The sequence below is a fragment of the Ursus americanus genome, chromosome 34, assembly GCF_024610735.1.
Source record: "Ursus americanus isolate L20-20 chromosome 34, mUrsAme1.1.p, whole genome shotgun sequence".
NCBI lineage: Eukaryota > Metazoa > Chordata > Mammalia > Carnivora > Ursidae > Ursus > Ursus americanus.
Genome location: NC_142160.1, coordinates 22,995,609 through 23,283,966, shown reverse-complemented (window position 1 = coordinate 23,283,966; position 288,358 = coordinate 22,995,609). Strand labels below are relative to the sequence as shown.

At 38.9% G+C, this 288,358-nt stretch overlaps 5 protein-coding genes across 12 annotated transcripts in view; 4 read left to right on the top strand and 1 right to left on the bottom strand.

Annotated features, from left to right (window-relative positions):
- Positions 1–1,550, top strand: part of QNG1 (Q-nucleotide N-glycosylase 1) — a 23,052-nt gene extending 21,502 nt beyond the window's left edge. Inside the window, exon 4 of the mRNA XM_087858952.1 lies at positions 822–1,550. Within this exon, the coding sequence (XP_087715078.1) occupies positions 822–859 (38 nt within the window). The 3' untranslated portion in view covers positions 860–1,550. The remainder of the gene's footprint in view (positions 1–821) is intronic.
- A 3,190-nt stretch (positions 1,551–4,740) lies between these two features.
- Positions 4,741–84,149, top strand: KIF27 (kinesin family member 27). The gene is made up of 18 exons (XM_045780852.2): positions 4,741–4,871; positions 10,481–10,864; positions 19,766–19,966; positions 23,434–24,392; positions 29,554–29,697; positions 33,310–33,516; positions 39,019–39,188; positions 39,661–39,764; positions 41,472–41,627; positions 44,609–44,814; positions 51,322–51,519; positions 58,611–58,724; positions 61,997–62,173; positions 68,758–68,973; positions 73,262–73,468; positions 74,882–75,080; positions 77,792–77,956; positions 82,252–84,149. The coding sequence occupies exons 2-18, from the start codon at positions 10,567–10,569 to the stop codon at positions 82,734–82,736; spliced, it is 4,206 nt and encodes a 1,401-aa protein (XP_045636808.2). The 5' UTR covers positions 4,741–4,871; positions 10,481–10,566; the 3' UTR covers positions 82,737–84,149.
- An 18,817-nt stretch (positions 84,150–102,966) lies between these two features.
- GKAP1 (G kinase anchoring protein 1) lies at positions 102,967–185,631 on the top strand. Of its 5 annotated transcripts, XM_045780837.2 has the most exons (14): positions 102,968–103,188; positions 103,636–103,769; positions 112,800–112,973; positions 114,801–115,053; positions 116,613–116,756; positions 127,407–127,484; positions 130,901–131,024; positions 133,395–133,417; positions 167,158–167,307; positions 175,116–175,217; positions 178,889–178,952; positions 182,229–182,299; positions 182,837–182,914; positions 185,307–185,631. In XM_045780837.2, exons 4-14 carry the CDS (start codon positions 114,844–114,846, stop codon positions 185,352–185,354), a joined length of 1,092 nt encoding a protein of 363 aa, XP_045636793.1. In that variant the 5' UTR covers positions 102,968–103,188; positions 103,636–103,769; positions 112,800–112,973; positions 114,801–114,843; the 3' UTR covers positions 185,355–185,631. The 5 variants fall into 5 exon arrangements, with proteins under 5 accessions (XP_045636795.1, XP_045636793.1, XP_045636790.1 ...); XM_045780834.2 differs by lacking the exon at positions 112,800–112,973 and having other exon boundaries at positions 102,969–103,188; XM_045780836.2 differs by lacking the exons at positions 102,968–103,188; positions 112,800–112,973 and adding an exon at positions 103,247–103,529.
- A 20,235-nt stretch (positions 185,632–205,866) lies between these two features.
- On the top strand, positions 205,867–261,855 carry UBQLN1 (ubiquilin 1). Of its 3 annotated transcripts, none has more exons than XM_045780948.2 (11): positions 205,867–206,349; positions 232,170–232,321; positions 234,937–235,052; positions 239,492–239,754; positions 240,215–240,373; positions 240,552–240,786; positions 245,846–245,988; positions 248,873–248,956; positions 250,187–250,302; positions 250,555–250,723; positions 254,380–261,855. In XM_045780948.2, exons 1-11 carry the CDS (start codon positions 206,170–206,172, stop codon positions 254,440–254,442), a joined length of 1,680 nt encoding a protein of 559 aa, XP_045636904.1. In that variant the 5' UTR covers positions 205,867–206,169; the 3' UTR covers positions 254,443–261,855. The 3 variants fall into 3 exon arrangements, with proteins under 3 accessions (XP_045636904.1, XP_045636902.1, XP_045636901.1); XM_045780945.2 differs by lacking the exon at positions 254,380–261,855 and adding an exon at positions 252,355–254,351 and having other exon boundaries at positions 205,868–206,349; XM_045780946.2 differs by lacking the exons at positions 248,873–248,956; positions 254,380–261,855 and adding an exon at positions 252,355–254,351.
- Positions 261,856–265,027: 3,172 nt separating this feature from the next.
- IDNK (IDNK gluconokinase) lies at positions 265,028–276,827 on the bottom strand. 2 transcript variants are annotated; one of them, XM_045780949.2, is made up of 5 exons: positions 276,681–276,827; positions 272,602–272,632; positions 272,151–272,237; positions 267,614–267,657; positions 265,028–265,720 (listed from the first exon to the last, which is right to left on the bottom strand). In XM_045780949.2, the coding sequence occupies exons 1-5, from the start codon at positions 276,728–276,730 to the stop codon at positions 265,375–265,377; spliced, it is 558 nt and encodes a 185-aa protein (XP_045636905.1). In that variant the 5' UTR covers positions 276,731–276,827; the 3' UTR covers positions 265,028–265,374. The 2 variants fall into 2 exon arrangements, with proteins under 2 accessions (XP_045636905.1, XP_087714911.1); XM_087858785.1 differs by lacking the exon at positions 265,028–265,720 and adding an exon at positions 265,727–266,314.
- Positions 276,828–288,358: the final 11,531 nt, after the last annotated feature.

Genomic DNA, 288,358 nt, shown 5'->3' with positions numbered 1-288,358 from the left:
CATACGTGGGAATATTACTCAGCCTTAAAAAGGAAGGACATTCTGACACATGCTACAACATGGATGAATCCTGAGAACCTCGAGTTGTTGTTTAATGGGTGTAGAGTTTCAGTTTTGCAAAATAAAGAGAGTTCTGGGGATTGGTTGCCCAACAATGTGAATGTACTCAACACTACTGAACTGTACCTTTAAAAATGGTTAAGATGGAAAATTTCATGTAATGTGTATTTCACCACAAGTTTGAGAAAGGCAGAGGGTCACTGTTACTGATCAGGAGAGAATCAAAGGCCAGATCAACCAAATGCTACATGTGGACCACGTTTGGATCCTGATTTGAGCAAATAAACTGGTAGAGAGTGAGCGATGGAGAGTGATGCATTACGTAGAAAGCAGAGGCAGTGTTGACTTTGTCATCCGACACACATAGGCTGCAGTCTTGCCTCTGCCACTTACCTGCCATGTAACATGGATCAAATTACTTGTTTTCTGTTTTTAATTTTTAATCTCTAAATACTTACTGAATTTCTGCAATGAGCTTAATATTTACTCTCGATAAAATTCTGACTTTGCTCAACAATGTGGACATAAACATAAATCAATAAAACATGGTCTCCGCTGATGCTGGAGAATTGATCAATGCAAGAGAATAAAGAACCCCTCAAATAAGCCCATGGATATGTGGGAATTTGTCCTATTTCATTGATTCTAAGACAATTTTTTTCACATTTCACTTCAACTTACATGAACTGTATGAACTTATGTGAAATATATTTTCTTTTTCTTTTTTTTTTTTTTAAAGATTTTATTTATTTATTTGACAGACAGCCAGCGAGAGAGGGAACACAAGCACGAGGAGTGAAAGAGGAAGAAGCAGGCTCCCAGTGGAGGAGCCCGATGTGGGGCTCGATCCCAGAATGCCAGGATCACGCCCTGAGCCGAAGGCAGACGCTTAACAACTAAGCCACCCAGGCGCCCCTGAAATATATTTTCTTATTCAAGATAATCTGATTTGGGATTTCTATTACTTGTAACATCAAGCACACTAATGATAAACTTTTCAACAAAGTCTTTTTTTTTTTTTTTAAGTAACCCAGAGTTGGTTTCTGTTCCTTGGAACCAAGACTAATTGATTCGACTATAAAAATGACCTTTAACCCAGTGTTGGTGATGGTTACCATTTTGGTGAATTTTGTCGAATATTTTTACTACCTTGTGTTTTTATGCAAATTTCTCCCCTGAATGAAATTGAAAAAATTATTGTCATTCTAGCTACCTAACAATTTTTGAGTAATTATTCCTATTTTCATACCCTACAACCTTATGAATTAGGAATGAGTTTTATCCCAATTCTTCAGGTGAAAAAACTTGATACTATTTTGTATCCTTATTTGTAAGCATTTTCCTATACTAACTTTTTGTAAATACGAGTTTCAATGAGTAGATAATATTTTATAAATGTACCATTAATTTATCAATCCCTTTCATTGAACATTTATGTAATTTCTAAGTTTTTGCTGTTAAAATAGTATAATAAACATTCATGCACATGATTTTTTTTTTTAAGATTTTATTTGAGAGAGACAGAAAGATTGGGAGAGGGGAGGGGCAGAGGGATGGGGGAAGCAGACTCCCTCCTGAGCAAGGAACCCTATGCAGGGCTCAATTCCAGGACCCCGGGATTATGACCTGAGCCGAAGTCAGACGCTTAACCAACTGAACCCAGGCACCCCAAACATGTGATTCTTTGTCCATGTATCTATTTAGGAAGATGACAAGAGGTAAGATTATGTATAAAAGTGACTCTTGCTAAATGCTTGTGGGTTACGTTATGAAAAGTTGCTGCCAACTTTACTGGTGAGAATGGCTTATTATTTTAATTTGCATTGCTTGGTTTATTAGTGAAGTAAAATGTCTTTGGCATGCAAGCCAGACTTCAGCTTTCTTCTAATCTTCTGCCTCCCAGGTCTACAGGGTCAATCTCTGGTTTTGTCCAGCACTAGACTGGACTTCCGGACTGGCATATCTTTAAGTTCCTACAAACAACCTCTGTCACAAATGCCTCAGTTAGCACCACAGACTTCACTGAAGATTTTGCTGGAGAAAGAGGAAGGGTTCACGTTGCACAGGTCTCAGCATGCAGCCTGAGGATTCCTGTTAGCCATTTCCGTTCTCCCTGGAATTCCCTTACCAGCTGTCTTCTCCCTCCCCTCTGATTTAACCTCTTCCCAACACCTTCCCCTCCCTCCATCTTAGTCATTTCTTTTCAAGAGCAGTCAAATAATTCTTCTCCTGGTCTCATATGAGCAATATTATGCTCTTTTCTGAAGCCCGGGTACCAACAAACTCAAATCTGGCTGTGAGCTCCAAAGTGTCTCCTCAGCAAAATTGTGTCTCTGTGCAGGGGTTTCTCATTCCAGCTACTAAAGGTAATATCTCATGGCTTTGAAAGCAGCCTTCAACTACCTCCATTTTGACCTCAAACTTTCTTCTTTTTTAAAAAAGATGTATTTATTTATTTTAGAGAGAGGTGAGGGGAGGGGCAGAGGGAAAGAGAGTCTTACGCAGACTCTGGGCTTGAGGCTCAGAGCCCAGCTCCCAACATGGAGCCCCATGCGTGACTTGATCTCACAACCCTGAGATCAGGACCTGAGCCAAACCCACTGCACCACCCAGGTGCCCCACTGACCTCAAAGTTTCTAATGAAGTTCTTCTTTCCAGCTTATCTCTTTTAACTCAGGCAAAGGATCCTGTGGGCAAAGCATCTCCTGATGGGAACAAAAACTACCCCCTCAAACAGTGATGACTGCCCTGAGCCAGCAAGAGCCCATGTGATTGACCCCAAGGCAATGGTTGCTTTGACTTTCGCTGCCCACCTGCACATACCCTCCCACTTCTGCTGCACATATTCCTTATGTAAACTTGGAAGAATTTTCAGCACTTTGGAGACAGTCTTTGAGATGTTAGTCTGCTGTCTTTCCGGTGTTGGCCTCACTGAAATAAATTCCTTTCCTGTTTCGCCACCACTTGTCTCTCTGCCTTCAGATTTTGTCAGGAGCCAGTGGCCGAACCTGGTCTGTTTGGGACCCTATTTCTGAAAATAGCACGGTCCTGCAAAAACTTTTGTAAGTCAAAACGGTGTAAAGTGAAGAAGCAATTCTCATTAATTTTTATGCAAAAAATTTTGACCATTCCCAAACCCCAAAAATGAGCTGTTGTGATTCTTTTCTGATACCTTAGGACACATCTTGCTAATAAATGCATAAAGTAAATCAAGATAAAATATGGATGCTCACAGACACATTCAAAAATATGGGGGCTTGATGCCCAGGGCAGAGTGTAGTTCTCCTGAAGGCGGTTGGGGGGGCCACTCTCCTTTCCCGGGGTGCCCACTGCCTCTGTAAGGGTTGGTTGCAAAACAAATGCTGAACCTTATTTTGGCTTTCACCTTTTATCATAAAAGCGAAAATCCTCTTCGGATTTCTTCCAGTTAGCAAAAAGAGGTAATAATGTAGGTCTTTCAGCCAAGAGGCATAGTGAGAACTTTTGAAAAGCAGGTGATGCCTGTAATTCAATTTAATAACTAAGCAGCTTCCCCCCCCCACCTTCATTCCTAAGTTTCATGAGAGAGGGGATGCTTTTTGAAAGTTACTTAAAAAAATAAAAAGTCTCTTGGGAGAAAATGCTTGGATTGTGCTATTAAAAATGGCAGGCATGGAGGCATTTAAAACTAAATTGGAAAAGTTAAACACAGAATTTCCATATGACTTGGCAATCCCATTCCTAGGTCTATACCAAAAGAACTGAAAACAGATATTAAACAAATACTCCTACATGAAACTTCCTAACAGCATTATTTATATTAGCCAAAAAGTGGAAACAACCCACATGTCCATCAAATGATGAATTGTTAAATAAAATGTGGTATGCCCACACAATGGGATATTATTCAGCATCAAAAGGAATAAAATCACTGATACATGCTACAACATGGGTGGACTAGGAAAGCATTGTTTAGCAAAAGAAGCCAGACACAGAAGTCCACAAATTGTATGACTAGGTGAATCCAAAATGCCCCAAACAGGTCAATGGATACAGACAGAGAAAGCAGACCGGTGGTCGCCAGGGACTGCGGGAACGCGAGCGACTGTCCTGACACGGGGATTTCCTTTGGGTGATGACAGTGTTTCGGAAGCAGAGGTGATGTTGCACAACATTGTGAATATTAATGTATACCTTACAACAGTTTGATGTATGTTATACGAACTTTACTTCAATACAAATAAACGGGGGGGGGCGCCTGGGTGGCTCACTCGTTAAGCATCTGCCTTCGGCTCAAGGCGTGATCCCGGCGTTATGGGATCGAGCCCCACATCAGGCTCCTCCGCTATGAGCCTGCTTCTTCCCCTTCCACTCCCCCTGCTTGTGTCCCCTCTCTCGCTGGCTGTCTCTCTCTCTGTCAAATAAATAAATAAAATCTTAAAAAAAGAATAAACCGAACTGGCAGCTAAAATACTGAAATAACGGGAGTCTTTCTCACATTCACTTGGCAAACCTGTGAGAAGTTCCTTTGGTTCCGCGCTCTGAGAGTCCCGGTGAGTTGGCTTTGTAGCCACGCCCGGAGCCGGCCTCCCCCCGCCCCGTGTGGCGGGGCTTCTGGGGGTGGGGCTTGCCGGGGACCGGGACCGTCGGGGGCGGGGTCTGGGGCGCGGCGGAGCGCCCGGCCAGGAGGGGGCGCGTCAGGGACTGGCTTCGCCGGTTGCCCGGAGAACACGCTACAACAAAAGGCCCGAGCGGCGGCGGCGGCCGGGCGGAGCGAAGCTGGGTAGTTCTGCGCTGTGCTCGCCGCCGGAGACTCGGGCTTTCTCGAGCCGGTCAGTGAGTGGGGGCCGGCCTGGCGGGGCCGGGTGCGGTGCGGCGCCCTCCCGCCCTACTGTCCCCGGCGCCCGCGCTCCAGCGCGCCGTTGCGGGGAGGGGGCGCCGCCTAGGGGTGGGGGGTCGGGGGCCGCTTCGGGACGGCTCGTGGGGTGGGGGGGCGGTTGGGGCGCCAGCAAAGCAGAGGAGGGCGCCGGAGGGGGCTGGGGTCGGTGCTGGAAACGCCGCCGAACGGCCAGGGGAAGTGGGGTCCGCCTTGAGGTAGAAGGGCCCGGGGATTAGGGACGCGCGGGAACGCCGGACGGAACCCCACTAAGTCGGATCCTGTGTTTCTGGCGCTGGTGCTTCCAACTGCGGGAGCTGAAGGGGATGGGAGGGCCCACCCCACCCACCCTCATGGGGGTTTCGCTTTGTCACAGGCCTCCTTTTTCCGTGCGGATGTTGAAACTTTGGTGCAACCCAAGCGCTGTAGAAGTAGGAAAGCCTCCTCCCTCAGAGGCAGGTTTCATTGAGAAAGAACGGTGCCCAAGTTCTTTCTTTGAAACACCTTATAAATAACACTTCGCGCCCTCCAACTTTCCAGATTTTTGTTTTCCCACTTTACTTCCTCTATTCTCTATCTAGTTATGCATTTGGGACCTTTTCTGAGATATTTTGCGATTCAGTGCCCCTTTGCTGGGAAGTTTCTTACGGAAATACTAGCAAACCACAATTTTTAGATGACCATTACTTCTGAAAAACCACGGTCACTGGATGGCAACAGTGTTTGGAGACATTTCTTTTTGATCAGTGACATGGCATCAGTGATCAAAGATTCTCTTGCCTTTCTCTGATTTCAAAACTCCATTGAGTATGCCTAAATATTACCAGCCAGTCAGATCTCACCTTTCCTTACATTTATTGGTGACATAATACATATGCTTCTGATGACTGCAGTTGATCAGAATCTAAAGCATAAGTGCTATGGATTTTTTAATCTTAAATTCTTGAATATTAATTTTTTGCAAGCCATAGGTTTAGGGACCCTTATTTATTAGAATAGAAGAGATAGAATTTCTTTTTCCCATTATAAAAACCTAGAAAGTGAAAATATCCCAATTACACTGCACCTTTTATTAGCAGTTTTGTTGGAAGTAGTTAGGTTTGGCTTAACATAGACCATGCATTTTGTTTTATTGTGATGGTGTAAATAAAAAAATAATCTGTATAATAAAAACTTCAAATGTAGGTGTTTAGAGACATTTGGAAGATGTTTAGAGACATTTGGAAGAACCAACTCATACAGCATCCTTGTGGTTTATTTGGAAAACTTTCCAGTACCAAGTGAATATGGCGTCCTTTAGGATCCAAGAAAAGATATATCATACATAGGAGTTTTTTTTCACAACTGATTTTAACTAGAATGATTAAAACTGCCAAGGTTAGGTGCATTTGTTTATTGTGGCCATTAAATATAGCACGTTGACTCTGTTTTGGGATTTTGTAGCCCAAGGGAGCTGATATTTTTTTACTCTCAGTGGGCTTTTAGTAGAGTGATGTATTTGTTATTGGGATCCTTTTCAGACTATCCACTCACAAAATTATAATGCACAGTACTGCTGCAGAGTTTTTTAAAGGCTAGCGAATATTAAATATGTCCTTATTAGCATTTCTATAGCAAGTAGGGCTGAAGATGTTATTTTAGTCTATTAATAATCTACTAGGTTACTTAATGATACTGTGGAAGATTCCCCTTCTCTAAAGAGTCCAGCCACACCCCAAACTGATTATTTTTCATTATCTGCACTTAAACATCACGAAGACTACTTGTTACATTTTCTTTTTAGCTTTTTTTTTTTTTTTAAGATTTTATTATTTGTCAGAGAGAGAGAGCACAAGCAGGGTGAGCGGTAGAGGCAGAGGGACAAGCAGACTCCCTGCTGAGCAGGGAGCTCAACTCGGGACTCGATCCCAGGACCCTAGGATCATGACCTGAGCTGAAGGCAGACCAGCTGAGCCACCCAGGCATCCCTCTTTTTTTTTTTTTTTTTAAGATTTTTATTTATTTATTTAACAGAGATAGAGACAGCCAGCGAGAGAGGGAACACAAGCAGGGGGAGTGGGAGAGGAAGAAGCGGGCTCATAGCGGAGGAGCCTGATGTGGGGCTCGACCCCACAACGGCGGGATCACGCCCTGAGCCGAAGGCAGATGCCCAACCGCTGCGCCACCCAGGCGCCCCCAGGCATCCCTCTTTTTAGCCAAACATTCATGTAAAAGTTTTTATGAAAACTTAAGTTTTTACTTCTCTTGGGTATATACCCGAAGAGTGGAGTTGCTGGGTCAAATGATAACTGTGTTTTAACTTTCTGAGGAACTGCCAGACTCTTTTCTAAAGTTGGCTGCATCATTTTACATTTCCATCTGGAGTACGTGAAGGTTCTGTATTCTGTATGTTTTCACTGACACTTGTTTTTGTTGTTTTTTTAAAAAAATTATTTACTTATTTGAGAGAGAGAGAGAGTGGGAGAGAGAGCACCAGAGGGAGAGGAAGAAGTAGGCTCCCCACTGAGCAGGGAGGCCAGTGCGGGACTCGGTCCCAGGACCCTGGGATCATGCCCTGAGCCGAAGGCAGATGCTTAACAACTGCGCCACCCAAGCGCCCCGATCTGTCTTTTAAAAAAATGTTTTAATATATTAATATCCATCTTTTAATATATTAATATCCATCTTTTTAAAAATGTGTACTTGACACACCCTATTATGTTAGTTTCAGGTGTACAGACTTGTCTGTATGGTATGCTGTGCTCACCACAAGTGCAGCTCTCATCTATCACCGTACAACGCTATTGCAATACCATTGATGCTATGCTGTACTTTTATCCCTGTGACTCATTCATTTCGTAACTGGAAGACTGTATCTCCTACTCCCCTTTACCCATTTTGCCCATCTCCCCAACCTGCTACCCTCTGGCCACCATCAGTTCTCTGTATTTATGGGTCTGATTCTGCTTTTTATTAGTTTGTTTGTTTGTTTTGTTTTGTTCCCACATGTAAGGGAAATTATATGGGGAGCACCTGGCTGGCTCAGTCCATTGAGTGCGCAATTCTTAGTCTCACATGGGAGACTCGAGCCCCACATTGGGTGCAGAGATTACTTAAAATAAGTAAATAAACAAACAAACATTAAAAAGAAGGGAAAAAATCATATGGTATTTGTCTTTCTCTGTCTGACTTATTTCATTTAGCATAATACCTTCCATCCATGTTGTTGCAAATGGCAAGATTTCATTCACTTTTATGGCTGAGTAATATTCCGTTGCACACACATACATACACACACACACACCACATCTTCTTTATCCATTCATTTATTGATGCATACTTGGGTTGCTTCCATATCTTGGCTACTGTAAATAATGCTAATAAACAGAGTGGTACATATATCTTTTCGAATTAGTGCTTTTGTATTCGTTAGGTAAATACCATGTAGTGCGATTAGTGGATCATAGGGTAGCTCTGTTTTTAATGTTTGAGGAAGCTCCATACTGTTTTCCGAGTGGCTCACTAGTTCACATTCCCACCGATCGTGCTGGAGGGTTCCTTTTTCTCCACATCCTTGCTAACACTTGTTATTTCTTGTCTTTTTGAGTCTGGCCATTCTGACAGGTGCGAAGTGATACCTCATTGTGGGTTTGATAGCATTTCCCTGCCGGCTAATGATGTTGAGCATCTTTGCCTGTGCTCATTAGCCATTTTTCATATCTTTGAGGAACAAAACTTTTAAATTTGATTAAATCCATTTTATCTGTTCTTCCTCATAAAGCTTATTGCTTTTGCTTTTGGTGTTGTACCTGCCAAACCATTGCCAAACCCAAGGTTATCAAGAGTTACTCCTGTGTTTTCTTTTAAGAGTTTTATGAGTTTTAGCTCTTCCACTTAGGTCTGTGAACGACTTTGAATTAATATTTGTATATGATGTGAAGTAGGAGTCTAATTTCATTCTTATGCATGTGGATATCCAGTTGTGTCAACTGTTTGTTGAACACTGTTCTTTCCCCCATTGAATTGTCTTGGTGCTCTTGTCAAGAATCATTTGCCCATAAATATGAGGATTTATTGGGACACCTGGGTGGCTCAGGTGGTTAAGCATCTGCCTTCTGCTCAGGTCATGGTGAGGCATCAGTCTCCTTGCTGGGCGGGGAGCCTGCTTCTCCCTCTGCCTGCCACTCCCCCAGCTTGTGCGCTCTCTCCTTTCTCTCTCTCTCCAGCAAATAAATAAATAAAACCTTTAAACAATACATGAGGATTTATTTCTGGATTCTTAGTTCTTTTCCATTGATCTTTAAGTTTGTCTTATACCAGTACCTCATTGTATTGATTCCTGTTGCTTGGTTTTAGAATTGGGGAAGTGTGTCCTCTGACTTTGTTCTTTTTCAATATTATTTTAGCTATTCTGTGTCCCTTGAATTTCCGTAAGAATTTTAGGATCAATCAATAAGTAAAATTAAAAAAGAATTTTAGGATCAGCTTGTCAATTTCTGCAAAGAAGTCAGCTGGGATTTTGATAGGAGTTGCATTGAATCTGTAGACAAATTTGGGGGATATTGTCATCCTAACAATGTTAAATCTTTTTTTTTTTTTAAGATTTTTTAATTTTATTTATTTGACAGAGATAGAGACAGCCAGCGAGAGAGGGAACACAAGCAGGGGGAGTGGGAGAGGAAGAAGCAGGCTCACAGAATAGGAGCCTGATGTGGGGCTCGATCCCATGACGCCGGGATCACGCCCTGAGCTGAAGGCAGACGCTTAACGACTGCGCCACCCAGGCGCCCCTCTAACAATGTTAAATCTTTGAACCCAAGAACATGAGATGTTTTTCCATGTATTTAGATCTTCTTTACTTTCTTTAACAATATTTTATAGTCTTCAGAGTATAGGTTTTACATGTCTTTTATTTCTAAGTATTTTATCCTTTTTGATGCTACTATAAATGGAATTGTTTTCTTAATTTATTTTTCAGGTTCATTGTAAGTATAGCTACCAATTTAATTTTTAATGTATTCTACGAGCGATTTTCAGAAATAAGTACAACATAAGAGTGGAAAAGCAGTTTTTCAGTTAGTTTTGATTATTTTTGAAAAAAAATTGATTTAAAGTTATAGAAATCCTTAAAACTATTTTCTTGGATTTATTTCTAATATTTGTGGCAAAGAGATGTAGCTATAAAATCTTATAAAGAGTTTGCTTTCAACACATGTGTACAATTACTCAATTATTTCCTTGCCTTAATTTTGTAACTCCCCAGTTATTCAATATTTAGATTAATGAACTGGGAAACATATTACTGGTACAGAAAGAATGGCATGATGGAATCCCATGCACTTATCTCTTAGCTTTATCATTTATCAACTCATGGCACTTACCCCTTAGAGTGTTTCTCAGCAAATCCAGACATTTCGTATCATTTCATCCGTAAATTATAGGTATATTTTTATAAGACAGATTTACTTGTTGTAACTATCTCCTTTTGGAACAAAACCTGCTTTAACTGACTTTGTTTTAGAAGATGGTTAGTTTATTAGGATAGAGAAGTCCATAATCAAATTTTGTTTTTATTTTGATACACAGGAGTCCAGATCTTTCATAAAATGGATGTTTCTCACACTACATACTGAATATTAAGTAGAAAGTTATTTAGTAAAATCTAAGCTGCTATGGAAGAAATACCAGTAAAAGTTGCTGTAAGAATCCGACCTCTGCTGTGCAAGGAAGTTCTTCATAATCATCAAGCTTGTGTGAGAGTTATTCCAAACACCCAACAAATTATCATTGGGCGAGATAGAGTCTTTACGTTTGATTTTGTTTTTGGCAAAAATTCCACTCAAGATGAAGTTTATAATACATGTATAAAGCCACTAGTGTTGTCACTCATTGAGGGCTATAACGCAACCGTTTTTGCCTATGGACAAACTGGATCCGGGAAGACCTACACCATTGGAGGAGGCCATGTTGGTAAGATTCTTATATTCGACTTTTATTTGAGACACTAGAGGGAAGCTAAAATATGACTACCTGACACATAGTAGGTGCTCAGCATATTCACTGAATGAAATAATCTATAGGATAATCAGATGTGTTCATAAGATCATCATCTTTGAAAGATTTATTTTTAAATGTTGAAGTTTCATTCAATAGTTCAATTTGTGATTACATTTGATTAAGGAAACAAGTTTAAGACAGTGTTCAGTGTTCAGCCCTTTGCCATTTTTTCCCAGTCTTATTGAGATATAATTGACGTATAACTTCGTATTAGTCCAAGGTGTACAATATAATGATTTGATATATGTATATAATGCAAAATGATTAGCACAGTAAGTTTAGTTAACATCAATCACATCACAGTTATAAAGTTTTTCTTGTGATAAGAACTTTTTTTTTTTTTTAAAGATTTTATTTATTTGAGAGACAGAGAGAGACAGCCAGCGAGAGAGGGGACACGAGCAGGGGGAGTGGGAGAGGAAGAAGCAGGCTCCCAGCGGAGGAGCCTGATGTGGGGCTCGATCCCATAACGCCAGGATCACGCCCTGAGCCGAAGGCAGACCTTTAACGACTGAGCAACCCAGGTGCCCCATAAGAACTTTAAAAAAAAAAAAAAAGATTATTTATTTATTTATTTGAGAGATAGAGAGCTAGAGAGAGCACAAACAGGGTGAAGGGCAGAGGGAGGAGCCGACTCCCCGCTGAGCAGGGAGCCTGATGTGGGACTCAGTCCTGGGACTCCAGGATCATGACCTGAGCCTAAGGCAGACGCTTAACCTACTGAGCCACCCAGGTGCCCAAGAACTTTTAAGATCCAATATTTTAGCAACTTTCGAATACACAATATAGTATTGTTAACTATAGTCTCCATGCTGTACATTACATCCTCAGAACTTAACTTTTCTTATAACTGGAATTTTTTATGTTTTGACTATCGTCACCCATTTCCCCCACTTCCTGCCTCTGGCAACACTTTCTTGTTTTGAATAGAACTTAAAGTAGAAAGAAATGAGAGTTCTGCAACCAGAACTTCAGGGCAGTAAGAATTTATTACGTGGTGTAAGGTGTCTATTTTTCCCATTTTTAAGTCAAATTTTTATTTTATTTTTTCAGTTTTATTGAGGTACAATTGACAAAATTGTACAAATATTTAAAGTGTACATCATGATGATTTGATAAATGTATATGTTGTCAAAGGATTCCTCCAATCTAGTTAACATATCCGTCACCTCACATGTAAATATGGATTTCTATTTTATTTTATTTTTTTAAGATTTTATTTGTTTATTTGAGAGAGAGCAAGCAGGAGAGCACGAGCTGAATGAGAGGCAGAGCAGAGAGCCCGATGTGATGCTCAGTCCCAGGACTCCAGGATCATGACCTGAGCCAAAAGGCTTAACCGGCTGAGCCACCCAGGCACCCCTGGATTTCTATTTTAAATACTAAATATTTAGGATATAATTTCTCCTGCTTGTAATTCTAATTTGGAAAGGTGGAATCGCTAGAATTTCCTGTAGACTTGGAAGGAAACTTGAACATCATTGCTCTTTATTTCTAAGTCTGGAGTTGCAGCTACGGAGCGCTCAGCGAAGGACTTGTTCAGTTACAGGGCTAGCGACAGCTGGGATTGAAAGCCGCGTCTTCTGTTGAGATTGTTTACTGTATTGGTATTTTTCTACTAAAAGCAAACTTTTGAGTATTGTACATATATATGTATTCCTGTCTAAAATTATTGCTGGTATTCTGTATATGTGTAATGACTCAATATATTTTCTACTTTCATACTTTACAAATATAGAATCTGTGACTTTCAGAAACATTTTTCATTACATGTAAGGATTGAGGGGGAGAATTGGAGGCTGGCTGTGTGGCTTGAGGAAGCCCTGACTGCAAAGATTAAATGGAGGGGCCATAAGTGCCCGATAACCCCCGTCCCACCACCACCATTTTTAGAATCCCTGTTATACAGGATTTAGGACATTAAAGACACTAGATTATTTTAGGTCTCAAAATAAAAAATTTCATCTTTCCACTGTAAGTTGTTTTTTTGTTTTTTGTTTTTAGGATTGTAGCCTTTTTTTATTGGCAAATGTTTTATGATCTTTAAGACTCAGTATGTTCTTTATTCTAATAAGAGTTATAAAATGTTTAGAGCTTGGTGACTTAATTATAGTATATTGCTTTTATTAAGAGGCCATGCATACAATTTTAATACCTTAAGGGAAAAAGTTATTAAGTTTATTTATTATCCTAAAATATTTTAACTGCTCTAAAATACTTTATACTTGGTAACACCATTAGAATCAGTTTTTGATTTTTCCCCCTAGCTTTTTTTATTCTTTTTTTTTAAAAATCATTTCTTTCATCATGATAAGTGTACTCTTTAATCCCCATCCCCTATTTCCCCATCACCCCCTCAGCCTCCCCTCCAGTAACCATTTTCTGTAATTAAGAGCCTGTTTCTTCGTTTGTCTCTCTCTTTTTCCCTTTGCTTGTTTGTTCCTTAAATTCTACATATGAGTGAAATCATATGGTATCTGTCCTTCTATGACTGACTTATTTTGCTCAGCATTATACTCTTTAGCTCTCTCCATGTGCTTGCAAATGGTAAGATTTCATTCTTTCTTAATGGCAAATAATTCCATGTCGTGTGTGTGTGTGTGTGTGTACACTACATCTTCTTTATCCATTCATCTGTTGATAGACACTTGGGCTGCTCTCATAGTTTGGGTAAATACCGAGTAGTGCAACTACTGGATCATAGGGTAGTTCTATTTTTAAGTTTTGAGGAACCTCCATACTCCTTTCCATAGTGCCCGCACGAGTTTGCATTCCCACCAATAGTGCAAGAAGGTTCCTTTTTCTCTATATCTTTGCCAACACCTGTCGTTTCCTGTGTTGTTGATTTTAGCCATTCTGACTGGTGTCAGGTGGCATTTCATTGTAGTTTTGATTTGTATTTCCCTGATGAGAGATGTTGAGCATCTTTTCATGGGTCTGTTGGCCATCTGGATGTCTTTTTTGGAGAAATGTCTGTTCATGTCTTCTGCCCATTTTTTTTTAAGAGGTTTTTTTTTTGTTTTTTTGTTTTTTAAGATTTTATTTATTTGACAGAAAGATAGCTAGAGAGGAAACACAAACAGGGAGTGGAGGAGGGAGAAGCAGGCTTCCTGCTGAGCAGGGATCCCGATGCGGGGCCCAATCCCAGGACCTCGGGACCACGACCTGAGCTGAAGGCAGACTATCAATGACTGAGCCACCCTGGTGCCCCTGCCCATTTTTAAATCGGATTATTTGTTTTGGGGTGTTGAGTTGTATCAGTTCTTTATAAATTTTGGATACTAACCCTTTATTGGTGTTATTTGCAAATATCTTCTCCCATTCAGTAGGCTTCCTTTTAGTTTTGTTGACTATTTCCTCCGCTGTGCAGAAGCTTTCTATTTTGAGGCAGTCCCAGTAGTTTACTTTGGCTTTTATTTCCCTTGCTGCAGGAGACGTATCTAGAAAAATGTTGCTATGGCTGATGTCAGAGACCTTACTGCCTGTCCTCTCTTCAAGGATTTTTATGATTTCAAGTCTTACATTTAGGTCTTTAAACCATTTTGAATTTATTTTTGTTTATGGTAAAAGAGGGATTTCATTCTTTTGCATGTAGCTGTCCAGTTTTCCCAGCACCATTTGTTGAAGAGATTGTCTTTTTCCCATTGTATGTTCTTCCTTTGTCAAGGTTAATTGACCATATAATTATGGGTTTATTTCTGGGTTTTCTGTTCTGTTCTATTGATCTGTGTGTCTGTTTTTGTGCCAGTACCATACTGTTTTGATTGTTGCAGTTTTTTAAAATTTAAATTCAATTAATTAACATATGATGTGTTATTTGTTTCAGGGGTACAGGTCTGTGATTCATCAGTCTTATATAATACCCAGTGCTCATTACAACACATACCCTCCCCAGTGTCCATCACCCACTTACCTCATCCCTCCACCCTCCTCCCCTCCAGCAACCCTCAGTTTGTTTCCTATAATTAAGAGTCTCTTATGGTTTGTCTCCCTCTGTGGTTTCATCTTGTTTCATTTTTCCCTCTCATCCCCTATGACCTTCTGCTTGTTTCTTAAATTCCACATATGAGTGAGATCATATGATAATTGTCTTTCTCTGATTGACTTATTTCACTTAGCATAATACCTTCTAGTTCCATCCACGTCATTGCAAAAGGCAAGATTTCATTTTTTTGATGGCTGTGTAATAATTCCGTTGTATATATATACCACATCTTCTTTATCCATTCCTCTGCCGATGGACATCTGGGCTCTTTCCATAGTTTGGCTATTGTGGACATTGCTGCTATAAACATTGGGGTGCAGGTGCCCCTTTGGATCACTACATTTGTATCTTTGGGGTAAATACCCAGTAGTGCAATTGCTGGGTTGTAGGGTAGCTCTATTTTCAACTTTTTGAGGAACCTCCATACTGTTTTCCAGAGTGGCTGCACCACTCTGGGAACCAACAGTGCAGGGCGGTTCCCCTTTCTCCGCATCCTCGCCAACATCTGTTGTTTCCTGACTCGTTAATTTTAGCCATTCTGACTGGTGTGAGGTGGTATGTCATTGTGGTTTTGATTTGTATTTCCCAGATGCCGAGGGATGTTGAGCATCTTTTCATGGGTCTGTTGGCCACCTGAATATCTTTTTTGGAGAAATGTCTGTTTATGTCTTCTGCCCCTTTCTTGATTGGATTATTTGTTCTTTGGATGTTGAGTTTGGTAAGTTCTTTATAGATTTTGGATACTAGTCCTTCATCTTATACGTCATTTGCAAATATCTTCCCCCATTCTGTCGGTTGTTTTTTGGTTTTGACTGTTTCCTTTGCTGTGCAAAAACTTTTTATCTTTTTTTTTTCAAGAACTTTTTATCTTGATGAAGTCCCAATAGTTCATTTTTGCCTTTGTTTCCCTTGCCTTTGGAGACGTGTCTAGCAAGAAGTTGCTGCAGCCAAAGTCAGAGAGGTTGCTGCCTGTGTTCTCCTCTAGGATTTTGATGGATTCCTGTCTAACATTGAGGTCTTTCATCCATTTTGAGTCTGTATTTGTGTATGGTGTAAGGAAATGGTCCGGTTTCATTCTTCTCCACGTGGCTGTCCAATTTTTCCAGCACCATTTGATGAAGAGACTGTCTTTTTTCCATCAGATATTCTTTCCTGCTTTGTTGAAGATTAGTTGACCATAGGGTTGAGGGTGCATGTCTGGGTTCTCTATTCTGTTCCATTGATCTATGTGTTTGTTTTTGTGCCAGTACCATACTGTCTTGATGATAACAGCTTTGTAATAGAGCTTGAAGTCTGGTATTGTGGTGCCACCAGCTTTGGTTTTCTTTTTCAACATTCCTTTGGCTATGGGGTCTTTTCTGGTTCCATACAAATTTTAGGATTATTATTCCAGTTCTGTGAAAAAAGTTGAGGTATGGGATTACATCGAATGTGTAGATTGCTCTAGGTAGCATAGACATTTTAACAATATTTGTTCTTCCAATCCATGAGCTTGGAATGTTTTTCCATTTGTGTCTTCCTCAATTTCTTTCATGAGTATTCTGTGGTTTTCCGAGTACAGATCCTTTGCCGCTTTGGTTAGGTTTATTCCTATGTACCTTATGGTTTTGGGTGCAACTGTAAATGGGATCGACTTCTTAATTTCTCTTTCTTCTGTCTCATTGTTGGTGTATAGAAATGCAACTGATTTCCGTGCATTGATCTTGCCACTTTATTGAATCTCTGTATGAGTTCTAGCAAATTTGGGGTGGAGTCTTTTGGGTTTTCCACATGAAGTATCATGTCATCTGCAAATAGTGAGAGTTTTACTTTTTCCTTACCAGTTTGGATGCCTTTTATTTCTTTATTTTGCCTAATTGCTGAGGCTAGGACTTCCAGTATTATGTTGAAAAAAGTGGTGAGAATGGACATCCTTGTCTTAATCCTGACCTTAGGGGAATAGCTCTCAGTTTTTCACCATCGATTATGATGTTGGCTGTCGGCTTTTCATAGATGGCCTTTATTATGTGGAGACCTACTCTGGACCTACTGTGCAGAGGGTTTTTATCATGAATGGCTGTTGTACTTTGTCAAATGCTTTTTCTGCATCTATTGAAATGGTCATATGGTTTTATCCTTTCTGTTATTGATGTGATGTATCACATTGATTGCTTTGTGAATATTAAAGTACCCTTGCATTCTGGGAATAAATCCCACGGTGTGATTTTTTAAATTCTATCATTGGATTCAGTTTACTAATATTTTGTTGAGGATTTTTGCATCTATATTCATGAGAGATACTGGCCTGTAGTTCTCTTTGTTTGTGGCATCTTTATCTGGTTTTGGTATCAGGGTGATGCTGGCTTCAAAGCATGAATTTGGAAGTTTTCCTTCCTCTTGTCTTTTTTGTTTGGAATGGTTTGAGAAGAATGGGTGTTAACTTTTTTTTTTTTGAAGATTTATTTATTTATTTTAGAGAGAGAGCAAGAGCAGGGGGACAGGCAGGGGCAGAGGGAGACAAGCAGACTCTGCTGAGTGGGGAGCCCGATGTGGGGCTTGATCCCAGGACTCCAAGATCATGACCAGAGCCGAAATCAAGAGCTGAATGCTTAACTAACTGAGCCACCCAGGTGCCCTAGAAGAATGGGTATTAACTCTTCTTTAAATGTTTGGTAGAATTCTCCTCTGAAGCCATCTGGTCCTGGATTTTTGTTTTTTTGTGAGTTTTTGGGTTACTGATTCAATTTCATTGCTAGTGATTGGTCTGTTCAAAATTTCTATTTCTTCCTGCTTTGATTTTGGTAGGTTATATGTTTCTAGGAATTTATCCATTTCTTCTAAGTTGTCCAATTTTTTGTCATATAGGTTTTCATAATATTCTGTTATGCCTGTGGTGTTGGTTTTTATTTCCCCCCCTCCATTAGTAATTTTGTTTATTTGGGTCTCTGTCTCTAGACATTTTTCTAGGCATTTTAGAAATACACATGTAGTTTTTTTTCTTGTTGTTTTGTTTGTTTAATGAGTTATCATACCTGTGATTCTATAACTTTCTTTTTGCATTTGACAATATAAAATATTCCATTACTTCCCATTATGGGTCATAGAATTTCACTCATTTTTTGGACTACATAATATTCCACAGTTTGAATGGACCATAGTTCCTCCATTCCAGTATGAATGGACATTTAGGTTGTTTCTGATTTTTACTATCATAAAAAAGTTACAGTGTGTATCTTTGCATATTTAACTTTGCACCATTGTGTTAGTATTTGTATAAAATAGATTCCTAGAAGTGGATTTATTGAGTGCAAAGAGAATGCACATTTAAAACATAAATAGATACTGACAAATCACCCTCCAAAAAGACTGTACTGGTTTCAGTTCCTACCACCAATAAATGAAAGCCATTTGCTCATATCCTTGTCACTTACTGGATATTATAAATCCAAAATACATGTATTTTTGTCATCTAATAGGTGAAAAATTGTACTTTGTTGTTTGAAGTTATGTTTCTTGGTATATTAGTGACATTGGTTAGCATTTTTTTTTTTTTTTAAATCTCCCAGGCTGTTAAGGACACCAATTCTGGGTCAATCATCTGCTTTGATTTTTAAATAATGGTGGTTTTTTTCCTCCAATACATAATTTATCAAGCATTTGTAGTGTCTAGGGTACCATGTTAGGCACTGTGGCAGAATAATAATCTCTTATTTTTCAAAAGGTGCTTATTTACTAATATTCATTTTGCTACTTCTGAGAACCTTGGATTTACTGACTTGTACCAGGCATAACACTCTCTAGAAATTCTTGTGTGTTCTTTAAATAACAAAAAATAGCTAAATAATGGCTGTTGAGTTATAAAACTTTACAAGTTCTTTCTCTGAAACAGTCTATCTCAGGAATGTAAGTATAACATTGAGAAATGTGATATTTAGGTTACTAAAATACATAGAAGCTTTATTATAAATATTTTTTGAAATTCAGCATTTTGATAAGTCTTTTCAATTATTGTGCTTTGTAATATGTTGAAGTGGGAATTGAATGAGCTATTTCAAATCAGCCTTATATTCTGGCTAATCCATAATGCATTTATTGCACTGTAATTTACACATAATGCTGTTGACTAGTTCCTGGAAACTCTCAAAAAAAGATCTTCAGGGGCACCTGGGTGGCTCAGTGGGTTAAGTGACCAGCTCTTGATTTCTGCTCAGGTCATGATCTCAGAGTCCTGGGATGGAGGCCTGTGTTGGCTCCAGACTCAGCAGGGAGTCGGCTTCCCCTCTCCTGCTCCCTGTGCCCCTCTCCCCACTTGCAAGCACACTCTCTCTAAAATAAGTGAAATAAATCTTAAAAAAAAAAAAGCGATCTTCAATCTTCACTTTTTCCTTTGGATTAGAAAAGCCTACAGCTTCCTTTACTTGCCACATGATGGCAGTCTTGCATCTTAATTTAGGTGAAAGGCAGTCCAAGTTAATAGAGGTTCAGATTTTCAGGATGCTTCCCAAGATCTACACATTGGTAATTTTCAACCTGGAAGCTGTTTTTAAGGTTCATTTGCAAGCCAACCTTTTGTAGCTTGGAATGTATTTTCCGTGGAACGATGCTACAAATGGTGGGTAGGTTTCTAAATTGGCTTAACTTACTTAATCTTAAGTCTCAATTTATTCTTTCACTTATTTAAACTAGTAAGACTATTTTAAAAATTGTGGAAATCTTTACACATGAATTTTGCATTTTTGGTTTTAAAAAATTTGTAATATAGGTATATAAGAAACTATATTATAAATTTTGGGTTTTAGCTTTTCTTGTATTTGAATTTTCACATGTGCTTTCTTTCTCTAAATTTTTAGCTTCAGTTGTGGAAGGACAAAAGGGTATCATTCCTCGAGCTATCCAAGAAATATTTCAAAACATCTGTGAAAATCCTAACATTGACTTTAATATTAAAGTGTCTTATATAGAAGTATATAAAGAAGACCTAAGAGATCTTCTAGAACTGGAAACATCTATGAAGGATCTTCACATCCGAGAAGATGAGAAAGGAAACACAGGTAAAGTAGCCTACTTAGTTGGTAGCTTTCATTGGCAAATAGATGTGATTTAATTCAGTTTCTGGATATATTCCAAAGAATCTTTAACATAGACTTCGAAGCAAAATGCATTTGTTTTTACTTTAAAATTGAATAGCTTTTTGATTACCAATATCCATTAAATCATCCAGGCGAAACATAGTTCAGACAGGTTGGTAAGATAAAGTTACTAAGTTGTAACTCAAGGTACTTATTTTCTATAATTGCCCCTGCTCTGCGTTGATCTCCAGTGAGACTTTGAAATAGGCTAAATTCGTTTTCGTGTTTTTTTTTTCTCCCAGAGTTTTCCCTAGAGCAGGGATGGCTTCTTCCTTTGGTGTTTGTCCAAGTTGATCCAGAATTCTCCTTTCTTTCTCTTTGATTTTGTCCCAGCTCATCTACTGCCTCCTTTTTTTTTTTTTTTTAATTTGGAGTTTATGTGTTTGCTTCTCCATATTGACACTTACCTGTCCTTTGTTGTGCTTCTCAAGGTCTGACTTTCTGTGCTAACAGCCTGTTAATTTCATTAAATATCCATTTGTTTGGAAGTGGGAGAAGGCTAGAATGGGTCAAAATACAAGTATTTTAAAGAATAACACTTTCTGCTTTTCTGACTTAAAGGGTAACATGCTCAGTGTAGAACACTTTGAAAACATAGGAAAGTTTAAGGAAGAAAGTTGGAGATCATCATTAATCCCAGAACCCAGAAAGAGCAACTTCTGTTTTTGGTGTGTTTCCTTCCAGATTTCTTTTTCTGTGCACATATAAATTTTTTTTAATATACTTACAGCCTTTCGTATAACATTGCATCTTATTTTTTCACACCATTAAATATTTTTCAAACTTACGACTCTTCGTGGTCATGTGGTAATTTTGTCTCCTGAATGTATTATACTTTTTATTTTTTATTTTATTTTTTTTAAAGATTTTATTTATTTATTCGACAGAGTTAGAGACAGCCAGCGAGAGAGGGAACACAAGCAGGGGGAGTGGGAGAGGAAGAAGCGGGCTCATAGCGGAGGAGCCTGATGTGGGGCTCGATCCCATAACGCCGGGATCACGCCCTGAGCCGAAGGCAGACGCCTAACTGCTGTGCCATCCAGGCGCCCCTGTATTATACTTTTTAAAATTAATGTTCCATTGTTAGACATTTAAGCTGTTTCTAGATTTTCACTATTATTAATAACACCGACTTGGATATGTTTCTCTCTTCGGAAAGTTATTTAGGTAGAACCTTCCTTGGGGATAAAGGATCCTGCCTGAGGAGTGACTGACTCCTTGAGGAAATTTCCTAGCAGTTAGGAAAGTAAGATCATTCAGACTGCCTGCAGGGGGCAGTGAAGTTTGTCGCCTTATTGGCCCTGTCTTGGCAGCCGTGGCATTCCTGGATGTTTGGAGAAATTGGTTTTTGTTTTGTTTTTTTAGAAAGAAAGCAGACATGATAGTTTATGGTCTTAGTAGATAATTCAGTGTAGTTTACCTTTTCTGGACAGAATTCAGGCCAATGTTTTGAGCTTCTGTATCGTATAAAATGTAATTTGTTAAGAAGATACAAAAATAACACGTTTATTGTAAAATAGTCAAATAATGCAGAAGTATACACTATCACTCCTGATAAACTTAAAGGCGCATATCAATTCTCTGAAAGTTTTGGAAAGATGCAACAAATTGTCTTAAGACAAATTGCCATATGTCTTATATAATGTCCCACTCATGACCAAAATGTTATTTCTTTGTTTGGCATATTTATTTAGCTCCTCAGTGTGAAGCAGTGGTTGGTCTTCAACCTGGATGCTGCACCATTAGTATCACCGTGGAAGGTTTTTCAGAAATACTGATTTCTGGGGGCGCCTGGGTGGCGCAGTCGTTAGGCGTCTGCCTTTGGCTCAGGGCGTGATCCCAGTGTTCTGGGATCGAGCCCCACATCAGGCTCCTCCGCTGGGATCCTGCTTCTTCCTCTCCCACTCGCTCTGCTTGTGTTCCCTCTCTTGCTGGCTGTCTCTGTCAAATAAATAAATAAAATCTTAAAAAAAAAAAAAAAGAAGAAGAAATACTGATTTCTGGGCCCCACTTTTCAGAAATTCTGATGAAATTGTCTGGGCCTTGGTACTTTCCTCTTTTATAAACCTTCCAGGTGATTCGCAACTGGGTTGAGGACCATAGATAGTGCTAAGCTGCAGCCTAACAGAAAAATTTTATGGAAGTTATCATTTGATTTACAGTTACGTTGTCCTATTTTATCATTGCTGATATTTTAGCGTTCTCTGTTTGTAGTATAGGTATTTTAGAACTTTAAATGTATTTGGTTGTTAAAAAAGGTGTCATGTTGGAAATAATGAAAGCAAAATGATTATTTTTCAAAAGGACAGTGACATGACAGGATCTGAATAAAGAGGAAGCATGACCTATAACCAAGCACAGAATCAGGAGCGTTACAATGGGGCGCCTGGGTGGCACAGCGGTTAAGCGTCTGCCTTCGGCTCAGGGCGTGATCCTGGCGTTATGGGATCGAGCCCCACATCGGGCTCTTCTGCTGTGAGCCTGCTTCTTCCTCTCCCACTCCCCCTGCTTGTGTTCCCTCTCTCGCTGGCTGTCTCTATCTCTGTCGAATAAATAAATAAAATCTTTAAAAAAAAAAAAAAGAATCAGGAGCGTTACTGCTCTGATTCAAATCCCAAATCCACCTACTTCTTTTTGAAATATGTTTGAATATAAACAAATAATGTGGGCAGTAAGCTTTGGTTTATTTTTGGTTCTTATTCTGCTATTCTTGAAATGGAAACTTTTTTGCCTCTTTTGAATTGCCATCACTTTTGTTTACCTTGTACTCTGCTATTACGTAGGGCATACCTGTTTTTAAAACGAATAACCCATTTTATTTATATCGAAATTGTCATTTATCATTGGTTATGACCACACAATACCAAAAACCTTAAACCTAAGGATGGTTTGAATAGTAACAAAACTCAAAAGACACATTTCTTTTAATTAATCTACTACTGATTCTTTTGAGTTATATATTTAATTAACCTCTTTTTTAAAATAAGTCTATTAGATTCTACAAATAAAAATCCTGAAATAAAGAGTTTTTCTTAAAAAAAATAAAAAAAAATTTTAAAGAAGAGTTTTTCTTTTGTCAGTCATCTTAAAGAATTGGGTGTGACTCCAAAGAAACGAGGTTGTTTAAAATATATATATATGTTACATCTTGTAGAATGTAAATATCAAAATGAGTGCTGTCTATTAAAATAGTTCCTTTGGGAGATTATCTAAAATTCCTTAATGATATTGCTGATGTCACTATAGTTTGAAATGCTACTGGTTAATTTATTTTTAAGAGCTTTTCTTAGCCTGGGCAGTTTAGCAAATATTAACTGTTGTGTGGTTAATGTAACTGTACTGGGTTTTGATTAAGATTTGGTTTAAAAACTTGCCGTTGCTGTTTCAAGTGATTGTTGGGGCCAAAGAATGCCAGGTGGAGAGCGCAGATGAGGTGATGAGTCTCCTGGAGATGGGGAACGCAGCCAGGCATACAGGTACCACCCAAATGAACGAGCACTCCAGTAGGTCACATGCCATTTTTACCATCAGCATTTGTCAAGTGGAGAAAAACACAGAGGCAGCTGAAGACGGATCGTGGTACTCCCGTCGGCAGATTGTCTCGAAGTTCCACTTTGTGGACTTGGCTGGCTCCGAAAGGGTAACCAAAACAGGGAATACTGGTGAAAGGTTCAAAGAATCCATTCAGATCAACAGTGGGCTGTTGGCTTTAGGCAACGTCATCAGCGCTCTCGGGGACCCCCGCAGGAAGAGTTCACATATTCCATACAGGGATGCGAAGATTACCCGGCTCCTGAAAGATTCCCTGGGAGGCAGTGCCAAGACTGTCATGATCACTTGTGTCAGCCCATCCTCCTCAGATTTCGATGAGTCCTTAAATTCCCTCAAATATGCCAACAGAGCCCGCAACATTAGGAACAAACCCACCTTAAACTTCAGCCCCGAGTCAGACCGAATGGACGAAATGGAGTTTGAAATCAAGTTGCTCCGAGAAGCTTTGCAAAGCCAGCAGGCCAGCATCAGCCAAACCAGCCAGATCCATCAAGAGGAGACTCCTGATAAAAACAGGATCCATTCTCTCGAGGAGCAAGTTGCTCAGCTCCAAGGAGAATGTCTGAGTTACCAGAATTGCATCGAGGAAGCCTTTACCTTCCTGGTGGACCTAAAGGATGCTGTCAGACTGAACCAAAAGCAGCAACACAAACTGCAGGAGTGGTTGAACATGACTCAGGAGGTCAGGAAGGCGGTTTTCACCTCCTTCCGAGGGAGCCACGGCCTTGGCCACCTGGAAGCAGGGCCTCAGCATGTCACGGTCCTCCAGCTGAAGCGAGAGCTTAAGAAATGCCAGGTACGTGGACGTGGACACCTTTTGTTAGTGACTTGTTTAAGGACCCCTTTTCTTGGGCAAGGGGCATTTCGGAATTTCAGAAGTTTTTCAAAAGGATTACGTGTAACATCTCCTTTGCCTTTGCTCAGTTTCTTCTTCCCATTTCCTACTGTTTTGTCCTCTTAATCTACACCCTTCTCAGCTCCTTCTCCTTTCTCTTTTAATAACTTACTATATGTATGAAGCAGAATCTTGCGGACCTGCTCATTAGTTTAGAGGATGAAGAGGAACACAGTTTCAGAAACAAAATGAAGTTGTACGTGAGTGGGTCTTTATCTCTCTCTGGGTCAGTGGTTCTTGAAGGAAAAAAATACTTCATCCCTTGAGTGTGGAATGTTGATTTTTCGAACAAACAAATCCTCTTATGTGACAGTATTTAAGGAATGTAGGTACATGTATTCATAATACATATATATATATGTACGTTGAGTTTAGAATTACGTTTCACACTTTCCATTCAAAAACAGTATGTGAAGATTTTGTGTCACTGAGGAAATCGTAGAAAACAAAATATATCCAGTTCTCCTTACATGGAGTTTGCAGTCTGGTGGGCAAATGGATATTCCGCCAGTTTTTGGAAATAGGAAAACGTATAGTTAAAACCATAGCTTTCTAGTTAGAAATCTTTCCTCAATACCTTTTTATATATTTTAGAAAGAAACCTCTATTACAGCAGTTCTTGAATTTTTTGTTCACAATTTTTTAAAAATTGAGGTCCCCTAAAGAGCTCTTGTTTATGGGGATTGTATCTATTGATATTTACCACATTAGAATTAAAACACAAAAATTTAAATGATTGACTTACTCAAAACTAACAATAATAACCTGATTACATGTTAAATAAAGAACTCTTTTTTCATGAAAGATAACTATTTTCTGAAACAAAAGAAGTTTAATAAGAGTGGAATTCTTTCATATTTTACTTGTTTGGCTTAATAGAAGACAGGTGGATTTTCATATCTGCTTCTGCATTCAATTTGTTGCAATATGTTTTAGTTGACGTACATGAAGAAAATCCAGCTTCATATAGATTTGTAGCTGGAAGGGAGGAATCTTTTAATGGCTTTTTCAGATAATTATGTATATTCTTCTTTTTTATTACACCAAAACTCAACCAGTAGAGATTTCCTAAAGGTTACTTGCCATGTGGAATTTGAAACTGGCTTTTTTACATTAATATTTATACCTTAAAATTCACTGATCTTTATCTTATACTTTGAATGGATCTTTCATCCACATGATTCTGAACTGTCACTTATTGGTCATTTGGAAAATATTTGTTTACTAAATTATGCAGGTCTTCCAAACGTTGACACATTTCATTAGACAGTATCAAATAATTACAATTCACTAATCTTACCCACAGATTTACCAGCAAGGTCTTTAAGTATTGGAAGCTGTCAAACTCACAGCAGGAATGGTTTCCAAAATTCTAACTTTTGCGTGAAACTTGAATTTTATCACTTGCAGCAAATATTGTTGTTTTCCTTGAAATGATGGTTTTCAATTTTGAGAAAATGTTTGTCACATACCCAGGTGTGAGTAACCATAGTTGAGCTGTCATATTTTAGAATAAAAATAGTTCCCCGTGAAAAATGTGGCTAGTTCAGCGTGCAACTCAGTTGCACAAAATTTTTTTCCCATAGATAACCGTCACCCTTCCTTACACAGCAGAGCTAGCTTTGGAATGCCTCCCATTTTGTCACACGGAATACTAAAGAGTACTCATAGGTTGAGATTGAATAAAATAATTTTTATTGCTTCATCAAGATAGTCTGCAGTGAAACCGGCATTTGTTTGTGTTGTGAGTGCGTGGCAGTGAGGAATACGGTGACTCCTAGCACAGGCTGGTGACACTTCTGTATTCATGAGAGGAGCCAGCAGTTTTACCCGCCCTTATGTACCATCAGTGCAAATGTCACCATGGTAAACAGGACAAATATTGCCCTAGCATTATTAGGAAAATAGTTTTGATCTCTTGGATGCCCCAAAAGGACCTAAGGGACACGCCGAGAGGGTCTTTACTGAACACGCTATAAGGACTGCTGTTTGATCTCGGAGCTTCTGATATTTAAATATAAGCATTTAAAGTAATACTTCTAAAATCATGATTTTTTTTTTTTTAACGTAGTAATTCTGCCCTACCTTCTTCATAGATAGAGCAGGCCTGGCCCTTCGTCCTTGGTGTAAGGAACTGGCAGAACGGGAAGTATGGTTGAGGGGAAGCTTGGACTTTGGCACACTGTAGGAGTTGGCAGTAGAAAGTGCTTCTCCTTCCTGCTGCTGAGGTGGCTGGAAGTGGAAACCCATAAAACCCCCTGGTTGAAGTTGGGGTGGAGAGTAACTTTTTCTCTCCATCTGTGGAAAACTCTGAATTGAGCTTGCTCTAGATGATGTATTCCGGATTAAGACTTCCCAGAGATTTTAACAGGCTTGGTGAAAAAGGGCATCATGAGCAGATGGTTTTCGAGAATGCTAGTTAGATTTTGAAAGTGCTAGTGTGTGTTATTAATCTCAAAGTGAGAGATAGAACGTTCAGTATTTCCCAATTTAAAACGATGGATTCTGTCTTTTTGGTCTACAATCTTGCAGGACTCGTAATCTTGGATACCACTAAGTAGCAAATAGAGAAATGACAGCTGTCATTCCTCACCCCATATGTCTCTTTAAAAAGTTGTTTTCTAAACTTCCTTTTCTGTTCTTCTTTTCTGTGAGAGACAGAATAACATAATAGTTAGGAATCTGGGTACCAACCCCCCAAGATTTGAATCCCAACTCCTCTGCTTACTCTGTGCCCTTGGGCAAATACTTCGCCTCTCTGTGCTTCCCCATCTGTAAAATAGAAACAATAGTAACAAGCACCTTGTAGGGTTATTGTGAAGATTATTAAAGCACTAGTTCCCATAAAACGATGAGAAGGATGCCTGGCCGGGAGTAAGGCTCCGTGAATGTCAGGTCATTATTATCTCCTCATTTATTTTTCACCTGCCTGGGCCAACGTTACATAGCAGTGCAGCTAAGTGATTGGACTTAGTAGTTGTACGTAGGGCCACTTGCCAGGGGTTACTGTGAAGACTGCTTGATAAACTCTATGCAGGGGGAGGCGTGGACATTCTCTTAGCTCAGCCCTGCTTTTTTTTGAGCCTATTTACAAAAGCATGTAAGTACTTTAAAAAAAATTCCTAGCCAAGATGAGATTGTGGGCCATCTCACAGGTAGAATTACTGCCAGATTGTTGCTAGGGAAGTAAGTGTCACTTCCAAGTTACCATCTTCTCCTTTTTGAGGTGCTGTCAAGTAGTGTTGGAATCCTTGGTTTTAGCTATTCGTCAATTATTAGAACACTCCATCCCCTAATAAATACCCCTTAAAGGACTCTGTTGCCTTTTTATTCCATATTTTGAATACAAGAACAGTATGTGGGGTGCTTGGGTGGCTCAGTAGTTAAGCGTCTGTCTTCGGCTCAGGTCATGATCCCAGGGTCCTGGGATTGAGCCCCGCATCAGGCTCCACGCTCAGCGGGAAGCCTACTTCTCCCTCTCCTGCTCCCCCTGCTGGTGTTCCCTCTCTCTGTCCAGTAAATAAATAAAATCTTTAAAAGAAAAAAAAAGAAAGAACAGTATGTGAACATGAATTTACTCAACAGTTAAACACTTTTAAATAAATAATAAATGATATAGCTGTAGTTTATAAAGCATATGTAAAAATAGTCGAATACGCAGTACTGGGAGACAAACTACATTTTTTTAAAAATTTTATTATAGAGAGAGACAGAGGGAGAGAGAGAGAGCAGGGGGAGGGGCACAGGGAGAGGGAGTGAGAGAAAATCTCCAGCAGACTCCCTGCTGAGCGCAGAGCCTGACGTGGGGCTTGATTGCAGGACCCTGAGATCATGACCTGAGTGGAAACCAAGAGTCGGACGTTCAGCCAACTGTGCCAGCCAGGCGTCCCGAGACAATTACATTTTAAGTTCAAATGCACAATTAAGTTTATCGTAAGAGAGGATATTAGCCAACGAGAATTATAGTTCTATCTTATTTATGAAAGAAGTCACATGGGTCATATAAACATATAGAATCATAAGGACCATGGGTCATGTGTCCTGTCCTTATTTGGTCATTTGAGGATCCCAAGCAGAGAAAAGAAGGGCCTTGCCCTAAGTGCTGCTGTGAGGCTATGATAAAATCAAGGTGGGTCTCAGTCAGTGGGTTCTCAGTGGAGGGGCCCATCTACCCCGATGCCATTGCCTGAGAAATCACATACATACCCTGTTTCTGTGAATTAAATCTTATGTAAAGTGAACACTGGATTTTGCACATCAGCTCGTTCTTGTCTTTTCGTGTAGTTTAGTAGAAGGCCCATGAGCTTTGGATCCATTAGACCCTGGGGTAGAAGGTCAGGAGTTTGGTTTATCCACTGTGTTATCTTGGGGAGAGGTTTTAGTCTCTTAGTTTCTTCATGAAAAAGGAACCCTATCTATTCAGTGAGATAGAATGTCAAGTCTCTATTTGGCATAGAATAGAATCTTGACAAATGTTAAATTTCTGTTTATTTAATTTAAAAATTGTTTTAAAGTATTATTTGCATATCCCAAGTTTATTTGAAAACAGGTATAATTTACTGGAAATTAAGAAAACTCTTTGCTTAACCATATTTTTAGACATTTTCAAAGTATCTCTTCATAGCGAGAGTGCATAAAATTAGCAAATATGCCTTGTTTAAAAATCCAAATGCATTTTTAACGCTATAGGTCAGTTTGGAAAGTGTGACCTCTTTGATTTTTAAAAACCCACATGAAAAATCTCATGGCAATTCTAGCAAACTTGTAAAAATTTTATAGCGTGTGCTCTAGAAACTGAGTCACTTTTTTGTTTTAAAATTCAGGAAATAAAACCGGGAAAAATTTTCTGTCTTTATAGTAATTCTTAGGTTATAGCCACAAAAGGTCCTCAACACTTTCTGTCTTTCTCATAAAGAAAACAGAAAAAAGTTGAAAGTGAATGGGGTAAGAAAAACTTCAAGAGACGTCATCAAACCATCAGTAAATCCCAGTTTCTGTGGTCTTTTCTGGGCTCTCTTATTTTCCATGGTGAATCTCTTGTGCTTTCTTTCCCTCTGCCCAGTGTGCGCTGGCTGCTGACGAAGTCGTATTTAATCAGAGAGAACTGGAGGTGAAGGAGCTGAAGAATCAAGTGCAAATGATGGTCCAGGAAAACCAAGGCCACGTCGTGTCTTTGAAAGAAGCACAGAAAGTGAATAGATTGCAGGTAGAGTTTCTTAACAGATCTAGTGCTGTAGGTTTAGTTGAAATAGTACTTAACTAAACAGCGTTTTAAGTGGTAAATGGGAGTGTTTACAAAACTAGGTTTCAGTTGAAGTTTCAGGCAACTCAAAGTGTTATTACAGGTTTTCCCCTAAATTGGCGTAAGGGGAAAACGTTTTTATTGTTACCCTGACTTACCCTTCACAAATAAGAAGGTGATACCCAGAAACTTAATTTGCACATGAGATTATGGTTACCTTTTCTCCGCCTTTTTCCATCCTGTTGTTTGCCAAGGTAACAGGCAATGTGATGTTGTTAAGAGTTGGAAGGTAAACATACACTTTAAAATTGATTAGATTATCCTTTCGTACTCTCAATGGTTCGCTCTTGAACTTTGGTTAGATCTTTCAACTTTTCTGTCTTAGCCTCCCTATTATTAACCTGAATATGCCTGCATGGAACATGGTACGTCCCTAAATATTAGACTCCCTGGCTGTGAACAGCTGCCTCCACCCCTGCACCCCCAAACAGCTAATTTCATTTGAGGCCTTTAGCTTCCTATCAGGGGGCAGCTACTATTCCGAGGAATAACCCAGTCCAGGAGATTTCGATTTCGATTTTGTTTTTGACATTTCATTTTTGTTTTCTTTTTTTAACTCTTCCAATTCTAGAATAATTTTAAAACATAAAACATATACAAAACAAAAGGTACTATTCAGTGAGTATCACAAGAGAACAGCTGGGTAACCAACACCAGCTCAAGAAATAGTAGACTTTCCAGGCACCTGGGTGGCTTGATCTTGGGCTTGTGGAATCTAACACTGTGTAGGGCTCCGTGCTCAGTGGGGAGTTTGCTGGAGAGTCTCTCTCCCTCTGCCCTTCCACCTGCTGGCGTGCACGCTTGCTGTCTAAAATAAATACCATATGATTTCATTCATAGGTGGAATTTAGCAAACAAAACAAATGAGCATAGGGGAGAAAAGAGTGAGAGAGGCAAACGAAGAAACAGACTGTTAACTACAGAGAACAAACTGATGGTTACTAGAGGGGAAGTAGGTGGGGGATGAGGGAAACAGGTGATGGGGATTAAGGAGTGCACCTGTCATGAGGAGCACTGGGTGTTGTATGGAAGGGTTGAATTACTATATTGTACACCTGAAACTAATATTACCCTGTATGTTAACTAACTGGAATTTAAATAAAAACTTAAAAAAATCAATCTTAAAAAAAAAAAAGAAACAGTAAACTGTCAGCCCGTCAGAAGTCCTTAGTTCATCCTGCTCAGAGAGAGTCACTTTCCTTACTTCATAGTAATGCTTTCCCTGCTTTGCTTTGTGGTTTTACTATGTCTCCCTGAACACTACAGTTCACATTTTGGAATTTTTATAAATTTAATCATTCAGTATATATTTCTTTAGTATCTAGTTGCTTTTATTGAATATTTTTATTGAATTTTTTTTGTTGTTCTTTTTTTTTTTTTTTTTTTTTTAAAGATTTTTATTTATTTATTTGACAGAAATAGAGACAGCCAGTGAGGGAGGGAACACAAGCAGGGGGAGTGGGAGAGGAAGAAGCAGGCTCACAGCAGAGGAGCCTGACGTGGGGCTCGATCCCAGAACGCCGGGATCACGCCCTGAGCCGAAGGCAGACGCCTAACCGCTGTACCACCCAGGCGCCCCTTTTTTTGTTGTTCTGATTCATCCACAATGTTAGCTTGTTACGGTTTACAGCTATATAGGATTTCATTTTATGAATATATTGCAATTTATCTTTCTATTCTACTATTGATGGACTTTTTTGGTGATGGACATTTTCTTTTTCTTTTTTTTTAAGATCTTATTTATTTATTAGCGAGAGAGAGAGAGAGCCAGTGTGTGCGCACAGGCATGAGTGGGGGAGAGGCCGGGTGCAGAGCCTAATGCAGGGCTGGATCTCTCCACCCTGAGATCATGACCTGAGCTATAATCAAGAGTTGGACGCTTAACCGACTGAGCCACCCCGGCGCCCCTTCACATCTATATTTTTACTTATTATTGGGGTCTTTTTGTTGTATCAGTAATTTAGGGGGGCGTTACAGACTCCTGCGATGGTTTTGCATTTGTCTCCCTTATTCTCCATGAAGTACTGACAATTTTTGCATTGTACATATTGAAGCTGTGTTATTAAGTATGTAGAAATGCATGTTGTTACATCGTTCTGGTGACTTCACCTTTTTAATATTTTTTACCTCTTCAAATGGTTTTTGCCTTAAAATCGACTTGGGTATTCCCATAGCCCGACCAGCTTTCTTTTGGTTAATATTACAGGGTGTCTCTTTCTCTGTCTTATTTTTAATCTTTGTGTGTCTGTTTTAGTTGTGTTTCTTAGTAAGCAAGTTAGATAATTTTATAATCCTCTCTGACAGATTATAATCTTTCAATTGGATTACTTAGTTCACTTATGAATTTAACATAATTACTCTTATATTTTGGTTATAATCCCACCATTGTCCTTTTATCCTACCTGCTCTATGTTCTTTTTTCTCTCTTCTTTTGGATTAATTGTGTATTTTTAATTTTTCTATTTTTTACTTCATTGGCGTAGGTATTGTACTTTTACTCTCTTTGTTTTGGGTGACTATCCTGGAGAGTATACCATGCACTCTTGATTTAACAAAGTCTAATATTATTGGCATTTTTACCCTTTCCCAGACAATATAAAGACTCCAGTATATGCCTTTGGCATATATTTTAATTATCTGAATACATGATTTTTTTATTATGTTAGTCACCATGCAGTACATCATTAGTTTTTGATGTAGTGTTCCATGATACTTTGTTTGAATACATGAATTTTTAATAAGGTTGTCTTTTTATAGCTTAGCATTAGCATGGTGAAACTTTAGGGTTTTTTTTCCTTCTATTCAAACATTGTAGTACATGTGAAGTATTAAGATGAATGACAGTTTCTTGCTTATATAATTTCGTGCTGATAAAACAAAGATTGATGTTAGAATTTTCTGGATTTGATATACTTGAAAAAATTTTTTTAGAGGATACATGGAAAGCTAATACACACACACACACACACACACTCCCTCCTGATACACAATCTGTTCAGCTTTTGATTTCCAAGTTCTTTTTTCTCCCAGGACTATCAGTTACCTAACTTTTATCTCTTGTGCTTCGGCTTCTTTTGCACTGAGGAGAGCCTTTCACGGCCCTCTACCTGTGACTAGTCTCCTTTCTGTCCACATCTGCCATTTGCAATTCTTTCTCCACTTTTCAGCTCTCTTCTCTTTTGTTACTGCTTGGATTTCCCTCAGAAAGGCCAGCCGTTTATAAAGATCAGCGAATCAGAGTGCTTCAGGTTGGCAAACCAACCAATCACAGTGTACGGGGCATTGCCTCTGAGTATTTAACTCTTCAGGCTCCGTCGTTGCTTCCTGTTCAGCAGTTTTCACCATTCAGAACGATCCTCGATGCTAGTGAACATCAGAAGACTAAGCTGTAGAGAAATGAGGTTTTAACGTACTCGTAAGGTAGTTGGGCATTGGGGCAATGTACAATTTATTTTTAATCATCACACGCATACTGAAGTTCTCTATTTCAAAAATGTTCATCTCTCTTCTACAAAGAATGAAAAAATAATAGAACAGCAACTTCTTGTGGATCAACTCAGCGAAGAACTAACAAAACTTAACCTGTCAATGACCTCTTCAGTCACGGAACCTTGTGGAGACGGGCCAGATGCCAGGATAGCCGCAAAGAGGCCGTGTACTGTACCATTTGATACTCGTCTGGGACATTACATTTATATTCCAGCCAGACCAGGTTCCAGGAAGGTAATGTCTAAACATTGGTTTCTTTCTGATTTTGAGATTTAAAAAATATTATGTATAATATCACAGTGTATTTGTATAGTGTCAGCAGGTCTTTTTCTGTTTGATTTCATGGACTTTTATGCATATTCTTTCTTTTTTCATCATGCTTCTTTTAAAGAATAAATTAATAAATAGGGGAATGTATAGTTATATTTAGAAGGAATAGTGGAAGATATTGTCTGTATTCACCGAGGAGAAAAGGCTATCCTTTGCCATCATATTTTCAGACATCTGATATCTTCATGAATATTTTTCTTTCTTTAACCGCACCAGGTTGAGAGGAGATTGGAGGGTATTTATTTTGGTATATTTGGCCTGTTTTATTATAAAATGATATTTATCTATTATTTGGTCTTGCCAAGCTGACATAATCAAGACTATGAAGATCAGTATGAAGTTTCATTTTAATTTTTGTTTATAAATATGTGTGTGGGTGCTAAATACATGCACAAAGATTTTTCTTGAAAAACAAAGAATCTCGAGACACCTGGGTGGCTCAGCCAGTTAAGCGTCTGCCTTCGGCTCAGGTCATGATCCCAGGGTCCTGGGATTGAGTCCCACATTGGGCTCCTTGCCTAGTGGGGAGTCTGCTTCTCCCTCTGCCTGCTGCTCCCCCTGCTTGTGCACTCTCTCTCTGACAAATAAATAAGTAAAATCTTTAAAAAAAAAAAAAAAAGAAAGAAAAAGAATCTCTACTGGAATGGAAATCTCTAATGGAAGAGACTAAGTCGCAGATTCATGAATTTTGGTTTCTATTTATTAATTTTTGTGAAGGGAAATGATTTGTTTGAGGTCCCTATGATGGTTACAGTTCAAGGGATGAGCAATAGGAGAGGTGTCAGAGGCCGGGTCCTCTGGCAGGCTTGGGTGTGAACGCCAGCTCTGTGCATAGGCCTGTACCTATGCCTAAACCTGTGTGGGCCCTGGTGTCCTTATCTGTCAGATTGGGGGAAACGTTGGGGAGCGTGTGGAGTATTTACGTGAGATAGTCACTCTGAAACTGCCTGGCATGCTGCATCTCCAGCACATGCGCTCGGGGTGCCTCTACCGTGTCCCAGGCTCCATGCCTCAGAGCGAGTAAGACAGATGCTCCCCTTACCTGTAGTTTTCAATTCTGAGTGGTTGGGTTTTAACATTTAGATCACTGTTATTAATCTCAGCTTTACTTTGTAGAGTTCTTGACATGTTCTTCATGGTTGAATACATGGTAAATTTTCATAGAACAAATGGGACAAAGGCAAATTCTTTGTAGGATTCAAATTTGATAACTCCTAATTCAACTTTATAATTATATATCTTCTGTATTTAACTAATTTATTTACTATTGGCTAGTAATGTGAAAGAATTTTCTGTTTCTTCTATTCTTTTATTTTTTAAAAATAACATTTGGGTTTTTTCCCCACTGATGACAAAAGTCATACATATTTATACATTTTCAGTCTCTCTTTTTCTTTTTTACTAGACATTCATACACACACACACACATACACTCTGAGGAGATAGGGCTCTGTGGGCTCTTGAAAAAGTTTAGGCCCTTAGGGGTTCTTACCTCTAGCTCTTTGATTAGACTTGAAACAGACATGACTGGAATAATGACTTCCATGGTTTTTTTTCAAGTAAGCAAATCCTTAGTTTTGTTTTGTTTTTAAAATTTTCCTTCTACCCCAAAAGAGCCCTGCTAGCCACTAAAAGGAGGGGAAAGGAAGAAGATGCAAAAGTCATAGGATCAGCAGTTGTGAGGGTTCACTGGTTCCTACCATGTGTCCAGGAATCCAGGCCCCCTCTCTTGTTTGGACTGGTTACTGCAGCAGATGTGAGAAGACAGGCTTGCCTGGGAAGACACGTTGTACGCCAGCCTTGTTCCAGTCCTGCTTACTGTTCTCTTGTTCCATGAGTGAGGCAAGGGTTTGTAATGAATACCAAAATTAACCGAATTATACCAAAGAGGACATCTGAAATGCCACTTCATTTTCTCCCTGGAGCTTTGCCTCTTTGGCAGAAGTCTAGCTAATATTTTCTAACTCTGCTAATTTCTTTTAGAGTTCATTAGCTCTAGTATTTTCTTGAAGTGCAAGTAGTCCTCATTTCTTACGAGGAAATGTTTCTGTTCTATTCATTGGAAATACTTTTTTTTTTTTAAGGAAATATTTCTTATATGCTTGTTTATACATATTGAAGGGAAACAGCGAAAAGCACTTATTTAATTTTAAAAGAATTATTTGTTATATTTATGCATATACTTGACTGAATAATATTTAACCTGGGGGCATACAATTATGTACTTTTTCCTATTGTTATACACTGTTTTCAACTATATCTTAATCTGAAAAGTTAAACACCAAAATGGAATTATAGGACATATCTACTTATGCAGAATTCCTAAAGAAATTGCCCCTCGCAGCTAAATAGTATACAGGTAAATAAAAGAAAAAGTTTCCAAATTATTTGTCAAATTAATAGGAAAAAAGAGAAAAAACTCCTCCGTCTCAGTAGATACCAAAAACTCATCTGATGAAATGTAAAATCGAATCTTGATTTAAACTTAAAGAAAAAAGTATAACATGTTTCTACTTTCTTAACATGGTAAATATGATATACTTGAAGCCAAGAGCCAGTATTATACATATTAAGGGCACTTTGGAAATTTTTCTTGGAAAGAAAAAATTACAGAGGTGGTCCAAGTCAATGCTTAGGTATAATATAATATCACAAATGCTGATGAAAATCTGCCATGTTTCATTGATTGTAAGACTCACATTTTTTTCACATTTTATCATCTTTAATGGCAGGGTATGTTTTATAATTGATGGCATGTCATGGTTTGACAGCTTTTTTTCTTTCTTGATGGAATAAAAATAATGGTGTGTCTTACAGTTGATAGCATTTTAGATTTGATGAAATACGATATAAAATGGAAATAAAAGGAATAGGTAACTAATACACTTTTTTGTGAAGATTTTATTTATTTGTCAGAGAGAGAGGGAGAGAAAGAGAGCACAAGCAGGGGGAGTAGCAGGCAGAGGGGAAAGCAGGCTCCCTGCTGAGCGGCGGGGGGTGGGGGGCTGATCCCAGGACCCCAGGATCATGACCTGAGCCAGATAGTCTTATTAGGTGGCCAACAGCAGAGCCACAAAAATCAGATATCAAGGAATCTTTAGTATCAGACAGGCTTTTCTGGGAGGGATTATGTGAGAGACCAACATCACTCGAATCTTTACCCCATGTGTATTATATTCTACTCTATGTTATAATTTTAATAGCTTATAATGATTTCTAGTAACCTGGTTAACCGACTAAGCCTGGGTGTCAAGTACTGAAAGTACTTGACATAACTGTATGCTAAGAAAACCAACCAAAGTATTCTTGAGGGATATATTTTTAAAAATCTTCTGGAAATCTCCAAATTCACAAAAGTGGAAATATTTGTAAAATCTCGCTTTTTCCTGAATGAATTACATTTTTGTTGCGTCACAAAGTTCCTGTGTACAACCCCACACTATACGTTAACAGTTTCACTAAGATTTTGTCTCACACAAAGGCCATTTTTTCTCACAAAATAATTAGTTTTGTTTTGCTTTGCTCTTTAATTCTTTGCGTACATAGTAGCTCAAGGTGAAGAGTGAACACAGCAGGACACAGAGGAGGTGTGTCTGCCTAGCTCGGACCAGGTGCCTTTGCTGTGCAACTCATTCCAGCAGAACAAGCCAACTTCACAGTAGCAAAGTGACAAATTATGTCTCCGGAACCTTTGTGGAACTGTTGGCTGAACCTTTGTACAAAGTTGATATGTGAAAACCACAGTCTATGGTGAATGAGTTAAGCAAAGTTGCAGCATATCTGATAAATCCAAAGCAAATGCATCACTAGTGAGAGATTAGATTATTAGAAATAATCTAAATAATTAGATAATTTTCAGAGAACCAAGTTGCTAAAGGACCTTGGTGAACATCTGCAGTAATTCTAGACTTAGTCTGATTCAGAGGGGACATGATGCCTGTTTTCAAATATTTGAAGGCTTGGGATGCCGGGGTGGCTAAGTCAGTTAAGGATCTGACTTCGGCTCAGGTCATGATCTCAGGGTCCTGGGATCGAGCCCTGTATCAGGCTCTAAGCTCAGAGGGGAGTCTGCTTCTCCCTCTCCTTGCTCATGTTATCTCTCTCTCAAATAAGTAAAATAAAATATCTGAAGGGGCTTGTCATTATTGTTACCTTTTGTCTCTAGAAGTAGGACTTCAGAGAAGAAGTGCTAAGGGACTATACAGAAGGGTCAATCAGGGAAAACTGCTGGAGATGATATGGGAGGCCCCAGGCTTCTGAGGGCCCCCGCAGCCTATGTTTCAGCAAAGGTTATGTTACAGACAGGAGTCAAATATGGGGTGAAGAGTTGAACTCAGTAAGCTTTGAAGTTCTCTCTAGCCTTGTGGCTGTATAATTCTGGGAAAAAATGGTTAGAATAAAATACTGGCTTCTCGTTGTATACGCCTCACTTATTTGAGTACTTACATAGTGATAAATTCACTATAAATAAATTCAATGTTTCCTCTGATATTTTATTTACCTTTTTTGAGAAAAAACTCTGAATCTGGTTCCAGAGAGGTGGTGAAAAAGGAAATATTTGGTAACTAAAACTAGAATAAAATTATAGCAGTTTCTAATTTTTGTTGTTGTTTTCCAAGGCCATTTTTAAAAAAGATTTATTTATTTATTATTTGAGAAAAAGAGAGAGAGAGAGAACGGGAGTAAGCGTGGGGTGGGGACAGAGGGAGAGGGAGAGAAGGAATCCCAAGCAGACTCCCTGCTGAGTGCAGAGCCCTATGTGGGGCTGGATCCCACGACCCTGAGATCATGACCTGAGCCAAAATCAGGAGTCAGATGCTTAATTGACTATGCCACCTAGGCACCCCTCCAAGGTCATTTTTTGAGAACTTAAGGTACATTGCCAATAGAAGCATGTTATAATATAGAAAGTTCCCAGGCTAGCCCATGAATATCTGTTTATCCATGATACGTATTAACTGTGTGACTTGGAGCATTAAGTTAGCTGTCCCTAACCACCACGTGTAAAGTGTGAGTAAATCCATTTGGATTTACTGCAGTGTAGTACACAACATGTCATTGCCTCTTATCATACTGTGTATGGGTTTCACGTTTGCTGGGGAGAGTACCTGTGCTATGTTTAAGAGCTGTGATGTTTTCACTCCTGCCTCTTTGAATACTATTTTCCATGAATGTATAATTGAAGATAGAGAGCTTTCTAGAAGGTGGAAGAGCTGTGTAGATTCTAAAAGATGTATGTGTCCATGGGACACAACAGTATCATGAAATCTATTTTGACTTTTGCATGTTTTCAGTTATTGGCTATTTTAAGTGTAATAACCTCTTTAAAGACATTTTGAGAAATAGGCTAAAAATAAACATTAAAAAAAATCACTTTTTTTGTTGGGTGGGGTAATCATTTGTAAGGTCTACACAAGTCCTTCTGTGTACTCTCTGGATCGAGTAGTTGCTGGATTTCGAACACGAAGTCAGATGCTGCTGGGTCACTTAGAAGAACAAGATGAAGTCCTCCACTGCCAGTTTTCTGACAACAGTGATGATGAAGAATCCGAAGGCCAAGAGAAATCTGAAATCAGGTGTGTTAAATATCGACTGACTTAATAAACATATGATGCAATAAATATATATAGACGTAGGTCTTTTTTTCATTAACATGTATCTTTACCATTTAATATAAGAGTAAGTAGTTTTTGGCTAAATGCACTGTCTGTTAATGTGTTATGAAACCAGCGTTTGAACACAAGTCATCAGTCTTCAAATTGAAAAATAATTTTGCATTTAGGGCTTTTATAGTTGTTGGATTTTAATTTTCAGAGAGAACGTTTTTGGATTTCTTGATTTTGCTGCCACAGTGGCAACAAACGTGATGAATTTTTCCACTGAGTTCAACTTGGGGGAGATATCCTTTTATTTTGAGGACTATTAGTAAAATTCTGTTTATATAATTAATAATTTTAACATTACTGTCAGTTTTGGGGAAGCTAATTTGAGGGCAGATGAGAAAACACTAACAGATAAGTTACCTTTGATCCTGATCTTTTTTTTTAGATGTAGAAGTCACTCATGGATTCAGAAGCCAGGCTCTGTTTGTTCTCTTGTTGAATTGAATGATATTCAGGATCAAACCCAAAAGTCAAGCTTGGGAAATGAAGGTACACAGACTTTTTTGAGTAATTTAGATTTAATGTTTATAACACTTTTTTTTTAGTCAATAATTTAAGGAGCATCTAGGAATTCTCAAAGATGGGATCTTAGTAGGAGTGCTTTCCTGGTTGGTAGAACTTCCTTATGTTCTCTAATTTTTCACTCTCTACTCTTTAATAAAAAAATTTTCCCAACAATCAATTCTGGCTAGAGTTATAGACTAAATGTCTCAGAATGGGGATCTTGTATCCAGACTTGAGTTGATATTTGCATTGTACTCTTGACTACTTTAAAATACATTTTGAGTAATTTACTAGGGGTTGCCTGGGTGGCTCAGTTGGTTAAGCGTCTGCCTTTGGCTCAGGTCATGATCCCAAGGTCCTAGGATTGATCCCTGCCTCAGGCTCCCTGATCAGCGGGGGGTTTTGCTTCTCCCTCTCCCTCTGCCCCTCCTCCCTGCTTGTGTGCTCTCTCTCTCTCTCAAATAAATAAAATCTTTTTTTAAAAAAGGTAATTTACTAGGTGTCTACTGCTTCACTGGCATACCTGCCTACCAATAGTGATGTATGCAACATTAGAGCCAAATTCGTCTGCTGAGTGCTTGTAATGTTCTAGCATACAACTGATGAGAGTTTTTATGCATCCAAAAACAGCCTCAAAACGTTTTGTTGCCAAAACTGTGGTGATTTCTAACTCATTTCTCTTGGCCTATGAGTGGTCAAAACACAAAAAGCGCGTAGGGAATATCAATTACATGATAGGTAAGTCCTACACTATGAAAATAGAGAGTATCTTATCTTTTAGAGAGCCTATGCACGTAATACTAACAGAACTTGACTATATCACAAATAAAACACATTTAAAAATGTATTAATGGTATAGATAGTGCTATGCATGTATAAATAATGCCTACTCAAGTAGCCATCCTTGAACTGTTTGGTACTGGTCTCCAACCAGGTAAGAAACTTAGACCAGAATGTATTTTATTTTTTTTAATAATATTTTTTTATTATGTTATGTCAGTCACCATACAGTACATTATTCGTTTTTGATGTAGAGTTCCATGACTCATTATTTATGTATAACACCCAGTGCACCATGCAACATGTGCCCTCCTTAATACCCATCACCAGCCTGTTCTAATCCCCCATCCCCCTCCCCTCTGAAGCCCTCAGTTTGTTTCCCAGAGTCCATAGTCTGTCATGGTTCAGAATGTAAATCAGCATACTAGCTTCTTCACTGAGGAAGTCTTGGTGTGAAAAAAAAAAAAAAAGTTAGCCTAATCAAAACAGTGACGTCGTTGACTTACATTCCAATAGCCATCAGTGCTGGGCTGCACTTCGAGTAATCTGGTGTAGACCACATTCTCCGATTACAATAAAAATAGAAGTTAATGGGAAAAAATTTCAACCCTCTACCCACCTGGAAACTTTATACCTTTTTAAAATAACTCAGGTTAAAGAAACGCTCAAATCACATATCTAAGGGCAATGAAATACTATGTATCGGAACCTACAGGATATGGCTAAAGCTTGCTATAAGCTAGAAAATTAAAGTCCCAATTTTTTCCTCTCTTTCTTTCCGTTCCTGTTTGTCTCTTCCTCTGCTGCCTCTAGACTGTTTCTCTGTCTGCGTCTCTTACTTAACTCCACTGCTGTTGAATACTTCATAAGCAGGTAGTTTTATTTCTCAGCCTTGCTTCTTTTTCTTTAAAGAGTTAAAGATTGAATGTCTCCAGGAGAGTCAAGATTTGAATTTGCAAAAATTAAGGAATTCAGAACTCATACTTACTGAAGCTAAACAAAAAATGAGAGAACTTACAATTAACATCAAGATGAAGGAAGATCTAATTAAAGAATTAATAAAAACAGGTAATACTGTCCTGTGAACCAGCTTATATGAGAAAGAAAAGCTTTTACAATTGCTTCTGATGTTGTAACATTTATTTCAGTTTTTGACACTGAGCTCTGTCCGCTGTAGCTTGGAACTTGGTATAACAAGGTGTGTTGCATAGCCAGTAGGTGGAGGTTAGTTATTAGAACTTTGTTACTTTGGAATTTCGTCTGTGAATGGTTCTGCCACTGTGAGCTCTGTGTTGTGCTGAAACTCTAGGGGTACTTAATGTTTTTTGCCACTTTTTAAAGAAACATTATACTACGTATCTGGGAATATGTCAGATATTTTTTTAACTCATTTTAATATTATTCATCCTCATTCTTTGGATAGTTTGTTTTCAACATTATTAATAAACTTTCTATTTCAAATGTAGATCCTTTTTATTTCCCCTAAGATGTAAGGATTTATCCTTGAGAGCTCTTCTCTTCGTGAGCCAAGCTTTTAGCTCTTCCCCTTAGTTTCACATCCTGCCTGGGTGGGCGTATGTACCACATCCTCTCCTCACCCTTAGCTACATTATTAGGCTTCTCTTGAAAAGCATGTCTCAGGCTTTTTGGGTTTTTTCCCCTAATAGACTCAAAGTGTGAGCTGTGACTACTTTCAAATTCAGTAAGGAATTGAAGGGATAATAGACAATAGCATTTCTTTTTTTCAGCTCCAGTGAAACACTGGTCACATTAAGGGACCTGAAGGAAATATTACCACCTTTTTCTTGAAGCCCAAGGCTATAATCGTGCTCAGATTACAGGAATGATGGTGGCTCCCAGCTCCTCTGCCAGCAGGGGGCAACCTGCCTTCCCACTTCCTTCGTCTTTCCGGCAAGCTTGCTTTCTGCTTATCTGGCCTCTTTGCTCAGCCTCCTCTCCGTAGCTGCTGTCCCAAAGCAGTTCCCTTCCTCAGTCCTAGTGACAAATGTGCTGTCCATCGTCGCAGCTCCAGTTGTCCCAGATGTTTAACTGAGCTTGACCGCGCTCCTCCTTCACAGGCAGGACCAATGCCAGCAAATCTCTCTTAAGAGTGGCTACGAACTGGGGCGCCTGGGTGGCACAGCTGTTGGGCATCTGCCTTCGGCTCAGGGCGTGATCCCGGCGTTATGGGATCGAGCCCCACATCAGGCTCCTCCGCTATGAGCCTGCTTCTTCCTCTCCCACTCCCCCTGCTTGTGTTCCCTCTCTCGCTGGCTGTCTCCATCTCTGTCAAATAAATAAATAAAATCTTAAAAAAAAAAAAAGAGTGGCTAGGAACTGATTTAGGGGTTTAAATAGCTTCTCCATCAGGGTACTGCCTGTGGAAGTTAAGGATATGTGCCCTTCTTGAACAAATGATTTTCATTTAGATAGGCGAGGCTACCGTGGGATCTCTCACTAAACAGGCACACTTTTGTAGCCTGGTATACTCATCCTGGTTGCCTTAAAGTAGAGGATATTAGAACTTACACACAGAGAAGGTCCTCTTCTTACTCTTTAGGACCAAGGGCAGTTTGGAGCTTTGCTTAGAGATGGTGAGTCGCGAAACGGTCAATGTGTACTTGCTTTTCAAAGCCTCCTCACCGAAGTCTTCCCCCAAATAGCAGTTATTTCAGCCAACACCAAGTATTTCATCAATTCTAACCACATTCTTTCACATTTTCCTAACTCCGAAATCAGGATGCACCTTACCCTCCGCGGTGTCAGGGCAGTTATCACGTAACTGGTGTAATTGGTACTCTACCGTTTTTCTTAGTGACTCACGAAATACTGGCGTGTTGAACAATTTATGGGGTCTTAAATTCATTCAAGTATAGTAGGCATGTGTATTTTAAAATTAGATAAACAGAGAGTTAGCCAGAAGACGACTCACAGTGCATTTAGTTCAGTCATTGCTTTTTATTAAAAAAGAGAGATTTTGACCATTGCAGTAGAACACACTTCCCCCGGTGATAATTCATCCCACAAGCTTTGGACTCTTACTTTTCCACTGCCACGAGTTTGCTAGTCTAGTTCGGGGATAAGTTGGCTGTTCAGAACAAATCGAAACCAAGTTTTTAGGGTCAGTGGCTGAGCTTAGGATGAAGAGAGATACAGAAATATCTGTATTCTGTTTTTCTCTATGTTCCAAATATAAGGAAATGGTTGAAAAAATTCATCTTTGACAAGTTCAGCTGAATGGAAGAAGAGGGGGTCGGCTCTAGAATGAAAGATTCATAAGAGACAACAATCAGATGTATTGTGGGCCTTGTGTGGATGGTGATTACAATAAACCAATTGTAAAAGACATTTTGAGACAACTGGGGAAGTCTGGATAGAGTCAGGTAGGGATTAATATTGTTAGGTGTGGAAGAATTTTTGGCTATGTCCATATTTGGTATAGGTGTTTATTGAAGTATGTGTAGGTGCGATGACGAGACATCTGAGATTGTTTTACAGTTCTTCAGCCAATTAAAATAGAAGAGAGGCGTAGATGAAGCAACTATGGCAAAATCTTGTTAACTCTTAAATCTCAGCGATCGGGGTTCATGATATTCTTTTTTTACTTTTGAGATGTTGGGAATTTTTTGTAGTAGAGCAAACAAGATTACAGGGAGCAGGAAGCCAGAGGGTAGTAAGCAAAAAGCCAAAGAGTCACCCCAAATATTTTTCTTACCTGGAGTTTGATGCCAGCAGAGCTAAACCCCCAATTCAGAAAATCAGAAATGTCCCACTGACACACAAAGAGGAGCCTAGGAGAGGATGGACAAAGGATGGACCAGCACCAGGTGCGAACAGTCAGTAAGCCGCTGATTATTAAGGGGCCAGGTGGCAAGTTGTGTTTGATGAGGATGGGCGGGGACAGCTGGGCTCATACTGCTGGGTCTAAAATAGATACACACCCAGCTGGAATTTGAAGAATAGAGCATTTTTAGGGTGTTGATGTTTTACTTAGTTTATTTTCTTAAACATAATTTATAATTGTTATTACTATTATTACTGTGGTGAAGGTAACGAAGCCAAGTCCGTAAGCAAACAGTATTCTCTGAGAGTAACAAAACTTGAGCACGAAGCAGAGCGGGCGAAGGTGGAACTAACTGAAACAGAGAAGCAGCTACAAGAACTAGAAAACAAAGATCTCGCTGATGTTGCTTTGAAGATTAAATTGCAGAAGGAGTTCCGTAGAAAGATGGATGCCGCAAAGCTAAGAGTCCAGGTAATTTTCAAAGTGTAACTGAGCAAGGCTTGCTTAAGGCTTACTGCTTTCGTAGCTGGTTAGGAAAGAAGTAGGATCCGGTTTTCACCAGCAAGAGAAACTGAATGGCAGCTTTTCTTTCCCGGTGTGCTGCCAAGTTTGCCTCCCTTCAGTCTGGATACTATATTTTTCATTCAAAAAGTATATTATTTTAAACTTTTATCAAAAACCATGGTGAGAAATAAAGATAACCACAGAAATTGTGTTCTTTTCTGAAGGACAAAAGATTGATGATTAAATAATACATAGAAAACATCTGGTAGGTATAGGGCACCTTGTAGACACACTCAACAAATGCTAATTATTTCAGACCATTTTCTGAAACCATCCCTGATTGCTTTAAGAAAGGTTAGTAACTGACTACTAACTTCTCATTCTTGATTTCCTAATGCTGGATTTAGCTATGGTCTCAGAAATAGCTACCATTAAAAATGCCATTCTATGAAAAATACTCCATTACAGAGAGATTTTGTGTATAATGAAGCCATTTTCAGATGCTTTTGGGATGCCCAGAGTGCTTTGTCAGTCTGATTCTAATGAATTTGTTAGAATGCTATCTCCGTTTTTTTCATTCATCATCTATTACTTTCCTTTTGTTTCCATGGTAGGGAGAGTGGAATTGTAGTTCACCTGTTCATAGCATGATTTATTTTTGGAACTGTGCCACATTTATTTTCTCTCAACAAGGTGAGTGTCCACTGCACATGAGCAGACCAAAAACCAAATCCCACCTCAGACATCTGGCCATCCCTCCTAAAGTTTTGACCTAAGTGGCCTGTCAACACAGAGCTAAAATAGTATGACTTAACATATGAACTGCTTAGAGAAGGATGGTAGTGGTATGTGTCACCCATTTTACTTTCCTTCATAGTACTTATTTCCAGAATACATGTTTCTGTTTAGCAGTTCACCTCAGCGTGTCTTGAAATCAGTTCTTTTTCACTTCTCAACTCTTTGTCAGACACTGCAATGTCTGACAAAGTACTCGTGTTATCAAAACATTAGTAGAACAAAAGACTTAAGATTTTTCCTTTGTGTTTATTATGAAATTTTACTTACAGTTTCATAGTTTTATATCCAAGCTTCAGTTCAGATTGTCATTCTTATGCTCAGTATTAATAATAACCAAAATGATTGTTTTTCTAAGGAGTCTGTTCATCATAGAAACCTATGGTTTAAGCCTTGTTTGTGGATTTAGCAAAGATTTTTTTTTCCCCAAGTTTTTATTTAAATTCAAGTTAGTTAACATAGATAGTTGTATTGCTTTCAGGAGTAGAATTTAGCGATTGATCACTTACACACAGCACCCAGTGCTCATTATAACAAGTGCCTTCCTAATGCCCATCACCCAGTTAGCCCTTCCCTCCCACCCCCCTCCTCTCCATCAACCCTTAGTTTGTTCTCTATAGTTAAGAGTCTCTAATGGTTTGCCTCTCTCTCTTTTTATCTTATTTTATTTTTCTTTCCCTTCCCCTATGTTCTTCTGTTTTGTTTCTTAAATTCCACATATGAGTGAAATCATATGGTTATTTGTCTTTCTCTGATTGACTTATTTCGCTTAGCATAATACCCTCTTGTTCCAGCCACCTCGTTGCAAATGGCAAGATTTCATTCTTTTTGATGGCTAAGTAATATTCCTGTGTGTGCATGCGTGTGTGTGTGTGTGTGTGTGTGTGTGTACCACATCTTTATCCACTTACCAGTTGATGGACACTTAGGCTGTTTCCATTGTTTGGCTATTGTTGACAGTGCTCCTATAAACACTGAGGTGCATGTACCCCTTCAAATCTGTTTTTGTATCCTTTAGATAAATACCTAGTAGTGCAATTTCTGGGTTGTAGCGTAGTTCTATTTTTAACTTTTTGAGCAACCTCCATACTGTTTTCCAGAGTGGCTGTACCAGCTTGCATTCCCACCAACAGTGCATGAGGGTTCCCCTTTCTCCGCATCCCCACCAACATCTGTTGTTCCCTGTGTTGTTAATTTTAGCCATTCTGACAGGTATGAGGTGGTATCTCATCGTGGTTTTGATTTGTATTTCCCTGATGATGAGTGATGGTGAGCGTCTATTCGTGTGTCTATTAGCTATCTGGATGTCTTTCTTGGAAAAATGTCTGTTCATGTCTTCTACCCATTTCGTTAACTGGATTATTTGTTTTTTGGGTGTTGAGTTTGATAAGTTCTCTATAGATTTTGGACACTAGCCCTTTATCAGGTATGTCATTTGCAGGTATCTTCTCACATTCTGTTGGTTATCTCTTGGTTTTGTTGACTGTTTCCTTTGCCGTGCAGAAGTTTTTTATTTTGGTGAAGTCCCAATAGTTCATTTTTGCTTTTGTTTCTCTTGCCTCTGGTGATGTGTCTAGTAAGAAGTTGCTGTGGCTGAGGTCAAAGAGGTTGCTGCCTATGTTCTCCTCTAGGAGTATGACGGTTTCCTTTTTTTCACATTTAGGTCTTTAATCCATTTAAATTCATTTTTGTGTATGGTATAAGAAAGTGGTCCAGTTTCATTCTTCTGCATGTGGCTGTCCAGTTTTCCCAACACCATTTGTTGAAGGGACTGTTTTTTTTCCATTAGGTATTCTTTCCTGCTTTGTTGAAGATTAGTTGACCATAAACTTGTGGGTCCTTCTCTGGGTTCTCTGTTCTGTTCCATTGATCTATGTGTCTGTTTTTTTTGCCAGTACCACACTGTCTTGATCATTACAGCTTTGTAATATAGCTTGAAGTGCAGAATCATGATGCCTCCTGTTTTACTTTTCTTTTTCAATATTGCTTTGGCTATTTGGGGTCTTTTCTGGTTCCATACAAATTTTAGGACTATGTTTTAGCTCGAAGCAAAATGCTGGTGGTATTTTGATAGGGAGTGCATCGAATGTGCAGATTGCTTTGGATGGTATAGACATTTTAACAATATTTGTTCTTCCAATCCATGAGCATGGAATGTTTTTCCATTTCTTTGTGCCTTCTTCAATTTCTTTCGTAAGTGTTGTATAGTTTTCAGAGTACAGATCTTTTATCTCTTTGGTTAGGTTTATTCGTAGGTATCTGATGTTTTTTGGTGGATTGTAAATTGTTCTATTCCTTGATTTCTCTTTCTGCGTCTTCATTATTGGTGTATAGAAATGCAGTGGATTTCTGTACATTGATTTTATATCCTGCAACTTCGCTGAATTCACATATCCGTTCTAGCAATTTTTTGGTGGAGTCTTTTGGGTCTTCTACATAGAATATGTCATCTGTGAAGAGTGAGTTTGACTTCTTCCTTGCCAATTTGGATACCTTTTATTTCTTCTTGTTGTCTGATTGCTGAGGCTAGGACTTCCAGTACTATGTTGAACAACAGTGGTGAGAGTGGACATCTCCCTTGTGTTCCTGACCTCAGGGGAAAAGCTCTGTTTTTCCCCATTGAGGATGATATTAGCTGTGGGACTTTTGTGTATGGCCTTTATGATGTTGAAGTATGCTCTTTCTATGTCTACTTTCTTGAGGGTTTTTATCAAGAAAGGATGCTGTATTTTGTCACATGCTTTTTCTGCATCTATTGAGAGGATCATATGGCTCTTATCGTTTCTTTTATTAATGTCGTGTATCACATTGATTGATTGATTTGCAGATATTGAACCACCCCTGGAGCCCAGGAGTAAATTCCACTTGATCATGGTGAATACTTCATTTAATGTACTGTTGGATTCAATTTGCTAGTATCTTGTTGAGAATTTTTATATCCATGTTCATCAGGGATATTGGTCTGTAATTCTTTTTAGTGGGGTCTCTGTCTGGTTTTGGGGTCAAGGTAATTCTGGCCTCAGAAGGAGTTTGGAAATTTTCCTTCCATTTCTATTTTTTGGAACAGTTTCAGAAGAAGAGGTGTTAACTCTTCTTTAAATGTTTGGTAGAATTCCCGTGGAAAGCCATCTGGCCCTGGATTCTTGTTTGTTGAGTGATTTTTGATTCCTAATTCAATTTCTTTGCTGGTTATGGGTCTGTTCAAGCTTTCTATTTCTTTCTGTTTCAATTTTGGTAGTATACATATCTAGGAATTTATTTATTTCTTCCATATTGCCCAATTTGTTGGCATATAAGCGCTCATATTCTCTTTTAATTATTTATATTTCTGCGGTGTTAGTTGTGGTCTCTCCTTTCATTTGTGATTTTATTTACTTGGGTCCTTTCTTTTTCCTTTTCGATAAGTCTGGCTAGGGGTTTATCAACTTTGTTAATTCTTTCAAAGAACCAGCTCCTAGTTTCGTTGATCTACTGGTTTTTTTTTTTTTATTTCTATATCATTTAGTTCTGCTCTGATCTTTAGTATTTCCCTTCTTCTGCTGGTTTTAGGTTTTATTTGCTGTTTTTTCCCAGCTCCTTTAGGTGTAAGGTTAGGTTGTATAAGACTTTTCTTGCTTCTTGAGGAAGGCCTGAAATAGTGAAGGTTATTTTTATATGTTCTATATTTCACACAGCTACAGTGATTGAATTAAAAGATTATATGAAAGGTTATTAACAGGGTTTGAGAATTATCATGTTCTTTTGTTTTCCGTGTTTCTTGTTGCGTATCTTTTTCTGCTAAGGGGACTGATGAGGAAAGGAAAGAAGACACAGAACATAATTAAGCTCAAAAGAAACATCCCACACAGCAGGGGACTGACACAGGATTCCCATGTAGTTTTAAGAAATGTCTGTGCCTTCGACCTCTTCCTACACACCCAACGGGGGTGGGGATGACAAAGATGATGAGGTGTTGGGGCTGGGGAGGAGGATGGTAGTTACCAGTTAAGCGTCTACATACCAGATGTTTCATATGTATTATTTAATCATTACTTAACCCTTAGACAGTATTTTTGCTGTGTTTTACAAATGAGAAAACTAAGGTTTGGAAAGGTAAAGTAATTCATTCAGAGTTGCATAATTGAGGTGACAATAATGGTTTTCAGTACTCTAACATCTCATGCCATTTTTAAATGTTGAAATACTAGTATTTTTATTGGTATAATGAAGTTATTTAAAGTTTTGAAAACTTAAAATCTTTTATTTAAAAAATCTAAAATCTGTATTCTTTATGTCTAAATATATACAGAGAGTTATATAATGCATTAATACTGTAATACTGCCAGTAAGGTGCGCTTTTGAGCACGTGCAGAATAAGTGCAAAAGACAATGGCAACCTACCTCACTTATTAAATAAGATTATCAATACTTCTGATATTTTCAATTTTATGTGGAAAACACTAAAATGCCAGTATTATCATTTTTGCTCCAGTATTGCAGTTACTATCAAAAGTAAGTGGCAAAGCCAGTGTCCAAATCTAGGGATGGGAAACTACAGAGTCCTGTGGCCTCCAGGCTAGTGGTGCTCAAAGTCCTTGTCTGCAGATTGTTCGTTGTGGGTCTATGACAAGAGAAAGGTACATGGGAGTACACCTCCCTTCATCACAAAGGTCTTGATGCAGACAGTGTCAGCTGAACCCAATAGTGTGTTTAGTGATGCAGGCCAACAACGATCTGTGGCCAGTACTGGTCCACAGACCACACCTTAGTACTGTTCTAAGCTACAGTGCCTCTGTGAATGCCTAGTTTAATGAAAACAAAATGTACTTTTGCCAACAATTTATTGCCAAGATAAAGGACTTAGTTGTAGTCTGCATAATTTACAAATGACCTCACCTTTTTTATGTCACAGAAGAGATACTTAGTGCAAATGCTAAAGCACATAGTCCAGGTTTAATATGTTTGATCAGGATTAAATTGGGATACTGATATTTTCTATTAGTAGTATAAGCTTTTTGCAAATGTTCACAATTTTTTTATGCTACTCGTCAATTTTAGCAAGATGAGGAGAAGCTTGAAGATAATTAAAATGGTAATTATAATGGTTGGTCACTGTAAGGAAAATGGTATCCGTTCCCATCATCTTAACTCAGGGATGAATTATTTAGGCTATAGCTGAATATAAAAGAGGAGCACAGTGGACTACTTTGCAATCACATAGAAAGAACAAATCTCTGTGAAAAGATTTCTAAGATGAGTACAAAAATGTGAGGTGAAAAATGGTCTACTTAGAATATATATTGTGTATTAATTATTTCTGGAGGAATATTAAGAAATTGGTAATTTGTTGTTGGGAACCAGAGCAGTAGATTTGCGGTCTAAGTCTTTTAAAATAGAAATACAGTTTTCTATTTTAATTTTTATCATTTTTTAAAAGCACTCAGTAAAAAAGCAAAGATACCAGTTTTGTTCTGTTTGGCCGTTAGTATCGGGGAGTCTCATGATTCGTGCTATCTGGTGAAAATTATGATGGTGGCCCAATTGTCAAAGTAGACCTGTAGAAAACAATTAGGAGCCTGTCAAAAATAATGAAAACCTGGGCAAAATGCCTACCTTTGCCATAGAATGAAAAGTTCAAGTTTACTTGAGGTTTGTCAGAGATGCAGTTTCTCATTTTGAAATATTCCGTGTGATCCGCAGGTCTTACAGAAGAAGCAACAAAATAGTAAGAAATTGGCATCACTGTCAATCCAAAATGAGAAGCGTGCTAGTGAACTAGAGCAGAATGTAGATCACATGAAATATCAAAAGGTACAGCTGCAAAAAAGACTTCGAGAAGAGAATGAAAAAAGGAAGCAACTGGATGCAGAAATCAAGCGGGATCAACAAAAAATCAAAGTAATACTGTCATACTTTCCTGCTAAGCCTAATAGGAAATGCTAACTGGCTCAGGGCTGATGAAGCCAAGGTCTCAATTCACTTGGCTTCTGAGGTCTCTCACCTTGGCCTGTCCTCGGCTGCTGTCCTCATTCGCTTAAAGCTTTGTTCAGCTACATAGTAAAACCTATTTATTGAATTCTGAGTTCTGTCTTGAAGGCTTTGACTTCAAAAAAGAAGGTACAGTGATGACGGTTTCTCTAACTAGGACCTTAACTTCACTTGAGGCTGTCAAAAACATATAAAGCTAACTTTCAAAGAAATATCTAACATTTGCTAGGATTTCCCATTTCCAAAATGCTTCGACATGCATCGTCCATGTGGCAGCATGGGAAAAAGCACAAGGTAAAATGGTACCATTTCATTCCTAACGAGCAGAAGAATGATCAGGCCTGTCTGCCCAGCAGTTCTGTAGAATGGAGTGATCTGGGGAGGAACTAACGCTGTCCGCCTGGGCCCTGGGGCCAGGCTAGCATGGGCTCAGATCCCAATTCTCAGTTCCTGCCTGGCTCGTTTACCAAGAAAATCACTTACCCTCTCTGAGTCTGTTTATTCTCCTTGAAAATGGCCTTAATCATACTTACCTCACAGGGCTCTTTGGAAAAGAGGAGGACGATAGTGGTCATGACCACAGCAATAACAAACCCTTACCCGGCACTAGGTACCGGGCTCTTTTCTATTGAAATGTTAAGCTGAACCGAAGGCTTGGAACATAATTGATTTCTAGATTTTTAACTTTGAAATAGAATCTATTCTTAGACCTTAAAAAAAAAAACACGCATAGAATTTAGTGATGGAACAAAGGTTAAATAGCATTTAAGCCAAGTTACTGCCTCTTTTTTTTAATAGCCGTATTGAGGTATACTTCACATACCGTACAATTCACTCACGTAAAATATACAGTTCAGTGGGTTTGGGTATATTACATTATTTTTGTAAATTTTGGTAAAATAAACATAAAATTTTCCATTTTAATCAAGTTTAAGTGTACAGTTCCATGGCATTGATTACATTCACAATGTTGTACAACTGAGACCACTAGCTATTTTCAGAACATTTTCCATCACACTAAACAGACACTCTGTAACCATTAAGCAGTAATTTCCCATTTCCCCCTTTCCCCCCAGCCCCTGGTAGCTTCTGATCTACTTCTGTCTCTCTGAATTCACACATTCTAGCTATTTCATAAATATGGAATCTTATAATATTTATCTTGTGTCTGGCTTATTTCAGTTCATGTAACATTTTCAAGGTTCATCCATGTTGTAGCATGTATCAGAACTTCCTTATTTTTTGTGGCCAAGTAATATTCCATTGTGTGTATATACCACATTTGGTCCATCCATTCATCTATTGGTAGATACTTGGGTTGCTTCCACCTTTTGGCTACTGTCAATAATACTGTGGTAAAAATTGGCCTACAGGTTAACTGTTCGAGTCGTAGGAGTGGAATTGCTGGGTCATATAATTCTATGTTTCATTTCTTCACCAATTGTTTTTGATAGAGAACAGCACCATTTTATATTCCCATGAACAATGTATGAGGGTTTTAATTTCTCCATATTTTTGCCAACACATTATTTTCTCTTTCTTTTTTATTATAGTCATCCAAGTATGTGAAGTGGTATCTCACTGTGGTTTTAATTTGCATTTCCCTAATGACTAAAGATGTTGAGCATCTTTTCATGTGCTTATTGGCCATTTCAGTATCTTCTGTGGAGAAATGTCTATTCAAGTTCTTTGTCTACTTTTTAAATGGATTATCTTTTTATGGTTAGGTCGCAGGAGTTCTTTATGTACTCTGGACATTAAACACTCTCACATACATGACTTCCGCATATTTTTCCCATCCTGTAGGTTGTCTTTAAACTTTTGTGGGGGGGGTGGTTAGGGACAGAAGGAGGAGAGGGAGAGAGAATCCTTTTTTTTTTTAAGACTTATTTATTTTAGAGAGAGCGCGTGAGCATGTGAGTGGGGGGAGGGGCAGAAGGAGAGGGAGAGAGAAAATCTTCACGCAGACTCCCCACTCAGCATAGAGCCCAACATGGGGCTCAATCTCACGATCCCAAGATCATGACCTGAGCCGAAACCAAGAGTTGGACACTTAACCGACTGAACCACCCAGGCACCCCAAGAGAACCTTAAGCAGGCTCTACTCCCAGTGTGGAGCCCAATGCAGAGCTTAATCTCACAACCTGGAGATCATGATCTGAGCCAAAATCAAGAGTCAGATGCTTGGGGCGCCTGGGTGGCACAGCGGTTAAGCGTCTGCCTTCGGCTCAGGGCGTGATCCCGGCGTTATGGGATCGAGCCCCACATCAGGCTCCTCCGCTATGAGCCTGCTTCTTCCTCTCCCACTCCCCCTGCTTGTGTTCCCTCTCTCGCTGGCTGTCTCTATCTCTGTCGAATAAATAAATAAAATCTTAAAAAAAAAAAAAAGTCAGATGCTTAATCGACTTAGTCACCCAGGCATCCCTTTAAACTTTCTTGATGATATCCTTTGATGCAGCAAAATTTAAAATTTTTATGAAGTCCCATTTATCTATTTTTTCCTTTGTTGCCTGTGCTTTTGGTATCTTTTAAAGATCCATTGCCAAATGTAAAGTCATAAAGATTTACCCCTTTGTTTTCTTCTAAGAGTTTTATGGCTTTAGCTCTTATATTTAGGTTATTGATTGATTTTGAGTTAATTTTTGTTTATAGTGTGAGGTAGAGGTCCAACTTCATTCTTTTGCATGTGGAAACTAGTTGTGCCAGTCCCATCTGTTAAAGAGATTATTCTTTCCCCATTGAATGGACTTGGTACTCTTGTCTAAGATCAGTTGGCCGTAGCCTTATGGATTTATATCTAAACTCACTTCTGTTCCATTTGTCTGTATGTCTATCCCTGTCGTAGCATCACGCTGTTTTGATTACTGTAGCTTTGCGGTTAGTTTTGAAATTGGAAATAAGTCCTTCGACTTTGTTGTTGTTCTTTTTCAAGATGGTTTTGGTTATTTGAGGCTCCGTGCAATTCCCTATGAATTTAAGGATCAGCCTTTCCATTTCTGCAAAAAAAAAGTCCTTTGGAATTTTGATATGGATTGCCACTGAATCTGTAGAGTTCTTAGGGTATATTGACCTCATGACAATATTAGGTCTTCCTGCTCAGGAGCATGGGGTGTCTTTTATTGAGGTCTTCTTTAGAATCTCTTTCAGTAATCTTTTCTAATTTTCAGTTCACAGTCTTTAATCTCCTTGCTTAAATTTATTTCCAGATATTTTATTCTTTCAGATGTTATTATAAATGGAATTGTATTCTTAATTTTCTTGAGTTACTCATTCTTAATAATGTAATAGTTATTATAGCAGTAGTTAACATTTATCTTCAGTCAGTACTAAGCACTTATGTGTTTTATCTCATTTAATTCTTTTTTTCCTTCAGTATTTTCAACTTTTTCTTTTCTCCTAGATTTTTTCTTTAATGTCTTAGATTTTTCTCATCTTAAAATTATCTTCCTTCAACCTAATACTTTTCTCTTTCTCTCTTCTCCCCTTTATAACCACACTTGTTGGTTGTAAGTTGACTGTATCTGTTCCTCTTTCCTGTACTTCCATTCATTCTCTCCTCCCCTCCTGGCTGGCACCTGTCTCCTGGCTCTACCGTCTACTTCAAAGCTCTTGAGAAATTCCCTCGTGCTCTCTCTGTCACTAAAGCCCTTAAAACCTCAGCTGAATCCAGCATAGTTCACCACTCCCTCCATCTTGAAATATTTTCCCCTTTGCCTTCGTGAAATTATATTCTCCTTGTTTTTTCCCTGATTGCTTGTTCTCTGTCTTTGCTAACTCATCCCATACCATCAGTCCTTTACATATGAGAATTCCTCAAAGCTCTAGCTTTATGCCTCTTCTGTACTCTGTTTTAGATACTTCGTCTTTTTTTCATGGCTACAGTGCAACTCGGACAACTTCCAAATTTAATCCTTAATCCCAGATTTGCCTTTGAGCTCTGGATTCCTGTATCCAACCACTGACATCTTCATGAGATTGTCTTATAGATGAATTCATGATCTTCCTTATTTATCTCCCCACAATTCCCCCCACTCCTCCCTTCATGGCGGAGAATAGAGTTTTCCATGTGCTTTCGATCCATTCAAGTAGGTAAACTAGCAGTCATCCTTGACTCTGTCTTCTTCCTTATTACCCATGAACCACTAAGTCCTATAGATGATATCTTCTGAATATCTTGAATCTGTTCATTTCTCATTACTGCTGCCAACAGCCTAGTCTCCTTGCTATGGTCCTTCCTCCAATGTGAGGATTAGGCCTGCCTGTCAGTCATGTGATCTTTGGGTCTCAGCTTCTCATCTCTCATAGACCGTGGTTTAAACCAACAAAACGTAGCACTCTCTAAATCTCAAAACAAAAGAGTTTTTTCTTTTCCCCAAACAGTGCATGGTGCATAGTGTGCTGAAATGGACATCTGTCTGTAACTTCAACTTTTTACATTTTTATCTAGGGCAGTTTTGCTTCTGTTAGCCATATCTCTCATTCTAGGGAAACGACCCTATTTAAAGGGAAAACTTTATCCAGAAAAGGAATGGTCTGCCCCAAAGATATACTGAAGTTTCCACTACTTCATGGAAAAATAGAAAACCCGCTCACAGTCCTCTGTTTGGAGCTAACTTTCTAACATTCCTGTTTGTCCACTCTCCATTTGACTAAACCATTTCCAGAGAACACTAGGATTTCTGCGTAGGTTCTCCTTAGAGCAGTTCTTCACTGAGGTCTCTGGATAAGCTACAAAGGAAGGGTACAGAACCCCTGAAATTGTGGGCCATCGTGTGATCTTGGGCTTTTACTTCTGGAAGTACCAGCTTCCCCATCTATAAAATGGAGTTTTTAATAGTCTCTGTCTCATAAGATTATTGTGAGGATTAAATGGGATAATTGAATAGATATGAAAAGCCGAGCATTATAACCAGTGAACAGCTACTTTAATATTATAACAGGGCTTATATTATAAGATAAAGGCAATAATGTCTAGAGCAACATGTAGCAGAGAGGGTGAGACCTAGTGCGGTTACTTTCAAAAAGCATTGGTGGAGGGACAGGAATAGGAGAGAGTTTGCTCCCAGTAACTGTAAGGTGTCTTTATTTCTGTGTCTTGGAGTTGCTGTGACTGTGACAGGGGCTAAGTTATAACTACAGACCAAAACCTGGGCAGCATGAAAAAACTAACGGGTCAATATAATGGGGTCAAATTCACTTTAATATAATGCAGGTGAGCAGAGAAAATGTATTTAGTCTATAGCAGACCTATGTTCTTTATGACACCACCACCCCACTTACCCTGTCCAGCCCGTATCATGATAATTGCTGGAAATATAGGAACTAACCATATGTTCAATCTGTTCAGACCTTGTTCTGGTAATTTAACCATTTTCTTTAAATAATTCCCAGCTTTCTTGATTAAGAATATTCAGTTTCTTAGTCTCTTCCATCTTCCGCCCTGTGTTTCTTGCCCTAAGGTTGAGTCAAGTGTACGTGATGGTTGGGTATAGAGCTTTTACTGCATCATATGGTGTTGAAGGGAAAGGGACCTCCTGAATTTCAGTTGGTCTTTGGGTGTGACTGCTGTCCCTCGCCTGCCTTTCTTTGCTGGGCCCTGATGGTGAAGCCCAGAGTTGGTATAACGTGTAGTTCCAGTCTTGCTTTCAATTTAGACCATGGAGGTGCTTTGGCTTCATCTTGTCTCTTAATGGTGTTACAAATCCCCGTGGAGGCTACTAGGTCTTGTCTTGCTTGCTAGCCCAGTGGCCTGTCCTCATCTTCAGTCTTGGGGTCAGTGCCCCACAATAACTGACTCCCATTGGCTCTCAGGATCATTGTCACTTGAGGCCAAGGAGTCTATAGTTAGTCTGTCTTTCCATGATTGTTCTTCCCTGCTCTGTCAGCGAGGCTGGGCAGTCCCATATGGGTGTGGGACCTCTGCACCGCAGGCTGTGTTCTCCCCCTCTGCCCTCAGTGGTACCTTATCACCCCCTTTGAGGGCCAAAACTCACGAGGCCAGATCTCAGGAAAATTGGGACACACATCTTTCTTACCATCTCTTTTCTCCTTTCTGCCCTTTCCAAGGCTGGAAAATGGTAGAGTTTCCTTCTACTTTCTTTATATCAGTACTTCTGAAATTACCTGTGGAGAAGGCACAGTTTTCATGTTATTATTAGTTTGTCACAGCCCAATACTTTTATAAAACATGAACTATAGTCATAAAATGAAATAAAAAATTAAAATATACAATAAAAGTCCATCTTTTTGTTATTATGACTATTAATATTCAAGAGACATAAGTTTATTCTGTCCAATTGTTTTAAATGTTTCTGAACACTTTCGATTTCTGTACTTAACCATCATGTACCAGTAAGAGGTAGTAATGTGGACCAGCCCACTTTGGTTCATGGCCTCCTTCCTTATTCCTGCTAAGCATTAGTGGTGGACAGCAGCATCTTCTCTCAACCCCAGAAGAGCACCTGGGGCCTCTTAAGATGTGGATGGAAACTGAAGGAATTTAGAAAATTTTAGAAAATACTCTCCATAGGACAATGATCTGTCTTGAAAGGCTGTTCTCATGCTGTAAAATCCTATTTCTGAATGCTGGAAACTGAATATTACTTTTCACATTTCAACTATCATAAATTCTTATATCCCCATGGCAGATGGGTGCCCTGGGTGGCCCAACTAAAGGTCATGAGCTCAGAAAGGCAGAATAGAAAAGCATGTGTGATTTTCAGACTCTTATCCCTGTCATGCTGATTTGTAATATTGACAAACAACGAAACAAAACAAAACAAACAACCCTAGTTTGGTTTTTTAAAAAAAACACCGGATTCTTTTCTTCATTGAGGGGCTGACATTATTTTCTTCTCAATTAGCCCCAGCCTTCATCTACTCATTTTCTTTCTTTTTGCAGTGAAGAAAAGAAATGTTAAGAAAATGATTACCTGTAGAAATACTTAATGATGGCCGTGTAGTAAAAGCAATGAGGTGTTTTCAATTTCTGTTCTCTGCAGGAACTAAAGTTAAAAACAGAGCAGGAAGAAGCTCTGAAACTGAGAGCTGAGGACCTCGATGCATTGAACATGAAAAAGAGAAAAGGTTCGTTTGGAAGAACAGAGCAGCTCCAGGTTTGTCTATTCTGTTCAGTGTTTCCTGCTTTCTCTTTGCTCTGATGATGGCCTAACTAGAGGTAAAAAGTGGGGAACTCTGCATAAATCTGCAAACACCAGATTTCGCCACTTGAGTACAAATTTTCTGGTATTTCTCCCCAAACATTTCTCTCATTAAAAAATTACTCTCTCATCCGGAAATGTGCTATGTTCTTATTTCAGTACAAATGGATTTATTTGAATGTTGTAGAATGTAAACATGAAATCCATATTCACTAGATTGTTTCCATGGAACTAAACCAGTCTTGATATGGGAATAAAGGCTGGCTTATTCCCATGGAAACAATATATGTCTAAGAATCAGAGCCTCCCCCTGCCCCGTTCCTATGTAACCAGATTGTATATGCACCATATATGATAAATTAAAAAGTTGTTTTAGTGCCACATTTAAAAAATGAAATCCAGGGGCGTCTGGGTGGCTCAGTTAGTTAAACATCCGACTCATTATTTCAGCTCAGGTCATGAGCTCAGGGTCGTGAGATCGAGCCCCACATCCGGCTCCGTGCTGAGTGCAGAGCCTGCTTGGGATTCGTTCTCTCTCCCTCTGCCCCTTCCCTGCTCTCTCTCTCTCTCTTTTCCTCTAAATAAAAAAAGAAAGAGAGAAAACCATAAACTAGTCTCAAAGTTCAAAGAAACATTTTAGTTTATGTAAATTCAAAATGGCAATTCTAAAAATCTTACTGAAAGAAAAATATGCACTTAAAACTGTGATTACACTCAAATGCTGATACATCACCTTAATTCTGAAAAATTTGTTTGCTCTTTCTTAAATTTTATATGTTATATTTTAACAGTAAAATTTAGTACATGAATGTATTCCCAGTTATTTATTTATTTATTTAAGATTTTATTTGAGAGAGAGGAGAGCGAGCACCAGAGGAAGAAGAGCACAGGGAGAGGGAGAAGCAGGCTCTCCACTGAGCAGGGAGCCCAATGTGGGGCACGGTCCCAGGACCCCAGCATCATGACCTGAGCTGAAGGCAGACGCTTAACTGACTAAGCCACCCAGGTCTCCCTTCAGTTATTTATTTTACTAGTGTGTTTTAGATGCTGGTTAAAGTGCTGTCACTCTGACATTCTAGGCTGCTTGGTAATAATATTTCTGGGCAGAAAGGGTATGTTAGGGAATAGGAGAGGTAGGAACGCAAAGGATAATGAGACCTGTTTTTCAAAATGTTAAGGATCTAAATTTTTAAATGAGTATGTAACAAAAAGATTCCCACAGCTTGCACAACATAGGGTTAAAAATATTAATAAAACAAAACAAAACTTCATGTTTTTTAATACTGCAAAAAAAACTCCACTTTCCAGAGTGTGACTGTAAACAAGAACAAGATTATAAGGCAATCAATATGGGTATCCAAAGAGCTTAGGACAGGACATTGATTTGTTATGATGTTCCTTTAGAAGAAAGCATTTAAAATTGGAACTGTGTGATAGGAACCTTTGCTATAAAAAGAGAAAAGACAAATCAAGGAATTTTCAGAAAATTTACTAAGATACAGTGAATTATGCAAATCATAACCTTTATTATGTCAAATGCAGAAAAATCCACCCATTTATTATTTCCCCCAAAAAACTTGTATTATGTGGACTCCTACCCATTCTTCAAAGCACTGCTAAAATATACTTACTCTAATACCAGCACTGACATTTCTTCCATTTCCCAGACAGCCAATCTCTCCCTCCATTTTTGCTGACACAGTACCCAGGAGTTAGGTGTATATAGCATTTATTATCAACAATCATAGTTTTTCGGGTTTCCCTCTTATTGGAACGGACCTTACAAAAGATCTGTTACTCATCTTTCAAACCCCACTCACAGTCAAGGAGTGTTTGTAGAATGGTTTAGCTAATTGGTAGACTCCATAGGGTGTCCTATATGGAGTTTCTAAGGTAGAGCTGGATATAACAATACTGAAGTATTTCTGTAGTTTCTCTGGGATATCCTTCCTGGTCCTTGTAATTGTGGAGCTCTATTCTAGGCTTCCGTATTATCTGGATGCGATAGTGCTTATAGCACCATGCTGTGTAGGTCTAGATGGAGGACTGCGTAGCGCTGGATCTACTTTGCTTTGGCCATTTTGCTCTCTTTTTCTCATGCGTATTCACTATCTCATTTTTTTTTAAACTAATTTTTTAAAAGATTTTATGTATTTAAGAGGAAGAGTGAGCGAGAGCGAGCGAGCGGGGGGAGGGCAGATGGGGAGGGAGAAGCAGACTCCCGGCTGAGCAGAGAGCCCAACGTGGGGCTCTGTCCCAGGACACTGGGATCATGATCTGAGCCAAAGGCAGACGCTCAACCGACTGTATCTCATGTTTTAATATAGATTTCTAGGCATCATCTTTATCACGCTGGGGAAGAACTGGAAAATACTACTGTGTTTTCCTGTTACTTGTTGGTTAGCTGGCGTTGCTTCATTACCATGTCCACAGCGCAGATGGGTGCTTGGTTGCGTTCATCTTGGACAGTCATATTCCGTGCTTATTTTTGTCTTCTTTGTTTCTGGGTGTCCTCAATTCAAGAGAATACTGAGATGCTTCTTTTGGAAGTCTTCCCGGCTCAACTTATTTTATAATTACTTGCTGTTGACAGGCTAGAGTGCAGAGTGCATTCCCATGCTCCATCATATGTGTCTTCCACTGTGTGTATTCGTTTATTCACTTTGTTGGTTATTTGATAGCATCAGGCATTCATTCAGCTAGTCATTTGATGTTTTATTGAAGGCCGGTCATGGGCTAGGAAGTATGCCAGGCTTGGGGATAGAGAGGGACAAAAGAGAGTCTCTGCAGTCAATCAAGGAGCTCAAGTCGTGGAGACAGACCGTAGAGCAGCCAGCCGCGTAAGTGCTGTGCTGAAGGTACGCTCCTCTGTGACAGAGAAGATCCCAGCATGTTCTTACAAATAACTCGTAATATAGATGTGGAAAATTGTCAGCCCTTTCTTTGTCAGCCTAGAAAACCCCAGACTCGAACATATTTGGGGAAGACATCTTGATTCCTCATAAAACACAGCAAGATGTTAACTGGAACCATTTCTTGATGGGTTTAGACAGGAACACTATTTTATTCTCACCGAGAGTTTTTAAAAGTTCACTTAAGGTGTTCCAGATAGTTTAAAAATGTTCATTTAGGGTGTTCTAGCCGATTAGAAGTTCTGTTCTTACCATATATGCCTTATGGCAGAAGAAAAACAAATGATATAACATTTCTTTGGAATTTTCATGTAGAAATTGGATGAGCAAAAGAAATGGTTAGATGAAGAAGTAGAGAAAGTCCTGAACCAACGCCAAGAATTGGAGGAGCTGGAAGAAGACTTAAAGAAGCGAGAGGCCATAGTTTGTAAGAAGGAGGCCCTGTTACAGGAGAAGAGCCACCTGGAAAATAAGAAGCTGAGATCAAGTCAGGTATTCTCTTTGTTATACCCTTTGATTGTGGTTGTAAGCCATATGAACGAGGATTTTTTCCTAAGAAGTAAATCAGACCACTGTGAAATTCGAAACCCAAAGAAAACTCTTCTGGTTTTCAGTGTATTTTGCATGTTAGTGCTTATTTAATGACCCCCACTAAAATCTATCGCAATTTTGACATTAAATGTTCAATGTTCTGCCAAGTATGATTTATTATTAACTTTTTTTGGCATTCTAAAAATTATGGTAAAATATACGTAACATAAAATTTGCCATTTTAACCATTTTTAAGTGCACAGTGTTATATAACCATTACCCTATTTCCAAAATGTTTTATTGCCCCAAACAGAAAGTCTGTAACCGTGAAGCTATAACTCTTCATTTCCCCTGGCAACCTCTATTATAACTTAAGTGCATATTTAAGAAATAAATTGTACCATTTGATGCTGTATGGAGAACACTGGTAATTTGGGAAAATAGACTTAAAGATCATCTACTGGGGCGCCTGGGTGGCACAGTGGTTAAGCGTCTGCCTTCGGCTCAGGGCGTGATCCCGGCGTTGTGGGATCGAGCCCCACATTGGGCTCCTCCGCCATGAGCCTGCTTCTTCTTCTCCCACTGCCCCTGCTTGTGTTCCCTCTCTCGCTGGCTGTCTCTATCTCTGTCGAATAAATAAATAAAATCTTAAAAAAAAAAAAAAAGATCATCTACTACTACCCAAAGTTAGGGGTTTGCAGGGTTCCTTTAGAAGAAAGAGTTTATGTAATGAAGATTTATTAATTTTTCAAATTATAACAACATGGGGAACTTTACAAGAACTTTTCCTAGAGAACTCTGGTTTTATGAGCCAAAAAAAGTGATTTTATGAAGGAGTTTGCCTCAATTTCAAGTTCTGAAAAAGGAATGATTGTGGTGGGATTCGAAGAACCAGGAGATAACTCTTTTGGATGTAGCTGTAGAAATTTTCAACAGTAGCACCAATAGCATCTGAAAATGAAGCTGGCTTGCCCCAGACTTGAAGAGGACTTTCTACCCAGCAGGCCGAGGACAGTCTACACATTAAGTAATGGAACAGAGAGGATCAGTGACCTGCCTCTTTATTAGACCTGCCTTTCAGCCAGTGTCTAGACCGGTAGGATCTGAGATGATGGTGGCGTGTTCTTAACCTCTTCTCCTCAGTATAACGGGTAAACAAGCATGGAGACCTGTACTTACCTCTGCTCTGTCCTCCATTCCCCAGTCATGTTGAGTAGCTATTAGCACTAGGCTGTGGGACACAGAAGTAGGCGCAGCCCCTCCCAACCAGCCTAGCTGCTGGTGCTGTATCCAGGTAGCCTGCTCAGGCTGGCTGTCAGGGCCAAGTTTCAAGAGCTATCCCTCAAAACACGTCAGTAACAGCAAAGGAGATGAACAAATTAAAATATCAAGTGAGTAAATAGAAGAAAATAAACTGGGACCTTTATTATATGTTCTGTACCACAAAAGAAAAAAAAAGGAAAAAATAAAAAGGAATAAGGAGGAAAATCTTTTTCCAGTTTACTTCATGATCTGGGGTGGGGGGGGGCGGGGAAGGGAAGTTTTCCAGTCTCAACACAATGTAAAATTTAGGAGCAAGAACATACTGAGTAGAGAGTACAAATAAATGAAACCCCCAGCAGCGCAAAGCAAAATCGATTCTTTGAAAATCGTTTTGATGAAACAGAAGAGAAACTTGAGACTCTTATATTGCTGGGTTCTTTTCTGAACAAAATGTAAATAGATTACATCTTTTTTCAGTGTTTAAGAAATACAAGATTCGATCCTATGCATTTTGGACAAGGAACATGATATTAAAAGAAAACTATTTTCATAACATATACAATTTCAACTCAAAATAAGTCAAAGATCTAAATGTAGAAATGAAACTATAAAACTCTTAGAAGAAAACAAAGATGTAAATCTTTGTGACCTTGGGTTAAGCAATGGTTTCTTTGTTATTACACCTGAAGCACTTGTGCTTGGTGCACAAGCAACAAAAGAAACATTAAATAAATTGGTCTTAATCATAATTAAAAACATTTGTTATGCAAAGGTCACTATCAAGAAAGTGGGTGTTGAAAAGACAAGCCACAGAATGGGGGAAAATATTTGCAAACCATATACCTGATAAAGGACTTGTATCTAGAATATTGAAAGAAGTCTTAACTCAATAATAAAAAGACAATTAAAAAATAGGCAAAGGGGGCGCCTGGGTGGCACAGCGGTTAAGCGTCTGCCTTCGGCTCAGGGCATGATCCCGGCATTCTGGGATCGAGCCCCACATCAGGCTCCTCCGCTATGAGCCTGCTTCTTCCTCTCCCACTCCCCCTGCTTGTGTTCCCTCTCTTGCTGGCTGTCTCTATCTCTGTCGAATAAATAAATAAAATCTGGAAAAAAAAATGGTCAAAGGATCTAAGAGACATTTCTCAAAGAAGATACACAAATGGCCAATAAACATGTGAAATGATGCTCAACATCACTAGCCGTCATGGAAACGTGAATTGAAGCACAGATGAGCACCTGCTCTGCACCTACAGGATGGCTGTGGTCAGAAAAACATATGAGAAGTGTTGGTGACGATATGAAGGAATTGGAATTTTTTGTATATTGCATGTGGGTTTGTAAAATGGTGCAATTGCCCTGGATAACTATCTTGAAGTTCCTCAAAAGCTTAAACATAGAGTTATCGCATCACCCAGCAATGCCACTCCTAGGTATACATCCAAGAGAAGTGAAAACACATGTCCACACAAAAACTTGTATGTGAATGTGCATTACGGCATTCGTAATAATAGCCCCGAAATGAAAAAAACCTCAAATGTCCATCAGCTGATGAACGGATAAATGGAAAGTGGTATATCCATACTGTGGAATATTACCCAGCAATAGAAAGGAATGAAGTTCTGATCCTTGCTATCACATGGAGGAACCCCAAAAATGTTGTGTTAAGGGAAAGAAGCCAGCCACAAAAGAACAGGCATTGTATGACTCCATTTATAGCAATGTGCAGATGAGGCAATTCCATAGACAGAAAGTAGAATAGTGGTTACTTAGGGCTGGGTTGGGGGTTGGGGAAGAAATGGAATGAGTGGGCATTGGGGATGGGCATGGGGTTTCATTTTTGGGGGCGATGAAAACATTCTAAAATTGATTGTGGTGATGGTTGCACAACTGTGAATATACTGAAAACCACTGAATTACACACTTTAAATAGGTGACTTAGGGGCTCCTGGCTGGCTCCCTTGGTGGAATATGCGACTCTTGATCTTGGCGTTGTGAATCTGAGCCCCACATTGGGTGTAGAGATTACTTAAAAAAATAAAATAAAATCTTAATAAAATAAATACATGAACTGTATGGTATGTGAATTATCTCTCAATAAAGCTATTACTCAAAAAAAGCTATACATCCATAAAGGGTAAAAAAAAGATAAGACAACAGAAGACCAAAGATTACCAGGAAATGTAAAATGGAAAGAATAGATAAGTGGTTACTGACCTAGCAGAAGAGGCTGAAATCCAAGTCCCTTGAGACAGACAGGATTGAGAGCCAAGGCTGTAGCATTAGCTTTTTTTTTTTTTTTTTAAGTTATAACAGTTTTATGAGAGAGAATTCACATAGATAAAATAAAAAAAAGACTCAGAGAGGCACCTAGGTGGCTCAGTTCATTAAGCATCTGACTTTTGGTTTCCACTCAGGCCATGATCTCAAAGTCGTGAGATCGAGCCCCATGTGGGGCCCCGCGCTCAGCGAGGAGTCTACCTGGGATTCTCTCTCCCTCTCCCTTTGCCCCTGTCCCTGTTTGTGCATGCATTCTCAATAAATAAATAAATAAAAATCTTTTTTAAAAAAAGACTCAGAAATGAAGGGACCAAGATTTTCAGAAGGCAGGAATGAGGCATAAAGATGAAAACAGGGCATCAGCAGGAAACATCCTTTTCTCACTCTGAGACTAGATGGTTTATTTTCTGAAGGTTGAACCAGATACAGCAGAGGGTTGGGTAAGTCAAAATACAACAGGGAATGAATGAAAATCCAGTTTACATACGAGTCCTGAGACAGCCATTTCCTAACCCCTACTTGGATCCCAGAGTGCTGGCAGCCAGATTTATACCTCCCAGCAGGACATTGGCAGCTTTTCTGAAGCAGTCCCTGAAAAAAACAACTAAAAACACCCTTGGGCACCCCCAACTAAGTGGCCAGACCCCAGATGTATCCTATGGTGACAAAGCATACCCATCATAGAGCACATCAGCATTTTCATACCTGACTCTTACATGGGACGGCCATGTCAGGAATGCTACTAATATGAAAGACAGAGACCAAGAAAAAAAGAAGCCCAGAGACATTAGAGATAGGGAAAGGAGCTGAAAAAACTTCCAAAAAACCCTTAAAGCCTCAAGGTGGTGAAAGATGATGCCCTATCCATAAAATGGGAACTGCAGGAAATTTTAAGGGTTGGAGGATAACGTTGAGGAAATATCTCAGAAAGTAAATAAAAGGATAAATAGGAAATAGGGGGGAAAATTTTAGTTGGCAGATAAATCCAGGAAGTCCAACATCCAAGAAATAGGAATTCCAGAAAGATACAACAGAAAAAACTGGAGAGGGAATTATCAAAGACAATATAAAAAATGTTCCCAACACTGGGGACATGAGACTCTAGATTGAAATAGGTCATCAAGGGCCCAGCAAAATGAGTGCCAAAGGCACACCACTGTGAAGTTTTGAGTACACTAAGGAAAAGAAAAGATCCCGAAAGCTACCAGATAGAAGAGATGAGTCACGTGTAAATCTCAACAATCCGAATGGCACCGCACTTCTCTGCCTTCTTCAGTAGAAACTAAGAGACCTGCAGCAGTCTTCCAACTCAGAAGGAAAGTGATTCCAATCAAGACTTCTCTCTTGAGCCTAACTCTGAATCAAATATGAAGGCAGACATTTTCAGGTGAAAAAATGGCCCCCGACCGAGTCTGTCTCAGGAAACTACTAGAGGGTGTGCTCCACAAAAATGAGGGCATCAGCTATGAAGAAAGAAGACTCAGGGTCTTAAAAGTGTGATCCAACATGGAAATTCCCAGAATAACGCCAAAAGGAGGTCCCAGAACAACTAGTTTGGAGCAAGAGGATGGAGACTTCAGGCAAAATGTTTCCAGAAAAGAATGAAACAAAGAAATTCCCTGGTTTAAGTTTGGTCAAGTGAAAAAAAAAACGGTATTGAGAGGAATTGTGTAGTTCTATTGGGGAAGAATTAGTAGATGGTACCAAAAGTTGTATCCTATGGAAAGGGGCATTTTATACTAGATAGTTCAGCTGTGAATAATGTTCACAAAGCCATGTAAACTGAGTATTGATTGATTCATTTTTAAAGATTTTATTCATTTATTTGAGAAAGAGTGAGAGAGCTAGAGCACAAGATGGGGAGAGGGAGAGGGTGAGGGAGAAGCAGGCTCCCCGCTGAGCAGGGAGCCTGATGCGGGGCTCCATCCCAGGACCCTGGAATCATGACCTGAGCCGAAGGCAGATGCTTAACCTACTGAGCCATCCAGGCGCCCCAACAGAGTATTGATTTAACATAAAATTGCAATATATCTTATACTAGGAGACTAGAGGAGGGGGAGTAGAGGAGGTATAATGGTGCCAAGTCCTTGTCTTCCATAGTAGTCCGTAGGCAATATCTGAAATTGGTCATGTTATTGAGAAACATGGACATTAACACCCGGAGAAACGGCTAGAAAGGTTGAAGATGATTGTTTCTGGGGAGTGGGACTCAGGTAAAAGGGTGAAGTAGGGGAACTGCTTTAAAAAAAAAAAAAACTATAAACCTGTGGTATATATACATATAATTACTTAGATGCAAAAGTGTTTTAAAAATTCTCTAAGGTTAGACCATAATGAGGATCTCCATTACTTTAACTGGCCATATTTTCTGACCAGAATGAAATAAGAGTGGAACAAATTATTTAAACAGCAACAAACCAAATCTCAACCTTTATGGAAATTATAATATAGTTAGTTACAGGCCATATAACTATGTAACAGTCCAAGGAAGAAAAGTTTAATTTAGGAAATAATAAAAAAAAATACTACCTCTCAAAACCAGTATTCTGTAGTCTGGTGCAGCCAAGCAATACTTGGCAATAAATTCAACATTTAAATCTCCATTTTTATTTATTTATTTTTTTTGAGAGAGAGTATAAGTGGGGTGGGGGAAGGCAGGGGGAGGGAGAGAGAGAATCTCAAGCAGGCTTCTTGTCCAGGGTGCAGCCTGACATGGGGCTTGATCTCGCCACCCTGAGATCATGACCTGAGCCGAAATCAAGAGTCAGACGCTTAACCAACTGTGCCACCCAGGCGCCCCTTGAATCTCCATTTTTTTAAAAAGAGGCATTCAACTCCAGATTTTAGAAAATGAACCCTACCCCCCAACAAAAACCCCACGAGAAAACAACAATGTGGAAACTAAAAATATATTCAGTTAGCAATTTTCTCTATTTTTCTAATTTATATGCCGTCTGGATTTCGACTATTTTGGGGGTGTTTGGTTGATTGTGTCTTTTTAGATCTTAAACACAGATAGCGTGAAAATATCAACTCGCCTGGACTTGTTGGACCAAGAGTTGTCTGAAAAGAATGTAGAGCTTCAACGCAGCACAGCTGAGGAGAAAATCAAGATTTCAGAACAAGTTCACGCCCTTCAGAAAGAAAAGGATCAGCTACAGAGACGAAGAAACAGTGTGGATGAGAAGCTTAAAAATGGTAGTGTGTTATCACCTGAAGTAAGTCCATATTCTTTAGAACTGGAAGTGCTCTATGATGGGTCACTCGAATGATTTCCTGTGTCTTTGTTAACTTAAACATAAAAATGAGAAATCTGGCAAACTTTCGTTTCCTTGAGACTTTGTCAGATGTCATGAGTTTACTGGCTCCTGTTAGGTGCCGTAAGGCATGCTAGACTACCACGTGGGTCCATGAACGTGGCCCCTTGCTGGCATTGCCAGGGATTGGGAAACTAATACTTCCCTTGAATAGGGCCTTTCTCAGCTGGGGTTTCTCACCGGACATCACAGAATACAGAAGATGATTTCAAGGACTCTTTTCCTCAGTTCTTTCAAAGAGAGCACCTACCTTCTCTCTCTGCTTCTTTCTCGAACGATCCTAGGTAATCTGTCACATGCTATGAATGGCTAGGGCATTAAGGGGTAATTCTGGGGTAAGTCCCAACCTTTGAGAGCATGTTCTAGCCGAGTAGATGCATGGAATTCAAATCCCAATAAAAATACCTTTGATAATTTATCAACTACTGATAAATTATTGAACACTACATCTGAAACTAATGATGTACTATAAGTTGGCTGATTGAATTAAAATTTTAAAAAAGAAAAAATATAAAAACTATAAAAATTAAAATACCTCTGAGTTTGAGTCTTCATTTATGAGGAGCGTATGGCTCCTCACCTTTCTTTTTTTAAACTGTAAAAGATAGTACATTTATGGTTGTCAAATTCCCCAAGACTTTGTCTTTTTTCAGAATTTTACATCAATTGGCACTGGTACCCATCCCTTACTTTATCAGACAGGTATGAATTTTTGAGCCTGAATTTCTCTGCAAATATTTTTTGTTGATGTCCTGTCATGACCAAAGCAAGAGAGAATTGCTAAGAGAAAGTGAGTAGTTGGGAATCATGCACCTTGCTGAATCTTACATAGTTTTAGAATGGAGCAAGTGGGAGAGAAAGTTAAGGGGGCTGGTTAAGAAGGAACAGGAGCGAGGATTTCATAAAATTAGATTGTTGGTCACTGCGTGGATGAAAGGAACTGAAGACTGACTGGGTTGGGGGCTATGTGGCATTATAAACCTCACTGCCCCTTTCTATAGCCCGAGTAGCTGTGCAGAGGACCAGAGAATCAGACTGTCCTGCCGAGTGTGTTAAATTGGAGCCTGGCCTTGTAGATTTGAAGGTATGAGAGCCCAAGATACCGCAAAATAGGAGTATTTAAGGAATTCTTACCTGCCTAGGACTGTTACTGGGCCCTATGGAAGAAATCAAAAAAAGTAAAAAGCATTATGTCTCTTTTGAGAAATTCATATATTATCTATCTGGGGAAAAGAGACAGATACAAGAAGACTCTAAACCCTGAACAACATTAAAAAAAAGCAAGTTATAATAATATACTAAAACTCTACTTGTTACATTATTTATACAAAACAATGCAGGGGCCATTTGGGGGGAAGATTCATCAAGGCTGCTTCGGTGGACTGGAATCTCAGGCTGAATTATGAAAACCATGATATTGGGAGATCTAAGAAAGAAGGCCTTTGTAGCTAGAGCGCCATTAAATAAGGCATGGAGAAGGGAATGAGCAAATTATGTTTGCAGAAGGGTAGAGGGCCTGTTACCATCAAGAAACATTGGCTTTTCTGTTTCACGTGCAATTCTGTAACGACAGCTCATTATGTAGGGTTTGTGGTGAAAACCGTGGTCATACCTGTTCAGCAGCCAGTCTGGATTGGTTTGAGGGCATGATGAGCCTCCTATTAGCCGGGGTTCCATGAGCCATGTGAGCTTCTCTGCAGCCCTCTGCCGCAAGGCTGTTTCTTCTTCGTGCCCCTCCGAAGCGGGCTCTGCGCTCACCACTGTCTTAAAGCCAAGATCACTCTTACCAGCTCGATCTAGAGGATCGGGAACACGCGATTCTGATGTGACACAAGACACCAGTAAAATCGAGGTGGAACAGTCTGCTGCTCCGATCTCTTTGAACGACTTTAGGATTATTTTCTCTTTCCACAATAAATTAAAATCATTTTCATAATCGTATTAGTTAATGGGGAGTGACTGATTTTAGATCACTATACTAGTATGGGATTACCCAACAACTGAATATAGACAAATACTTCCTTTTTTTGGAAAACTCCTTAAACAAATAAAAAAAAAATACTTCCAACTCCATTTTTCTAATAATGCAGAGCAGTTGCTCGTAAGTGGGATATAGGAAGAAAATATAAGAACTATCGTATCTATGTTTATTTCACCTTTTACACTTTCAATTTCATGTTTTATCGTTAGACCGTGCATATAATTTATGGAGAAATATACATCTATGCAGTGCTTACTTAAAAGTTTTCGCTTTGTTTGCTTGTTTGTTTGTTTGTTTTTTACTGATAGGAAAGTGTGATCTAAACCGTTTGGAGACCACTGTTTTAGGTCCTTGTTGCTCTCAGTTGTGAGGTCTCTGGATCCACAGCAGTATCACCTGGGAGCCTGTTAGAAACGCAGAACCCGGGGCGGGGGGGGGGGGGGGCACCCAGAGCTGTTGAATGAGAAATCTGCATTTTAACAGGACCCCTGGTGCATGTGTGAAAAGCAGTGCTCTCTGATAAAGCCGAGTCAACTGGATAATCTGTTGTTTGTGATGTGGCAAATTTTCCATGCTGGACCGGTTTCTCATTGCCATCCATCTTGCCACACCTGTTGATGGGTTAGAGGCAATCACGACTATTCCCACGGCCTCACTGGAGGGGGCCACCCTCGGGGTTCAGTAGTCATACTGCCTTACACTATCGCAGTACTTCCCTAGCTTAGGTCCAAAAGGGTAGAAACTAAATTCTGCCAAATTGTTCTCAGACATCTATAAAGGCAAACTCTTACCACATTTGTTTTTGGTAAAATATCATAGTATGCATTTTTCAGAAGTCAGATATGTTCTTTGGATAATCCACTGTTATTTTCTGGTTCCTCTTATCCATTCAGTAACGTACCTTTCAGGACTTAAGTTTGTTTTTCTTCAAAAGGTGAATATTATTTTCTTCCAGATGGAGTGATGATCAAATCATCAAATTCTTGATGGTTGGTGATTGCACAGAGAAACAAAATGGCTGTTGAATATTTTTTTTTTCCAAAATGGCTCTTTCAGGGGATTTTTATAAAGTGGCTTTTAAAAATAAGGATTATTCAACCTCCCACTGGAATAGGTTCTTACATACCTTTCCCCTGAATTCCGAAAAAGGAGTTCTGGAAGTCATTCTGTTTTTTAGGTGGATCAGAAATATTAACCATCATTTTCCTTTGAAATGCTGGGGGAAGGAGTAGAGAGAAATATTTGGGTCATATAATCAGACATATGAAAATATTTTTTTCTCCTTTTTCCTCATTAACCCATTCAGCAGATACTTACTGAGTTTAACCTATGTGATAAGTACTGTGCTAGGCAATAGGGACATGAGTATTGGACAAGATGGTCGGCCTTCAAGGAACCGAAAGTTGTGGTAACCTCCACCACACATATTACAGGTATATAGAAATATCTATCCAAGTCTCACCAAGTGAAATAATTTCTTACTAGAAATTTGGACACCCTCAGATAAGATGTTTGGATAGTTCAAAGAACTGCTAGGTTTTCTGACAGGGATTCATCAGGGTTTTTTTCCCCCTACAAAGGAGATCTTCTTTAGCTTATGAAAAAAATGTTTTGCCGTCGACATTTTTAATGCCTTTGTTTGCCCTTTAATGACATCTCATAGAAATTTTATGAAATGGTTCATGTCCTTAAATCCTCCATACCTTTATTTAAATGCCATACTCTTTCCCCAGAGACCCTCTTCTGATGACTAGTTCTTACTAATTCCTTCTAAATCTATGTCTTCTTTCCCTCCCGGCAGTATATTGTTTCGATAGGTCCTTGAAGGGACACCAGGGCGTCTCCAGATCTAACACCTAATGTGCACTTGAGGACCTGTGGAGGGAGATACATGGCTGTAGAGCTGGTCCTGGAGGCTGAGGCTTGTTCAAGTGTATTCCTTGGTTCTCAGCACTTGCTGTATGACCTTGGGACGTTTCATACATGAGGTTTAGTGCGAGGATTCGGTGACTGCATGTTTTATATATGTGTGTGTAGACACGTAGTGCACCGTGTAGCGGTAGCAAGCACTCAGTAAACATTTTCTTAAAATTTAATAGAAGAATGGTAACGTCCATTAGACTCAGCATAGGGAGATCTTAGTGTATGACAAAGTCCAAGTCATATGATTTCATTTGACATGAGTGATTTCTGTTGTATTATATCTAGGAAGAACATGTTCTTTTCCAACTTGAAGAAGGGATCGAAGCTTTGGAAGCTGCAATTGAATACAAGAATGAAAGTATCCAGAGTCGCCAGAACTCGCTCAGAGCTTCACTCCAAAACCTCTCTTGTAGTGAAGCAAATGTCTTGGAAAAACTCATTTGCCTGAGTCCTGTTGAGATTAGAGCTATTCTTTTCAGATATTTCAATAAGGTATGTTTCGGAGGGACAGAGGATTTTCTTACACAGGGGGGCCAAGATGTTTACACATCTCACGTTTCAGAAATTGAGAGGCCTAAAACTTTGATGGCGTAACTACAGATTTAAGCATGATTTCTCCTTTCACTGCTGAATGTGGTCATCTGAAAGCTGTGTGCTTATGCAAGTATTAGGTAGGCCTCACTTAGGGAGGTTCTTAAAGTTGGAAGGGCCTTTTGAAAGGAGGGCTTTTGGAAATAGTTTTAAAAACCCAAGAATTCAAGTTATATTCCTCAGTCACTATTTCTTGGATATTTTCTAGATTTGCTTGTTGTCTCAGCATTCATGAAAAATCAAGGGCCCTCCAAGTTCGGGCTCCCTTTCCTTCATAGCTATGGGGTAGGCGTACCTGTACTTTATCATCATACCTATGACCTGAAATGAAGTTGAAGTAATGCATCAGTGACAAAGAGAATAGATTTTAGCCTTAACCTGAATAATGTCTTCACTTAAGGTATATATTATGAAGTGTTAAGCAAATAATAACTCTTTTCTCTGAAAGGGATCTTCAGTTTAAGGGAATATCAGACAATTAATGAAAAATAAAACACTGGAGTTTTAAAAATAAAGTTTCATTTCTGCTAGACAAGTAACATAAAGCTGAAAAAAATGAATGGAAATGTTGGAGCCAGAGCCCCTCTTGGGTAATGACTGTCAGGATTAAGCTATTATTGATAACAGCGCCTCCAATCACTGCATGTGTGGGGGGCAGAAAAATGGTGCGGTGCCATCGGAAGCTTTGATGGAATTCTTTTCTGGTGTTCTTTGAAAAAGGGTTCTTAACCCAAACCACCCAGGTCAAGGTCAGTGGATTTTCTGACCCTGGGTACCTTTCGTAGAAATGAGTATTTTTCTAGAGAGAAGGTCATTACATTAGCAAGTTCTCTGACACATCCACTGCAGTATATTCACTTCATAGCAGTGCAGAGAGGAACCTGTTGGACTAAATGCACAATCTGAGACTGGACTCTGTATAGTTTTTAAATGTGCGTTACTTATTTATAACATCCATTTTGGAGTTAAAACTGGGAGGTATCTAGATGTTACAAGAGGCTGTAGGTTCCTGTTCTCTATTTAGACTAGAGAAATGGAGTTAGAGGATTGTAAATGTAAATTGCCGTGACCATGTCTAAGAGATGATGGACGGGTGATAGTTAGAGCCACGTTATATTTAAAGTGAAATTGTTACCACTTCAGAATCCCAACAAACTCAAAAGGCTGTTAGGTTATTTTGTTGGGTATGTTACAAAGCATTTGCTTAGTTAGACCATGGTGACTAAGGAAGTTCTTCATGGAGCCCAAGAGAAGTAGGTTATTACATTAGGCTATCTAAGACACACTTAAAAGGTCAAAAAATGTCTTTGCTAGGTGGTCAATTTGCGAGAAACCGAACGGAAGCTACAGTTACAGAATGAAGAAATGAAAATGAAGGTTCTGGAACGGGATAATATGGTTCGTGAATTGGAATCTGCACTGGAACATCTGAAATTGCAGTGCGACCGGAGACTGACCCTTCAGCAAAAGGAACATGAGCAAAAAATGCAGCTGCTGTTACATCATTTTCAAGGTACCTGCCCCTTCCGGTCAGTTGTGGAAAGGTGATGTGTTGGAGGGGCTGGGAAAGGAAGACAGGGCAGAAAAGCCCAACATGAATAAACAGTTGCTACTTGTATTTGTTTTGGTGCTTCACATGTCTGCGTTGCTGCACGTGGGGATAGTTGACTGGGCTCTTGGTGCTTGAAATGCCGTCCGTCTGCCTGTCCCCAGTGCCACACGTAAGAACTCCCACCCGTTTGTTGTTGGGCTATTTTTTACGTACAAATGCGGGATTTCTGGCTTCATGGTGTACAGTTGAAAAGTGTCTCTCTCTCAAGGATGTAGTACTTTGATACTTAAATTACTTTCCCTTGACATAATTAAAGTGATAGGCTCTGTCAGATTTCTAGTTATATTTCTTGTTATAATTTTCAGTTGGTTATAAATTTTATGCATTAAGGTTATAACGTAGGTCAAAATTAGTCTACGACCGATGGACACATACTGTTATCAGTGCACAGTAGTTCAGCCGTCAACTCTGGTGTGGAAAGAGCTGTCACGGCGGTTGGTCCTCGTGTTACCTGGGCATTTGGCCAGTACACAAAGAGTTGCTATGGCAACAAAATCACTGCCTGGCAGTCCTGGGAATGCTTCAGTCCAGGCTGCTTAGCTGCTTAGTCTTGATTCTTGTGTATCTATAGCTGGAAATGGGTTAGAAAGGATCTGGAGAAACAACCTCAGTAAGCAGAAAATTGGAAAATATATACATTTGAGTGTTGAGGCAATTTGCCTCTAAGTTAATTCTATAACCAGTCAATTAACAACCAGGTTGCCTCATGACGGGATTTCCTTGACAGGATCCTATACGTCACTTCATTCAAACATGCTCTCCTTTCCTTATTTTTTGTTCTGTCTTACGTCTCTTTAAAGTGATAATTTAATAGAATTTTTAATGTATTTTTCAAGTGATTGGCATTGTACCACAAAAGCTACAGCCAAATGAGAACATTTCATAAATCATTCATTTCTATGACTGGGAAAAGTTTTTTGCAACAAAGTTGCAGTGAAAAATGATAACAATTTATGAATTTTCTAATTTCAAATGAATGTGTCTTATAAAATTCAGTTGACATATATGACATTCTTTATCAGGATTCTGATTTATGGTGTTATTAAAGTATTTTATTTATTTTTTAAAGATTTATTTGTTTATTTTAGAGAGAGGGAGAGTATGGTGGGGAGGGGCAGAGGGAGAGGGAGAGAGAAAGAATCTCAAAAAGACTCCCTACTGAGTGTGGAGCCCAACATGGGGCTGGATCCCACAACTCTGAGATCATGACCTGAGCCAAAAATCAATAGCTTGATGCTTAACTGACTGAGCCATAAAGGCACCCCTTAAAGTATTTTTAAATACAAGATAATGGGTGAATTTAAAATATCTAATATACTTAGATAAATTTTTTCAAAATAGCCAGTTACAACAAAAGAAAATTAAAACCAGTAGGATCGTGTTAAATGCAACTAATCAATCATTGAACACTACATCAAAAACTAATGATGTACTGTATGTTGGCTAATTGAATTTAAATAAATAAAATAAATTAAAAAAATTTAAAAAACCCAGTAGGATCATTTTATAAATACAAGAGTAGGAAAGAGTAGGTCTGAGAGTATGTATTCGCAGCAGGTCCATAAACTAGGTTTTACTGGTTCTAAAACATACCCAATAGGGACAGTTGTAGATATTCATAAATATTAATTAGAAGCTTTAAGTTATATTGTAGCATAAGCTGCAACTTATGCTCTTCCCCTCTTTTTTTGTATGGGTGTTTTCTTTTGTAGTTTTATATCTCTAGCCTCTTTTGTGGCAGATTTTTGGTTTTGGGGTTTTTTGGCTGTAGATTTCTTGGGCCTGTAAACCCGGGCCTGTGACTTTCCATATATCCACCGTTCCTGATATGAACTTTCTTTTTTTATTTTTATTTTTTAAAAAGATTTTATTTGTTTGACAGAGAGAGAGAGTGTGTGAGTGCACACGGAGAAGGATTCTGCAGAGGGTGAGGGAGAAGCAGACTCCCCTCTGAGCAGGAAGCCTGATGTGGGGCTCGATCCCAGGACCCTGGGATCATGACCTAAGCTGAAGGCAGATGCTTAACCAACTGAGCCACCCAGGCGCCCCCTGATACGAACTTTAAATAAGATACTGATGCAGCGGGGCGCCTGCGTGGCACAGCTGTTAAGCGTCTGCCTTCGGCTCAGGGAGTGATCCCGGCGTTATGGGATCGAGCCCCACGTCAGGCTCCTCTGCTGTGAGCCTGCTTCTTCCTCTCCCACTCCCCCTGCTTGTGTTCCCTCTCTCGCTGGCTGTCTCTATCTCTGTCAAATAAATAAATAAAATCTTAAAAAAAAAAAAAAAAGATACTGATGCAGCTCATGGACAGAGTCCTAAACGTGAATTTTTTATAGAAAACACCTTGTTTCTGCTTTTCTGAGGATAAATCTAGTTAATGTTACTCAGAAAGTGCTTATGAATCATGAAGAAGTGGTAGTTGGTAGGGGGTTGGGCAGAGAAGGTGTCTAAGGGCAGAAGAATCCAAAGTGTAGCTGAAAGCAGATCCATTCAGGTAACAGATACATGTAACATACTTCTGACCCTTTAAGTATAGTCTGGAGACTGTGTTAGAACATAATTTTGAGTCGTTTAGTTTAAACTGATTTTAAATGTAAATCTCTGTTTCATAGAGCAAGATGGCGAAGGCCTTATGGAAATGTTAAAAACATATGAAGATAAAATCCAGCAGCTGGAAAAAGATCTTTATTTCTATAAGAAAACCAGCAGAGATCTTAAGAAGAAACTTAAGGAATTGATAGGGGAAGCAGTTCGGCGGCAACTAGTACCATCTGAACGTAAGACCTTTAGTGTTACTTGTCATGCTGACGGTATTTGACATATCTAGTACTCGGTGAAGTGGTGCCCGACGTAATAGTCTAGCCTTTCCCCAACTGATTTGGTTATTTAGAATTAGATATTGAACTTGTACGTATTTGTCTCTATGAACAAAATTAGTTTTCTAGTCCTACTAATCATCAGGGAAATGCAAATCAAAACCACAGTGTGGCATCACCTCCCACCTTCAGAATGGGTAAAACCAATAACACAAGAAACAACAAGTATTGGCATGGATGCGGAGAAATAGGAACCCTCGTGTGCTGTTGGGAATGCAAACCAGTGCAGCCACTGTGGAAAACAGTATGGAGAGTCCTCAAATTAAAAACAGAATTACTACATGACCCAGTAATTCCACTACTGGGTATTTACCCAAAGAATATGAAAACACTAATTCGGAAAGATAGGAGCATCCCTGTGTTTACTGTAGCATTATTTACAATAACCAAATTATGGAATCAACCCAAGTGTCTGATAGATGAATGGATAAAGAAGATGTGATGTATACATACAATGGAATAGTAATTCAGCCATAAAAAGAATGAAACCTTGCCATTTGCAAGGACATGGATGGATCTAGAGGGTATAATGCTAAGTGAAATAAGTCAGAGAAAGACAAATACCATACGATCTCACTCCTAAGTGGAATGTAAGAAACAAAACAAACGTTTTGATTTGGTTATTTAGAATTAGATATTGAATTTGTATTTGTCTCTGTAAACAAAAATAGTTGTCTGCCTGACCCTCACCCTAAAATATGACGTAACTAGAAAGTGCCGTGATTAAAATATACCCTCTTTAAGTCTGCCAATTAGAGAAGAATCAATATTTCTAAAATAATATATTTTACATTTTTAAAAAGATTTTATCTATTTATTTGAGAGAGAGCAAGCGAGAGAGAGAGCGTGAGCAGGGAGAAGGGGTAGAAGTAGAGGGAGAAGCAGACTCCCCACTGAGCAGGGAGCCCAAAGCGGGGCTCGATCCCAGGACCCTGGGATCATGACCTGAGCTGAAGGCAGATGCGTAACTGACTGAGTCACCCAGGCACCCTAATATATTTTACATTTTATGAAAGAATGAACCTGCTTTTAGAGAAGATATTCTTCTACTAAGTCAAGTATGGCTTATGCAAAGTTGACTTTACAACCTTTTAGGAACACAGACCTATTCTGTACCTATAAAGAAGACTGCTTAGAGATAGGTACAACAAGATTGTAAAGAGACCAGTGAAAACTGTATGTATGCATAATGAAAAGATGTGTGCTGAATATGTAATGGCAGCAGAATTAACCTAGCTTTAAAGTTTAAAACAGTAATATCTTAGAAAAGTAGTTCTAATGTTACCTTATACTTATGATACTTATAATTTATAGACATTTTCACAAGTAATTCTATTTACCCCTCAAACTCAAGGTGGGTCAGTGTCTGCTAATGCCATTTTTAGAAAAGAGAATTGAAACTTAGGTCAAGTAACTTACAAACACAACAGTAATTAGAACATGGGCTAAGGTCCTTCATCTTATGATTCCTGGTTTAATATTCTAGGATAAGAGTTGTCTTAGGACAGAGATGTGACACAGACAGATCCTGCCAGAGAGACTACATTTTCTGATTTTCAACATAGTAAAGCAGAGGTGCTAATGTAACTAAAACATTTACCTGAAATACTGCCTGCACTACATAGCTGAACCTTTTACTTGAAACACGACTTACAAAAAATTAAAATGTAAACAGGCGTTAAGTAGCAAACAGAACAATCAGCATAAGACCATTTTAGCTTTAAAAAATCCACTTTCAAACTTGAGACATCCGAAATTAGGTATCTAGTGTTTAAATGGCCCATGTTTATATTACGAGTCAACTAGACGTCTTTTAAAATGCCAGTGTGGTATGGTGATAGAGAGGTTTCATCCTTGTTCTGCACCTTCAGCCTGCTCTTTAATGAGACAAATGCAAAAAACTGAAAAAGTTAAGTAATCTTGGAGTTATGTAAAATGATGACACCTGTCTGACCCACTTACTTAGGAATCTAGTCTTGTTTGTTCGTGTTTAAGTAAACTCTGCTACCAAAGTGGGCCTCGAACTCACAACTCTGAGATCAAGAGTTGCCTGCTCTACCAACCAAGCCAGCCAGGCGCCCCAGGAAATCTAGTCTTGATACTAATGTTGAAGGTATTATTTCAGCTAACTTGCTATCCCGCCTAGAAACATCTATAAACAGTAATAAAAATAATAGTCATTGTAGAAAATTTGAAAATATAGAAAAAGAGCTGGAAAAAAATCACCCCATAATTCTACCCACAACTATTAATATTTAGCATAACTCTTTTCAGTATTGTCCCCATGCTTTAAAAAAATTACAGTTGGAATCATATTAGAGCTATAGCTTGTATTATATATACCCGATCTCAAAATGCTATTCTTATAATATAATGACATTAAACAAGATTTGTTTGAATTATAAATACTGCAATGTATATATATCAAATTCTGAGTCCCCTAAAAAGTATTATACACTTCATAATCAGTGATCCTAACACTTAACCGTCTTGGTATTCAGTTCATTGGTTTTTGATATAGCCCTTTCGTTGTTTGCATACCACATTTATATTTTAACACTTGAGTGTTTTTAGCATTTTCAAATGCAGAAAAATTAATCTTTAGACTAAAATATCTTGATTACCTCTTAGTCATGCCTCTGTTATAGTGCATCTGTTTTCTAACGAATATATTAGGGTGTGAGGATGAAATCAGTTTATATGGACATGCAGTCGATGTACTTATTTAAATATTTAAAACTCTATCCTTGTGTCAATTTAAGTCACTGCAAAACTCTGTGTGAGGCTACTTGAGTCAGAAGAATTGGGTTGGAATCCTAACTTCTTCTCCTCACTCTCTGACCTCAGGTGAACTAGTCTTTGGTTTGTTCCCTAATGGAAAATTCTGGAAGAGGGAAACTTTCCCCTGTGAAATATCCAAGTCGGGTAGGGAGGGAGTTTCTCCAGTGAGCCCATCTCACTCTTTCACATATGATCTTTCAAAAATAAGATGTCTGGCTCCCTCCCCCAGACACTGGGACCTGAGCATCAATTTTTAAAAGCTTTCCATGACTAATGTGGGCAAAGTTGGAGAGCCACTGTCTTCAGTCAACTTTCTGAATATCTGCTAGTTGTGAGAATCTATGTCATTTGTTATTTCAGCTGGTTTGTTTGTGAGAATATTTTAAAAGTTATAAAACCAATTATGTTTTCAACCAGGGGTCACAAACAGAAATGCCTCCAGGAACCAGGGAGCCAAGGTGAGCAGTAGGGAAGGTAGCAGTTGTCTACACAGGCAGGGCTAGCTCTGCTGCAGCTGCTGTGGCCAGGCAGAAATTGTCAGTTCTCATTTTTTTCTAGAAAAGATGGAAATCTATATTTTTATATGAAACTTTCCAATTAAAAAATTGGGGGTCACGTGTTATTGCATTGGCTAAATAAAACATGTCTGTGGGCCAGATTTGGCTAGGGACTGCCAGTGTGCAACTTCTCTTTTTAAACTTGGTATTCATGGGACTAGAAGTGTACTAATCACGTGTCAGTGTACATTAAAGTTGGCGTTTTTCATCATTTTAGGTCTCGGGCCTATATGGACTTCTCTTAAGTAAATTTTTGTCTTTGATATTAGATAATTCTATGATTTGAAGACCTGAAGCTTTGATCTCTTCACTCACTCCTTCACTCATCCCAGCAGGGCATCCCCACTGAGGGGTACGCTGTCATTTCCGTTTTGATGGTGGATCCCCAGAGTACCTTCAAGGAGCAGAACCCTGCCATCGGGCTGGGAGTTCTAACCAAGACTAGATTTTCACATACACAATGCCACATCCTGAAAGATCCCCCAGGCATAGAGCCAGTATTCCCCAGTACCGGCTTCACTTAGCCAAGATGTGGACTATGGCTCACCAGCGGCAAGGCAGCGGAGGGCAGCTGTGGAAGGGCACAGAGAGGTCCAAAGCACTCCTGTGTTTCCAGGGAAAAACAAAATCACTAGATGACTATTCTCTCAACTTTGTTCTGTGAATTAAAAGTTCTCAGTTATTCACATGCAAAATGCCTATAAGTGAAACTTCTGTTTAAGTCACCTAACAAAGAAAAAAAGCTGAATGACATCATTTATATTGAGTGATGATAATATAGTTATGTTAGGATAGCATGATCAAAAAACCTGTTTTTGAGGAAATCTCTAATTTTTTTGCTTTTTATATTATTTTTAGATCATGATGCTGGGGATAGAGTTCTGAACCCTGAAGAAGCAGACATGGTTACAGAAGAACTAAAATGGGCATCCCGAACCGAAAGTATGAAATTAAGTGGAAGAGAAAGAGAATTAGACAATTCAACAAGCAGTTTAAGAACACAACCAAATCCTCAGAAGCTCTGGGAAGATGGCCCAGAATTACCTTCAATCTGTAGCTCTTTAGCGCCCACTAGTGGGCATTTGTTAAACCATGAGGATAAAATAGAACTAGATGAAAATCATTTTACAAAATCTCACAATCGACCATTACTTCAAATTCAGCCTGTGGGAAATGTGGGACAGCTTCATGGTGTCACGTCTGTAAAGTTGTGTCGTAAAGAGTTACGTCAGATTTCTGCCTTGGAACTATCCTTACGACGTTCCAGTCTTGGAGTTGGGGTTGGATCTATGACTGCTGATTCCATTGAAGTGGCTAGGAAACCGAGTGACTTAAAAACTTAGGCCTTTAATAATAGAACTTTTAATTGAGTAGAGGTGTAAGATTCCTTTGTCTAACCTGTTAGAAATTAAAGCTTATGCTCACTAGCTCTTCCTTCAGGATAAAGGAAGAAGGGGAGGAAGGAATTGTTTTGTATACTATAGATGTGTATGTCTTCTATGGTATATTTGGGGAGTTTTAATTATTTGCAGATATTTCCATAATAACCAAGTGAACATGTTTTCCAGTACTGTCAAGCAATGGAACATTTAAATATTTCCACTTATAAATTTGCTTAAAATCCAGGCATATAGAAAGAAGAAAAAGAGTGGAATAGTAATATTGCTATATAATATAAAAGTATGTTATAATACATTAATTACACCTTACAAGTTTATAATATTGTTATTCTCAAATATATTTGTTATTTTGAAGAGATCCAGTTAAAGATTGCTTGTATGAAAGGGGGAGTTACCTGCTGCATATGTTTTGGCACATATGAAAATCTGCGCCAAATGCAGTCTGTGGGTTTAAGGCAACTGACTCGGTTTATGGGTTCATTTATGGTCTTCAGAGTCCACAGAGCTTGAGTGATCAGTCTTGACTTTTTAAACACGGTGCTCTGCTCTTTTTCTGGGATTGTTTTTAGAATGTCATGTTGTTGGTTTGCTAATATTATGGAATATAAGTTTTCATCTCACTCCTACCCTGTCTATTCAACCTGTCTCTCCCTAGGCTACTAGATTGGGGGGAAAGGATGCAGTCCCATGCCACAAGTAAACAGACAGAATAACGGTAAGGCGTTCTGGCGCTTCAAGGAAAAGATACCTGGTCACACGGAGTATGCCTGTAAAGCTTGAAGTCTCACCAGAGGCTCTTTAACTAAAAATCTGATGGGCCTAATCGGAGACTTTTCTCTACAACCCGCTTACTCGGGTCTTGCACACAGGCAGGCCAGACTGCACTGGGGCTGTAAATATGTAAACGAAATTTTTCTTCAAGATTTTTGCAGTTAAATCTTAGTATATAATATAAACTTCAGTTTGGAATTAAGAACTAAAACACTGATTTGCCCAAAAAATACTTTGTACTTTTTCATCATACTTTTTAATCACAGAAAACATCCCATTATAATGACCAGAGGTATTTTCTTACTTTTTGTTTTTTGTGTCATTATTTTTGTTACTTTTCCAAATTTTCACTTGTAAAATAAAGTTGTTTCTTAAACTAACTACTGTTTGGGTGGGGCAGTAGTAAAACCACCCTGACTTATGGATGTCTCCTCAATTCTTGCTGACTCCAGTTTTTCTTAGGTGATGCTGCTACTAATATTTTTCTTTTGTCCTTTTCCTTTGTTGTTATTGACCCTGCCCGTCTTACCTAAGACCCCAGCTATCACTTTCTGCTCAAATACTTAAGGTTTTGTTTTTTTTTTTCTGGTTTCTAGTCCCTAGGGAGTAGGGTTCCTTGTTCCCATTGCTAAAAACCAGTTCCTAGAGGAGAAGAAAACCAAAACAAAACAAACTTCTAAATCAGTGAATAGTTTCTGTATCTGTTAAGCATGGGTACCGAGCTCCATTTACATTGTGGGTTCAATAGACTGCCGGGGACTTACTGGGAATTGAACCACAGTGTACAGCATTGGCCCAAAGAGAAACTGCTTTAGACAAGCAATTACAAACTAATTCGCAAAATGTATTTTTAGCAGAGACTATTTCAAGTCAGATTCTGGTTTTAAGCTAGTTTCTTCTTTTTGTCTCTAGTTCGTATGATGTATACTTAATATATATCGTATGTAATGTGTGTGTGTTTATACTACATATAGTGGCAAAGGCCAGTACCCTAACAAAGCACAACAATGATATATTTATTAATGAATATATATTTATTAATGAAGGTTCTAATCATAAATTCCTTATAAGATTAAGTAATAACTTAGAATAAGAATATATGCTAACTCTGGAATCTTAGTTTGCCTAAGAAATTGACACATACTTTTTTTTACCTGTGGAAATTTAAACATACTTTCTAAAAGCCAAAGCACTCTCACTTACAAAGCAAGAAAATTTATATCCAATCAACAGTGATTAGATTTGATAATGCAAATGTGAACTGACTTCTAAATAAGAAAGGTATATTTTTTTTCTTCCTTTTGGTTAAACATATATCCATATGCTATGATAGATTTCAGGTACATACAGAAACACACATACAAATAATGTCCTGAATGATAAATACATTCTGGAAGTGAACCTCTTGTCATTCTAGTTTAATGCCCTCACAAAGGAAAGAAAAATTAAGGCACCTCGCCCAAGGCAAGTAAAATTATTTTTTTTACATATACAATAATAAATTTTACTCTGTTTCACATGCTTTCCTTAGTCATTTTGTTATCGTGTCTGCCTTTTTGTACACATATCAAATATGTCTGTGGTTTTCTTTTATTTTTTTGTTCAATATGGGTTTTTCCCCCACTTATAACAGAGCATTTGGAAGGAAATATATTTGCCTCTGTGAGGTGCTAGTTCCTTCCCTAACTCTGGAGTGTTAAAGATAACAGGGTTGGAGAATTATATAAATATGGGAACTATGGGTGGCAAGAATATCAGTGAAGGTGATTTTTGTGCTTTAATGTTTGTTTTCTTCTGCTAATTGTTTTTTTCAGGTCAGTAACATGATAAGTGCTCATTTAAGAACAGGTGTCTTATATGAAAGGTTAATAAAGGTCTTAGAGTGAATTGCTAGGGAGTCAGATCCTTACTGGGAGTTTGATTCTACAGTCAACATAAATTCTCATGCACCAAATGCAAGAATGACATGTTTTACTTTTTCAGTTATTTCCTTAGCTGACCCCAACATAGAGGTAATTAAAAGAAAACTCAGAAAAAATTGATGTTATAATATTGATTTTTGATATTTTCCATAGTTCTTTGTCCCTTTTAGTATTTTTCCCCTAGGAATTTCCACAGTGAATCAAGAGGATAGCCAGTATGTGAAATGCTAGCAGTGTAATATGATTGAACCTAAATGTATTGACTTAGACTTAACTATTAGGTTCTACTGGTAAATTATTACATGCACTGCTACTGAGTTATTGCTACAGTATTTAAAAGAAAAATACAACAGTCTCATAGACTGTTATAATGAACAAGATCCTTATATGGCCAAAGAACAAGATCATTCACACAGAAGAGTAGAAAACTATTTAAGCATTTAAAAAAATTCATACTTAAGATTGTTGGAAATTTAAAACTCCATTTTTAAGTTAATACTTGTATAATTAAAGTAGCACAAAAGAAATGTATTTTAAAAGTGTTTGTATACTATATTAATGTGTTTTCAAGTTTACTACAGTATATATAAAGGGAGGTATAATTTTTCAAGTCCAAAGTGGTAAATGCTGTTAGAACTTAATTGATCTGACAGGTCTTTTAAAAGAACCACTTCTTGGACCCTTCCCTCTCCTCCCCAATTACCAACAACAAATTATATGACAATTATGGCTTACTTACCCCTCATTCCCCACAATGTTCCAGGATTCAAATAGCTCTGATAAGAACAGGAGATTAAAAGGTTTATTTTAAAGCATTCTATAGGCCAGCAAAGAATTTTCTAAAATATTTTGAGAGAATATATTTTATTTCTCTGGCAACAACACTAAAACTTAACTTCAATCTTTGGCTATTTCTAAACCCGAAGAACACTCCTAGTTACTACTGAATTTGTCATTTGAAAATATACATGCCAGTTTATTATTATTATTATTATTATTATTATTATTATTATTATTATTATGTTCAGTTAGCCACTGTATTAGTTTTTGATGTAGTGGTCAATGATTCATTAGTTAATGTATAACACCCAGTGCTCATCACAACACGTACCCTCCTTAATACCCATCACCCTGTTATCCCCTCCCCCCACCCCCCTCAGTTTGTTTCCCGGGATCCATAGTCTCTCATGGTTCATCTCCCTCTCTGTCTCCCCCTTCAGATTTCCCTCCCTTCCCCTGTGGTCCTCTGTGCTATTGCTTATGTTCCACATATGAGTGAAACCATATGGTAATTGTCTTTCTCTGCTTGACTTACCTCGCTTAGCATAATCCCCTCCAGTTTCATCCATGTCGATGCAAATGGTGGGTATTCATCCTTTCTGATGGCTGAGTAATATTACCTTGTGTATGTGTGCATATATATATATATATGCACACATACATTGGGGTGCAGTGTTCATAGCAGCATTGTCCACAATAGCTAAATCGTGGAAGGAACCAAGATGCCCTTCAACAGATGAATGGGTTAAGAAGATGTGGTCCATATATACAATGGAATATTACTCAGCTATCAGAAAGAACGAGTTCTCAACATTTGCTGCAACATGGACGGCACTGGAGGAGATAATGCTAAGTGAAATAAGTCAAGCAGAGAAAGACAATTATATGGTTTCTCTCATCTATGGAACATAAGAACTAGGAAGATCGGTAGGAGAAGAAAGGGATAAGGAAAGGGGGGGTAATCAGAAGGGGGAATGAAGCATGAGAGACTACGGACTCTGAGAAACAAACTGAGGGCTTCAGAGAGGAGGGGGGTGGGGGAATGGGATAGACTGGTGATGGGTAGTAAGGAGGGCACATATTGCATGGTGCACTGGGTGTTATATGCAACTAATGAATCATGGAACTTTACATCAAAAACCAGGAATGTACTGTATGGTGACTAACAATATAATAAAAAAATATTATAAAAATAAATAAATGCTTAATGGCTTTACCCTTCACCTGTAAAAAAAAAAAAAAGAACATTGGGGTGCATGTGCCCCTTCTCTTCACTACATCTGTATCTTTGGGGTAAATACCTAGTAGTGCAATTGCTGGGTCATAGAGTAGCTCTATTTTTAACATCTTGAGGAACCTCCATACTGTTTTCCAGAGTGGCTGCACCAGATTGCATTCCCACCAACAGTGTAAGAGGGCTCCCCTTTCTCCACATCCTCGCCAACATTTGTTGTTTCCTGTCTTGTTAATTTTTGCCATTCTAACTGGTGTAAGAGAGAAAAAGCTTCTGCACAGCAAAGGATACATGCCAGGTTTTACACCGGGTCCTTTTCCCATGATTGCTGAAATTCAGAATTACATGAAAAGAAGCCACCCTAGGTAGAATTTGAATGGAAATTGTGGCTCTGTTCAATAGAGAATTACAAGAAACAGTACTTTTGGATAGATTCCAACAACCAAGACACAAACCAAAGAAAAACTGAAGCGATTTTACCATTGAAGAGCCATGAATAGTGTGACAAAGCAAGCACTGGAGGCAAAACTGCCAGGATTTATCTTTATATAATACGTAACCATTTCGCGTAATTTTTCTCTCTGCTAAAATATCCCTGAATTTTTCTACTGAAAAGCCTCTGGATAAAAGACTTCCATTCATGGTTACAAACCAGCAGCGACTGGCCCGCCTGAGAGGCTGAATTGACGGTATTCAGTTTTGTGTGTGGCCTGCAGTGGCATTTCACTGTCCACCAGAAAAAGGAGTGAGGAGTTAATCTGAATTTGGCTGATGTACGTAATAGTGCATAAGTATTAAAATGGTCCAAGTTGTGTTTTGCTTGCTAGCATCCTTTTTCTTTTTCTAGATGGGAAGAACGGGAACAGGGCAACATATTTGTATACCGAGAGGCCAATCTCCTTTTGAAATGCCCATCACCTGGGGGTTGGGCAGCATTGGAATTGTTCCAGCTGAAGCCTGGAATGGAACTAAGCCTATCTGTTTCACTGGACATTTTCCCAGCTAGCACCAGGTGTCACCAGTTGTAAAACATGCCCGCAACACGACCAGAATGACTCAGGTTATCATCTTAATAGGAGTACATCAAATAATGATATTTTTCTGAAATATCAGCCTTTCCTTTAAAAAAAAATAAGAGTAATTTATGAATCACTCCCTTGCATTTTATATGACTTCTTTTTTTTTTTAATTTAGGGGAAGTGGGGAGGGACAAAGGGAGAGGGAGAGAGAGAATCTTAAGCAGGCTCCATGCCCAGCCCGGAGCCCCACGTGGGACTCTATCTCATGACCCTGAGATGATGACCTGAGCCGAGATCAAGAGTCAGATGCTTAACTGACTGAGCCACCCAGCTGCCCCCCCCTTTCTTTAAGTATGTTCCCCGCTGGGCGTGGCAGGACTTAAACTCACAACCGTGAGATCAAGACCTGAACTGAGACCAAGAGTTGGATGCTGGAGTGCCTGAGTGGCTCAGTGTGTTAAGCTGATCTCAGGACCATAAGATCAAGCCCAACAGGGGTCTCCCTGCTCAGTGGGGAGTCTGCTTCTCCCTCTGTCCCTCCCCCTGCTTGTGCTCACTTATGCTTTCTCTCTCTCTCAAATAAATAAATAAATAAATCTAAAAAAAAAACAACAGTTGGATCATTAACCAACTCAGCCACCCAGGTGCCCCTGCTCTCTTGCATTTTAAATAAAAATCTTATCTTTCAAGTGCAACTAAAAGTAATTATTTAATTAATTGGGAAGGAAATTGCTAATTTTTCTATAAGGCAAATAGTCTGTTACTTTATCAAATAAATACATGAAAGCACTTTGAAAACTAAAACATCATATATGTTTATGATGTAATTTTAAGTAGATTTTCCATGGAGCTGGCTGTCAAAATGGGATAACATTTTAGCACAAATGTGGTTGCTTATTTTATACATATATCCTAAAACATTTTTAAACAAATTCTGAGTTTTAGTTACATTTGTTAGCAACAGTGGGAATAATAGTATTCTCTGGAAAAGTTTCATGTGAAATCTATGCTAAGAAAGTAAAGACTTGGCTGAGTATTTTATAGGCATAAGAAGGGCTTCGTGACTATTTGAGTTATGAATTAAAGAGTTGTTTTTTTTTTTTTAAGATTTTGTTTATTCGTTTGAGACAGAGACAGAGCGAGCACAAGCAAGGGACGAGGCAGAGGGAGAGGGCGAAGCAGTCTCCCTGCCGAGCAGAGAGCCTGACATGGGGCTCAATCCCAGGACCTGGATCGTGAGCCCAGCCGAAGGCAGACGCTTAACCATCTGAGCCACCCAGGCGCCCCTCCAGAGTATGTTTTCACTTGGTTAACCACCGGTTTTGCCTATTCGTTCCGTATTTCTTTAGTAACAATTACATTTGTGAGTTACTGATGAATTCTGGTAGAAAATAACTTCTTAAAACTGAGAAGGATGGTTTCCATGTGGTAGTCAAAAAGATGTTTTAAAATTAATTTTTCCCCGCAAGGAAACTGTAAAATAGTAAGTCAATTTTGGGGACATGTATAAATATGTGATCAAATTAACAGCAAAGTCATTCATTCTTCGGCATCTAATACTCTTAGCCACTAAATACAAGAAGCATATTAGAATGAAATCTGACATTACCATGGTGGTCTTTCCTTTATAAGCATTTTGAGGGAAGCTCATTCCCCTCGGTTTGCAAGCCTCTGTCAATGTTACAGAATATTTTGTCTCTATTTAGATCAGAGCACCCGTGACCTGCACAGCCAAGTAATCAAAGAACAGGCCAAGACTTCAAGAGTAATGGAACCTACAATCAGAAGTATTCTAGTGGATTGTGAACAAATAAATCAGAAAGGAAGAATACTAATGGATACTTCTCCTGGAGGTCTTCTCAGTAAGGTTTATCACAAAGTTTACTATCTCCTAGGAGAAGGGAAACTAGATGGAAGGACCAGATTGTGTGAGTTTCATTGGCCAGGCCACAGCAAACCCAAACACCCTTTAGAGCCAGGGCCAGTGCCCTGTGACTTAGCTCTTAATGTGGGGAAGAATTTGTGCCTCTTCCAAAGGGTGAGCTGGTAACTTAAGTTACTTGTATTGTGAGAACATAACAAAAAGGGCATCTATACACAACAGATTGAAAATTTCTATAGATATTTATTTTATCAATAAAGCTTTCTTCCTGCGTAGTGTTATCTATTAACCTTTTATGACTGAGGATAGAGCTGAGAAGTAAAAGCCCTGTCACCAGGGTGTCTGGGTGGCTCAGATGGTTAAGCATCTGCCTTTGGCTCAGGTCATGATCTCCAGGTCCTGCACGGAGCCCCGTGTCGTTGGGCTCCCTGCTCAGAGGGGAGTCTTCTTCTCCCTCTCCCTCTGCTTGTGCTCTCTCTGTATCTCTCTGTCTCGAATAGATAAAATCTCTCAAAAAAATTAAAGCCCTGTCACCCAAGGACCTTACATTTCAATGATAAGTACTATGGGGGAAAATAAAGCAGAATAAAGGAGTACAGAATCAAGGAGGCTTTTTTAGCTGGACAGGTTTCTGAGCCAGGCACACACATAAAGCTGTAAAAACTAAGTTGTAAACTCACTGGCTTAAAAATTGCTTTTCAATTGACCTAAAGCATGCTTGCTCAAAAGGGGCAAGTATCATAAACTGTATCTGAACACAGAAGTCATATCCAACCAATTATTATGAGAGGGCAAGAGCACTGATTAATTTTGCTGGGCCGTTTTGTCCTTTCATAAACAGAAAACTGCTCTAGATCTATTGATTTTTAAAAAATATATATTTTACTTATTTATTTGAGAGAGAGGGAGAGAGAAAGCAGGGGAAGGAAGAGGAACAAGCAGACTCCACGCTGAGCGTGGAGCCCGACTCGGGGCTCAATCCCAGGACCTGACGCCAAAACCAAGAGTCGGATGCCCGACTGACGGGGCCACCCAGACGCTGTCCCTAGACCTACTGCTTTGATCACAATTGCTTATGATTTTTTTCCAAGTTTAGGATGAGATTTCACTTGAAAATTTTTTAAATGGAGATGTAATTCACATAGAAGTGACCCTCTTAAAGTGCACAATTCAGTAGTTTTTAGTATATGCACTGTCCAACTAATGCACTAATCCTACTAATTCCAGAACATTTTCATCCTCCCCGAAGAGAAAATCTGTCCCTATTAGCAATCAGTCCTAATTTCCCCTTTCCCTCATCCCCTGGCAACTACCAATCTACTGTCTGTCTCATTGGCACAGCCTATTCTTAACATTTCACGTCAATATCATCATAAGAGTATGTATCCTTCAGTGTTCGCCTTTTCAGGATAATGTTTTCACGATCTACTAATGCGGCGTGTAACAGTATATCATTCCTTTTACGGCTGACTAGCAATCCGTTGTATGGATATACCACATTTTGTTTATCCGTTCGTGAATTGATGGACATTTGGGTTATTTCCACTTTTTGGCTATTATGAACAATCTGTGTATAAGTTTTTGTGTGAGTGTTTTCAGTTCTCTTGGGTACATGCCTACGAGTGGAATTTCAAGGTCACATGGTAATTCTGTTTAACTTTTAGGGAAACTGCCAAACTGTTTCTGACAGCAGCTATATCGTTTTACATTCCCATCGGCAGTGTGTGAGGGTCAGTGCACCAACATTTGTTATTGTCTGTCTTTTTTTGGATTATAGCCATCCTAGCAGATGTGAGATAGTATCTCATTGCAGTTTTTTTTTTTAAAGATTTTATTTATTTGAGAGAGAGAGCACAAGATGGGGGAGAGTCAGAGGGAGAAGCAGACTCCCCATTGAGCAGGGAGCCAGACGTGGGGCTTAATCGCTGGAATCCAGGATTATGGCCTGGGCCTAAGGCCGACGCTTAACTGACTGAGCCACCCAGGCACCCCTTTCATTGCAGTGTTAAGTCACATTTCTCTAATGACTGACATTGAATATTTTTTCATGTGTTTATTGGCCATTTGTGCATCATCTTTGGAGTAATGCCCATTCAAAACCTTTGCCCATTTTAAATTATTTGTCTTTTCAATGTTGAGTTGTAAGAATTCTTTATATATTCTAGATATAAGTCTCTTATCAGGTATATGATTTGCAAATATTTTCTCCCACTCTGTGGGCTGTCTTCACTTTCTTGATGGTGGCCTTTGCATTACAAAGTTTTTGCTTTTGACGAAATCCAATTTATTTTTTTTCCTTTGGTTGTTTGGGGTTTAGTTGTCATATCTAAGAAACCATTGCCTAATCCAAAATCGTGTACATTTACATGTATGGTTTCTTCTAAGAGCTTTATAGTTTTTAGCTCTTATGGTTATGTCTTGGGTATATTTTGAATTAATTTTTGTGTATGATGTGAGGTAGGGATCCAGCTTCATTCTTTTGCATTTGAATATCCAGTTGTCCCAGCACCATTTGTTGAGAAAAACTATTTTTTGCTTATTGAGTTGTCTTGGCACTTTTGTTGAAAACTAACTGATCATAGATATTTGGGTTTGGTTTTGGGCTCTTGATTCTTTTCCATTGGCTTATGTCTTTCCTTATTCTAATACCACACTGTCTTGATTATTGTAGCTTTGTAGTAAATTTTGAAGTTGGAAAGTGTCAATCCACCAGCTTTGTTCTCTTTCAATGTTGTTTTGGCTATTTGGGGGTCCCTTGAGTTTTCATATGAATTTTAGGAACAGCTTTTTCATTTCTGAAAAAAAAAAAAGACTATTGGAATTTTGATAGGAATTGCATTAAATCTGTAGCTGCGTCTGGAGAGTACTGCCTTCTTAACAATATTATGTCTTCCAATCCATGAACATGGGCTGACTTTCCATTTCTTTAAGTCTTGTTTAATTTCTTTCAACTATGTTTTATAGTTTTCAGTATATAAGTCTTATGCTTCTTTGGTTAAATTTGATCCTTAATATTTTATTCCTTTTGATGCTTTCATATGTAGACTTGTTTCTTAATTTCATTTTCAGATTGTTCATTGCCAGTGGATAGAAATACAACTGATTTTTGTATATTGATAATAATTTGGTTTTGACTGATAGCAAATTGGGTTAGAAATATACCATACCATGAATCAAGGAATGTAGGTAATGTTTACCCATACAAGCTGACTAAATAAGCAGAAATTCCAACTTGTTGCTGTTGTCAATAAACTTTTAGCTGGTTATTTTAAGATTATTCCTTTAAAAATTATTTCTATTTTTCTTATGTGGGTTACAGGTGGTAAGATCATAGAGCACAGCTGGGTAATTTGGTATTTGTGGTCTCCAGTCTTGGGTTTTCACATGTACTTTCCCTATTAAAGTAAAACACAAAAGGAATAATCCTCAGCACCTGGTCTCTCTGTATCATGAGGATACTTTCTATATATTCCTCAGTGCATATATATATATATTTAAGATTTTATTTATTTGAGAGAGAAAGAGAGCGCACACAAGCAGGGGTGGGGAGAGAGAGAGAGAGGTAGAAGCAGGCTCCCCGCCAAGCACGGAGCCCAATGAGGAGCTTGATCCCAGGACCCCAAGATCATGACCTGAGCCAGAGGCAGACGCTTAACTGAGTCACCCCCTCAATGCATGTATTTTAAAGATTAATGATAATGCAGAGAGAGGTAATTTATTCAACAAATTTCTGTGTGCTAGGTCTTATGCCAAGTGTTAAATGCTAAAGGAAACAAAGGTGAATAAATCACAGACACATCCGTCAAGGAGCATATGGTCTCTTGAGGAAAGACAGACAATAACATTTTGCCCATTTGAATGTATACAGTGATCTGGCACTGTAGTGACATACCAGTGAGTAAAACAGGCCAGGTTCTTGCTTTAATGGGGCTCACAATATAAAGGAGAATATAATGGCTCTTGTAAAAATATAGAGGGCAGTATATTTGGAAGTATGGAGGAAGGGTTTTTAACTTTTAGGGTTAAAGGAGAGCTTCCCCAAGAAGATGTCCCTTGTGTCTTAATGGACAGATTGGCTTTTAGAAGGTACAGGAATGGGAGGAATAGCACTTTATTTTATTTTTTATTATTTATTTATTACTACTTTTTAAAAAGATTTTATTTATTTATTTGACAGAGAGAGAGAGTGTGTGTATGTGTGTGTGTGTGAGAGAGAGAGAGCATGAGCAGGGGAAGGAGCAGAGGGAGAGGGAGAAGCAGACTCCTTGCCACAGGGAGTTCGATGCGGGGCTTGATCCCAGGACTCCAGAATCATGACCTGAGCTGAAGGCAGACGCTTAACCAACTGAGCCACCCAGGCGCCCCAGGAATTGCATTTTAGATCAGGAAACTTCTTTGCAAAGGCTAAAAAGTGGGAGACAACATCATATATTCAGGGAACTGCATGCCAGTACATTGGGGACCCCAAATAAGTATTTGTTGAATGAATTAGTGCTAGGTATAGGGGATGGCTGGGAATGAGGATAGGAAGAGAGCTCATATCAGAAAGGGGCCACACTTAAGAGTCCAAAGGCTATGGAGAGCCTGCTGTATTTTTTTCTGTCCAATTTATATGGCAATTGGACTAGTCTACTTCTTCTGCTCAAGATCCTTTAGACATAGACAAATGGTGTACAAAATATCAGAAAAGAGTTAAAAACCCATCATTAAGTAGAACTAACTGTTTACAAATATTTATAGGTGAATAATAGATATATATCTGAACTACATATATATATATGCAGGATATACATCTGAACCTCATATATGTATATGTAGAATATATATCTCTATATACGTATCTGTAACTATACATAACATCAGTTTTAATCACTGCATGGCATCCGAGGAAAAATAATTTTTTGGTCTAGTGTAAGAGGGCATTTTTAAAAATAATCATTTTTGAAAGTATAAAATAGTTTTTCACAAGATAATTCCATATACATGTAGGTCATTTTTCAAATTCAAGTTAGTGACATTTGACTTCATATAAATAGTACACTATAAATAACACCACAGTAAGGGCGAGGGAAGGAGGTAGCTGAGTCAAAATACTAGGAAAGCAGCATTCACATTTCTATTTTGCGGTGGACAGTGTAAATGTACAATGAAAAAGTTTAGTTTTGGTGCTTCAATTTATTCAATATTCTTGAAAAAGGTATTTTTAAAGTACTAATCAAGAATTAGGTTCTACTTACAATCTTAGTATTACTGTGCGAGGATTAACGGTCAGTCTATTAAACTGGCTGAATCATAAACAATAATACAACTTTCCCCTCCTTTTACTTACCATTCATTTTTAAAAAATAAATGTAATTTAAATTTTTTTTCCAAAATGACAATGTATATGGTTTAAAAGTCAAATGATTACAAGGCTCATAACGATAAACAGAAGTCCCTGCTCCATCTGTCATCACTCTGATGCCTGCTTCCCCAAAAAAGTTTTCTGCTACTTAATTCCACATTTCTAAAGATCTTATTTCTACTGCCACATCTTAGTGTTTCAGTTTTAGACACTTTGTGCCATTTACTAATTGCCCAATATGTTTCTATCACATTGTTGAGTATTTATCGAATATATTTTAATGCCTGTTATATGTTGTCCACATTGCTCCGTGTTGTGTGAGGGGTGGTTAATTATGCCACGTTAACAAACTACCACCAAAACCTCAGTGGCCTACGACAATAAAGGTTGACTTATTTACGCGGCCTATCTGATAGCAGGTCAGTTGAGTTCTGTGCCATGGTGTCTTCACTCAGGACTTAGATGGCCAGAGGCAGCCTCTGACGGTGCTTGTCTTGTGGCAGGGGCAGAGAGGTGGCTCCCGAAGCTTCTGGCTGGAAGGGACATATTCACTTGTGCCCCTGTTTCACTGGCCATTGCAATTCACGACGGGGCAGGGAAGTATAATTCTCCTCCAGAGAGGTAACATCAAATATTCTTGAACCATCACATAGTCCACTACAAACCTTTTGTTTCCCCTGGAGGTTATAACCCCCTCTTTCTGGGGTTGCTCACTGTCCTCCATACTTGTCACCATTTCACCTCCATCAGAGCTTTGAGATTTTGTTCATAAGGTTAGAACACATTAGGTAATTGATCACTTCGTGTTTTTGTTTTTGTGTTTTCGTGGGGACATCCCTTCTGGAGCCTTCCATCCTCCCATGATGAAGTGGACTGGTTGCTCTCCAGGCTGCAACAACCTGGACCTTCTCTTCACCTTCATCTCAGGAATTGTCTGTTTTCTCCTTTTGTCGGAGCTCCAGTTTTATCAGGTCCTATGTGTTTCTGTGTCTTGGTTTACAGCCTGATCTTGGTGAGGTACCTCCCTCTAGTAGCCACATGAGCATATGTGAGTTAGAATTTCTGAGAATTTTTGAGGGGCGCCTGGGTGGCACAGTCGTTGGGCGTCTGCCTTCGGCTCAGGGCGTGATCCTGGCGTTATGGGATCGAGCCCCACATCAGGCTCCTCCGCTATGAGCCTGCTTCTTCCTCTCCCACTCCCCCTACTTGTGTTCCCTCTCTCGCTGGCTGTCTCTATCTCTGTCGAATAAATAAATAAAATCTTTTAAAAAAAAAAAAGAATTTCTGAGAATTTTTGAGATTTTTTTTTTCATTTTGACATCTTTTTCTGTTCCCTGCATTAGCTCTATTTCCTCTATTTCTTCTTTTTTCCTTCCTTCCTTCCTTCCTTCCCTCTTTCTTTCCTACTTTCCTCCTTCCTCCCCCTCCCTCTCTCTCCTTCTCTCTCTTTTTATCTTCTATTACTTCATTTGAGGGTATTTCCTGTGAGGTTTCTTCAAATACCTAGAACCTGAATGTGGGAATAAAGCGGGCAGGATAGGTCTTGTGATTCATTATGCACAACTTCATTTAATTCTGCTTTTCTGTGGAGTGAGTCATCCCGTCCTCAGCTCTGCCTGGGGTCCAGAGGAGCTCTGACTCAACCTCCTCAGAAAGTAAACATCCTATCTTCTACTGAGGTAAGGCAGCATGGAATGGGGTAGGGATTTGGGGGAAGGAAGGATCCCACCATTCTTTATACAACTTTCATAATGAATTCTGGTTTTCAGCTCCATTTCACCTTTGCTTTCAGAGTTATGGCAGCTCTCTTTTCAGAGCCTTCCAACATCAGAGTCTGTGATGTGAATGGGTCCACTCTGGCTGGCTCTACCCCCTCCCAAAGGCTTAAGTATTAATTTTCTCGGTTTTGGTAAGTCACTTATCACTCATCCATCTGCTTTCCATGTTCCTAAGATTTGTTGACCTCCTTCTTCAGCAGGGATCTTTTCCTCTTTGCTTCATGTTATGGGTTTATACTTTTTTTATGGCTTCACTATTATTTCATTTCATTTTATTATTATAATTTTTTTAAGTGGGCTCCACGCTGGGTATGTTGGCCATGGAGCCCAACACAGGGCTTGAACTCACACCGTAAGATCAAGACCTGAGACGAGATCAAGAGTCAGATGCTCAACTGACTGAGCCACCCAGGCACCCCTCATTTTAATTCTTTTATTTTTTAAAGATTTTATTTTATTTTTCTTTCTTTTTTTTAGTTTAATAATATTTTTTTATTATGTTAGTCACCATACAGTACACCCCTAGTTTTTGATGTAAAGTTCCATGTAAAGATTTTGTTTTTAAGTAATCTCTATATCCAATGTGGGGCTCAAACTTACAACCCCGAGATCAAGAGCTGCATGTTCTACTGAAGGAGGCAGCCAGGCGCCCCTGGTTCAGCGTCATTTTAATGACGTATCTGGAGTAAATGGAGAAAAAGCCGTGTTTGATGTACCACATTTAACCAGAAGTCTCCTTACTCATAGGTCGTAACATGTATAGATGTAATGAACGTATCTTCTAAGTAGAAAAGTCCAAAATATTGTTATAGGCCATTCCATAAGAATTATAGTACAATAATAGAATAACTAGAACTTTTATTGAGTGCTTATATTGCTAAGCAGTCTTTTAAATGCTTATCTATATTGTATATATTACATATCTTAGCCTCACAATAACCCCTTAGATGGGTGTTATGATTCAACCCCCAGCAATCTGACTCCAGAGTCCCTACGTGTATCACGTGGTACATCATCTTCTAAGTTACAAGCAACCTCTTCATTTTCAGTTTGTCAGGTTTCTAATCAATCCCTATTATTGTTTTTTGTTTTGTTTTGTTTTTTAAAAAGATTTTATTTATTTATTTGACAGAGACAGAGACAGCCAGCGAGAGAGGGAACACAAGCAGGGGGAGTGGGAGAGGAAGAAGCAGGCTCATAGCAGAAGAGCCTGATATGGGGCACGATCCCATAACGCCGGGATCACGCCCTGAGCCGAAGGCAGACGCTTAACCGCTGTGCCACCCAGGCGCCCCAATCCCTATTATTGTTGACTTAAGTTATACCTAAGGTTTTCACGTAGATTTTGAACCTATACAGCCCATTATTTGACGTAGCATAGCTAGCATTACATTCGATGTATCTATTTGAGGATACATGTTGGAGGTAGAACAGAGCAGTTTATGACAAATTTTAAAGCATAGTCATTTAAACTGGGAAGCCTGGCATGTGTTTGTTTTATAATACAGACAGATGGGCATTTCCTCTTAAAGAAAGCAGTTACCATCTGTAATCTGAGAGGTCAAAGAGAAGCAATTACAAATCCCACATTAGTAACACAGAATTTAAAAGCGCCTGTTTAAATGAAACATGATCTCTGCAAGAGTTTAACACACTGAAGCAGTGTTCGCCCTGAACACCCTAATTCAGAGAATTCAACCCCTCATTCTTTGAAGATTTTAGTACCAGGCTCATTGTCACTCTCTCCAAGGCTACTTGCTACTCCAGCATTACTAACAGTCCTTTGGTAACTCTTTGTGAGATGAATACATATATATATATATATGTGTGTGTGTGTGTGTGTGTGTGTGTGTGTGTGTGTGTGTGTGTGTGTGTATATGTATATATATGTATATAAAATATATTTCAAACACACTCAATTCCTTGACCAGTTCTCTTCAAATGATCTTATAACCCCAGCTATCTCAACAACCCACTCTCATGATCATTCCCTACACCTTGACGTTACTGACAACTACAGTCCCACCTCTCATTTTAATTTCAAGCCTCCTACTCTCCAACTCATCTCTTATCTTTAGAGTACCAAAACTCCACTCTTCTTCAACCTGATCAGAAACACCAATCTATATCTGTCCTACCATTTTGGTACTGTTCCCCACCCCTCCCACGGCCCTACCTCTTACCTCCTCTGAAATTATGGAGTCTCCTTTGCTTTTACCCTCAGCCACTTTGCCCGTCATTCCCCATCCTACTTGCCTGGCCAAATCTCAGTCCTGGTTAATCCCAAACCGCCTAATCAGTGTTTGCACATAAACAACAGAATATGGCTAGCAGAAAATGCACAACCATATTGACTGGTCTGACTGTAAGTTCATGACCACTCACCCAGGCAGGCCCTTACTAGTGCCTGAAAACCCTACTATGCTTCTGAGTCAATCTCTCTCCTACAGTCAGACTGCTTTTTCACCTCTCCTCCCTCCTCCCTCCCCAAGCTCCCCCCATCAGTTATTGACTACATTAGCTAGAGTAAAGCTAAATGGACCCCAAAAGGTTAAAGCTCCAACCTAACAGAGAAATTTAGATCTTGCTCACATAATAATTGATGGTGGGTGTTCCGGGTCAGCGGGCCGCTCTCCATCAGGGCACCTTCTTTCTTGTGGCTTATAGTCAAGCCCAGGGGCTTGTAGTCATCAGCATAATCCAGCTGGCAGAAAGGAAAAATACATGGAGACACACTGGCCTGGCCATGGCAGACATCATTTCTGCTCACATTCCACTAGCAATAACTTAATACTTGGTCATACTAACTGGAAGAAAAGCTGAGAAACATAGTCTGTGTGCCCAGGAAGAAGGGGAGAAGAGATTGTGATGGACAATTAGCAGCCTGCCAAAATGATCTTGCTTCTTAGTTCTCTGAGAAAATAGAAGCAACTAGAAAAGAATTTCTATCAAATCCACAAGCCTACTTCCATATGTCCCATATACGTGGGGAGTAGGAGGTGGGGGGATTATATTTCTAGGCTGTCCCCATCACAAAGGAGTAGTTTCCAAGCTTTCAATTAGAACAACACGGTCACATGATCATACCATCCAATCACAAAATTCAAACACACTTTTTTTGTGCTCTTTAACTTTTCTGATATTAGTGTCGATAAACACTCCTTCCTGTCCCTGCTTTTGTGAAACTCCATTACCTTGCTTCTGTGATTTTGTATTACCCTGGTTCTCTCACTTCCTCCTCCCTCTTTCTTTGCTGGTATCTCTCATCTAGATTAGATCCGTTCTTTATTTGTTTGGCTTCTCTTATCTAGTTTGGGAAACTCTGATGTGATACAAATCACTAAGGGTTCTTGTTAAATTGAGGGTGTGATTTAGCATGTTTGAGGGTGAGGAGCTGAAATTCTACCTTTCTAACCCCCAGGTGATGGCAATGCTGCTGGGCCATTGGCCACACTTTTGAGTAGCAAAGTTCTAAAGAAGATGTTCTCCAAGATTCTGCCCTTTGTTTTCCTCTTCTCTCACAGTGAGATCACCACTAGGCTGCTAACTTACCAATCTATTTTCTTTCTTTCTTTCTTTTTTTTTTTTTAAAGATTTTATTTATTTATTTGACAGAGACAGAGACAGCCAGCGAGAGAGGGAACACAAGCAGGGGAGTGGGAGAGGAAGAAGCAGGCTCCCAGCAGAGGAGCCTGACGTGGAGCTCGATCCCACAATGCCGGGATCACGCCCTGAGCCGAAGGCAGATGCTTAACCGCTGTGCCACCCAGGCACCCCCCAATCTATTTTCTAGTTCAACCATCTTTCCTATATTTCAAAGTTTGTATTTCCAACTTCTTAGAACCACCTCTTTCTGGCTGTCTCAACAATCTTTCAAATTCTTAGGGTCCAAATCTAAACGGATCTCTCAAAAAGCAGTTTCTACTTCTGTCTCTTCTATAATTACCTACACACGCAGAAGCTCCACTATCTTTGATTTTTCTCTTCCACCTTCATATACGTTCTCATGGTATCCCCTCTTCCTGTGAAACCAATTAATTGCCAAATTTTGTAGATTCTGCTTCCACATCATCTTCCTGCCCTACCTTTAGTTTAGACTTGTCATTACCTTTTCACCTGGCCTATTGCAGGTCTATACAGAGGCTTTCCCACCTCTGATTTCTGTATCCATTTGGAGAGAGGCCTTTCTTTCCTCAAACTTTTAAACCACGGAAACTCAAAGTACTGTGTTAAATACAAATTCTCCCTCTTGGCATAGGGCCCCATTCCCCTGCCACTTCTCGACGTGCCCTGGAATTTAACCATTTACTTTTTCCTGACCATGACTTTCATTGATTGATCTTCATAAATGTTCTCATGCTACCCCTTCTTGCTGTAAAACCATCCTCATCTCCTTCAAGGTCAATTCCAAATGCCTTCTCCTCCATGCTGCCTTTCTTTCCTGATCCCCCAGACAGAGGTGAGCAGTGTTTTGATCTTCAGTACTCTTTGTGTTTTTCATATGGCACCTATCATGGTTTGTCTTTTATTAGAACCGTTTTATCTTTATTTTCGTCCTTACTCTCTGAAGGTAAGGATAACATCTTTACTGTCCGTAACCCTGTCGACGTTACCTATGGGAGCTCACCTGTCTACTGTTAGTTAAATCAAAGTGATTTAGGGAGATACTGTGATCAATGGTAAGCAGTATAAAATCTGAAGGGAGTTCCGCTGGGTTCCTGCGTTGACATTTATTAGCTGTGAGGCTTTGGGTGAGTTACTTGGCTTGTAAAATGAGAATCCTACTACGTGAAGGAGCGCCAAGGGAGATAACGCCGAAGTACCGTGTAACTACAGAGAACCGAGCAACGTCGGTTATTTTCCTTACGGAGAGCTGATGTAGTCTTACTATCGAAATCTTGATTTGCAGGACTACCGCTACTTCACTAATAGGAGGTCGAACCCGGGCCACGAGGTCCCACGGCCCTCTTCCACTCCACGACCCGCAGACTGCTCTCCGCGACGCAGGTGAGGCCCCCGAACTGCGGGCAATGGCCCGGAGCCCTATTCTCTTGGGAGGCCTCCCTCCTCCCACACGCCCAGGGAAAGCCCTTCTCTTCCCGGTCACCCCGAGGACCGCGGCGCCGCCGCCTACGCGAGCCGTTTGGACCCTGCCCGGCCCCCGTAGCTCCCCTTCTCCAGCAGGTGGTTCTGGTCCTCTCCCCCAACTCGGGGCGCTCACGTCACCGGCGAACCTCTACCCACGCGCCAGCGCCGCAACCAACCGAGAAAATAAACAAACCCCCGCGCGCGGCGGCGGGCGCGTCTGACTCCGCCCCCGCTCCGCCCCGCGGCTCTCACGCCGCCCCCTCCGCTGGGACTTCCCTCCCGCCCTCGGCTCGCAGCCGCGCTCTCCCCGCCCCTCACCGCAGCCTGCAGCCGCGCTCCCTGCCGCGGGCCGCCCAGCCCGCCCAGCCCGCCCAGCCTGGCGCCCGCTCGCGGGGCCCGTTAGTGCCCGGCGCCCGCTCGTGGGGCCGCCGCGCGACCCCTGCCTGGCGCGAGCCCGCCCCCGCCCCTTGACCCAGCCTAGTCCCAACGCCCAGTGCGGCCGCCCCGGGAGCCGCGGGAGCGGCGGCGGCGGGGGGAGGAGGGAGAGGAGGGCCGAGCCGGCGGCCGGGGAGGCCCGGTGAGTACGCGGAGGGCGGGCCCGCCTCGCGGGGGGCCGCTCCGGCGCCCCTGAGGCGGTGGTGGCGCCTCGGCCGCGCCGCTCCGTGCGCCTCGGGCTCGGCGGTTGGGGACTCGGCCTGAGGCGACGGGCCCCGTTGGCCGGAGCCGCTGGGCAGAGGGCGCGGGAGGGCCGCTCCTCGGGAAGGGCCGCGGCCCCGCCGCTCGGCGCAGGGCTCGGGTCGGAGGAGAGGGACCCGCGCTTCCCCAGGCCCCGGCGCCCGGGCCGTGGCTGAGCCTCCCGAGACTCCGCGGGGCCCGGGCCCCGGGGGCTACGGTGGTGGCGGGGCCGCCGAGTGACAGGTGCCGCCGCCCCCTCCCCGCCGCGGGCATCGCGCTCCCTCGCCGGGAGCCGGGCGCTCGGAAATTTCTGGAGCCACGATCTGACTCGCTGTTTTCTCCCTTTCAGGTTTGGAAGCCGCTTCTCTGCCCGAGTTAGGTCTCGCCCAGCCCTATTTCTTTCTCAGTATACTTTGTGCGAATAAGTTTTGGAGCATCGGTTGACAGCCTATGGGTGAAATTTGGCTTTCATTCATGAACGAGGTATAGTGGATTACTTTTTGAATAAAGTGCTCCTCGTCCTCCCCGCTAGCTTTGAAAGTAAATGAGAAGGGTTTTGAATTTTTCTTTCTTGCCGTTTTTCTTTGGAACAGCAGTCTTTCAGGATTTTTGTCAGATTTCTAGCATTTAGGGGGCTTAGTAGATACGGAGCAGTAATGACAAAAATGCCTTATGAAATTGTCTTTTCTCTCCAGCTTCTTTTAGATTGTTCATTCTTACCTTAGTCAGATTTTACGGTTGAGTGGGTGCAACGGCTTTCACCGGAGTAACTAATGAAAGCTCACCTTTCTTTTACTGAAAAGCCAGTGAAATTTTTTTCTACATCGTTCAGTATTATCTATTTCTTTATGTAGTAACTGTGCTTGTGATTGTAACCTGACTCATCAGCTTGATAAATTTGACTTGCAGCTATGAGAGTATTAGAGAAACTTCATGGGAAATTGAAAAATTAAAAATACTTAATCTATGGAAATTTAGATCTTGTTTCTCAACAGGTTTGTAACTATACTTGGTATTAGTCAAATCCTCATGAATGGGAGATATTCTTAATTGTCATAAATGGTTACAACGAACTTATCTCTAAGATAGCAATCTAGTGGTTTCACTCTGTGGACTAAGAGCAAGAAACTGGAAGTTGACCAAGAGAACACGGGGGCAAATGAAAATACACGTGTTTTATCCGTGGGAGAATCCTTTAGGTCCTCACTCAGTACCTGCTTGTACTTTTTGCTTAGATATCTCAGCCCCCAGAAATTAGGTACAGATTTAATTAGGGAAGCAGTACTTAACTATGAAGAAAAAATGGAATTCAGGACATACCCATTAAATTTATGTGGTTTGTTTTCAGGAAGTGTGTTGGGAGCATGGTTTTGGTGTGCACTTGGCAAGTGTTGGTTGTGAACTTTATAAAAAGCCAAAGTGAAAGATACTGTTAGTTGTGTTATCTGAGGAACACAGAACATGAAATAATATATTTGTTAAAATTTCACCAGGTACTGAATAACTGATACTCAGTGCCACTTCATTTTATGCTCAATCTGTCTTTTTGAATCTTAAGTTTCATTTCAGGGAGGCCACACTTATTATATCTACATCACATTAATTTCTTGTTTGATTAAGCTAAACTGGTTGATGGTGTTAATGGAAGATGACTATCATTTTATTAAAGGATTATATCTGGTGGTTCTTAACTGAGGTATGGGTACTGCTACCATTTTTCTTGACCTTAGAGAGGTCATAGTCTGGTGGGATGAGGTCATAGTGGCAGTGGTCCTCAGAATCTTGGTGGAAGAGTCCAGGAGTACCAGCCATTTAAAAATCCTGCTGTTTACCATTTAGGCCATTCATTTTTAGAGTTTACTTAAGTACCTGATGTATCCTAATTTTTTTAATCAACACTTTAAAACCAGTTATGTTTCTTAAGCAAATATGTTTCCTAAACAAAATTAGTTGTGATAATCACTTAGTAGAATGGCACTTCTAATGAAAGAAATTTGAACTGCTAATAATCATTCTTAATTTACCTTTGCATTATGGGAATTGAGGATTATCTATAGTGCACTTTGCATTTTCTTTTGCTGGGCATTCTACTTTAAAACATGTATTTCAGGGGTGCCTGGGTGGCTCAGTCGTTAAGCGTCTGCCTTCGGCTCAGGGCGTGATCCCGGCGTTCTGGGATCCAGCCCCACATCAGGCTCCTCTGCTGGGAGCCTGCTTCTTCCTCTCCCACTCCCCCTGCTTGTGTTCCCTCTCTCGCTGGCTGTCTCTCTCTCTGTCAAATAAATAAATAAAATCTTTAAAATAAAATAAAATACATATTTCAATGTGTAGATAGCTGTGTACTTGGGGAATATAAATATGTTTTTAAAACTCAATAAATTTATCTTTTGTGTGCTCAGTCCTGTGGTTTTGTTGGGGATTGACTTTCAGAATGTTGAAATCATGATTGTAGGTGGCTAAGCACAAGAATAAACATAATTTTAATGAAATTAAATCTAATAATAAATATAAAAGTACAGATATATTACAGAGAAGAGAATGATTAAGTTGAGGGGCAGGTCAGAGAAAGCTTTGTAGAGATGCTAACCCCTGAGCAGGATTTTGAAGAGTGAATAGAAGTTTTATGTGGAAGAGAGGGAGGGCATTTTAGGCAATGGCAACAGAAAATAGATATGAACAAGTAAAACTAAATGTGTGTTCAGGAACTTTCAAGTAGTTTATTTTGTTATAGTACAACATGTAAGGAAGGACAGTTGCTATAGGAAGCCCCAACATATGCTATAATATTTGGTAAGTCAAATACTTGGATTTTTTGAGTATTTAGTATATATTAAAATGGAGACTTCACTATAATTGGATAGTGATTTGATAGTGATCTCAAGTATAGAGGAATTAATTGTTTTTTTCTAATGGTGGTCATTAAATTACAGAATATTGTACGTCTATGTTATGGGCTTCCTGCATATTTACATTTGTGAACATCTTTGTATTTCTTGTGCATTTTGACCTGAAACAGTTGTTTTTACATTTTTAAAATTTTTTTAGAGAGAGAGAGAGAAAACATGAGTTGGGGGGAACCGAAGGGGGGAGAGAGAATTTCCAGGAGACTCCCCACTGAATGTGGAGCCCGACATAGGGCTTGATCCCATGACCCTGAGATCATGACCTTAGCTGCAACCAAGAGTTGGACACTTAACCAACTGAGCCACCCAGGTGCCCCTAAAACAGTTGTTTTAAAATTATCTTGGGAATTTTCCTTTGTCTTCTTCAACTACTTAAATTAACTTATAAGTTATTTTTATTTTGTTATTGAAGTGAAATTGGTATATAACACATTAATTTGAGGTGTACAGCATAGTGTAATAATTTTATATTTACATGTACTACAAAGTGATCGTCATACGAAATCTAGTTATCTACTCTCTCTTCTATCCGTCACCATACAATTGACCACTTTTACCCTTTTCACCTATCTTCCCTTCTGATAACCACCAGTCTGTTCTATTATCTGTGAGTTCTCTTTGTTCTTTTGCTTTTTAGATTTCACATATATGGTGAAATCTTTATCTGTGTGAATTATTTCATTTAGCATAATTCCCTCAGGGTCCATCCAGGTTGTCACAAATGGCAAGATTTCCTTTTATGTGGCCAAGTAGTATTCTAATGTGTATATATACCACATTTTCTTTATCCATTCAAACATCAGTGGACACTTAGATTGTTTCTTTATCTTGGCTATTATGAACAATGCTTCAGTGAACATAAAGATGCATATATCTTTTCAAATTAGTGTTTTTGTTTTCTTTGGATAAATACCTACTAGTGGAATTGCTGGATCATATAGTAGTTCCGTTTTTAATTTTTTGAGGAATCTCCATACTGTTTTTTCATAGTGTCCCACCAACAGTACGAAAGTGTTCCCTTTTCTCCACAACCTCTCCAACACTTGTTATTTCTTGTCTTTTTTGATAATGGGCATTCCGACAGGTGTGAGATGACATCTCATTATGGTTTTGATTTTCATTTACCTGATGATCAGTGGTGCTGAACATTTTTTTCATATGCCTGTTGGCCATCTGTATGTGTTCTTGGGAAAAGTGTCATTCAGATCCTGTGCCTGTTTCTTAATTGGATTTTTTTGGTCGCTGAGTTGTAGGAGTTTTTTTATGTATTTGGATAGTAGCTCCCTAGCAAATATGTGCAAATATCTTCTTCCATTCAGTAGGCTGTCTTTTTATTTTGATGATGGTTTTCTTTGCTGGGCATAATCTTTTTAATTTCCCATTTAAAATCAGTCCCATTTGTTTATTTTTGCTTTTGTTGCCACTGCCTTTGGAGTCAGATCCAAAAATATCACCAAGAGTAATGTCAAGTAGCTTACTGCCTATGTTTTCTTTTCTTTCTTTCTTTTTTTTTTTTTTTAAGATTTTATTTATTGGGAAGTCTGAGTGGCTGTGTTCTCTCTCTGACAAATAAGTAAATAAAATTTTCATTTTGTCAGATTTTCATTCATTTGTCAGAGAGAGAAAGCGCACAAGCAGGGCGGAGCAGCAGGCAGAGGGAGAACCAGGCTCCCTGCTGAGCAAGGAGCCTGATGCAGGACTCAATCCCAGGACCCTGGGATCACGACCTGAGCCAAAGGCAGACGCTTAACCGACTGAGCCACCCAGGCATCCCAGTCTATGATTTCCTATAGGATATTATGGTTTCTGGTCTCACATTTAAGTGTTTAATCCATTTTGAGTTAATTTTTGTGTATGCTATAACATGGTGGTCCATTTTCATTGTTTCGCATATGGCTGTCCAGTTTTCCCAGCACCATTTATTGAAGAGAATGTCCTTTTCCCATTGTATATTTTTTTCTCCTTTGTCGTAAATTAATTAACCATGTTTGGGTGGGTTTTCTGGGCTCTGTTCTGTTCTATTGGTTTATGTGTCTGTTTTTATGCCAGTACCATACTGTTTTGATTACTATGGCTTTGTAATATAGTTTGAAATAGAAGCATGATATCTCCAGCTTTGTTCTTTCTCAAGATGCTTTGGCTATTCAGTGTCTTTTGTGGTTCTGTACAAAATTTAGAGTTATTTGTTCTAGTTCTCTAAAAAATGTCATTGTAATTTTGTAGAGTGATTGCATTGAATCTGTAGATTGTCTTGGGTAGTATGGACATTTTAACAATATTAATTTTTCCAGCCCATGAGTGCAAAATATCTTTCCACTTATTTGTGTCTTCCTCAATTTCTTTTATCAGTGTGTTGATAGTTTTCAATGTACAGCTCTTTCAGCTGCTTGGTTGAATTTATTCCTAGGTATTCTTTTTGATGCAATTGTAAATGGAATTGTTTTCTTAATTTCTTTTTCTGATAGCCTTTAAGTTTTTTTAAAGATTTTATTTTTAAGCAATCTCCACACCCAACATGGGGCTCAAACCTACAACCCCGAGATCAAGAGTCACATGCTTCACCAGCTAAGCCAGCCAGGCACTTTGCCTTTAACTTATTTTTAAAAGGAGACTCAAAGGGAAACATACAAAGTAATTATAATTCTGGACTAAAAACCTGATTTGTGTAGTATCTTAGTAATATGTAAATGCCTGTTTAACTTATAGCACTAGCCACCACGTTCATAGACCAATGCTGGTAGCTTACAAGATGTCTACTATGTAGTTTTTGCATTGTGTATCTTGAGTACGTCCATATCACTTAAGAGTATATAAATATTTGAACATTTGAGTATTTGTATTTTAAAGACCATGTGAGACAGAAAGAAAAGGAAAATAGTAAGGAGAAGGAGAAGAACTCTATTTGAACCTACTCATCCTTTATAACTGTAAGTGGAGATGCAAAAGTTTAGGACACAAGACCAAAGGAATAGTATTCTGAAGGAATATTAACCGTAACCCATTCCCTGAAATAGTGTCTTTAAAAATAAAAAAGCCTGATATTTTCATGATCTGCCCATTTATCCCCTTTTCTCTCTGAGGTTTACAAAAAAAAAAGTTTCAAATAAATCCCTGGATTGTATAATGTATCTTTTTGCAAATTCTGAAAAATTTGTTAATGAAGGTAATATTCTCTTAAAAGCACGCACCAAGCAGTCTTTGATGGTTGTTCTCTGTCCTTCGTCTTTGCATCACTAACAGGAAGGACCAGAGCATCTCTATGTCAGTTTGATCCGTAGCCGCCCTATCTAAGTTTTGGCATAGGGCAGAAATATCAATATTGCATTGAGTACATTATATTTACCCTTTTGAATTTAGGTATAGGTAGTCATTTCCCCTTTCCATTTGAATTTTTTTTCTTATAGAAGAAATATGGTCATTATAGAATATTTGGGGAAAGAATGAAAACTATAGAAAAGGAAATAAGCATAATGCATAGCCCTGTGCATTTCCTTCTTTCTGATAAGTATGGAAGCAATATACATATTTACAAATTTGGGATTATTATTATATTTTTATTTCATTCTTTCAGTTAAAATTTATATTTCCCACCCCCCTCCACTTCTGAAGTACTGGTTAGTGTGCCTTTTGGCATGCTGCATAGATGTCTTTCTTGGCTGTTAAGGTAGATGATGTGTTAGCTATTACCTTTTTTTAAAAGATTTTTATTTATTTATTTTAGAGCACACTAGCGCGTGCACGCATGGTAGTGGGGGCGAGGGGCGGAAGGAGAGAATCTTTCAAGCAGAGTCCACCCTGAGCACGGAGCCATCCCAGGACCCATGAGATCATGACCTAAGCCAAAACCAAGAGTCGGATACTTAACCCACTGAGTCGCCCAGGCACCCCCCCCTTAAAGTACGGCATGGAGCGCAGATGATGAAGCTTTTCCAGTTGTCGCATTTCCTTACCCCCTCAGCTGCTATGTATCGTACAGGGGGCGGCCACTATTCTGTTCTGTTTTATACCCCGGCCCCAGACCAAATAAGGGATCATTATAGGTGAGCATCTCCCTCTTTCCGTCTACCCTCTTTCAAGTATTTTAACACACGGGTTGCTGAGGTGTATCACAGGTAGCTGCCTCCTCAGAAAAATGTGTTTTGTTTTCCACTGTTTCTCAGTTACCGTTATTCTAATGCTTGCTTCTCACTATCATTCTGTCTTTTATTATTTCTTTTCATTCATTCAGGAGTTGTTTGTCTGTGTGCTGTGTGCCCACTGTTTAAAACATAGTTCCTCTGTGATTCTTGGGTTTCAGGTAGATGGGTGTTTCCCTCTGCAATTTGTTACGTATAATCTTCAGGTGCTTGACTCTCTTCAGTGGCTGACTGCTCGACCCCGACTTCTCAGGGCCTAAAAACATTTTTCTTTTTCTTTCTTTTTTTTTTTTTTTTTTTAAAGATTTTATTTATTTATTTGACAGAGACAGAGACAACCAGCGAGAGAGGGAACACAAGCAGGGGGAGTGGGAGAGGAAGAAGCAGGATCATAGTGGAGGAGCCTGATGTGGGGCTCGATCCCATAATGCTGGGATCACGCCCTGAGCCGAAGGCAGAAGCTCAACCGCTGTGCCACCCAGGCGCCCCACGTTTTTCATTTCATAGATTAAAGTCTTAACTTTGAGAAGGGCTAGATGTTGATTTAAGTCGCAGACCACTTTTTGCAATGGAGTCAGACACGCGTAGCCAAATTTTTAAATAGCTTGTGTCAGTTCTCCTGGGCGTCATCGGACCTCAAGACATACTTCAGTTAGAAATCATAGTAAGAACCCCAGCAGATGTCTATGTCTGAGTGCTTCTGTTGTGCTGGCAACTGTTCTAAGCACATCACATATGTTATTTAATCTTTACAACTACCCAGTGAACTATGCACTCTTGTCCCTATTTCACAGATGAGGAAACTGAGAGATCAGGTGGATTGCTCAGGAGCTCTCAGCAAGCAGCAGGTTGACCAGTTTTGACTAGGCATTCTTGTTCCAGGTCGGCATCGTAGGCTAGTGCTTTCCTGCCATTTGACTTCTGCATTACAAACGTGAAAGACCAGAGCATCTCGTTGCCCCCAAACCGGGAAGAGATCCTCAGCGTCTGTATAGAGCAGGGTGGAAAAAATGTGTTACATTTTCTTTATAGTATATGATTAGGATAAGTAGAACAAAATGTAAAGTATTAGGAAAGATATTAAATGCTGAGTTTGTATAAAATTTCAAAATCTTTTCGGGGTTTCTAAGGAGAAAATTGTGCTTGTTTCCATGAACATAAGTTTTTAAATAACAGGTTTGTCCATGAAATAAGAACATAAAATTCCTGATCCAGACTTTTAGATGATGCTTTCTTTAAATTGAGTTCCCATCGAAATTTTGTACGGATGAGTAGCTAATAAAAACCATTTTTAAAAACTAATAATTTATAACATTTGGGGGGCGCCTGGGGGGTGCAGTTGTTAAGCATCTGCCTTCAGCTCAGGACGTGATCCTGGCGTTCTGGGATCGAGCCCCGCATCAGGCTCCTCTACTGGGAGCCTGCTTCTTCCTCTCCCACTCCCCCTGCTTGTGTTCCCTTTCTCACTGGCTGTCTCTTTCTCTGTCAAATAAATGAATAATAATAATAATAATAATAATTTATAACAATTGAAATTATTTTTAAAGAATTTCAAAGCTTTTCTCAGAGAAAATGTAGTAAAGAATTTATTTTTTTTGTAGTAAAGAATTTCTTGTGATAAAAATGAAAGGAGTTAAAGTTCAATTGGACTTTCTAATTTCAAGCGTTTAAAATGACAAAGCTCTTATTTTCAGAAAACGTATGCATTGTTTGAGCAGTCACCTGGCAGCTAAACTTTATGCCCTTAAAAAGGCATACCACTGGCAAGTGGGAGGAGGTATGTGCTACTTGTGAATGGAGAGCTTTCAGGTCACGTCATTACTTGGAACCTTGCTCACTAGGAGACTTAGTGCTTTCCCACTCCCGACAGCAGTTGCTGCTCCCTGTACTGCATGTGCTGCATTTGGGGCACCTAGAGCACAAACTCCCCAACGGTTCCCTGGGCCGACCTACCCTGATAGGCAGTAGTGCATTCTCCACCGGTCTGATGAAGGAGATTTCCAGGGGCTTAAGTACGCCCCTCTTCACAGTTGACAACCGCAGGGCAGCATGTGCAAGCCTGCCCTCTGGAGGCACCCGATGAGGCTGCGTGCATCTGGTGGTGGCCCGCCCAGCATCTCTGAATTCTCCAGTTTTCTTAGGTGCCCTAAGCACTAAGGGAAACTTTATTTGAGGATACATTGGTAAGGAAGCTTTGCCCTGTGCCACAGAAAGAAAATTTCTATGAACTTTGTGGAAATGCGTTGGACATTTGTGAATATTTAACTCAAGTAGAACAGTCTAAATGTGACATTCACGGTTTTGGTATCAGTTCTGGTCTGGAAAAGAAATTTGTGTCAGATATCAGTCATGATAAGGCTAGGTTATACTGTAACAACTACTGGAAAATCTCAGATTAAAGCAGCAAAGTTGCTTTCTTGCTCAAGCTATGTATCCATTACATTAATAAGAGACTTTATTCATTGTAATTTCAGACCCATCAGACCTGACCGATGGACACTGCATCTCAGCATATGCTTCAACAATCACAGAAGCAGGAACCATGTTCTGGCTTTTAAAGCTTTTTGAAGCTTATATTTCACTGGCCAAATAAGTCACGTGGTCATGCCTCCAGTAGGAGAGTGGTGCATAATTCTCCTTCAGGGAGGGTCAGTGAATATTTGTGAATGGCTAACGCATGCAATTTATAGGCCCAACAGTTAAAATTAAATGTAATAATAGTTGTCGAACAACTGTGTAGGATCATTGTACCTGAAGTACTCAAAGCAACTAAAACTTAAAGGATTTTTAACATGGCATGTTGAGGTTGAAGTAGAATTAATACTTTCCGTAATGTTTTTGAGTCTTGAACTTCTTTTTCACTTTGTGACATCTTCTCCCTTGTAGTAACTTACAAAGCCTTAATTCTCATGCTTGCAGCAAAGATTTAAGCCTAAAAATATGTCATAATTTATCAGTATGATGTCATTTCTATATGTCATGGTATTTTATCTTGATTTGCATATTTTTGAGCATAGGAGCAATAGGTCTTAACATGGTATTTATAATAAAAGTACTTTTATTTAATAACTACTAGATGGCATCTTCATATATCAGCTTTTATTTTGGTTTTCTTTTTTTTTTTTTTTAACAAAAAATGCAAAGATTTCCAAATAATTTTTGGAGTTTTAGGTTAAGATGGAAAATTGCTTTTCATTTTTGTTCCCTCCTAAAAACTGTAGTGTGTGGTTAGCTTCATAAAATGGACCTCAATGATCCTCACTTCTAGTATTTGTACTTTTGCATAGTCCCACATCACACTGAATGGGGGAATCTGTGTCAACGGGGATATTTTGGAAGTGACATTAGCTAGTTTGGATAGAAGCACCGTGGCTTAAGATAGATTTGTTAAAATATAAAGAAAAGCAAATGATTAACACAAAAATCAGGATAGTAGTTATCTCTGGCCAGGGGGAGTTGGGATGCTGTTGGGGAGAGGCACAGGGTGGGTTAAAATTCTTTTAATCTTAGTGCTGGGTACTTGGAGTGTTCATTTATTTACAAACATTTTTTATTCAGTTGTGTATTTGATACCTTTCAAAATAAAAATGAACAAATTTCTGAGTTTTACAACCTGTTTCTTTTTGAGTGGAAAGAGTACCGAGTCTTCTAGTAGTTACAGGGCTTCTTACTTTGAACTTGGAGAGCAAGGTTCAGCAAACCTAGGTTCAGGTCGTGAATCTGCCATTAACTTGCAGAATGACCTTAGGCAAGTCACTTCCCCAGTCCAAGGGCCAGTTGCCTCCTCTGTAAAACTAAATGATTAACGATTTGGTTTAGATATTACTGTAGGACCTTTAATACCTTAAGTCTAAAAGGTCTCTCAGGGTACACTGAAACTAGTGAAGCAGAAGATAATGTGGAAGGTGATTTTGAAAAGTTTCCTTTGCTTGAGGAAATTTAAATTCTCTCTTCTGCTGTCAGTTCTGTGACTTATTAGCAGAATCCAGAATCAAACTTCAGGCAGTATTTTGTGTATGATAAGAGGGTTCCTCTTTTTCTACTCCTTTTTTCCTGTCTTGAAGGTTGAAGATTAACATGGAGTTGGACTAAGGGTCTCTGCGTGCAGTCAAAGATATTCCTACTGCTCTGTATTGATTTAGGATGTTCTCTGTAAATATGCTATTACAGCAGTGTATTTAAAAGAAGAAAATCATGAATTTTTGAAAACCGTATATGGGAAAATGAATACATTTTACTGGTGATAGTCTTACAATAGCTGTCTGCGAAATCTCAATCTACTTTTTTCTATTTTGTATTATATAATTTTATATTGTTTACTCTAGTTAAAAAAGAATGTTATTGCCAGTGGGACTGTGGGTATGAATCCAAATATGACTGAATCCAGTGTCAGGAGAAGTGTGTGTGTAAGATTGTTCTAGACAGATTTTACTGATTATGTTTACTTATCTGCCCCCTCTTCTCCCTCCCCACAGGAATTATTCTTGATAGAAGTATTTTAAAATAGAAATCTTTACAATGGCCTCAGCAGTACTTAGTTCTGTTCCCACTACCGCTTCTCGTTTTGCCCTGTTGCAAGTAGACAGTGGCAGTGGTTCTGATTCCGAGCCTGGAAAAGGCAAAGGTCGAAATACTGGGAAGTCTCAAGCAAGCAAATCAACTACGAATGAGAAAAAGAGAGAAAAAAGAAGAAAAAAGAAGGAACAGCAACAGAGTGAAGCAAATGAGGTAACAATTATAACTATTTGTGTCTGCTCTCCCACTATAAGCAGAAGTCCAAACCAAGGAGTCTGCAAGGGCCAGGCTTTCTGAGGCTGTATGGAATACTTCCCAGGCTCTTCTTAGCCCCTCGTGGCTGTCAGTCCTCGGCATTCCTTGGCTCGTGGCTGTGTCACTTCAGTCTTTGCCTCTGCTGTTACTTGGCATTCTTTGTGTATCTCTGTCTTCACCTCTTCTTATAGGGACAACAGTTGTATGGGATTACGGCCCACTGTCATTCAGTGTAATCGTGTCACAAGATATCTTGATTACATCTGTGAGATCTTATTTTCCAAATAAGGTCACATTCACAGACACCTGAGGGTTTCAGGCCTACGACATATCTTTTGGGGGATTACAATTCAATCCATAATAACCTCTCACTCTTTTTCTCTTTTGTTTCAACTACTGTATCTCAGATGATGATGGTGGTGGTGGTGGTGGTAGAGGTGGTGGTGGTGATGGTGGTGATACTGTTGTTGGGAGTGGTTTGGCCAGTCCAGTTTTAGCTCATCATGTTATTTTGTGGACTAGGCCCTATATTTTTAAGGACTAGCAAAGTAGTTGCTATAGTTGTATAAGCTACCTTTTCTCCCTGTTATTTAAGCTTTTAAATTTGTAGGCCATTAAACTTTAATCTTTTTGAATCCCATTATTGTGCTTTTTTGAAAACTAAGTATAGTTGACATATAATATCATATATATATCTTAAACTCATTATGTTAATTATAAGAAAGGCACTTTTTAAGTACTCTGCCTCTATGGACTCATTTCTTCCTCACAACAACCGTGTAAAGGTAATTGGTATGGTAAATTATATTATCATTACCCCCATTAAAATTTTTTTTTTTTTTTTAAAGATTTTATTTTATTTATTCGACAGAGATAGAGACAGCCAGTGAGAGAGGGAACACAAGCAGGGGGAGTGGGAGAGGAAGAAGCAGGCTCATAGCGGAGGAGCCTGATGTGGGGCTCGATCCCACAACGCCGGGATCACGCCCTGAGCCGAAGGCAGACGCTTAACCGCTGTGCCACCCAGGCGCCCCCCCCCATTAAAATTTTTTTCCTTTTATTTGAGGGTAGTTGACACACAATGCTATGTTAATTTCAGGTGTACAATATAGCGATTCGACAAGTTTATCCATTATGCTATGCTTACCACAAGTCATACAATGTCATATAGTTTCAAGTGTAGAACATAGTCAAAAGCACACTTGTTATCCTGTTTTCTGCTCCTGTAAACTTTTTCACTTAAGTAAATCAGAATCATTAAAATGATGGTATAATAAAATACAATCCATTTTCACTTATTAAATTGTTAGAAACTCACCGACATTATCTAAATATTGATGAAATTAACATTTTACAAAGATTAAGAAAAACAGTGATTCTGAGAGTTAGCATAATGAAAGGAATCGTATTTAGAAGTATACAAATATTATTGATTTTTTTTAACCTACCAAAAAATCATTAGTATTCCAGGATTGGTAGACTGAATTTAATATGCTTTTTGTTTGTTTGTTTCATAGCTCAGGAATCTTGCTTTTAAGAAAATTCCCCAGAAATCCTCCCATGCCATTTGTAATGCTCAGCATGAGCTTTCATTACCAAACCCCGTGCAGAAGGATTCACGAGAAGAAAATTGGCAAGAGTGGAGGCAAAGAGATGAGCAGGTACAGCTAAGTAAATCAAATTATTTTGCTTTGTATTTTGGTGAATTTATGCATTTTTTTTAAAGATTTTTATTTATTCGACAGAGATAGAGACAGCCAGCGAGAGAGGGAACACAAGCAGGGGGAGTGGGAGAGGAAGAAGCAGGCTCATAGCAGAGGAGCCTGATGTGGGGCTCGATCCCATAACGCCGGGATCACGCCCTGAGCCGAAGGCAGACGCTTAACTGCTGTGCCACCCAGGCGCCCCAGAATTTATGCATTTTTTTAAATGGCAGTGCATCTGAGTCTGTGACACCACTATTCGGAGGAGCATTTTGTATTGGATTAATTCACATGTCTTTGTGCTTTTAATAAGAGGTTCTATTTTTCATCCACTAGGAAAAGATTGATATACTTATTGTTTTGTTAACTTTGGCAATTCAAAGCAGTTATTTTGTGAGTTTTCAATTCATCTGCCTTTTTACAAATGAGGGAAAGATCAGGAAGGTAGAATAACAGGATTAAATCATTTCAACTAAAAAAATCAGTATTTGTAGGGTCCAAGGTCTCTTTTTTTTTTTTTAAGATTTTATTTATTTATTCGACAGAGAGAGACAGCCAGCGAGGGAGGGAACACAAGGAGGGGGAGTGGGAGAGGAAGAAGCAGGCTCATAGCGGAAGAGCCTGATGTGGGGCTCGATCCCGTAATGCCGGGATCACGCCCTGAGCTGAAGGCAGACGCTTAACCGCTGTGCCACCCAGGCGCCCCCCAAGGTCTCTTAAAAATACTCAGTCACACTTTTGCTTCAAAAAGAAAGACTTTGAAGGGAGAGGTTTCCTTTTCAACTTGTTTTTTTTAGATTTTATTTATTTATTTGAGAGAGAGAGAGCATGGGCAGGGGAGAGGGGCAGAAGGAGGGGGAGAAGCAGGCTCCCTGCTGAGCAGGGAGCCTGAGGCAGGGCTCGATCCCAGGTCCCTAGAATCATGACCTGAGCCGAAGGCAGATGCTTAACCAACTGAGCTACCCAGGAACCCCTCTTTTTCAAATTTGGTGTAAAATAGTTTATGGCATTTGTTAGTTTCTTTAACCTATTTACATGATACATTATGCCTCTATTAAATAAATATCATTAATAATGAAATCAAATAGATAATTTTTAAGACCAATCAGTTTCTTTTGGTGTGTGTGCCCTTCAGGAAAATAACATACTAAGCCTGGAATGTACTCTAGGAGATGCTATATGTATGGGAAATGAATAGTAATTTTTTTGCTTACTCGTTAAACTGTCAGTTGATCTGTTGGGAAGAGGTATTGTTCTAGTAGATGTTTGGCTTCGTAGAGGGCTATACCTATCATGCTTCGGTTACCAGTTTTGAAAGAATTAGAGTATACTAAACTGCAATCTGAACACATAAACTATATTAGTTATAACATTTTTGTTAGGATTTTGTAATGCCTTAGGCCCATCATCACAAGTGTCCATTACTACACAAGAGCTGTGCACAAATGCCACTTAACAGTTATTTCCAGGCAGTGGTATACTGGATAAATCATCTTGTGTTAAACCCTCTAGTTTTTATTTGATTATTTCTTTTTTCCTTCTGCAGCATTCATTATGACAGATTCTTCTGGTTTACAAGTATAAATGTAATGATGTACTTGTTTAGACAGTAATAGAATTGACCAGTGTCTTCACCAGAGAGAATTTCTCCCAGTGGCCCAAAGGGCACTGGAAAATTAATGAAGGAAAACTACTCAAATTTGCACCAAAATAAATTTCGTGTAATGTGGGAACTCGAGCACAGATACTTGATTGCCCTTCTTCCTGCCCCCACTGATTGCTGCCAAAATGACCAGGTAATTATGAAAAGGAAATAGTTGACTTGGCCCTGACCCTGTACAAGAATGTTATCCCAGGCTCAGGAACTTCGAAGAACTTCTGCTGGATATACTATTGTTGGGTCACTTAGGAAAACCTGGTACCATATTTGGGAATTCTCACTTGCAGGAAAATAATCAAGGTCATGGGAAATAGAGTAGATCCCGGATGATGATATTGATAAGTGAAGAATAGATAAGGGCAGGCCTTGAAACAGATACACGGTAAACCATTTGGAATTTATTTTATTGTGCGGCATAACAGATTTTAAAAGTAGAACCAGGCAGTGACTAAACTAGGCAGAAAGCACATAATATGGTGGGTGTCCTCCCTGACACAGTAAAGGAACAACATGATGAGAAATTCCAGTATCGAGGGAGCTGAGACAAAAAGATAGCTTTAGAAAGCTTGTCTGTTATGTGGCTACTTATTTCAAACACAAAAGAGAAATTTTGCTAAGACAAACTTTCCTACTCCTAAATCACCAAGGCGATAATGTAAGTTTACATCAGCTAAGCCTCAGCATAAAATCTGAGAGCTGCATCACACAGCAACTAGGTGGACAGTGAAGAGGCAGCCACCACATCTCCGTGTGAGCAAACACTGGGTCTTAGTTGATCTCATGTCAACTGGAGCACTTTGGGCCCCACGAAAGGAAAAGAACATTGTACTTAGTGGCCAGAGTGAAAGCATACTTTGAAAAAGATTTATTACAGGAAGCAGAAGTTGATTGTAGACAGCACCTGTTCTTTTGCCTTAATGAAAACCCAGGGGCTAGAACATTTTGTAAAAGTCAAGATTAGTAACGTTATATAATAAGGTGAGGTGGTAGACTGAGATGAAAAAGTGGCCGAGAGAAACTGAAAAGGGAGGGAAGTGGGTAAAATAAAAATTGGGGAAATAAAATCATAGCAGAATTAAAAATTTCATTAGACTAAAGAATAGACTATACACTGAAGAAAATTGAGTCAGTTGTATAAAGGAAAATTTGAGATATCTTTTGCCAATAAAATCAACATGATAGATTGGAACACAGAACCGAAATCCAACAGAAGCATAATTAGTGTCCCTACAACAAGCAGAATACAGGCAATCGTTAAAGATAATATTGATAGAAATTTTCCTAAGCTAAGTGAAGTACTCGAATCTGAGTTTGAAAGAACTTAAGCCTTTTTTAAAGACTTCTTTGGGAAAACTTTTTAAAAGTTTGTAATTTTAAGAATGAGAGACAAAGAAATAGTACTATATATATATATATATATATATATATATATATATATATATATATATATATATATATATATACATACACACACACACACGGGAGAAAACAGGATGAAAAACCAGACTGGCTACTTTAAATGCCAGAATTGGAATGCTAGGACCAAGAGTTTCATATCTAGCCAAGGTGCCATTTTTGTGAAGGCTAAGGAAATACATTTCCAGACATGCAAGGGCTAAGGAGGCATACTGCCATTAGCCTTTCTGCAAACTTTTCTGCGATATGCTCCTGCCAATTAAAAGGCAAATCTAAATAAAGAGCACAACAATTGGGAAGCACCAGTGGCAAGCACTGAAGCTAGTTTAGTGCAGAATTAACTCTAAGTAGTGATTGTAAATGCTTACTTTTTTTTAAAGATTTTATTTATTTATTTGACAGAGGAGCGAGATAGCCAGCAAGAGAGGGAACACAAGCAGGGGGAGTGGGAGAGGAAGAAGCAGGCTCCCAGCAGAGCAGGGAGCCCGATGCGGGGGCTCGATCCCAGGACCCTGGGATTACGCCCTGAGCCGAAGGCAGACACTTAACAGCCACTGAGCCACTCAGGCGCCCCCTGTAAATCCTTATTAAAGAGAAACTGACTCACATGAAGAATTTGTCTAAACTGAAATCTCTGTTTTTGAATACAAAAATTAGGAAGGAAATAGGTTGGAGGAGCCAGTAGGTATTTAAAAATTTTTCATATTGATAAAAAGATACATAGTTCCAAGTGTGACTTTTATTAATTTAAAGAGAACAATTTATTCACATGACTTTTCATTCTATGAGTTTTAAATCAGTTGAAGAAAAAAAAATTAAACCTGGTCCATATAAGCAAAAGTTAAAAAGTCAAGGAAGATGCAAGGAAGCCTTTGAAATAAGGTATAAAAAAGAATAATAGACATTTTGTTTAATAAATATAAATAGTTGAATTTACTCATTAAAGACCAATAGGGACAAACTGCCTGGACCACATTTTGATCTTAATTCTTATCTTTTCCTTAACATTAAAGGTTGTGACATATTGATACCTGAAAGGATAGGTTCAGGCTATTCAGGATACTGTGTGTTTTGCTGAAGTATGCTATGAAAGCTGCTAGAAATTGTAGAGATAATCTGTAATGCACTATTAGTGTTGTATCTCATTTTCCATTTGATAGGCACGGATCTGTCCCAGCATACTTCCGAGTGGAAAGATAGTCTTATATTTCCTATTTCTTTGCAGAGTTGTATGCATCAAAAGGAGGTATTTGCTTCATACTTGAAATGAGTGAATTTTATGTGATATATGAAATATGTGAATTATATCTCAGTAAAGCTGTTTTTAAAAAAGATGAATAGGCCATGGCTTTGATTTAATTACAGTTATAATTTTTACCACTTCTTTTAATATTGGATTAAGATCAAGAGACATACTATACTGTTCACCAGTATCTGTTGCTTGGGAATAAACTTCTGTGTAGATGTTGTTCTCTTTTATTCATTGATATTGCTGATTCCAGTGTACCTTTCTGTAAGTCCGCATCATGGCTCAAAAAAAAATTAACTGAATAGAAAAATTTCTTCTCATGGATTTTTAGTGATAAACCGATAAAATTTTATTGTGTATTTCTTCCTCTTATTGATTCAAACTTCACACATCACTGGTTTTGCCCAGCTCGGAAGTGAAATATCAGCTAGCATGTGCACAATAGTAATTGTTCTTTTATACTGAATCCTCCAGTCCATCTGATAAGCATGTTTTGCCAATAGCTTGTTCGGTTTTTTGTTTGTTTGTGATTATGATATTTGTCATTAACCTCATGGCTGGTATAATAAGTCTCTTGGCAGTTCTTTGACTTGCTCCTGTTTCCCTGTAAGGAGTTCTCTGTGTTTTTTGGCTCTTTCTTTAGCAACAAAATTCATCACTTTCGTTCTGGAAGAAGCATTATGTGGTGCTTGTTCTGGAAAGACTCATACAGGTCATTGTACTTTGAAAGTGAAACAAAAACCGTGGTGTCTTCAGGCCACTGGTCTGACCATGTTTCATAGCAAGCAGCTAGGAACAAATAGATTGACTCAATAAATCAAAATTTCAAAGGCTCACCATCTTAATTTTCCACTTATAGTTTTCCTTTTCAGCTGCTTATGTGATATCATATTTATCCTGACACATACAAATTTATGTTCTATATTCACTGTATTGGAGTTCTGTTCATTTAAAAATTCACATTTTTTTTATAAGTAGCATTATTTACAGTTCTGTTTTCATTCCTACTTTTAATCCTTCAGTAAATCATAAACCATTTTTGTTACTTGGGAGACATAATAAAGCATACAACAAAAATGCAGATTTAAAGATGTGAACAACGCTCAGAAGACATGAAGGTGCATTAACTGAAATAAGCTGAACCTGATAATTAGTGTGTACACATAGGTCCAATTTTTGTAGAACGTTGACAGCCTTTAAAATCATAATGTCCAATAAGACTATTAGAAGATTTCTGGAAAAATAATTCTGCTTTCCAAATTAGTGAAAAATATGTGGTCCACACTCTGAGGTTCATGGAGTTAGAGGACCACAGGGCACTGCTGCCATTGTGGCTAAAGAAACAGTTGGCCGCAAGCTTTAGATGTCTGCAGAATGATGCTCTGTGTTGTGTTACCAAATCCTGTTCCCATGATGCCTGTGGGAAATGAGGAATAACTCTTCATTTGGAATTTGTTTTGCTTGGATGTGTAAAATGGGTAAAATTGTTATGGTACTTAGACTTACAAATAAATTTTTTAAGATCTAGTTCCAAAAGATTTGCTGGCCTTCCCATTTTTCATTGGTTCTTCATACTCTTTAACTGATCATAAGCCCTTGACCTATAGGTTTGTTTAAATAGAAAAAAGAATGTCGTACTACACTAGATGGGGAGTAGGAGGCTGTGAAGAAGCCAAGGGGGAAGGGATCTGAAGTACTTCATCTTGGGCACATGTTAAGTATCTTATTCAATCTAGTAGGCATTGTAGTGCCTGCTAGTTCCTCCTTGTCTTCCTTTCCTCCTCCTGCCATAAATGATGAGGAATTCTTAATTTGCAGACTTAAAAGAAGATACTTTTAAAAAATCATGGTAGTTTTTGTATTTTCTTGCCTGGTACCTGTCTTTTAGGCTCAGACTGCGCCCCCCAGTTCTGCCTCTACACGTACTGATGAATTAGGTCGACAACTGTATTTATAGTAGTCTTATGATTAATTAATGCTGTAAGACGTGTTCAGAGAATTTAGATTCATTTTTTTAAATAATAATTTTTATTATGTTATGTTCGTCACCATACTCATGTTTTCTTTCTCTTTCTTATTGTTTGTCTTGTGCTACCATTCTCCCTATTATCTAAGATGAAAAATCTTGTCTTTGATTCATTCTTCTTTCATATTTCATATTCAATCAGTGTTCCAAAACTTGGTCATTCTTTTCTAAGATAGAGCCTTCTTTATGTTCCTCACTCTCATGTTCTGGTTCAGGTTTCTATATGCTGAGATTACAGAGGGTTAGCCAAACACATTGATTCTAAGCCTTCATTTTTCTGATGTTCCAGTTTACTTCTTTAAAATTACTTTTGTCAGCAATTCTCTTTCATCTGTCCTGAGTCCCTAATTTTTAGGGAGTGCTGGGAATCTAATTCTACCCCACCTAAGCAACCTCATTTTCCACTATTCTCCAGCGTAGAGGAGGGGAATTCCAATACTCTGTGTGTAAGTCTTGTGCCAGGCAGGCACTGGGTTAGGCACTTTACATGTACTAATAGCTTTAAATCCTTAAAACTACCCTGTAAGGTTGATATTTCTATTTCCTTTTTATATATGGAGAAACTCACAATTATAGAAGTCCTGTAATTTGGGGCCCCTGGGTGGCTCAGTCGTTAAGCGTCTGCCTTCGGCTCAGGGCGTGATCCCAGCATTCTGGGATTGAGCCCCACATCAGGCTCCTCTGCTGGGAGCCTGCTTCTTCTTCTCCCACTCCCCCTGCCTGTGTCCCCTCTCTCACTGGCTGTCTCTCTGTCAAATAAATAAATAAAATCTTAAAAAAAAAAAAAGTCGTCATGTGTCCGCTCTCTCGCTGGCTGTCTCTCTGTCAAATAAATAAATAAAATCTTAAAAAAAAAAAAAAAGAAGCCATGTAATTCCAATACATGGAATCGGAATTTGAATTAACTGCCTGTGTGATCTCCCAGAGCCTGGGTGTTGTCTACATCTCTCTTGTATTGAATTCACACTTTATCAGGTATCCCCTTTCTTTGGTGTATCCCATAATACATCTATTTATAATATCATATCTTTGTTCGTTTGGCTCTTTCCTCCTGAAATTCTTCTGTTCCTTTTTATACCTCTCCAAATTGTATCTACCATTTACAGACAAACTTAATGTCTTTTCTGTATGCTTCTCTGAATTTTATTTGTTATGTATGTTTTTTTCCTCCACTTTTGTAGCGCTTTCAATGTCTTACTCTATTTTCTGTGCTTTGTATGTGTTAGTGTTCTGTTCCCAATTGGAGTAGAAATTCTTTGAGGGCAAAAGCCAAATATATGCTGCTTCTTTAAAGCCCTACAGGCAAAGTACATAGAATGTTGTCTATTATCTTATTGGCTGATTGATTATATGGACATTTTTGGAAGATTTGTTCTAGTTTTTAAAGATTTAATTTGAAACTTGAATCATTTTTGCCTACTTGTGTTTCCTTGTATACTAGTTTGTGTTAAAAATTAAAAGCTCTGGGGGCGCCTGGGTGGCACAGCAGTTAAGCGTCTGCCTTCGGCTCAGGGCGTGATCCTGGCGTTGTGGGATCGAGCCCCACATCAGGCTCCTCTGCTATGAGCCTGCTTCTTCTTCTCCCACTCCCCCTGCTTGTGTTCCCTCTCTTGCTGGCTCTCTCTATCTCTGTCGAATAAATAAATAAAATCTTAAAAAAAAAAAAAAGTTAAAAGCTCTGAACTGCATTTAGAGTCAAATGCAGAGGAGACTCATATTTTTCACTTTAAAAGTCCATTCAGTTTTTATCATGCTATTAGAATCAGCTACTTTAATATTTAAGTTCTTGAGTTACTAGGAAAAAGAATAATGACATCTTCCAAGACTCCCAACTCTCTAACCTGTTCTCCTGTCTATTAACTTATTTTTGGAATATCGGTCAGAATATTTAACATATTGGTAATAACATTAAATGCCCTTTCTATAAATGTTAAGTGTCATTAATATGGATTAAAAATTTAGTGGTAAATTGAACCAGCTTTGATCAGAATAAACTTAAGTAGTTTTGTTACTTTTTCTGGGTTGGGATGACTTCTTGACTTGACTTATAAAGAAATATTTTATACTCAGTTTGCTTTGAGTTTAGGTGGAGAAATTAATGTAAACTTGATTTTTTTTTAAAGATTTTATTTATTTGACAGAGATAGAGACAGCCAGCAAGAGAGGGAACACATGCAGGGGGAGTGGGAGAGGAAGAAGCAGGCTCATAGCAGAGGAGCCTGATGTGGGGCTCGATCCCATAACGCCAGGATCACGCCCTGAGCCGAAGGCAGACGCTCAACCGCTGTGCCACCCAGGCGCCCCTAAACTTGATTTTTTTAAAAGATTGATTGATTTATTTTAGAGAGGGAGGGTGTGCAGGGGTGAGGGGAGGAGCAGAGGGAGAGAGAGTCCCAAGCAGACTCTGCACTGAGTGTGGAGCCTGACTTGGGGCCTGGTGCCATGACCCTGAGATCACAACCTGAGCTGAAACCAAGAGTCTGACGCTCAGCTGACTCCAGCCAGGCAGTGATGTAAATTTTTTTGTGTAACGGTAACATGAATCCAATTCTTTTTTTACTTTATAACATATTGTTTTTGAATATCCTTTTATAAGTATTTGAAAGGTTATTACTTTTTCTTGATTAGTACTAATTTGGATTAATTCTTCAATTTGTTTTAGTTTTACAGAAGTATGTACAATTTGCTCTGCGTTTAGCCTTATTTTCTAGTGCTACATACCCTTATTTACCATTTTAATTCTAATTGCATTTTTCTCTGAGATTACTTTTTGTTCTGTGATAAACCTAATCTTTCCCCCTTCTTTTTATTGTCTTAGTGTAGGTTTAGATGAGATGCTTTCAAAGGGATAACTTGGTTAGGAATAAAAGCTTTAGTTCCTGGTGTCCAGTGTTAACATTTTTCTAATTTTTGAGTTATCCCTTGGAAATACTTCACTCCTTTTTTGGAGTCGGTTTCTGTTTTAGATTTTTTTGTCATTAAGCAATAGAAATAATTCTGATTACTGTTGGCAAAAGTCATTTGTTGAAAGGATTCACAGATTTGGAATAAGAACTAAACACATGTGCCTTGGGGGAGGTGGAAACTAAGAATTCTGGAGTGCTTAGAGATGTGAACGGGTAGAACTGGTACACTCACTTGTAGAGGCTGTCGTGTCAGATGGTCAAACCCCACTTGCTTTGTGTTTATTCTAAAAATTTAATTCCTAGGACATCAAAAAAGAGTTGGATCCCTTGCCACTGCCCTGTCGTTGATGACTGTAGCTTGGATGTTTGTGTGGGTTTGGTGTTGGGTGGTATCCAGGGTTATGTGACTGGCTGTCCTACTAGAATCACAGGACATGGGGGTGAAGTATAGTTCTTCACAGGAATAAAGGAAGGAATTCTGGGCAAACACTAGAGATGTCCACTAAATTTGTGCCTCTATTATCTAGTCCACCTAGGTTGACACATCCATGTACACAAATCCAAGAAGTTTACTGCCGTCATGTTGCAACGCTCCTATTTTCAGCTGTAGACATAACCGTATCTCCAACGGTGGAAACCTGAAGTCTCATTCACCTACCATAGCAATTCTGTCTGGCAGTTTTGGAAAGTAATTTGATTAGAGGGCAGTAGTAGGAGCTAGATTGTAAGAAGTTAGGATGATATTGAGTGGTGGGAAAGAGGAACCAAAAATAGATCACAAATTAAATAATCATTTTTTTATTGTATTAGATGACCTTAAAGGTAGGACAACCAAACAAAAGGATGGAAGTAAAACGTTGCGCTATAAATAATTATTCTGTAACATCGGAGATATGCAAGAACATTTGGTCACCTTATTTAAAATTTCTGTACCTGTGGGTTATTTTATATTAAGGGAATGGTGTGTTTTATAATGTTTACTTAGCTATTTTTTAGTATTACATTTTTGAGTAGTAATCACTATTATAATTTTCTGTGTCCTAAACTGGATATCATCATTGACCCCTAATACAGTGTCAGTTTCTTTGTAAATTTTTTTTTTTACTAAAGAAAAAAGTTATGTGATACACAATATATAATTGACAGTGAATAAGGACGTAGAAACCTCAAAATTGGAAGTTTGCTTTGGTATCTTCTATAAAATAAAATACAGAGTTCCCTACTTTGACATGGATAGATAACTTTGGAGAACCCAGATTGTTTTTTAATGTATTTGTTTTCCTTTCCTGTATATATTGTCATGGTTATTTAGCTAGTGTGGCATAATTGTGAAACTTTCTTTTTGTTTTAGCTGACATCTGAAATGTTTGAAGCAGATCTTGAGAAGGCACTGTTGCTAAGTAAATTAGAATATGAAGAACACAAAAAGGTATTTGCACATTTATCGATTTAGATATTTTAGAAGTTTAAGTAGTCAGAGGTTAGGACCAGCCTTCCTGAAGTTTGTATAAAAGTTCTCCATTAAAACTTGTCCTAAAAATTCACCATTGTAACAAAATATCATTATGAGGTTTTTTTAAAATAATTTTTTAAAAAGATTTATTTATTTGAGAGAGAGTGGGGGTGGGGAGGAGGAGCAGAGGGAGAGAAAGTCCCAAGCAGACTATCCTGAGCACGGAGCCCAACATGGGGCTCCATCCCATGTCCCCGAGATCATGACCTGCGTGGAAGCCAAGAGTTGGGCGCTCAACCGACTGTGCCATCCAGGTGCCCTGGTTGCAAAGTTTTTATAATAAGATTACTCCCTAGGTTTTGAAAGGCAACAGACTGAACTTTGGTGATTTGGAATGTTTCCTTAAGAAATTCATCCACCCAAGACAAAGCGAAGAGAGTAAATGAAATTCATAGCAGATGATTTATTTTAACTTATTTTAAGTAAACACAGGAAATAAGCAGATTTAAAATTTTAAGCAAGTATGAGTACAGGGGCATCCATTAAAAGACCCTCTGCTGGAGATATACAACAAGTAACTAAATGGGAGGCCATTTCTGTTGTTTTGGCCTTGTGAACTCTGAATTTTATCTAAACTGTGATATTGGACTATGTGCTGAAGTGCATTGTACAGCTTGAAACTATAGAAACACTTAAGTAAAAGGTAGTGGTGGCTTCCAGTTTCTATATTTAAATTGAGCATTTATTATTTTCATATAATTTGACATTTTAGTCCTTTACATGCATTGGAAATTTTTTTAGTCTATAGAATGTATTCAGTTTGTGATTGTAGTTGATCATAAGTGACCCTGGTCATGCTTAAGGGCCTTTAGACTATGTCATTGTACACTAGCTCCTTCACTTAAGATGAAGAAAAGAGAGGAATTAAAAGAGCGGATGATTTTGCCTTTTACTTGTAGTTCAAGGGAAGAGGATGAAAGACTTCGTACATTATATGTGTTCGTTTCATTTTTCATGTCCCTATTCCTGTTATACTGAATAATCAAGAATAACTGTGATCCTTATTGTTAGTTGCCCATTTAAACACAAAGTTGGCAATTAGAAAAATGAGTACAGTTAGCTTTACTTTTATTTAATTATTTAAGTGAACTTCCAAGTTTTACTGGAAAAGTATTTTAAAAAATTCCTCCTGACTTGCTTAATTCAGAGATGAAATTTATCAAATAGAAATTTATCAAATAAATGATGATTTATTGTTGTGAGATATATGTCTAGATTCTAAAGCTAAAAGAACTAGCTATATCTTTAGAGGAGGAGTAGAGAAGATGGTGCTGATAAAATATCATGCTCCCAGCCAGTTTTCTTGGCACGGTCATAGGCCTGCTACCCAAAGCATTGGTTCTATCAGACAATAATGACTTTCAGAGAAGCGAGGAACTCCTGTTGTATGCAATGGTTAGTTTGATGTGATTGCATTAACGTAGTCATTGAGTTTTAAGTCAATATTTCAACAAAATAATTATTGTAGTGTAAGAGTTTTTTAGGAACTAAAGCTTGGGATGGCATTTTCTTTCTTTCTTTTTTTTAAAGATTTATTTATTTTAGAGAGAGAGCGCACACAGGGAAAGGAGGGGCAGAGGGAAAGAATCTCAGACTCCCCACTGAGTGTGCAGCCCAACGTGGGACTCAATCTCACCACCCTGAGATCATGACCTGAGCCAAAATAGAGTTGGGCGCTTAAAACTGACTGAGCCACCTAGGCACCCCTGGGATGGCACTTTCTATTCTGTTCTATGACTCATTCGCCAGATATTTTTTTGAATAGCCCAAATGTACAAGGCACATAATAGAAAGATAAAGATAAGTTCCTAGTCCTTGAGTTTAGCAGAGGGAGACATACATATAATTACTGTGTATAGCATTGAGAGATGAATGTTCTCAGTGCAGTGGGAATTCAGAAATATGGAAGAATTTTCTTTGCCTTTGATGGGGATGGGTGTTAGAAAAGGATTCTTAAAGAGGAGTCTTCTAGGTGTATTGAAAAGTCACAGTGTAGGCCAGAGAAAGGAGGGATCGTCAGGGAAGGAGTGGCAAGTGTACAGGATACGTGCATGTGAAAGAGTATAGCACCTTTGATTTGGAGTTGCTAGAGACGCTTTCTGAAGGATAGGATATAAAGAGTCTCATGCCCCAGGCTAAGGAGATTGGGCTTTGTAAATCTCTTGGCAGAGAACTATTGAATATTTTTATCTTTTAGGTTGATTACAGGTTTTCATTTTAGAAACTCATGCTGTATCCATGTAGAAGATGGATTGAGGGGCTAAAATTAGAGGGTGTTGCAGTGTCCAGCAAAAGAAGAGAAGGAAACGACGAAAGGTCTGTAGAGAAGAGAACAGATATAAGAGAGATCTTCAGGAGATAAACTCAACAAGACCTTGTAACTAATTTGCATATAAAGTCTGCAGGAAGAGCAGACAGAGGTGACGCAGGTTTCTAGTCTACACAGTTGTGTAGGTGATGGTGACATTAAACAAGGTACTTACTGTAGGATCCAGTAGACAAGGCAGGACGAACATATTTAGTTTGGCGATGCTTACTGAACAGTCCAGTTGAGCTGTGTGTACATACAGAAATCATCAGTGTATAGGTAGAACTTTAAACTTGAAGGAACAATGAGTATAAAGCAAAAGAATAGCTTAAGAATGGAATAATGGTGAGAAGAATTTGGAAATGAGAAACCAGTGAAGGAGACTAAAGAGTAATTAGAGTGTATCGAGAAAATCAAGAGGTGTTTGAAAAAATGTCTTTGGATATGGCATTGTGGGGGAGGTTGACCGTAATTTTAGTCGGGGGGAAGAGGGGAGGCCAGATTTGCAGAGGTCGTGAGAAAGGAAATTGACTATAGATGATGGTCTTAAGTTTGGTCCCAAAATAAAGAAGAAGTGGCAACTAGGAGGGGTTATAAACCATGGGGTATAGCTTTTTGTTTTTATTTTAATGTTTAAGAGGCAAGAGATTGAGTATACAAATAAAAAACAGCTATCCTGGGGCACCTAGGTGGCTCTGTCAGTTAAGTGTCTGACTCTTGATTTCACTCAGGTCATGGTCTCAGAGTCATGAGATCCAGCCCTGCATGGGGCTTTGTGTTGAGAATGGAGCCTGCCTAAGATCCTCTCTCTCCCTCTCTCTTTGCACCTCCCCAGCTGAGTGTGTGCTTTCTCTCTAAAAAAAAAGAGCTATCCTCTTATGCAATTTGGCTAGCTTCAAGTATTGATTTCTTTTAATTTGCAGTTTACCTTTAAAAAATAAAACTTTAGTATGTTAGCTATAATGGTATGTTGATTTTTTACCAGTGTGAACCAAGCTTAATTATTGTTGGTAATTCTTTTTAGGAGTATGAAAATGCTGAAAATGCTTCAACTCAGTCAAAGGTTATGAATAAAAAAGATAAAAGAAAGAATCATCAGGGAAAAGACAAACCTCTCACGGTATCACTAAAAGATTTTCAATCTGAAGGTAATATATGTATGAAATCTATTATGTCAGAGAGACTATTTTAAGTCTTTATATACTTAAATTTAACTTCCTTGCTAAGTAAAAATTGTTCTGTTAATGTGTTACTGAGATTGTGAAAAATGTAGACATGTTTGGAAAGAAGCAATTTGAGGGGTAGATTAAAAGCAGTCATTAAATCCCCATAAAACTTCAGTACAAATTTATCTTTTTGTATCTGAATTTGTCCATTTTCTAAATGTCACTGAAAATAAAAATTGTTTTTGTAGTTTTTGAGGCATCTTGAAACATGATTTTATTGTCCTTGTGCATAAAGTGATTGGACTTGCACTGGACCGGGTATAGTATCTTCAGATTTCACCCATTATTGACCAACCTCTTCAAATTATCTGGAACTACACCTTAGAAAAGTAAAATACAAATCTTTAGAATGAGACTTATTACCAGAAAGCCTTATGATACCATTTGTATTTTTTTATTGAACAGAGAAGATAAGGAAACTACACCATCCACCAAACTTTTGGAGACCGACCACAAAGCACGTTGTTTTTGATGTGGGGAATTGTGAAAACCCTAAGTCTATGCTGTAAAATACGGTAGCCACTATTCATGTGTGGCACTTTAAATATAAATTAATTAAAAATGAACTAAAATAAAAAATTTATTAATTGCATTAGCCACATTTCAAATGCTCAGGAGCTACATGTGACTAGTAGCTTCCACATTAGACAGCACAGGTATGGAACATTACTATCACTACAGAAAATTTTTTTGGACAGCATTGTGCTGTGCCAGTCAAAATAGTTGCTGACAGAACGAACAGTTGTTTTTGTTCATTGACAGAGTGGTCTCTTTGATTCATATGAATTTAGCCTTAATACATTGGGCATTTGTTCTATGAGGTTCAATAATACTACAGCAATAATCTAAAAAAAACCTACAGTGAAATACTTTACTGTTTTCAGAAGCAAGCCTATCTGTGAAATTAGGGATAAATTTAGAGCATTTTATTGCTTTGGTTTAAGGATCAGGATGGTTTTTCCTATAGTCTGCCTCTCTTGCTAAGTTTCTTATTTGAGGTTAAAGAACATCTGTATGTTAGTGTTTTCAATTTGGCAAGAAAGATTTTATATAAAATATATTCCATTAAAAACTAGGCAGAAACATGAAAAGAATGCTTTTTAAAACTTCTCTATTTTTCGTATGTTTGATTATAAGTACTATGTACATTTATTCGATGGATGGCAAAAGACATCAGTATGGTATTGTTAAAGGGAAGCTAAACGACTATTTCAACACATGATTAAAGCAGTCAGACTGATGCTTTCTCAGGTTCTGGCATTGTCTGCTAAGTAAAACACACTAGAAGAATGGCTGTGATGTTAGGAATAAACAGGAAGTTAGGAATAAATAGGATTTTGTAGCTTGAGCTGAAACTTGTGATTTTGACATTTATTATACTTATAGACCCTGTTGTGATCAACAGATGCTTTAGAGAGCTGGACCAGTATTTAAATTCTCAGTCATAAGATTGCTGTTCTATTAAATTATTGTTAGTCCTTGAGAATAGAGATTTTCTTTATGCACAAGAGGCAATGTTAAATTTTAGATATCCCAGTCATCTCTAATTTAAATAAGAACACTTGCTCCCTCTATGTACTTTAGTTTCAGCCTTGTATCTGTGTGGATTCCCTTAATGTCTTCCTTTTTCTCATACTGTAATCCCTTTCCAGAAATGCTGTGTTGTTATTAAGTCAATGATTTGCTTAATCTGGATATATTTCTTATTGCCTTCTTTCTTTTACTCATTTTATAAATATACATCAATTGTTAAGATTTCTTATAGTATTATCAAAGTACTATGATGTATATTTTTAAAATAAAGAAACTAAGAGGTTTAAAGGACACAAATTACTATTCTGCTTCTTATATTTTTTCCCCGCAAAGGCAGTGTTCTGTACAATTTAGCAGTTATAGTACCCTGTGATTTGATTTTAGACATATTTGTTTGCCTCTTTGTCCCCCCAAAATTGTGTGAAACCAAAGACCTAAATTATTTGGAATTCAAATGTTTAAAATTTAATAATACCCTGTGATATGGGTGGCATTTACTGGGATATAAAATATAGTCCCTAAGCTGAACAAATTAGTAATTATATGTTGAAATTTAACATCTTATACATGGAGAGGGAAATCTGATATCTTAGACAACCCCCCAAATGACTTCTGTAACTCTTATTATAATTTTTAAATTCTTCTCAATTACTTTAAATATTTTTACATACTGAGTATTAATAATTATTAATACTAATAAAATATTAATCTTGTTAATTTTATTCAATGAACTTTCATCATTTTTTTTTTCATTTACAGATCATATTAGTAAAAAGACTGAGGTAAGTGTTATTGTAACCATCTTTATTCTAGAAAACACTTGATGATTTTAAGAACAATACTTCACTGTTTGGCAGTAAGTCTTTTGAGACCTAGCCATTTAAAGGACAACCCATAGATTTGTTGTGAATGAGTTCAGTCATGTCGATCTGGCTATTATAAGGATATGAAATATGTTACGGTAGAATAAAAATACTATTTGCGTGAAGGAAGTATAGTATTATTTGGCTTTAGTATCCTAATTTGTGTGTGTACGCATACACACCCACACCAAAAGGTTACCCCATGGAAGCTTAAAATTTTAGGAAAAAGAGGTGTAACACTCTAATCTTTATTAAAAATATCCTGATATCCTGAAACAACATCTCAAGATATTTTGGAGTTACGGAAATTGTGAGGTCAGATGTGATTCTGTAGTTTATAGCTACGGATCATATACTAGTCTTAACATTCACCATTAGAGGGTAGTGCAGCCTACGCATAACTTCCTAGGGCTGTTGATCACTTTTTTTTTTTTTTTAAAGAATCCAGTACCAGATTCTACAAACCTTTTAGAACTGGGAGGTACTACAATAAAATATCTTCTAATATTGAGGAAGGTACTAATAAAATGTTAGGAGTTTTTTTGACTGCTAACTTGAAAGTTTCACTATTCTATTATGTATGTATTCTTGTTAGTAATTCCATCAGTTGATTTTTGGAATGGTTAGAGATGTTTCTTGTTTTCACTTTATAACACATACATGGTTTCTTACCATTTTTGATATTGTTTAAAGTATTTGCTCGACAGGTCAGGGAAACGAAATCATCTCTAGGAAACCACATCTAAATAACTCTGACTATATTGAAAATATAGTCCTTAACTATGCCCATAGGCACAAAATCGATTTGTTAAAATGGATGATGGAAATTCTTCTTACTTAAAAACCACTGTCACCATTTTTTAGATTAAAATTTAAATGACCACATTTTATGTTTGAAAGCGGAAAACATGTACTTTTGGACTGATTCCATTTTTTTTTTAATCCATTCACTTACTTGGAAGATAGATTTATGCAAATAAGAAAGCAGATACAAATGGGACACTGTATTCCTAAGAGACTACCGGCAACTGTTAGTGGAGGGAAAAATAATTTTTATAAACTTTTTAATGCTTTTCCTTCTTTCCTGATTTGAAAGAGGAAAAAAAATTCGGACCAAGAGGATCTCATGTATTTAATATATTCAATATGAGTTGTATTTAAACAATCATAGGTAGGTGACACAGCATATATTTTGTCTTTCATTATAGTTTTAGAGGTGTGTTCTGATTGTCTTCTGTTAATAAATAATTTGGTATGTAATAAAATTCGCTTTGAATAATCCTAATGATTAAGACATTTTCTACTTTTGTAAGTGCCGTCTAATTATAATTTATTTCCTACATAATTATTTTAAGAAATTGGTCAAAAGAACATGTAATTCACATTATCCTTGGTACTTGTTAAAAATATGCCAAAGTTATGTTCCATTTCCTTTAGAGGTATTACTTTCTTGGGACTTGAATATTTAAGTGTTGCAGCATTTATGCCATTACTCTAGGAATCTAGAAGAATTTCTTCAGAGAGTTCAAAAATAAATCTGAAAAAAAAGTCTGATTTCAAGTCTAAAATGAGATACACTTTCTACTCCTAAAAATATACGTCTTTGTTACATGTATGCTCAATAATTGACTTATTCTTTCCATCCCTAATTTGTTACTTATGCCAAGAGATTTTTTTCCACCATGGGAACTTAAAATTCTTAACCTCTGTTGAGAACAGTGTGCATCTCATCCATTCCTTCTTAAATCAGGTATTTACTGGATAAAATTCAAAAGAGAAAAGTTTTTTTTTACTTTATTGCTAGGTGATGAGGAGTATTTGAACTTCCTTTATATTCTGCCAACTGAACTTGTTCTCAAGCTAATTTCATCATTCCCTTTTTCTTTCTCCATCCATCTTGATGATGTTATTAATCTCAGTTCTTTCTTTGTAATCTCTCTCACCTTGAAATGATTAGAATAAAATTGACATTTGTAGGAGTAGAGGATGGGAACAATTAATTGTTCTTCCTTAAATGACCAGAAAATGTTGGTTTCCATTGCTACACCAGTCCCCTATCCATTCTTCAGTATAGTCAACAACATCCCATAAGAATTCTAGACAAGCAAAATGAATAAAGGATAGGTGCTCGTATATACCTCTTAGAAATCTTAGCTAATCATGCCTTTTAAGGAGCATTATTTGATCCTTAAAGTTGTTTTCAATTTTCACATGTTGCCTTTTTAAACCCTGGTGCTGCGGGGTGGAGTATCTCCTAACTACTGCTTCCTCTTTAGCTCCACTTTTATCTTGCCTTCCCCAGTCCATCTAGTACCATTTAATAGCTTTAAAATTTTTAGTGATCATCATATGTCTTAAAGTCTAAAAGGACAGGTCTTCAATATGCTTGAATAAACTATCTCTGGAAGAGTACCCAAGAAGTTGTAACAGTGGTTGTCAAAGGGTGGGGGAAGGAGGGCTTATTGGGCTAGGAGGAAGGCTGCTTTTCACAACGTAAATTTTTGAAGTTTTCTATTATGTCTATGTAGTATGTATTTAAAAATTACATCAAAAATAAAAAGCACTGGGTGAGACACAGAACGGGGGAACAAACCTGGACTTATCTGGCTCCATACCCTATTTCCTTTTCATTGCACAGTGCTTCCTGCATGTCTACCTTAGATATATGAGCTTATATGAATGACTTATTCATTTTAGGTCCTAATTATATTAGCTGAAAAGTAAGGTTGACTCTGTTGATTTCTAAAATTATGATAAATGATCAGTGTGCGATTAAATATTATATGCTAAAAATTGAACCCTATGGTTAACACTACCAAAACACAGGAGAACAGCAATAATAGCCCATTAAATTTTAAAACCAAATAAATTCTACCTAGTTTTTAAAAATCTCCCCTAAAATCTGGCTTTACCTAAGCAACTCAACCTTGTTTCCTACTCCTCAATGTCCTGAACTCATTTTTGTTCTCATGCCTTTCCTTATTTGTGTTTATTGTGTTTGTTAACCCTCTTATGTTGTAAGTAAGAGAAGCCCACCTCAATCCAACATAAGAAAGAGATGCTTATTTGGTTGGTATAACAAACCAGGAAGGATAAGGAAAGAGCTGGCCTTACAGTTGACTGGATCCAGGGATTTATATAGGTTAAGGATTCTTCATTTCTCTCACAAGTCTCAGTTGCTATCTATGGCTTCACCTCTTGGCAGATCGCATGGTTCTAGGGGATCTTGAGGTTACATTTTTACAGGATTTCCTATAGACTGTTAATCAGCTTTTGAATCTTGATAGGTTAAAGTTCAGTTTTTCTTTGAGGAGATGAGGGAAGCAAGAATATCCCCTACATGGTGTGATACGCTTTCTATCATATCACATTAGGGGACATAGAATGTCTGGTTATCTTAATGATAAAATTGATCTCCTTAAAGAAATGGCTCTTACTAACATAAGTGATCAAATAAATACATAAAAGACAAGAGACAAATCTCCTATACAGAAAATTCCAAATAATTTATGTAGATGTTCTCCTTCCAGAAGAGGGAGCTTAACTCCTTCCACTCTTCTTGAGTATGGGTTGTGCTTAGTAACTTGCTTCCAAAGAGTAGAGTGCAGAAAGAGGGAGGAAAATTAGTTTTGCACTGTAGAAATCTGGCAAACACAACCTTGTCCAGGTGATCAATACCAATATTAATATTATTAGTGACATATGTTGATACCACATAATCTTGATATGATGTGATAGGAATGGCCTGTATTTCTGTGCCCCCCCCAATCACATAAACCCAGTCAAACCATGATAAAAAGTCATCAGACAAATCCAAGTCAAGGTACATTCTACAAAATACCTGACCTGAATAACTCAAAACTTTCAAGGTCACCAAAAACTAAGTCTGAGAAGTTGTCACGGACAGAGAAGACTAAGGAGATATGATAAATGTAACATATCCTGGATGGAATCTTGGAACAGAAAAAGAATATTAGGGGGAAACTAGTGTCACATGAATCAAGCGTGGAATGTAGTTATAGTATTGTACCGATGTTGGGTCCTTTAGTTGTAAAGCGTACTATAATGTAAGATGTTATCCACAGAGAAAATTGGGTGAGTGATATGTGGAACTACCATCCAAAACTTTTCTATAAATCTAAGAGTATTCTAAAATTGAAAGTTTATTTAAAAACTTGATCAGTGGTTTCAGATGTTGTCAACCATTATAAAGTTTCCCTCAGAGTTGCATTCAATGCCTTTTATAGCTATTAATGATTATTTCCTTTATCCATTATTTTTTTTAGAGTGTGTTCTTCTTTAAATTAAAATTTTTACTCTAAGAATACATGCATATAATAGTAATTGAATGGTAGATGAGGGTTTATGAAAACAATAGTCTCCCAGCTATTTCCCTTCTCTTACTACGTTTTAAAAAATCTTTCTTATATTTCATGATTGACCTGCATAAAGGCACACAAAAGTGTTTAGAGTTTTTCAGAACACACTATGTTTTTTCATGCTACCTTGTCTACCTTTGTATCCTTCTCTTCTATCTTTCAGTGGTGTCTTGTGCATGAATAATTGTTAGTTCTTCTGGTAGAGTGAGTGAAGTCAGGAACAATCTAAGTCACCATCTTGGTGATGTCACTCTTCTGCCGTCTTTCTTTATTTGCCTAACTAATGCTTCAGAACTGCCTAAAGAGTCATTTTTTCCTGGTCTCCTTTAGATGTCCAGAATATTCTGTATATACTTCATAGCACTCAACACTATTATCATTGTTTTGCTTCTTCTCTAGAATTTGAGTTACTGGAGGTCTGGGACCATATCTTGTTGATTTAGTTTTCCTAATTCCTGTCACGTAGTAGGTAATGTAAATGGAAGTTGGTTGATGAATGAATGAATGTTCTGCCTTCTCACTGAAACCTTCTCTAGCCTTTCTGGGTCTCTTTCTCTCATATATTTTACAGCATAACAGAGGCACGTAGATTTTATTTCTTCTGTCAGTTCAAGCACATTGTTAGGGTCTTCTGCTTAATGGAGTATTGCATTAAGTAGAATTCTGAGACTGCATCCTTACTCAGCAAGAAAAAATTTCACTATCGATTAATTACATTTGCCATTTATAAAAGAGGAAGAAGTGGCTGAGTGTTTTACAGGTACTTGCCATTTCTGACGTGTATGGAAGAGTTCTTAATTATTGTATTTATTATTATGTGTTAGTTTTTATCTTTTTCAGTAGATTGTAAGTTCCATGAGAGTAGCCTATGTGTTGCATATAAGGGCTTACTAATAAGTATTTCAAGTTCAAAACCTGAGTCCACCGGAGTCTGTCCCGAGTGGGGAGAAGAAAGTAGACTTACCCCATATATAATGTCATCTTTAATATAAGAGCTCATTTAAGAATGCCATTATTTAGATTCTCCCTTGGAATACATTCAGAGCATTCAAGTGTAGCAAAAGAGAAATCACACATATAGATAGAGCATTTGAGGTTTACATACTACCATGTATTGATGTATCTTAAAACTGTAAAGCTGGAAGGCTGTTCTTCTAAAGGTGGCTTACAGTCCCTGGAAGTATGAAAGGAATGGTTGATCAAGCATTAATATGTGTCCGTTTACTCTATAAATGATGTATTCTTCACTTAGGAAATAGGGACTCAGTGGGAAGCTAGGTTTGTTTTTTAATTGAAGTATAATTTATACACAATAGAATGCACACGTCTTGGGGCGCCTGGGTGGCACAGCGGTTAAGCGCCTGCCTTCAGCTCAGGGCGTGATCCCGGCGTTCTGGGATCGAGCCCCACATCAGGCTCCTCCGCTATGAGCCTGCTTCTTCCTCTCCCACTCCCCCTGCTTGTGTTCCCTCTCTCGCTGGCTGTCTCTATCTCTGTCAAATAAATAAATAAAATCTTAAAAAAAAAAAAAAAGAATGCACACGTCTTAAGTGTGCAATTTGATGAGGTTTGACACATAAATATACGACCTACATCCCTAGCAAGGTAAAGAACATTTTCGTCACACCTGAAAGTTCCCTTCTACCCCATGCCAGTCATTTTCTCCTGTCATCCCCTGCCTCACACAGGCAAACGTTGTGATTTCTATCATCATAGATTAATTTTGCCTCTTTATTTGAAATAAAGCATATAGTATGTTATTTTTTCATCTGACTCTTTCCCTCCCAAAATGTTGAAGGTTCATTGATGTTGTGTGTAAACAGTAGTTTTTTCCTTTTCATTGTTACATTATATTCTATGGTATGAATATATCATAATGTGTTTATTCTCCTGTTGATGGACATTTGGTTTGTTTCCTTTTTTTTTTTTTTACCATTATGAATAAGGCTATTAGAACATTTTTTAAAAACAGCTTTATCTAGGGGCACCTGGCTAGCTCAGTTGGTAGAACATGTGACTCTTGAACTTGGGGTCATGAGTTCGAGCCCCATGTTGGGTGTAAAGATTACTTAAACAAATAAAATATTTTAAAAACCCAGCTTTATTTAGGTATAGTTTACTATGCTTTACTATAGTTTATACTATAACTTTACTATAAAGTTATGCATTAAAGTGTATAATTCAGCTGATTTTAGTATATTTACAGAGTCGTGCAGCCATTACTGTAATCTAATTTTAGAATATTTCTGTCATCCGCATAAGAAACCTTATGCTTATTACCAGTTATTCCCCATACCACTTCTGTCCTAACCCCCCTTCCCCGACTTAGGTAACCACTGTATCATCTGTATAGATTTGCCAATTCTGGACATTTAGTATAAATGGAATCGTACAAAATGTGGTTTTTGACATCCATGTTCATCAGGGATATTGGTCTGTAATTCTCCTTTTTGATGGGGTCTTTGCCTGGATTTGGAATCAGGGTAATGCTGGCCTCATAGAAGAAGTTTGAAAGTTTTTCTTATGTTTCTATTTTTTGGAACAGCTTCAGTAGAATAGGTATTATTTCTTCTTTAAATGTTTGGTAGAATTCCCCTGGGAAGCCATCTGGCCCTGGACTTTTGTTTTTTGGGAGGCTTTTGATTACTACTTCAATTTTGTTACTGGTTATTGGTCTATTCAGATTGTCTGTATCTTCCTGTTTCAGTCTTAGTAGTTTATAAGTTTCCAGGAAGGCTTCCATTTCTTCCAGGTTGCTTAATTTGTTGGCATTTGGTTGCTGGTAATTATTTCTAATAATTGTTTCTATTTCCTTGGTGTTAGTCATGATTTTATTAATAATTTTATTTTTTTATTTTATTAATTTGGGTCCTTTCTCTTTTCTTTTGGATAAATTTGGCCAGTGGTTTATCATTATCAATCTTATTAATTCTTTCAAAGAACCAGTTGATCTGTTCTACTGTTTTTCTAATTTCTATTTCATTGATCTCTGCTCTAATCTTTATTATTCCTCTTCTGCTTGGTTTAGGTTTTATTTGCTGTTCTTTCTCCAGCTTTTTTAGGTATAAGGTTAGCTTGTGCATTTGGGATTTTTCTAATTTTCTGAGAGAGGCTTAGATGGCTATGTATTTCCCTCTTAGGACTGCCTTTGCAGTGTCCCATAGGTTTTTGACTGAAGTGTTTTCATTCTCATTAGTTTCCATGAATTGTTTAAGTTCTTCTTTAATTTCCTGGTTGACCCAATCATTCTTTAGCAGGATGCTCTTTAACTTCCAAGTGTTTGAATTCCTTCCAAATTTTTTCTTCTAATTGAGTTTCAGTTTCAAGGCATTGTGGTCTGATAACATGCAGGGAATAATCTCAGTCTTTTGGTGTTGGCTGAGACCTGATTTGTGACCCAGGTCTATATTAGAGAAATTTTCATGTGCATTCAAGAAGAATGAATATTCTGTTGTTTTAGGGTGGAATGTTCTGTATATATGAAGTCCATCTGGTCTAATGTATCATTCAGAGCTCTTGTTTATTTGTTGATCTTCGTTTAGATGATCTGTCCAATGCTGAGAGTGCAGTGTTAAAATCTCCTATTAATGTATTATTATCGATCTGATTCTTTATTTTGGTTAACAGCTGGCTTATGTAGTTGGCTGCTCCCATGTTGCGGGCATTGATATTTACAATTGTTAGATTTTCTTGTTGGCTAGAGCCTTTAAGAATGATATGGTGTCCCTCTGGATCTCTTATTACAGTCTTTGGTTTAAATTCTAATTTGTCTGATATAAGAATTGCTGCCCCAGCTTTCTTTTGAGGTCCGTTGGTATGATAAATGGTTCTCCATCCTCTCACTTTCAGTATGGAGATGTCTTTAGGTTCAAAATGAGTCTCTTATAGACACCATATGGATGGGTCCTGTCTTTGTATACAGTCTGCAACCCTGTGCCATTTCATGGGAGCATTTAGGCCATTCACATTGAGAGTTACTACTGAAAGGGATGTATTTATTGCCATTCTATTGTCTGTACAGTCCCTATTTCTATAGATTGTCTCTGTAAATTTCTAGTCTGTATATCTCTTGGGGTCTTTCTTCTTTTATAGAATCCCCCTTAGTATTTCTTGCAGGGCTGGCTTGGTGGTCACATATTCTTTCAGTTTCTGCCAGTCCTGGAAGCTGTTTATCTCTCCATCTGTTCTAAATGGACAGCCTTGCTAGATAAAGTATTCTTGGCTGCGTGTTCTTCTCATTTACTACCCTGAATATGTCTTGCCAGCCCTTTCTGGCTTGCCAGATCTCTGTGGACAGGTCTGACGTTATTCTGATGTTCCTCTCTCTGTGCGTAAGAAATCTGTTCCCCCTAGCTGCTCTCAGGATGGCTTCCTTGGTTCTAAGATTTGTGAGTTTTACTATTACATGCTGGGGCATTGGTCTGTTCTCCTTGATCTTGGGAGGGGTCCTTTCTGCCTCTAGGATACAAATGCTTGTTTCATTCCCCAGATTAGGGAAGTTCTTAGCTATGATTTGCTCAAATATACTTTCTCGTTCTCTCTCTTTCTCCACCCTCTCAGGGATCCCAATAATTCTGACATTGGAATGTTTCATGGCATTGTTAATCCCTCTAAATCTGTTCTCATGGATTTTAGCTGTTTGTCCCAGGCCTCCTCCTGTTCCTTCCTTTCTATCAGTTTATCTTGTAGATCGCTACAGATTCTTCTGCCTCATTTACCCTAGCTGTTAGAGTATCCAGTTTAGACTGCATCTCATTCAAGCATTTTTAAGTTTGGCCTGATTAGCTCTCATTTCTGCCCTTAGAGATTCTATATTGCCACTAATGTTTTTCTCAAGCCTAGCTATTGACTTCGTAATTGCTACCCTGAAGTCTATTTCTGACATCTTGGTTATATCCGTATCCAAAATACTCATGCCAGAAATACTCAACAAGATCCTAGCTAATAGGATCCAACAGTATATTAAAAAGATTATTCACCACGACCAAGTGGGTTTTATTGCTGGGATGCAGGGGTGGTTCAACATTCACAAATCAATCAATGTGATAGAGCACATCAGTAGAAGAAAAGACAAGAACTATATGATCCTCACAATTGATGCAGAAAAAGCATTTGACAAAGTACAGCATCTGTTCCTGATTAAAACTCTTCAGAGTATAGGTATAGAGGGAACATTCCTCAATATCATAAAAACCATCTATGAAAAACCCACAGCAAATATCATTGATGGGGAAAAGCTGAGAGCTTTCCCCTTACGTCAGGAACACAACAGGGATGCCTGCTCTTACCACTATTGTTCAACATAGTGCTGGAAGTCCTAGCCTCAGCAGTCAGACAACAAAAAGAAATAAGTCATCCAAATTGGCAAAGAAGTCAAACTCTCCCTCTTTGCAGATAACGTGGAAAACCCAAAAAACTTTATGTGGAAAACCCAAAAGACTCCACCGCCAAATTACTAGAACTCATACAGCAATTCAGCAATGTGGCAGGATACAAAATCAATGCACAGGAATCAGCTGCTTTTCTATACACTAACAAAGAGAAATTAAGGAATTGATTCCATTCACAATAACAACAAAAACCATAAGACACCTAGGAATAAAAAAACCTTACCAAAGAGCTAAAGGATCTATACTCTAGAAACTACAGAACACTTATGAAAGAAATTGAGGAAGACACAAAAAGATGGAAAAATATTTCATGCTTATGGATTGGAAGAATAAACATTGTTAAAATGTCTATCCTGCCCAGAGCAATTTACACTTTCAATGCCATCCCTATTAAAATACCTTTGACATTTTTCAAAGAGCTGGAAAAAACAATCCTAAATTTTGTATGGAATCAGAAAAGACCCTGCGTTGCCAAGAGAATGATGAAAATGAAAAAGCTGGGGGCATCGGGTTGCCTGACTTCAAACTATGTTACAAAGCTGTGATCACCAAGACAGCATGGTATTGGTACAAAAACAGACATATAGATCAATGAAACAGAATAGAGAGCCCAGAAATGGACCCTCTACTCTATGATCAACTAATCTTTGACAAGTCAGGAAAAAAATATACAATGGAAAAAATACAGTCTCTTCAACAAATGGTGTTGGGAAAATTGGACAGCTACATATAGAAGAATGAAACTAGACCATTCTCTTATACCATACACAAAAATAAACTCAAAATGGATGTAAGACCTCAGTGTGAGACAGGAATCCATCAAAATCCTAGAGGAGAACGTAGGCAGTAACCTCTTCAACATCAGCCACAGTAATTTCTTTCAAGACATGTCTCCAAAGGCAAGTGTGAAACAAAAAATGAACTTTTGGGACTTCATCAAGATAAAAAGCTGCTGCGCACAGCAATGGAAACAGTCAACAAAACTAAGAGGCAGCTCACGGAATGAGAGAAGATACTTGCAAATGACATTACAGATAAAAGGGCTGATTTCCAAGAAATATAAAAAACTTCTCAAACTCAACACTCAAAAAAACAAATAACCCAGTCAAAAAATGGGCAGAAGACATGAACAGACACTTCTCCAAAGAAGACATACAAATAGCTAACAAACACATGAAAAAAATGTTCAACATCACAGCCATCAGGGAAATACAAATCAAAACCACATTGAGATACCACTATACGCCAGTTAGAATGGCAAAAATTAACAAGACAGGAAACAAAAAATGTTGGCGAGGATGTGGAGAAAGGGGAACCCTCTTACACTGTTGGTGGGAATGCAATCTGGTGCAGCCCCTCTGGAAAACAGTATGGAGGTTCCTCAAGATGTTAAAAATAGAGCTACCCTCTGACCCAGGAATTGCACTACTAGGTATTTACCCCAAAGATACAAATGTAGTGAAGAGAAGGGGCACATGCACCCCAATGTTCTTAGCAGCAATGTCCACAATAGCCAAACTGTGGAAGGAGCCCAGATGCCCTTCAACAGATGAATGGATAAAGAAGATGTGGTATATATATATATATATACAAGGTCATATTATTCAGCCATCAGAAAGGATGAATACCCACCATTTGCATCGACATGGATGGAACTGGAGGGGATTATGCTAAGTGAAGTAAGTCAAGCATAGAAAGACAATTATCATATGGTTTCACTCATAGGTGGAACATAAGCAGTAGCATGGAGGACCACAGGGGAAGGGAGGGAAATCTGAAGGGAGAGAAATCAGAGAGGGAGACGAACCATGAGAGACTATGGATCCCAGGAAACAGACTGGGGGTTTCAGAAGGGAGGAGGGTGGGGGGAGGGGATAACAGGGTGACGGGTATTAAGGAGGATACGTGTTGTGATGAGCACTGGGTGTTATACATAACTAATGAATCATTGAACACTACATCAAAAACTAATGTACTATATAGTGGCTAACTGAACACAATAAAAATGTGGTTTTTGAGATTTCTTACACTTAGCATGATGTTTTTTAAGTTCATTTTTGTTGTAGCATCTGTCAGTACTTCATTCCTTTTTTATCACTAATAGTATTCCATTGTATTTGATATTATTTACACATAATCACTTGGACATTTGGGGTGTTTCCACCCTTTTTTTTTTCTTAAGTAGGCTCCATGCTGGGCAGGGAGCCCAATGCAGGGCTTGAACTCACAACCCTGAGATCAAGACCTGAGCTAAATCAAGAGTCAGCTGCTTAACTGACTGAGCCACCCAGGTGCCCTGGTTGTTTCCACTTTTTAAATTATGACTACTGCTATGAACATTCATTTCCAAGTTCTTATATGTTTAATTTCTCTTAGGTAAAAATCTAATGATGAAATTGCTATGTCATGGGGCAGATGAATGTTTGCTTATTTATTTTTCTTTCATTTTTAAAAATTTGAGTATAGTTGACATACAGTGTTACATTAGTTCCAGGTGTATAACATAGGGATTTGACAATTGTATGTTACATGTTCACCACAAGTGTAACTACTATCTGTCACCGTACAATGCTGTTACAGTATCATTTGCTATATTCCTTATGCTGTGCCTTTTATTCTCTTGTTGTATGTTCAACTGTAAGAAACTACTGAAGAGTTTTCCAAAGTGGATATACCATTTTAGACTTGTTAGAGGTATAGGAGTTTGTGAAATAAGGAAAGTTATTTTTGCATTCCTGGTAGGAAGGCTGGTAAAAGGTTTTCTATGATGCTAGCTTGAGTTCCTTTTGCTGTAGATGAATAAACAATTTCAAGAATTATATGTATTTTTGTATGCCACTAACAAACTGTAATTAAAATCAAAATGCTTTTTACAGTAATATAATAATACCTAGCAATAAATTTAATAAAAATGTGTAAGGCCTATATTGGGAAAATTACAAAACTTCATTGCAAGCAAGTAAAGACAGAAGTGGAGGAATATACCTTGACTTATCATAAAGATATCACTTTTTCTCAAATTAATCTGTAAAATCAGTACAGTCCCAACCAAAATCACAATTTAGGTTTTTCTTAATTAAAGTTGACTTGCAAGATTATATTAGTTTGAGGTGTATAGCATAATAATTCAACATTTATATACATTACAAAATGCTTTACTACAGTAAGTATAGTTACCGTCTGTCACCATGCAAAGTTATTACAATATTATTGAGAATGTTCCCTATGCTGTACTTTAAATCCCCATGAATTATTTATTTTATAACTGGAAGTTTGTACATCTTAATCTCCTTAATGTATTTTACCCACCTCCCGCTCACAACCACCAGTTTGTTCTCTGTATTTGAGTATGTTTCTGTTTCATTTTGACAATGTAGTTTTTAAAGTAAAAACTAAAGCACTTCTAAAAGATTAATGTGGAAGTTCAAAGGACCAAAAATAACCAAAACATTCTTGAAGAAAAAGATAGGAGAATTTGCCCAATCAGATATCAAGACTTTATAAAATTAATAATTAATACAGTAAGATATAGGTATAATAATAGATAAATAGACCATTAGAACAAAATAGCACAGAAACAGGCCAACCACCCAACCATGAGTATAACCTTGATCTGTAAGAGAGTGATGTGAAATAGTACTGGGTAAAGGATGAACTTTTTTTAAATACGTGGTTTTGGGCAATTGAGTATTTTTATGAAAAAAAGATTAGATTATTACTTCATATCATACATAAAAATTCACTTGCAGTGGATCAAAGACCTAAAAGTCAAAGACTATGTTACAAAGCTTGTAGGGGCTCATACAGGAATATTTTTATAACTTTAGGGTAGGAAAGACACAAAACCCACTAGCTTTAAATTTATACATTAAGGACTTCTTTCTATCAAAATATATTAGAAAAGTGAAAGGATGATCTTCAGAGTAGGAAAAGATGTTTTCTAAAATAGAACTCATTGAAGAATTGATGAAAAGGCGAGTACAAAAGAGGATATTTATATGGCTTAAAAACATATAAAAAGATGTTCAACCTCACTAGTAATCACAGAAATGCAAATTAAAACCACCAAAGAAAATATTACTTAACCTTCAGTTTAGCAAAAATCCAAGCATCTGATGATTTGTGTGTGTGTGTGTGTGTGTGTGTGTGTGTGTGTGTGTGTGTGTATTTAAGGATTTTATTTTAAAGTAATCTCTACACCCAACATGGAGCTTGAATTTACAACCCTTAGATCAAGAGTTACATGCTCTACCACTGAGCCAGCCAGGTGCCACCAAAGCATCCGATGATTTGAATTGATGATTCGAATTGTTGGTGAGAATACTGTGTATGAAGAGGTAACTTGTTACAAACAGTTTTGTTCAACATAGTACTGGAAATCCTAGCTGGGGCAGTTAAGCAAGAAAAAGAAATAAAAGGCATCCAAATCAGAAAGGAAGAAGTAAAACTGTCACTATTTGTAGATGACATGATATCGTGTATAGAAAAGGCCCAATAACTCCAACAAAAAACTATTAGAACTAATAAATTAGTAAATTAAAGTTGCAGGATATGAAATCAATATACAAAAAAATCTGTTGCATTTCTATACACTAATAATAACAACCTATCAGAGAAATTAAAAGAACAATCCCTTACAATTGCCTCAAAATAAATAAAATACCTAAGAATAAATTTAACCAAGGAGTTGAAAGACTTGTAGACTGAAAACTATAAGACATTGATGAAAAAAATTGAGGAAAACACAAATAAATGGAAAGATATCCCATGCTCATGGATTGGAAGAATTAATATTGTTAAAATATCCATACTACCCAAAGCAATCTACAGATTCAACTCAACCCCTATCAAGATTCCAGTGGGATTTTTCACAGAGCTAGAACAAACAATCCTAAAATTAGTATGGAACCACAAAAGACCCTGAATAACCAAAGCAATCTAGAGAAAGCAGAACAAAACTGGAGATACCATGCTCCCTGATTTCAAGCTGTACTACAGAGCTATAGTAATCAGAACAGTATGGTATTGGCATAAAAACAGACACAGTCCAATAGAACAAAATAGAGAAGCTCAGAAATAAATCCACACATATGTGGTCAATGAATTTATGACAAAGAAAGCAAGCACATACAATGGGGGAAAGACAGTCTCTTCAATAAACAGTACTGGGAAAACTGGACCACTATCTTATACAGTACACAAAATTCAACTCAAAGTGGATTAAAGACTTGAATGTAAGACCTAAAACCCTAAAACTCCTAGAAGAGTTAGCAAAAAAAAAAAAAAAAAAAGAATGAAACCTTGCCATGTGTGATAACACAATGAACCTAGTGGATGCTATGCTAAGTAAAATAAGAGAAAGACAAATACCATATGACTTAACTTATATGTGGAATCTAAAAATATGATCAAACAAAACTCATAAATAGATTCATAAACAGAGAACAAACTAGTGGTTGCCAGAGGGGAGGGTGGTAGAGGAATGGGCAAAATTGAAGGGGATTAAGAAGGACAAACCTTAAGTTATAAAATAAATAAGTTATAGAGATGAAGAGTACAGCATAGAGGATGTAGTCAATAATATAACACTGAATGGTGACTACACTTATTGTAGTGAGCACTGTGAAACGTACAGAATTGTTGAATCACTGTGTTGTACACCTGAAGTGAATGTAGCATTGTATGTCAACTACAATTAAAAAAAAAAAAGGTTCCTATAAGAAAACATAGGTGGTAAGCTTTACATTGCCATTGGCAATGATTTTTTGGGGTTTGACCACAAAAGCAGAGGCAACGAAAGCAAAAATAAACAAGTGGGACTCCATCAAGGTAAAAGCCTTCTGAACTCCAAAGGAAACCATCATCAAAATGAAAAAGTAGCCTACTGAATGGAAGAAAATATTTGCAAAGTGTATATCTATTAAGGGGTTAATGTTCAAAAAATATAAAGAAGTTGTACAACTCAATAACAGAAAACCAAACAATTTACTAAAAAATGGGCAGAGGATATGAGTAGACATTTTTCCGAAGAAGACATAAAGATGGCCAACGGGTACATGGAAAGATGCTAATCATCAGGAAAATTCAAATCAAAACCACATTGAGATACCACCTTACTCCAGTTAGAATGACAAAATTGACAAGGCAAGAAACAACAAATGTTGGAGAGGAAGTGGAGAAAGGGGAACCCTCTTACACTGTTGGTGGGAATGCAAGTTGGTACAGCCACTTTGGAAAACAGTGTGGAGGTCCCTTAAAAAGTTAAAAATTAGGCTACCCAGTGATCCAGCAATTGCACTACTGGGTATTTACCCCAAAGATACAGACGTAGTGAAGAGAAGGGCCATATGCACCCCAATGTTCATAGCAGCATTGTCCACAATAGCTAAATTGTGGAAGGAGCCGAGATGCCCTTCAACAGTTGACAGGATTAAGAAGACGTGGTCCATATATACAATGGACTATTACTCAGCCATCACAAAGAACAAATTCTCAACATTTGCTGCAACATGGACAGGACTGAAGGAAATAATGCTAAGCGAAATAAGTCAAGCAGAGAAAGACAATTATCATATGGTTTCACTCATTTATGGAACATAAGAAGTAGGAAGATCGGTAGGAGAAGAAAGGGAAGAAGAAAGGGGGGGTAAACAGAAGGGGAAATGAACCGTAAGAGACTATGGACTCTGGGAAACAAACTGAGGGCTTTGGGGGGGGATGGGATAGGCTGGTGATGGGTATTAAGGAGGGCATGTATTGCATGGTGCACTGGGTTTATATGCAAGTAATGAATCGTGGAACTTTACATCAAAAACTAGGGATGTACTGTATGGTGACTAACATAATAAAAAAAGGACAAGAGATAACAAATGTTGGTGAGGGTGTGGAGAAAAGGGAACGCTCAGCGTCATTGGTGGGAATGTCAATTGGTGCAGCCACTATGGAAAACAGTATAGAGGTTCCTCAAAAAATTAAAAATAGAACTAACACATGATCCAGAAATTCTACTTCTGGTTATTTATCTGAAGAAAACAAAACACTAATTTGAGAAGATATATGCACCCACATGTTCAGTCCAGCATTATTTATAAGAGCCAAGATATAGAAACAAACTAAGTTCTACCAATGGATGAATGGATAAAATGGATAAAGAAATTGTGGTATATGTATATACAGTGGCATATTCAGCCATAAAAAAGAATGAAATCTTGCCATTTATGAGAACATGGATGGACTTTGGCATTATGCTGAGATAAGTCAAACAAAGACAGACAATGTATGATCTCACTTATATGTGGAATCTAAAAAAAACCAAGCTTATAGTTACAGAGAACAGATTGCAGGTGAGGGAGTGGGCAAAATGGTTGGGGGGAATCAAAAGGTATAAAGTTCCAGTTGCAGAATAAGTCATGGGGACGTAATACAGCGTGGTTACTACTGTTAATACTGTATTGCATATTTGAAATGTTAAATGTTCCCATCACTGAAAAAAAAATTCTATTAACTGTGTGTGGTGACAGATGTTAATTAGACCAACTGTGGTGATTGTTTTGCAGTATATACAATGGATTGTTCTGTTACACCTGAAACTGATATAATGCACTATGTCATATAATGCTCTATGTCAATTACACTGCAACAAAAAATAAAAAATAATTAAAAATTAAATATAAAAAAATTTTACATTAAACAGTTTTCCAAACCATATAAAGTTGAAGATGCCCATAACCTAAAACCCAGTATTTTTTTTAATATTTTTTTATTATATTATGTTAGTCACCATACAGTACATCCCTGGTTTTTGATGTAAAGTTCGATGATTCATTAGTTCCGTATAACACCCAGTGCACCATGCAATACGTGCCCTCCTTAATACCCATCACCAGCCTATCCCATTCCTCCACCCCCTCCCCTCTGAAGCCCTCAGTTTGTTTCTCAGAGTCCATAGTCTCTCATGCTTCATTCCCCCTGCTGATTACCCCCTTCTTTTTTTTTTTTTTTAAAGATTTTATTTATTTGACAGAGAGAGACAGCCAGCGAGAGAGGGAACACAAGCAGGGGGAGTGGGAGAGGAAGAAGCAGGCTCTCAGCAGAGGAGCCTGATGCGGGGCTCGATCCCAGAACACCAGGATCACGCCCTGAGCCGAAGGCAGACGCTTAACGACTGAGCCACCCAGGTGCCCCTACCCCCCCTTCTTTATCCCTTTCTCCTCCTACCGATCTTCCTAGTTCTTATGTTCCATAGATGAGAGAAACCATATGATAATTGTCTTTCTCTGCTTGACTTATGTCACTTAGCATTATCTCCTCCAGTGCCGTCCATGTTGCAGCAAATGTTGAGAAATCGTTCTTTTTGATAGCTGAGTAATAGTTCATTGTATATATGGACCACAACTTCTTAATCAAGTCATCTGTTGAAGGGCATCTCGGCTCCTTCCACGATTTAGCTATTGTGGACAGAGCTGCTATGAACATTGGGGTACATATGGCCCTTCTCTTCACTATGTCTGTATCTTTGGGGTAAATACCCAGTAGTGCAATGTCTTAAAACCCAGTATTTTTACTCCTGAGTACGTGCTCTGTAGTAATGTGTGCTTATGTGGACCGCTATACATGTATAAGACTTTAAAGCATCATTGTTCATTAAGATCAAAATGTGTAAAGGATCTAAATGCCCATCAACCATGGAATGAATAACAAACTGTAGCAAATTTAGTCAATGGAATAGTAATCGGCATTGAAAATGAATGAATTACTGTTATCAAGAACAACATGATTCTATGTAAAGTTCAAAAACAAGCAAAATTAAATTCATTTAGGGATGCATGCATAGGTTGACAGGCAATAAAAATCAAAGAGTTTAGCACAAAAATTTCAAGTAGTCACACCTCTAATGAAGAAGGAGTAGCATGGAATCTTCTGGGGTGCTAGCAGAGTTTTATTACCTTGATAGTAACTTATAAACATGTCACTTTATAATTATTCTTCAAGCTGTATGTATGCTTCATATTCTTAACATGGATAGATCTCAGGGCATTATGTTAAGTGAAATAAGTGAGACTGAGAAAGGCAAATACCATATGATTTCACTCATATGTGGAACTTAATAAAACAAATGAATAAAGAAGCAAACAAAAAGCAGAATCAGACCTGCAAATACAGAGAACAAACCGATGCTTGCCAGAGAGTGGGGTGGAGGGCCGGGCAAAATGGGTGAAGGGCAGTGAGAGATACAGGCTTCTAGTTATGGAATGAATAAGTCACAGGAATAAAAGGTACGGCATAGGGAATATAGTCAATGATACGGTAATAGTGATGTATGTTGACATATGGTAGCTACACTTGTGAGCACAGTGTAACATATAGAGAAATTGAATCATTATGTTGTACACATGAATCTATAGTTGTGTGTCAACTATACTCCATTTAAAAATGAAAAAAATAAAAGCTTAAAATTGGATTTTCTTTATGCAAGTACAAAGGAGAAGTTATTTCTTAAGAGGATACTATTTACAGTAGCAACAAAAAATTATAAGGTACCTAAAGATCTAACAAAAGTTATACAGAAACTTAATGGAGCAAGTTATAAAATTTTATTGAAAGACAAAGATGACCTACATAGGTAGGAAAACATGGTGTTTGAGTGGATAAGAAGCTTTAATATAATGAAAGTAACAGTTTTTCCCAAATTGTTTTTGCATTTCCAATGAAAATCCTAAAGGCTTTTTCCCTCTAATATCTCAACAAATTACTAATATAGGCTAAAAAATAGCGAAGAGCTCCTAAAGAAGAACCATATTTAATGTATTACCTGTCATTCATTAAGGTCCCACAGTAGTCTATTTTTTGAGCTCTCTATTCTGTTCCAGTGGTTGATTTGTTCCTGTGCTAATTCCACAGTGCGCTCATTACTTAACATCATGTCTTATGTGTGGAAAAGCAAGGGATGATTGTTAGTCATATTGGGAAAAAGTCAAATTGGATCTCGATCTTTCATCACACATTCAAATCTCTTCCACATAGATTTAAATACTATGTGAAAGGCAATTGTACAACCCTTAGAACTAGAAAATATGGAATATATTTTTGATGCTTTAGGTAGGGAAAATCTTAACAAAAACACCATAAAATGAAAGCTTGGTAAATTATTATTCAAAATCAATAACTTATTTTTCACAAAAATATCAAAAAGAATGTAAAAAAAGGCACACTTGAGAGAACATATTTTCAAAACACAACTCATAATCATTGTCCAGACACTGAAACAACTCCTATCAACATGGTTAGAAAAAGAGATGGCTGTCTTGTTTTCTTGCTGTCTCAAAGGATAGAAATTTTATTTTATTATTTTTTTTTATTATGTTAGTCACCATACAGTACATCCCCGGTTTCCGATGTAAAGTTTGATGATTCATTAGTTGCGTACAACACCCAGTGCACCATGCAATACGTGCCCTCCTTACTACCCATCACCGGTCTATCCCATTCCCCCACCCCCTCCCCTCTGAGGCCCTCAGTTTGTTTCTCATAGTCCATAGTCTCTCATGCTTCATTCCCCCTTCTGATTACCCCCCCTTTCTTTATCCCTTTCTTCCCCTACCGATCTTCCTAGTTCTTATGTTCCATAGATGAGAGAAATCATATGATAATTGTCTTTCTCTGCTTGACTTATTTCACTTAGCATTATCTCCTCCAGTGCCGTCCATGTTGCAGCAAATGTTGAGAATTCGTTCTTTCTGATAGCTGAGTAATATTCCATTGTATATATGGACCACAACTTCTTAATCCAGTCATCTGTTGAAGGGCATCTCGGTTCCTTCCATGTTTTGGCTATTGTGGACAATGCTGCTATGAACATTGGGGTGCATATGGCCCTTCTCTTCACTATGTCTGTATCTTTGGGGTAAATACCCAGTAGTGCAATGGCTGGGTCATAGGGTAGCTCAATTTTTAACTTTTTAAGGGACCTCCACACTGTTTTCCAGAGTGGCTGTACCAACTTGCATTCCCACCAACAATGTAGGAGGGATCCCCTTTCTCCACATCCTCTCCAACAATTGTTGTTTCTTGCCTTGTCTATTTTTGCCATTCTAACTGGCATAAGGTGGTATCTCAGTGTGGTTTTGATTTGAATTTCCCTGATGGCTAATGATTTTGAACATTTTTTCATGTGTCTGTTAGCCATTTGTATGTCTTCATTGGAAAAATGTCTGTTCATATCTTCTGCCCATTTTTTGATTTGTTTATTTGTTTCTCGTGTATTGAGTTTGAGAAGTTCTTTGTAGATCTTGGATAACAGTCTTTTATCTGTAGTGTCATTTGCAAATATATTCTCCCATTCCGTGGGCTGCCTCTTAGTTTTTTTGACTGTTTCCTTGCTGTGCAGAAGCTTTTTATTTTGATGAAGTCCCACAAGTTCATTTATCTTTTGTTTCTCTTGCCAAAGGATAGAAATTTTAAATGTAGTTAAGAGACATCAAACATTTTACAAAATCAAGCATTTTACAAAAACCATAAAACATGTCCAACTTTGTAAATAAAATTTTTTAAATTAAAAAAACCCCAAAACTCATGCAAAATGAATATTGTTTAGTGACATCTAATAAAACCAATAAAATATGGAAATAATAAACACTAAATTCATGTTAACAGTTACTCTTACAATAGGGCACGAGGTACTGGTAATGTTCCAGTTTTTAAGTTAAATGGTGTTATCATGGATGGTCTTTAAAAAAGAAAGGCTTATAGAGTTATAATTTACATACCATAAAATTCACCCTTCGTTAAATGTATAATTCAATACAATAACTTGTAATGAATTTTAAGAACTGTGCAACCATAACCATAGTCCATTTTTGAGATTTATCCATGTTACATTATAGTGTGTGTCAGTAGTTCATCTCAGTTCATTGCTGAATAGCATTTCATTGTGTAAATGTTCTTTATTCAATAGTTGATGGAATTTGCTGTGAACATTTCATACATGTATTTGTGTAGATACTTGTTTTCATTTCTCTTAGGTGGATACTTAGGAGTGAAATTGCTGGGTTGTATGGTCAAGCTGTTTTCCAGAGTGTACCATTTTTCATTCCCACAAGTAACGTATGAGGGTTCCAGCTTCTCCACATCCCCACCAACACTTGATATTGTCTCTTGTTTTGATTATAGCCATACTAGTGGGTATGTAGTGTATCTCATTGTTTTAATTTGCATTTCTCTAATGTCTAATGATTTTGAACATCTTTTCATGCATTCATCAGCCAGTCTTAATGTCATCTTTGGTGAAATGTCTATTCACACATTTTGCCCGTTTTTAAAGTTTGTCATCTTATTGTTTTGTGAGATTCCTTTATACATTCTAGATACAAGTTCTTTATCAAATATATGATTTGTAAATATTCTTTCACAGAATGCGATTTGCCTTTTTCTTTTTTTTTTTAAGAGTTTATTTATTTATTTGAGAGAGAGAGTGCGTGCTCACACAAGCAGGGGGGAGGGGCAGAGGGAGAAGCAGAATCCCCACTGAGCAGGGAGCCTGATGTGGGGCTCAATCCTAGCATGACCTAAGCTGAAGGCAGACACTTAACCCACTGAGCCACCCAGGTGCCCTGCCTTTTCATTTTCTTAATGTTTTCTTTTGAAATGCAAAAGTTTCTAATTTTGATGAAGTCTATCATTTTTTTTCTTTTATAGATTGTGATTTTTGGTATTCATTTAATAGCTCTTGCCTAACCCAGGTCCAAAATGATTTATCCTAGAAGTTTTATAGCTCTGTTTATTGCTTTAAAATCTATGATCCATTTTTTTTTATTGTGACAAAATACCTTTAACGTAAAACTTACCATCTTGACCATTTTGAAGTGTATAGTTCAGTAGTATGAACTACATTGATATTGTTGTGCAGCCATCATCACCATCCATCCCCATAACTCTTTGTGTCTTGTAAATATGAAAATCTATACTTATTAAATAATAACTCCCCATTCTTCTGTCCCCATAGCCCATGGCAACCACCATTCTACTCTGTCTCTATGACTGTACTCTTAAGTACCTCATATAAGTAGAATCAGACACAGTATTTGTCTTTTTGTGACTGACTTATTTCACTTAGCATAACATCTTCAAGTTTCACCCATTTTATGTATTATTGTAGAATTTCCTTTTTTTCCATTTTATACTTTTGCTTATCCATTCATCTGTTAGTGGTCACTTGGGTTGCTTCCATGTTTTAGCTCATGTGAATGATGCTGCTGTGAACGTGGTTGTACAAATATCTCTGAGACCCTGCTTCCAGTTCTTTTGGGAATACACCCAGAAGTGGAGTTGCTGGATCATGTGGTAATTCTACTTTTAATTTTTTGAGAAATAGTCATGCTGTTTTTACACAGTGTCTGTACTATTTTACATTCCTGCCGACAGTGTGCAAAGGTTCTGATTTCTTCACAGCACTTGTTTTTTGGACAGCAGCATTCTAATGGATATGAAGTGGTAATTCATTGTAGTGTGGTTTTTTTGTTTGTTTTTGAGAGAGAGAGAGAGCATGCGCTTGTGGGCCAGGGGTAGGGCAGAGGGAGGGAGGGAGAGAGAATCTTAAGTGGGCTGTGCACACAAGGCTCGATTTCAGGGCAGTGAGATCATGACCTGAGCTGAATCAAGAGTTGGATGCTTAATTGTTTAAGCCACCCAAGTGCCCCTCATTGTAGTTTTGATTTGCATTTCCCTAATCATTAGTGATGTTAAACATTTTTCATGTGCTTATTGGCATTCATGTATCTTCTGTGAAGAAATGTCTATTTGAGTCCTTTACCCTTTTTTAAATTGGGTTGTTTATTGTTTTTTTGGTGCTTTTGTTTTTTATTCTTTGTCTTTTTAAAAAAAGATTTTATTTATTTGAGAGAGCAGGAGCACGGGGGAGGGGCAGAAGGATAGGGAGAAACAGACTCCCCGCTGAACAGGGAGCCCAATATGGGGCTCGAGCCCAGGACCCTGAGATCACAACCTGAACCGAAGGCAGATGCTTAACCAACTGAGCCACCCAGGTGTCCCTTTGTTGTTACTGTTATTGAGTTTTAGGTGTTCTCTATATATCCTGAATATTAATCCCTTATCGGATGTATGATTTGCAAAAAAATTTTTTTTCGTTCTGTGAATTGACTTGGTCATGGTGTGTAATTTTTTCAATTAGTTGTTGAATTCTGTTTGCTAGTATGTCGTTGAGGATTTTTGCATTGATATACATATGAGACATTTGTCTATAGTTTTCATGTAGTGTCATTGTCTAGCTTGGGTATCAGGGTTATGCTGCCTTAAAAAATGAGTTAAGAAATGTTTTCTCCTCTTCATTTTTTGGGAAGAGTTTGAGAAGCATTGATAGTACGTCTTCTTTAAATGTTTGGTAGAATTCACCAGTGAAACAGTCAAGTCCGGGGCTTTTCTTTGTGGGGAGGGTTTTGATTACTGATTAAATCTCTTTAGTAGTTACAGGTCTATTCAGATTCTCTATTTTCATGACTTAGTCTTGGTAGGTTTTTGTTTCTAGGTATTTGTCCATTTCATCTAGGTTATCCAATGTATTTGGCATGCAGTTGTTCATAGTACTCTCTTATAATCCTATTTCTGTAGAACCAGTAGTAATGTCTGCATTTTCATTCATGATTTTGGTAATTCGAGTCTTTTCTTCGTCCATCTCGCTAAAGATTTGTCAATTTTGTTGATCTTTTTGAAGATCCCACTTTTGATTTCATTGATTTTCTCTATTTTTCTATTCTCTGTTTTATGTACCTGTTCTAATCTTTATCATTTTCTTCCTTCTGCTAGCTTTGGATTTAGTTTTGTTGTTTTTCCAGTTCCTTAAGTTGTAAAGTTGAGTTGTTGACTTGAGATCTTACTTGTTTTTTAAGGTAAGCCTTTTATAGGTATTAATTTCTCCCTTAACACTGTTTTTGCTGCATTCTGTAAGTTTTGGTATGGTGTGTTTTGGTTTTCATTTGTCCCTAAGTATTTTTTTAATTTCCCTTGTGATTTCTTTCTTGATCCATTGGTTGTTTAAAACTGTGTTGCTGAATTTCTGCAATTTTGTAAATTTTCCACTTTATGTTATCGATTTCTAACTCTATCCTACTGTGCTCAGAGAAGATACTTTATACAGTATCTTTTAAAATCTATCGAGACTTCATTTGTGGCCCTGTATGTGGGCTGTCCTGGAAAATATCCCATGTGCCCTTGAAAAGAATGGGTATATTGTTAGTGTTATGTATATATTTGATAGATTTAGTTGGTTTATTGTATTGAGTTCTTTATTTCCTTATCTTCTGTCTGGTTATTCTCTTCATTATTGTGAGTGGGGTATTGAAGTCTCCAGTTGTTACTATAGAACTGCCTATTTCTCCAATTCTGTCAGTTTTTCTTAATATATCTTTATGGCGTGTCACTGCATATGTAAATGTTTATAACTGTTATATTTTCTTGCTGTATTAACCCTTTATTAATATATAATGTCTGTCTTTGTCCCTTGTAATCTTTTTTTATTTTAAAGACTGTTTTGTCTAATATTAGTATAGTCACTCCTGCTCTCTTTTGGTTAATATTTGCACAGAATATCTTTTTCCATCTCCTCACTTTCAACCTATTTGTGTCTTTGGATCCTAAGTGAGTCTCTTATAGAGACCATATAGTTGGATATGTGTTTTTATTCATTCTGCCAATCTCTGTCTTTTGATTAGGGAGTTTAATCCATTTACATTTAAAGTAATTATGGATAATGAGAGTCTTCTATCAGTGTGCCGTTTGTTTTTTATATGCCCTATAGCTTTGTCATCCCTCATTTCCTGCATTACTGTCTTTTTTGTGTGTAATTTTTTTGTAGTGAAATGTTTAAATTCCTTTCTTGTTTCCTTGTGTGTATATTCTTTGGCTGTTTTCTTTGTGATTACCATGGGGATTACATTTAATATCCTGAAGTTATAACACTCTAATTTGAATTTATAGCAGCATAACTTCATTAACATACAAAACCTCTGGTCCTTTACACTGCCATCCCTAGCCCTTTCAGTTGTTGATGTTACAAAATTACATCTTTATACATTGTGTGCCCCAAAACATTAATGATTATTTTAAGTGCATTAGTCTCCTAAATTATGTAGAAAACAAGATTTGGAATTACAAGCCAAAGTTACAGTCATACTACCTTTTACATTGTTTTTTTTTTCTTTAAATGTATTAATCTTTTAAATCATGTAGAAAACCAAAAATACGATTAAATATCATTGTTACAGTAATACCAGCTTTTATAATTGCCTGTATATTTACCTTTATGTAGAGGTATATTTCTCCAAATGGCTTTGAGTTACTGTCTAATGTCCTTTCTTTTCACCTTGCCAGAACTCCCTTGGACATTTCTTGCAGAGCAGGTCTAGTGTTCACAAACAACCTCAGTTTTTGTTTATCTGGGAATGTCTCAATTTCTCCTTCATTTTTTTTAAAGATTATATTTATTTATTTGATAGAAAGAAAGAGCATGAGCAGGGGCAGGGGCAGAGGGAGAGGAGAGAAGAGAATCTCAAGGAGACTCCCTGCTTAGTGTGGAGCCCAATGCAGGGCTTCATCCTAGGGCCCCGAGATCATGATCTGAGCTGAAGTCAGACGTTTAACCGACCAAGCCACCCAGGCACCCCTCCTTCATTTTTGAATGACAGTTTTGCCATATATCAGATAATTGGTTGAAAGTTTTTTCTTTTAGCATTTGACTATATTGGCCCATGTCTTCTGGGCTCCAAAGTTTCTGAAGAGAAATCTGCTAATGGTCATAGTAAATATCCCTCGTATGCGGTAATTCACTTCTTCTCACTGCTTTTAGGGTTTTTTCTTTGTCTTTGTCTTTTGAAAGCTTTTTTTTTTTTTTTAAGAGTTGCTTAGTTATTAGAGAGAGAGGGAGAGAGAGAGCTGGGAAGGGGCAGAGGGAGAGAATCTCAAGCAGACTCCCCACTGAGCACAGAGCCCAATGCAGGGCTCAATCCCACAGTCCATGAGATCATGACCTGAACTGAAACCAAGAGTCTGACACTCAACCGACTAAGCCACCCAGACACCCCTTGAAGGCTTGTTTATAATGGGTCTTGGTTGGCTTTCTCTGAGTTCATCTTAACATGGAAGCTTCTTTGAGCTTCTTTGATGTTTATACTCATGTGTTTTATCAAATTTGGAAAGTTTTCAGCTATTATTTTTTAGGGTTTTTTTATATTTCATTTTATTATTTTTATTTAAATTCAAGTTAGTTAACATATAGTGTAGTATTGGTTTCAGGAGCAAAATTTAGTTATTCACCACTTACATATAACACTCAGTGCTCATTACAAGTGCCCTCTTTAATGCCCATTGCCCATTTAGCCCATTCCCCACCCACCTCACCTCCAGCAATCCTCAGTTTGTTCTCTATAGTTAAGAGTCTTTTTTTCCCCTAAGATTTTATTTATTTATTTGAGAGAGAAAGAACATGGGTAGGGTGAGGGGCAGAGGGAGAAGCAGGCTCCCCACTGAGCAGGGAGCCTGACATGGGGCTCAGTCCTGGGACCCCGAGATCATGACCTGAGCCAAAGGCAGACACTTAACCCAGCTGAGCCACCCAGGTGCCTCAGTTAAAAGTCTTTTATGGTTTGCATCCCTCTCTGTCTTTATCTTTTTTTGAAGATTTTATTTATTTATTTTGACAGAGAGTGTGAGCAGGGGGAGGGGCAGAGGGAGAGGGAGAGAGAAAATCTCAAGTGGACTCCACATTGAGTGCAGAGCCCAATGTGGGGCTTGATCCCATGACCCCGAGATTATGACCTGAGCCAAAACAAAGAGTCGGATGCTTAACCAACTGAGCCACCCAGGTGACCCTCTGTTTTTATCTTATTTTATTTTTCATTCCCTTCTGTGTTCATCTGTTTTGCTTCTTAAATTCCATATACAAGTGCAATCATGTGGTATTTGTCTTTCTCTGACTGACTTATTTTGCTTGGCATAATATACTCTAGTTCCGTCATGTTGTTGCAAATGGCAAGATTTCATTCTTTTTGTGGCTGAGTAATATCCCATTATACACACACACACACACACACACACACACCCCACATCATCTTTATTGATTCATCAGTTGATGGACATTTTGACTCGTTCTGTAACTTGGCAATTGTTGGTAGTGCTGCTATGAACATTAGGGTGTGTGAGCCCCTTTGAATCAGCATTTTTGTATCCTTTAGATAAATACCTTGTAGAACAATTGCTAGGTTGCAGGGTAGTTCTATTTTTGACTTTTTGAGGAACCTTCATACTGTTTTCCACAGTGGCTCTACCAGTTTGCAGTCCCACCAATAGTGTAAGACTGTTCCTCTTTCTCTACATCTTTGCCAACATCTGTTGTTTCCTGAGTTGTTAATTTTAGCCGTTCTGACAGGTGTGAGGTGGTATCTCACCATGGTTTTGATTTGTATTTCCCTGATGATGAGTGATGCTGAGCATTTTTTCATGTGTCTGTCAGCCATTTGTATGTCTTCTTTGGCAACATGTCTGTTCATGTTTTCTGCCCATTTTCTTAACTGGATTATTTATTTTTTGAGTGTTGAGTTTGATGACTTCTTTATAGATTCTGGGTACTAGCCCTTTATCAGATATGTCATTTGCAAATATCTTCTCCCATTCTGTCGGTTGCCTTTTAGTTTTGTTGATTGTTTCCTTCATTATGCGGAAGCTTTCTATCTTAATTAAGTCCCAATATTTCATTTTTGCTTTTGCTTCCCTTGCCTCTGGTTATGTGTCTAGTAAGAAGTTGCTGTGGCTGAGGTCAAAGAGGTTGCTGCCTGTGTTCTCCTCTAAGATTTTGAAGGTTTTCTGTGTATATTTAGGTCTTTTGTCCATTTTGAATTTATTTTTGTGCATGGTGTAAAAAAGTTCAGCCACTATTTCTTAAAATATTCTCTATGCTCTTTTGTCTCCTTCTGAGACCCCCACACTATGCATATTGGTCGGCTTGATGGTATCCTGTAGGTCCCTTGGGCTCTGTTTGCTTTCCTTCATTTATTTTTCTTTCTGTTCTTCTGCCTACATAATCTCCGTTGTCCTATCTTTAAGTTCACTGACTCTTTCTTCTGCTTGCTCAACTCCGCCTTTAATGTGTCATCTTAGTTATTGTACTTTTCAGCTCCAGGATTTTTTTTTTTTATATCTTTTTAGGTTTTCTGTCTCTTTATATTTCCATTTTGTTCACACATTGTTTTCTTGATTTTATCCACAACTTCCTTTAGTTCTTTGAGCATCTTTATGACAGTTGTTTTAAAGTCTTTTTCTCACATAACTGCTATAAGGCTTTTTCAGAGACAGTTTCTCCTGATTTATTTTTTGCCTCTCAATGGGCCATACTTCCCTATTTCTTTGAATACATTGTGATTTTTTGTCAAATGCTAGACATTTGAATCTAATAATGTTGTAACTCTGGAGATCAAAGTCTGCTTCCTTGGGAAGTGGTGTTTTTTATTATTTTTGGGTTTTTTTATTGTTGTAGGCTATCTCTGTTCCAAGTATGAACATGAGGTGTAAACTTAATTTCTTAGGTCTTTTCTGAGCCTTTTTCCTTGGGCATGAACAATCAGTTTCTAATTTTCCCCTTATAGGCATTTGTTTTTGAATGTCCTGGTTTTTAATGTCTGGCCCCCCAAAGTGAAAAAGTAAAAAATGAAGAAAGGAAAAAAGGGCACTAGCGCTTTAAATCCAGTGGCGGTCACTGCAGCTGGAGGGAGAGGGGCTTGCAACAATTTGAGGAGGTACACTATAATAGTTGCCTGCATCTTTGTCTCTTTGTCTGCACTTCTGTGATCAGAGTGCAATCAGTAACCAGAGCAGATTCCCATTATTTGGAGGACAGGGTCCTTTTTGCCCACCCTAGTTCCCATAAACTCTGCAAGCTGCTCCACAAATGTTCACAAAGCTCCCTGCCACATGGCTGCGGTTGGGGGATGAGTAGCTGCGACTGTGATAAAAGCCAAAATTAATTAAAGTTAACCTCAGTTTACCAACCACGTCTTGCCCAGGAAGTTAAAAGCCTTCAGCAGATTGCAGAGTTCTAAAACAGTTACATCAGGTAGATTCTGCCGGTGCAATTATAGTCTAGATGAGGAGACAGATTCCTGGTGCTTCTTTCTCTGTCTTCTCAGGATCCTCTCTTTGATTCATTTTTGAGTTAACTTTTGTGTATGGTGTGAAAAAAGAGGCCAAATTCACTTTTTGGAATGTGTGAATCCAGTTGTCCCAGCACTACTTGTTGAAAACACTCTTGTTTCCGTATTGAAGTACCTTATTCCTTTGTAAAAAGTAAACTGACCAGGGGCGCCTGGGTGACTCAGTCAGTTAAGCGTCAGCCTTCAGCTCAAGTCATGATCCTGCGGTCCTGGGATCAAGCCCCGTTTTGGGTTCTCCACTCAGTGGGGAGCCTACTTCTCCCTCTCCCTCTGCCCCTCTCCCCCACTCATGAGCTCTCTTTCTCAAATAAATAAATAAAATCTTTGAAAAAAAATGAACTGACCATAAATGAGAAAGCATATGTCTAAACTCTCAATTATGTTCCAATGATCTATAAGGCTATACTTACACAAACACCATACTTTCTTTCTCATTATATGCTTGTCACATAATAGGTGTGTTCAGTATTTGAGTTATATTGAAATTGAATTGACTCAAATTATTAAAGAATATGTGTTCTTACATTTTCCACTTTTTTGTCTTTTTTTGGGAGGGCATGTGGTAGGGGGAGTTGTGGGTGATTTATTTTTGCTTCTTTTCTCCCTAATTTCTTATCAAACTGTCTTTTGAAAAATTTTGTTCTTACTCTATAAAGAAATCTTCTGCCTCACTGAAAAATACTCAAGGGCAGAGTACCCTTGGGATAGGCATGCTGGTAATAGTAGTAGCCATTGAAAAATAGAACACACTGGCTGAAACTACACTCTTTAGAGAAGTGAAATCCAGAAGCCAGTTATTTGCCATCATGTTATTTCTTTGAAGCTTAGTACTGTTTTTAAGCATTGTTGTATTTATTATTTAAAGTGAATTCTTACCAGAATATACTAGACATATTTTATGAAGCAGTTGACTTAGAGTTATATGTATAACACTTAGCAATAGAATAACTCATGGGCAAGTTATTTAACTTTAGTGAGGCCTTGATTACTTTGTGGCAAAATAATTCTTGCTCTATCAATGTCTTATGATGTTAATGAGAGTCAAAGCGATGCTTTACATGAGTGCTTTGCAAAATACAGTATGCTGCACAAATATTTTTAATGTCATTTGTTTATTAAGCAGTGATACACATTTTTGTTTCTTTTTTTTTTTTTAAGATTCTATTTATTTATTTGACAGAGATACAGACAGCCAGCGAGAGAGGGAACACAAGCAGGGGGAGTGCGAGAGGAAGAAGCAGGCTCATGGCGGAAGAGCCTGATGTGGGGCTCAATCCCACAACGCCGGGATCACGCCCTGAGCCGAAGGCAGACGCTTAACCTCTGTGCCACCCAGATGCCCCACACATTTTTGTTTCTTTCAAACACTTTCTAAGATAATATATAGGGAAAGGAATTTGAACTTTTGGGTCATTTGCTTACAAATACAATTAAATTGGGTAAAGTGAGTGTTATAGCTTAAGAATGTTGGACATATGTGAAACTAATGAGAGTGAGAGGATATTTTCTTCAGTCTATTTTTTTAAAAAAGATTTATTATTTGAGAGAGTGAATGGGGGGAGCGGGTGGGAGAGAGGAAGGGAGGGAGAATCTCAAGCCAGCTCTGTGCTGAGCATGGAGCCTGACACAGGGCTCAATCTCATGACCCTGAGATCATGACCTGAGCTTGAAACCAAGCGTCAGACGCTTAACTGACTGAACCACCCAGGCACCTCTTCAGTCTCTGTCTTTATAACAAGAAGTTGAAGAAGAAATGCTGCTTTAATATGGAGAACATGTAAAATTTCTAATTTAATGTAATGGAGTAGATTGTGATAAAATCTTGTCTCTTTATCATGGGTACGTAGAATTTATGTAAAAAATATTTTTTAAATGTAATGTACAAGATGGAGCAATACAGAGCCACAATAATCAAGGCATTGTGGTATGGCATGGGATAGACATATAGGTTGACAGAACAGAATTGAATCCAGAAAGAAACTCTTAAATTTATGGTCAGTTGACTTGGTACAAGAATGCCAAGACAATTTGGTGGGGGAAGGAATAATCTTCTCAACAAATAATGCTGGATATCCACATGCAGAAGAATGAGTTTGGATCCTTTGTTCACTCCATACACAAAAGAATTACTCAAAATGGATTATAGACCTAAATGTAAGAGCTAAAGTGGTAAAGTTCTTAGAAGAAATTATAGGAGTAAATCTTCACAGCTTTGAGTTAGGTAGTGGTTTCTTGAATAAATTGGACATTGTCAAAATTCAGAAATTTCGTAATACAAAGGACACTACCAAGAATGTGAAAGGATGGGGCGCCTGGGTGGCTCAGTCGGTTAAGCGTCTGCCGTTGGCTCAGGTTGTGATCCCAGAGTCCTGGGATCAAGCCCCACATCAGGCTTCCTGCTCAGCGGGGAGTCTGTTTGACCCTTGCCCCAGCCCTTCCCCCTCATGCTTGTGTGCTCTCTCTCTTTCCCTCAAATAAATAGATAAAATCTTAAAAAATAAAAATAAAAAAACCATGAAAGGACAACCCACAGAATGGGAGCAAATGTTTCCAAATCATATATTTGATAAGAGACTTTTATCTAGGATATATAAAGAACTCTTACAACTCAAAAGTAAAAAACAATCCAGTTAAAAATGGGCAAAGGATCTCAGTAGCCACTTTTCCAAAAAGATATACAAATGTCCAATAAGCACATGAAAAGATGCTCAGCACCATTAGCCATCAGGGAAATGCAGCTGAAAGCCACAGAGATACCACTTCACACTCACTTGGGTGGCTATGATCAATAAAGACAGATAATGGCAACTGTTGGTGAGAATGTGAGGAAATTAGAACCCTCATATCCTACTGATGGGATTGTAAAATGGTGCAGCCACTTTGGAAGACTATCTGGCAATTCCATATGTTCTAGCAGTTCTGCTTATAGATATGTATGCAAGAGAATTGAAAACATAGCCACACAAAAACTTGTTCTTGAATGTTTATAGTAGCATTAATTATAATAACCCAAAAGTAGAAGCCACCCAAATGTCCATCAACCAATGAATGGAGAAATAAAATATCACATATCCATCAGTGAGATATTATTTGGTAATCAGAAATGAAGTACTGCTGCAAGCTATAATATAGGTGAACTTTGAAAGCATTGTACTAAGTGAAAGAAGCCAGTCACAAAGACCACGTATTATATGGTTTGATTTATATCAGATGTCCAGAAAAGACAGATCTATACAGATAGAATGTAGATTAGTGTTGTGGCGGGGAAACTGAGGGGGCAGGTATTAGGAAGAAATGGAGAATGACTGCTTAAAGTTCAGGGTTTTTTGGGGGGGTGATGAAACTTATTAAATTGATTGTAGTTATGGTTGTACAACTTTGGATATATTAAAAAACCATTAAAATGTGCACATTAAAAGGGTGAATTATATGGTATATGGATAAAACTTTTTTTTTAAATCAAGCAGTACCCAACTCAAAAAAAAAAAAAAATGAAGAAAAGGACATCTAAGAATGTGTCTCTACTGTTTATCTTCTGGAGATAGAGAAGAATCAGATGGTTGATTGTCTCTTAGTTACCATTTTTCTTTCATTCTCTAGCCTTCCGGTGGCTGACTAGGTTTATTAAATGTATACACTTTTGTGTTGAATGATAGTAAATCGTAATTCATTTTTGACAGGAATTGAGTTCTCAGACTTTATCACATGATGGAGGATTCTTCAATAGACTGGAAGATGATGTTCATAAAATTCTTATTAGAGAAAAAAGAAGAGAACAGCTTACAGAATATAATGGAACAGATAATTGCGCAGCTCATGAACACAACCAGGCATGTAAAATAGAAAATTCTCTTAAAATCACAGTGAAATTAAAACGCAATTTTCCTTTTTTAGAAAAACTTAAAACAGTGGAATCCAATTATGATGATATGATGCTACAGTTTTAGGATATTATCTTAGTCATTATCACGCATAGATACTTATATTAACAAGTGTAAGGCAGTCCATTCATTGAATATTTATTGAGTGTGTGCTGTGTGCTAGGTGCTGTCAGGCACCAGTGTAGGGGAGTGGGAACACGGAGATGGGTGGGACTGTCGTTCACTTTCGTTCACTTAGAGACTCAGAGCAGTGGGGATAAGAGGAGGCAGACCTATAGAGTATCACTCAGTATGATGAAGGCTTGAGAGAGAGATGAACAATACACATGAAGTTTTGAATAGAGAAGGTACTAGCTCCCTCCTTGGGTGAATTGTGAAAGGTGTCTGAAGAATTGACATTTGGTATGGACGTTGAATGATGAATAAACTGTAAGCAGAGAAATGGAGGGGTCCTATGGGAAGTGCAAAAACAGAGGCCCAGAGCTGCACAAGCCTTAGACAGAATATTGAGAAAAGAGAAGGTTCTGCACTGAGATACACAGAGTGTGTGAGGCTGGGGTAACGAGGCCAGGGAAATAGCTTAGGTTTAGATTATGAAGGTCTTTTTATGGGGAATTAAGAAGTTGGAATTTTAACCCGTAGACCAGGGGTTGCAAACTATTGGCCACAAGCTAAGAATGGTATTCACATTTTAAATATATTACTCAAAAAACAAGAAAGAAAAGATCTCATATAGAGACCTGTAAGTCTGCATTTATTTTTCTTACCACAACTGCTGGTCTTCTGTTTTATTTATTCCTCGTTTTTGTTTTTGTTTTTTTGGTCTAACTTATTCTTAAACTTGCGCCTGTTCTTTACCTTATATTGACCTCCAATCCATCAATAACTGTTCTCAGCCTGAAATTGTAGTAAGTAATTTCAGTAGTGTTCCCATGAATGCTTTCCCTTTACCTCCTTGATATTCTCTTCTTCCCTTGTAGGTGCACAGCACTGGCACAGTATTGCCTACTTTCTCTATTCTTTTTTTTTTTTTTAAGATTTTATTTATTTATTTGACAGAGATAGAGACAGCCAGCGAGAGAGGGAACACAAGCAGGGGGAGTGGGAGAGGAAGAAGCAGGCTCATAGCGGAGGAGCCTGATGTGGGGCTCGATCCCATAACGCCGGGATCACGCCCTGAGCCGAAGGCAGACGCTTAACCGCTGTGCCACCCAGGCGCCCCTACTTTCTCTATTCTTATTTAATTCCTTCGCTGCCAGGTGTTGCTGGAAAATATATATATATTTTAAGACAGTTGTAATGTTCTGTTCTGAAAATCAGTGCTTTGTAACTTTTGCCAGATCTTCATTTCTACATAACAGTCCTTTGGTTCATCTCTCTTTCTTCTTTTTTAATTGAGCTATAATAAACATACAGTGTTACATTAGTTTCAGGGGTACAATATAATGATTCAGCAATTTGTACAATTTGACAAATTTGTCTGTGGCTTTTCCAGAATCTAAAAGCCCTTTTCCCATCCTTTTATTCTTCTGTGGACATTATTTCTTTGTTTCATTAAGATTGGTAAATTCAGTCACTCAACAAATTAAACACCTACTATGTTGTGTTATATAGGACATTATTCTAATGTAAGATGGGTGTATAAATAACACTAACATAATTCCACATGAAAATCTATTTTCAACTTAGTAGCAGGAAGTCCTTGCCTGTACAAGAAGTACTTGTGAGCTTCTTTTCTTTCTAACATTGAATTAAATTTAATGTTTTCAAGTCTTGCCTTGACTGTCAAATTTTATGTATAGTCCATGCAACCATGTTAACATTTATGGTTATATATGCTTTCTCTTTTTTCATTGACTATAATTCTCCCCTTTGTGGTCCATATCTTCTTATTTTTTTTAAGCCATCTCAGATCATTTTTGGATAGAAAGAATTATATTCATGTATTTCAGCAACTAGGTTTTTCAAACCCTTTGTAGAACAAATTTGGGCATATAAAAGTTCAGTTAAATGATTAAGTAATATTAATGATCTAATAAAACCAAAGCGAAAGTGTAGTATAGAACAATAGTCTTTGAAATCAACTAAACGTAATAACACAAAATACAGCTTCTGTAGCTTATCAGCTCTGCTACATTGGGATGAAATTACCTAAGCAGTTAAGATTTAAAGTTTTTATCAGAGTATGTTGTACATAGTACTCAATACACAATTATTTTTGTACAAGGTAGAAAATGATGTGTCCCAAAAAGGATATATTGGTAAAGTGCTATAGTAATTCACAGGAACGAAGATCGAAGATGGCTTTCTTAGGAGAAACTGGCTTTTGAATTGGAATGTAGAAAACAGTAGAATTTGAATATGCACAGGTGAGGGAGAAGAAACTAGAATGCCATGAGTATGGAGACAGTGAAGTATAAACCAGCCTAATTAAGACAGAAGGACCTTTGAGAAGTATAGTATAAGTTTGGTAAGGTAGCTTGGAAAAGGTTGTGGAGGATTTAAAGGCCTGGTTTATGGTTTAGTCAGTAGACAGTAAAGAATTTTTGAAGGTTCTTGAGCAGAGAACAAAGTTTTATGTGACGATAATTTCACTGCAGTGCCTGGGGAAAATCTGAATGAAGTTGAAGACTAGTGTTAGGAATGAGACAGTGCTCAGTATTATTAAGGGTATAGAACAACAGCATACTGTTAGTGGTATAGTGTAAATTGGTATAACCATTTTGGAAAAGTTTGGTATTAACTTTTTATTTATTTTTTGTGGTAAAGATGCAACAGTATTTTTTTCAGCTTTATTGAGATATAATTGAGATATAAAATTGTAAGATATTTAAAATGCACCTCATAAAAATAAATAAAATGCATGTCATGATGATTTGATATACCTAAACATTATGAAGTGTTTCCTCCCACCTAGTTAATTAACACATTTACATCTCACATATTTATCTTTTTTTTTTTTTTAAGAACATTTAAGTTCTAGCCTCTTAAAACATCAATTATGCAATGCAGGACTATCAGTTATAGTCATCATGTTATACATTAGATTCTCCAACCTTATTCATCTTATAGCTGGAAGTTTGGACCATTTTACCAGCCTCTCCCTTGTTCCCTTTTCCCCCAGACCCTAGCAACCAGTATTAACTTTTCAAGTTGAAGATGATGGGCAGACTGTATGTTATAGAAATTCTACCCTAGATTAAACCTGGAGACATGTTCAAGAAGAATGTTCAAAACTCAGTTGTTCGTAATAACAAAATTGATAGGAGAAGTGAATGACTACAGTTATATGTAGCACCGTGGATGAATATCAAAAACATAGTGTTTAATGAAAAAGCGAGTCACCAAATAATAGTTTGATACCATTTATATATATCTCAAGAAATAGTAAATTTAAATGTATTATTTGGTGATATATATATATATATATATACATATATATATATATACATACATACAGTAAAAGACTAATAACGAAGAGAACAACAGTACAAAATTCATAATAGGGGATATCCTCAGGTGGGAAGGGAAAGAGGTATGATTGGGAAGAGGCACATGGGGGATGCCAAAATTTTGATAATGTTCAAATTCTTAACCTACGTTTTGGGTTATTTTCTTTTTACCTTACGTGTGTCATTATATATTTCCATGGCAAATGCAAAATTTTTCGTAATTAAAAAAATTTAGATTTTCTCAGTCTATCATTGTAACGGGGAAAAGAAAAAGATTGAAACCATTTAGAAAAATACTTCACTTTAGGGATGATTTATTTTCACCTTTAAAAATTCCTGGGTATATTAATGTACAGTAAAAGATGATTTAACCATGGCAAAAAGAAGAGCTTTCTTTCTTTGAGGAAGGAGAAAAATGGAGAGAGGAAAGAGATAGAGAAGTATTTTTCACTTTTCTGTTTTTCAAGGTTTGGGAGTTTTTAATTGTTGAAATATTTCTTAAATCTATCTTGTCTTCCCTTTTCACAAGCACTTTTCTAATTTTGGTCCTCATTATCTCTTACTGGTATTATTTCAGTAATTTTTAACAACTCTTTCTGCTTTCTGCCTTCTAATGCTAGGAGTAATTTCTCTTATACACTGCTACCAAATGACTTCTAAAAAGCATGACATCCACCATGCCACACCAAGTGCTTAAACTTCAGTGTCTGTTGAATCAAGTACAGTGTCCTTGACCCGATACGTAAAGTCGTCAGGCTGTGCTTTTCAAACTGAGAGTGCCACCTCATATAACCAGTCCAAAAATCAATTTAGTAGGTTTATAGATAGGTAGTAGAAAAATAGATAATAGGAAAAAAGAGAAAAATTTGAAGAGTCTATGACATCTATCTATTCATATTTTACAAAATTTGTTTCTATGTGTATATGTGCACATATACAGCACACACACACAAGTACATACACATACACTGACATGGGTGTATTCTGGGTCATGATCTAAGACATTCCTTAATGCAGATCACTGTCAAATAAGTATAAAAGCGTTGTTCTATGGTGTAGTTTCAACCGAATTAACTTCAGCCATATTCTTTCCCAGATTTTCTCCTAGCTAGAGCAAAGCACACCTATCACAGAATGCTCGATCCTCCCTGGCTTTGCTCAAGGTTCATGTCACTTGTCATCTTCTCTCTGAAGCTTGCTTTCATTGCCCCACCCCAAACACCAAACACAAAAAACCTGGATGTGATCTTTCCTTCTTTTTTTACCCCACAGCATTTTTTCTTATGGCACATTTCACACAGCACATTTTTATTATCCTTCTTAACAGATTAAAAATCCTTTGTGGACATGGACTTTATCTTGTACATCCTTGTATCCTCATTTTAGTGTATAATATTTTCTACTTTAAAGATATTTTTTAAAGTATTAATTGAAATATAGGGCTTTATAAAAATGAATGCACATGAAAACAGTATGATTTTTTGTTTTTAAAAAGTGATCTTGGTTTTTTTTAAAAAGATTTGTTTATTTATTTTAGAAAGAGAGCATGTATGTGAGTGGTGGGAAGGGTCAGAGGGAGAGGGAAAGAGAGAATCTCCAGCAGACTCCCCGCTGCACGCAGAGCCTGACCTGGGGCTCAGTCCCAGGACCCTGAGGTCATGACCTGAGCCGAAACCAACAGTCAGATGCTTAACCAACTAAGCCACCCAGGTGCCTCAAAAAAGTCATCCTTTTTTTTTTTTTTTTTAAGATTTTATTTATTTATTTGTCAGAGAGAGAGTACAAGTAGGGGGGAGCAGGAGGCAGAGGGAGAAGCAGGCTCCCTGCTGAGCAAGGAGTACGATGTGGGACTTGATCCCAGGACCCTGGGATCATGACCTGAGGTAAAGGTAAACACTTAGCCGATTGAGCCACCCAGGCATCCCAAAAAGTCATCTTTATTAAAGAAGTTTTGGAAACTACTGATAAGTGGAGAAATGATAATGGCAAAAATTAATATTTGATGGCTTTACTATATATTTGCCAGATACTATATTAAGTACTTAAGATGGTTATTTATTTATTTATTTATTTTTTTTTTTTTTTTTTCCTAAAGATTTTTATTTATTTATTTGACAGAGATAGAGACAGCCAGCGAGAGAGGGAACACAAGCAGGGGGAGCAGGAGAGGAAGAAGCAGGCTCATAGCAGAAGAGCCTGATGTGGGGCTCGATCCCATAACGCCGGGATCACGCCCTGAGCCGAAGGCAGACGCTTAACCGCTGTGCCACCCAGGCGCCCCTAAGATGGTTATTTAATTTGCACAGTTAACTATGAAGTTGGTAGATATTATCTCAGTTTACAGATGCGGTGGGAAAAAATGACCTTAATTTTATTGACATGGAGAAAACTATTGATACTTTGTTTTGGTCCTACTTTTCTATGGATATATGCTTATTTTTTCCTCTAATAATGTAGAAACTATTATATGGACCATTTTTTAGTTAAATAAAGATGGTGAGCATTTTGGGTTATTAAGTAATAATTCTTATACATTAAATAATTTAATTTTTAAATAACTAAATCGCTTTCAGTTACTCCACACTGAGAAAAAAAATTTTTGAATGTACCAGTTTGATATAACATTTCTTTGCTTACCACTGAGATTATATACTTTCTCGTGTTTATTGGTTGTAATGCCTGTCATATGGTTGTGACTATTTTTTCCAGTTTAAATAAAATAAGATAAAAACAGAGAGGGAGGCAAACCATAAGGGTCTCATTTATCTTTCAATTTTGTTTTAGTATTTTTGGAGATTTTTCATCAAGTTAAATGTATCAGTCTTTTCCTTTTAGTTTCCTCCATTCGGTATTATGTTCAGAGGGCTTTCCTACTCAAAGATGATAGATATTCATCTAGATTTTATTTTAATACTTATGTGTTTCCATTTTTTCAAAATTAGAAGAGTATTTTATATTATTCAATGATTCTATACTCCATATAAAACAATTTTGATAAAACAAATTTTTAAACAATAAAGCGAAATTTCCATAATCTCACAAAAATAAATCTCCTAAGAGTTAGTAAATTTTTAGTATATGTCCTTCCAGAATGTTTTCTTTGCACATAATGTCATAATATTGAGACCATGTGAATGTATTTTATAGTTCTGTATCATTTTTAGTGATTTCAGAGTTATTTGACTTTGGGATGATTTTTTTGCACTTAAATTTGCCTGGGTCTGTGGTGCAAGATGGCAGGGATTTACTTAACTTGATTTTTTTTCCCCAGTTAGCCACTTATCCTGTAACCTACATTTACTCTGTAATTCAGCCTTTTCTCACTTTTTTAAAATACCAGAATTATATTACAATAAATTCTTATATCTGAAATCTCTTCCTGGACTTTCTTTTCTGGTACACTGCTCTGTTAACCCAGGTGCCCTGACCACACTGTTGTAGTTATTTTTGCTGTGTGGTGTATAATTATTTGGTAGGTAAATTCTTCTGCATTGCATTAACTTTTTGTTTCTATCCTGTGTTCTCCCAGCTGAAATTTGACTGGAATTTCAATTGAAATTTTATTGAATTTACAAAGTAATATTTAGTCTTCCCATCACTTTGTTCCATGTCTTTTTCAATATTTTACGGTTTCCTTTACAGATTCTAAACATTTCTGAATTTTATTTTTAGGGATATTTTTTATAGCTACTGGGAGAAATGGTTTTTCTAGTTATATTTTTTACCTGCTAATTACTGATATAGAGAAAAGTTTTTAATTTTGGGGTTTTGTTTTTTGTTATTTATTTTTTACAATTGAAAATAATTATAAAAACTTATTACTATTTATTATTTCTCATAAGTTTTCAGTTGGGTTTTAAAGATAGATGAATGACAACTTGTAACAGAGCATTTTTAATATGTTTTATTCCAGTATAGAAATATTTCAATGCTCTAATATTATTCTGTTATGTTTGTAGTTTGAGATTAATCATAAATATCTTATTCGCTTTCACAATAATTACAATTATATATTTGGGTAGAAGCAGAAATATTGTCAGCAGTTTAAAGTTGCTTTAGAAAATGAATTGAAATCAGGAAAATCAGGATTTTTTTTCCTCTTAAACTTTTCACAGACGAATATTGTAAACCAATTCTGGTTTTTTTGGTGTTTTTTTTTTTTAACATTTTATTTTTAAGTAATCTTACACCCAAGGTGAGGCTTAAACTCAAAACCCTGAGATCAAGAGTCACATGCTGTACTGACTGAGCCAGACAGGCACCCCAGAACTATCTTAGTTCTAAAATAGTGTTTTTCTCTCACAGGAAGTAGTTCTGAAAGATGGAAGAATTGAAAGACTAAAGTTGGAACTTGAAAGGAAAGATGCTGAAATCCAGAAGCTGAAAAATGTGATCACTCAATGGGAGGTTTGTAATTATTTACTGCTGTAAACGAATTCTATAAAATTGCACTTTTCTGTTTTTCTTGTATGTTAATATGTATAATATTTGATTAATAGAAATAATATTTCTGCTGTTTAGGTTTTTAAACTCTCAATTATATAAAATCTGAATAACAATATGATTTTTTATCATGTGAAAATATATATAATATTAAATTTGCCATTTTAACCATTTTTAAGTGTATAATTAATTGGCATTAATTATCTTCACAGTGTTGTGTAGTTATCACCACTATCTATTTCCAGAACTTTTTCATCATCCCAAATTCTGTACCCATTAAATAACACCCCCATTTCCCTTTTCTTGCAACCTCTGTAACCTCTAATCCCAATGAATTTGCTTTATTCTAGTTTCTTCATATAAGTGGAATCATATATTTGTCTTTGTGTGTCTGGCTTATTTCACTTAGCATAATGTTTTCAAGTTTCATCCATGTTTTTGCGCGTATCAGAATTTCATTCTTTTTATGGGTGAATAATAGTCCACACTACATTTTGTTTATTCTGTTCCATTTGTGGACACTTGCATTGTTCCACCATTTCACTATTGTGAACAATGCTGCCATGAACATTAGTGCACAAGTATCTGAGTCTCTGCTTTCAGTTCTTTTGGTTATATACCTAAAAGTGGAATTGCTGGATCATAAAGTAGTTCTGTGTTTAACTTCTGGAGAAACTGCCAGACTGTTTTCCATAGCACCTGCACCATTTTCCATTCCCATCATCAATGCACAAAGGTTCCAATTTCTCCACATCCTCACCAACACTTGCTATTTATACATTTGTTTTTAAAACCACAAACCTACATGTTACTCTTTTACTTGCTTTCTTAGGCTTTTCAAAAAATCTCATTCATTTCAAGTGTCATTCTTTTTTGACTAATATTTGTTCACTCAACAGTTATTTACTGAGTGTCTATAATGTTCCAGGTAGTTTTCTGGGCCCCACATAATGTAATAGTGAAAAAAATGGTAAATCAAGTTCCAGCCCTGATGGTTCTTATATTTTCCTTCTCTTCTACACATGCCGTTAGGAATCATACCTACTGAAACCTTTCTGGACTGCATTCACCCAACTCCCTTAGCTTTTTCTTTGTGATTTATAGTTTCCTTTTCTTTTGTTGGGCACAACAAAGGTAAAGAAGATGTGGCATGCATGTGTTTGTGTGTGTGTGTGTGTGTGTGTGTGTGTGTGTGTGTGTGATGGAATATTATTCAGCCATAAAAAGAATGAAATCTTGCCATTTGCAACAGCATGGATGGATCTAGAGAATATAATGCTAAGTGAAATAAGGCAGTTAGAGAAAGACAAACACCATATGATCTCACTCATATGTGGAATTTAAGAAACAAAACAAATCAAAAAACCAAAGAAACAAAAAAAAGGGGGGGGGAGAGACAAACCAAGAAACAGAATCTTAACTATAGAGAACAAACTGATGGTTACCAGAGGGGAGGTGGGTGGGATGGGGGAAATAGATGATGGGGATTAAAGAGTACACTTATCATGATGAAAAAAATAGAATTAAATAAATAAACCCAAAGCTTCATAAATTATGGGCAGAAAAAAAAGAACTGCAATTAGAACCACCGGATTGGTGCTAAATGAATATATACTTCAATTCTTACCTAAAACCTTGGCCTAAATATATTATAAGATGTATATAAATAAATTCATAAGACGTATATAAAAATATGTATGAAATATATGTGTATATGTATTATATATAATATATATGTATATGTGTACATATGTATGTGTATTATATATGTATTATATATACACATGTATATATGTATTATATATGTGTGTGTATATATGTATGTATGTGTGTGTAAATACATATATATGCATGCATGAAGCCTAGAGTGAAGACAGTGTAGTAAAACAATGAACAGGTATGGAATGTGAGAGGAACAGCACATTTCGAACAGGTTTGGGCACTGGGGACTAATATCTGATTTTGTATAGGCTGAGTTTGAAATGGCTATGGATGTAGGCATAGATGTTCAGGATGCAGCTGAATTCACAATATATGTATCATTTAACCTAAGTGCTCTCTTTTTCATGAAATTAAAAATGCTAATAAGCGTCCTGTATATTTCACTTATGCTCTTTTAAATTGCATGACATTAGTATGTTATACATTTTGTTTTTATAGATAAATTTGCTATTCAGGGTTGTATATACAAAACTATATATGCTATTTTTATGGGCAACATCAAGATTTTTCATAGGTAATTTTGCTTGTTTGCAATTTATGCTTTATGAGCTGACTTTAGACCCGAAGCCTGCTTTAAGGGGTGTCTCTGTGTATACTGATCTGTACCTTGGACAACAGGCTTGAGCAGGAGATAGAGTTTGGCAAGATATTAACATTGATTGAGGCCCTGAGAGTTTCTTAGAAACAGTTTCATATTCATAGTGGATATATATTCATAGTGAATCTACTTGTAGTTAACTATGTGTGTTTTTCCCCTTCATATTTTTATGTGTCCATCTGACTTACCTCCCTTATTCATTCCTAAGCTTCTCAGAAGTTCTGTTCCCTTTATATTTACTGTGATGCTTACTTCTGTTCAGGATATTGTCTACAGTATTGCTGAGTATCATTACTGGTTTATTATCAGCAATTTACTGGATAGAGTGTTTAGTAAAAGCTATCTTTATTGACCTTGATTTAAAATACATATGCTTTACAAAACAGATTTTTGAATCAGTAACTTCTGTACTTACGTGCATACGTGTTAAGAGAAGAAATGACAAGTTTCTTATACTGATCTGCTTTCTTTCTCTGATCTTTTGTTTTTCCACAATGTATTAAATGTATTGTTTTCTCCAATGTGTTAATATATTAAATATGTATAAATAATTAAGTCTGTTTAAGATATGTTCAATAAGCGTAGTGTAGGGGGAAAATTCCTTGGAATAAAGATGTTGATGTGGGAACATATTTTCTCTTGTTCATAAGTGTATAATTGTGTCATCTATATATTATGAGCAGAAGCTAGGTCATTAGGAAAAAGAAATGAAAAAGAATTGAAAGAAATTCCAGTAAATTATTAATTCATGTCAACTAAAAGTTACTTTAACAACATATAGTTAATGAAATAATGAGAGATTAATAAAGCCTTAAATGAGCAGACATAGTACTGTGCTGTACGGTTCTGTAACTACTGTGTGTGTGTGCCTAGGCACTCTCAGTAGTTAGTAGCCACATATTGGACAATGGCGATACAGAACAGATGCTGAAAGTTCTAGTATAGAACTGGACAGTCTTAGTCTAGAGCTGTGAATCATCTTTCTTTGTTTCCATCTAATTATTTTGAATTGTATAAGGGTTTTGTTTAAGGAAAAAAAGAAAGAACTTCAAGAAAATTTAGTATTATCCTGAATTTTCTCCAGTTTTATCTCTTTCTTCTTTTTCAATCACTTAAAATATTAATTTCTGTTATTGTACCATGAAATTAATTTAGGAGGAGACAGTAATGAATACCTTTTCCTCCATCCTATTACTTTCAAAAGTAATTTCTGTCTTTCAGCAAGCCTAGAATTCATAGCTCCGTAAATTCAGAGCAAATCACTAATTACATCATTTACTTTAAAAAAATTAAATCTTTTTTCTTTGACTATTAGGCAAAGTATAAAGAAGTAAAGGCAAGAAATGCACAGTTATTGAAAATGCTTCAGGAAGGTGAAAGTAAGTGATTTGTGTGTTTTTGGAATTAAAAGTAACCTTAAAAAATATTTGAAGATAATTTTTCAAGATATATGATTAACTCAATAAAATAAAAAATTTTCCCAGAGTAATTCAGATTGAATTGTTGCTGATAATTTTATTATTACAAGTCACTCTTACAGCACCTTAGTATAATACAGGTTTCCAACTATTCAGGTAAGAGAAAGCTTAAAATTTCAATTCTTATAAAGTATTGAACCACATTCAGCAGGAAAACAAGAATAGACCTTGCTTAAGATTCTTTTTTTAATTATTAGAGGAAAATATCTATCATCATTTTAGGTTTTCCTTCCCTCCTTCCCCCCAGTCTTTTTTTTTTTTTTAAATTCATTTATTTATTTTAGAGCGAGAGAGAGAGTGAGAGCATGTGTGCACACATGAGCAGGAAGAAGAGCAGAGGGAGAGGAACAAGCAGATTCTGTGCTGAGCGCAGGGCCCGACGTGGGGCTTGATCTCACAACCCTGAGATCATGACCTGAGCCAAGACCAAGAGTTGAACACTTAACCAACTGAGCCACCCAGGCGCCCCTCCCCAACTCTTTATGCTTTTGCAGCTGCTCTAAACTTCGGCAATATTTCAGCAGCAGGAAGCCAAGGAAATCAATATAAAATGATTAGAGATAATCACCTTAGTAAAGTATATCAACATCAGTTGCATTCCTGATTATGATACTTACCTTGAAAGTTCTTTGAAAATTTTTCATTCATAACAGAAAAGGAAGTGTGTGTTAATTTTTTAATATGAAGCTTATGCAAAGGAAATTATATATCATAAAAATCACATAAAAACATCTGAATAAGAGAAAATCTTCTGAATAAGCAAAGTTAAGTTTAATAAACAGTTTTCCCTGTTAATATGTGTCAGTGATATCCCAAATAGATCTCTTGTGAGTACTGTATAGTGTTCACAAAATTGTGAAACTTACCTTGAATCAGAATAAACAAGATACCAAATTGAAGATACTGGGAATGGAATTGTCCAATCAAAATTTAAACTATATTAAACAGCAATTATCAAAACATATGAGTATGTTTTACTCATGTTCAGGAATCATGTTCAGTTGAACAGATTATATGGCGTTGAAATAGATTCAGACTTACTGTTTGATAACTTTACTATTTTTTATAATCTAGCATATGCCTTAATTATGATGAAATAGAAGTTAAAGAATAATGGGGAAAGGCATTATTTGGACAGAACAAAATTATGAAAAAAATAATTGTTTACAAGCTGTATTTCTAATTAAGAAATTAGGGGTATCATTGGACAAGGGATGCATGACTTTTAAATATGTAAAAACAAAGTAATATTCCTATTTAGGGAAACATTTGTGAAAAGTGAAAAAGTTAATAGATAAAAGCTTTCTCTCAAAAATACATTTAAAATGCTACCAGTAAATAACATCAGTGTCCATACTGTATACTATAAAAAAAATCCAAGTAGGGATGCCAGGCTGATTCTTGATCTCGTGGTCGTGAGTTCAAACCCCGTGTTGGGTGTAGAGGTTACTTAAAAAAAAAATACAAGTAGCTCAGTGATGGGCATTAAGGAGGGCACGTGATGTGATGTGCACTGGGTGTTATATGCAACAAATGAATCATTGAACACTATGTCAAAAACTAATGATGTACTAAATATTGGCTAATTGAATTTAAATTAAAATCCAAGTAGAAGAATTTTATATAGAATATTACATGAAAAATACAGTACATTAGAGCACACATACTCTAGCATTTATAATGTTGAGTGTGAATACAGTCAGCTCTATTATAATGCAACACATATTCCTAAAAATCACCAAACTCTTCAAAAGCACACAATTAAAACCACAGGGTTTATAGGAAAATGGGGTTAGGAGGGTGCAACACTCAAAAAAAAAAAACTTCATCAGAGACACATTAAAAAAAAGTTGGGAACTTAATAAAAACAGTAACACAGTTTTATACATGTTAAAGTGGTTAAGCACAAATACTATAATAGATATGGCACTTTACTTTACTTGGAAGGCTGCCTTAGGTTTGCTGGTGGAAATAGGCTTCAGAGGGTCAGGTTGTGTGTTACTGTGAAACAATGGAAGGATGCAAAGTTGGTGTGGTTCTTAACAGTGAACAGAGATAGCTGGTAGATGTTTGAGGTGTGTGCATGGGTGCTGTTTTCTGTATTTGTGAAATTATGCTCAAGCAAGTGCAAAATTTATGTTATGATCAAGTTGTTCCATAATACAGCTATCTCAATGAAACAAATTTGTGTTTTCAAAACAAGCATGTTATTGGAAAACTGACTGTAATTGAAATGTTACATAATTATTAAAAATCACTAGTTCTCAGTGAGTATGCCTAATTCTGGGGAGAGGGGATGTGAAAGTTACCAAGTTGAATCTTGAGAGACTATGATTTGATTCTTGACACAGCGTCTCACCTGACTGCATTAAACTATGAAAGATAAATTTGAATTACAGTGTTATATTGGTAGAGCTGTGGTGACAACAGTACTCATATATTTGATCTTTTCCTCCTTCACTAAATTTATTACCGTTTTACCTCTTCAGTCTCTCCTGGTTTGTTTTCAAAGTTGAGGAGTTAGTTTTTCATGCATTGTAACCATTATCATGGGTTAAAGAAGTTGTTAGTCATGTGGAGATTTTTAAAGCTTAGGAAACCTGGGGGCCGAAATGTAGATAGATCCCTTGCTTCCCCAAAGAGGGGAAACCTCTAGACAAAGGAAGAGTTCTGAAAGACCACATGTGTGTAATGTAATCAGTCATGATCATATGAGCTACTTTCACTTGACAGTGCTTATTGGTATGAACAGTCAGATAAGAATCATTTTCGTGGGCTTTACGGTGCTGCTCACCCTGACAACAAAACAAAACAAAATAAAAACATTCTACCTTGTTTTTAAAATCTTGCTCTAAGATTAGTCCAGATATTTGTTTTATCCCTATGAGAAATTGTTTATGACCTTGTCCTCTTTAGAATAGCTGGAAAAAATTTATTTTTCAAGCTATCTATACAATTCATATTTTAATACTACAGAAAATGTAAAATTTCCAAGAAAAACTGCTGTAGTAATAATCATGATCAGAATTTACCAGTGAAAAAATAAGAGCTATATAGAATTAAGAAATAATTCATTCGGTATAAGGACAATGAATTTTTGCCCAACTACACTGCTGTCTTGGTTCAGGTATTTGAGTGATTGAAAAGATTATACTGCTGTTTTTCCTTTCTTGTCAGTGAAAGATAAAGCAGAAATACTTCTGCAAGTTGATGAATCACAAAGTATCAAGAATGAGCTAACTATACAGGTAAGAAAAACTGTGAAATATACAGGACTGGTTTTCTTAAGCTATTTTTCTATAGTCCTAAATTATGGAAGTCGATTAAACAAAAATACAGCCCATCAACTGTGATAAAGTGAAACAAATTATACTTCATTATTATCATGTAACAGCAAATGAATGAAGATTCTGTTTACTGTGCTGAGAGAGGTAGGTATGTCCTGGAGACTAAGGGAAGATAAGGTTGTATTTTAGTTGATGCAGACTAATATAGAGATAAAAAGGGCAGATAGAACTTGCCCTGTTCATGGATTTGACTTTCTTCCCTTCCCATCTTTACTCTGCATTTTCTCTTAGAATAGTGAGCTTCTCCTATTTGTCTTCAGTATAAAACTGAGTAAAATGCCTAACTGAAATTCTGTGTGTGCTTGGTGGGTGGGAGGTGGTTCTTCTCTGATGTCTGTTCATCTAGTAATCAAATTCATCATTGTGAGTGAACTTTAAGAATTAAGAGTATTTGCCTAAAGAGACAAAGTCTTTTTTAAATTGAACGTTTGGTTTTAGGTGACTTCACTTCATGCTGCATTAGAACAAGAAAGATCTAAAGTGAAAGTATTACAAGCAGAACTAGCCAAATACCAGGTATGCTTTTATAATTTTGAAAGTGTTCTCATCCCAAATAATACACTTAGAATAGATACTATGTGAGAATAAAGCACTATTTCATTCAGTCCAAAATCTGTTTTGCCAAATGTATTAATAATTTTGTTGTTATTGGTCATATAATTTACACTTAAGGAAATGTTAGGGTTATTCTAAATATTGGTCTATGCAGCAATAACTTAAGTAAAATCCTTGGTGCATGATGTGGCATATGTGCCAGGAACTGCACTGAGGGAAGGTACATAATGACATTTGTCCTATTATATAATTTTGATCACTTGGGTACAGCAGTTTCTCCTAGATATCCCCATTGTAAAGATAATCTTTCCCCCTTTATAATTAATAAATATGTGAAATGATACTTTGAGATTGTGTGAATATCCTTTTCTTTTTACCCAGTGGTTTTAACATCCATTGATGATATTTGTATCAGTTATTATTTGGGTGGTTGCAAAATAGTGATTTTTTTTCTAATTCTATTATTTCTTCTGCATTTACAAGCTGGCATTCAGCATTTTTTTCTGGACGAAGCAGTAAAAAAAATCAGTTCTTTGTTTCAATATATGTGTATATGTATATGTGTGTATATACACACACACACACATATATTTGTATGTACGTATGTGTGTCTAAGTCATGATATAAAAATGTGTTAATTAATGTGGGGGGTCATAGTCCAAAAGGTTTGAAAGCCACCACTGTTGGCCTGGAGAACATAGAAGTTTTAACAGCCCCAGGTTTGACCTCTCATCAGTCTAGGAAGGAGAATTCCCTTTGCCTGGGAGACTTGGAAAAAGATCCTTGAATTTTGTGTGGGTTTTTTTGTTTTGTTTTGTTTTTGTTTTTAATCTTGTTGAAAAACAAGGTAAGAGTTTTAAGCTGTATAACACTGGTACTTATGCATAGTGGGTATCTACTTTGTAGGAAAGTTTTTAATAAATATATTTGTATTTTCCTGCTACAGGTAATAAATTTTGTTTTTAATACATGGCATTACACATCTCAGTTCCCATATACCCCCTTCTACTTTTTTTTTCTTTGAATGAATCTGTGCAAAACTTTTATTTGGTCAGGGATGAATAATGGCATTCTTATACTTGATTTTTTATTTAAAAAAGATTGATGTAGAAATGTTGATGACCACCAAGAGGGAAGTTATAAGCAGAACAAGGATGAAAGCAACAAAGAGTAGCTGCCAACACTAGTAAATGGGTCTGGATTCCATGTGCCCGATAGAACCACCACTTTAAGGAATGCACTTCCACAGACAAGTACTAGTTCCCAAACGTGGCTGACCATGCAAGTGACCAAGAATCACTTGGGAACTTTTTGAATTACAGATTGTGCAGCCCACTTCTGGTAATTATAAATAAGTAGATCTGGGATAAAGCCTAGACATCAGAATTTGAAAAATATCACCATTTAAGTGATTCTGTTGATCAACTAAGTTTGGGTATCATTGCCATCATTTATAAAAATGGAAAACTATAAAATTATTGTAAAGAAAATACATCAGACCATTACTTTGGTTAAAATGGAGGGTAGAATAGTTAAGGATGATTTTAATTTCCTTTTTTGTACCTTGGTACTTTCTGTATTTCTACACTGAGTATTTGCTTTTTAACTCAGAGTCAGGCAGAAAATGTTATGTTAAAAGTAATAAATGTAAAATACTTCTTATCTTTTAAGCTCCTACTGCTTTCCTTGGCTCAAATCAAATACCATAGGTGGAGTTTCATTTGGAGCAAATTAAATACAGATTCATATATGTCACTGAGCAATATGAAAAGTATAACCTGCTTTTCAACTCACTGATGAACAAAATCAGATTTCTAAAGCTATCTAATATGAACAAGACTAACTTGGATTAGAAATTGAATTATTCTAAAAGGTAATGAACTGAATTAGCAAATTTGCTGATTATATGAAGCAAATTGTTTATTTTAGTATTGATCAAAAATTATATATTTTTTAAAAACCTGGAACAGTCCAAAGGAGCTCTAAAAAATAAAATATTGGTGATCTCACTAAGTCTAAACTAATTCAAGTGGAAGTAACTGTTTCATCTAACCTGCTTTAACCATTTGTAAAAAGGAAGACACATGTTGTGGTGAGCACTGGGTGTTATACAGAACTAATGAGTTATTGAGTACTATGTCAAAAACTAATGACGAGTATACCGTACAGTAGCTAACTGAACATAATAAAAAAAATAACCTCGTAAAAATAATTTAGTGGTATGCACATTCAAATTTGCAACGAAATTTACTTCTTTCTCATACTCAAAATGCCTTTGGTCTCATTTATTCTTAAAATGAAAATGCCCCTAAAATGATACTTCCTAAATAATTTGCCCTATTTTTCTTTACAGGGTGGCAGAAAAGGGAAAAGAAACTCTGAATCCGACCAGTGTAGGTGATTCCATTAGCCTTTGAGGTCAACACAAAAATTAAAACTTTCAGGGTTTTGCAAAAATGTATATATTTAAGCTGTGCAACTGCTAAACTATGCAGTTTTTGTTGAAGAAACTTTAAAATGATTAGCTCACTAACAGTATAATTTTATGTCCTTTTGGCTTAAAGTGAAAAGAAGAAAAATAGAATTCCAGCAGAACTCAATGATTATTGTTTACTATCCATACTTCTTATCACTTTAGTTTTTCATCAGTCAATAAAATTAATTTACTCTTCCATTAATATGTTTGATTTTTTAAATTTCAGAAACAATGTGAAAGTATTATTAATTGGATTGTTTAAGTTCAGTGAATATTTACTGAGCACTTTCTGCATGCTAAACCCTACAGGACTTGCAAAATGAGTGAAAAATGGTGGATACCCTCAAGTAGTTTATGCTCAGGGGACATAGAAGTGGGGGATGGTGTAAAGACAACAGCAAAAGTAATTACCATACCTATTAGAGTGTGATAGCATATGGTTTGGAAATTGAGAAAACTTGCATGAGATAGTTTTTGGAGGGTAAGATACCTTTGCTGTAAATTTGTTGAGAGGCATTCCAGGCAGAAGTAGCAAAATCTGTGCTGAAATACTTATTTAAAGAACAGTCTGTCTTGTGGACAGAAACATGACACACTGAGAAAAGAAAGAATGCTGGAGGAATGAATGAGAGATTTTTCATGGGTTTCATCAATTGCTAAAATAAATAGTAGTATATGGGCTTGATTTTGTTTTTAGTGTAGTCAGTGAAATACAAATATGATTCATTAAAATACAGAGGGTTTTTGGTTTTACAACAAAAATGAATGCATAAATACTGACCTTGGCCTCCAAAACCAGCATTATATGAAAATTCCACTTCCTGTAAGTGTTTGAAAGAAAAAAATACTTAATATCATCATTGCTTGTATGTCTGGGTTCTTCCATGAGGTTACATGAACCTTACAAAGAATTATGACTTCTTATTTTTCCCTATATTCCCAGCACTTAGTCCTTTATGTGGCACAGAATAGATACTGAATAATTATTTAATAAAGTGGTAAAGCTTTTTTAGATAGTTTTTCCTAATTTTACCTCTGATTAAGAATAGGTGCCATTAGGGGCACCTGGGTGGCACAGCGGTTAAGCGTCTGCCTTCAGCTCAGGGCGTGATCCCGGCGTTATGGGATCGAGCCCCACATCAGGCTCCTCCGCTGTGAGCCTGCTTCTTCCTCTCCCATTCCCCCTGCTTGTGTTCCCTCTCTCGCTGGCTGTCTCTCTGTCAAATAAATAAATAAAATCTTTAAAAAAAAAAATAGGTGCCATTAGAACCTAATTAATTCATTAAATATATATGGTCATATTCCATGATGCCATATTTTTCAACTCTGATGAACAAAATCAGATTTCTAATGTCCTATATGAACAAGCTAGGCAGACCTTGAATGGTTTCAGTTATAACTGAATTACCGAAGTAGTTTATGAACTGAATTACCAAAGCACACGGTATCATCTGCTTTTGATGCCTGCACATTATCCATTTAGTACATTATCTGGCATCTAGCACAGTGCCTGACACATAGTAGACGCTAAACAGTTATGCCATTTTCTACTGGTGTATATTAATTTAAAATCACCTGGGCAAATAGAAAACTTCATTGATCACCCTCTTTTGAGTTGGGTGGTTTCTGGAGTACTGTATGCATTGCTCTGTTTTTCTCCCTGAATTCTTTTTCCTTGACTGATATATCCACTTCTATAGCTTAATCTAGCATTTCTGCGCTGATACATGAGTTTCATCAGGGAAAGCTTTATCTAGTAAGAGAGAGAAAAGACAATCAGTGATCAATTGGGGTTTCTTTTCCATTAAATTGATTTCTCGGGCATTCGCTTTTAATATTATTATTTAGATTCTTTTCCATTTCCTGAATGTTCTTTGAAATTATTGATAGTTTATCGTGTGCTAGGTATTGTGCTAAGCACTAGAGATGCAAATATATCCACAGTCAATTGGAAGAAAACAGAAATGTAAAGAAATACTCATAAAATATTCCAATAAAAAATACTGATATATTCAAATTGCTATTGGAGTACAGAAGAAAGTGCATCTTACCATTTTAAAGGAGTATCTTAGGCAATTTATTTTAATTATTTCAAACTTCATTAATAAGGTCTTACTTAAAATGCGATTATGGCAATATAGCTGGTTAATTAAATTCAGCATTTATTTTTAACATCTGTGGGATTTTTGGCATTTTCTGTAGTGTGTTTGTAAAGCCAGAGGAACTAGAGCTATGTTGAAGTCCCACTTCTGTTACTTATTAGTTGTATGACTTTGACTCATAGTGACTATTCAATAAATGATTGAACAGAGTGAAATTGGGTATCAAATGAGAAAAGCTAATGAAAGTGTTGGGTTAAAAAAACTGTGAGATGCAATCTCTTCCTTCAAATTATTTTCAGTCTAATAGGAATAAAAAATAGCACATAAGTAACTAAAATTCAAGGTAGAATATAGTGGATTCCATAAGGAGAGTATATTTGTTAGGAAAGTCAGATGTTACTTATAGAAAAAAATAGTAGTTTTTAACTGCTTCCTGAAGGACAGGCAGCTTTTAAGTGTATAGGTCATGTAATACAAAAGGAGAATAAAAAAGATGGAAAAAGGAGAAACAATGGAGTGTTCGGGAATGGAAAGATAAAGAACGTATTGAGGAAAGAGATTGCCTTCATTTTGCTTGAAGTATAGGACAATAATGAGACAGCCAGAGAGGTGGTTTGTGGATAGCTATCATTCATCTTAAATTTCAGATTAAGAAATCTCTACATAATCTGGTAGGCATGGGAAAGTTTATGGACAAAGGAGTGATGTAATCCAAGTTGCCCTTTAAGAAGATTGAAATGGCAGTGATGTAATAACAAATTATAGAAGAAATTAATTTGGGAGAGAGTGTCAAGGAAGCTCCAATAACAGAAATACCGGGTAAAGAGGATCTGAACTAGAGGGATGGCAGTAGAATTCAGAAAATGGAGTAAAAAACGTTCCTTGCCATATAACAATTTAAGAATATTTGAGCAAAATTGAAGGATTTAAAAAAGAAACACGATTTCATGACACAGACATTAGTAAATTTCAATGACTTAGGTTTTATACACTATGGGAATGAAAAATTACTGAAGCAACGAGCAAGATGGTAAGTGAAAGATAGTCTAAGATGCTCCAAAATCTGTCATCGAGGAGTTTTCCTGGGTAAAATTTTGATTGGATTCGAAATGTCACCTGCCATGAGCACCTGCTTCTAGTGCAGTTGCTAAGACGTGGGTGCCGTTACATGTACTGTTAGCAGCCTTGTGCTTTGGGTTTTGCCTTTAGGAAAAGTACTATGGCAATGTTTCAAGAACCAGAAAAACACTTATACCCACTAATTACTGATATTGGATAATTTACCCTTAGAAAATAATTTGAGAGAAGAGTAAGTTTGAAAAGATCCAGACAGGTATAACAGTATGTAAGTAGGGGAACCATGGAGTAACCTAAATGTCCAACTTCAGGGTCTCACCCAAGATCCAACCTGAATGACTAAATAATGTGACACATCAGTGGGAATTGTTATAAAAAAAAGTGTAATTAGGTTGGCTATGTAAAAACATGGACTATGTTGAACAATGTTTAAATATAAAACCTAAATACACAGCTGTACCCTGGTTATAGCTATGTGAAAATATATGTGCACATGGACAAACTGGAAAGTAGTAATTCTGAAATAAAACTGCTTGCATTGGATTAGGGAGATTATGGGGAATTATGGGTTAATTTCCCCCCCCCAAAATTTTATCTAATGTACTGTTTTCTGTAATTAAGAAAAAGGGAAAACACTACTACTTGTTAAGTAATTTGCTGTTATGGGAGTAGGTTGTATTAACTTACCCATTTTATTGACCTGTTCAGTTGAATTATGTTGATTTTTAAGAGACATCTCCTGGATGTGGAAGTTTTGTCTTTCTATCCAGAACCCTTCATCACAATAGAACTGTGCAGAGAAGGTAGTGTTGTAAATCGTGTGACTGTACGGCTGCAAGAAAACTTGTAAAATTTTACCAACCAGATTGATGTTTCCCTTGTTTTACTTCCCATTTAAAACATTTTAGAAGTTTTACTGCCATTAACCATGTCATATTGTTCTGGTGACATTTTCAATATTAACTTTTTTGATATTAATTATAAATGAAGATGTGAATTATTTCATAAATATTAAATATAGTATGTGCCTCGTGAATTTGTTAAGGAAGCAATAATTTTCTTCTCCATACCTCAGTATAGTGAGTACTGACTGTACCACCTTGTATAAAATTAGTTTTTTAAAATATAATTTTATTGAGATATAATTGACATACAACTGCGCATAATAAATGGGATAAGTGAACGTGCTTTGACATTTGTTAAGATTTGCCTTAGGCACCAATATGTGACTACCTAGTAAGTGTTATGTGTGGGCTTGAAAAGAATGTGTATTATGTAGTTGTTGCGTGCAGTATTCTCTATATGCCCAGTTAGATCACATTTCTTGAAATCTAATGGATCCTTAATGATTCTACTGCCTGTTCTGTCAGTTACCAAGAGAGATGTTAAATCTGTGATTATGGATTTGTCTACTTTTCTTTATGTTTGTCACTTCTGCTTTTGAGGTACATACAAATTTGAGTTTTTTCCTATCTTCCTGGTGATTTTCTTTTTACAAAGTGACTATCACTAGTTTGTTTTGTCCTTCTATTTTAAATCTCTCTCTTAACAGCAGTTTACACTTTTTAAAAATCCCAGTCTGACAAACCTTCTCTATTTCTGCTTCTCTCTTTTCCTCCTTTTCTTTGAATGATTGACTTGGTGACCTCCCCCTTTGTCAAGCCTTCAATGCTTTTAAGAAGTCCTTCCACATTTTAATTTTTATAAACTGGAGAGTTTGTCTGAACAAGCTGGTCTGTCATATCCCTGCAAAAGAAGGAACTAAAAATTCTGTTTGTTCTAGTTTGCTCTTTAATGGATCTATACCCACCACTTTATCATATAAAGTTTTATTGCAGAGACTGGGTTGGCATTTTTAAATAACTGTTTCAAGGCCCTATCATCAAGCCAGCTATTGCTGGAGAAAAACAACTGATAATTAGAATTTTAGTTACTCTTTTTCAACACTGTAGTTCACTTTGAGCCAGTGATTTTAATCTTACCAGACATAACATTTATGTCTAGTTACCCAATCAGTAACACTGTATATACTAGACTATATACATTAAGGTACCTTTTTTGGCTTCTATAAAGGAAAACGCTAGTCGTACTATTAAGATCTAGACTTACTAGCAAAGTATTTTTGGTCAGAGTAACGGGTTCTTTTCCTCCTATTTCTAAATTATCAGCCTTTTATGCTTATAAGATAGAAAACAAAGTTATCGTGGAATATTATAGTAAATCAGTTCTCCAGATGATTTAAAAACAGCAGCCAGCCAGGCTGAAAACCACAGAGCTAAGAGGCAAAAGAGAAAAATAAACAGATTCAGGGAAAGTTGTGTGTGTGTGTGTGTGTGTGCGTGCGCGCGCAAACTTGCATGTGCCTGTGTGTGTAAAATTCATCACACACAAATATTCTGAACTGCCCCTTCCTCTAATGTGGCCAGGAATTATTTGACCTATCTTCTATCAAGAAGTGGCATTTATGATTCTTTCTCTTGAATCTGGGTGGATTCTGTGACTGTTTTAGCCAAAAAAATATGGCAAAAATAACACTATACCTGTTTTTAAGCCTGGACCTTAAGACACTGGCAACTTCCACTTCTACCCTCTTGGAGTGCTCCCTGTGTGGAAAGCCAGATACCACGTGTAACTGTTTTGAGACCTCTATCCTATAAAAAATTCAAGTCACATGGAAGACCATCTGTAGGTAATCTGGTTGATGACCACTGCCTACCTAAGGGCCAGCGGCGACGGTAGGCCTTGTGAGCTAGCCATTTTGGACATTTCTCCCAGTCAAGGCTTCATTACGACCCCAGCCTGAGCTGCATTCTGACTGCACCTGCATGAGGGATGTCAAGTGAGAACTGCCCAGACAGCCCAGTGAGAGAGAACAAAGTTTTGCCTTAAGGTACTAAGTTTGAGAATAGTTTGTTATGCACCAAGAAATTACCAAAGCAAAATCTGTTACTTGGAAGAATGACAATAAACTCAGTGCATATGATGTTAGTGTTGGCAAAAGGTGGAGAGACCCTAAGGGTCTTGTTAATGAGTAGGGAAGGAACTTGAGACTTTTGGTGAGACCTTAAAAGACAGGGAGACAAAATGTTATTGGAAGCTGGAAAAAAGGGGGCTGCTTGTTTTGAAATGACAAGAGGTGGGTAACATTATAGCATATAGTAGCATGGAAAATAGAAAACCTCAGGAAGGTAAGTTTGGCCAGGAAGGCTTTTCAGACAATACAGAGTGTTACAACTGGTGTTTTATAACTGTGCTACAATACAGGAAGAAATCGAGCTAAAGGAGCAAGTTCTTGAGCAGAATTTAAAATATAAAGGAGCCAGGAATTGTTGGGTTCAAAAACAAAGCTTAAACTCAGGCTTTCCCAGCCAAAGATTTTCAAAATAATAAATGGCTTCAGGGCAAAGATCAAATCAGAGGGATAACAATAAAGATTTCAGGATTAAGATCTCAAAGCTGTACTTGTTTAAGACCCTTGGTTAAGACTTCAAAGACTTAGGGAGTGCCTGGCAGAGCTACAAAGAATGCTAAGGGCATTGTGCTACAGCCTTATGGACGCACAGAGCACAGAAGTTTTTGTCTCCGAAATAAGCATGGGTATGTTTTTTGTATAATGAAGCTGATTACAGGAAATGCACAAAAAATTTAAAGGCACTGTACCAGCTTGAACTGAAAAGGATAAGAACAATACAAAATAAAAGCAAGATATTTGGATCATCAAACTTCTGGCAGGAAGCAGTCTGAGGAAGCTACCAAGATGTAAATGAGGGCTATTTTTTAAGAAAAAACAAGGGTGACTCAGAGAGGAGCCAAGAACAGAGCCGAGTTAGGCTCTAATCAAGGGATTGGCAACATATGCCTCACTAGAGTTCAGATTTGCTAAGTAGACCAGTAACTGTTGAATGTCTCATAATTTCCTCCTTTCTGAATAGAAATGTCAATTGTGGTTCTCTTGTTTGTGGGCATGGGGCAGATACCTTGTCTCTCGATTCTCCGGAGATTGGAATTGAGAGGAACTACATCTGGGCCTGATTCAGATGCTGACATCCTGGACTTGGAGCTGAGCCTGCAATGACGTGAAACCTTGGGAAACATGATAGTGAATGAGTATATTTGCTTTGTAGGAGGAATATAGATGATATATGGTCAGAAGGCAGATTATAGTAGACTAGAGATAGCTACAGATTCTTTCACATTTTTCTCACAGAAAGAGCGATTTGTGTCCCTATCCCTTGAATTTGAATTCAGAGTATTCTTTGATCAACAGAATATGGCGGAATGCCCCCAGGCCTTAAGATTGACTGACAGTTTCTACCTTTTCCTTTTGAAGAGAATGAGAACAGATACTGATCACAAATTGAAGGTATTCAGCCATAATAGGTTGAATTATGCACCCTCCCATAAAAAGATCTGTTCAAGTCCTAACCCCGATACCTGTAAATGTGACCTTATTTGGACTCAGGGTCTTCGTAGATGAAATCAAGTTAAGATGAGGTCATACTATATTAGAGTGGGCCCTAATCCAATAACTTATTTTTGTAAGAGAAGAGTGGTGGGGGGAGTGGACACATACACATAGGGAAGAAGGCCATGTTACAACACAGGCAGATATTGGAGGGATGCAGGTATCAGCCAAGGAATGCCAAACATTGCCAGGAGCAACCAGAAGCTGGAAGAGGCCAAGAAGGATTCTTCCCAAGAGCATTCAGTGGAGGCATGGCCCTGCCAATGGAGAATAATAACATAAGAGAACTAATATAATAACATAGAAGACCTCAGGATCTGAAAAAGTACAAAAACACTAGTCACTAGGAAAAGATTAACTATCTTAAGTTAAAATACCTCTTTTCATGAACAGATACTATGAAGACTAAAAAAGCAAGCAACAGAGTGGGGAAAGCTATTTGCAATATATATAACTGACAAAAGACCAGAATTCCAAAATAGACAAATGAACAGGCACTTCACAGAAGAGAAAATTTAAATGCCCAGTAAACCTATAAAAAGGTGATTAGCTTTATTAATAATAAGGGGGATAAAAATTGAAATCACAATTACTACCCAGCAGATAGTTAAAACCAAACATAAAAATACAGGCAAAAGAATACCAGACTCTCTACATAAAGAGAAACCCAAATGTCCAATAAAAATATGAAAATGTGTCCAACTGAATTTAAATTCCAGCCACAAAGAGAAGCCAATCATTCCACTACCAAAATAGCAGAAGTGTAAAGGTCTGATAATACCAATGGTTGGTGAAATTTGGGGTCAGTTGATATCTTCATACGGAGCTGGTAGGAGTGTAAATTGTCATGACCACTTCGGAAAATCTTTTGGCATTATTTGGCAAAGCTGAAGACTCACAGACCCCATAACCCAACAGTTCCACCCATAAGTATGTATACCTTGGAGAACCTTATGTTTTATATGTATAAGGATATTGACAATATCATTGTTTGTAATAAGAAAAAAATGGGGGGGGGAGAAGTCCACCTAAGATGGATTAACAAGCCCCATCTACCTATAGTGTTTTATTGCTCTTTTATTAATCAGAGACTCAGAAGTATTACTTATCCAGTCTTTCGACTAAATGGAAAACTCTCTAACTTTTCTGGTGTGAGATTCAGGTGATTGTGGGATGCAGCACCCTTCAGGGAGCGAGTGAGCATCTGTCTCCTAAGAATTCAGAAAACCCGGACTGTGCGTTTTGGCCGTAGTGACAGTGTACACCCGATAGCGGGGATTTAGCTGAGCTTTGCCTTCGTCTCTGCAAAGTCTGGTTTAAATACCGATGATATGATTCAGAAGGGTTTGGAGTTATCCTTTGGAGCCCTTTGGAATAAACGCAGTGTTGAAGAATACTATGGTAAAATAAATAGTCCAACTCCAAAGGACAAAAACACCTTTTACATGTCGGTGATGCCTATGTTACCTTCCCTTTTACTGGGATGCAATCTCTTTTCTCATGTGTGCTTAGTACACTGAACTTGATAGATCTAGTTTCCACTTTGAAGAGAAGCTACCCCTTTTGAAATATTTGTTTTCCCCACAATGGCCAGCAGCTCCCAAAGCACCTTGCCCCTCCCCGCTTCTCTCTCTGTTCCTCTCCCTCTCTCTCCCTGGCTCTTCACACTTGCTCTCCCAGCAGCGAATTTAAAGGTACAGCATTCTAAAAACAAGAGCTAGTTGTCATGCAACTTATTTTAGAGTCTAAGAGAGCTGTCACGTAGAGAAATGCTAGAACCTTTGAGGTTCCACAGTTTGAGCTGCAAGTCTGTGGGACTGATGATCTTGCCGATCGGAGTTTCCTCTCGTCCGAGCTGCCGGTTTGGGGTGTGGGACCCAGCCTCCCTAACAGCTACTGCACACACCCCTTTTGAAAACCAGCTGTTGGCTTGCTACTGAGCTGTTGCAACTGAAGGCCTGACTGGTAAAGGTCTTGCAACTCGCAGCATGATTTTGGGGTGGGTCAGCTTGGACCGAACGTCCGTGTGAGAAGGGCTTGATGAGTCTCGCTTGTCAAATGGAAATGGCATATCCAAGAACACTCCTGTTCTGGCCCCAGTGATATCTTGGCTTTACACTAACAACTGGGAGCTATCCCGCTAGGAAAAGCTTTATCCTTGCCTTTTCCTCCCTCTGACTTTGCTGGAAGCAAAACCACAGGCTCAATGGAGCTCTCGATACAGTTTCCCTAAATGCCTGGGTTTGACTCACTGATGGTTTGGCTACACTGAAGCCTGGTAGGTTTCAGAACTGCAACAGCTGTTCAAGTTCAGTGTCAATGTGTAGAACCCAAAATGCGACACTCTGTGGGCAGAATTCAAGGCCACTCTCTTTATCTCTGCCCAATAGTGCTCTTGTTATATTTGTGTTGACTCTTGGGCTGTTGCCAATGGTCTGGCTCTTCGGTCTCAACTTGGAAAACTACAGACTGGCAGATGGAAAATATCCCTCTTCTTTGGGGACTTGAACTATGGAAACAAATCACAGCCAACCACATGGGTCTCTCGTGGAGATGTCCCGGGAAGGGGCCATTCTGAGGAGACCGACTAGAGTCCAGCTGCTGACGGAGCTCTGTGCTCCCCTGACCACCACCACTGCCGTCTGTGTCTGTCACTGTGCTGGACACAGTTCACACCAATCATACACTGGGCACCGAGTATACGGGAATTAATGTTTCTCATGCAAAGGCTACCACTGCCTGCCAGACTTGGACTCTTGACAAAAGGTGACATATTTGTTTCACAGCAAATGAGGCCACCTTGCGTGACTGTGGCCCCCGCCTAGTCCTGGATTGCATTAGACTTTTGATCCTCTGTCCGGGCTATTGGTGGCACCTCCCAGCTGTTGACGTTATTTTAGCATTGGTGTTACTGCTCCAGGCCAATTGACTGACTCTGGTCACACCATGTGGCCCTTGAAGTTAATCTGTGTCACGTGTTAGGCTTTCTGGACCATTCGCAGTCTGACGATGGTGTACTTTTTATTTCAAAAGCCACTCAACAATGGGCTAATGGCCAAGGTACTTAATGGAGTTCCCATGCTTTCTGCTCCCCACAGGCATCTGGTAGTGTTGCGTGTTGGAACGGTTCACTTCAGAAATCAACTCAAAAAGATTTACTTGATATCCCTTGCCTTCTCTTAGTTCATCTGCTTTAGTTGGGATATTTTGGTCACTGGATATGGCCGTCCCCATAAAGGAATCATCTCCTCTTGGCCGCTTCCTAGATTATGATAAGGACAAATGGGTGGGGTGGGGAGTTTACACACCTACTTTGAAAATTCAGTGATCTATCCAGGGCATTCCTGGGCATGATTCTTCTTTCTTTCCCCTAATGGCAATTGCCGACTGGCCTGGTTAGTACACCCTCTTGGTGGCAGCCCAGCCAGAAGGGGGCCTAAGGGATTTAAACCTAATTCTAGGTCAGCTACTTGGATTCTCCTGTAGGACTGACATGGGCCTAGTGCATAAGGGTAATAGCTACATGGCTCAGCACAGTCTCTCTGAGTTCCCTTATAGTGGCCTGTGAGGGCGCAAATGGAGGACATAATGGGTCTCCATAAGTTTTAGAAAAATGTCCTCATCCCTTTTGCATCTTACCCTCTGGACGCAAGGTCTGGATGTAAGTGGGGGATGGTTGGGGAAAAGGTGAAAGGGAAAACGCGCTGGTGTTTTGGTGGTGGAAGTAAGCAATCCCAACATCAGGGAAAGGAACGTCTTGGACCTTGGGAGGCACAAGAAAGGGGGAGACATTAATAATCCTCCATATTTCCAAGCTACCCCTGCACCTTTCTTCATAAAGGAAAGCCCTCAGGTGAGGTTCTCCTGAACTAACACTAAATTTAACTGACGGTTGGGTCTGCTGTACCCCACCAGATAGCTCTGACCACAACCCATCACCATTCTCCATAGATTTAATAAGAGGCCAATTGAAAATGGCAGGGGATGGCCCAGCCCCTGCACCTTTCATGCAAAACAATTGTCAACACCTCTGGATATCTTTCCCACTCCCATTCCCGGAGCCTTTACTTGTCCTGTGGACTGGATGAATGTTACCTGGACAAACAGGACAGTTTCGCTTAGACTCCATAAATAAGGACAAGACTCAATTCAAACAGATCGAGGAACCCAAAGGCCTACCAACCAGCTGAGAGGCCACAATGAAGACATTGTCAACCGGTGTCCCCCACCTAATGTAGATCACAGTTGGGGGGGGGGTTCCAAGAATTACAAACAGCATTTGTTTTCCAAGTGTACCATGTGAGCTCCTAGGACTGGGCTTCTTATGTGGAAGTCAGGAGTTAACTTGCTTCCTCTTGAAAACAACAGCGGCTCGCACCTTGGGGGTGTCATAAGAGAACTTCAAGTGTTTAAGGAAATACCATTAATAGATCCCAGAACCCTCAGATAACAGGGAGAACTCTCCAAAATCATGCTGCCCTTGATAACTTGGAGGCGTTTCTCCGAGGGGTAACTTACTTGCTATTCGAATGCAGCTCAAGTGCAGTTATTCTCAGGAGGAGAACCACCCATTTAGAAGCGGTGGAACAAAATTTGTCCTGACTTTGGCTGAAGAGATCAATGTATCGCATTGGCCCTGGAAGGCATTCAAGGAAGCTTCAACTCGCTGCTCGGTGTTGTTATCATTGATATTATTGCCCTAGATTTCCTCCTTGCAGGCCATGGCGAAGTATGTACAATTACTAATGCATCCTGCCGTACCTAGATTAATAGCTTGGGCCAAGGGGGAAAGTCAATACAGAAAATACCTAGGAGGCAGCCAAAGTAGACCTCGTTGGTTTATGGGATACGTTTGGCTGATGGGGTCTGGACCCCTGAGGAGTACAATTACAAATACTAATGGTTGGCCTCATCCTGTTACTTAGAATCCTATTGATATTGGCCTTATTAAGGGTGATATGAAACAAATTGAATGGGTTTTGCTCCCAGCCTCTGGTGGGCAGTTTAATCAGAATGATGAACGGAGTGTCATACTCATGGAAACATTTTCTAGAAGCCAAGAAAGTGTAGAAACAAGGGGTAGATATTCCTGGGAGACAATTCTTCATGGGTCTCTCCTAATTCTGCGCATCTTGTGAATACAGGTGCTGACTGCTTGGGGATGGGTGGAATAACGCTCTCCCAGGGTGTCCACATCCTAATCCCCAGAACCTGTGGTTCTGTCACTTAAAATACAAAAGGGATTCTGCAGCTGTGATTAAGGGTCCTGAGACAGGGAGATTATCCTGGATTATCTGGGAGGGCCCAATGTCATCGCAAGGGTCCTTATACATGAGAGAGAGGGGCAGGAAAGTCAGAGATTGACAATGGAAGCGGAGGTTGGAGTGACTTGGCCCCAAGCCAAGGAACATGGGCAGTCTCTACAAGGAAGAGATTCTCCTCTAGAGACTCCAGAAGGAACACAGCCTCTGATTTTTGCCCTTTAAGATCCATTTTGGAGCGGAGGGGGGTGCGGTGGTGGGGACTGGGGTAATTGGGTGAAGGGCGTTAAGGAGGGCACTTGATGCAATGAACAGTGGGTGTTATAGGCAACGGATGAATCACTAAATTTTACCCTGAAATTAATAATACACAATATGTTAACTAACTTGAGTTTAAATAAAACAATAAGAAAAAATGGGGGCGCCTGGGTGGCACAGCGGTTAAGCGTCTGCCTTCGGCTCAGGGCGTGATCCCGGCGTTATGGGATCGAGCCCCACATCAGGCTCCTCCGCTATGAGCCTGCTTCTTCCTCTCCCACTCCCCCTGCTTGTGTTCCCTCTCTCACTGGCTGTCTCTGTCTCTGTCAAATAAATAAATAAAATCTTTAAAAAAAAAAACAATAAGAAAAAATGAAAACAAAAAGGTAAGATACTTTCAGGTGTCAGATAAACAAGCTCTGGGGATGTAACGTACGGCATCATGACTATAGTTTACAATGCTGTATTGAATATTTGAAGGTTACTAAGAGAGTATATCTTAAAAGTTCTAATCTCAAAGAAAAAAAATGTAACTATGTGAGATGATGGAAGTTAATCTTGCCGTGGTAATCATTTTGTAATATATGCATACATCAACTCGTGTCTTACACCTTAAATTTATACAATGTTATATGTCAGTTCTATCTCAATAAAACTGGGCAGACAAAGAAAAAAGAAGATCCGCTTTGGACTTCTGATGTCCAGAATTGGAAAATAATAACTCTCTGTTGTTTCAAGCCACTGAATTTGTTGTTATTTGTCACAGCTGCAATAGAAAACTAATACACTGCCTTTGTTCTGGACTCATTTTTCAAAGATTTTTGTATGGTGAACCGTCTTTGGAGATACCGTATCTCCCTCCAGAGCAAAGGGCTGCAGGTTCACTGCCCATTTAAAAGATCCAAGTTCCCCATGCTTGGGGTTCCTCTCTTAGAATGCAACCCACTGCGTGCACAGGTGTCATTGGCCCTCTCTGCATCATTCTGCAGAAGTTAGGGCTTGGGGAACTGGTGCAAGAAAATGCTGATGCACTGGCTACTGCTCTTGCTGTTAGTAACAAAGTACTTTATTTCTGACCTAGCAGTCTTGTATCTTCCGCCAGCATTCATGAAACTGTTAGCTTGTAAATAGGGGAAAATCTCAGACTGTTCACAATTCTTGATAGATTATAGAACAACTCGGGTAACCCACAGTGTTGTTCTTTCTTCACTTTTAACTCATTGGGAACTGGTTTTTTGTTTTGTTTTGTTTTGTTTTAAAGATTTCACTTATTTATTCAACAGAGATAGAGGCAGCCAGCGAGAGAGGGAACACAAGCAGGGGGAGTGGGAGAGGAAGAAGCAGGCTCATAGCGGAGGAGCCTGATGTGGGGCTCGATCCCATAACGCCGGGATCACGCCCTGAGCCGAAGGCAGACGCTTAACCACTGTGCCACCCAGGCGCCCCTGGGAACTGTTTTTAAGAATTATTTGGATGACATTGAATGATGAGAAGACTATACACTTTTTTTTTTAAACACCTCTCAGCTTCCTGTGTAAAATATTTCAACAGGTTAACTTTCTTTTCTTTCTTTCTTTCTTTCTTTCTTTCTTTCTTTCTTTCTTTCTTTCTTTCTTTCTTTCTATTTACTGGTGAGAGAGAGAGCAAGTGAGAGAGAGTACGAGGCAGGGAGGGGCAGAGGGAGAAGAAGGCTCCCTACTGAGCGGGGAGCCCAATGTGATGATCCCAGAACCCCAGGATCATGACCTGAGCCTCCCAGGCACCCCTCAACAGGTTAATTTCTTGAGTGCTACAAAACTCCCCAACATCCAGAAGCATTTTTATTCCCCAGAAGCATTTTATCCTCTGGGATTCCTAAATTATTTGTTTCATACAATAAGTTTTGCACACTTTAACCTACTTCTCTCTGTCCTCAGAGAGCACCTAAAATTTCCCCATGGCTCCTTTACTTAGTTTACACAACACAATGGTAGGCTTTTCATGTAATGTAATCTCCTAAGGCCAGGAAACACATTCGAAATACATATGTGTTGAATAAAGTTACCTTCTGAAAAGAAATCACTGGGCTTGAAATTCTATACAAAATAAAACCCAGCTTGAGTCTAATTATAAAAATATTTATCGCTGTATTTGTATGTTTCCAGGAGAACCAGTCTTACCACTTCTGTAAGATATTCAATGCTTGCCCTAGAGACCGTGACTCAGGATATCAGTAGTACCTGTTCATAAGAGAGGTCAAAGGAGAATAGTTCTAGAATATTTTTAGGCGTTTTTATAAGGCCTGGGGAAATTCCAGACTCCTGATAAGAACTGAGTAGGTGAAATGCAACAGCTGAGGTTAAATGCAAGTTCATAATGGAATCCTGGAGATACTTCCCAATGTTAGGGAAAATCCATAAGGGTTTGTCATGACTATTAAAGTGACTCAGAATTAAAGAGACTTTGTAGTGAAATATGATTTTTTGTACAGCACTGGTTCTCAACCAGGGGCAATTTGCCTCCTGGAGACATTAGTCGGTATCTAGAGTCATTTAATTGTCATGATAGGGGTGGGATGGGCTGGGGGAACTACTGGCAATTAGTGAGTAGAGGTCAGAGATGTTGCTAAATGCGCAAAAAGCCCCCACAACGAACAATTATCTGGCCCTACGTGTCAGTGGTGTCAAGGTTGAGAAACCCCGCTGTACAAGAAGGATAAGAAATAGTGAGGCTGGGGTGCCTGGCTGGCCCAGTCAGTAGAGCGTGCAACTCTTGACCTTGGGATCATGAGTTCGAGCCCCATGTTGGGTATTGAGATTACTTAAAAAAAAAAAAATTAAAGTTAAAATTTAAAAGAATTCTACTGGTTGGTAGAATCATTCTGTATCTTGACTGTGGTTATAGTTACCCAAACCTATATATTGGATATAAAACTGCACAGAACCACACAAACACACACCTGTACACAAATGAATACAGGTTAAAAACTATGGTGCAAACCGAATGAGGCATGTGGTCTAGTTGATGTCAATCTCCTAGTTTGATCTTAGGCAACAATTTAAGATGTCACCACTGGGGGAAGCCGGTTGAAGGGTACCTGGCACTTTTTGTACTGTTTGTGCAACTTCCTGCGAGGCTATAATTATTTCAAAATAAAAAGTAAACATGTAGTGAGACTAGAACAAAATAAGGACCACAGGTGTATTCTTCAGAGGCTTGCCGTATCTCCCTCTCTTGTGTGCTGCTGGCCCCCGCTGTGTCTGCATGTTATGCGGTGCCTGGCACAGCTGCGGGCTCCTACTTAGCAGCCTTTATTCAAAGCTCGTGGGGGCCGTATTCCATCCAGTAATCTACGGTTTCAGTTGGTGAATTAAGAAAGTAAGCACCCCTCTTCGCTACCACCTCTTCCTCAGCCCTAAGTCTCAGAAACGTATTGAATGTTTTACTCTATTCTCTTTGATTTTGAAATACCCCTAAAGATAGTTGTGGACTCTTCCCAGGCTGTGGGCCACACTTTGAGATCAGCGCTCTAGCAGAATTTCTATTTCTCACCATTGCATCACGATGTTGCCTGTTAACACACTTAACAAAGTCATACCTATTTGTTAAGGCCTGGCTCAAATCATTTCCTTTAAAATTCTTCTCTGACTCATCCGCCTTGGCCTCCCTCACCCCAAGCAGGAATAAATAATGTTTCCTACCTCTGAACCTATTGCAAAGCAAGTAAGTTTCAAGGTGTGTATGTACGAATCTATTATCTTTCTATCTGTCACTATGCCGTAAACCTTGGGAGAGACAAAGGAGTATAAAATGATCTATTGAATCAAATGAATTTCCTCTCTAGTAGAAACAGGACAGTTCAACACTTCAGTTCAACAGTAAATGCTCTCACGCCAAGAAATTAGTTTGGGCACTGGGTGGTATATATAATGATTAAGATTTAATCCCTGTTTTCAAAGACCTCGATAATAAAGGGGATGCACGCACAATTAAGTGTAATACAAGGCACGACACCAAAAAGGTAATAAAGTTATATAGAAATATAGAGAATTTTGAGAATATTTCTGATCAAAAAAAGGTTACCAGGGAAAAATTGTTAGGGAAAGTCACATTTTAGGTGCAGCTTGAAAGGTGGGTAAAACAATGGAGTAAACATGAGAGAGAAGAATTTCTACTTGCAGTGAAAATGTCGTGTTGAAGTCTTCAGCGGGGAAGTGCAGGGCAAGCTTGGAGAGCTTAGGAGACACATTCGGTTGGGAGTAAGATATGAAGGAGACAAGGTCTTTTGGTCAGAGAGGGCCCGGGACACAAACGCCCCGAAGTTTAGATATTATTCTAAAACTTTGGTGAGAGCTCACGAAAAATTTCTAGGCGTCATAGCCAAAGCTTAGTTATAGAAGGATAAGATGGCACCAAGAGGAGCCAGTTTTGAGGATGGAGACTTTACCACGAGGCGGAAGAACCTCTGTAGGAGGTTTTTGCTGTAATCTAGGCCAGAATTAATAAGGGCGTGAGCTAGACTGGTAGCAGAAGAATAGTTGTAGATCATAGAAGCTGTTACAAGTGATGAATTGTTAAGTGAATTGTTATAATAATTGTGATGGAGGATCAGAGAAAAAAATTGATTCCGTAGGGGTGGGTGGTCAAGGTAGGTGTTAGAGAGGAGGCAGCAATGATGGGCACAATGTGTGTGCGTAGAGGGGGTAATGACTTGAAGGAATGACCAGAGGTGAGGGGAGTATAATGAACAATGCTTCTAAATATGTCTGACGGCAGTGCAGTGTATGCATAGGGTAATGGGAATGAAACTTGGTCATCAGACCAGGAGTTAGTAGAAGGCCTTGAATTTCTAGTTAAGAAGTCTGGGCTTTATTTTCCAGGCGCATGGAACTTCTGATGGATTTTGAGTAGGGGACTAACGTGATGAATGCACGTCATTTATATGACTTACTACGTTGTGTTAAAGCTACGTAAGTTCTTGGACACAGCATTAAAATGTGTTCAATAAATTCGTGTTGGGTGAATTAATTGCCTCGTTTTGTCAAGGAAGAATTCTTCTACCTTGTGAACAATAACCTCGTATCATTGTACTTGAAGTTTGGATATCTGGCTCACATTGGCTTGTGAGAACTGACTGGTAAAATTTCAGGAATCTTGTGAGCAAGTTGACCTCAAATTGATAGCTTGAGATCGCCTATTTGGCAAATATTTACATCAAGGAAATTGGCAAACGCTATAAATCAAAGCTTGTTTTCTGGAGAATTGGTCATTAAACATTTAGCAGCATGTCACTGCCATCTCCGTCACTTCTTCTCCCTGTCCAGCTAGCTTCTAGGTTTTCTGAGGACAGGGATGAGGACAGGGACTGAGTCTTATTTGTCTTGTATTCTCAACATAGTATTTGGACATTGGTTATGCTCAATTGATGTTTGTAGAATGAACGAAATATGCTCCTCTAATTTTTCTCCAACTGACCATTTAATGAAAAACATCATTTAGAAGAAAATGCCTCAAGTAGACATGTAGACCCTGGGGTTCCAATCAGATCCTATGCCTGTTTTTTTAACTGTTTTTGGAATGCAGCAACTAATTCATGTATGTGTAGTCTATGGTTGCCTTGTGCTGCAAGGGCAGAGCTGATTATTTGAGATAGAGAATCTATGCCCTGCAAAGCTTAACATATTTACCATATAGTCTTCCCTGGAAATTTGTTGATCCTTATCTAGACCCCCACTACCAACGGTTCCTTAAAAGGTAGGATTATTTCCTAAAAAGTGGTATATATACTATATATTCTTAGACATAAATTGTTATTATTTCATAAATTGTGCACATACATCTTTTTTTTTTAAAGAAATTGAAGTAGATACAGATAATTACAGAGCAATTTCATAAGAACGGGGCTAGAGATAATGATTGGTTGTCCAATGGTGGAACTTTCTATCTTAAGTAGTGATTACCTCACACCTAGACACATGCAAGTAGTCACCTTTAGCAGTGCGTATCCTTCAGCAGAGAGCCTTGTGTAATCTGTTCACCTTATTGAGCAATGCTGCCAGAAATCCAGCTGATGTCAAACGATGTCTATATCGCAATTTATTCTTTCAGAACTCCGACACCCAGATTCCCAAGGGGTTCTGCTAAAAAGTAGTCTTCATGGGACAGTGCTTTTTGCCAGAACAGGGCTGGATTGTTTAAAAATAGAAATACGGAATGCGTCTTTGCGTATTTGGGACACAGTGGGCTGTCAGGGTTTCCATTTGCGCAATACTGATTAATAAAGTTAATGCCCTGGGTTCTATATTCCTTGCAAGTCATCTTTAAAGGCAAATGATGACGTCATTTCAAATTCAGGATTGTCACGGGAAAAATAATCAACTTATTTCTTATTTGTACCCATACTCTACTGAAAATGACTTTTGAACAGCTGCCTTTAATGACACCTGAAGACTGACCTGCAGAGATTACTTAATTTCTAGAATATAAAATGAACGCCCCAAGTAGGTGGGCAGTCTTTGGGCACCCAGGTTCTGCCCCACGTATTTTGAGGGATAGTGTTCAGAGAATTCGGGGCGCTCGCGCAGGGCTGTCAGAGCCGGAGGACAGGCCACTGTCAGCAGATGTGGCCTGATCGCCAGATCACACCGGGCTGACCCGAGGGCGGGACGCCGTGGCCGTGGAGCAATGACTCCGCGGGATTGCGCAGGGTGGCTGCGGCCCATTTCCCTTTCGTTATAATGAAGACCTTTCCTCCATTAACTTAGCTTCCAACTCCCGCGCACCGGGCAGTAAAATCAACCACTTAAAATCCTACAAGTAGGCAAATGGAAAGATGTGAAAGCGACAGCACAGCTCGCCAGCATTTTCACTCCCCTCCGGTCCGGGCACTGGGTGCGCGCAAAGGCGAGGCGAGCGTGACGGCGCGGACTGGCTGGGCACTGCCACCGCGGGGTCTGCAAGGGGCGGGGGACACCACCTGGACCACCAGCGCGCAGGCGCATCCGCGGCTGCAGCGCCCAGTGGTCGAGCCCCCTTTCTAGTAATTTCGCTAGCCGTGAGGTCATCACAGCGCGCCGTTACAGCGCCTCCCAGAACCCCCTAATTTATTTTTTGACGAAGGGGATGTATGAAATGAATTGATCTCTCCCGCCCCATTTTGCTTTAAATCCTCCACTCTGCCTTCCGCCTGAGCAATGGAGCGGGAGAGGGAAAGAAAGGCAGCCGGAGGGGGCAGCGGCGCCGGCCGGGCATGACTCGGCGACGCCGCCAGCCGAGTTACCCGGCGTGCCCTGCGCGGCGCCGGCCGAGGGACGTGGGGGGAGGGGCGGGGAGGAGGAAGAGCGGCGGCGGCTGCGGATGTCGCTGCGACCGAGCGGCGTCTGAACACACGGCGGCTGCCGAGCGCCCGACCCGGGCCTGCGCCGGAGCCCACACCAAGCTCCGCGGCCCCTCGCCTGCCAGGGCGGCCTTGCACCCGTTGTCACTGCGGCGGCGTGCCCCGCATTCTCCGCTGCCCGGGCCGGCCGGCTCTGCCGTCTGCTGGCTCCCCCTCGCTCGCCCTCTCCCTCCTGCGCGCCTGAGTCACCGCCGCCGCCGCCATGGCCGAGAGTGGTGAAAGCGGCGGCCCTCCGAGCTCCCAGGACAGCGCCGCCGCGGCCGAAGGTGCCGGCGCCCCCGCGGCCGCTGCCTCTGCGGAGCCCAAGATCATGAAAGTCACCGTGAAGACCCCGAAGGAGAAGGAGGAGTTCGCTGTGCCCGAGAATAGCTCCGTCCAGCAGGTGAGGGCCGCCCTGGCCTCGGGCCCGGGGTGGGGGTGGCGGCAGGACCTCCGCCTGCGGCAGGAGGGGACGGTTTCGGAAGAGCTTGGGAGGGGATCGTCCCCCGAGGTGCCCTCGGCCCCTCTCCCGGGTCTCTTCTCGAATTAGATCACACCCAAGTTCCTGGGTGTGCTCCTTGGGACACCGCAGAGGCTTGTGGCGGGGCCCCGCGGCCTGTTTGTGGGACGCGCGGACGCCGCTTCCCTCCGCGCCCTCCTCCTACTCCCGCGTCCGCGGACCACCAGCCTCCTCCCCCAGCTCCCCGCCCCCCGCCGCCTCCCTCCGGCTCCTCACAAAGGAAAGGGACCACCGCCGCGCTCCGGGCGGGGTGGAGGCTGGGCTGAGGCGAGGGTTCGCTTTAGCCTCCTCTGCGGTTTTGTCTCATGAATTAAAAGAAAAGGGGGGGGGGTGCTCATTGTTTTACCTGCCTGCGGGTTAGGGTAGATCTGGGGGCGAGGAGCACGTGTACATTTAGTTTTGCGTTTTGATTGCTGAAATTGTTCCTACCTTTCAATCTTCAAGAAAAAATTAACCATGACGTAGAAATTGTTTTCAGCCACATCTTAATAGTACTAGGCTTAAGGAGAAAGGTGGATGACTTTCATTGATGACTTGCTGTTTTCTTTTTAGTACATTTATCTCTCATCCCTTAGGTGCCAGTCATTGGGGAGGTTTTTGTTTGATTTTAGAGGGATGGTAGCCACGTTTGTAGATATTAGCGGTTGCAGTCGAATAAAAGAATAAAATTGGAGTTAATGGAGAATATTACCAAATAATTTATTACTTAAAATCTGCTCAGGTATACAAACTTGGCTGTTAAATTAAGAGTCTTGAAGAATTCAACAGATTTGCTTTAGCTTATTGTTGAATGTACATCCCAGGATATTTTGCATAATTTTTGAATTGATCTCTGACTATCCAAAATAATGCGAACAGTCTTTGAGGAAGCAATTCCTGAGATGTAAGTTTCTTCAGAACAGTAAATAGAGTATTGGTTTATATAGTTCTGAAAGGTGGTGTGTTTTGTGAAGCAGTAAATACACTGTACCATCAAGTGAGAAACTTTTACCACCTACGGAATCACCTTTTTGGGGGGGGGGTGTCCTTAATTGCATAAAAATTTCCCTTAACATTTTTATGTTTTCCAACATACAGGAAAGTTGAAGGAATGGTACAGTGAATATTCATATGTGCATCAACCACAATTGACATTTTGCTGTATTTGCTCTTATCACGTATTAATTCCTTTTGTTTTTTGGAGGCATTTCAGAGTAAGTTGCAAATACCATTAAATGTTTTTCACAAATACATAGCCTGTATGATTCAAAGCTTTATCAAGATGTAGAACTTTATAGTTGACTATAAAAGGTTCCCTCTTGGCCTTTCCCTGTTCGTTCAGTCCCACTCTCCTCCACCACTGATTTCATTTTTTTCACCATTAGTTTCGCCTGTTCTAGAACTTCACATAAGTGGGATTATATAGTATGTACTCTTTTGCGTAAGTTTTTTTCACTCAGCGTTAGAACGAGATTCTTTGTGTATACCAGTAATTTCTTTTTTCCCTGTGTTTTCCGCTGTATGAATATGCCATAATTAATGCACTCTCCTGCTGAGGGCCACCTGGGCTTCTTGCAGTTGGTTGCTGTGAACACTCTTGTACAAATATGTTTTGTTGGACAGATGCGTTTCGCCTGTTAAATACTTGGAAGTGGAATGACTGGGTGATAGGATAGCTATAGGCTTAGTATTGTAAGAAACTATGTTTTTAAAAAGGGCTGCTAACGTCTTACAGTTCCACCAAAGGTGCTTGGGAGTTCCTGTTGCTCCACATCCCTGCTAGCATTTGATAGTGTCAGTCTTTTTCATTTTAGCGCTTCTAGTGTATGTGTAGCCGTATAGCATTTGAAATCCTTGGGTCTTTTAGGATTCCTAGTTCAGGTCTGTACTTTTCCTACCAGCTTTCAGCACTTTATTGTAAAAGATTAGGAAGAAAGAGTCAATATTTTATAAGTGGAAAAATTCACTTAAATCATTTTATGATATTCTGTCTGTGAGGGTTTGTTTTTACTGTTTGTGATGGTGACATTAGAATTTTAAAGTCTGTGGAGGTTTTAATCTTATTCTTCTGTAACCAAAGTAACTTGTTTAAAGCTTTTCCAGAGCAGCTTACTTTGATTGCAGTTGAATTTTTATTCTGAGAAATGCTTTCTATTGAAGCAGAAAACGTCATTAAAAACATGTAGCGCTGCACCAATAACCTGAAGACAAGTTGAACTACTTGTGGAGTCTGTTAAGGGAAACACATAGAGGAAAAATGCGTGAGTATAAGAAAAGCACTTTTCAGATGATTTGTAAAATCCTTTTTGAAGCACAAGAAAGTATGTCATTTTGTGACTTAAATTTTTCTTAAAGGGTTTGATAGATTTTAAACTATACAAAGTAAAACTTGTCATTAAAATATATTTAATGACATTAAGATTCCATGTTCAGTAAAAATGTTCAATAAAAAATTGGAAAATTTGGTCCTGAAAATGTTTATCTAATTTTAGAGATAAAGAGGGTATGGTGGGCAAAGGACTTGGAAAATATTGAAGGCTTAGGTTTTCTATCAGGCAAGTTCCATATTCTACAGTTTACAATCTCTTTCAGTAAGTGTTTTGTATAATGTAAGTTCTCTTAGTACATTATGCTGAAATAGTATTTATGTGAATGTTTTAATTCTTGATTGGATGAAATTACATTAAACTTTCTGGATCAGTTATAAAGTATGTTGTAAGGTGGTAACTAATTTTCTTATTTTACCCTTGGGTTCTGTTTAAGTGTATATGAACATTGGGCCATTGAGTGTATATGACCTTAATAGAGTTGGTATTTAGTGTTACTTGTTTGTGGTTGATAATAACACTTTTTTTAAAGTTAAATTGAAATTTACTTTTCATTGAGCAGTCAACAACTGAGTAATGTTTAAATTTCTAGTTAAGGGTAGCTAGAATATAAACTTAACCATGTGTGTTTCAAGGTGATTTTGTAAATACGGGTTTTCATAATCTAAGTAAATAGATTAAAAAAATAGATAAGTTGTGTGTAGTGGCACAGGGTCCCTGTGTAGGAGACTTTTTACCCCTATTAATTATTCATTATCTACTATGGGAAACAGTGTGAGAACTTCCAAGTGTCAACAAGGGAGATGAAGGCCAAGATGGGGGGTGGGGGTGGGGGTGGTGGTGTAGTGTGTGTCAGTCATTAAAATTAGTGCAGAGAATGGAAGGGAGCTTCCAGGTAACATCTAACTAGCTTGTTCTGGGATTTTATAGCTCTCCAGGTTATAGTGTAAGATTTTGAAATACAATTACCTGAAATATTCAGGTAAAATATATTCTAGTTTTAGAAAACATTTACAGTACTGGAAGCTTTTAGAAAAGTATCAGTATACTTAGACATAACATAAATACTGTACTGCATGGATTTGAGCCTTTTCTTGCTAGGGGAAATTGCTGTGTGTCAGGATCATTACCAGAAACATCATTTAACATTATACTTTATGATGGATCTAGAACTGCTCTGTCCACTTCGGTACTACCAGCCGCATCTGACTATTGAATACTTGAAATGTGGTTGGATTGATTTGAAATGTGCTGAAAGTGTAAAATACAGATTTTGAAACCTGTAACTGGGTTCTTTCACTTAGTTTAATGTTTTCAGGGTTCATCTGTGTTGTGTAGCATGGATCACTTCTTTTTATTGCTGAATAATATTCATTGTATGGATATATTTCACATTTTATTTCTCCATTCATCAGCCAATGGGTTGTTAATCATTTGGGTTGTTTCTTTTTGACCAGTCTGAATAATGTCTCTGTGAATAACTAAAAAATTTTTGTGTGGACATATGCTTTTGTATTTCTTTTGAGTGTGTACCTATGAGTGGAAATGCTGGGTCATGTGGTAGCTCTATGTTTAACTTTTCTGGAACTGCCAAACTATTTTCCAAAGTGCACCATTTTATATTCCCACCAGCAGTGCATGAAGATTCCAATTACCCTACATCCCTGGGAACACTTGTTATTGTCTGTCTTTGATTATTGCCATCCTAGTTACTGTGAAGTGCATCTCATTGTAATTACATGACTCAGTGTGGCCTGGTGGGGGGTTCCCCAAACCCCTCCAGGAGGACCATAAGATCAAAACTATTTTCACAATAATTGTGTTGCATTTTTCACTCTAATTCTCTCAAAAATCAATAGCATACTTCTCATACACTAAAATGTTGAGATATCGCAACAGATGTGAAAATCCAGTTTTCTTCTATTATGAGACTAAAGTGATTTGCAGAAATTTAAAGCATGCTACTCTTCCCACTGGGGAAATATATATAGTTACTTTTCATAGGAATGTTATTTATATTAACATGTTATTTTTAAATGAATGTTTTTAAACGTGCCTCAGTTTTAATTTTTAATATAGCAAACATCAGTAGATAATAACGTTCATAAACAAAACTCGGGTTTCAAATTTGTAAGAGTGGTGTCCTAAGACCAAAAATTGCTCCAAGTATTTAATATACTAAGTAGGTACTTTTAAATTAAGATCGAGGATTGACTCCACTAAGTTGTTATTGTGTCTTGCCTGCAAACTATAGGAGCTTGCTGGTGAGTCTCCCCACATCACCCCCCCCCCCCGAGCATTCATTCCTACTGCAATCTCTGAAAAATGTTAATCAGATCATGTTATGCTCCACTTAAAACTAATAACTCCCCACTGATCTTAGACTTACATATGTGGCCTTGAGGCCCTATGTGCTTACAGCTCCTGCCTTCTCTCCACTGTGATGTGTTTTTTCCTCCTTGGTCACTTGCTCTTGCCATATTGACTTTTTAGTTCCTTGACCTGTTGTTACATTTTTCTTTCCCTGCCTCAGAGGACTTCTTTGCAATTTGTTCTTGCTACCTGGAATGCCTCCTGCTCTGCCTGTTCCCACCCATACCTTAAATCTCAGTGCGAAGGTCACTTTTTCAGCGAATTATCCCTGATTGTCTAGACTAGATTGGGATTCCTTGCTGTATTTTCTCACAGCACTCTGTTTTTTGGTCATAATTCATCACAATTTAAATTGATTATGTGGTTATTTGATTAGTGCTTATTTCTTCTGGTAGAGATAATCTTTGTTCACCATTGTGTTACCAAAGCATAGCACATAGTTTGGGTTCAGTAAATATTTGTTTACAAGTCAGTCTATACCATTACGCACAATGATATGTATTTAATAATAACTGCCGGTTATCGAGCCTTCATTGGGTGCAGTATATACATAATCTCATGGCTTCCTGTCCTCCTCACAGCTTGTCTAAAATTGCTTTCCCCTTAGGTTACTGCTCTGCAACCACAGCTCATGAGTGCTTCAGATACTCTCTCGTTTCTGGTTGCTGGAACGTAATTCTTTTCGAACAGCCGTTCTTCATTTGAACCACAGAATGCAGAATGACTGTTGAATGACTATCCATTTTTCTCAGAGATGGTTCACAACTACTATAATTTTATTTTTGTATTTTTATTATTTTTTTTAAAGATTTTATTTGAGAGAGAAAGAGCACGTGCATGAGTGGGGAGAAGGGACAGAGGTGGGGGGAGAGAAAAGGGGAGACAATCTCAGGCAGACTCCACACTGAGCGCAGAGCCTGTCACAGGGCTGGAGCTCAGGACCCTGAGATCATGACCTGAGCTGTAATCAAGGGTGGGATGCTTAACCGACTGAGCCACCCAGGAGCCCCGACAACTAATGTAAGTTTAAATGCATAGGAAAGAAGTAAATACAGTCAGTGGTGTGTTGGTAAATGTTTATCAACCACTTCTTCAGGAAAAACAGCACTGATTTGTGTTTGCTGATTTTCAAGTGTTTCATGATTTTCATCTTACTGTGGCAGATATTAAACTACCAATATTAAACTGGCTCACAAAATTCCTGAGGATTTAGCAGTCTCAGCTGGTAGGAGTCATTGATTCCAGTGGCTTAACGCAGGGGTCAGCCAATGATAGTGGGCCAGATCCACCATGTCCATTCACTTACGCTATTATCTATGACCGCTTTCAGAATGACCAGATGGCCCACAGAACTGAAAGTATTCTTTAGCCCTTTACAGAAAGTGTGCTGTCTTCTGCCTTAGGGCATTAGAGCTTACTGTTCTAGATCCTGTCACATGGGTGCTCAAAACCCTTCTCACTGGAAAATTTTACCATGGCTTCAATATAGTGCTCTTTAATAGCAATTTAATGCAGACCATATGTAATTTAAATTTTCTTAGAGTCACTTAAAGTGAAATTTTTAAATTGTAAGATACACATAAAATTTACCATCTTAACCGTTCTTAAGTGTACAGTTCAGCGGCATTAAATACATTGCATTGTGCAACAGTTACCATCGTCCATCTCTAGAATTCTTTTCATCTTGCAAAACTGAGATACTGTACCTGTTAAACAATAACCCCATTCCCCTCACACCAGACCTTGGCAACAAGCATTCTACTTTCTCTCGTTGAGTTTGACTACTCTAGGTATCTCATAAAAGTGGAATCATAAGTATTTGTTCTTTTATGACTGATTTCACTTAATATGATGTCCTCAAGTTTCATCCATGTTGTAGCAGATGTCAGTTTCCTTCCTTTAAGGCTGAATTATAATCTGTTTGTATTTGTCACATTTTGTTTATCCACTCATTGGATGATGGACAGTTCATTTTTCTACCTTTTGGGTATTGTGATTTTAATAGTACATTTATGTAACCCAGTATGTTCTTAATGTCATTTCAACATGTAAATAGACATGAAAAATTAAGATATATTTCCTTTTTTTTATACTAAGTCTTCAAAATCTGGAGTGTATTTTTATACATACAACACATCTCAACTTGGACTAACCATGTGTGGCTACAGACTTCAGAATTACGTAGCGCAGCTAATAGAGTCTTCATGTCTTGCTCCTTACTTACCTCTCCTCCATCATTCACTGCATTTCAGCCATTTGTATATCTTCGTTTCCCCCAGATATCACTCCCTAGCTCTTTCCCTCTCTGGGCCTTTGCCGATGCTGCTAATGACAGTAACAGAATAGCTAGTATTCTAGACTTATCAAGGTGTAATACATTATTATTTTTTTTGTTTTACAACTTTATGATGAAAGTATTATTAATCCTTTTTTAAAAGGAAGAAATGGGGGTACCTGAGTGGCTCACTCAGTTAAGCGACTGACTCTTGGTTTCTGCTCAGGTCGTGATCTCAGGGTCGTGAGATCGAGCACTACATTGGGCTCTGTGCTTATTGTGGAGTCCGCTTGGGACTCCCTCTCCCTCTCCCTCTGTCCCTCCTGCCGGCTCGCTTGCTTGCTCTCAAAGAAAAAAATCCTGAAAAAAAATGAAAGGAGAAACAGGTTCAGGTTAATAATGTGATCAAATTCAGATACCCATTAAATAGTGGGCCTAGATTCAAACCTAGTGACTAACTTTGGGGCCCACACCTAACCACTACTCAAGGCTGCTTTGACTTTTCTCTGGCTGGGTTTTTCGGCCTTAAAGTTTGTTCATTTATTTGTATTTTTAAAAGTTTTTATTTAAATTCCAGGTAACATATAGTGTAATATTAATTTCAGGTGTACAGTATAGTGATTAAAGTTTATTTAAATGTTAGTTTATCAGAGTTTGATTGGGCTTACCAATCTAAATGAGTTAAACAATTCTAATTTGTGATACCATTTTGTGATTATATGGACTTTATCGTTCCCATCCCAGACTGAATTTGCAAGGGTAGAGGCTGTTTTGCTTACCTCCTAATCCCATAGTGCTTGGCACCTGTTGTGTAATGCAAGTATTTATTGAGTGAGCAAATAGTGTTTTAAAGATTTATTTGCAATATTTTGTACTTATTTGGGGGATATTTTTAACTGTGATTTACTTAGAAAAATGTGATGTTTGTTTTTAGTTTAATTAAAGTGTCCAGTGGCATTATTTCTGTTGTTTTTCTGTAAGAGCAGCTTCCATTATTTAAAAAAAGAAAATTTCATTAAATTAGGATTGGAATTTTTTTAGAGACTAAAGTTGATATCTTCTGTAAATTTGTTTGATGCAAAAAGTTTTGGGTTGGCATACAAAGCATTTCATTCATTATAGGTATGATAAAGTGTATATATGAGTGCCTGTACTTTGCAAAATATTTTCATTACCCCAGAGGATCTGAACTCTGGTCTTAACAGGTAAACTTATGCTATAGTGAGCTAGTTTGATTTCTTACTGATACAACGTAGACTGCTTGGTTTACTTATTACTGGTTAATCAGCTGCTACAGCTTTCTAGAGTTGAGACTTGGGTGTAGTGGTTTTTGGTAAAATTTTCTATAGCCTTTAAAACTCATCTGGTGATTCTGTTGAGAAAATTATTTATCTATATACCCATATGTAATTTTCTATTCTTGTTAAGCAGATGGATCATTACCCTGCACTTTGCTTATTCTCTTTTCACTTGTTTGTGGTCTTTCTATATTGGCATATGTGGAACTTACTTATTCCACTATTATTTATTTATTATTCATAAAATTTTTGTTAGGATTTTGAGAAAGGGGGAAGTGTGTATTGGCATATTAATTTAAGTACGTTGAAATGTGGTCTGCATTTTGGAGAGGATATGAACATTGGAATTGGAGACATCTTTGAGCAAGGTGCTTTACTTCTTTGAGCCTCACTGGCAGCATTTTTAACATGTGATATGGAGTACTTGATTGACTAGATTGTATGGAGGATTTCAAGAATTAATATGTATAAAGTACCTGGCTCAGGGTTTATATGCTCTACTTGTATTGTTTTCTTTCCTCCTGCACCTTTTATTTGCCAGTGAATTGAGTCTTAATTTTTTGCAATAGAAGAGGGCTGGAATAGTATCCTAGCATGTGAATAACTAAACATTAGTTTGCTATTCTTTGTCAGATTTAGATCATAGAAACACTTTTTTTTTATTTTAAAGATTTTTTTTTTTAAAAATTTTGTTTATTTATTTGACAGAGATAGAGACAGCCAGCGAGAGAGGGAACACAAGCAGGGGGAGTGGGAGAGGAAGAAGCAGGCTCATAGCGGAGGAGCCTGATGTGGGGCTCGATCCCAGAGCATCGGGATCACGCCCTGAGCCGAAGGCAGACGCCTAACGACTGTGCCACCCAGGTGCCCCGTCATAGAAACACTTTTAAAAATAGTACATTTTATGGCTAATGCACTATAACGTTTATGGCTGAGTGCTCAATTTTATATTTAAAAGAAGGTGCCTTTTTCCCATATAGTTGCTCATGTCTCTAGTTATGTCTCATACTTGACATCTTTGTGTTAGATTTATGCAGTGTTTTTTAATGAGGATACTAATTAAGGTTACTCGGACATCAGGTATTTGGAGAGTGATAACTGGACGAACTATTACATAGGATGATTTATTGAGTATGGATTTTTTCAAGAGATTAGCAATATTGAATGTGGAACTGATTAAAAGACTTGTGACTTAGGGGTGCCTGGGTGGCTTAGTCGTTAAGCGTCTGCCTTGGCTCAGGGTGTGATCCTGGCGTTCTGGGATCGAGCCCCACATCAGGCTCCTCCACTGGGAGCCTGCTTCTTTCTCTCCCAGCCCCCCCTGTTTGTGTTCCCTCTCTCGCTGGCTGCCTCTAGAGCTCTCTGTCAAATAAATAAATAAAATCTTAAAAAAAAAAAAAAGACTTGTGACTTAAAATACTAAAATACCAGATGTTTGAATGTAGTATATTATTCGGACAACTATTTAGAAAATTCTTGCTAAATGCTGTTAATACGTGGTTCTGCAAGGAATACAATTAATATGTATGTTTTAATATTTAAAGCTTTTTTTTAAAGGTCACAAAATTTACTTTTTTTTCTGAGGATACTTAATAGGAGCAGAGACAGATGGCTAAAGGCAAGTTTGAATTGTGGGATAGTTGTAAAGGATGACAGTGTTTCTAATTTTACTAACTTGAAAGTTAGATTAATGTAATTTTATTTATTTTTTAGATTAACTTAATTTTAAAAAGTGGTTGTAATTCAAAGTTTATTTTCACATAATTAGGGTTGAATATTTGAGTGTTTGCATGAGTGTGAGTATTCTGCCCCCAGGTACTTTCCATAGCTCTCTTAATTCTCCCATCAGCCCTGCAGAATAAATATTATCTCCATTTTACTGATGAGGAAACCTAGGATCAGAGATCCTTAGGTAACATTCAAGGTCACAACTTGAAAGTGGCAAAACCAAGATTTGAATTCAGGTCTAAATGTTTCAGAAACATTCTTTTTTTTCTTACTACTTTGTTCCCTCTCCTCACTCCACCTGTGTGTGTGTGTGTGTCTTTCTTCCCCCAGTCCATCAAGAACAGGAAATAAGTGAAGTGGGCCTTGAGCAGCTGAGATTGGTGTCCTAAAATTTGATATACTAGGTCCCACGTTTTCATGTCAGGAGAGCATTTCAGATTATCTCAGCATTCTATTTTATATGGTTTTCTAATTCTTGATTACTTATCTGCTTCTTCCTCCTGATTAAAAATAGCAAATTTAGGGGGAAGGGGAGATAAGCTGTCAAGGTAAGAACTTACAGTCTGGCAAAAGAGCAGATACGGGACACCTTGAGAGTCTGGGACAGTATCACTGTATTGCAGAACAGCAGTTGATATGTGCAACAGTAGCTCAGCATTTTCAAAAAGTTACATTATATTCAATAGAAGGGAAAATAATTTCGGTGATCACACAGGAATAAACTTAAATTAGTTGGGAGAATCCACTGATGTGAAACACCTGACTTTGGGTGGTGTTGAGAGAAGTGGCTAGTGACAGTTGTTTTGTACATGCTGGGTTGATTTCAAATTATTTGAAGTACGTTACAATTTTGATTCTTCTGGTTATTGGGAACGTATCTGGTACTTCTAAGTTTTCAACTTTCTGGCCCGTTGGTTATTACCGTAGGTTGTCAGTTCAAGAGCAGAGTAGGAAACATACATTTATAGGAAATATGGATCCTTAGAGGCTCATTGTAGCACATATTTTTTATTTTGAGTTAGTGGTGGCAACATGGGCCTCAGGACAAAAATAAGAATATCTTTCTAGATAGTCTAGAAATAAGTATAGGAAATTACAAAAATCTTTACCTTATGGTTAAGATTCTTCCCTAGATGGAAACATTTTATGTAATTTGTTGCATAAGTTTTATATTTCTGTGAGAAATGGTATCTGTGGCCTGCCTCTATGTAAAAGAGCTTTGACAGTTTTCAAGCTTGCTAATTTTTTTTTTTTTTGTCAATACTACTTAGCCTCTGTCTTTCTCTTGTTGTGTCCAGTAAAAGTGTAGTAAATAAAACAGACATGGAAGTAAAGTCCGGATGTTAGAAAATTTGGATATTTTGAAGCCACTAGAAGCTGAAACTATTTCCCTCTACCCAAATAGCACAGAATAGGAGTTTAAGGAAATCTGAAGTATGTAGAGTTTTGGCTCTTCTGTAAAAAACATAACATCGATAACATTGTTGGGTACTAAATGAGAAAAATATGCAGCCAAGAATACTTTATCCAGCTAAGCTGTCATTGAAAATAGAAGGAGTGATAAAAAGCGTCCAGGACAAACTAAAAGAATTTGCGATCACCAAGCCAGCCCTACAAAAAAATATTGAAAGGGGTCCTCTAAGCAAAGAGAGAGCCCAGAAGTAACATAGACCAGAAAGGAACAGAGACAGTATACAGTAACAGTCACCTTACAGGCAGTACAATGGCACTAAATTCCTATCTTTAAATAGTTAACCCTGAATGTAAATGGGCTAAATGCCCCAATCAAAAGACACAGGGTATCAGATTGGATAAAAAAGCAAGACCCATCGATAAGCTCCTTTTAGACCCAAAGACACCTCCAGATTTAAAGTGAGGGGATGGAAAACCATTTATCATGCTAATGGACATGAAAAGAAAGCTGGGATAGCAATCCTTATATCAGATTAGATTTTAAACCAAAGACTGTAGTAAAAGATGAGGAAAGGCACTATATCGTACTTAAAGGGTCTATCCAATAAGAAGATCTAACAATTGTAAATATTTATGCCCCTAACATGGGAGGAGCCAACTAGATAAGCCAGTTAAAACAAAATCAAAGAAACACATCACAGTAATACAATAATAGTAGGGGACTTTAACACCCTCCGCCCCTGCACTCCAGTGGACAGATCATCTAAGCAAAAGATCAACAAGGAAATAAGGGTGACACACTGGACCAGATGAACTTCACAGATATATTCAGAACATTCTATCCCAGAGCAACAGAATACATATTCTGCTCTAGTGCACATGGAACATTCTCCTGAATAGATTACATTCTGGGTCACAAATCAGGTCTTAGCCGGTACCAAAATTTGGGATCCTTCCCTGCATATTTTCGGACCATAGTGCTTTGAAACTTGAACTCAATCACAAGAGGAAAGTTGGAAAGAACTCAGATACATGGAGGCTAAAGAGCATCCTACTAAAGAATGAATGGGTCCACCAAGAAATTAAAGAAGAATTAAAAAAAAATTCATGGAAAGAAATGAAAATGAAAACACAACGGTTCAGAATCTTTGGGATGCAGCAAAGGCAGTCCTAAGAGGGAAATATATAGCAGTACAAGCCTTTCTCAAGAAACAAGAAGGTCTTAAATATACAACCTAACCTTACACCTAAGAGAGCTGGAGAAAGAACAGTAAATAAAGCAGACCAGCAGAAGAAGGGAAATAATAAAGGTCAGAGCAGAAATCAATGAAATAGAAACCGAAAGAACAGTAGAACAAATCAACAAAACTAGGAGCTGGTTCTTTGAAAGAATTAATAAGATCGATAAACCCCTGGCCAGACTTACCAAAAAGAAAAGAGAAAGGACCCAAATAAATAAAAATCATGAATGAAAGAGGAGAGATCACAACCAACACTGAAGAAATACAAACAATTATAAGAACATACTGTCAGCAATATATGCCAACAAATTAGACAATCTGAAAGAAATGGATGCATTCCTAGAAATGTATAAACTACCAAAACTGAACTAGGAGAAATAGAAAACCTGAACAGACCCATAACCAGCAAGGAAATTGAAGAAGTAATCAAAAATCTCCCAATAAACAAGAGCCCAGGGCCAGATGGCTTCCCGGGGGAGTTCTACCACACATTTAAAGAAGAAATAATACGTATTCTTCTGAAACTGTTCCAAAAAATAGAAATGGAAGGAAAACTTCCAAACTCTTTATGCAGCCAGCATTACCTTCATCCCAAAACCAGACAAAGACCCCGCCAAAAAGGAGAATGACAGACCAATATCCTTGATGAACATGGATATAAAAATTCTCACCAAAATACTAGCCAATAGAATCCAACAGTACGTTAAAAGGATTATTCACCAGAACCAAGTGGGATTTATTCCTGGGCTACAAGGTTGGTTCAATATCCGCAAGTCAATCAATGTGATACACTACATTAATAAAAGAAAGGACAAGAACCATATGATCCTCTCAATAGATGCAGAAAAAGCATTTGACAAAGTACTGCATCCTTTCTTGATTAAAACTCTTCACAGTGTAGGGATAAAGGGTACATACCTCAATATCATAAAAGCCATCTATGAAACACCCACAGCGAATACCATTCTCAATGGGGAAGAACTGAGAGCTTTTCACCTAAGGTCAGGAACACAGCGGGGATTTCTATCACCGCTGCTGCTCAACATAGTATTAGAAGTCCTAGCCTCAGCAGTCAGGCAACAAAAAGAAATAAAAGGCATCCGAATTGGCCAAGTTGTTGTCAAACTCTCACTCTTTGCAGATGATATGATAACTCTATGTGGAAAACCCGAAAGATTCCACCCCAGAACTGCTAGAACTCATACAGGAATTCAGTAAAGTGGTTGGATATAAAATCAATGCACAGAAGTCAGTTACATTTCTATACACCAACAGCGAGGCAGAAGAAAGAGAAATTAAGGAGTCGATCCCATTTACAATTGCACCCAGAACCATAAGATACCTAGGAATAAATCTAACCAAAGAGGCAAAGGATCTGTACTCAGAAAACTAATAAATAGAACACTCATGAAAGAAATTGAGGAAGACACAAAGAAATGGAAAAACGTTCCATGCTTATGGATTGGAAGAACATATATTGTTAAAATATCTATGCTACCTAGAGCAGTCTGCACATTCAGTGCAATCCCTATCAAAATACCTCAGCTTTTTTCACAGAACTGGAACAAATAATCCTAAAATTTGCATGGAACCAGAAAAGACCCTGAGTAGCCAGAGGAATGTTGAAAAAGAAAAACAAAGCTGGTGGCATCACAATTCTGGACTTCAAGCTCTATTACAAAGCTGTCATCCTCAAGACAGTATGGTATTGACACAAAAACAGACATATAGATCAGTGGAACAGAATAGAGAACCCAGAAATGGACCCACAACTCTATGGTGAACTAATCTTAGACAAAGCAGAAAAGAATATCCAATGGAAAAAAGTCTCGTCGTGTTGTGAAAATTGGACAGCCACATGCAGAAGAATGAAACTGGACCTTTTCCTTACACCATACACAAACATAGACTCAAAATGGACGGAAGACTTAAATGTGAGACAGGAATCCATCGAAATCTGTGAAGAGAACACAGGCAGCAACCTCTTCAACCTCAGCCACAGCAGCTTCTTCCTAGACACATCACCAAAGGCAAGGGAAGCAAGGGCAAAAATGAGCTATTGGGACTTGATCGAGATAAAAAGCTTTTGCCCAGCAAAGGAGACAGTCAAAACCAAAAGACAACCGACAGAATGAGAGAAGATATTTGCAGATGACATATCAGATAAAGGGCTAGTATCCAAAATCTATAAAGAACTTATCAGACTCAACAACCCAGGAACAAATAATCCAATCAAGAGACAGGCAGAAGACATGAAAAGACGTTTCTCCAAAGAAGACATCCAAATGGACAAATGAAACAGACATATGAAAAAGTGCTCAACTTGGCCTCCGGGAAATACAGATCAAACCCAGAATGAGATACTACCTCACACCAGTCAGAATGGCTAAAGTTAACAAGTGAGGAAACGACAGATGTTGGCAAGAATGTGGAGAAAGGGGAACCCTCCTACGCTGTTGGTGGGAATGCAAGCTGGTGCAGCCATTTTGGAAAACAGTGTGGAGGTTCCTCAAGACGTTGAAAATAGAGCTACCCTACGACCCAGCAATTGCATTACTGGGTATTTACCCCAAAGATACAAATGTAGTAATCCAAAGGGGCACCTGCACCTCAGTGTTTATAGCAGCAATCTCCACAACAGCCAAATTATTGAAAGAGCCCAGATGTCCATCGACAGATGAATGGATAAGGAAGGTGTGGTGTACACACACACTCACACACACACACACACACACACACACACACTGGAATATTATGCAGCCATCAGAAAATGAAATCTTGCCATTTGCAGTGACGTGGATGGAACTAGAGGGTATTATGCTAAGTGCAGTAAGTCAATCAGAGAAAGACAATTATCATATCATCTCACTGATAATGTGGTATTTGAGAAACAAGGAAGAAGATCATAGGAGAAGAGGAAAAAGTGAAACAAGATGAAACCAGAGAGGGAGATGGACCATGAGACTCTTAATCTGGGGAAACAAACTGAGGGTTGCTGGAGTGGAAGGGGGGTGGGAGGGATGGGGTGGCTGGGGGGTGGACATTGGAGAGGGTATGTGTTGTGATGAGCTCTGTGTATTGTGTAAACTATGAATCACAGACTTGTACCCCTGAAACAGATAATACATTATATGTAATAATAAAAAACCAAAAAACATAACATTGTTTACATTGATCATATTTGGATTATAGTTTTCTAAAATATAGCATATTTGGAAAAGCATATCATACCTGTTTGATATGTTATGACTAAAAGTAAGGTTATGGAGTAGCAGGCAGCTGAATGGAGTAGTTAATCCCTTGGTTTTTGCTAGTTTGTTCCAAGCTTTGGATAATTTACTCAGAATAATCACATTAGTTTTCTACAGTATTACATTAGTCTTCTGTTTGGGAGTGGTTCTCATATCTAAATATTTTGAGATTGGCTTGAAATTTAAAATTCATTTTTATAAGAACTGAATTACAGTTGGCAGTCAGATGATACAGTTTTCCTCTGTGTAGTACTAGAGTTATAGCTGACTGTCTCTAACATATGCTTTCCAACTTGGACTATGAAGTGCTTTGAACTCGTGCTTGAATTGCTTTAGGTGCCCCTGAGAACGAAGAGTTCCACCCTTGTAATCACCACCTCCTCCCATAGGTAACCACTGTTCTCACTTTGACACTATGGATTTTGCCCCTTCCTTTTTTCTTAAGTTTTATATAAATTAAATCACAGTTTATCTTCATTTGTGATTGGGTTTTGCTCTGCATTGAGGGATCCATGATGACATGTGGCTATAGTTCATTTGTTGTCGTTGTGTGTAATATCATATTACGTAAATATACCACAGTTTCTTCCGCAGTTAAAGAATAGTTGGGTTGTTTAGTTTTTGGCTAATAACAAAGAATACTGGTTTGAACTTCCTTGAACATGTCTTTTGGTGTACCTATGGACACGTAATTTGTTAGATAAAATCCCCTAAGTGGAATTGTTGGGTCAGTAGAATAAGCATCGGTTCAGCTTCTGCCTCAAAATATTTTTCGAGACTATACCAACCTATAATTCTACCTGTAATGTGTGTGGATTCCAGTTGCTCCACATCTTCTACCACACTCTGTACTCGTCTTTTAAGTTGAACCATTCTGTGAGTGTATAACTGGTTTTAATCTGAAGTTACCTATTTGATAATTAAATAATTTGGAAGAGCAGTTTTTCGTTTGTGTTTGCCATTTAGCTTTCATTTTGTGAAGTTCCTGTTTTAGTCTCTTGACCATTTTTTAATTGGGTTTTGTCTTGTATTTGTACATGTCCTGTGTAAAATCTGGATTTAAGCTCTCTCGGTTGTTGGTATTTTAGATGTTTTCTCTCTGTTGCTTATCTCTGTTAAAGATAGTTCAATTTATTGTGCCTTTTTTGTTTGAAGATTTTATTTATTTGAGAGAGCATGTGCGAGTGTGCCTGTGACCACAAGGTGGGGAGGGGCAGACTGAGAGGAACAAGCAGACTCCCCACTGAGCAGGGAGCCCAGTGCGGGGCACGTTCCCAGGAACCCGAAATCATGACCTGACGGAAGGTAGATGCTTAACTGAGCCACCCAGGTGCCCTTATTGTACCTTTTTTTTTTTTTTTTTTAAATGGTTACATCTTTTTGTGTCCCATTTAGGATATCTTCTCCAGTTGTACAGAATTTTATTGATTTCTCTTTTTGGTACTGTTTCATTGCATGGTAGTGTTTAATTTGCATGTGGTCATAGTACATGCTTGGTAAGATTTTCACTGGAAATATATTGACTTGCTTTATGGGACAGCATATGGTCTAATTTTATAAATGTACTTAAAATGTTTATTCTGCAGTTGTTGGGTGCAGTTTTCTATACATTCCAGTTAGGGCATTTGTTAATTATGTTCAAGTCTTGTGTGTGTGTGTGTGTGTGTGTACTTTTGGGGGGGGCTGTTTTATTCTATCAGGTATGTAGGTAAATGTGTTGAAATCTTACTGTACGTTTGGATTTGTCTTTTGTGGCTGTGTTTAGTTTTTGTTTTATGTATTTTGAAGCTTTTATTATGTGCGTATACTTTTAAGTTTTATCTTGTGAATTTAATGCTTAGAACATTGAAATGTCCTAGTTGCTTTTGTGTTAAAGTCTGTTTTGTTGATTAGAATAGACTCACTCACTTTCTTTGGTTACACCCATTCTTTTTATTTTCAACTTTTCTTTTTCTTTACAGTTTAGGAGTATCATTTTTAAGCACCATGAAGTTGAGTTTTTAAATCCAGTCTGGTTGTCTTTGTCTTTTTAACATATAGTCTGTTGTGTAATTGCTGCTAAATTTGGTTTATATTTACCATCATACTATTTGATTTTTTCTTTACAGTTTAGGAATATCATTTTTAAGCACCATGAAGTTGAGTTTTTAAATCCAGTTTGGTTGTCTTTGTTTTTTTAACATATAGTCTGTTGTGTAATTGCTGCTAAATTTAGTTTATATTTACCATTATACTATTTGATTTTTGTACTGCCTTTTCTGTTCTAGATTATTTTGTATTACTTCAGTTATCCCCTTTATTAGGTTGGTAGATCTATGCTGTTTTTACTATTCTTTTAGTAGTAAATTAATAAATATTTGTACTTCTTCCCAGTTAGTTCAAGGACCTTAGAATAGTTGAACTCCCATGTACCTGCCTCTGGACTAGATTTTCTTTCATATAACACAGGCATTAATTTTAATACTTTATACAGTCAATTTCCATTTTGATTTACCCATGTATATATCTTTCCATTTTTTATTCCTTAATTTAGGATCATTTTCTTCTGTCTGAGGAACACATTAACATTTCCTATACTTTATATATGCCAGGTAACAAAATCTGTTTTTGTATGTCTGAAAATGTTTCATTTTGAGGGATTTTTTTTACCGTATGTAAATTTTAGGCCACTTATTCCCTCCTTTAAATTTTTTCTTGTTTTTTTTTTTTTTAATGGGTGATTTCAAGTAAACAGGGAGTAGATGTAATAAGTTAAACCGTCAGGAATCCTGTACCCAGTTTTGACAGCTAATCTTGAAGCCAGTCTTGTTTCAGATATACTTTCCCTTAAGGTGCCTCCCACTTTCTCATCATTTTTTTTTAAGACTTTATTTATTAAAGAGAAGAGAGAGAGAGAGAGAAAGAGCACAATCAGGGGGAGGGGCCAAGGGAAAGGAAAAAGCAGGCTCTATATGGGGCTCGATCCCAGGACCCTGGGATCATGACCTGAACTGAAGGCAGATGCCTAACCAGCTGAGCCTCACAGGTGCCCCACCCTTCCTCCTCATTTTGATGCATCTCTCATGCATTATATCATTTCATCCCTTAGTATTTCAGCATGTTATCTCTGAAAAATAAGGACCTTTTTAAAAAACAATACATTATCCTGCCTTTGTAGCAAATAATTCTTTAATTTCATCAGTTCAAAATTTCCCTGTTATCTCAAAATGATTTTTTAGCATAATGTTGTATGAATTTATCTTTTTGTTTCCAAAAAAGACTTGTATTTTTTTTTTTTTAGAGCAGTTTTAGGTTCACACAAAATGAGTGGAGAGTACAAAGTTTGCATATGCCCTGCTCCACATCCTCCCACCTCCCATACCATCAACATCCCACCCCGTTGCAGTACACTTGTTACAATTGCTGGACATCATCACCTAAAATCCATAATCTAAGATTCACTCTTTTTCACTTTTTTAAAGATTTTTAAAATTTATTTGAGAGGTAGCCTGAGCGGGAGGAGGGGCAGAGGGAGAGGGACAAGCAGACTCTCTGCTGACTCTGGGATCATGAGCAATGAATGAGAGTTCCCGTTCCACATCCTTGCTGGCACCTAGTGTTGTATTTTGGATTTGGACATTCTATCTAATAAGAGCGTAGTATGATCGCCTAGCTGTATTTTTTAGTTCCCTGATGACATGTGGAGCATCTTTTCATGTGCGTGTTTGCATTTTTGTATCATTTTTGGTGAGGTGTCTGTTAAAGTCTTCTGCCCATCTTTAAAATCAGGTTGTTTAATTGGTTGTTAACTGTTAAGTTTTAGTTCTTCGTATATATTTTTTTAAAGATTTTATTTAAGAGAGAGAGGGGGGAGGGAGAGAGTGCTTGCGCACAAGCAGGGGAGAGGGGTAGAGGGGGAGGGAGAAGCAGACTCCTCTCTGAGCAGGGAGCTGGACCTGGGGCTCAATCCCAGAACCCAGAGATCATGACCTGAGCCGAAGGCAGATACTTAACTGACTGAGCCACCCAGGCGCCCCAGTTCTTCGTTTATTTTGGATAATAGTTCCTTATCAGATGTGTCTTTTGCAAATATTTTCACTCAGTCTAGCTTGTTTTTGATTTGCTTAAAAAAATTAATTTTTGAAGTGGAATGCAGATAAGGCTCATACATTGCAAGTGACTAATAAGTTTCTTGATTCTTTTTTTTTTTTTTTCTTTTCCAGTATCTATGCCTCTATTTCTTGTTGCATTGACTGGGACTTTGAATACCATGTTGAGTAGAGTGGTGATGGTGGTGTGTGTGTGTGGGGGGGGTGGTGGGTATCCTTGCTTTTTGTTCCTGATCTTAGTGGGAAAGCATTCACCATTAAGTATGATGCACATATTTTCCTTGATGCACTTCATCAGGTCTAAGTAGTTCCCTTTTATTCCTAATTTGCTGAGACTTTCATCATGAATGAATTTTGTCGCATGCTTTTTTACTATTGACTTAAAAGATTGTGTGGTTTTTCTTCTTTTGTCTGTTGTATAAATTACATTAATTTTCAATTGTTGACTTAGCCTCTTGTTTCTCCGTATAATGCTGAATTTCATTTGCTAGTATTTTGTGGAGGATTTCTACATCTGTGTTCCTGAGGGATATTAGTCTATAGTTTTCTTGTACTTTGTTTTCTTGCTTTGGTTATCGGGGTAGTATTGTCCTCATGAAATGAGTTGTGAATTGTTCCCACTTGTATTTCAAGAGATTGAATGAGTTCTGGTAGCTTGACTCTTTCAAGAAATTGGTTTGTTTCATCAAAGTTGTCGTCACATTCAACAAAGTTGTGTGGAGGGTCCCTTATCCTTTTACTGTTCATGAAGTCTGTAGTCGTTCCCTTCTGTTGTTCCTAATGTTAATTTATGTCTTGCTGTTTTTTCTTGGTCAGTCTACCTACAGGTTCATCAGTTTTACTGATATTTTAAAATATTTTTCTCTTGTTCTGTGTTTATTTTGTTGATTTCTGCTTTCTTTTATATTAATTCCTTATTTATGTTTCATTTGCTCCTTGAGTTTCTGAAGGTTAAAACAAATTATAGATTCGTGATCTTTCATAAATATAAGCCTTTCGTACTATAAATTTCCCTAGGCATTGCTTTAGCCGAATCTCTCAAATTTTGACATACTGTACCTTCACTTTCATTTAGTTGGAAGTACTTTCTTTCTAATTTCTATTCAGGACTTCCTTTTTTGACCCATGAATTATTTAGAAGTATTTTGCTTAACCTGGAGATTTTCGTGATACCTTCTGTTACTGATTTTTAGTGTAATTCCAATATTGTCAGGGAATATATTTACCTGATTTCAATTATTTTAAATTTCCAAGGTTTTTCTGTTACCCAGTTTATGTTCTGTCTTGGTGAGTGTTCTATGTGTACTTAAAAAGTTTCATTTTCAGGGTGCCTGGGTGGCTGAGTTGGTTAAGCATCTGACTCTTGATCTCAGCTCAGGTCTTGATTTCAGCGTCATGAGTTCAAGCCCTGCCTTGGGCTCCATGCTGGGTGTGGAGCTACTTTAAAAAAAAGTTACATTTTCATCTGCAGGTTCTTCTCTGCTTTTTCCTCCTTAGCAACTTGTTTGTTGAGGACTTTGTGTGTGTGTGTGTGGGGGGTTGTATTCTTTTGATGACATTTAATATGTTTTTTTATCATCTTCATTTTTTGGGAGCATTTGTTGTTATACCTCGAGCAGGCGGTGGTCCTTAAATTTTAGTGTGCATCGGAATTACCTGCGAGGCTTGTTAAACCATAGATTGCTGGGCCCCATCCCTGGGGTTTCTGATTTGATTGGGATGGGGACTAAGAATTTGCATTTCTACCAGGTTCGCTTAGTGATGGTGAATGCTGCTCATCTGGGGACAGTACTTTGAGAAGTACAGCTCTAGGACAGTTTTGCAACCTTGTCATTACCGACACTTGGAATTAGATAGTTCTTTGTTGTCGGGACTATCCTGTGTGTTGTAGGAGGTACAGCAGCATGTCTGGTCTCTACCTACCAGATGACAGTGGTTGTGACAGCAGAAATGTCTTCAGACTTTGCCAGATGCTTCCCAGGGTGGATGGAGGCACCAACCCCCATTGGATACCACTGCTCTTGGGTGCCTGGGGTACATCCATTTCTTTAAATATTTCTCTTTTAGGATAGTTAGATTCTCCTTGGAGACACTATATTATAGTCTTCCTGCCCGATGATGAAGGCCCTCTGCCAGCGTTCTGTTCGATAGATGGGAGTGAAGGGGGAAAAGGCTCAGCACCTTGTATGTCTGTGTTTACTTAATTTTCCTCATTTTAGTATTAAACTCTTGCTTTCATTGTGCCTTGTGTGCTCTTTAGTCCAGAGACTCTTTGTTTCCTTTCCAGAGAAGAAAAGATCCTCTAGTCATTTGTCGGGTTTGAGGAGGGGCAATTGTTTGCTTAGTGTGAAGTGAGGCTGTGTCTGCTTCTGAGACCTGTAAGTAGTCCTCCTTGTTCTAGTCCTTAGGCATCTCTCAACTCATGACCCCCTGCCCTCAGCTTTATAGTACTGAGTCTTCTGGGAATTCTGTAGATTCTGGGAACTGAATTAACTATTAGCTTTCTGCATTGCTAGTGTAGGATTTAGTTCTCTTGGGTCTGCTAAATTTATTGATCGGGTGTCCATCCGATGTCCAGCTTTAAAATTTTAAATTTTGTTCCATTTGAGACTAAAAGGTCTCAGTTTGTTCTATCATCTCTCTTTGCTAATCCGATCTCTGAAAGAGATTTGTTATCTGGAATATATAAAGAATTTTTGAGGGGTGCCTGGCTCGCTCAGTCAGAAGAGCATGTGACTCTTCATCTTGGGGTTGTGAGTTTGAGCCCCACATTGGGTGTAAGAGATTAAATAAAACTTAAAAAATTTTTGTAACTCAATAATAAAAAGACAAACCAATATAAGGGCAAAGAATCTGAATAAATAGTTCTCCAAAGAAGATATGTAAATAAGCACGTGAACAGATATTCAATGTCATTAGCTATCAGGGAAATGCAAATCAAAACCACTAGGATGGCTGTAATTAAAAAGTTGGATAATAAATATTGGTGAGGATGTGGAGAGATTGGAACCCTTATATACTGCTGATGGGAATGTACAATGGTACAGGTACTTAGGATAACACTTCTGTGGTTCCTCAAATGGTTAAGTGAAGGGGTACATATGACCCAGTAATTCTACATCTAGATATATACCAAAGAGAAATGAAAACCTGTGTCCACACTGCAACTTGTGTATGAATGTTTATAGCAGCATTATTTATGAGTCCAAAGGTGGAAACAACCCAGATGTCCGTCAGTTGTTGAATGGCCAAACAAAATGTTGTATATCCATGCAATGGAATAGTATTTGGCCATAAAAAGTAAGAAAGTACGGATACATGCTACAACATGGGTGAACCTTGAAAACATTATGGTAAGTAAAAGAAGCCAGTTACAAAGACCGCATATTAAATAGCTGCATTTTTGTGAAATGTCAAGCATAGGTAAATCTGTAGAGATAGAAAGTAGATTAGTGGGTTCTTAAGGGTTGCAGTGATGGGGGAATAGGAAGGTAATAGCTAAAGGGTGTTATTAGTTTCTTTTAGAGAAGATGAAAATGTTCTAAAATTGTGGTGTCAATTGCACATACCTGTGTATATAGTGAAAACCATTGAACTGTATGCCTTAAGTGGGCAAATTGTATGGTATGTTAGACCTCCATAAAGCATTAAAAAATCCTTTACTATTTTAGTGGGAATGTAACAGGATATAAGAGTAGATGTGTTTCTTTAGTCTGGCATTTTACTTTCAAATCTTAAAATATGCTAAAATGCCATATAATCATGGGTTAGATAAATCAGTTATTTCGGAATGACATATGAGGGGTATTAAAGATTCTGAAAATGTTTTCTTTATGGTTAGGAAACACATTTAGATTTAAATTAATCTCATTTTACATATGAAATAGATTATAGTTTATCTGGGTGGATTGGTCCTTGAAGTCAGACTTACATGTGAATCTTAACCTGGGAGTTTATTAGCATGTCACTGAGAGGGACATATTGAACCTGTCTTTGTTTCTGTATCTGAAATAGGATTAAAACCCATCTACCTCAGGGTTATTGAGGATTAAAAGGGCTGGGTAGCTACAGTTTATTGACCACCACCAATGTGCTTGGTGCTTGCATTTTACATACATCTCATTCAGTCCTTAGAAAACCATGTGTTCTGGGCACCTGCGTGGCTCAGTCAGTTCATCATCTGCCTTTGGCTCAGGTCATGATCTCAGGGTTGTGGAATCAAGTCCCGAGTTGGGCTCCCTGCTCGGCAGGGAGTCTGCTTCTCCCTCTGCCTCTCCTCTGATCGTGTTTGCTCGCTCTCTCAAATAAATAAATAAAATATTTTAAAAAAAGAAAGTAGAAAAAAAGAAAACCATGTATTCTGCTCATTACATTGTTACTATTTCTATAGCTACCAAAGGGAGAAATGACATGTCAGTAATAGAATAGTTCAATTATTGATTGGCCTCTCTCTATAGGATATTATCAAATGGTGTTTTACAAAGAGTTTATAGTTATCTGGAAATTGTTATCTTAGATAAAAAGGTGATATGTTTTCAGATAAGGAAGGAGAGCTCAGATGGAAAAGCTCCAGAATATTTACTGCAGCATAATTTTGCATTACCTTTATGATTAAAAAACAACGGTTGCTTACGCTGAGTGTTGTAACTTGATTATGGAAAATTTTCATTCATATGCAAAGGTAGAGTGTGATGAACTTTCATGCACTTCTCATTTTCAACAGTGATTGACATATAGCCTGTCTTATTTTATTTATATCCCTCTACACTTCGCTTTCCTGCCTTCTGCAAGATTTTATAAAATCTCAGATATTATTTAATGTGTCTTCCTACTTACTATGACAACCAGACATACCCCCTTCTATTTCCAAAACATTCCCTTGGTGATAGCGCCTTCATCTGTTGATACCCATTTGTGTAGAGCATTGGGGGAGAGTGGTTTAAGGTGTGATTCTTTTCTGAATTTGGAGTAATTCTCTGAGGTAGTCTGTTAACGTAGATTCTTTGGTCGACTCTGAAATTTCCTGATTTGGAGGGTGGAGCAAAGCCTAAGCCTACAGATGATTGTGATAAAGATGATAAAACACTGATCTGACATAGAATAAATAAGGCTTTTTGTTTGTTTGTTTATAGTATGAAGATCTTTTCTGTTTTTGCATGTTATTCTTGTCCCTGGAAAGTCTTTCTTCAGGTTTTCTTGGCTACTTCCTAATCTTTCTTTAGTTTTCATTGGAAAGCTTTCTTTAGTTGCCCTCGTGCTTCCTGCCTAGTACTTCTTGTTAATGAATGTTGAATGAAAAAGGTGGGGAGGAAAGTAAGTGTAATAGGCCGAGAATAGGAGCTTGGCTGCATATGTATTATCTAGAATGGAGCAGGGCTGGAGATGGAAAGCTGAGGCATAGATTATTGTAAACTTGGTAACAGCTGTGTGTGGCTTTTAGCACCATTGATACAAAAAGAACAAGGATATTGGGAAGAAGTGAGTTGTCAGGCCTTAGCAGAAAGTTGAATATAGGACATGTGTACTTATAATAAAATCTTAGTGTTGGAGATGAGTGAAATGTGAATACTCATTTCCCACTATGTTTAAGATGCTGAAAAAGAAAAGATGTATCTTTATATTGTTTGAATTGTTGCAATATCTGTAGTAGGGGCCTTTTTGAAGTACTAGTAGAAACCAGGTGGTGTTATGCAACACCTGTAATAATTATTTTATTGTTATCTTCTTTAGTTCAAGGAAGAAATCTCTAAACGTTTCAAATCACATACTGACCAACTTGTGTTGATATTTGCTGGAAAAATTTTAAAAGATCAAGATACTTTGAGTCAGCATGGAATTCATGATGGACTTACTGTTCACCTTGTCATCAAAACACAAAACAGGTATGGTTTTAGAAGACCTAGAGCTTTAAACTGAATAAATGCTTATGTAGTTAACTGTTGAATAATTCAGGTGTTAGGGGCACTAATCCCCATGTAGTCAAAAATCTGAGTATACCTTTTGACTCCCCCAAAACTTAACTACTCTAGCCTACTGTTGATTGCTGGTAATGTAAAGAGTTGGTTAACACATATTTTGTATGTGTATTAGATACTGTTTTCATGCTATAAGCTAGAGAAAAATGTTACTAAGAAAATCATAAGGAAAATACATTTATAGTACTGTTCCGTCTTTATTGAAAAAAATCCAAGTATAATTGGACCTTTGTAGTTCAAACCTGTGTTGTTCAAGAGTCAACTGTATTTCTTTTAAAAAAAATAACCAGTCTTGGGGCGCTTGGGTGGCTCAGTTGGTTAAGTGTCTGCCTTCTGCTCAGGTCATGATCTCATGGTTGTGGGATTGAGCACCCCACCCCCACCCCCGTGGGGCTTCCTCACTCAATGGGGAGTCTGCTTCTCCCTCTCCCTTTGCCCCTTCCCCTGTATGTGCTTGGATGCGCGCTCATGCGCGCTCTCTTTCTAGCTCTCTCAAATAAATAAAATCTCTAAAAAAAAATAAATAACCAGTCTTGGTTTTACATGGCTTTCTCTGCCATTAATATTTACATGTATTAAAATTCATTTATTTGTTGTTGATAAGTTAAAAAACAAACAAATGTGATTCAGTAATGGTGACGCTTACACATTTGATATTTTAGGGAGTTCATCAGGATTAAGTCATATTTCTAAATTAAGTCATAATTCTAAGTTATTTGAATTATAGAATAAGCAAATTAATATGTTTTTAGCTGTGCTTTTTGTTTTAGGGAGATTTTTGGACAAGATCAAGGGTATCTCATCTCCTTGGCAAACCACAAATGAGCAGCCATATTTCATTATCAATTTTTTAAAAGATTTTATTTATTTGAGAGAGAGAGCACAAGTGGTGTGGGGCAGAGGTAGAGGAAGAAGCAGGTTCCCCACTGAACAGGGAGCCAGATGCAGGGCTCGATCCCAGAACCCTGGGATCATGACCTGAGCCGAAGGCAGATGCTTAACTGACTGAGCCACCCAGGTGCCCCTCATTATCAATTTTTAAGAGACATCTTTATATTGTGTATCACTAATAAAAAATACTGCCACACTGTTTTCTTTTCACTTGAAATTTTTATTTTATATTTAGTAGAAGACCTCCTTTAGACTTCTTTTTTGGATGTAGTATTTTATCATAGAACTTTTTGTATGTATGCATACATTCAAAGAAAATATACATGAAATAAATTGGTTAACGTCTTCCTAACAGTACTTGACATTGAGTGATTCTTTTGAACTACGTTTTGACTTCATCATAAGTATTCGTGTTTTTGCATATGTGATGAAGCTCTACTGTTGAGTTTGTGGTGCGGCATCTTGTAGAAGATTGCTACAGTGTTTTCTCCAGGAGTTTCTTCCAAGGCACTGACACCCATTCTGCAAAGTTTTATGCTGGTTTTCCCCCAGTGGCAAATAGTTGCTTCCCTGATACAAAATTCATTCCTTCTGTTCTGTTTCTATGCTTTTCTGTATACACAGTAACTTTATAGTACCAATTAATGGTGAAATCTTCCTGAAGACATTTAAAAAATATATTTTATTTATTTATTAGAGAGAGAGAAGGGAGAACATGAGTGGGGCAGGGGAAGAGGCGCAGAGGGAGAGGCAGAAGCAGACTCCCCGCTGAGCAGGGAGCCCGATGAGGGACTTGATCCCAGGACCCTGGGATCATGACCTGAGCCGAAGGCAGATGCTTAACTGACTGAGTCACCCAGGCACCCCTCCTGAAGATATTTTATGTGCTCTTAAACACAGCGTGTCTGGTATAATCACTTACTTGAAGTCTTACAGAATACATATGCATAGGCATGACAGTTGATGCCTGGTTGTCACCAATTGTAAGACACATCTTGATTTCAGAAATGTTATAATGAAAAAAATACACATCTTAGAATCACAGAAAGAAGCAGTGAGTGAGACTCAGAACTCTTAACTGGTATCAGATGGAAGGGGTTTCCAATAAAGTGTCTCTATTTTTTTTTAACTAAAGATAATATTAAGTAATTAAAACAATACAAGTTATTACTGGTATTGATTTCTTAGCCTGCTTTTGGTGACTTTTTTAATTTTTTACTTTTAACAATTTCAAAAGGCTGAGTAGAACTTCCCCCCTCAATCCTCAAGAACGTAGAAGGGGGTAAATAAAAAATTGCTTAAATAGTCAGGCTTTGTGGGTGTGACTAGTCATTGTTTTCTCTTCTGTGGGGTGACCTGTCTCTCCATTGTCTTACATTATCATTGTGATTGAAAGTAATGAAATATTTATGGAGGGGGGCAGTTGAAGTATAGCTTAACTTGTATAGGGGTTTGCTATGCTTCTTCATATTTATGTTCTTAATGCTTAGTTATCTCCGGGTATTTACCTTATGACAATTTGAGTTGGTCTGAAAACTTACACTTTGATTTCTGAGAATTCTGGAATTTCAGAGGTTCTTTTAAAAATAATTAGTTCTCTGTTTACACCATGATATGGTTATTTTTCCTAGGCCTCAGGATCATTCAGCTCAGCAAACGAGTACCAGTGGAAGCAACGTTACCACATCATCGGCTCCTAGTACTAACTCCACATCGGGTTCTGCCACCAGCAACCCTTTTGGTTTAGGTAAGTGTCTTTAGTTATTTTACAGGGATAGGAAAAAAAACCTCCTTTTCACCCAGGGTGGTTTTGGATAAAATGATAGATTTAAACATTAAATCACTTCCACAACAACAACAATTACTTCTGTAACTGACTTCTTTAATTGTAGGTATTAATGAAGTAGTTGGGAATATAGATGTGCTTGGTCAGCTTACATTTACATTTAATAAGTGATAAATTCACGGCACTTATTTTGTTTTTAAATAATGAGAGAGATGTAGCATGTGTGTATCTGATCTGACTTACCACATCATTGAATCTGAGGAAGATTAGGAAATTGTTGTTCATAAGCTAAGCTAACCCCCTGAATGTAATTTTCTGATTCGTAAAATGAAGGACTCAGACTTCATTAGTGTCTTGAACACATAGCGGAGGGCTGGGGCCTAGGAGCAAGTCCGTTGGCTTAGGAGCTCCTGCATCAGCCCAAACCACTTTTCTTCTATCAGTTTTATGCTGAGGTTCTGTGGAAGGCTTTGTTGGGGTAAGAGTATTCTGAAACTAACGGACACTGAACTAGGTGTAGATAAATGGTTCGGTGTGCTTCTTTCAGTTCTTAAGTGGTATAATAGTACTTTGAAAAGACATTTTAAAAAATATGTACAGTTTTCACATATCAAGGATCATACCTTTCCTTCCTTCCAGAAAAAGTTTTTTAGTAATTTAGTTCTACTGTGCCAACTATGTTGGAAACCTCTTAGGGCATGGCAGCGATTCACATTTTCTTTTCTTTCTTTCTTTCTTTCTTTCTTTTTTTTTTTTTAAACCTTCACATTTTTGCTGCTCTTGTTTTCTAGAATGAGCCTAGTGTAAATGTGTCTCTTTTGGCAAGTTTTAGATGGCAGAATTACTGGCATGAACAATCCAGAGGGATTAGAATGAAGTGATTTAATGTTCAGAGTCATGGAAGGTATTGTCGAAGTAAATCTCTTCCCTCTTCCCTCATTTTATAGGCAAAGAAATTGAAGCCCAGACAAGCTTTTAGTTAATTTGTCTGAGGCCATACATCTCTCCATTTCCTTCATTTCCAGTCTCATTTCTATCCCCTCCTATCTCATTTGCTTTTCTTCATCATTTATTCCATTTACCCTATATAATTAGGTTTGCTTTTTGGTGCCTCTTCTCGCGAAGGCCTGTCCCATGTATAAAAGCTATGGAATCCCACCACCCCCCTTTCCTTTGCTTCTCTTCTTAGCTGTCTTTGGAAAGAGCATTTTCCTTTTTCTGTCTGTATTTCCCGTTCACTAAGTTTGCTGTGCTCTGTTTTTTCACCCATCACTTCATTGAAAATTTATTCGGTAAGGTCACCATTGACCTCTTGGCTTGCTGAATTTAGTGGACACATTTTTGTTTTAATTCAGTCTCTCTCAATGCTTACTAGTCTGTCCTCGAAATTTTCTTCCTGTAACTCCTTTTATTGTTTTTCCCTGGTTAATTTTCTGACTATTTTTTTCTGTCTCATTTATGGGTTTCCTTTCTTCTGATTGGTATTGTTCCCCAGAGTAGTTCCTTGTCTTTCTTCTTGTCGTGACATTATCTTCCTCCTGTATCTTGGTGACTCTCAAACCTGTAGCTCAACCCATAGCACTTGTGAACTCCATGTCTTGTGTTCAACTCTCCTCTTTGATATTACTTGATGTTCTCTAAGTACTTTAGCCTGTGTGTGTGTCTCCTCAGAAAGCAAAGGAAAACAAGTGCAGAGACTCTAATCTTGCCCCTCAAACTGCTACCTCTTCCCCACTCAGTCTCTCCATACCTCTTCTGTTGTTACTTCCTTGATGCAGTTCCTCAACTTTTAAAAATCTGTGATGTTTACTGTGAGTCATTTCCACACTGTTATTAGAATAAGAACATCTGAAGTGACTGTTCTGCTTAAAATCTATCAAGACTTTATGGTTTAGCTTTTGTCTGCCTCTCCATTCTCATTTCTTAACACAGCTCAAGTTTTATTAGGTTATCTATCTTTTGGTAATAGATAACCAAACTCAGTAGCTTAACCACAAAGCCTAATTTCTTGCTCCAAAGCTTTCCTTCATTCTTCAGTGATGCCCCCATCTACATGGTCAGTCCTCAGAGATTCAGGCTTATGGAATCCTTCCAACTTGTAACTACACCACTTGGGACATGGGAGAAGATATAGCCAAGAGTCTCAAGCTGGACCTTCTGTATTTTGGCCAGAAGTGAAACATTTCTTGCAGTCCTTTGGTCATAACTAGTCACATGGGCCTGTCCAAATGCAAAAGAAATAAAAGATTGCATGTGGAATGTTTGGTGAGCACTGCTCTCTGCTCTTCCATTCAGACTGAACTTTTTGTGATTTCAGGAACACATCAATAGTCGTATTTATCTCTATGCTTTTTGTGTATAATGTTTGTTGTGTTTAGTATTACATCTTTCTTCCGAATCCTTCCCATTTCTTGCCAGCCTGTTCATTCTCTATACTCATTAAGTGTCATCTTATGGAAAGCAGCCATCCCACTTAGGTACTATCTATGACCATAGTATCTTGTGACTGTTTCTGTTAGAGTACTTATTCTGTATTTTCCTTGTTGGTCTTTCTCACTAAATTGAGTTCTATATTTAGTACTTGTTTCTTGTCATGTTATTCTCTACGTGTGTAGCATAGTTCCCGGCCTATTAGAAAGTGCTCAGTAAATAAGGAAAACAAATGCAAAAATGCTTCTCTTGCCCTTTAAACTACTGCTTCTTCCCCACTAAATCTCTTTCCATACCTCTTCTCTATGCAGTTATTCCCTGTTGTTACTTCTTGAATGAATGCATTTGGTTATGTAATTTTTACAGTTAACATTTTATGATAATCACTCAGTCATCTTGGATCTGTTAGGTTTTTCCATGACTTAATTCCTCCCAGAAGACGTCTGTTTTCATTGTATGTCCTGGCCTTTTCTCTCCTTGATCGGCAGCAGCTCTGTTCTAACCAGAGTTTACAGGTGAATTCTACTTTCTGAACTTAAACTAGTCTTCTGGAGAGAGATTATTTAGAAGTATAGTCCAGTACATATTTTTTCTCTCTTCTTTGAGTGGGCGTATTCTAGGGTGTCTCAGTTCAGTTCTGACAGTACCTACCTGGAGTTGGTGTCCGATCCCATAGGTTTAAAAGTGTCCTTCAGTCCCCAAGACTGCCTCTCCTTCAGATACCAGTCTAGATACTGGACCATGTGTTTTGACCTGTGGGCTATAAATTGGGGGGGGGGGGTCCCCACAGGTCCCCTCCCTGTTTGATAATTTGATAGAACGGCTCACAAAATTCAGGAAAACACTACTTACATTTACCAGTTTATTATAAAGGTTACACTTTTGAAATAAACAAACGGAAGAGAAGCATAGGGCAAGAAATGGGGGCGTGGGAGAGTGCAGAGTTCCCCTGCCCTGGAAGTGTTTGCTAACATGGAAGTTTTCTGGATCTCATTGCCCAAGAGTTTTTACAGAGCTCAGTCTCCAATATAGCTCTCTTTTCCTCCGCCTGGAGGTTGGTGGGTAGGGCTAGAAGTACCCACTCTTTTGCCACTTGGTCTTTTTGGTGATCACCCATCCTGAGGCTATCTAGGTACTCCACACTAAGTAATTAATTGGCATAAATGAAGTGTGATCTAAAGGGGCTTGTAACGTAGAACAAAAGACACTTCCTTCACTCTGGAAATTCTAAGGCTTTTAGGAGGTCTGTGCCAGGAATCTGGGACGAAGACCAAAAATATATTGCATTATGCCACACATCGGAAACACATATTTAAAAAATATTTTTTTAAAGATTTTATTTATTTATTTGTCAGAGATAGAGCACAAGCAGGAGGAGCAGCAGGCAGAGGGAGAAGCAGGCTCCTCACTGAGCAAGGAGCCCGATTCGGGACTCGATCCCAGGGCCCTGGGATCATGACCTGCACCAAAGGCAGATGCTTAACTGACTGAGCCACCCAGGTGTCCAGGAAATACATATTTTAGTTGGTTTTATTATTTAAACTTAAATATCAAGATGAATGGAATTTTGGCTAATATTAATTACAGAAATCACATATGTATTTTTAAAAGTAATATGAATTCTGTGTGCTTTAAAATGGTTTTCCAGGGCGCCTGGGTGGCTCAGCCCATCAAGTGTCTGCCTTCAGCTCAGGTCATGATCCCAGGGTCCTGGGATCGAGTCCTGCATCAGGCTCCCTGCTCAGTGGGGAGCCTGCTTCTCCCTCTCCCTCTTCCCCTCCCCCCTGCCTGTGCATTCTCTCTCTCTCCTGCTCTCTCTCTCTCAAATAAATAAAATCTTAAAAAAAAAAAAGTGGTTTTCCGTAATGGGACTATCGAGTCAGTATTTTTGCATTTTCACACTTCAGCACAGTCATGTTAATGATAAAATTTCTGACTTTCATTTATGTGTCTTTTCTTTATCTTCTTAGGTGGCCTTGGAGGGCTTGCAGGTCTGAGTAGCTTGGGTTTGAATACTACCAACTTCTCTGAACTACAAAGCCAGATGCAGCGGCAACTTATGTCCAATCCTGAAATGATGGTCCAGATTATGGAGAATCCCTTTGTCCAGAGCATGCTCTCAAATCCTGACCTGATGAGGCAGTTAATTATGGCCAATCCACAAATGCAGCAGTTGATTCAGAGAAACCCAGAAATTAGTCATATGCTGAATAATCCAGATATTATGAGACAAGTATGTGGAAAGTTCTTTCAGCTCATTTAGCTAAAGAATTATATACTTAGTTCTTAATTTTCTATGCTTTAGGAGCTTGCCTTTTATAGATGGCTAGGCTACAAAAAGAAATCCTGATATCTGTTCAGGAAAACTCAACAACACACTAATTTGTACTGTTTGAAATTTGAATTTTCTGCTATATTTTAAAGATCATTTAGTTTGCACATTTAAGAAACAAAAAGAATCCGATCTAAGAGATGGGCATTCATTCACAACAGAGTGCTTCTTTCTTGGTGTTACTTGAATGTTACATTGAGGTGACATTGAGCAGGAATTATTGAAAGTAAGTTTCCGATTTAATTATTGAAGACTGCTAATTCATAGTTAGAAAACTTGTGAACTAATCAGCTGTGGTGGTTAATAGCTAAATTAATTCGTGTGTATTTCCGTGCCTTTTTATATGGATATCTTTTCGTAGACATTGGAACTTGCCAGGAATCCAGCAATGATGCAGGAAATGATGAGAAACCAGGACCGAGCCTTGAGTAACCTAGAAAGCATCCCAGGCGGATATAATGCTTTACGGCGCATGTACACGGATATTCAGGAACCAATGCTGAGTGCTGCACAGGAACAGGTGATAGCGCAGGCCCCTAAGGCTTAGGCCAGAGGGTAGCTCCTGTCTTGACGCGTGTATGTGTGTGATTGAAGGGTACCTTTATATGGGGAATACAGTTTTCATTTAAAAAAGAGTTCCATATCTGTTATTTAAAACAAAACCTTATTCTTTATGATTTTTGTGTCTTTTGTTACAGTTTGGTGGTAATCCATTTGCTTCCCTAGTGAGCAATACATCCTCAGGTGAAGGTAGTCAACCTTCCCGTACGGAAAATAGGGATCCATTACCCAATCCGTGGGCTCCACAGGCTTCCCAGAGTTCATCAGCTTCCAGTGGGACCACCAGCGCTGTGGGGGGCACTGGTGGTGGTGCTGCCAGTGGCACTTCTGGGCAGAGCTCATCTGCGCCCAATTTGGGGCCTGGAGTAGGAGGTAGGCTCATTACAACTCACACTGTTTTTCTTCGTTATCCTCACTTATTTGAATAATGAAAACACTTTTATACTGTTAATCTTTGTGCGTGTGTGTGTGTGTGTGTGAGAGAGAGAAGTAAATTTTATGAATTATCTTTTCATGTTGCAAGTTTTTAAATAGAAGTTTTAAATATGTAGTGATTAGTATTAATCACTTGTGTGCATTATAGTGGAAAGGGTTACTGATGAGATGACCACCCACTTCTCCCAAAACCCATCTTATGGACAAGTGGGTGGTCATCTCATTTCAACACTAGGAAAACTGAAGTGCAGAGAGAGTACAGTTACCTGTGGACTTCCTTCTGGAGCATGTGTTTCTTGGCTTTAGTCTAGTTTCTATTCTAGATCAGTGGATTCTCAAACTCCAGTCTTGAGAGCAGGGCTGAATGAGCTGTATCAGAGTACCTGCCAGGTTTGTTAAAAATCAGATTCCTAGGTCCTAACCTCAGACCTCATGGATCAGACTTTCTACAGTGGCTTTAAGATCTAGGTTTGTATAAAGCTGCTGGAGATTCTGGAATTTACTTTTGATCATTTCTCTGTAGACTAGACTCAATAAATGGAAGTCCTTTTGTCAGCTATTCAGATGCTAAGAATTAGGTCTAAAATCTGTAGCTAGAGTGATGATGTTAGTTCTAGTGCTTGGCATGGAATTGAGAAGAAATGAAAGCATGGGACCACTTCCCTAAGGTGAGAAGGACTGGATATGCTTTAAGAGATGGCTGGTGTTGGGGCACCTGGGTGGCACAGCGGTTAAGCGCCTGCCTTCGGCTCAGGGTGTGATCCCGGCGTTATGGGATCGAGCCCCACATCAGGCTCTTCCGCTATGAGCCTGCTTCTTCCTCTCCCACTCCCCCTGCTTGTGTTCCCTCTCTCGCTGGCTGTCTCTATCTCTGTCGAATAAATAAATAAAATCTTAAAAAAAAAAAAAAAAAGATGGCTGGTGTTTGGCAGAGGAAGTGGAAAGGTGAGGTGCTGGATGAGGAATTTTTAAAAAGGTCATTACTGAGAGAAGTCATAATGGGAAGTCATTGGTGGTCACTGTAGTATATATTCTTTATAGACTATAGTGGGCATGATGAAGTTTTTGAGTATAATAAAGATTTTATAAAAATTGAAGTATTGCCATTTTAAATAATTGAACTACATTTGACATAGTGTTAGTTTCAGGTGTACAATGTAATGATTCAGTGTTTGTATATATTCCCAGATGAGCACCGTAGTGGTCTAGTTCACATCCGAAGTAATACCATTTTTAAATTAGGGGAAAAATTATCCGTTCTGTATTTTACTTACTGCTTATTTGATTCTTAAACTGTCTTTTGAAAGAGATACTTTATTTACATTTCACAGATCTTAGAGCAGACAGAACAAAGATTTAATCAGATCTCCTGATAGGTGAATTGTTTGTTTTTTTTTTAACTATAACATGGTTATCTACAGTAACAGCTTTTGTCAGAAAATCAGTTTTGTGACTTTTTATTCGGATTTTTTTACTTAATGGCTTGATACTTTAAGATATCGTGTTATTGTTTACATCAAAGGAGAACAAAAACAGCAAAAGGGAATGGATTCTGCTGGCCTAACAATTTGTTAGCATGCTGTACACTATTGTGATTTTTACTCAACTGTTCACAGTTACATACACACATATATACACACATGTACTTGTAAAGATAAAACCCTTGACTCTTCTTTTGCCCTGTAAGCACTTACTCTAGTTGTGAGGAAATCTAGAGCAGAAGTCAACAAATTTTTCCTGCAAGGGGACGGGTAATGCTTAGGCCTTGCATGTCAAGAGCAAAGCGAGAATATTATGAGAGAAAACACATTACAATAAGTAAAAATATAATAGAGTGTAATATTTTTTCATATGTACCTACTAATGATAGGATTTCTTTTTTAGGGATGACATTTGCCTAATTGATATTCACAGTGTTTCCTGTTGTCAAAATCAAATTGTTCATCTATTCGTGTGATATGTAATGAGATTTTACTTAAATATGTACTCATTCCAAAAGTATATGATTTTAATAACCTTATCACCAGTTGGAAGCATTTATAGGATTCTGTTAGATTCTTCTTTGCTTCTAACATGTCATTGCAGATTAATCACTTCCAATTGAAGGTTAGGTGGTAGAACCTCACTTACACAGTTAAGTGACTTTTGAAACGTGGAAATTTTCTTTACACTCGTATTGAGGTCCAAAACATGGTGCTGAAATTCAGTGTGAACTAAAAAAAAAAAAAACCCTGTAAATTTATGGGAGTGGAGAATCTTGTTTTAACTTTTGACAGCAAGAGAATGTATAAAGCACCTTGACGTTGTCATTTAAACGATTTCTGTCATTGTCAAAATCACGTTACCACAGTATGAGTTTCACATGTTTGCATGCTGTTTGCCTTATAATTATGGGTAGAATTCATTGGGAAACATTACCAAGTCTCTAGCAAAAGGTAATTTCCAAAGTTATTTGGGTATTTGGTAGTGGTGGTTAAGTGGTTCAGAATTTCAGTCTTAGCCTTTAGCTAAAATAAAATTTGAAGTTAAACTTTACCTCTTACAAAACAAACACTTTACCTCTGCTAAGCCATCACACTGCTTCTGTGTGGTTGGACAAGTCAGGATATTTCTGACAAAAATTCTTGGAATTGACTGACGAAGTTTACAAGAGTGAAATGGTGTTCACCATTGATACTTCTACGGTTGAATAACATGACAGTTCAAAATATTTTCCAGAGTACCTGCTAATGAATAAGACAATGAATAACCATAGTTTTTAAATACGTTATATTTTTTTATAAGCTTTCTGTGTTTGTCTAAGTAATCCTTCTAGTCCTCCACATACGTTTTCATCTTCAGATACGCACATCTTAGCTGATTCTATTTCAGGTTGCATCAAAATCGTATTTTCTCGACTTTGAAACAGTAGTTTTGCTTGTAGTTCTATGCAGACTGTTTATAAAGGCTTAATTTTTCAGTAACTTTAAACTTGGCATTGACTTCTCAAACAAGAACTGAGCAGTAACATCTGTCAACTCACTAAAAACAAAGGAATACCACTCAGAATAATTTGCATTGTTTTTTAATTGAATATTAATTCTGGGAGCCCAGTGTTCTTAACTCTTGAGAAACCATTCTCCTTGAAAGGCTAATAGGCTTAAACGTGTTTATTTTCTCTGGACACATTTATATTTGGCTGCCGCAATCAAGATTTCATTAAGCATGCCAATTAATCACCACTAGTATATACTTTTCTTTTTGGCTAACAAATGAGCCATTTGGAAACTTAACTGGTTGTAGCCTTATTTTCATTTTTTTATTTTTGTAAAGAAATCTGGCTGTGATGACATGGCTGCATTTTAAATTTTGTGTTTTCCTGACTGTTGCTTGCCTGTGAGTTGGGAATACTGTGATCAGTGCTTAGTCTAGCAATGTTGAAGTATATTGTATTCCCTCCTTGTCATTGCATAAAAATACAGTGCTTTACCATCTTATTTGATAAAATAATCCATGCTCCGTTGTGCCTTAAATGCACCATATTTATAGTCCAACTTTCCCTTTTTCTTCTTGTTCTTATGTGATTGGTATGTACTGGTAGTTTAAAAAAAAGAAATAAAATAACAACATGCTACAGCACCACACGTAACGTATGGCACGCTGAGCAGCGGTCTGGGTCTGTAGCGGTAGGGTAGGGCCGTGCACAGCCTCCGCTGGAACCGCTTGGCTTTTGTGGTACACAAGCAGTCGTAGACCACGAACGCCTGAGCATGACTGTATTCCAAGAAAATGTTGTTTATGGACACTGAAGTTTGAATTGCATATAGTTTTCAAATTTCACAAAATATTTTTGTTTCTTTAACCATTCAAAACTGTAAAACCATTTTCAGCTTGTGAGTTGTACGAAAACAGGTCGTGGGCCATATTTGCTCTGTAGGCTATGTTTGTCAACACTTGTGTTAGAATATTCTTAGACTCTAGGATGTGGAAAGTAACCTAATTGAAACAACTTGAGAAAATAGGAAAAAAAAGAATGCTTATCCCAAAACCCCCAGCAGAATTAAAATAAACTAGAAGGATTAATGGGAAGTGTCAGATGTTTTAAGCCTGATAAAATTAACACTGGATGGAATGAGAGCAGAAGGGAAATGAAAAAACTAATGAGTTAAAGTTTGCGTATAATGAGTTTGAGAATATATTTGAAGTTGAGTATATCTAGTCAGCAAGTGAAAATCTGGTTATGTGTTGAGCAAATTAGTTTTCAAAGAAAGTTGAATTCGATTAGCTATAGCTCTCAGCAAAAAAAAAAAAAAAAAAAAAAAAAAAAAGTGACAAGCATAGTTGTACATTAATTTAATTGTCACAACCTGCCCTGTGCAGTAGATACTATTTATTCCATTTGACAGATGGGGAAACTGGAAGTATGAAGAGGCCAAATAACTTGCCCAAGTTTAGTTAGATTAGATTTGAACCAGGTAATCCGGTCCTTGTCACTGTTCTTAGTCTCTGCTCTGAAATGTTAAATGTGCCTGCTATTTTGCTGAGTGAGTGTCAGTACTGAATGGGATGGAGGCTGCATCTGTGGTTTCCTGGGTATGAGCGCTTACTTCAAGCATGAGCATAGCAAATGCTGGACGTGATTGTTCTAATTAAACAGTCCTAGAAGAAACGTTGGCCCAGACTTACTCTATATATGGGATTTTTCAATAGTAATTTTGACTGTATCTAATTTTTGCTTCTCAAATTGACTTCAGAACCTAGCCTTTCCATTAGATATGGTTTTATTGCAAGTGTAACCAGAATGTTCAACATCGTAAGCCCTCCTTTACTGGTATATGTTGAGTGTGCAGTTTTGGAGATCTTAGTTTTAAAATTCTTTCTTGGTTCAGTTGATTAGTAATATGTATGCTCATCTGCAGTTCTGAAAATGACATGTGGTATATATTGTATTTCGAAGCTTTTACTTTTGTCTTTTCCTTGATACAGTGTCTTTTTTTTTTTTTTAACAAACTTTCAGCTAGTATGTTCAACACACCAGGAATGCAGAGCTTGTTGCAACAAATAACTGAAAACCCACAACTTATGCAAAACATGTTGTCTGCCCCCTACATGAGAAGCATGATGCAGTCACTAAGTCAGAACCCTGACCTTGCTGCACAGGTGAGTTTGTAATTTATTAAAAAGGACTGTGCAGTGTGAATTGAAACAGCCTAATCAGATAATTGTGATTTTGGCATATTTGGGTTGTGTTGTGTTACCTGCTAGAAAGTCGGTAAATTACATCGCCAATATTTTGGACACTTTGTTTCTTTGCAGTAAACTAATTCTTCCTATATAATTAAAACAGTTTCATCTCTTCTATTTATTGGCTAGAAAGAAGTGTAGGTTTACTTTGTATCTACATATGTTGATTTAGAAATGAATACAAAGTTTTGGATTACTCTCCCTTTGGAAGATACATTCTTTAGTGAAATGTTAATCTTGGAAGTGATTAAATACAGTGTTAATACATTTCTTGGAATACTTCTATTTATTAGATCACATAGATTTTGAGTAATAGTCATGTTCAAAATAGCAGTTATAAAATAGCCTGAAATCATTTCTTAAAGGCAGAGGGAGATCTTGTGGGAACAGTGTTCTCATTCTTTCCATTATAGATCTCCCCCCCACCAAAGTTAGTATAATGGTATTTTATTAATTTATTCTTTTTCTAACTTGTTTTGAAGAGACCCTAACTAAGGGAGTTAGTGGATCTCAACCCTGGCTGAACATTTGGGATCCCTTTGGGAGCTTTAAAGTTAAAAAAAATCTCTCCATCCTGAGAGATCTTGGTGTAATTACGTTGCATTTCCCCTATCTCTGAAGTTCCCTGGGTGATTCTGATGTGCCCCTAGGTTAAGAACAACTGGGCTTGAAAAACCTTGGGGAGTATTAAATAACCTTGATCATCTGTTATAGTTCATATTTGCTGGGTATTAAAAATGACTTCTGTAAAGTGTTAGGGATTATAAATATTTTCCTTTATAGTGTATTCTCATTCCAAAATTCTAAAGGCTTTTAAAGTTAATCACTTTTCTTTCTTCATTATGTCAAACAAAATGGTTTTTATTTTTCTAAAGTTTGGAACCATATTGATTCAAGTTATATAGCAGATATCTTTGCATTATAATCCTCAGCAATAACTTCTGCCCTCTTAGTATTTGTGGAATTGGAAAGAAAGAACAAGTTTTTAGGTGAATTTTTGTATAGTCATGTTCTATTCACATAAAAATTACCTGAGTTATTATTAGTATTAAATGGTGAACTTACTGTGATCATAGCACTTTTGTCTAAAATAAATGTGGAAAATAAGTATGTTGAGTGATCATATTTGTATGCTTTTAAATGTCTGTTTGATTAATTAGCACTGAATGTGCATCTCATTTAAAACTTTTGACTTTAATAAGCACATTCCCAGCCATTTATTGAAGTAGCAACATTACAAAGTGACTTGAGCATTTTGATACGTTGTGTTTTCACTCTAAAGCAGAATGTTAACAAAGAAGGCTAGATATGGGTGTCTTAGTGTAGACAGTAGAAATGTTTACAGTGTATTCTGATTATTAGCAAATTAAAGTCTGTAGTTTCTCTATTCTGATTTTGATTTTTAGATATTCAAAAAAGTCTGAGTATATGAACTGTATTGTTGCATAGTCACGTAAGTTAGGAGAAATATCTTAAGTGAGATAATGCTTTTCTGAGAAAGAATGAATCAGTTTAAGATGCCATGCTGTCTCAAATGACATGAATCCTGAAAGATAAATGTGGTAACTTTATTAATCTGTTCATAATAAAAAGTATTTACTGGAGCCAATAAAGCGGGTTTGTTGATCTCAAGTTGGTATTATTTTATTTACTGTGAATTTATTGTTCACTTTGAAACTTCTTGTATATCCATAAAACACTGACTTCCTCCTACTTTGTTATTTTGTTGAAATTAACTACATAATCCACTTTGTAACAATAGACAAAGGAGAGAAAGTAGAATTCTTTCTACTTCTAGTGTGTACATATAATTAAGTGCTCTCCAATATGGTTAACTACTCAAGGGCAAGGATCATTTTACTTTACCCTCCAGACTTTGGACTGGTAAATAGGTGATGAGTAAATCATTGTCAGTTGACTTTTCACTCCTTGTGGGGAAAGTGAAACTTTCGTCTTTTTCAAAGCTGTGAAAATTAGTTTCTGGTTATGTTGATAGTGTATCATAATCTTATTTTCAGGTATTAACGTTAATATGGACCCTGACTTTAATTCTTAACACCTGTGTGAACGTTAGGAGGCATGCCACTTTTCTCATCTCTGGTGCTAGTGAGGTGAAATCCAGAGGCTAATCTTGGTGTTCTCAAATGGATTTACATGTTTCAGGTCTTAACACATTTTAATACTTGCCCCAGAGATGTGTTGTTGCTAGTCCTGGGCTGATTTTCACCTAGCAGCTCCATTTCTCTGGCACGGTGGTTGCTGTTCTGCAGTGTTATTTTTCTGGACCTAATACTTGCTGTTTTGCAGTAGGCAGGTAGATAGATATAGTGGTTCCAGATCTGGATTTTTCTCTGTGCTTGCCACTTGTGTGCTGAGGTGTCTGAGCAAGCCATGTATCATTTCACATATTGAGGCTTATGTTTATTCTGTCAGTGTAGTAGCACATGTATCCTCCTGAATGCCCGTTACCCCCATTTTTCTTTTAAGGGCAAATATTCACCTTTGCTCAAGGAAAATCCTAAGAAAATGATTGTTTTTATTTTTTAGGATATTGCATGTCATTATCATAATCACCATTCTCATTGAGAGAGAATATGCCTCGTTTTTAGTTTTAGGTTTTTTTTTTTTTCTGGAGATCCCTCTTGGGGACAGTATCTTCCCTTCTCCTTCTTGATTCATGTTCTATCTTCCTCCCTATAAGTGCCAGGTTAGGCACTTGGGGGAAGATAGACTATTAAACAAGGTACATTACTTGTTTCAGATATTTCCAGTTAAAATTGTTTGAACACTTGCCCCATAGATGATGCTGAATAATCCCCTATTTGCTGGAAATCCTCAGCTTCAAGAACAAATGAGACAACAGCTCCCAACTTTTCTCCAACAAGTGAGTAAGAAAAGATGCTAGCTATCTTCGGTAATGATTTGCTTGAAAAAGTTTGATGATAAACATTTTCCTTGCTCTTCTCTGGCTGATAGCAAACTATAGAAGTTAGTTTGATTATGCTGTCAATTCGCAGAGAATTCAGCTTGATCTTAACTGAGCCCCATTTCACTGCTGACCTTTTGCTTATATTTCTTAAACTTTCTGAGGAAAGGACCATTTTGTTTTTGCTTTTGAGGATTTAGGATTTTGAATGCTTCGTTAATACCATAAACCATTTCCTTTCACTTTACTAACTTCGAAGTGCTTCATTGTGTCATGTTATGCTTTATGGTTTAACTAATCTCGAGTAATAGGAAGGACCTACCCTGTTCTATTTTACAGGTTCGGTTTCTTTGTAATGTTGTAATTCCTACAAATTAATGGAATGTCTCTTTTTTGAGGGGTAGATCTCATTTCCTCAAACTCGGAATTAGTAATGATTAAAATTGTCAGTGTTGTCCTACAAGGAAGGTTTTATTATTAAAAAAATACTTGAGATTGGAATGGTATTTTATTATTTAAAAAGACAAAAGAGGAGTCAGTCTTGGTGTTCTGAAACTGGTAGTTCTAGGGCTTTTAAATATTATACAAATGATTCCTGGGCCTGTAAACCATTATCCAAGGTTAGTTATTGTCCTTGATCCTATTGTAATGATGTTAATGTTAGCATATCTTTTTTGGTCAGTCAGGTGGTGTATATTTGGAAGTAGTGAAACTGAACTCAGGACACACGTATTAACTTCAAATTTGGAACTATTGTTTTAGAGTGTATCTTACTGATAAAATTGTTTAATCGGCAACAGATAACGCTCGGTCGGGAGGAATATGTGACTTTTACCATATGTTACCATGTTACATAAATTGTGCAGGTGGAGGTTGTCTCTTAGGCATAACACTTCTATCTTCTGTTGGAGAACGGGAACAATTATGGCTTCCACAGTAGCTCCTGATTGTCTTTCGTTATGAAAAATGGCTTTCATGATGGACTTGGGAGGAGGTCGGTTAACAATTTGCACACTGGGTTTGCTGTCGAGGAGGTGCTTGTGTTTATCCGGGGAAAGAAATTCTGGACTACCAGTGTCTGGGAGTAAGGTTTTAGATTTTCTCGAGAAACATAGCAAAGAAACATTTAAATTTTACGTTCACTGATTTTAATTCCCTTGTTAACCACCTGTTTTCTTTCTTCCTTAGATGCAGAATCCTGATACGTTATCGGCAATGTCAAATCCTAGAGCAATGCAGGCCCTGTTACAGATTCAGCAGGGTTTGCAGACATTAGCAACGGAAGCCCCCGGCCTCATCCCAGGGTAGGCTTATTTGGGGACGACTATGAAAGTGCATAGTGGTTACTACTTCTTTCTGAGCATTTCATACTTAAATATCATTCTGCCTATTTTTGTTGAGATTTTTTTCAAGACCGAGTTTTCAAAGTTAAAAATGTTCATTTTAAGAAGATAACAGCTAATACTATGTTAAAATGTAACTGACTTACCATCAGAGGCCTGGCCTGGCCTCCTATTGCAGGAGCTTAGGTTTATTACCAATTTCTGCTTCCCTAGGTTTACTCCTGGCCTGGGGGCATTAGGAAGCACTGGAGGCTCTTCAGGAAGCAACGGTTCTAATGCCACACCTAGTGACAACTCGAGTCCCACGCCGGGCACCACTGAGCCGGGACACCAGCAGTTTATCCAGCAGATGCTGCAGGCTCTGGCTGGAGTAAATCCTCAGGTAAAGATTCTTGTCTGCTCACATTTTGTGTTCCTTGTTGGAAATTCAGAAATTTCCACAAACAACCGAAAAAAGAAAGAGGGAAAGGAAGAAAAGAAAGAGGCAATCCTTCAGGGTTTAGAGTATAATGAAAAGCACAATCTTATAAAACAGGCATTACAAAAATTGTTGACTTTGGTGTACTATTAGACACTGAAAGAAACAGTTGTAGGGAAGAAATGCTACAACTTTGCCTTATTTGGAAGTTGCCTTTAAAAATGCGTCTTTTAGAGTCCCTCTTTAGAAATTATTTGCAATATGTTGTGTTTTATAAAGGTTTGTCAAGGAGGAATAGAAACTTGATTATCCCAAATACCTCCTGAACAACTACAACTACGGTTCTGTCTAGTCCTTGTATTTTGACTTAAAAAAAATCCTCTCTCCCTGCCCATTACTACTTCCTGTGGTAACTTGTGTTACATATATAAACCTCACAAATATGGCTTAAAAATGTGGACTTCTAATAATGTTCTTACATCTGGAAACATTTATTAGCTTTACTAAGAATCTGCCATTGTACGAAGATGATAGCCAGTCAAACCTGTTATGGTAGATTGCCCCTGTAATTCTGCATGGCAAAAAATGAGCATACTTTCTGACTTTAAGCCTTATTAAATATAATAAATAGGGCGGGGTTTTATCCTGTACAAGTATTTGTATTCCCAATACTATCATAGCTTCTGGCTCAGTATAATATTCATGGAATTAATAATATTCATGGAATTAATAAGAAAAGAAGATTTTAGGTATTTGACAGAATTGTTACCTAAGTTGAACAATCTGCAGGCCTCATTATCAGATTGGCCAGGATTGATTGATTATGTATGTATTTTTGTCTTAACTTCATTTCTGGAGAAAGATTTGATGCAGCTGAATTGTCAGGAGTATATTCTGTGGGCCTAGAACTGGAACTCTCCTGAAGACTTGACTGGCCAGCGCAGAAATGGAATGCACATTCTGAGCCTCATTTGAACTTTAGAATTTTGTACATGAGAACACTGGCTTTTATATTTACCTAGTTGGTCAATAACTACGAAATAAATCATTAGTTCTGAACTATTTGCATATAGACTTTTAAGTTTCCTGCATTTTCATCAGTTTCTTAAATATATCTAACATGTAACGGATGAGGTTTATGAAGCTATTTTTTCCAAAGATTTTGTTTATTTATTTTTGAGAGAGAGAGAGAGTGCGTGGGCAAGCAGAGGGAGGGGCAGAGGGAGATGGGGAGAGAGAATCCCAAGCAGACTCCCCGCTGCGACTCTGGGCTTGATGTCATGACCCTGACGTCATGACCAGATGCTTAACCGACTGAGCCACCCAGTGATCACCCCCAAAGCAATTTTTTTTAAAAGCAGAGTTTTGCGTTCTATTTGACCAAGATTAAGTATAAATTAGATTATTTAAAATAACAAAGTTAAGTGCTAATGAACTTCTAAATATGTTGACTATGTTTCCAGAGAGGCCAGTGCTTTTATAGCTTAGACCAGCGTATTTGTAACAAGAGGTTAAAACTTTCTAGAGGTTATCTAGGTGTGAGACCGATTTTCCTTAGAATTTTGGTTAGTGTTTTTTTTTTCCCCCTTTAACAGCTACAGAATCCAGAAGTCAGATTTCAGCAACAACTGGAACAGCTCAGTGCAATGGGATTTTTGAACCGTGAAGCAAACTTGCAAGCGCTAATAGCAACAGGAGGCGATATCAATGCCGCTATTGAAAGGTTACTGGGCTCCCAGCCATCATAGCAGCATTTCTGTATCTTGAAAAAATGTAATTTATTTTTGATAACGGCTCTTAAATCTTTAAAATACCCGCTTTATTTCATTTTGACTCTTGGAATTCTGTGCTGTTATAAACAAACCCAATATGATGCATTTTAAGGTGGAGTGCAGTAAGATGTGTGGGTTTCTCGGTGTTTTTTGTTTTGTTTTTTTTTTTTAAACAGTGGGAATCAATGCTTTTTCATTTAAGGCTACTGCATGCATCAGACACTTCTGCATTTATTGTAATTTTTAAAAAAAACATCACCTTTTATAGTTGGGTGAACAGATTTTTGTCCTGCATCTGTCCAATTTATTTGCTTTTTAAACATTAGCCTATGGTAGTAATTTATGTAGAATAAAAGCATTAAAAAGAAGCAGATCATTTGCGCTCTATAATTTGTGGTACAATATTGCTTATTGTGACTTTGGCATGTATTTTTGCGAACAAAATGCTGTAAGATTTATACTACTGACAGTTTTTGCTTTATTTGTATACAGTGTAGTATGCACAGTTGGGATTGCATTTCTCGAAACAAACTGCAATAGATTATCTGAGCAAAGCACCTGTAACCAAAAAAGTGAAGATAAGGAAATATTTTAAAGCTGAGTATTTCCTAATTGTGTAGAATCTTACAGCATCTTTGATAAACATCTCTCAGCAAAAGTGCCGGTTAGTCAGGTTTGTTGAAAATATAGTAGAAAAGCTGATTCTGGTTATCTAAGGACGTTTAATTGTACAGACAACATAATGTAACATTGTCTCAACATTCACAGATTGACTGTAAATTACCTTCATCTTTGTGCAGACTGAAGGAGCACTGTACTATAACCCAAAAGTGCATTTGCCTAGGACTTTTCAGCTTCTCCCATAGGTAGTTCAACAGGCATTACAGTTTGTAATTGAAATGTTGCTTTCACTGAAAGTGTCTTGATGTTTCAGTTATTTTTAATTGCCATATAAAAATAGAACTATCTTTTGGGTTTATCAGTTTTCTCATGCACAGGCAATACATGAATTTAAAATGATTTGTGAGCCACTTGTTTCTGAAGTGTTTTGGTAGTTCTATTAAGAAATAGTTAAATATTGTGCTTTTCAGAGCCTCAGAGAAGGGGAACTGGGGGCGGGGGTGGGGGGGAATCTCTCCTGGATTGGGCCAGCCTAAATAATACTGGCAACCAAGATTCTGTTAGGATTTCTGTGCATATAGTGTAGTAAAGAGGTATCATTCAGGGGTGAAAAACAAAGAGCCGTTTTAACAATGTTGAGTACGTTTGGCTGTTCTGCAGCCTTTTTCTTCCCTCCCCAAAGAAGTTCTGTTTGCCTAACTCTCAAACTGTTGGGGTGTGGTACATTCCTTTAGGACCAATTAAAACATAACTTTGGGGTCAGTAATATATTTGGCTGACTCTGGTTCAGTATTCTCTTAGGTCGTTATATTCTCTCATGTACAGTTACAGGAAATTAAAATGTTAAAGTAATCTAAAATGAGTTCAGACCAATAAAATCAAGGGAAATACAAGTTGAATTCCATTACTTCCGTAAGTTGCTTGCTATTAAAAAAGGTCAAGAGGCCAGGTTGCCCACCAGCCCGTGCACTGTTCTGACACTTTCCCCAGGAGGAAAACATGAGTGATGGTCAAGGTGGAGGCATGACTAGAGGAGGTTGTTAAGGATGATATTCATGTGTCTTTGCTCTCTCTGCCTTATGCCTCAGTCTGGTTCAAAACCTTTTGTACAGGCGAATGGTGGTATACAGTGTGGGATAGTGTCATAACCAATTTGACAATTTATTAATCACAAAATAACAATAAATCTCTAGCTTTTACACTTGGTTTGTCTTGACTCTTTTGTAGAAAGAAAAGGATGTCTTCAGTTTACTCTCTCTCATCATGTCCTTTGAAGACCACTGGAATTGATTTGGCCCAGATTTTATCACATGTTTAGATCATTCTTAATCAGTTTTTAAGTTTCCCCAATTAAAATCTGTGTGTACTCTGTATTGTGTGTTAAAAAGATAACCAACTGGGATGTCAGCTGACCTGAGCTCTGCTTGCAGTTTTTGGTACCTAACTTGTTATTTGGCTGTGAGTAATTTCTCGTGGTAATTTCTTGGCTGTAACAGGGCTGGCGAGGCTTTTCAGCACACTGGACTGGGTGGTCTCGTGAGTACCTTCCAGTTGCTGTAGTGGTACTATTTTGTTGTTGTTGTTATTTGGTTCTGATATGTTTATCTTAGATCTAAATATCTTTTTAGGAGTTCAAAATACTTAAAATTCTCAAAAGCATTAAAAGACACTTTAAATATTATAGGCTTAAATTGTTCTCATATTGGGTTATTTATTGCAAATTGAATCAAGAATGGAGTGGTGAAAATAACATTTCAGGATTTTATTTCCCAAGTGGAAGATTTGTGATAACTAAACAATGTGTAGTGAATATCAAGCACGATCTTATTAAATGACAGCTGGCTTCTGGGTGTGTTCAGAAGAGGAGTTGCACACTTGGTTTAAATATACTAATGAAGGGACTCTTTCGTTTGGGGACACATTATTACTGTGTTAATTTCGTAGGCAAATTACAACAAAACGAGGTGGGTAAAAATGTCACATTAGTCATAGAGGTTACGGTTGGCTGCATGTCTGTGTGCTTGTGCAAAACAAAAGATTGCGTGATTAAGGCCGGGAAATACTGCATACTCTACTTTCTCTCTCAGAGGTTGACATTAAACATGTTAACCGAGAAGCCCTGCATTAACGAAATCTGTTTAAAGTTGTCTAATCCAGGCTTCTCCTACGTTCACCATCCTTTTCAGAGCCGTTCCTCAGGGTAATGCTGTATGAACAGACCTTGGGAAGACTGCCCTCAGCAAGCCTCCACCTCTCTGGTCGTGCACATGGTCCTCTTGTCTCTGAAATTGCATTTGTCGGCCTAGGTTTACAGAAGGCCGGCCGTTCCTGCTGGGCTCAGTTCTGAAGTCCTCCTAAAGTTTGCCAACCAGTGACTCATTTACTCTGAACTCCTTAGCCGTTACTGTCAGCTGCTGCCCCTGGCCCTCTCAGCCGCCTTACAGCTCTGGGTTTGGGGTTGGTTGGTTTGAATGTTTTGGGTTTTGTTTTTTTCTGCTCTGAAATTTTCTTGGTAGTTAATTTAAGTAACATTAAATATTCTTCCTTGACTTCTTTGTATCATTTCTCTCATGGACCCGAGGCAGCCATTGCCTCAGAAAGTTAACACTGAACAGATGGTTCTTTTCTAGTTGTTCAAAGTATAGCAGTAAATAAAACATGTCCATATGGGGTTTACGTGGTAGAATTTAGGGAGACAATAATAAACAAAACAGACACATAGCCTGGTTAGGTAGTAACAGAGAGCTGTGGTGAAAAGTTAAGTGGAGTAAGGTGGCTAGTTCAGGAAAGTGTTTTTGTTTCATGTAGGGTAGTCCAAGAGGGACTTGTTGAAACGGGGACATTTAAATAGAGACTTGAAAGTTATCTGTGAGGGTGAATAACTTCCCAGGAAGAGAGACACCGATTGAAAAGATGCAGTAGTGGGACCGCTCTGAGTGCTTTTGGGACACAGGGAGGTCAGTGTGACTGAACAAGGGAGAAAGTGGTAGAGGGAATATGATTGGAGAGATGGGGGCAGGGAAGTGGCCTTACATATGGAGGACTTAATTACCCCAGTTTTTGTATCCCATTCCCAGGGTTTCTAATTTACTAGGTTTGGAGGAGAATTTGCATTTCTAACAAGTTCCTAGGTGAGAACCACTGGGCCAGGAAGGTGGAAGCAGGGAAACTGTTAGGAAGTAATTTTAGTGAGGGATCATATGGGCTTGGGCTTGGTAGCAGTGGTGGAGTATTAAGTAGTCAGATTTGAGGTATATTTTGAGAGCAGAGCTAGTAGGATTTATTGGTGGATAAAACTGTGAGGTTAAGTAAAGCAAGAGAGGTTGTCAAGCAGGGTGACAAGGTACAGACATATATGGGGTGGAGTATAAATCAGAATTCTAGTTTTGACATGTTAAGTGGGACGTACTTTGATAGGACATATAAGTGGACAAAACGAGAAGGCAGTTAGGTAGCGATTCAAGCTATAGCCAGTGTATATATCTGGTATTGAAAGCCAAAGAACTAGGCCAGTGGTTCTCAGCCAGAAGTGATTTTGCCCCCCAGGGGCTGTTGGCAATGTCTAGAGACACATTCTTTTTTAAGATTTTATTTATTCATTTGAGAGAGAGAGCATAAGCAGGGGAGAAGCAGACTACCTTCTGAGCTGAGAGCCCCACTCAGGGCTCCATCCCAGGACCTGGAGATCATGACCTGAGCCGAAGGCAGACACCCAACCATCTCCAGGTGCTCTTGGAGACACATTCTTGACATCGTGATTGGGGCTGCTCTAGGCATCTAGTGAGTAGAGAGCAAGGATACCGCTAAACATTCTGAGGTGCACGGGACAGCTCCCACAGCAAAGACTGAATCTGGTCCAAAATGATACAGTGCTATGGTTAAGAAATCTTGACCAGATGAATGGTAGAGAGTGTTGATAAACACACTTTGGGAGGAGTGAGGCCTGGTTTGCTCTAACTTCCTGTTCAGGGAGAGTAGAGGAAACCAGCGAAGTAGACCTGAGAGGCCCTGAGAGCAAGCAAGGCACTTTTTCACAAGGAGAAAGATGGTAAATGAACTATCAAATGCTCTTTATCTTCCCATCATGGTTTGAATATTAATCTCTGGATCCGTAAAGGGAGCTAGCACCCTCCTGACTGTGATAGGGGTTTTATAGAGTGATGAGGGCAAAATTCTGGTGAGACTGGACTGCAGAGATACCCGGAGACACAGAGTTTTGAAGCAAAGAGAATCCGAGAAATGCGGGCAATAACTGTGGTAAGGAGAGTGGGCGGTGGTGTAGAGGAAGTTCACCTTTTGTATTCTTTTAAGATGGGAAGTACTACAACATATTTGTCTTCTAATGTGAGTGATCACGTGTGCGCGTCGGGGTGGGGAGCTTGATTTAGGAAGAGAATATGGGATAATTGTTTTCTACCAAAAAATGGTTACTAGCTTTTGATCCCCGGAATAGGGTTTATAAATTAAATAAGCACACACCCCTTTGTTCCACAGGCTGAAGTGTGAGGGAAAGGGGTTCTGAGTCTCTCCGGCCATTTTCCTCAGAGCTGCCTTTCCTTGCCTGCAGGAGTATTCCCTTCCTAGCCCATCTGAAATATTTTTTATGGGCAACCCATTCAGAAGTGGAGCAAAAGCACCCGCTCCCCGCATCTTTGCTTTGGTGAGATTGAAGAGAATGAGGTTGAGATTTCCAGAGCTGGGCAGCGATGAAGCACATGGTCGGACTGCAATTCCAGCGTAAACATGGCTCGTTAGTCGCTACATGCTTTCCACCTGGGAGCGTGGTTGGGGTCCCAGTTCCTCTCCACACGGGCCTTTCCATGGGGCTGTTTGTGCTTCTTTACAACATGGTTGGTAGGTTTCAAGATCAAGTATTTCATGAAAGCTGTCAGTTTTTAAACGTCTGGGCCCCAAATTGGTCCAGTGTCATTTCTCCCGTATTTTAATCGTCAGTCTTATCTTGGCCAGATTTAAGGGTCATAGGCCCCACTTCTTGATGGGTAGAATGTCAGAGAATTTTTAACTATCTTAATCTACCATATACTTATGATCTCAGGAGGGGAAGAATGTTAGAGGAGCATATTTTAGAGAAGTCCAGTGTTCATTCTTTCCCCAGGAAGGAGGAGTAACTTACCTACTTGTAGGAAGGAACTGCGTATACTTGACTGTCTTTTCTAGTCCGAGGTCCTAGCATATGGTAATAAGGTTAATGAGACAGGTTCTGCTTTGTGGGGAGGGCCTGTGGTTTGCTTTTTGTTAGGGTTTTTTTGTTTTTTTCTTCTACAAATTGTGGTAATGTAGATGTAATAAAATGTAACCATTTTAAAGTGTATAGTTCTCTGGTATTGAGTACATTCCGTGTCGTGAAACCATCACGATCATCTAGAACTTCATCGCCCCAACAGGAAGCCCTATAGCCATTAAGCAGTCACTTATCTCCCCCATAGCCCCGGCAACCACTAGTCTGCCTTCTGCCCGGATTTGCCTATTCTGTGTATTTCATTGAAATGGAATTCTATATTATGTGGGCTTTTGTCTGGCTTCTTTCACTGAGCAGGTGTTCCCGGTTTATCTAGGTTATAGCATGTATCAGTACTTGATTCCGTCATGGCTGAATAATACTCCATTGTATGCAGAGACCACATTTTATTCATTTGTTGATGGACGCTTCCACCGTTTGGACGTTGCAAGTAATGCTTCTAGCATTGGCATGAGCATTCGCTTGTGTCTCATTTCTTTCAGATACATACCTAGAGTGGAATTGCTGGGTCACATATGGTAGTTTTAATTTTCAACTTTTTGAGGAACTCCTTGTTTTCCACAGCAGCTGCACCATCTTTCATCCCCACCAGCAGTGTGCGGGCTCCAGTTTTCTCTCCATCCTCGCCAACACGAATTCTTTTCTGTTTGTTTTTAAATTACAGCCATTCTACTGGTATGAAATGGTATCTCATTGTGGTTTTGACTTCCATCTCCCTAAGGACTAACGAAGATATTTTTTTCTTGTGCTTTTTTTTTTTTTTTTTTTTTTTAAGATTTTATGTATGTATTTGAGAGAGAGAGCACAAGCAGGGGGAGCAGCAGGCAGAGGGAGAAGCAGGCTCCCCACTGAGCAAGGAGCACGATGTGGGACTCAGTCCCAGCTCATGACCCGAGTCGAAGGCAGATGCTTAACTGACTGAACCACCCAGACGTCCCTTTCTTGTGCTTTTTTATATTGGCCATTGGTGTGTCATCTTTGGAGAAATTTAAGTCTTTTGTCTATTTTTATTTACTTTATTATTTGAAAGAGAGCAGGTGGGGGGAGGGGCAGAGGGAGAGAGAGGGAATTTTTTTTTAAGATTATTTGAGAGAGAGAAAGTGTGGGGGTGAGGAGTAAAGGGAAAGAGAGAATTTCAAGCAGACTCCCTGCTGAGTTTGGAGCCCGAGGGGCTCAATCTCAGACACATGATTTGCAAATATTTTCCCCCTTTTCTGTAGGTTGTCTTTTCACTTTTTTGATAATGTCTTTTGCGCAAAAGTGTTTAATTTTTGATGAAGTCCAGTTTATCTGTTATGTTTTTTTCTTTTGTTGCTCTTGCTTTTGGTGGTATGTTTAAGACTCCATTGCCAAATCCAAGGTGATGGAAGGTTTTTCTCCTCTGTTTTTCTTCCAAGATTTTTATCAGTTTAGCTCTTACGTATATGTCATTGACCTGTTTGAATTGGTTCTGCGGTTCTAGATTTGCAAAGGAAAGACAAGAGTTCAACCCATTTCCATTCCTCTCTTTCAAGAAAAAAGAAAAAGAACAAGGACAAATAATGCCTCAAACAGAACTTGGTAGCTAGAGGTTAAAATATAGCTAGTTGTAGACCGTGCTCTTGGCCAACCTGAGATTTTGGTTTTCCCAGACGAGTCTTGAAGTTCTTTATTCCTCTTCTCATACCCGTCTCCATCCTAGGCAGAGTATACTGAGGGTACTACATATACTGCCATTCAGTCGGACCTCCATCTTCTTGTGATCCAAGTGTGATTTGTGTCCTATCCAAACACTGAGCTTACGATCTCATGTGCTGTACTCACCATGAACACCGATCCCAGTCTCACTGTGGCTTTGTTGGAAATCCAAACATCCCATATTAAGCAGGCAGTACCTGCAAACCTGCAAACTAGCAAAGGTGTGTGGGTGAAATCCATGCAGAATCTGTGAAGAGGTGGTAGTGGTCAACCCTGGCTGCACATCAGAATCAACTGAAGAGATGAAAAAACAAGCCCACCACAGACTAAGTGGAATTGTTCTGAGTAAAGTCTGGCATGATTTTGTAAAGCTGCAGTGATTGTAATACGCTGCCAAGGTTAGAACCACTGATTTAAAGGGAAATGGGAATTTATTAGTCATTTAAGGCAGTGCTTCTCAACCTCATTGTGCATGTACATAACCTGGGATCTTGTTAAAATGCATATTCTTATTCAAAAACGAACTCAGAATGTATCCAAGACCTAAATGTAGGAGCTGAAACTATAAAACTCGCAGAATAAACAAAGATGTAAATCTTCATAACTGCGGACTGGGCAGTAGTTCCTCAGATACGACACCAAAAACACAGGCAACCAATGAAAAATAAGTTGGACTTAGCAAACTAACTTCTGTGCTTTAAAGTTGATCAAGTAAACCCCACAGAATTGGCTGATGGTGTATCTGTTAAGAATCTAGTATCCAGGATATATAAAGATCTCTTACAACGTAACAATAAAAAGAGGAAAAAACAACCCAGTTTAAAAAGGCACAAAGGATTTGAATAGACATTTCTCCAAAGATGATAAGCAAATGGCCAAATAAGCACGTGAAAAGATGTTCAACATCATTAGGGAAATGCATATTAAAACCTTAATGAGATGCCACTTCACACCTGCTAGGACGGCTGTAGTCACAGAGAAAGTGACAAGTGTTGGTAGCGTTGCTGGTGGGAATGTAAAATGGTGCAGCTACTTGGAAACCAGTTCAGCACTCTTTTAAAAGGGTAACCACAGGAGCCCCAACTACAGAAGGAACTGATACAGACCCTGAGAGATTAATCCACTAGTTCTGCTACTCAGCCCTGACCTCAGAGTGTAACCAGCTACTGCAACCTGAGCCGTTACTTAAGGGGGAAAGCCTACCAAGTTCGCACTTCCTGAGAATGGAAATTCAGCTTAAACCCTCTGAGCGCTACTTGTGTCCTAAAGACAAATGTGTCCTCAACTGCTTCAAATCTAGGCCTAAAAGACCTTGGTGACAATGATCTCTGCCAAATTAGAGGGAAGAAAAGCAGTGCCTGTCATCCAGGAGCTGGCCTACTACTAAAAGCGAGGTCTCCGTCCTGCTGAATAATTTCACGGAATACCTACATAGTTACAAGACTGCTCTGTGACCAAAGTCAAAAGATCCATTTTGTAATTGTGCCTGCACACAGAGAAAAACATGAACGTCATGTGTTCCACAAAAATGACCAAATACCTCCCTGTCCTGGACGCCTCCTGATGAACGATCGCTTTTAGCCTCAGTTCGTTTCTGTCACCTTACGAAGATTCCCTATTTCTCCACAGCTTCCCTGAACACCCACCTCAAATCACCTACTGTGTCCAAAACATAAATCATTTTGTGACATCCTGCTGAGATTCCCCTCCGTCGTCCTGAAGGTCTGTTAGTTACACAACGAGCAATAAACACAGCTTGTGTAATACGGGTGCGTTCCTGCATCATCTGGGGCTAAGTAGTGGCTGCCCTTTTTAAGTAATGCATGAATTTTCTATTGTGCCAGAGTCCTCGCCGTTCCCTAATGTCTGCTATGTCCCACCATTATTGTTTTTGCTAGGCCCTCTGGGCATTCAAATGTGCAGGTCCTACCATTGACTGTCATGATTTTGGGACTTCCCACCCCAAACCATCTGATTGGATCCTTAGTTGAGCTATGTGTTAGATACTCAACATTAGGTGTTGGGGCCTCCTGAGTGATGGCCCATGACTTTCCATCTTTAACCCAGAAAGTGAAATTCAGTTTCTATAGCTTCTAAGGCCACTGGGGCAAACTCCACTGGACGGATTGAAGATTCTGGAAATCGGCACCAGGCTGTATTTTACACCTGAGATTCTGTAAGGGTTGAAAACCCCTCCCTGCACTGAGGCCCAGTATAACTTGTAGGCTGGATGTCTAATATTCTGCTCCTTGGTAATTGCTGGCATTCATAATGCCCATAATACAGTTAATACTTTAATTTCAATCATTTTGAACATACAGATTTGCTATTCAGTGAAGGGAGAATAAATTTGCATGGTAGTTTCAGAAGTTAAAATCTGGTCGATGGTATCTTTGATTAGGGCCAGCCTGTTTTAATTTCTCCCTTTTTGCACTCCCATCCACTGAAAGATAATTTGGTCATCAGAGCAGTCTCTAGAGAGGCCTGGCCTGACAGTTCTGGACCTATGGGGCACCTGGTGGGGACACTCTGTAGTGGTGTCCTGCCCACAGTTCCCCAGTGAATGTGTGGCAGTGTTGTGCCTAGAGCTCAGCCTCTTCCGGCTCCTCATTCCAGAGCCGGTGTACAGCACATGTCCCAGTCAGGTCAGGCCCTCGGGGAAGAAGGAAGACCTGTTAGAGCCCAAAGACTTAAGATTCACACACTTAGCCGGGGTTCATAGACTCCTCCACAGTCAGGAAAGCAGAGTGCGAGTTTGTCCTATGGCCACGCCATCTCGGATGCCAAGGGTGACAAGGGTAAAAAGCTAGCGTTTGTTGTGGTCTCCACACCTTGCGTGTATTCTCTCGGTTGTCACAACTTTACAAGGCAGGCAGTGTTTTATAGGAAAGGAAAACGTGTAACCTGAACTGCGTCCCATGGTGGGGACTGGAGTGGGGGGCAACCTGGAGAATTCCTGCCAGAGAGGGTGGTTAAGTGGTATTTGCAGGGTGGAGAAAATCCTTGGTGTCTATTTTGAGCCACAGCAAACAGGTCTTACCCGCCTCTTCTTCACAAGTCATAGAGGCTGGGCAGGGGTACGGTCAGCGCTGGGCCGCATTCCACTGCCCCCAACCCAGGGACAGGACCCATGGCTGCCTGCGGGGAGTGTTCTCAAGGGCTGGGAGAGCGGTTTGTGCGTGCGGTGTTCCCTGGGGCCACCAGAGGGCAGTAGTGGCGCATGCCATGGTCTCCTGTGTCCATCTTGGGAAGATTCGAGCAGTGGTTCTCAACCCCAGCAGATTCAGTGCCTCTCTTTATTTTTAACTATTTTCTGATGCCCCCCTTCCACCTTGAAGTGAAACTGATGGCTAATAAAACTTATCACAGCAAACAGTAAATATGATACCTTTGCTCTAAAAGAAAAAGGGAAAGTAACTTGTGATGAACTAATGAGTTCCATATGTAACACTTGGACACAGTTGCCCTAGACCAACACAGTGGAGCAGCTGGGTGCTTGTGCCTGTGGGCTGGTCACTGTGAATGAAGAATTACAAATGCAGGTTGATGTACGTGTGTGATAGTCGTGACAGAAAAAAACCACCGTGATTTTCTGAAATGGTAAACAACTCTCGGTAAAATTCAAAAAGAATACGATTGTTCCTTTTTGGTACCCTTGGAAATTTCAGTATATATTACAACTGCAAAAACATTTTTATGCATATAATAGCTTCTGTGCTCTTACAAACAGGCTTTTTCACCAGGTCCTATGTGACAGTCCAGTGGAATGAAAACCAGTTCTTTTTCTGAGCAGCGGCCTTTGCTGAGAACTCTGGCCTGTGCCGAGGATGTGAGATGCCCTATCTTCCCACCAGACGTAAGCCACCTGAGAGCTGGAGCTTTGTGTTACATGACAGGTCCTCAGACCCTGCAGAGAGCCTGTCACGGTATCCAGTCCGGACTCAGTACAGTGGACTGACTGAGTCCTTCCTCTGTGTCTAGGGGTGACTCGGCCACCTTGAGGGCTTGGACCCCGAGTAACGAGGGCTGATGTAGACTGAAGCCAGGCAGGAGATGCCTCTCAAATTGCCTGGCAGAGAGGAAAATGGGAGGCTTCATGTTTTCTTAAGCAAGGTCTGTCTACCCAGAAGGGCCCTTTCACTCCCCTGGCCCCCCAGCATTTATTCCTATTTATAGTTTCTGAGGTAGGCTGCATGCCCTTGTGGGAAAAAGCACACTTTACAAGGCAGGCAGTGTTTTATAGGAAAGGAAAACGTGTAACCTGAACTGCGTCCCATGGTGGGGACTGGAGTGGGGGGCAACCTGGAGAATTCCTGCCAGAGAGGGTGGTTAAGTGGTATTTGCAGGGTGGAGAAAATCCTTGGTGTCTATTTTGAGCCACAGTGGTTCTGAAACTCACTTTCGGGGCGGGGCTGATCAGTGTCCCTGCAGAGTAGCTGCATTCTAGGGTAGAGGGATAAGGGAGCTCCTTTCTGGAGCCTCTGGGGGAAGGGCTGAAACCCAGCCTGTGCTGGCCCACAACGCACCAGTGCCTCCAACCTTTTGCACAGCCTCACCCAGCCGGCTGCCCCCGGCACACTGCTGCCCAGGGGGAAGGTTCATTTCATGTCTGGGCCATAGCGGCTCTGGGGTTCCTTCCTTGTCCTAGAGTCCACTGCTGACGGCTTTGTGGCAGGAGGGCAGGTGGCTGACACCAGCCTGGTCTCACAGGGGTCTCCGTGAAATGAGTGGGGACAGTTGGGTCAGTGAGTCCCGTGCTTCATCCACTGAAGTTCCACTTTTGCAGTTTTTTATATCCGTTAACTGTATGTGCTTTTTATTTATTTATCTTGAGATGATCCAAGAAGAGAGGATTAGGAAGCGTGTGGTGTGATGTGACTTGCTGGTAAGCAGTCGATTTTGTGCAGGCTTCTGCTCCTGGGGCCAGTATACAGGGGATGCCGAGGATAGCCAAGTTTCATTTATTTGTTCAAATACAGACATGATCAAGGATATTCTAAATAAGGTTGTGATTTACAGCATTGATTATAGAATTCCCTCTGATCATCTGATTAGGTCACAGGAATTTGAATTTCTATTGAAGCTTTACTTTCAAAGTTCCCTCCTGTCTCCTCGTATGTAGAGCACAAATTCCTAAAAATATACCTAGACAAGTATAGCTCAGTGCACTAGGGTTTGTTACCCAAGAATTTAGAATCCAGTATTGGCAAAGACACGAAAACATAGTTTGGGGTGGGATAGAGACGTCTGCCTGATTGTTCTGGACCCCCGATCTGAAACCATTCTCATGTTAGAGTTTCCAGGACTGTAGCAATTATCTCTGAAATATTTTTGTCCACACTGACTTGAATGAAATTTTCTGGAGCCGATGGGGGCTCCAGAGTGTCGAACTGGGACTGCAGTAACTCAGGGGGCATAAAATGTCCTTTTCTTTTGAGTAAACGTCCAGAGATGACCTCAAACGACCCACTCAGATGGACCACAAGGAGCTTCACCTCAGCTGGCTGGCTGTCCTTCCCCGTCTCATCACACTTCAGGGGTGCGCCATCTTTTCCTCGTATTAAGATGTCTCTGTACGCTTTCTTCAGAGCTGAACAGGCTAGAACCACATGCTGTCCAGAGGCTACATCTCTGTTAAAAAAGGAGGGAGTGGCACTAAATAATGAGGACATTTGAAATAACTAGTGTCGATTCTAGGCCGAAGATTCCAGTCCTACTTCTCTGCCAGTGGAAGGCATTTAAAAATGATGGTCAAGTATCAGGCAGTCTTGGCTTTAAGGTAAAGATCTTCCTTCCACTGGTGAACTGAGCCATCTTGGGCAAGGTATTTACCTCCCTGAGCATCAGTTCATCATCTGTTAAATGGGGCTACTTAGAGCACCTGTCCGTGGAATTGTGAGGATCAGTTTGTCCAGGTGCCCAGTCACACAGGAAGTGCTTGGAAGGTGTCAGCCCTGCTCCTGTGCGTGTAGGATGTGGCTCAGCCGCCATGCGTGGACACGGATGGCTGTTGGCGGGTGACTGTGCCACACACACCTCGGCTCAGGTGTTCCACAGGTGTTCAGAGATTTGAATCTCACAACTGGCTTCCCCCCATTCCTACTCCACAATATGCTGGCAGTCTGGTGAAGTTACCAGTGCGGAGCTGGAGAACGCAGGAGGAAAGGGGAGTATCAGACTCTCTGTGGTCTAAGGTGAGCAAGATATGAGAAGCGAAGAAAAAACCTGAGCCAGAAAGAGAGGCAGAGTGACAACGCACCGCAAAGGGAAACCAATGTGCTCCGAGACTGCGCAAGTAAGTGAGCCCCCACTTCCACCCAGCTGCTGTGCGCCCGTCTGTGGTCAGGAGAGGCTGCCATCTTCTGGCTAGGAAGGGACTCAAGCAAAGAGGTGAAGGGTAAACCCTGGCTTGGGTACTTCGTAGAATGTTTGCGTCAGAACTGAGAATTCTAAAGGTGCCTGCCATTGATCTATGGCCAATGTACACTTGAGATCCAGTGGACGGAGTGTATCATCAGCATGAACTTAGGTACCTGGGCCTTCTGGCCCTTCCCAGAGGCCATGGGTGAGAGCTTGTTTATTCTGGGTCTGGATGTCTGATCGCTGCTCTCCTGAGGATCTTCATTTCTGCTTCCATCACAGGTCAGTGTATTTGATCTCTGACGAGTCTGTTTATGTTCGAGACCCAGCTGGGTAGGAGTTCTCAAACCCTGAAACCCTAAACTCTAATAAGACTATGCAAAGGCAGGTTGCCAGCTATGTCAGTGCCATGTGAAAAAAGTAAACTGAACTTTTAATCTTAAGTATATTCTAATTGCATATGGCGCGGATGGTTTTAGGTTTATAAAATATAAAGTGTCACCTTCATTCTAGAAAGCAGATTTATAAGCCATCCCCTGCCTTTTCTTAATCCTTTTCCACATCCCAACCAGGATTCCCAGGGGTCAGGTCCCCAGATGGGTAGAGCGGATCTCATCTGCTCAGAGGCACGATACAGAGCAGGACAATTTGGGACTCCCAATTCTGGTGACCAATTATCTGTTCACTTACAGACGAGTCCAGGTCTTTCCTGGTTGCCACAGCTTGAAGTGGGGGGAAGAGGTGAGACAAAGATGTGACTAGAACAGTGGTGGCATCAGTTACCACCTTTCCACCACTACGATGTTTTAGATGCCGTTCTGAGTGCCTCCCATACCCCATTTCACCAATTCTCAAAATAATCTGTGAGTAGGAACTACATCCCCATTTTCAAATGGAGAAACAGGCTTATGGAAGCCAGCTGGCTGACCAAGATTCCCAGATGATAACTGCGGAGCTGTCTAGAAGGTTCATTTCCAGGACCCAACTAAATTACACGTGGGTTCTAGCTGATTTAGATCATTGTTGGTTACTTGACAAGTGCACTCCTTTTCTGGGATCCTTTATCATCGGCCAGTTGTGATTTCAAGAACGTATTTTTTGCCTCTACTTTCTGATGAGTTTTCTTTACTCACTGGCTTATGCCAAGGTCTGATGCTCTCTTACCTTAGTAAAATGTCACGTAAGTTGCAGAGCCATGGAATCCTGTCCTGAAATTAAAGCAGACACAAAGTGACTTTTCTCAGGTATTGTTTATTTGTACAGAAACACAGTTAATCATGTTCCTCAGAGAAATCTTAGTGCTTTTGAGAAGTAGGACATGACAAGGCTGCGGGGTCAAGTCTCTGGGCAGTTAAGCACAGTAACATTATGATGGGATTAGCGCCCTTTGAAGAAGAGACCAGTGAGCTAACGTGTGCTCGCCCTCCTGTGCTGACACCGCTCCTGTCCCCCACACGTGCAAGCCGGGGAGAGGACTGTCCCCAAGACCCTGACTGTGCCAGCCTCCAGAGCTGTGAGAACTGAATGTCTTTTGGTTAACCCCCCACAGTGTGGTATTTTAAGCTGACCAAAACTCATCTGAAAATCCATCTGGGCCTGGGGCCTTTTTTGAGGGGAGATCTTGGATTATAGATTCAGTTTTTTTAACGAGCATTATGTTATGTTCAGGTTTTCTATTCTCAATTCAGTTTTGGTATCTGAGAAAGCAGGAAGAGACCACACATACAGTTAGATCTCTGGACCCTCCTGATTCCTAAGCCAGATGCAGCATCAACAAGGTCTTATTTCCATTTTGGGGGAAAAAACTGAATAATCTCTGCCCCCAGATCACTGCCATCCAAGCACATTTTCCCACAGTAATTTATATTTTTCTAAGAAGTTGTCCAATTTAAGTCTTTAAATTTACAAACATCAGTTTGTTCACAGCCCTGTTTTCATTCCTACTCTTAATTGTGCTTTTGTCCCTGCTCTTGATCAGTCTTGTTAGAGATCTGTCTATTTTTATGTTTTTCAAACAGCATCGCTTATCATCTACATAGTTTCTTTGGCTTATATTCCATTAATTTCAGCATTCATTTCTATTTTTTTCCTACATTCTTCCTTTTTATTGTTTTTTTCCACTGGAACACTTAGCTCATTACTTCTCATTCTTGTTATTTTTCCAGAAATGCATCCAGAGGCCATAGATTTCCTTCCAAGTAATGTTTCAAAGGCCTTCCATAAGTTTTGGTTGACAGCACTTTTGTTGTACATTTCTGAATAGAGGGAAGGGCATGATCCAAGACTGGTGTACAGACTCTTGAGTAAATGGGTGAAGCAGATGCTTCTTAGCCCTGCTGAACAGGAGGTGTGGGAGTTGGCGGTGAGGAAGGTCAGGAGACACTGCCCGGACCGGGTGCTCAGGAACTTGAGTGACCACCAGGAAGGCTGGGCTTTACTGGAAGGGCGTTAGGGAGGACTTGGAGGCATGAGCTCCAAATTTTGTGTTCATATTTGTGACGAAAGGGAGTGACTGAGATCCCCGCTTCACAAAAGCAGAAATTGGAACAAGAAGGAGATATTAGAGCAAATTCACTCAACTCTGTGAGTAGTTCCTACAGATGATAGGACAAATCGTGAAAGTCAAACACACAGAGGCTTAGGGGAAAGAGAAGAGGAAACAACACAACCCAAATGAGCATCTCTGCCTGCGGGGTCTGACATTCGAGGTCATCGCATTCCTGATGGTGTCCCCCGCCCCCAGCCCAGTGCTTGGAGGTAGTGGGCACAGTGAATGTTCTAGCACTAGGAGTTCAATCAGAACATGAAGAGGACAGAGAAAGATTCCTGGGCCTGTGGTTTTGGTGATGTGATGGAAACACCTAGAGACATGCAGTGCCTCCTGGAACGGGATGGTGGCTAAGGGGAGAAGGGGAGTTGGAGCTCAGGGGAACAACTCAGGAGCCCGAGTAGGGCCAGGGCTGCTGGGGGAGGCGGACGGAAAGAAGGAGCGGGTGGGGAGAGCAGCAGCCAGGGACCGGTGTTTATACCTCGTACAAAAATGAACTTGAGACCACGGAGGAAAGAACACATGTACAAAGCATATACACCCCCAAAAAGATAGGGACAAAAACTCCAAAATTCAAACTCCAAAATTTGTAGGCATTTTTGAAAGATAAAACCAAGAGTGACGTATTCTGTAAAAACATTTTCCAGTACTTTACAAATTTTCTATACAGGGCAAGTGTTCTTTTTATAATCGGGAAAATTTTTCTCAAAAACCCCCTCATTTAACAGACTTTGAAGTCTGCTTCATTGTCACTGCGGGCTGCTGGGGCACCATGGACCTGGCGTGGGGTGGGGGTAGGGGGACACTGGCAGCTTGCAGATCCTTTATCATCATCACTACACAAAGACATCCTGTCACGGCCTGGGTGGCCTATCCGTCCAGGCCGGCGCTGTCCACTAGAGCTTTGTGTCGTGATGGAAGTGAACACCTGGGCAGTGTAACCCAAGAACTGGAGTTTACATTTTATTTTGTATCCATTTACATTTAAATAGCCTGAAGGAGCCCTTGGAATATTCAACACAGGTTCTCTCTCTTCAAACCTCAGCCCTCTGAGCACAAAACCTCCCCAAGCCTTCCCCAGAGGAGGCTGTACCCGCCTCAGCCTTTCCACCGGGTGGTCCTCACAGTATCGCGAGGGAGGGGCTGGTTGCTCGAGGGGTCCCTGGTGCCAGCCCAGCTGTGACCCACACCGTCACTCTCAGCTGAGTGCTCCTCAAGAAGCCATTCTAGCTCTTTCTCTCCCTGGAAGAGAGAAAGTCTAACGTCTGGCTGACTTGTACAGTTTCTCCTAAATATATTTAGTGACTCACTATGTTTCTTCCAGTAACCGATAACCTTTTCTTCCGTACAATAAATTCCTCTTCTGAACTCTACTCCTTCCCCCACCCATACTGCCCACTTAACAAGCCTCGCTTGTGAACAGAGGATGGATGTTTAAATGCCATTTTAAAAATCCACCCATTTGGGTTGCTTTACTTAGTTCTTTAACTTAACTTTATTTGCACTCACCAAGGAGAAAAATAACACTGGCATGACCACGTTTTACACACTCGGTAGAAATGGTTTATGTTACACGTGTGTATGTACAGATACGTTAGTGACAATAATAAGCGATGTTTACGGAATGCTTAGGGTACTTCACTGTGCATACTTTTAGTAGTATCTCCTTTAATCCTCCCAAGAACCCAATGAAATGGGTCCTGTTACCATCCCTACTTCACAGGAGGAAAATAAGGCACAGAGAGACTAGCCATGTGCCCAAGGCCACACAAGCTTCGTGGCGGAGCCTGGTTATCTGCACTGTGGCTTATCTCTAGTATAATGTCATTATTATGCTCCAGTCATTCTGTATCTTGTTTATGGTTCCTTGCTCCTATCTTCTAAAGTCAAATGTCGTAAACTTAATTTTGATGGTTCAAAGTCTGCATCTTGGCCAACTCAAGCCGTCCTCCCTGAAACAGGAGTGTACTCAGAGTCCCTAGAATTAGACCTAGTGCTGGTGAAAGACTCCAGTCCCTCGAGGCAGGACAGAGGGAAGAGAGTGAGCTAGTGGCAGCACAGCTCAGGCCAAGGTCACTGAAAGTGGCAACCACAGCGTTGGTCTTTGGCCAGTTCCACTCTGTTCCTGCCCTTTGGACAGCCCGGCCTGTGAGCCTGGCTGGGGCCTCAGCCCTCACATCTCTCCGGGGCTATAGCGAGTTACGCCAGCGAGTCCAGTCTGCACCTCTGCTTTGGGGGGGACCCTTAGGAAATGCCCTTATGATGGTGCACAAAGGAATGAGGTGCTATTCATTCCTTCACTTAACGACTGAGCCACAGGTATCTTCCAACATTTACTGTGTGGCCAGCCCTGGTGGTATATAATGGTCAACAGAAAGGCCACAGTCCTCACCCTTTCAGAGGTAAGATCTAGTTGCAGAGATAAATATTAATCAAGTTCTTACACTGTCAAATGCCACCTTGCGACTGGGACCCAGGCCGCGCGGGCCGTGGTGCTATGGGAGTTTCTTACAGGAGGTTTTACTTCAATAGGTCCAGGAGGGGCTTCCCTGAAGAAGTGGCATGGAAGCTGAGCTGTGGATAGGAGCAGGGTTAACGGAAGAGGGGACAGAAGTGCATTTCAGACAGTGGAACAGCAGATGCAAAGGCACTGGGGGGCAGGGGGGGAGGAGCAAGGCAGTGGGAGTGATTGACAGGGGCCAAGGTGGCTCTGGAGAGAGGGAGGGTGGGCACAGCACCTGAAGAGACTGGAGTGGGACATGTTGAGGCCTTTAGGTGCTTGGTCTTGACCCTGAGATGGATGGGAAAGTTCCAGAGGGCTAGATTTGAATTTGTAATGGTTCCTCTGGCTTTGGGGTGTTTGCGAGTCTGGTGGCAGCTGAAAGGCCTGGGGAGGAGGATAGAGGCATCACCTCGGAATGACATCCTGCAGATTAAAAGCCTGCCACAAAGTGTCCCGGCAGGCCCTGCCAAAGCGGAGGCGGGGTGGGATCCCTCCTAGCTCTGTGTTCAGAGAGAAGTTCAGGGCCAGAGCTGACCACGTGCAGGACCCCGTGTGCCTGGCTTTGGAGGGCTGTGCACGAGTTGTCTGGTGCGGGAACTCTCCTACACCCTGGCTGGAGCGCCTGTGTTGGAACAGACGGCGAATGTTACCTGGTCATTCAGTGGGATCCCTCTTCCCATCTTCACTCGGTTCTCCTCTGGGTGATAGTCGTCCGCATCATAGAATTTCCATCCCAGCTTTAAGAACAAAGTGAAAGGGTGTATGTGGCAACCACCATTACCGATACTACTGGGCAGGCGTGGAAATGGGCAGCCAAAGGACCACCCCCACCCTACCTCCCCCCCATGTTCCCCACCCCACCCTCGCCCCCCTGGACGCAGGAGAAGGGAGGCTGTGAAGCCAAGTCATCATCCCTGCTCACTGGGCTGCTACTGCTTTCATTCATCACTCTTGGTGATCACCAAGGAGAAAACCAAGACTGCTCCATTGGGTTTCACAAGCCACGTCCGTGGTGAGTTTTACAAACCACTATGGGTCAGAAGAAGGGGGGCCGAAGGAAGAGAAGCAGAGAGACAGTGCAGTGGGACTCGAACAGGTTACCTTGGATGCCAGCAGGGCGCCCACGGTCGATCTGTGGAGAGGACACAGGTTCAAGTGACTGCTCTTCCCAACCCGTGCATGCCTCCTGCCATGCGGGGTGCCCTGGGAGACAGCCAGCCGCCCCGCCACGTTGAAACCCAGTCATTTTATGAGATGCTGGAGTCCAGAGCATGTTAGCGTTCTCCAGGAATTTACTTATGAGTTACCACTAATTCTCTTTTCCAAAAAGCAATATATAAGATCTCGTTAAACTCCTGAAGTTCTTTCTGAAGTTCTTTGGTCCCTGTTCTAGAGACAATTACATTTTTTGAAAAAAGTGCTGAATAGGAGATTTTACTGAGCGTACTGGAAGGAGGGGCTTGACAGGGGGTTTAACCTCCCAGCACAAGGTTCAAAGAGCTCATAAAAGCATTAACACCTTGTTTGGGGTTTAACAGAGACACACTCTTAAAGAACAAAGTAAAATTCGGAATGAGAAGTCAGCCTGGGAGGGAAATGCCCTCTGCGTGATGCGTGTGATAAGGACCTGTTGCTCCCCTACCAGGCAGCACTCGGTGGAAAGGGCTTGGGTCTCAGCACCTAACAGCTGGCCACGTGCTTCCGTGCAAGTCACCTTTCCCTCTACATCTGTTTTCTCGCCTGCAAAACGGGGGAACTGAGCTAAACCACTCACTACTCATTTCACTCAGCCGGTACTTACTGAGCACCTGCTAGTCCCCAGGATATGAAAACAATGAAAATAAAAACAATAAAAACAAAACTCTGCTCACGTTCTAGCTGGATTCAAGGGTCCTGTCTCTCTTTTGTGGAGAAGGTCTCAAGGAGCTGTTAAAGACACACGTGTACCCAACTGAGACCTGCTCCCTGATGGAACCAAAGGATTGCGGAGGGTTGTAACTTCTCCCATTAGGTTCACTGCGCTGAAGCTTGCATAGGGAGACATCCTGCAGCCTACTGGTGACCAACTCCACGGCCGGGGGAGCCAGAGCTGCGCATGACAGAAATTACACTGGGGGCGCCTGGGTGGCACAGCGGTTAAGCATCTGCCTTTGGCTCAGGGCATGATCCCGGCCTTCTGGGATCGAGCCCCACATCAGGCTCCTCCACTGTGAGCCTGCTTCTTCCTCTCCCACTCCCCCTGCTTGTGTTCCCTCTCTCGCTGGCTGTCTCTATCTCTGTCGAATAAATAAATGAAATCTTAAAAAAAAAAAAAAGAAATTACACTGAAGACTAAGTTAGATGAGCCAGGGATGAACACGTCAGCCACCACTCACAATTTAAAAGAAGAGCTAACTAGATTTGGGTGTAGACTGGCAGGGAGGAGACGGAAGGAAAAGGAAAAGCCACTGTCTACTGCCCTATCCAAACCTCCTAAGCCAGAGAACAGCAGGACTCGACATGGACACGGACAGGGACCCCCAGCACAGTGCTCCGCTCAGAGGAGACTGATTGGAGCAAGCATTACAGACCAGTCTGGGGCCCAAAAGGTCCCTAAGCAGGTTGGTTTAAATCAGGATCAAGGAGGCTGAAAAAGACTGTAAGACAGTGGTGGTTAGGCTGGGGCACAGATTAAATGCAAAAGATACTCAAAAGGCCAGAAGCGGAGGGTGGCTTCACGAAGGCTAAACGTAAAACTAACCTTGCTACCTATTCAAATAGCTCCATTTATTCATTTGTTCATTCATCCATTAAATTAGTAAATCGTTTTTGAGTATCTACTGCATGCCAGGCATTGTTCTAGACAGGGCAGTAAACAAAAAGGAAAAGGATCCCTTGCATTTGGGTAGGGGAGGGGGAGGCAAGAAACACAATAAATAAGTAAAATTATTGCCTGACATTGTTAACAGTGGTTTAACTACAATCTTTCTGGTTTGAGACTGTTGTTTTCTTGAGCCATTTTTTTCCTCGCAAATGTTATGGAGTATAATTTAAAATCTTGCAAGGCCCTAACAAGGGCTCACAAAAGTCACCAAAGAATTCACTGTTGCTATGTCTGTTGGTCAATATAATCATTCTCATTTTATTACTCAGTCCCTCAGCGACGGCTGACGCTGAACTTTAACCATCAGAAGGCCCAGGGCTCAGTCCTCAGCCAGCTTCTTGATCTTTACTCACTTCCTCGGTGATCTCAACATCTTAATTCTTTAAAATCTGCGCACCAAGGATTCCTACATTTATATCTAAAGTTCCTCTCCTGAACTCTGGACTTGGATATCCAATCAACCACTTGACAAACCCACTCAGATGACTGATAGGCAATTCACCACATCCCACATTGAGTTCCTATTTTTTCCCCCCAAACCTGCTCTGCCTACTGCTTCCGCATCAGTCAATAGTAACGCCCTTCTTCCAGTTACCCAAGCCAAATATCCTGAAGTCATCATTGACACCTTTCTCCCTCTCTCATATGCCACATCCAGTCCATCGACACGTCTTTCTGGTTCTGCCTTCAGAATATCTCCAGCCTCTGACCACTTCTCCTCACCTTCATTGTTTCTCTGACCTCATCTCCCATCACTCAGCCACAACGGCTTCCCTGGTAATCCACTACGAAACAAAGCCTCCGGGCCTTTGCACTTGCTATATTCCCTCTGCCTCATCTGCCCTTTCCCTAGCTAGCCACCAGGCTTAGTCCTTCACTTCTTGGTCTTGCTCACATCCCACTGCCTCAGAGGAGCCTTTCCTCCCTGTCCTGCCTGCTGTTCCTTGTTCTACTTACTCTCCTTTATTTTCCCCTTGGAGCACCTACTACTGCCTACCACAGTACATACATGTATTTATTCTTATAAACTTCCCTTCTGTTTCCCATACTAGAATGTAAACTCTGAGGGCAGGTATTTTATCTGTCCTATTCATTATGTATCAGTGACATGGAGCCAGGATCGAACTCTATAAATAATTACTGAATGCGTGAATATCATAACCATATAAATCATATGGTTCAGACCCCCCTTATCTAATCCAAGGCAGAGAGGGGTACATGAATTTCCCAAGCTCACACAACCAGGCAGCAAAGCAGAGCCAAGACCCGGGACTCTTGATGAACCCACTACATCACACCATAGAAGCAGTCTTACAGTCTTCAACTTCTTCAAATCATACGACAGCTAAGGATTTTCAGGCTCCATGTTTTATTTTAATTTTGCTCCAAGACGCCCCAAATTATTTTAATTTCTTAAGAAATGAGGCTAAAAATGCCACAGTAATTTTGAAAACCTAAATTTCCTACCTGGAGCAAGAAAGAGACTTTAATATATATTTGACCACACAAGCAGTTAGTGGTTCAGAAAATTCTAGAAGGGTACTATGGGCCTTTGAAGTTATGACATGTCACTTGAGAGCTGAGCTGTCTTTTGCTGCCTGTGGTGGAATGCCGCGGTAGCTGCCTTTTTCGGTGCAGGGCACGGTTAGATTTTGGTCTAATCAGGAAGCCAAAGTCTAGCTCCCAGCTCCCAAGTTGGCCAGACTGGGCTGGGCAGAGGCTTTGTGGCATCCGGGTTCCTCCTTGCGAACCCTTTGGGGGTTGACTCCTTATTAACACTGACTCCTTCCAGTTAAAGCTGATAAACGTTGATCACAGCACAGAGGAAACAGACCAGAAGGTGAAATTCCCTTTCTAAAATCTCATCACAAAGTCCAGCACCTCGCAGGAGGGAGCTGCCGCTCTGCCCAGCCTGACAAAGGTCAGTGGGAGACTGGGACGACATTTGCCCCTGTGCTTTGGGCCTCGCACCCTTCCACCTCATTCTGACAAGAGGCTCCCAAATATCCGCACTAGTGAACGCCCGAGCCACCGCGGGCGGCGCCCCAGCAGGCGCTTCTCCACAAAGGGCTTTCGCTGGAGCCTCTTGGGGTATCGATGGAGAACCCGGGTCTCGGCGCCCCGGGGAGGGCAGGTTGGAGACTGGGGAAACGGAGCAGGTGCCCCGGACCTCACTTCCTCATCTGCAAAGGGAAGCTGGAGGCTCCCCAGAACCCTGCTTACCCCGCGGGCCCGGAACGGTGACGCCTCCGGCCTCCGCCGCGCGCGCCGCCTCCTCCAGTGCGCCCCCCGCCACCCCCTGCTCTCCTAGACGTACTTCCCCGAGCCGCTCACGCCCATCACCAGCAGCACGCCCGGCGCCGTCATGGCCCGGAGTCCCGCTCCTTTCCGCTGCCTTCCGGGGCCGGTCCGCCCCGCCTCCCGGCCGCGGAGGACCGAGCGGCGGACGAGCTGGACAGCTCCGCCCCCGCCGCGCTGCCCCGCCCCCGCCGCGCTGCCCCGCCCCCGCCGCGCTGCCCCGCCCCCGCCGCGCTGCCCCGCCCCCGCCGCGCTGCCCCGCCCCCGGGCGAGCCCCGCCCCACGCTCCGTGCCCCGCCCCGTCTCCGGCAGTGGCGGGGAAATGGAGCCGCTCGCGGGCTGGAGCAAGACTGCCCCCGGTACCTGCTCTTCTCCACCACCTGTCCTCCTCCCCCGGACCCCCGCAGGGGAAACTCCCCCTCTTGTTTCTCCACCAATGGAAGTAGCTTTTATTTTTTTTTTAACCGTAGAAAGGAGAAGCAGAAAATAAATTCACACTTTCCCACACCATGCGGCAATAAACTTCCATCCTTTTTTAAAAAAATTTTTATTTGGTTTTCGTCATAATAAGTGTAAACCACCATTCTTAAAACAATCCCTCTTCCTGTATAGACAGGTGGGTATGAATACTTTATGAAATTCCGATCATGCTGTACACAGCGTATGGTAACCTGGCATTTTGTTACAAGAATAGGAGGCGGACATCTTCTGGTGTCATTGGACCATAGTGGCGCATGTCGTGGGTGTATGGCTCTCCTATTTAATCTGGCTTCTGTTCTCCGGTAAATTGCTTAAGGGGAAGGACTATCCCTTTGAAGGGCCTATTTGCTTTAGAACAGTGTGCTAATTATGTGTCGTTTAAAATATTTAATTAAAAGCACTTCCAGTGCATTCTGCCCAACCTCCCTTGTTACCCAAGTTCATACTACTGTGTCCTCGAAAACAATAAAGCTGACATAAAGCACTTATCTAATGAGTATTTCAATTAGCCCTGTACTAACTTTGTTTTATTCCTATTTAGCTGGAGGGGGTGTTCCTGGATACACATTTACAGATGAAGTTGAGACCTGGAGAGGAGGTGACCTGCCTAAGGTCTTACAGTTCAGTTACGGCTGATGAAACTATCTTGAACATCTGTCTCCAGGACTCCAAATATGAACATTACCGTCCAGATGCTGCCAGGTAGGTGGGTAATAGATGTAAGCAAATGCTGTAACTTGTGCTCTTTTTGGCTTGGGCGAAAAAATAAGTTCACATTTCTTTCAAAGTTCAGATTGGAACGGATAGCAGAAAGTCTGGTTTTTCTCCCCAGATTTCCCTCCCAAGATACATTCAAGAACCTCAGATTTGCTTTACTAGTCAGGGTGGTGGCAGGAAGCAGCCAACTCAAGTTGGGTTGTTTGCAAAGGGCTTAACAAAGGGACTATTTACAGAGTTGCAGGTAGAGGCAGTGAAAGCCTCTAGGGGCAGTATCCTCTTTCCAGTAACCGACAGGAAAAATAGCCTTAGGAAGAGAGAGACAGATACCCCTTGTTGGCCCAAAGGAGGAAACCAGGAGAATAAATGACCTCCCCTCCCCTTCTCTTGCCTTCTGATCTTCTGCTAGTGACCAAACCCCACTGTCCAAACCTAATTGGAAGGCAGAGTTAGGGAGTCTGTTGAGTTGGCTCATGCATACCAATCTCCCAGGCACAGAGCAGGGAAGAGAAAGGTGGAGAGTTATCTGACGGGGCAAAGGAAAGATACCCCAGCACTTCTGTTCTCAACTCAGTGAAATAATCCTCCTGTGCCTGCTTCCAGAGCAGAACTCAGAGGTGCCCCTTAGAGCTGAATTCCACCTTTTTGTTGTTGGTTTTGGCTTCTGAAGAGTGGTCCTGGTTGTCTCAGAGCTTCTCACGTGTTACTAAGGGCAACCCTGAGGCTGAGCATCGATTTGCTATTAGGTCCTGTCTGTCTACCGCAGGAACTGCTTTATTAGCTGAGGCACAGGGTGCTCTGGGAACCGGAAGAGACCCTTGGTCAATGGCTTCCTGCATGTGTTACCTGGTGACCCAAGTCCAGATCACCCCCATATTGCGGACAACCCACACTGTCTAGTAAATGGTGGCTGTGGAAGAGCTCCCATATGCAGCTGCCCATTCCACAGGAGATAAACGGGGTGTAGTGGGGAACACTTGCTCTTAATGCACACAGGCACTTCCCAGGGAAGCAAATCAGCTACGCTGGGTAGGGCAGATATTCCCATAAAGAGTGCCTTACAATCCCGACATATCTCATTAAGAAGAGGCGATATCTGTACCTCTTCCCTTACAGAAGAGTCCTTGATACTGATTCAATTTTGGGAATTCAGATAGATGCATGGCAGGGGGCACCTGGGTGGCTCAGTTGGTTAAGTGTGTGCCTTCGGCTCAGGTCATGATCCTGGGCTCCTGGGATAGAGCTCCTTGTCAGGCTCCATGCTCAGTGGGGAGTCTGCTTCTCCCTCTCCTTCTGCCCCTTACCTTCCCGCTCATGTTCTCTCTCTCTCTCTCTCTCTCTCTCTCTCTCCCTCAAATAAATAAATAAAATATTTAAAACAAAAAACAAGGGAGAGCTCCACAGACCAAATCCAGGATCATAGCTAGTCCCCCAAGTAGCCTGTTACATGCTCTCCTGGAGATACTGGCTAGGTACTTGCTTCACATCTTCATAACTAAAAAGGGTCACTTGACAGGCCCAGAACTAAGTTCACACAAAGGCCAAATGATTTCTGTTATCTCAGCAGATGCAGTAAAAAGCATCTGACAAAATTCAACATCTCTTCATGGTCAAAATACTCCACGAACTAGGAATAGAAAATTCTCAACCTTTTGACAAAGAGCCTCTGTGGAGCCCCTACAGCTAACATCCTACTTGGTGGTAGACTGAGTGATGCCCCCAGGACGAGGAACAGGCAAGGATAGCTGCTTTCAGCACTTCAGTTCAACCTTCTACTGGAGGTTCCAGCCAACGTAGTTAGACAAGAAAACGAAGGCATTCAGATTGGAAAGGAATGAGTAAAACTGTAACTCCAGATGACATGATTTTGTAATATAGAGAATCCTAAAGAATGCACGATGAATTTATTAAAGTTAATAAATGAGTTCAGCAAGGTCAAAGGCTATAAGATCAACGTATAAAAAATTGTATTTCTCTACACTCGCAATAAGCAATCTGAAAATGAAGTTAAAATTTATAATAGCATCGAAAAGAGCAAAATAATTAGGGGAAATTTTAACAAAATATGTATAGAACTTGTACTCTGAAAACTACAAAATATTATTTAAAGAATTAAAGACCTAAATAAATGGAAAGGCATCTCCTTTTCATGGTTTGGAAGACGTAATATTTTTGAGATGGTAATACTCCCCAGATTGATTTACAAATTCAGTACAATCTCCATCAAAATCCCAGCAGGCTTCTTTAGAGAAATTGACAACCTGATCCTAAAATTCTTATGGAAATTCAAAGGATATAGAAACAATCTTGAAAAAGAACAAAATTGAAGGACTCACACTTTTCAGTTTAAAACAAGCTATACCTGTATACTCATAAAGAACAATGTGGTACCGGCATAAGGATACACATAGACCAATGGACTAGATCTGATGGTCTCGGAATAAATCCATACATGCGTGGATTTTCAGCAAGGATGCCAGGAAAATGCAATGTGGAAAGAATGGTCTTTTCAACAGATGATGCTAGGACAACTGGAAATCCGCATGAATAAGAATGAAGTTGAGCCCCTACCTAAACCAGAGACAAAATTTAGTCAAGCTGGATCAAAGACTTTAATGTAAGAGCTAAAAGTCCAAAACTGTCAGAAGGAAACATAAACATAAATCTTTGTGAACTTAAAATAGGCAATGATTTCTTAGCGCTGACACCAAAAACACAAGACATGAAAGAAAAAGAGATTGGTAAGTTAGACTTCATCACAATTAAGAACTTTATGCTGCAAAAGGCACCGTTAGGGAAGTGAAAAGGCATCCCACAGAATGATGGAGAATTTTTGCAAGTCACCTGTCTGATAAGGGACTTGTATTTTGAATATAAAAAGGAAACTTACAACTCAATAATAACAAGACAAATAACCCAATTAAAAAGTGGACAAGGGCACCTGGGCAGTTCAGTCAGTTAAGCATCTGCTTTCAGCTGAGATCGTGATCTCGGGGTCCTGGGGTTGAGCCCTGTGGTGGGCTCCCCACTCAGCAGGGAGCCTGCTTCTCGCTCTCCCTCTGCCACTCCCCCTGCTTGTGCTTTCTTGCTTGCTCTTGTTTTCTCTCTCAAATAAATAAATAAAATCTTTAAAAAAAAAAGTGTACAAAAGCTCTTAATAGACCTGTCTCTGAAGAAGATACACGAATGGAAAATAAATACATGAAAATATGCTCAACATCATCAACCACAAAGGAAATGCAAATTAAAATGACCATAGATTCCAGTTCATGCCCACTAGGATGACTAGATTCAAAAAGACTGATGCCCTGCCCACCTCTGCTTGAATCTCAGCGTGCCTCTGGGTTTGTGACAACAGCGAGGGCCAGCAGCCTTGGGTCATCTGGAAACAGCTCTTCCCGCAAGAAAGCCCCCCGTACACATGCCACTGGCCTCAGAAAGAGTGTCCAAAAGGAGGCACCTAAGAGGAGGCTGAGGGCACCATCACACTGTATTTCCAGCACCCTCCTGGTTTCCCATAGCAACAGTCTCAAATTTTTTGGCCTCTTCTCAAATCTTAGGTTGCCTTCCACCCACAGCCTCCTTCGCGGTCCACAGAAGACCGAATTCCATTGCCCATCGGCAGATACAGAAGAAACCTCTGCTTCCTCTCACTGTTCCGTTGAGATGGTGGTGCCGAAAGGTTTTGGTCTCAGGACTCTTTCACTCTTAGAAATTATTGAGGACTTCCAAGAACTTCTGTAGATAGGCATGATATATCTATTGGTATTAACTGTATTAAAGATTACCGTTGAGAAATGTAAAAATATTTATTCATTTATTTTTTTATTTTTTATTTTTTTGTGTGTGTTTTGAGCAATTTTTAATCACCATGATGTCAGAGTGGCTTTAAAATTCAGCAAATTATTCATTTGTTTAAAAATGAAAATAGTAAGCCCATTACATACTAACATAAATAACCTATTTTTAAAAAAATTATGTATATTTTCTGGGGGCGCCTGGGTAGCGCAGTCGTTAAGCGTCTGCCTTCGGCTCAGGGCGTGATCCCGGCGTTCCGGGATCGAGTTCCACATCGGGCTCCTCCGCTGGGAGCCTGCTTCTTCCTCTCCCACTCCCCTGCTGTGTTCCCTCTCTCACTGGCTATCTCTCTGTCAAATAAATAAGTAAATCTTTAAAAAAAATAAATAAAAATTATGTATATTTTCTAAAACTAAAATTACTAATGAGACAAGGGGCATGATTTTACATTTTTGCAAACATCTTTCATGTCTGGCTTAACAGACGACTGTTCAATAGCGTACCTGCTTCTGTACTCAATCTTGTTCTTGTTTGACATATATGAAGAAATATGGCCTCACATGGACGTGCATTAGAAATGGGGAGGGGGCACCTGGTTGGCTCAGTCGGTTGAACAGCCAGCTCTTGATCTCTGCTCAAGTCATGATCTCAGGGTCTTGGGATCGAGCCCTGCATCGGGCTCTTGACTCATCCCGGAATCTGCTTGGGGACTCTCTTCCTCTCCCTCTGCCCCTCCCCCTGCTTTCCCTCTCAAATGGATAAATAAATCTTAAAAAAAAAAAAAAAGAAATGGCAGGTGGGACGGAGGTGGGGCTATCTTATAAGTCTTTTAAGAGAGCTGCCCATATTCTTTGATATACTGAAACTTGATAAATAGTAGTTTCTTAAAGTCCAGTTGCAGTGTGGAATCTGAAACCATACAAACGAACTTTTTGTACTCTGTTACATGAAAATCCCTTCACCTGTGTTGTACTTTGAATGGATCTTTTACCCGTGCCATGATTTTGTAACATTGTGTGCTGATCAGTTGGAAAATATTGCTTCACTGATGCAAATCACCCAGATGTTAGCACAGCTTGCTATATGACAGATTTAAAAATCACCTTGGAGTATCACCATTGATCTCATTAGAAAATTGTGTTTGTTTGTTTGTTTAGAAAAGTCTTTAAATCTTGGGAGGCTGTCAAGCTCCCAAGGGACCCCAGGGTTTTGTGGACCTCACTTTGAGAACTGTTTGAAGAGGTGATTATTAACTCTTGATCAGGTGGTTAGCTTCTGGTCTAGTTACCTTTTCTAACCAAGGTTGAGTTCAAGCCTATGGGGTTTGTCATTTTGTTTCCACAATTTACTTTGTCAGAGTCCCCTTTGCTACTCTTGCCTTTATGACTGGGGGAGCCCTTACCTGTGTCTTTAGCATCTGGTACTGGGCCTGGTGTACAGCCAGTGCTCAAAATACACGTGCTGAATGGACAACAAAGGGAAGCAGGGAGGAATGAAGAAAGGAGGAAAGGGGAGGGCGAGGGTGGGAGAAGGGAACCCAGCTCTGATACCTGGCTGACAGGGACTGGCATAGACTCCAAGTAAAGCCTGACCCCTAGTGGAACTGGTTTGTTGCATGAGTCCGACTGAGAACGTTGCAAACAGAAAGTGATTTTATGATTTTTTACCTTGACCCCCTCAAGTCCATTCTGTTAGCTTGTTTTTCTCTGTCCCCGTGCGAAATTCTGAGCATATCCCTTAGCATTCCTACTCTTCTTCCTGGCTTTTTAAATCCATAAAATTGATTTTTAAAAAAGATTTTATTTATTTGTCAGAGAGAGAGAGGGCAGAAGCAGGGGGAGTGGCAGGCAGAGGGAGAAGCAGGCTCCCCGCTGAGCAAGGAGCCTGATGTAGGACCCTGGGATCCTGACGCTTAACCAACTGAGCCACCCAGGCCTCCCTGTAAAATTGATTTCTATCAGTCTACAGAGTTGATTAGGTCCAGAGAAGTGATTTTGATGCAAACTCACAATTGGTAACAAATGTGAAGGTATTTTGTTAGTTATAAGTCTGTTACAAAGTGTTAGTTTCTTTTTTAAATTGAGATATAATTGACATATCCCATTGTGTAAGTTTAAGGTATACGTTTCCATATTACGATATGATTACCACCGTGGCCTTAGCTAACACCTCTGTCATGTCACATAATTACCATCTCTTTTGTGTAGCGGGAACAATTAACATCTAGTCTCTTAGCAACTTGGAAGTTTATAATACGGTATTGTCTGTAATCACTGTGCTGTGCATGAGATGCTCCGGGACTTATTTATCAGCTAGTTGCAAGTATGGACACTCGAACATCTCCCTAGTTCCTTGCTGGTTAGTTTCTTTTACTCTGAGACTGAAGTATAGGTCCCAGAGCTAATTTATGCGTTCGTGATTCATAATTCAGCTCATCCTCTTCAGGTTCCAAAAACCTGACAAAACAAATTATTAATCAGAAGCTTCTTGGTGGGCATGGATTCAGAGTGAAAGATGTATTGAATGGGCTCAGCAGATATTTACCACAAGCCGTGAACAGTCTAATGAGCCCTTGTTCATTACTCTGTGTTGGGCCCTATTTCCTGTGCCAGGAATCACCGGAGACTACATATTTGTAGCTCTTCTTTGAGTAATGCCCATTCGGGTCTTTTCTCCATTTTCTATTGGTTGTTTCTTTTTCTTACTGTGTTGGAAAAGCCTCTAATGTTTGTAATATATTTTCCAATTTGTCTTTTATTTTATTACTTTATTTCTAGTATTTTCTTTTGGACCTGGTGAAGTCTAAGATTTTTATCTAATGTATATGCTGAAATATTTTTTTTTTTGAGTGAAACTAGAAATCATGGCACTTTTAGAGAATATGCTGCAATATCTCGGTATTTAGTTCTGTCATATCAACTAGGAATCACTTTACCAGCAGAGAAATGTTTGATGCATCTCAGAAAAGTTACCTAATTAAAAGATTTAGTAAATATTTCGTTAGTTTGTAATTTTTTTTAAATGTATTTTTTTTTTAAGATTTTATTTATCTATTTGACAGAGAGACAGCCAGCGAGACAGGGAACACAGGCAGGGGGAGTGGGAGAGGAAGAAGCAGGCTCCCAGCAGAGGAGCCTGATGTGGGTCTCGATCCCATAACGCCGGGATCACGCCCTGAGCCGAAGGCAGACGCTTAACGACTGCGCTACCCAGGCGCCCCATTAGTTTGTAATTTTAACCATTTACTGGTGATGCTTATTTATAGACAAGATTAGCATGTGTCAGAAAGTGGACGAAAATGTATGGAAGAAAAAATATAGTCTTGGGAAAATTCTGTTCATAAACTTAATTTAATTCTGTGGATTGGGAAAATGTCAATTGCCATTGTATGATTTCAGTTGGTCCATCTCATGGGAAAATGAGTGTTTCTTGTGACTGTCGTGTACAAGCCTCTATGTCATAATTCTGAATTCTTGCTCTCTGTGGGGCCTCTAATGGGTATTCAAGGAACATGTGGACCCCAAATGTTCAGTTACTTAAAAAATATACTTGTCACAAATTTTTATTTAATTAATTAATTAATTTTTAAAAGATTTTATTTATTTGCTTGACAGAGGGAGATAGGGCCCAGGTAGGCAGAGCGGCAGGCAGAGGGAGAGGGAGAAGCAGGCTCTCCGCCAAGCAGGGAGCCCAACGCAGGGCTCGTTCCCAGGACCCTGGGATCACGACCTGAGCCGAAGGCAGACATTTAACTGACTGAGCCACCCAGGCGCCCCTGTCACAAATTTTTAAATAATAAACATAAAGCTGAATCTTTAAAAATTAATGATAATTGGGGTGCCTGGATGGCTCGGTTGGTTAGGTGTCTGACTCCTGATTTCAGCTCAGGTCTTGATCTCGGGGTCATAAGTTCAGGCCCCGCATTGGAGCCCAGAGTGGAGCCTCCTTAAAAAACAATGAATGATAATGGTTTCCTATTGATGGGAGGGATTACACTGATACCTGTCACGAGGTATCTATATACACCTTGATGGAAAGCTGAAGTACTAGGTTAAGTTCAACACCTTTATTGGCTTATTTCCTTAGACTTGACTTCTGTGGATTTAGAGATTCACGGTAATGAGTCAGGGTGACAGCAGGTACCGGGGCCTGTCAGATGGTGTTGGATTGCACAGAAATGATGGAAGGAGCTCACCGGTGACTGCATTCAGAGAGTGATCCAACCACCATGTCACACATATGTTGCCATGGAGAAGGATTCCTACTCCAGTCTGGCTTCATTCAGTCCTGGAAAGTCATTCTTCATGTTCTACAAGCATCTGCATATGGTGTGAAAATGCCCAACAACATGCCATTGGGTTTATTCTTGAACAAATGAAGAGCCATCAAATGTGGGGAAAGAGACAAACTTCACAATTAGTTGTTTGCACAATTGTCCCTTACCCTTAAGATACCCTGAGAGCCTTTTTCCTGCCCCCCCCCAAGACAATTCACTTGAGGACTGTTAAACAGGCCAACTGAAATGATAAAAACAATCCTCAGTTTGCATTATTGGCATCATAAAATAATGCTTGTCTTTGGAAAAGTATTATGCCTTGGTTAATTCAGAAACAGTAAATGAAACAAAAAATCAATTTTTTGTTCAAACGTAATTACTTCCTTATCCTCAGTACACAGTGATCTGAAAGAAAAACAAACTCAAATTCTCTAAATCATGTGTATCTGTAAAAAGAATGTTAGGTTGGGGGCGCCTGGGCGGCTCAGTCCGTTAAGCGGTCGGCTCTTGATTTCGGCTCAGGTCATGATCTCAGGGTTGTGAGATGGAGCCCCGAATCACTCTGCTGGACGTGGAGTCTGCTTAAGATTCTCTCTCTCCCTCCCCCTCTGCACACCCTCCCCCAGCTTGCATTCTCTCTCTCTCTTCCCCTCCCTCCCTCTCAAAAAAAAAAAAAAAAAGAAAGAAAGAAAAGTTAGGTTCTCTACTCTCCTGCAATATACTTTAGATTTTGATGGAGCTACCGTTAATGGGTTGGAGCTATTTCAACCTTGGGCACAACACTTAAATTTTGGGAGCTTAGTTCCTTCACAGCATTGGTGAAGTGAAGCTGAAAGCATTTGTAAACTGCAAAGTGCTGTAGAAAGGCTGGTGGCGTATATTATTTGATACCAGTTTAGATGAAAATTGTTCAAATGTTAAGTCTATTCCTATCTTAGCTACCATATTAGATATTACTATATTACTTACAGTAATGTATACTATATGTTATGGTAGTATACATTACTATGCTGTATTACTATATATCTTGATAGTATCTATTACTCTATTACTTATCACGAGTAACATGCTAACGATATGAAAATACTCCAAGATTAAACCACAAAATCTTTGACGTGTATGCACAACCTTTTTTTTTAAAGATTTATTTATTTATTTACTGGGGAGAAAGAGCAAGAGAGAGCACGAGCAGGGGAGGGGCAGAGGGAGAAGGAGAAGCAGGCCCCCCGCTGAGCAGGAGCCTGATGTGGGGCTCAATCCCAGGACCCTGGGATCATGACCTGAGCCAAAGGCAGACGCTTAACCCCCGGAGACACCCAGGCGTTCAAAACAACTTTCTAAAAAAAAAATAACTTTTATGGGACGCCTGGGTGGCTCCGTGGGTTAAGCATCTGCCTTCAGCTCAGGTCATGATCTAAGGTGCTGGTATCCAGCCCCCCTACAGGCTTCTCACTCAGCCGCGACTCTGCTTTTCCCTCTCCTTCTCCCTCTGACTCTCCGCCTGCTGATGCTCTCTCCTTCTCTCTCAAATAAATAAAACCTTTAAAAAATCGATATATAACTATTAAGGATGTAGTAGGTGGGCACTCGGTGGCCACTGCATAGACTGGACTCCAACTTCCCTGGCCATGTCCTTCCACTTCCTCTGCAAGCTTGTCTGACAAACCTGTACGGCTGAGATTGAGAAATCTGTCAGAAGAGAAGAACCCACTACCTGCAAAAGAAACCAACGAACAGGAGAAGCGAGCAGGTGAATCGGAATGAGGCGCGCGCCGCCAGTATGCCCTGTACCTTCTACAGGCATTGCCTTCGTGTTTCACGGCTTTGAGTTGTTTAACTTTGCAAGATGCAAAGAGGTTGGATCCAGTTTAAATGACTGTACTACCCCTTTTCGCACCAAAGAGTTGAGAACTACTGACAAGGAGCCGTGCCTGTCTCTCCCGTCTGCCAGCTGGCTGGCAGGGGAAGGAAAAGAGCCTGCCTGTGGGTGAGGGAAGAAGCTGGTGGGATGACAGTGAAATCTAGAGTAAAAACCAAGCTGGTCCCAGGTGTCCTGAAGGCTGTAAAGTGCAGTTTAATCAGTGCATTTTTTGTTGTTGTTGTTGCTGTTATTGTTCCAATGATCTTAATTACCGGAACACATGATTTTGAATGCAAATAAAAAGTTTTAAAACCTGAGAAAATAATGTAATAGGATGCCTGCGATACTTGTAGTTTAATATTACACCCCAAGTCTCTGAAATCTATGTAAACAAAATGGTTTGATCACATTTTCTTCCGAAATGATCACACTATCAAAGAGCACTTGACAGGCCTTTGGAGACCACTTATGCGTGTGGATGGCATTTGCAGCCCCACATTAATGCAACAGAAGCCGTCTCCACCGTGGGCACAAAACGGGAAGGCCTCTTGACTTCTATGATTGT

Coding starts and splice junctions, on each gene's coding strand:
- KIF27 (XM_045780852.2), top strand. CDS start 10,567: ATGGAAGAAATACCAGTAAAAGTTGCTGTAAGAATCCGACCTCTGCTG. Junction 39,189..39,660: donor CAAGAGAAATCTGAAATCAG/GTGTGTTAAATA, acceptor CTTTTTTTTTAG/ATGTAGAAGTCACTCATGGA. Junction 44,815..51,321: donor CCGCAAAGCTAAGAGTCCAG/GTAATTTTCAAA, acceptor TGTGATCCGCAG/GTCTTACAGAAGAAGCAACA.
- GKAP1 (XM_045780837.2), top strand. CDS start 114,844: ATGGCCTCAGCAGTACTTAGTTCTGTTCCCACTACCGCTTCTCGTTTT. Junction 133,418..167,157: donor ATATTAGTAAAAAGACTGAG/GTAAGTGTTATT, acceptor CATTTTTGACAG/GAATTGAGTTCTCAGACTTT. Junction 167,308..175,115: donor CAGCTCATGAACACAACCAG/GCATGTAAAATA, acceptor TTTCTCTCACAG/GAAGTAGTTCTGAAAGATGG.
- UBQLN1 (XM_045780945.2), top strand. CDS start 206,170: ATGGCCGAGAGTGGTGAAAGCGGCGGCCCTCCGAGCTCCCAGGACAGC. Junction 206,350..232,169: donor AGAATAGCTCCGTCCAGCAG/GTGAGGGCCGCC, acceptor TATCTTCTTTAG/TTCAAGGAAGAAATCTCTAA. Junction 240,787..245,845: donor TTTGGGGCCTGGAGTAGGAG/GTAGGCTCATTA, acceptor ACAAACTTTCAG/CTAGTATGTTCAACACACCA.
- IDNK (XM_045780949.2), bottom strand. CDS start 276,730: ATGACGGCGCCGGGCGTGCTGCTGGTGATGGGCGTGAGCGGCTCGGGG. Junction 272,238..272,601: donor GCGCCCTGCTGGCATCCAAG/GTAACCTGTTCG, acceptor TTGTTCTTAAAG/CTGGGATGGAAATTCTATGA. Junction 265,721..267,613: donor TTACGTGACATTTTACTAAG/GTAAGAGAGCAT, acceptor CTTTTTTAACAG/AGATGTAGCCTCTGGACAGC.